The sequence below is a fragment of the Pteronotus mesoamericanus genome, unplaced genomic scaffold (genome assembly GCF_021234165.1).
Source record: "Pteronotus mesoamericanus isolate MK-2021 breed Mesoamerican mustached bat unplaced genomic scaffold, CSHL_Meso_final contig_169, whole genome shotgun sequence".
Lineage (NCBI taxonomy): Eukaryota > Metazoa > Chordata > Mammalia > Chiroptera > Mormoopidae > Pteronotus > Pteronotus mesoamericanus.
The window spans coordinates 12897850-13164232 of NW_026555068.1; the positions used below are offsets into that span (position 1 = coordinate 12897850).

General features: G+C 42.4%; 1 protein-coding gene across 4 annotated transcripts; it reads right to left on the minus strand.

Moving 5' to 3' along the window:
• Positions 1 to 8761: 8761 nt before the first annotated feature.
• RBPMS (RNA binding protein, mRNA processing factor) lies at positions 8762 to 171111 on the minus strand. 4 transcript variants are annotated; one of them, XM_054566077.1, is made up of 10 exons: positions 170524 to 171111; positions 103768 to 103845; positions 100540 to 100578; positions 99295 to 99357; positions 70015 to 70165; positions 34105 to 34235; positions 21089 to 21158; positions 20163 to 20205; positions 15394 to 15497; positions 8762 to 9100 (listed from the first exon to the last, which is right to left on the minus strand). In XM_054566077.1, the coding sequence occupies exons 1-7, from the start codon at positions 170587 to 170589 to the stop codon at positions 21096 to 21098; spliced, it is 591 nt and encodes a 196-aa protein (XP_054422052.1). In that variant the 5' UTR covers positions 170590 to 171111; the 3' UTR covers positions 8762 to 9100; positions 15394 to 15497; positions 20163 to 20205; positions 21089 to 21095. The 4 variants fall into 4 exon arrangements, with proteins under 4 accessions (XP_054422052.1, XP_054422051.1, XP_054422050.1 ...); XM_054566076.1 differs by lacking the exon at positions 20163 to 20205 and having other exon boundaries at positions 8764 to 9100; XM_054566075.1 differs by lacking the exons at positions 8762 to 9100; positions 15394 to 15497; positions 20163 to 20205; positions 21089 to 21158 and adding an exon at positions 30945 to 31397.
• Between the last annotated feature and the right edge of the window lie 95272 nt (positions 171112 to 266383).

Below are 266383 nucleotides of genomic sequence, written 5' to 3' on the forward strand. Positions count from 1 at the left end.
TGGTGGGTAGTTTTCTTTTCTGGTTAGTGTTCTTTCTTGTCTTTGGTATTAGGGTAATGCTGGTCTTGTAAAATGAGTTTGGGTGTGTTCCCTTTGATTTCCTTTTTCTTTTTATTTTGATAAGAGTTTGAAAAGGATTGACATTAATTTTTTAAATGTTTGGTAAAATTCACCTGTGAAGCCATCTGGTCTAGAGCTTTTCTTTATTGAGAAGTTTTTGATTATTGATTCAATCTCCTTACTAGTAATTAGTCTGTTCAGATTTTCTGTTTGTTCCTGGTTTCAGACTTGGTAGGGTATGTTTCTAAGAATTTCTTAATTTCTTCTAGATTATCCAGTTTGTTAGCGCATAACTGTAGTGTAGTAGCCTTTTATGATTCTTTTTATATTTGTGATAACAATTGTATGTCTCCTTTTTCATTTATAATTTTGTTGATTTGGGTTCCCTTTTTTCTCTTGCTAAGTCTTGCTAAAGGTTTGTCAGTTTTATCTTTTCAAAGAACTAACTCTGTTGTTAATCTTTATTATTGTTTTCCTATTCTTTGTTTCATTAACTCTCTAATCTTTATTCTTTTTTTCCTTGTGCTAACTTTGGGATCAGTTTGTTCTTTTTAGGTTGTTTATATGAGATCTTGTTTCTCCATGTAAATGTTTATTGCTATGAACTTTCCTCTGAAAACAGCTTTTGTTGCAGCCCGTAAGTTTTGGTATATTTTGTTACCGTTTTTGTTCGCCTCAATTTACTTTTTTGTTTTTCTTTAATTTCTTCTTTGATCCATTGGTTATTTAGGAAAGTGTTGTTGAATTCCTATGTATTTGTGAATTTTTCAGTTTTTCTCCTATTACTAATTTCTGGTTTCATAACCATTGTGGTTAGAGGAGATACTTGGTATAATTTCAGTCTTTGAATTTGCTAAGACTTGTTTTGTGGCCTAACATATGGTTTATCCTAGAAGATGTTCCATGTGTGCTTGATGAGAATGCCTGGTTTGCTCTTACCAGACAGCAAATCTGTATATGTCTGTTAGGTCAATTTGCTCTATAGTGTTGTTGAAATCCACTGTTTCCTTATTGATATTCTGTCTGGAAGATCTAGCCATTGTTGAAAGAGGAACTATTAAAGTTCCCAACTATTTTTCTATTGCTGTTGATTTCTCCTTTTATCTCTGTTAGGTTTTTTTTCTTTATATATTTGGGTGCTCTGATGTTGAGTGTATAATGTTTACAATTGGTGGTATCTCCTTGATGGATTGACTGCTTTATCATTATTTAATGACCTTTGTTTCTTTTTACCATTTTTGGTTTATGTTGTCTGATTGATGGAAGTACAGCTGCATCTGCTTTCTTTGAATACCATTTGTTTAAAGTATTTGTTTCCACTCTTTCATTTACAGCCCATATGTGTTGTTAAGGCATAAGTGAGTTTCTTGCAGGCATTTGGATCTTGTTTGATTATCCATTTTAACCATTCTTTGTATTTTGATTGGGTGATTTAATCCATTTACATTTAAAGTAATTAGTGATAGGTAAGGAATTTAGCAGTTGCTTTTGTGGTTTTCTGGCTGTTTTGTAGATCCATTGTTCCTGTTTCATATCCCGTGGTCTTTTTTGTGTTTTGATATCTTTTGGTACAGTGTGCTTTGACTTTACATTCTTCTGTGTAATAAATATAGGTTTTTTCCTTATGGTAACCATTAGGCTTACATAAAATACCTTAAATGTACGATGCTTCGACGTTAGTTTACCTGCCTGATGCAGTGGGAAAACCAGCTCCAAAGCTGATGAGGCTCTTTGTGGTCTTGACTCAAGCCGACCACGCCTAAGTTCTCTAGCCCATCGGGGACACTAGATTGTTGCTGCAGGCTGAACAGCTTTTGAGCATTGTGGGCTCTGCAGCTCTTCAGTGTCCTGGCCAGGTGTTTTGGCCACGTGAGGCTGGGAGCTTCCCTCAGCAGCGGTTGGGGCTATTACTCAGCTCCCGTGCCAGGGTGTGATGGGAGGGCCAGCTCCAAGAAGGCTCCCAGGTCACCCTGATCAGGCCTTCTGGTTGGGAGGGGCTGGGAGCTGCACTCAGCAGTGAGTGAGTCTGTGACTTAACTCCCCTGCCTGGGCAGAGCCAGGGAACCCTGTGCGTATGGCAGTGGCTTTGCAGGTGATCAGCCCTCCAGTCTGCTCGAGCATTGCGGGGCTATGCAGCTTCTAAGTCTTCTTGCCAGTCTCTGGTCAGGCAGGGCTGGGAGCCTCACTCAGCGGTGGGTGGGGCTATGACTCAGCCCTCCTGCCTGGGCAAGGGAAGACCAGGCTCCATAGCTGGCAAGTAAATCTCTTAGTTTGAGGACCCAAATCAGGCACACCCGCACCCTGCTGATTTTCCTGGTCGGACTGTGACATCTCCTTGGTTCTGCAGATGAGCAAAGATACTGGTTGGGATTGTTACAGTCACAAGCTGCTTCATGCCAGGGATACTTCCTGAGAAATGTGTTAAGAGGTTTTGTTGTGCAGACCTGACAGTGCACTTACACAAACCTAGATGGCGTAGCTTGCTACTGTAATTGGGTGCTCTGTACATTTACAGCGCTGGCAGTGCCACAATCAAGGTGAGTGATGCCTTGTGCTACATTATGATGGCTGTGACGTCACTAGGCAATAGGGATTTTTCAGCCCCGTTATAATCTTACGGAACCACATTTATATGTGGTCATTGACCAAAATGTCGTTAGGGTGCTGCACGTGGGAACTCGGTCTGCCAAGAACTCAGAGCTCGTTGTTGCAAGGCCTATCCCCTTCTTGCCCCTTGGATTGAGTGGTTAATTTCCTCAGTCCCGTGGCGTGGGTTCCTAAGAAGTCACTCAACGCAGAGGCGGGTGGGTGTTCATCTTGGACACTGTTTCCCTTGGGGGAACTGTTGGCCTGGGGGCGCCTCGGTGTGGGGCTGCTGTGGCCTGAGGAGCGGCAGCGCGGTCGACGTGGAGCTGCTTCCGTGCCGTTCTCCTGCGGTCCGCCTTGCTTTCCCCAGCGCGGGGGTGGAGCGTCAGCCTCGCCCTGTGTCCTGGAATTCTCCCAGTGGTGTCTCCTCCATGAATTGTTAGTTGTCCTTGTGAGAGGAAACAAGGTCAGGCACAACCTGTGTTGTCATCTTGGGGCTATCACCTGTCACCATCTGTTTTGTCGGCTAGATCTAGAGATGCATTTTGGACATCTCAGACACATCGTCTTATTTTGCAGGGAGGCAGACATTGAGGCCTCCATCACAGGTTTTAAGATTAGATGTTTTTAAAACCTCTGATGGAACAAAATAACTGAAATCAACTGTAAGGTCCGTTCACAAAGTACTGATGAGCACAGGTTCCAGCTAAGCCTGTGCTCATCAGTACTTTGTGAACGGACCTTACAGTTGATTTTAGTTATTTTGTCTAAACTCATTTCAGAAATGAGGAAACTGAGAGTTAATGAAATAAAATGTCTTACTAAAATGTCACCCTTGCAAGTTCTGTAACTTTACCTCATTCACTTGCATTTTCTTGTGTTAATTAAGCTTTGATGTCCTTTGCCACCTACATGGAAGAGAAATTCCTCCATCTGCCTCACATTGAAGTACTGGGAGTGGGTCATCTGGTGATATGAGGGAGGGGCATAGTCTTTGTAGGAAATTGTGGTAGCCCAGTTGTGTTTGAAGACTGTAATAAAAAGGAGAGTCTTTTACCAGTTTTTGTCTAAAAACATATCCACTAGAAATTTGAGTTAGGGTTGCACTCAAGTTCTTGTCTCTGCCCCTTTCTGCTGGGTCTGCAGGCGATCTAGAAATAGATGGGAATAGACATGGCTGGGTGCATTAACAGGTTAGTCTTGTGTACATTTTGATCTATAATTCATCATATTCTTTTGAAGCTTTTTAAAGGGAATAGCTAAGAGAAATAAAGTTGAGTGTAGACCAAGTGTAAAAAATGCTGCTGTCACATCCTGTAAGTCTGCCCAGATGATGGTGGGACTCTGGGGACAGAGGAGCACTTGATAGCTGTGGAGCGGAGGATTAGCAGAAAGGCAGTGCAGGGCTACCCCATTACTCCTGTTACTTCCGCTCCAGCGTCCCTGGGGAGGCACGGCAGATGCGTGGCCCTCGGTTGCCTCCGTGAGCTGTTGGAAACCGCTAGTAGGAAAAACATTCTGCATGTGGGACTAGGGCGTTTGGATTTATAAATTCCCCAACTGTGATCAGCTGACAGTTTTCTGAGGCAGAGAACATGAGAGACTGGGTGTCCCCTCTTCCCTCTTGCCACCTGTTTTTACTTGCAAAAGATTCCTTTGTGGGGAAGACTTGGGCTTTTCTACTGTTTTATTGACTGTTCTTAACAAGCTAAGCCGGGGCCGGCATTGTTGCGCTGTCATTCGTGTATTGCTGTCCTAGGGGCTTCCCATAGGACAGTCCCTCTTTTTCCTGTGTGTGCTTTGTAGGCCCCTCCTGAGAAAGCAGTAGATGTTTGTGGGAGGCAGAGCGGTGGGGGAGGTCCAAGGACCTCAGGAAGCCAGTTCTCAGACTGGTCAGTGAACCTCAGAACACCTGCCCCAGTCCCGGTGTGTGTGTGCCCGTGTGTGCATGTGTAGAGTGAACGCACTTGGGAAGTAGAGGTAGACTAGACCCTGGCATTGTGCTTTTGACCTTCCTTCTGGTCATAGTTGAAAAAACAAAAGTACGCTTTCCTTCATAAAAAGGATTTCCATTAGAAATAAGTGTGGCTGGTGCCCTCCAGCAGAGTGGCAATGCTACTGTCATGGGCTCCTTTGGATAGTTAGTCCCATAAAACAAGTTCAGCTCCTTTGGTTTGGAGCTGGGCCAGCACATTCCTGTGACTCAAACCATGTGGTTTCAAGACCCCATGAGAACCCAGTGAATTTCAGCCACCCTGAATTTTGCAGGGATCATACTTCAAAGGACATTCAATCCAAACTTACCTTAAGATAAGTGAAAACACAGAAGGGTGCTAGAGGAGAGGACTCAGTGAACTGCAGCCTGAGTTTGGCAGGGCCTGCTCCAGAAACACCCAGGAACTGGTTTGTCTTGTATTTGACTATGGTAAGAATTTGAACTTTCTTGCTGAGCCCCTCACACCCAAGCCCTGCCTTTTAGGAGAAAAGCGCTCTTTTGTCCAGGTACATATTTGAACTTGAGCATCGTTTCTCATTCAATTTAGGCATGTCTTTTTGGCTCAGGAGAAAAATTAGGGTTGGATTTAAGTCTCTAACCTAAGTTTCTATCGATAATTTAGGGTAAATTAGCATGGTCAGGGTTTCACTTGAATTTTAAGTGAGAGATGTAAGCAAGGAGTGTGGGAGGCTTCAAGTTGTCTTTATTTATGGGCAGAGCATGTTAAGGTTTGTAGGAACAGGTCCTTTCCCTGCTCCCTTATAGAGCAGGAGTCAGTGTGGCGGGCACTCTGGAGGTACTGGTAAAATAGAGTCTGGGGAGTTACTGGAGAGCTGTGCGGAGAGGAAGAATTTTCATGGCGTATTGGCATCTTTGGGGACTTGGGATTGTTACAGAGCCAGGTCGGCTTAGAGAAGAGCTAATACTATTTTGGTGCCATCAAGGAGGCTCTGCAGCAGTAGTAGATACTCTACCATGGCAGTTTAAAGTTTTCCCCAGTGTAGGGGCCTTATTTATTCAATTAGCTGATTGCATATGGTTTTCACTATCCCAGTTCCTGTTTCTAGCGTAGGTGTTTTGAGGACTGGTATTGCAGATAACAGCAATATTCTTTTGCCTTCTAAGAATGTTGTAAAATTGATGTTGGCCGGCAGGGGGGGCGGTGGGGGAGCGGGTGATAGAACATATTAAGAGTAAGAGCAGCCAAGTGCCAGCACTCTTAGAAGTGGGTAAGGATGCTTTTGTCACCTAACAGTTGGACGTCCCAGTGATATGGAATACAGGAAGAGATGTGCACATACTCCTATGACACCCTGACACAGACACCAGGAATTCTTGTGTATTGAGATATATTAGGAATAATGCTAGTTATGCCTCCTTCGTTCTCAGGAATGTTCCTTATGCTGCACAACTCGGGACCCAAAGATGCTGTGGGGTGCTTGGGTTCGGGAGACCTCAGAGGTAACAGTAAGAATTGCATGTTGGTGCCAACATATATACAAACATTGGGTCCGGAGAGTTTGAAGCCTAGATATGATTCACTAGAATTACAACTTTCACTCTCCAAGTTTCTTTAATTTGTAATTTTGTTAGAGGTGGAAAGCATAGTGTACTATTTAAGGTTAGTTGTCCGTTTTATAGCTACATTAGTCTTATGTACACAGGGGCACATCATCCCCTCCCAATAGAGAGGGTTCACTTGGTAACGAAATAAAAAGATGGCTTACCATCTTGGTGGAGCCCCCACACTGGGGCATTATGAATGTCAGTAAGAGGGATCAGACAGACCTGCCTTTTCTTATCCCGAGGTCCCAGTTCTATGACCCTCTTCATTCCTGCTCAGCAGTGACAGACAAGGCAGTTTCTCAGACCGTAATGAAGCTGGTGCCTGAGTGGTCAGTGGGAACAGATCTGGAGTCCATAACCACCACCCAGACTTGACACTTGCAGAACACTAGTGGCCATCAGTGTGGCAGTGATTGGGGCGCCTCATCCATCCATCCCAAGGCTCCTTGTGAAAAAGCCTATGGAAGCGACTGTTCAGGCAGTGACTGGAACAAGGGTGGCCCAAGGTAGACAGGGAAGGCAGTGAAATCTCCTTCAGGGAGTGATACCCTCATTTCCTAGGCTGTCTGGCCAACCTCTGGTGCCTCTGAGTAAGAAGGTCAGAAGGCAAAGCGCCGCAGTCAGGCGTGTCCTAGAACCGTGCTGGGCCTGGCCTTCAGAGCCTGGGCAGGACCGTGGGAAGCTGAGCGTTGGTTGTTCACTGTTACTCCTGGCCCCTGCGTGTGGAGACACTGTGATGCGGACCTGCTTTTGGCAATGGTTGTCTCTGCAGAAGGGATATGTGATCCAAACCACCCAGCCATTGTCACTGCCCAAGAAGACTGATGGTTACTGGTGGTTGTTGCCATTCCTCAGAACTGAGCGCTGTGGTTTCCCCTTCCCCCCTCTTGGGGGAGGAGGGGTTGGTGAGTGTATATAAGAAATGCTTTTATCTCCTTGGCTATCTGTGCTTGACTTATCACTTAATTATATTTAACTGGAAACCATAAATGACTATAGATTTCAGATAATCTGGAACTAAGCTTTGTAGGCTGAGGTGGACGTGCAGTCAGTAAAAGAGGGATGTGGACCTGCTCTGAGATCTGCCATGTCAGGAAGGCTCCAGTCAGGACGTGGCCTAAGGCATCAGCGTTGCTCACCAAGTGCCCACAGTAGAGCATTCGTGGAGGTTATTCTCTGGTTCCCCCAGCTCTGTTTCCTCTTTAGTCTCTCTGTCCTTAGCTCAAGCGCTGATGCTAAGCTCTGTCAAGGCCTGAAATGGCAGAGAAATCTGCTGGCCTTTGGTCTGCAGTATGGTTTGCTCTTGGCTCATCTTGCAAAAAGAAATTTGCCAAACAGTAGTGTGACAGCTGGGGTAAGCACTTTATTTTTTAAAATGACAATAGAAAAGTACCATTAAACAGTTTATAAAAGCATAATAGACTGTGTGGAAGCTGCTGTTTTCCTTAGAAACAACAGTATAGAAGTTTCACTTCTTGGGGTATAGAAGTACCCCAAGAGCCAGGGGTCCTGAAGATAAGCAGGGCTTGAAAACGGCCATCCCCCCGCCGCTGTAAGTGCCCTTGGCCTCATTGACATGCAGGGGAGAGCCCCTCTACGCTGGCTCCCCTTGTTTTTTTGTTGATAACCTTGAAAAGCATCTTTATTTCCTTTGGAAAATAATGAAACGAACCCAAAACCAACCATATAATCATTAAAACATTGAAGTCTTTAGCACAACATGAGATCAGTTAAGAAAAAGATTGTGATCATGTTTAGATATACCAGCAGTTGAAATTCTTAGGTTAATGTATATTTTTATACATGGCTGTTTTGTAACAAGAGGGGAGACTGAGCTATCAGACTCTGGAAATGTGTCAGCTTACAATGTAAGACTGACTTTTTGGTTTTGAAGAAGTCCTGAAGCGGGCTGAACAGTATTCATTCCAGATGCCCACTGACCGCACCGCCCCTCTGTGGGTTGGTGGGGTGGAAGTGTCCCCGTGAGCACACAGCGTCCAAGGCAGTGTTTTAAATGGCTCATTTGGCGTGGTGCTGCTAACACTCAGGACCACCACTCAGCCGACGGTTTGCAGGGTCACTCAGGAGATGTGAACTGCCCACGGCAGCTGTGCAGGCCGAGCACAGCCAGCTTCCTCCTGCGGCAGCGCTGGCCTCCCAAAGCCGAGGAGCCCCCTCTTCATGAGACAGACTCTTGCTCTGGGGGGGTCACAGTTTGTCACCTCTGGAGCGGCCAGGGTTTTCTAAGGGCACGCTCTGATCAGGAACTGGTACCAAGGAAAGGCTTCTCTGCCCAGGAGTGAGCATGTCACCAAGGTTGGAGCTCCTAGAGGCTTTTGGTGGCCTTGCGGGGGTGTCCTACTAGAGCAACCAGTGCACGCACACTCAGAACTGCAGTCAGCACAAGTGTTGTCTACACCTAACGCCACGTTTCTAGTTTACCCTGGACTTGAGCCAGGCACAGACTTCTGTACATTCACAATACCATTCTGGAAAGTTTCATATTTAAAAACATGCCTCAAACATGCAGCTTATTTTAGAGGAAAAAAATAGATATTTTTAATTACAGGTATTCAAAAGTCAAGCACAAAAATTGCGATCCAACCCAGTGTAAGATCATCCATCCTGTTATCCTTAAATGTTTGATATAAAAATACGCACTCTCTTGGTTTTATTGTTGACATCTTTTACGTTTTGTTTGAAAATATCTCCAAACTGTACAGAAATGTCAGACCATGCGTTCACAAATAACACACTATTTCTTACAATTATACAGTGTAAAAGAGTAAAACATTTTTATTATATTTATTTTCTTCGTGAGAAAAACAGATGTGTGATAGAGGCTGTGGCAAAGTCTTGAAGGGATCAAAACTGGGCAAGGTTTTTTCAAGCCTGGAAGAGAAAGAAAGGTGTGAGGAGAGCAGGCTTCACAAGTCACCGTGTGCAGTAAAGCCTCCGGGCTGCGGCGCTGGGCTCGGACACCTGCTGCTGGAACTTGGGCTTTAGAAGCTTTTGCCTGGGACAGTTCTCAGTGATTCCCGAGCCAAGTGCTTGTGTGTGCCGTCGTGGGAAGTGCTTACTGACTTGCCATATAAAGACCACACCCCAGAGTACTGGTCTTATTTAAGATAGATAGGGGATATATTTTTCATCTCTCTTCTAACTAGAAACTTCAATACCTCCTTTCCCTGCAGTTGCAAGGAAGTGCTCCTATTTTGCATTGTGATAGAAAAAAGGGCCTTCGGAACAGTCAGTGAGGCTTTCTGTTGGCCACTGGCAGAGTCCCACCCGGGTCCTGGGATTTTCTTAAACACATCGCACTCCTCTGTATCTGGGTTTACTTAACTATGTTAAAGGCTGCATTGTGAAACCTCTGTTATTATTATTCTGTCATTCATTTTACCTTTCTCCAAGTCCCTTGTTTTGTTGCCATTGTTGTACTAACATGTCAGATTCACAAATTTTGATTGTAGAAAAGGTATATGCCAGAGTAAAACAGCATAGACTAGAATTTTGTACAGGGAAATGCTTATTTGTCAGTGGGAGGAGGCTATAAAAAAGTAGTAGTATTACTGAAAACCCATATTATTGTCCTAAGTTAGACATATTTGGGAAGAGGTATATTTAGCAGTAAAACCTGACATTAGAAACATTTTGGTGGACACTCAAATGTAGCTAATCACATGATTTTAGAAAATACTCCCACCCAAACCAGGACTGTACAGTGCCTGGTGAATCTGAACTCTGATCCAGTTGATGCCGTCACAGCCTGGCTTGTTGAAGATAACAATGGGTCATGAGTCAGAAGACCCAGTATGATTACCTCAGTGGCCCCTCCAACCCCACCTCCCACCTCTCGTCTGCTGCCTTTACTTTCTCATCAGAATTCTCTGACACAGGAGGATGCATCCCGCAGGAGGAAGAAAATGCCTTCAGGGACTCACTTTCTGATTGCCTACCCAGATACCCAGCACAATGGAAGGATCAACAGCCCTCACTCACCAGAGCTGGGTGGAGGCCAGGCCTGCTCACGCCCTGTCTTTGGTGTAGGTAACATGTCCTGTGATGGATGCTCAGTGAACCAGGAGGACCCCCTCTTGAAACCTGTGTTTCTTCTGCTAAACTCTTGATTTCTCCCTGGTAGGGGACAAGGCACTGGGACCCCACTACCCAGGTGTGTGCAACATGGAGCAGCCCTGGGCGGGTGGCAGGAGAGAGTGCCCGGGCTGGGGGCATCTTTCCATGGGGTAGGGATCCAGGGGACTTGTGAGGCCAGGCATCGCTTTTGGGGCTGTACCAGCTGACTTTCCCAACGAACCCACCACCTTCTGGCCAACTCTGCACCCCCACAAATGCCTGATCTGCTTTTAACTGCCAGAGGAGTCCCCCGGCAAGTGTGAAGAGGCAAGGCCCCAGCCACTGCCCAATCACCACCCGTCAGCGAGGAGGAAAACCAGCTTAGAGGAAGTGGATGCAAGGCCAGTCTCCTTCCCCCGCATTCTTGGCTTGTCAAGCCTGGAATGACACCTTCCACGTCATCCCGAACTGACCATGTGCCAGGAGCCCGAGCTGTGCATGTTGATTCCAGGAAACCGTTTCTGAGGAACAGCCGTCACTCTGAGGCTGTTCGTACTTTGGAACAATTCACAGGGGACGGCACTTGGCTGCCCTTAAGACTCTGGGAACCAGAGGGACCTGCCAGCGGCCTCCTACAGAGCACCGGCTCGGAGAGGGCCATCTTGGGCAAGCAGCCGAAACTGCATGTGGTTAACCGGCGTTGAGAGCAATGGTCTGAAACCAGAGCTGCCACACTGCTCTCAGGGACCGAATGAACAGGCAGAGGAACATCAGCCACATGTGCCCTCTCCTTCCCACAGGCTGGATGAAGACCCTGCCATCTCCTCCAGCCCTTGGCTGTGTATGTTAAGGGGCCTGCTTTCTTCTCGGGGGAGCTCACAACTGTCTTTGAGCAAATGCACGTTGCTAGTCCTGACCTCGTTCTGGTTTCACAGGCAGTTCCCGGACACTTCCGCCCGCTCCTATCAGCTTTGCCCTGGACATTTCTGCTGTGACCTCAAAGGCAACATGTCTCAACTCAGATTTAACCAAACCTCAGTACAGCTCCTGACCACTCTCCCTGTGTGTCTTTGTCCCTATACCCAGCCCCTAGCACTCTGTCCCTGACACAGCCCCGCGCTCTTAGATCATTCTGCCACTTCCTAACATTTCAGGTTTGCCTCTCCTGCAGTGTTTCTGACATGCGTCTTCATCCATTTTGCTGTGGGCAGCCAGATGACAGTGATTCCTAAAGCAGCCCCCTCCCCTGGGCCCAAATCCTTTACACATGCCTCAAGGCCCTTAATTTAAAAAGCTTGGTCATATTCTTATTCCCTCCCTTCTTCTGTTCTAATCCCCCTCAAACCGTATTACCTTTCCAAATGTACTACTTCCAGCATTTCCTGATCCCTTCAGCCTGCAGGTCTTTCTCCAGGAGATCTCGCTGTCCTGGCCACTGACTGGGCTTTCTCAAAGGATGATCGTGCATTATGTTCATCCCCAAAACTATTTCTTCTTCCCTCAGCCCCAGAGTAGTCACTCACATACAGCACACTTGCACTGTATGGCGAATGAAACAGGGATGATGGGCCATTAACAGGATGTAGCACTAAAACTCACCCCCTTCCCCTGATCGTGCCCAGGGCTGAGACAGAAGTGCCTAGGGACTGGTGCTGGGCCCTGCCGCTCGGCCCAGGGGCACCCTGAGCTCCTGTGCCGGGCAGCCTTGGTCCTGATGAGGGTCTTCTACAGGAAGCCGACAGGGGAAAAGGGGAAGGGGCTGGGGCCTCGGGCCTTCCTCACCTCATAGTTCTGTCCCCTTCTTCCTGGAACCTTGAGTAGGAAGAAAGGCTAATTTTTTGAAGTGAAAAATCTGGAAGGGAGGAGGGAAAGTGGGGGATGCGAGTCTGTCGTTTCCTGAGCTTTTCCATAACTGCTGTGTAACAGTCTCACATGGGAAAAGAATGTGTCCCCATGGCCATAGATGTTCCCAGACTGAACAGAAGGTCAAAATGTGGTTATTTCAGTCCCTGTAAACAAGGAAGAGGTTTCACTAGGAATGGAGTTCAAACCTTGGAATGTACTAACAAGGACATTTTAAACAGAATGCAAAGACATCTGAGAACACAGAGCACCACTGAGGGGAGAGGGCCGGGCTCTGTTTAGAGAGCAGATTCTCCTCACAGAACCTTTCCTGAAAGGGGGTCATCTATAACCTGCATGTGGTGGGCCAAACAAGGGAAGAAACTTACGTTAAAAATCTTGTCTGAGGCAAGTCACAACTGTCCAGATTTGAAGACAATGGAGAATGTCTCCTGCTGTTTTAAGAACATCATACAGTTCTAAAATATTTCATTTCAGTTGTCCTTGCTCAAGAAGATCAGTTATGTGGCCCTCAGAACTTGGATACAGCTGGGCGTGGGCTCAAGGGGTTTGCCGACTGTCACGGGTGGAGACGGGGATGACGCTAAGACCTGACAGCGGCCAGTTCCCCCTGTTTTCCCATTGGTAAGGAAGAGTCTTTCCAAATGCTTTGTGAGCCTTTTCTCCCAGCAATAAGAAAACACTCTTTTTCCCTGTCTTTCTACACATACAGATGCTCCTTAACTTATGAGGGGTGTTACATGCCAATAAACCCATTGAAAATACCTGCAAGTCAAATATGCAAATACATTTGATATGGAACATCATAGCTTAGAGCACTTTAAATGTGCTTAGAATATTTATATTACACTACAGTTGGGCAGAATCATCTAACACAAAGCCTATTTTATAATCAAGTGGATTAAAGACTTAAATGTTAAGACGTGAAACCATAACACTTGTAGAAGAAAACACAGGTAGTAAAACTGACATCTATCTTAGCAATATTTTTTTGGATATATCTTCTTAGATAAGAAAAAAAATGGATGGGACTACATCAAACAAAAATTTCTGTACAGCATAGGTAACCATCAACAAAAGGACTACCTACTGAATAGAATAAGATATTGGCCCATGAGACACCTGATAAGGAGTTAATATCCAAAATATAAGGAACTTGTACAACTTAACACCGAAAACCCAAACAGGCCAATTAAAAAATGGGCAGAGGACCTAAATAGCCATTTCGCCAAATAAGACATACAGATGGCTAATAATCATATGCAAAGATGCTCAACATCATTAATCATTAGAGAATTGCACATTAAAACCACAATGAGATTACCTCACACCAGTCAGAATGACTATTATCATCAGCAAATAAAGTGTTAGGATCTGGAGAAAAGGGAACCCTCATGAACTGTTGGTGGGAATGCAGATTAATGCAGTCATTGTGGGAAACAGTATGAGGTTCCTCAAAAAATTAAAACTAGAACTACCATATGACCCAGGAATTGCACTTACGCGTATTTATCTGAAGAAATACAAAACAATAATTTGAAAAGATGCACCCCTATGTTCATTACAGCATTACTTACAGTAGCCAAGATATGGAAGATCAAGAGATGTACTGCATATTACTACTGAGCCACAAAGAAAGAAGGAAATCTTACCATTTGTGACAACACAGATGAACCTGAACCTAGAGGTATTACACTGAGTGAAGTAAGAGAAACACAAATACCATATGATTTCACTTACATGTGAAATTTAAAGAAAAGAATGAACAAACAGATATACTTAGATACAGAGAACAAATTGATGGCTGCCAGAGGGGAGGGAAGTTGGGGTCAGTTGGTGAAGGGATTAAGTACAAATTGGCAGTTCTAAAATAGTCATGTGAAGTTTGGTTAGTGTGAGACACGTGTCAGTGGGGAAGAAGACCCCGAGTGCAGGTTGCTGGCCGCCTGTCCGGCAAGGGAGGCAGGCTGCAGAACCCAGCACAGACTGAGAGCATGTGCTTCTGCACAGGCACTGAATGCTGCTATATTCAACGCAAAACTACTCAAGCACCAAAAATGTGGTAAGGACTTCCTTGGTCAGAATTCCCGACTCTGTCCTTGGCAGCAATCTTGCCCTTTTGCTGACTCTTTTCTTTAGAGGCTCCTCATCTGGGCTGAGACACAACCTCTGTCAGCCTGCCCCAGCACTCGTGCTGGTCTGGGCCAGGCTTTCCCAAGAGACTGGAAACCCCAAAGCATGGTGCCTGGCGGGCAGGTCACCTCTTGGGAATGCTATGTTATTGGTTTAAAACTATGCTTAATGCTAGAAATAGATGAACTGAGAAGTGACACCTGGTATTGACTAAAAACACAGACAAATCACCAAAATGATCACCCACTAGAAAAGCCAGGCAATCTGGAGGAATTCTGTGAGAATCCTGTATCACTCAATTATGGCCAAGGGCAATCATTCTACAGTCAAATCTCTGTCCTTGAATGTCTCCCACCTCAAACATTTTGCTTCTAGATCAGTTGTTCATGGAAAAAAATGTCTTGGTGGTTGAACCAAACTTGGATTCTCGACCTGACAGCCCTTTCATGCTGATACTTGTATGATCAGCCACTTGTCTCTCGGGTGACAAAGGAGAGAATGTGCGAGTGTGAGTATGATTCAGTTTTTGAACAGATCACTTCTCAGACAGCCTCCTGGAACAAATTAAGTTCGAGAACCAAGGTTCCACTGTACTTGCAAAAAGACTCATAAAAACGTCCTTGAGTCATCAAGGAAGGGCTGCATTAGATTCAGTATAATTGGATTTGTACATCAGGAGGAACATGTATACCACATCTGAAAAAGATTTCCACCAAAATGATTAATACCTTAGGTGGAATATCTTATTCATTGATGCTGCAGGATGAGCAGGTACTGACCACCCCACCTGGGATGGTGGTGGGGAGAACCAAGTACCGAGGCTACATGCTTTGAGAGGTTGCAAAACTCTTGATTGCCATCCTGAGACAGCCTTCCCCCAGTGGTCCATGGTGGGAGGAGATAAGGAAGAACCAAGCCCTGACCCTGAGCATGCCACACCAGCATGTCCCAACTCAGAGCACCCGCTGGGGAGAGGTGTCTTCCCCCAGACTGCTGAGCCCCACCTGCTGGGACCTGAGTTTCCCAGGGGATACTGGGTAATGGTGCTGGCCCCACCCCAGGACACACTGCTTCTCCAGAGGGCCCATTCAGCCTCTGGCTTGGGGACTCACCAGCATGCTCCAGTTTTGTAGAACAGCTCGAGAACAGTAGCCACCATTGAAGATTGCATTAAAACCCCCAAGACAGATTGCAGCCACCATCACACACCTGGAACCTGCGATGGAGAAGGAGATCACCCATGAGTTAAACCCAGTGACGGCGCGAGACAGTGTCCGCCCAGCCTGGGCTGCAGCTGGGGGGTTTCCTGGGCCTTTAAGGCCGGCCTGTTCTGAGAGTCAAAGGCTAAGGACCACGTCTGCTATTGAACTGAGCACGAGCACCACTTGAGAAGGAACTTGCGTCTGTGGCATGAAAAGCTCACAGCCAGAACAGCCAGCTTAGGATGTGGTGGAACAAGTGAGGGGAGGCTCTCCAGCCAGAGGACTAGCTCCCAGGGACTCCCTGTCACGGAGGCGTGAGGGAAGGTCATCTAGAAATCAGTGCTACAGGAGCATCTTCACACGTTCCCTCCAGAGTATGAGGATGTAAAGCACCTGCTGGCAGAGGGGCAGCACCAGCTGCCGCCTTTCCCAGGCCGGGGCTGGGTCCCCAGGACTGACCAAGGCCCTGCTGAGGAAAGGCACAGCTCCTGAGGCCCCACAGAGATGGTGCCAGAGACCTAACCCCCCAGTGCCCCCTCAGACCGTAGTCATAGCTGGGCAGCCCAGGGCCACAAAGGCAGGTCTCCAGGAGATCCTGCGGTGTCACGGGCGCCATGGAGCTCAACTTGACCCCAAGCACCTACTGGGAAACAACAACCCAAAGGAACCATTTGTGAGTGTATCCTGTTCCCTAGGGTCTGAGAGTTTTGAAACAGGAAGATGCAGAGACCCAGCAAATACTAAATTTTTTAAAACTCTCCCTGCAGGCATGGCTACCTGTGAGCCAGCTCATTTTCATGAGAATCCGCCGTGTCCAGGGAGGAAGCCCAGCTGCAGCACTGGATGCCAATGGCCCTAATCCCCACTAATGTTTCTCACTTGGTCAGCACTGCTGTTCTCGAGACAGGCTGTTTGTGGCACACAGGGCTTCGTGAAAGGAGTGCACAACGTACTGTGGCGAACCCTCTGAGTTCCCCATAAGGGCTTCACCAGGCTTCGGGCACAGGAAGCTGGCCCTCCAAAAGGAGGCCCCTAGCTCTCGGGGCTCAACTGAAACCTGCCTCTGGGATTCTGGGTGAGGCTGAAGGAAGAAAGGGACATCTCTCAGAATTAAAAAAAGTTTTCCCCATAATTTCACTCTAAAAACATTAAAAGATGAGTCAATATGACTCTAGTTTCCTAGTTACAGTAGTGTTATTTCAGGACATGAAAATATTCTTTGCAAACAACACCAACTTCTCTCACCCTTTCTAAACTTGCCAAGACAAGGAGAGGGAGGGAGCATCCCCAGTTAGCAGCAGCAGCAGCAGCCCTGGGGGCTCTCCTGGGGCTGTCAGACCAAGGCTGCGTTTGTAGGACGCCCAGCGTTGGAGCAAGGCTGAAGAGTCCTCTCAGCATGTCTTAGGGCTGATAGACTAAAGAGTTCAGGAACCCTAGCTGTCACCACGTCTCGAGTAGGGTTTTATCACCCAGCTACTCTGCCGAGTTTTTACATCGACAGACCTGCGCTCAGCTGCAGGGCAGAGAATGCGCAGACCAGAGTCTACTCTCCAGAGACGCTGGGAGATGACTCCCCAAAGAGCGTAAGACACCGGAGGGAAGTCTGGATGCGTTCACGGTTAGCTTTTCAGTGAGCACGCGGGCCTTCTGAACTTCCACTGTTGGTCTAGTGGGACCAACACTGGAAGTGGAGGGTGGGGGCCCAGGCTCCTGTAGGTGGCCCTGACCTGTGACTCTTCTCTAGCAGCTGCTGGGACTCAATGCCTGGATATAACACATGGCTGCCCTCTCTCAACTTTTTCTAGGAACCAGTCAGGCAACTCTCCTGGCGCACATACCTACCTACTCTCCGTGGTTTCAAAGACCTCCCAGCCAAATTCACAGAAAACAGATAACGGGCAAGAGCGGCGAAATCGCAGCTTTGACTGTTAGGCTGGCCAACAGACTTGGTTTGAAATGAGCTCGTACGTGCTTGCGTGGCTGGCAGGTGTCTTTTGTGCTTTATGCTACGAAGCCTGGAGGACTCAGCCGTGGTTGGAAGGGGCATTTGCCACAGTTAGTGGCCAGGGGCAGGCTCTTAGGCCTGTCCCTACTTTGTAACTCCCAAGGGCAGCTTAACAGACCCCAAGGCTCCGGGGAGTCAGAGCCAGGGCTCCTCACCAGGGAAATGGAGAACCCCCCTCAGGGAAGGGCTGATCAGCACGCAGGGGTGGGCCACCCGGGCTGCCTGGGCGGTCTCTGGCCTCTGCCCGCGCTCCGTGAGGCCTCGCCTAACCTAAGCCTGCTGTGATTCAAGCCTGTTTACTTTGATTTAGCTAAGGGCGGGGGGGGGGGGGGCAAGGAGAGGATCAGTGAAGTGAAATTATTCTCTAAACTTGAATAAAGTGAGGGCCGCTCTGAATAAGGAATCCCATATAAATATGGTAGAACTTGGGGTTTCTCTTCAAAGGGTGTCAGGCTGACCCCTCACGTCTAGGTGAACCTCAAGGTTTTGTCCCACGGATCTCCCTTCTAAGTCATCGCTTCCTCAACCATCAGCACATCCTGAATGCCGAACCTGTATTTTAACATAATGCATGAACTCTTATGAGCCTCAGAATTTCAAGTTACTGCATCCTATTTACCAGGTGAATATTTATCAGCCTTGGGAAGTTGGGGAGAAACACTGTCGTGGGGGAGAGAAGTGCATGGGGACGTGCCTCCTGGAGCCGCACCACACGACACCCTGGAACGGAGGCTCCCACGCGGCAGAGTGACTAACGCTTTTCTGAAGTCAGAAGCAAGTGCTAAGGACATGCAACTTAAGTTTTAAAATTAATTATGGGTATATGGATAAGGAGCATGGACTTAGGAAATCCTAGACCTAGTGGACCTTTAAATATACCTCAAAACTTAAAAGTGGTGCTTTCAGGGGGAAAGTTGCCCCTAAATAGTGAACTTTTAGATCTCACAAAACAGTAAAATATTTTAAAGAATACTTTAGGTGTCTACCATGGACTGCTGACTATTTTTCCAAGAAAGTACACTTAAAATATAACAGCAAGGGATTAAATGATAATGGAAAAAAAATACAATAAAGATTAAATTTAAAAAATACAATTGCAATTCACTAACTACCATTTCCTTCAAAAAAGGCACTTGAACACACAGAAGAATGTAACTTCAGAATAAGGGACAGTTAACTTTAAGGAAAGATTATACTACATTGTCTTGATTTCCCCCATCATCATAAGTGAAAAATGTAACAGATGACTTACTGGACCAAGAACAGACATACGTGCGTGCGTGCGCGCACACAGAGGTGGGCAAAGTAGGTTTGCGGTTGTGAGTACATGAAACAGTTTATTATTGTTATTAATGATCGGGTTATTTTCCATATGAACAACTGTAAACCCTCCTTGCCACTGGTGTAGGTTTTGGTTAAGAGGTTAGGGTGCAGTTTCCCAAAGTGCGCTCTATGTAAAACATTAATTTCCTAAGATTTAGTAAATAAAGGGTCCCCTGGCCTCCAGTAAGTTTGAGAGTGACTGTATCCTAAAGTTCTCTAATCTGAAAGATGCACAATGCTCATATTGTTATAAAGGCTCTGAGTATCTTTCGGTGAAGAAATTGGCCGGACTCTGATGCTGGAAGCAATTACATGCTGCACTCCACCTACGGTGTTCCCTGAGGACCAGTCCTTTGGCCACACCGAGAAATCGGCTGGGGCAGGGAAAAGCAGGGACAATTCTAAGGTATTGAAGTTGATGTCTTAAAGCAGAAATGGTACCCCCAACTTACTCATTTTCACCACCAGAGAGAGACAGAATCCTGACTGGCCCAGCTATGGGCCTGCTGACTGACCACTCCCATAAATCTTCTGTGGGATTTCTGATGCTCTTATATCTATCACTAACCCCTTTTCCTGTTGGTGAGACCCTTCCTTTGGAACAAAGCCGCCGCCTTTCTGCCCTAGGACTGGCGCACTCATAAGTGCCCCTGCATATGGTAGTAAGAGCTTGAGCAGTCACCTAGGAACTTGAACTGAAGGTGACGTGATCCACCAACTGAGACTTGAGGTCAACAGGTCGACCTGCCTTTGGAATATAAATCCTGGAACTCCTCAGAACAAACCCCCATAAGGTGCTGCCCCCCCACCCCCCCTAACAGCACTGGCCTGAAGAAGGCCAGCTCCAGCACCCTCCATGTCCCCAGTGGTCTCCCAGCGAGTGGGACCTAAGTCAACGCAAGGCCAGTTCTCTCCCCTGGCGTGGCACCTCCTAGAAGAGTGTCGGTGGCCTCAAGGGATCTATCAAAGACACCTGGGGCTCCGTGTTAATGGTGGGAGAAGAACGTCCGTTTACTTTGGGAGCATTTTTATCTTAAAATGGAAGCTCTCCATGCAAAGGACGACGGCTCTAGTGTCAGCCTGGGTACAGGCACATGACAACCTGGCATCTCTAAATGGATGAGGGTCTGGTCTGTCCCTGTTCTCATTTTTCTTTCTCTTTTGTGAAGGAATGACACAGACCACGAGAAGGTTGACCCTACCGTTTAAAAGGTTTTACTTTAGGGCAGACTCCCCGAAGTCACACACCAAGTAAGATCAAAGGAACAGTGCTTTTGTACTTAGCAAAAAGGCAGTTAAGATACTGAATTAAAGAAGACATTTGGAATTTTCATAGAAATTCTACACTTACAGGAAAAATATTCATTTGGTAGTTCTCTGAAGCAAGGTCAGGCCTAAAATAAAATGGCAAAAAGATCCCAATTTAGGATATTGTTTCCCTCAGAATAAGAAACTCAGGAAAGCCCACTGGAAACGGCCGCACCGTCTGCCTTCAGGGCCAGCACCAGGCATTTCAGAAAGCTTGCGCGCGCCCGAGGAGGAGACCGGGCTGCTGCAGGGCGTGACCTCTGCTGCCCCACGAGCCAGATCCGGGCCGGGGCGGAGACCGCGCCCCCGGGCCCCACGGCGCGCACGGAGGGCGCTGCCCCTTTACCCGGGCGGCCACACCAGCCCCGCCGCCCCTCCGGCCCCGCTCCGCATCGTTCCGCGCCCGCCAGGCGGTGGCAGGCGGTGCACGGGGCACCCACGGTCGTCTCGCCACCCCCTGCGGCGCGCCTCGCGCGGAAGGTGCTTGAGTAAACACTTGACGCCGCGCGGAAGTTGGCCGCCTCTTCTCTGAGCCCCGGGACGCTTTACGAACGTCACCCAAAACTGTAATGTGCACACGTGCACGCAGGGAAGTTAACTCTGACAAACTCCAAGATTCCCACAGTAAACCACTGTGTAAATTATAGATGACTTACGCCTGTAACACGAGGAAGGCTCTGTCGGTGCCAGCGGCGGGCGAGCTACGATTCCGGGGAGAAACCCCGGACACCTGCCCGCTGGAACCAGCGCTGTCTGCCGGCTAACGAGGCGGCAAGGCCAGCGTTCAGCCGTTCGAGTCAGGGCGGCATCAGCATCCCTCACTTCTCCCCCGATCCCAGGTGGAAATCTCTTGGGAAAGGCAGTGCGGACGGTGTGGGTGCCTAGGCAGGACCAGAGCTGCCTGCTACTGACCGTCTCCCGCCGTGTAGCCGGCAGGAGCCACGGCTGCTGTGGAAACCACGTACTTACAGAGTATTCAGCAGAACTGACGGGACTTCCAGCCCTGAGAAGTAGCCTCGGAGGGAGGGAGCCAGCGCATCTGGAAAGAGAGGTGGGGAGAGGGCTGTGAACCAGGGCTCCCGCCTCCTGTTCCCACTCCTCACAGACCCTCCGCTGGGCTGCCACGCCCTTCACTGTTCCCAGAACGGCCCCCCCACACGTGCCTACTGGCAGTTCTCCCCCGAGGGGCTGAGAAGCATCGGGGCACCCTCCACGCCCGCTGTGAACAGAGGCCCGCTGTCAGGAGAACACCCGCCTCACGGAGCCCCGGTCCTCCTGCCAAGCCCATTTCAGAGCTAACAGCGTGGCTAGGCCAAAGGCTGGCCCCGGGAGCCGCCTTTCCGCACTCGGCCACACCGAGGCTGGGGGCAGGCTGCTCCGTGGTTTCCTAAGCAGCACGGGCAACATGGATCTGCTTTGATAAGGAAGGGACACGTCGTGACACCATTTGTGCCAGGGGTCTGGCCAGGCCTGGAGGTTCTCTTCCTATTCTTTTAAGAAAAGGGTCTGGCTTCTTGGCGCCGGGTGGTGTCTGGTACCCTGTGCCCTCTGCTCCCTGCCTGAAGGGACCCGCAGCCCCATCTCTTCCCTTGGGTTTCTAGGGAGGAAGGCCAGCCCCAAACACAAATGGATTGAGTGACGCTTTGTCCACTTGGCAGACTGTCCCCGGTCCCGTCCTGAGGAAGGTGTTCACACACACAGGGCAGGTGTGCTTTGGCTTTAACCAACGTCCATCTGCCGGCGGGGTTTGCCCCTTGCACGGAAGCAGGAAGTGCCCGTCTGCCGCTGCTCCGCCGCTGACACTGCGGAGGGCGGGCCTTTGTCCTCCCAGGAGGCACCGGGGGAGCAGGGGAGGCACAGCCCACCACAGTGCGGGGGCGGGGGCGGGGGCGCCTAGCTGCACAGAGTGCTGGATGCCCCTGCGAGGGGGCACTCTCCAGTTTGGCAGGGGAAACACCAGTGACCTGGGTCGGGCCCAAACCGGTGCACCTGAAACCGCTTCTAGAGTAGAATGTGATGGTGGGAGGATCTCACCCTGACCAATCTAATTCGGTGGCTTCATAAAACATATTTTGCAGCAGAAACCCTTCTTCACAAACAGAAGCAGCGTCATTCTGCTGGAAATGGAGGTGCAGGGAGCCTGAGGCCTGCTAGGCAATGCCGCATATCCCAGCGGGGATGCCGCCTCACGGTCTCCGATCTCGCGGGCGGGGAGACACGCCAAGTCCTGCGAGTGCCGAAGGGTAACTGCCCCGGTCACAGGGCCCAGTGAGCTCGCGCTTCCTAGCTCTGCTGATCTGACGCCTCAGTTGGCTAAGAAAGGGTCCTAGAAAGGCCCACAATAGTATCCCCGGCCTTTTGCCTGCTCCGCGCAGAGCGCTCGGCGTTCCCTCCAGCCCCACTTCCGCTCCGGCTGCCAGTGCAGGGCGAGGGGCTGCGCACGGGGCTCTCCCCCAATGTGGGGCAGAGGCGTCTGGTCCCAACTACTTGGGACGCGTACCTAGGACTACGGGTGCATCCTGGGTGTCTGCCTACACCAGGAATCCACCTCGGGGAACGCCTGGGCCAGCCGTGCCTTTGGGGGACACGTCAGCTTTGCTCGAAATCAGACTACCAGCTCGAGTGGGGCCCCGTGCCGTGAGAGGGCAGAGCTGTGTCCCCCAGAGCCACCAGCAGGCGCTGAAGCTCATTTAAGGCAGAGCCAGTGTTTTCAACACAGGTACAATTAAGGGGACAAGGGACCAGAAACCTTGCAAGCAGGCAGGCTACAAAACATGTCACTTTGGGAATTTAGGAATGTAGGCAGTGCAGAGGAGAGAAACAAAGGGAACTGTGGGGGGTAGGAGGGTCAGGAGGGAGAGGGAGGGTGGAGTACAGGGGACAGGGGAAGGGGGGGAGGGCAGAGGCAGGGAGAGGGAGAAGACAGAGACATAATGAAAAAACGCGTACCTACCCATGGCTTATAGCTCTGTGCATCTGAATCCACTTGCTCACTAAGCAAAGGGCAGAGCTGGAGCTGCCTTCCTGGGACAGGTGGTAAAGGGTAGGACGGGGCACAGCCCTGCGGCAGGTGGAGGGCTGGGAACCTAAACACAGTGGAAGGGGGAGGGGTCTGTGTGCACCAGGGTTGGGGGGAGCAGTGGCGGCGGCTGGTGCTGCCTGGGTGTGGGGCTAGGGCGCTGAGCCCACAATGCCAAGACATGATGGTGTTCACAGAGGAGACACGGGAAGAGCCGCAGGGTGGGTGGCAGGAGTCTCGTTTCAGTGCAGGTGACTGCGAGAAGGAAGCCCCTCATCTCCCACACACCCACTCCAGCCTCTCTGCCAACCTCTCGCACTTCGGTCCCTTCCAGCCACACGGCCCTCGCATCCTCCCAGTCACACATGGGCCTGCAGTCTGAGGACCAGAGCGCTACAGTCGGCCTGGTCTAGAACCCCCAAGTCCCCTGGGGTGACGAGCAGGCTGATTTGAGCTGTGGGGTCCAGGAAAAATGCTCAGCAGAGCTGAGGTGAAGTTGGTCTGCTGGCTGATTCTCAGGAAGGATGCGGAGGTGATGGAGTCAAGACAGGCTCTGGAATCCATCACTCTCGTGCCTCGAGGCTTGGAAACCACTGAGCTTGTCAAGAGGGCAGGCTCTTCTCACTGCATTCCAGACACCCGGGGCTGCCTTCTCTTCCAGCTCAGGTCCGAGGGCGCAGCTGCGCCCACCTTCCAGCAGAGGGCAGTGTCCCAGGCCGAGCCAGAGCTTTTTGGCAACATTTCACAGAGGGGCAGAACAGCAGGGCTCAAAGGGGTTCAGGCAGCTGGCCCAGGTGAACAAGCTGCTCTGTGCTATGCACTGCTGTCCTCTGGGGGGAAAGAGAGGTTTGACCCTTACACCCACTTGTGCTGCTTGTTCTGCTGTGGTTTTGGCCCCGGTGGCCACCCCGCCTGTGTGTGGGGGCTGCTTTAGGCGCGCCAGAAACACTGGAGAAAACCCCCCTTCGCTGACTCTGGCTCCGCGGACAGTTCAGCAGGGATTCAGTCTATGTGGCTGACCTTCCATGTGAGGCAATGATCCATCTGCAGAAAAATGCACGTGCGCTCACACACGTACGGACACACACTCACAGCCCTGCATGTGATTCGAGGGGCTTCTAAAGTCCCTGAAAGAACCTCTAACATGGTATCTATAACCCAGGCGAACACTGATTATCTCCTCTGTGCCAGAGACTGCAAAGCTCGTCACAAGGAGCGTGACACACCACAGCGAATAAGGAACACGAAGGCCCGGGACACTGCTCCACTAGGACTTGATAACAGGAACAGCTACTACTATTACAATCCTGGGGACACACTGCCTGGGATTCTACCATCGTACTCCTTCAGAAACGCTCTTCTAAAACGAGTCCACTGAGGCCTCCAGCCCCTCGGCATGGGGCTGGCTCCTGTGGCTGGTGGAAGAGTGGAAGGAGAAGAGCGCCCAGCAAAAAAAAAAAAAAAAAAAAAGCTCAGAGCAAAAATAAAGTGGAATGCTAGGAAAAGAAGAACATAACCATAAAAACAACTTTCATGAGGAAACTAAGGCCCAGTGGATTGAAACACAGACTTCACTTCCCACAACGTTGCCAAGGACAGGGGGACCCTGACTGGTCCCCAGGTGGCGCCCCCTGGCCTGCCCCACACCCCGGTTGCAGGGGTCTGTGAAGCGCACAGTGCGCAGCCCTCGCAGCAGAATGATTTGCCCTGTGCGACCCCTTCCAAGCCACTGACCCCCATCGTCATACTTGCCTTTAGAAAGAATCATGAGATGTGCTTACCAGGTGCCTGGCTCAACTGTGGGAGCTATTAATAATAACACCCCCGGGTTTAGCTGTTTTCTTCCCTGTGGAATAAAGGGGTGGGTCTAGACTGGTAGGTCTTGGAGCGCAGTACCCAGACCATCAGCAGCACTGGAGAACATGTCAGAAATGCAGGAACTCTAGGGATGGGGCCCAAGCATCTGCATTTAACACCGCCCTCCCCAGGAACAATGATGGGCACGTGCTCCATTCTGAGAGACACTGTTTTTGAATAAGGTTTCCAAAAGCGTGGCCAGGGGAAGGCGGGAAGAGAAGCCCTAGCCAAACAGGTCTGGGAGAAGCACACAGTCTCCGTCCAGCAGATCCAGCTACACACTGCACATCTGAAGGCTGAGAAGTTCCACAGGAAAGAAACCTGTCTGACTTGATTGAACCCTGGGTTCTCTGAGTTTATCTGACCGCAGAATCTTTTCATTATGTAACAGGTACTAATAATTGTGGGTGTTGAGAAATGGTCTGGAAGGCCCCACCTAGTGGTGGCATTGGGTGGATGTCACCACTAGATGGGGCACTAGTTGGAGCTGGAAGACCAGCAGACCAGCTGGTGCCCTGGACATCTAGTCTGCCAGGGGCCATGAAGGCAGGCTTCCTGTTCTTAACGTAGACGCTTGACCACAGTGCGGGCTCCCCCAGCGCCATATTCAGGGCCAAAGTCACCCTCCTTTTCAAGGCCTGGATGTTTTTAGCCAGGTGTCTACCACTGTCCCTAAGAGGCACCCCCAAGTGTCCTGCCAGGGCTTTCTCAACGGCCGCCACACACACATAAGCACAACCAACCCTGGCTCACCCACTCCAGCGCCAAGGACTGGAGCTCTAGAGCGGCATCATCAAATAAAGCGCGCCAGGTCCCACCGCTAACTTTGCTGAAGGCTGTCAGGCCCCGGGAAGAGAGGCAGCCCAGCCAGATGCATCCATCCACACCTGATCCAAGGAGCTCCACGCTCACCCAACAGACTGGAGTGACGTTTCCAATGCAATAAAGATGAACCTCTTTAAGGGACTACTTTCAGGGCTCTTTTAAATAGCAACCCTCTCCATTTCTTTAAAAAAGAAAAAAAAGGGCATTCACTAAAACTGGAAAACACTTTGCAGGAATTTTGTTTCAAGAAATGAAGCCCACGGACAATCACTCTGTAAGGAAACATCCACCCCAACCCCTATTTCCCTCTGCCCCCTGCAAGCACTGGCCCATGCCCTTCCTTAAACAAGCTGCCACTGTTCAGACAAATTGTCAAGACCTATGTGAACTGGCTCATAAGTTAAGTCTGCCATCTTGTCCAACGGAACAGCTGGGAAGGAGGGGGACGGAGGAGGTCCTGGCTGGAGAAGGCCACGCCGCAGCCCAGCCCTGGGCTCCTGCAAACCTCCCCACCTCCATGGCGGGACGCTACTGAGGTCTGCGTCAGATGGGAACAGGATCTAGCCCAAGCGCGAGGTCCTAGGCCTGGGAACACCTCCTGCTAATAAGGCCAGTCAAGGTTGGGCTTAATTAAACATAAGCCTTCGGGGGTAGTTTTTCTCCTGGGCTTTTAGACTCTTTCCCCGTCTGTCCTGAGCACAAGCCAGGCTCTCCTTGCCAAGCAGGCATGTGCACTGTGCTCAGACATCCCACAAGCTCACTAGAGACGCCACTCGGGTCGAGGGCACCCAAGCATATAACAGCCTGTGTCAGATTAAGTCCACAGTGGTTGCCTGTCATCCATATTTAATTTTGTCAGTCTGTTAATATTTAACCATATTTGCTATCGAGGGCCATTAGAGGTCCCCAGGAGCTGAGCTCCGTGAAGCGAGAAGAGCTTCGTGGCAGGGTGGATGAAGCTTGAAGTTGGGGTGTCCCACTTTCCCCTCCTGTCACCAAGCTCTGCCTCCCCACCAGCAGCACAAATCCTGAATAAAACATGATCCCATTTGGACTTGATTTTCCTTTTTGCCCCTGTCACAGTTGGTTTTCTTCAAGAAGTTCACTTTCTTTTTATGAAGGTTACATTTTATAATTCCAAAGTTTCTTTGTAGCTTTGGTTTTGTTTCCAAAGCAGTTAGAATTCACACATGTTCAGAGTTTTCTGGGTGCCTGTTCCTGCGACGGGAGGCCTCTGGCCCTCGGGGACGGCTGCCTGCCCGAGCCAGAGCCTCCGCTCCGCACACCCCCAGCCTCCGGCCACCGTTTTGCCCTGGCTCCAGCTGCTGCTCTCCATACCGGGGAACAGCCTGGGCCCTCACGCTTTCGTGATTGGGCGTCGGTCTTGGGTCCCTGCACCCTACCTGCTGCTTCAGCCCCCGAGGGGAGGCACAGGAGCCTCTGGGCCAAGTTCTGACAAAAAGGAGGAATGGAAGGGCCAGTTTAATAATTGCTAGACTACGCCAAGCATTTTACCCTTTCCCTCAAAATAACCTCATGAAGGAGGTGGTGTTCTTCCTTCTTACAGATGAGGGGAACTGAAGTTCAGTGAGAGAAAGCTTGCCTGTAACCCCCAGTTAGCAGAGTGGGTGCAAAGAGCCATCGAAATAGCTCCTCTAGTGAGGAGACTGTCTGAATTTAGAAGCCCGAGTCCCTACAGCCTCTCTTGCTGGGCAGAGGGGGCTCACTAACAGCACCTGTGGGCGCGACGCACGGAGACTCAGGGACACGCTCTTGCTGCCAGCGAGGTCAGCGAACACAGACGAGGGTCCAGGACGTTCAGCCTTATGAAGGACAAAATGGAAAATGCTTACGAAACCCAGAAAACAGTGCACCAAACGGAGGCAGCCCCACTGCCCCGCCATGAGGGGGTTCTCCTGCACTGGGGTCAGCGACCCTGGACAGGGCCACCGCACTGGGGGCTGACCCTGCTTTCCGACCAGGTACTGCTAAAAGTTGCGCAGTGTGGGCACGTCTGGCCTCAGTAGCAGCAGCTCTGCCCGGAGGCACAACCACCCCACCAACACTGGATGAATGACTTTGAACTGCATCTGAGAGGCTGGCGAGGCCCAGGCAAATGTCTACTCTCCCTTCCTTCATAAGGGGCTCCTCAGTTCTCCGCACGGCAAAAAGCAGAGGGGAGGGACGGACAACAGACGGGATGGACAGGGGCCTTGCTTGGTCAGCAGTGGGACCCCCTGGGGCTCAGCCACGGGCTGTGGAGAGAATTACCTCTCAACGTACAAGGTGTGACTTCACCACCTAGAAACAAGGCTGGCGGAGCGCAAGTGGGACTGTGAGCACAAGCCAGAGACCCAGGGAGGAACGGACCAGTGGCCTGTGCGCTTCCTCGGAGCTGGTCTCTCTGACAGAAAAGCAAGATAAGGAAGCCGTGGAAAGTTCAGGGACAGCGGGTATGAGTAAAGCAAACACATGGACCATTTGGTCTCTCTGGGAATTCAGCCACTTCCTGCTCTTGATCCACTTCCTGTCAGGGAGAAGTCTGCTGCTGGCAGGCGTGTCCAGCGCCGCTGTGGGCGGCCTTCCCTGGGGACCGGTTCGCCCACCACTGCCACATGTTGCCAAGGCCACGTGCGGGACGTAGGGCAGCGCTGTCCCTGGGTGATGCCGGCGGCTCTGTCACTGAGGCCTCCCTCACCTTGCTCCCTGTCCCCCACTCCTTTCCAGCCTCTGGCCTGCCTGCCTGCCTGCCTGCCTGCCTTCCTTCCTTCGGCTGCAGCCAGGAGGCCCCTGCAGCCCTGCCGGTGTTGCCACGTGGGCCGACGCCCTGTCTGTGCGACCGCAGCCTTGTGGGTGGCTAGTCCGAGGCTTCCTTCTCTTCACTGAAAATTCAAATGCTCCTGAAAAGGCTGGTGGTAACTAGGCCCTTACTGTGTGCCAGGCACCCTTTTAAGAGTTTTACACGAGGGATGATTAGTCCCACTTTACTGAAGCTCCGAGAGGTTAAGGACCTTGTTCAGTCGAGGTCACACAGCTTACGGAAGGCAGAGCCGTGTCTGCCCAGGCAGCTCTATAACCTGCACGTTCAGCCCTGCGTTGCCACAGCGGACTCAGAGGTCTCCGAAGGACCCAGGCCAAGCCTCACGGAGCAGGCAGGGATGCGGCCCGGGAAAGGGGACGGGGACAGGCAAGGGGCTCTGGGCTCCTAATAACTGGGAGGCGCACTGCCTGGGCTCACGCTGCCTGGCCTCCCTGACCCCATCTCCTACAGGAGTTGAGATGCTCCGAGGTGACCAGAAAGCTGAACAAAACCGGACGCCAGACAAAGCTAGCACATTCAGGAGCACCAAAGAGTGGTTTCTCCTCCCAGCCTGACCTTCAGAGCTGCAGGTTTAGACATAAAAGCAACTGAGGATTGAGTTTCATTTATACCTGAAAACAACTGAGCGCCGTGGGCTGAACAGCCCCACGGTAAGTGGGGCCCTTGGGCGCTGTGGTCTCCCGCACAGTCCTAAGCTCCGGCTGCAGGGCGACCATGCACCCTTGGGAAAGCCAGGGCTCCGGGGCAAGGACGGCAGGGGCTGAGGGCTGATGCCCTGTGTGGAGCACAGGGGGCCCCGAGCCCCGGGACTCCTCCCTCACCGTGGGAGGCTGGCTGGCTGGGAAGCTGCGGAGCCTGCCTCTCACGGGTCCTCCCGACAGGATCAACCACCATTATTACGGCGCTGGCTTCTGCTTCTGAACAGGAGCGAGGCTGAAACAGAGGAGCACTGCTTCTGGGAGTCCCGGCAGGGGTCGGGGCGGGGCGGGGCGCGGCTGCCGGGCTGCGGGCCCAGGCGCTCCCTGCCTCCCTCAGACACTCCTTTCGCGTGGTCTCTGCAGTTAACGTATACCCACCCCAAAACACACGTTCTTGCGTCTCCCTCTCCACCCCATATCCTCTATAGTGACAGAGAAGACGCTTAAAAAAAAAGAAAAGTCTTAAAACGCAGCTCTCGCAAGCTCGCGCTCAGTTAATGCCTGGACATGGTGGCAGCAGCGGGTGCAGCCCTGCCGTCGGGCCACCCACAGACCAGCCCTAGGCCCTCGCTCCCCTGTGGCCCCTCTTCTCTACTCGCTGTGTCTCTTTTCCCATGGTCCGTTTCTGTATCTATTTTGGACTTAACCTTTAAATTTTTCCAGTGTGTCACAAGGGCTCTCCCAAGGGGCATGTCTTGCCCCTGGGAAGTCTGTGTTATGATTTTACAACCTTTTGTTCATGTGCAGGTGATGTGTCCAAGTCCGAGTCCAAAGCCACAGAGCAGCCCTGCGAGGATCTGCTGTTGCACAGGGCAGAGGAGGCCTCTGAAGAATGAACAGGTAACCAGGACTTGCTCTTCAGTCCTACTTACCTGCAAAAGTTCTGGCCCAAGAATAAGACCCTGGGCAAGGCTGCATGGCGTTCTGTTCCTAGAATGTGGTGAGGCCTGTGCTTTATGGACTTTCTCACTGCCCCAACAGCAAGAAGGCTAACAGCAAAAATGGACCCAGACTTAAAAAGCCGAGCTGTGGGACGACGAGGTGACAGGAACAGCTGGATGTCCTCTTCGCAGTATCATGTTCCTAAAAGTCGTGGAAGAAAACTTCCTCTCCTGTTTGCAGTGACTTACATAATATAGCTAATAAATTTCAAATACCAATGACCTTGAAAATAAACAGGATGATCATGTCTAAAATTATTAATGATCTTCTTAGAAATCAAATGTTTGCTGCACCAAGTAGTTTTTCATTTCAATAAAAATAAGGCAAAACTGAGGCTTACAGTCCTACCACCATATCCAATAATTCTTTTAAAAAAATGTTTATCAAAAAAATTTGGTATCAAATAAGCATCTTCAATTTAGAGATGGAGGCACCAGGCCACAGACTGAAGGTGGGGCAGAACTAGACATGGCATGTGATGCAACTCGTTTTCCGTGACAGTTCGCCTCCTCGCTCCTCCTTCTTCAGGTGGATGACTGGAAGACACATTGTTCGCTTCCAACAGGCTTCCACTAACTAGACACACCATCCTGCCGAGGGGAGGTCTCCGGGTGGATGCGACCCGTGGACGCTGGCTAGAATGGGAATCTTCCAGTACGAGCTCGTGATGGTTCAGGAGGCCGAGAGGACAGAAGCAGCGGCAGGGAGGCCTCAGCTCTGGGCTGTCTCCCCAGGTGCTCCAAGTCCTTCTCCCACAGAAATAGTACTTAGCGTCATTGCGCCCACTTCTCCCACAGTCTCAGCCAGAGAGTAACATTTTAGCTCCACCATCACATTATCATGAAAACAAAACGCTGCAGTCTACTTGAGATCATTGCTGATCTGATTAAAACTTTTATTGAATTCTCTCAAATGTTACCAGGAAATAGTTTTGGCAAAGGCGGGGGTTCGGGGGGAGGGGGCAGAAATAGCTAACAAGCAAATTCAGCCTGGGAGCTCCCTCTGCTGGTCTGCAGTAGGCTGATACGTTACAAACATATTCCCAGAGACAAATCTAATTTGCTGGAGGAGTGGACAAAAGACAGGTGTGTTGGGCTTTGCCTCAGGACAGAAACACTAGAAGAAAAAAAAAATCCATGTCTCAAAATAGAGCACAACATTGCTGAGAAAAGCAAAGTAATTTAAAAGCTTCTCCAAAGATATATAATAAGATTTCCAAAACAAAACGGAATTCTCAACTAAGGGGATGCTCATGGTGGCCTCCCCACTGCTCTACCTCCAGGTCACAACTCTCTCAGGCCCTTTGGTGAAGGTTAAGTTCTGATTCCCTTGTCTTTGCCTCCAAGTCTCTTCTTACAGGCTTCTCATCTACTGAGAGGAGAAAGATCCAAGGAGTCATTGAGTGAGGCCTTTTCAAAATTCCATCAAAGAACAGGTCTTTGGTGAGCCAGCACGGGGGCGTGGGAAGAGCAGGGCCTGAGAGTCAGGTGACCTGGCTCTAGTCAGGGCAGAGCCGCGTGCGACTCTGGGTAACTCTCTCCATCTTCTCCGGTCTGTTTCCTCATCTGTAAAACGGGTCAGACCAGATGATCTGTAAAGCCTCTGCCAATTCATTCTATGATGCTCTTACTGGACAAAGACATTTAAGTAACCACATTTGTTCATGAGCCTTTAGGGTATAGAACCCAAGCTTGCACTGGGAATGACAAGAAGCAAGAAGAGGGGTTGAGCACGAGGACCTCACTGGTATCAGATGAGAGTTCAACCAGCTCTGGGACCGGTGTGGCAGAGCCAAGTGGATTCCAGGTTGGGAAGGTCTCCAGATCAAGGAAGAGCTCATAGGGGAAGGTGCCCACCACATCCCCCATCCCTGCCGCCGGCAATATATCCCATTAAGTCAAATGGCCGAGTCCATCTAGTCTTAGCACTGTTTCTCCCCTCCTTTCTCACAACGGCATGGCTTTCTAATCTCTAAAGATTCTTCCGCTCCTTCTCTCACCATACCCTTAGATACTACTTTTGGTTTCATCTGTTATAGGAAAGAAGTAAGGGCGGCTAACCCGCATGGTATGGCCAAAAGCCACTATTCCCAGTCCTTCCTGGCCACTGTCAAATCTTGTTTTTCCAGGGCAATGGTGGAAAGCTTTGTGCTGACTACCCAGAGCCATGGACAGTCAAGAGTCTGCAAAGTTGGCTCTTTCCTGGTGTTTATTAACACTCGCCTGAACTGTCAACTGATCCAGATCCAGGCGATCTAGCAAGAGGAAGAAGAGGGAGAGAAGAGGAGACACACCCACAGATAGCAGGGGTCGGTACGTGGGACACAAAGAGAGGGGCTCTTTGAGTTGCCCCACATTATCTACAGAGTTATCCCCGAGCCCACTCCAAGCAGGTGGATGGCAGAAGATATCCACAGGTTAACCTTCTCCCAGTACCTGACACTTCCGGGGTGACCGAGCACAGACACGGACAGAAGGTGGAAAAAACAGCAGCGGACGGAGAAGCAAAAGCACAGCTAATTTATTGTAGAAATGGGTAATCAGTCTCGGAATCAACCTGTTACTTTATTTTCTGTACCAACCGTCATCTACATTTTCCTTCACCACTTACGCTACTTTCTGCCTCGTCCTCCCCACACAGACGGAAACCACTGGGGGTGGGGGGGTGGGCACCAAGGCTGCCGGTGTGTGGTCTGCCTGCACGGTCGCCCAAGGCACGCATGAGGCATTGACAGCTCAGCGGAAGGAGGGTGGAAGGAGGGACAGCCAACAGCACTGCCGGCCACGTGCCCAGTGAGAACCCTCCCTAGGGCTGCTGGTAGGGTCTTACACAGTGCGGTGAGTTCTACACAACATAGAAGTTTTAAGTCAGAAGGAACAGTATTCTGGGAAGCTGTTTATTTCATCCAGCCTTGTACATAAACATTAAGAAAAACAAACAAACAAAACCCCACCTGTCCAAACCAACATTTTTTAAAAACCAGGCTTTCCTGCTTTTAGAGAAGTTACACACACAGTTAGACAAATGAAATCTTTACTCCTTCTATCTGATTTGCTACTGATCATCACTTTGAATCGTAATACTGACTATTACTACTTGTACTCAAAGCAAAGCTTTTCTCTCCAAGAGGGGAGAAAGGGTTGGTAGGTAGGCAGTAATCTTTGTGAAGAAACAAGGAAGTTTGTTTATTAAATTCGGGCTATCCTTAACTTAAAAAAAAAAAAACAACGCTGGTCAGAACAAAGGTCTCTATTTTGACCTGTAATATATTCTAAACACTACACTGGACTTCTGTTTTTCAGGGTTTCCTGAAAATGGAAAAAAGGACCCTTAATCTATTAGGTAACATATAACTTTCCCCTTTGGTCACTAGGTCTCAGAGAACACAAGAGCAAAATCTCTCCACACGCAGAAACACACAGACACGTAACTCCCGCAACAAGTTCATGCGTCCCTCTGCGGCCCCTCCACACGACAAGGCGCGCACACACACACATCTATGCTCTGGTGACACCCTCTCATTGGCTGGGAGCTGGGGAGGTCTTCTGGGCCCAGTGTCTCGTGTGTGACATGAGGGTGCGGTCATTAAGGAGGAGAGAGGTGCCGTTTGGGGCAAACATCAGGCAGTGGGTGATATCATTGCTGTCAGATGGTCCTCAGGAGTCCTGGAGGAGCGTCAGCTTGATTTAGAGGGGGTCATTAATCTCCCGAAGGTGGCTCTGTTAGCTGGATAGGTGTTAGTTGTATGGTGTGCTCTGGGGAACCAGGTTTGAAAGGACTGGTGGTGGAGTGAGTGAAGTCGTGGCCGATGGGTATAAATTACCTGGGCATGCAGTGAAGCGGGATAGGTGAAAGCAGGAGGAGGTAGAGCAGGCGCTAACTCCGCTGGGTACAGAGGGTACGGGGCCCACACTTCAGGGCTACTGGGGTAAAGTGCAGGCACTGTGAGCTCATCTGCAAGAAAAGAATAAGGGAAGAGTTAGTGGTTACCAAACGGTTGCAAATCAGAACAAAACACCCCATAACCCTGAGCCCCAATCAATGCCAGGAGTCAAATTATTCTCATTCTTTTAATAACCTGTTGGCTTTGGTCCCCAAACTCTAAGCAAGGTGAAGGGAAACACAGTGAGAGAGCAACAAGTGCCTGCTTCCTGCAGGGCTTGCTCACAGCCCAGGCCAGGCTCTCCCAGGGACACTGTGATGTCTTTCCAACTGGAGCTGGGGACCCAAGAACATCGGGGGTTTCCCGCATAAAACAGCAAATGCGGTCCTCTCAGGGAATGAGGAAGAAAAGGAACCAGCAGGGGGTATCTCATGAAAATCTGCTGCAGAGGCTTTGGGAGAACAACAGCTTCCTGGAAGGATCCCAACAGACCAGGAGCGCTGGAGGACTTTTCTGCTTATCAGTATAATTAATAGACAAGTAAATTGTGATTGCCACGCATTTAACATTCGGTGCGCAGAAGCACAGGGCCAGACATTGTGCCTACACAGCATGTAAGTTGTTAAAAATTCACAGAGTGGAAGTGAAAAGCCTTGAGTATCCTGATTAAAGTCAAGTCCACAAAGATGCAAATAAGAACGTTCACAGGTGCCATTTACACTGACTATAATTTTCTAGGGAAAGAGAAGCGAGTCAAGTTGCCAGCTGACTGGTCTAAATGCTCCTCGTGCAGCCCCAATTCCATTCAGGTTACGCTGCAGCTCACCAAGTTGAAGGGCAAGTGTCTGGGCCTCAGAAAGCATCAGGAAGCAAACCATGAAAGTAACAGCAAACACGAGGGAGCATCTCGGCAGAGGCAGAAATAACATCGGTCAATAGTTATGAATCTGAACCCTGTGAGGCAGCGATCTCGATGGGCGCTTTTATCACCTGTCAAAATTTGAAATCAAGTAGGTCAAGGATGCTCCCCAGCACTGCTGAGCAAGTAAGGAGAAGGTGATTAGATAAAACCATTAGTGACTCTCCCATCCAGGACTCTCCAGAAGTCTCCAGTGCGTGTGACCGGAGGAGAAGAGAGTCAGCTTCCCTCCTTCCACCATCCATGTACGAGACCGCGCCAGCCCAGCAAACGCTGGCTCTGGGCAGGGTTTTCAGGGCGGGAAGGGGGCAAGAAACAGAAAACTGCTGTGCTGAGTGTGGAGCGAAGCATCTGGGGGCCAGGGAGGTGCGAGGCTTTCCCGAGCCAGCCAGCAAGGCAAGGGGAGTGGAGCCCGGGGCTGACTGGTGACCACCTCTTCAGAGGGCGGCTCGGGGACCCTGACACATGCCGCGACGCACTGCGCTGGCAGCCTCCTCAGGACTGGGGGCTGGGAACACACTGTGCATCTCGGCTGGAGAGCCGCGGCCAAAAGCGGGAACTGACCGTTCTTACTGAGGGAGGGAAACAGCAGCGTCATACGCCTCGTGACAATGACCAGGCCTACACCAGCATTCCAGGGTGTAGGTGCCTGTGGGTGCTGTAAGGAAATTCCTCCCGGGGGGCTGCCGGAATGCTCACAGACCTCCGTTTCCTGTCATGATGAGACCACATGGTTCCCATCAGAGTGGGTCCTGTGGGAGCCCAGCGCGTGGAAACTCAGTGCTGCCAGAGCTGATGCCTTGGGTTTACACGGCCGTTCTCAGGAATGACATGCTATTGTTGTTGTTGTTACTTCAGCTACCACGCTATTTTAAGACATTCTGAGTCTTTTCAAAAAGTCAAGAGGGTCCCAACCCCAGCGCACGCAGGTTCTTAGCCACCGCGCGCACCCAGCCCCGCGGTGAAAGCCGAGGCCTGGCCGCCCCTGAGGGCTGTGCGTGGCCAGCAGTCCTCCCCCAGCTGCCGGGGCAGCCGGCTGAGTCGGGGCTATGCCCGGTGGATGGGTGTTTTTTACAAAGGTTTTAAGACTGAAATGTCTTTTAAGATATCTGATCCTAAAGAGGGAAATAAACAGTGGAGATGAGGTAGGGTCAGCCTTTCAGGCTCAGCCTCATGGATGTAATTTATGATTTTCAGAGATTTTCCCATTTTGATCTTAAAGCATTTCTTCCCATTGGGTCTATACTGATGCTCAGAGGCATTCACTGAATACCATTTGCACAAAACCTAGCCCAAAAGAAAGGGGGATTTGCTTCCAAACCCCCTAAACCCAAAGCTGCTGAGTAACAAATGGCATAGTCAGGTAGTGCAGCTGAGGCCTAAGAGATTAGGGTGAGCTTGTACTTGATAAATCCCTTGTACATCTCGGCACATCTCCCCTCTCCTCCTCTGAAGGTATCACAAGGAGTTACTGCAAATGTCGAGAGACACGCAGCACACTGTGGGCTGGTCCGGGAGAGGGTTCGCTCAAAGTGAGTAAACGGAGATGTTCGGTGCTGGCAGTGCTGGGAGAGAAGAGGGCGTGAGGATGCTGTCTAACACGTCTTCAAGGATCCAGGTCTTGCTCAAGCCTGCACGCTGGGCCAGCTCTGAGACTGGCTATGTAGTGTGTAATAATGCTTGTTGTCTTGAATAGTAAGTACCAAATGGAAAATTTAAAGATAAACTACTGTTTTCTTTGTTAAAGGAACCTAGAAAGGACCCATAGGAACTAGGTCTAAAATTTCTCAATCCTTGCAGGATTTCTCTCTCTCTCTCTCTCTCTGTCACACACACACACACAAGCAAAAGGAGGCTCAAACCAGAGCGAATGTTACAGAACAGTAATTTCAAAGTACAAAGTAAAAGCAGTGGGATCCTTTCTTTGAACTAATTTTCTCCAGAAACTCTTTCATAAAAGTATAGCTATTTTGGTTGACTTGGTGGTGGTAGTGGTAGAGGAAGACTGAAGGACCTCACCCCATGTGACAGTCCCCACGCAGGTTCCAGAGAACAGTTTGAAAACTGCTTTGACAGCTGCTCTCACCTAGGGACCAATTTATAAAGTAAGCTCCTCCTCTTTAAAAATCTCTGACGTCTGAACGCATGCCTGCAGGTTCGGAACCTGAGAGAGGGCAGGCGGGCCATGAGCAGCCAGGACAAGGGGAGAAACAAAGAAAGAAATACCTGGGATGGACAAACAGGCTCTCATACCCGACATGGACTTTAGTACTTCGAGGCCAATGGACACCTTGAGTGAGCTTTTATGACCTCACAAATCAAAAGAAAAATCTGACCCAGAAAATAAATACAACAGGTAAAATAACAGAAAAAAGGCAAATAAACGAAGTGGTGCTACTTCCTTCCTCCTCCATGCTCGCAAACCACAGCCACGCCTTCCCATCCGCACTTCGGCGCCACAGTGCACTCCGCAGGACGGCCCAGGTGACCCGCGCGGCAGCCTGCCCGGCGGCCTGGCAGGAACGCAGCCCCCAGCCCTCTGCAGTCAGAGATGCTGCCCTCCGAGTGACTCTGATGCCCACTTTAGTTTGAGAAATCATTGCTGTAAGTCATTTATCTTCTTACTCTTACTGTATCATTAGCTGCTTAAGCAAATTGTTATGCATTTTGTTTTCAAAGAGTACCTGTTACATAGAAGTTTGTTGAATGAATAAAGCACTGCAGGAGAGAGAATGCAAACGAGAGCAATAATCCTCGGCTTATTTTGTGAGAGAAGCTAGCTGGGGGGTTGGAGCAGGCCCCACCTTACACCCCTTGTTCGGCTCAGAGATGCTGCGATGGAGCTACGTGGGACAACCTCCAGGAGAGCCACCCTCACGGACCCCTGCATTTCAGTAGGAGGCTGAGGACCTCAAAACCCACGCTCTCCTTTGAGGAAAGAGAACAGGAAGCTGAAGGAGCTTTTTGCATTTGTGCATTCCTTTTGGTTGCTAATGTGATCTTGAGAAACTTACAACAGCTAGAGACAGGCTTTCCACAGCACAGCCTGTCAATGTGGCTGCGCAACTGAAGGAATGGGCACACTGCCTGTCCTGCTCAAACTTAATAGGATGGGAAGGCTGAGAAAAGAGGAGAAAGCTTGCTGCCCTGGGCTCACTGAGATGCAATGGACTTCAGGGAGGGTAAGATTCCCCTTGAGAAAAGAGGCTCCTGACCACCGCGCCTAGGGTGAGGCAGGTTCCCCTGGGAGCCAAGAGAGATCAGTAGGCCAGGACTTTCTGACGGGGCATAATCCGGGCCTTTCGAGAGGCTTAGCCACTCCTTTCCCACTGCACCAGGTCAAGCTGTATCCCTTCTTCTGCACCTCTGAAGATAATGTTGTTGAGGACTCACAACACACAACTGAATAGGTCTTTTTCTTAGCATAAAAATATGCAACTGGAAGAGCTCAGACCAGATTCTGACAAACAAAAGAACTAAAAACTGCCCCAAATCTCACCTCCCAACCCCTTTGGAAAGAAAGAAGTATAGTCTCTGATGAAAGTTTAAACCCAGGAACTCATGAAGATCATCTAGTCTGCTATTTTATTTTTTTAATTTATTTATTAATTTTTAGAGAGAGGGGAAGGGAGGGAGAAAGAGAAGGAGAGAAACATCAATGTGAGAGAGAAACATCGATCAGTTAGTTGCCTCTCATACGTACCCTGACCAAGGATCGAACTGGTCACTTTTCAGAACGACGCCCAACCAACTAAGCCACACTGGTCAGGGCTGCCATTTCACTTTAGATGAGGAAACAAAGATGCAAAAGGTGAAGCCTCCAGTCTAAGATCACACAGAAAACAGAGATAAAGATGAATGACTCTTAGGAGCAACCCAGAGACGCAGGAACAGGAAGAATTTTAATGGTCTTCATCTGAGTCTAGTTGAGAACACAAGGTCCAGGAACTTTAAAGCAGTGCTGTATTTACTTTGCCTGTTGGATACTTCTATTTGGAAATTTGCACAGCAATCTCATGGTCAACATGTCTAAACTAAACACACTCCCTCCAATGGCCTGTCCTCCTTGGTTCCAGATTTCAGTCAAAGATGCCACTCAGTTGCCCAAGCCAGAGACATGGTGGTCTCCCGATTCTCCCTCACATTCAGTCTCCCACCAAGGTCGCAGTTAATCTATCTCATCACCCAGGCCGACCTTCACCGCCACGGCATTGCTGAGAAGCCCTAACAGTCCTCCTGGCCATTGCGCTGCAGCCAGGACAGCGCCCAACATACACCCTTCGGTCATGTCACTCCCCCACTCAGAGCTGCACTACAGTCCCTCTGCTCTCTGGATCGTGCCTGAACGCCAGATACCGCGGACTAGAAGACCTCACAGGATCTGGCCCACCTACACCTCCAACCCCGGCTCTCCCTCAGGGTCTAGGATCAGTCATTTCCACTGCTTGGCCACGCCTGGTTTTCTCTCACCTCGAGGCCTTGTACACACACCTGTTCCCTCTGCCGGGGGTGTCCTCCCTCCTGGCACCTGACTTAATTGTTCCTCCTCCTTCAAAGGACTCCACTGACTTGGGCGGTAGAGAGAAGCACATTCTCTGTTCACAGCACCTACACCTGTACTCACAGCATTACCTCCAGGACCGCAACTTCTTACTCTTGCTTACCCCAGTGCCTAGCACAGTGTGTCAGAAAGAACCAGAAGTTACCCGTTCGTTCTATACTTGATAAAATGAATGGAGGGGAAAAAAAGTTTCCATCTTCTCCTTCAGAGGAGGAAATGATAATGCATTATTAGGTTAATTCAATTCTGTGTGGGACAGCACTATGCACTGAAAGAGCATGGACATGAGAGCATGTAAATGCTGTTCTTCGGTAAGAATACACTCCAACCCAGTTTTAGTAACACCTTATATTTGCATAACTTTCTATACACAGCAAAGAGCCTGCACATCCATGATCATTCAGGAGCCTCATTAAAAGCTCTGGGGAAAGGAACAGAAATGGGTGCTGCATTTTAACAATGAGGAACGCTCTCTCCAAGGTCTCAGAGCCAACGCGTACTGTTTGCACTGGGATCAGAACCCAGGTCTCCCTCTTGTGGCTCAGGCCTCCTCCACACACCGTCCCGCCCTGGGTGGTGGTTCCTGGGGTGGGGACGCCCCCATTACTGGCGGTGGTGGCAAGCCCGGGAGTGCAGTGGTCTTCATCTCTAGCTTTGAACACTCAGTTTATAATAAACTCAGGGACAGAGTCCTCTAGGAGAGCTTGCCAGCCAGATAGAAGAGTGTGTCCAGAAAAACAGCAATTATGACACAGCAGGCCCATATATGATGAAAAATTCAGTTTTTATGGGAAAAAAATAGCTTTTAAAATAAAAAAAAATGAATCAAGGATTCTGTTAAGCAAGCGACTCCCACTCACACACCTCAGCAAGTAGCTGATCCGTGCCTGTTAGGTAAACCTTTCAGAGACCAGCTATACGAGGCCTATTTGGGGGAACGCCCGCCATGAGGGCATGCTCTTTGGGGTCACAGCTAAGCGTGCACCGTCCATGCCCGGCTTTGGGGCCCAGCACAGCGCACGCCACCGCCTGGTGGGTTGAATGGTATCCTCCCCAAATTCACATTTACCCGGAACCTCGGAATGTAACCTTTTCTGAAAACAGGAGTTTTACAGATGTAATTATTTAAGGATCTCGAGAGGAAATCCTTCTGGATTCAGGGTGGGCCTGGAGAGAAGCATGGGGCAGTTTCTCCCTCGGCGCCTCCAGAAGAAAATACTGCTGGCAACTGGATTCCAGATTTCTGGCCTCCTAAACTGTGAGAGAATAGATTTTTGTTCTTTTCAGCCACCCATTTGCTGATGATTTGTTGGAAAACTACAGTTCCCACAAAGGTTATACACCTTCACTGGCTCCCCAAGAAGGTAAGTGCAGGGGAAGATGCAAAAGATGAGGCACAGGAAATCAACTGTACGAAGCGCTGGAGACACCAGGAGAAATCAAGACCATACTTAACCTTCCTCTCCTGCTGGCTGCTCATCATCAGCCCTTGGCCACGCCAGTGTCTCAGTTGTTAACCCTACTGAGGGTAGCTCATACATCTGCAGCTTTGATTTCTAGTCCGACACAGACCTCCTAAACTCATCAAATTCAACTCACCCCAAAGTGAGCTCACTGTTACTTACAACTAATTCCTCTTACTGCCCCAAATTTCCCATATCCACACAAGTCCTGATACCGTTAAAGAAGGCCGAGATACTGACAACGTTACTCATGGTAGTCGTACAGCAGCTAATGTTTACTGAGCACACGTTACGTGCCACACACTGTGCTGCTGCTCCTTGTGGGAGCTACTAACATCAGCCCCTTAAATGATGATGAAGCAGAGGCACAGAGAGGTTCAATAACCAACCCAGTTACTCACAGCGAGTGACAGACCAGGGTGTGAATCAAAGCCACAGTAGCCCAGAGCCCACACGCTTGACTTCCCTGCCTCTCTGTGCCTTTCTCACTCTCTTTTCCTTTCTATCTGTTCCTCTACCACCCAAAGGCAGGCTCTCACCTGGACTGCTTCACCATCTGCTGGCTTTTCATCTGGCTTTTTAGTGCCTTCCACAGTCTCTCTCCTCCAGTTTTTCTCTAGTAACACATATTCCTGAGGCAACTCCTTTAAGCTTACTGCAGGAAAGGCCCATCAAGCCCCACAAAATAAATAGGCCAAGGAAGTTCCAAAACCAGGTTGGCCTTGATTCCGCTGGCCCAGAGTCACCTCCCCGCAGTTAATGACTGTCTGCCACGCCTCGGCAGTCACTGCAGCTGTTTCACATCAAGGGATGATCCAGCCCTGCCCACAGGTTCAAAAGGACCAGATCCCTGATCTGAGAGTTGAAGGGAACCCACAGCATAAGCAGGAAGAAAACTGTTCCTTAAGTCCCTACTGCTATCTACTCTTGTTCATCACAATGGGACATTCTCATTCCTCTTCCTTCCTGAGACCTTCAACTGCAGAGTTGAGGGTTACCCACAGCTTCCCCAAGCAATTCCCTCCCCCGACATGGGCAAGTTAACTCTGAGGGTATTTGCCAGCCTCTTGGAGAGCCTGGACTTCTTACTGCCATAGATTCTGGATGTTCAGCAGGAGCTGTATTCCAGAAAGCACTGGTTTTGTATCACACAGGCAACATAAAAGCATTCAGCCAGCTCCACAGGGCTGAAGAGCTTGGTAAGCATCGTGAGGGCGAAACACTGCCCAGCTGTTTCACTAACACGCCCTTTCACAGGGCTGCCCCAGGTAGGCCCGCAAGTATTTCCTGAATGAAAACGCCCCCTCTTTTGCATAGCATATCCTCTCCTCCTCTTTTTCTCGTTCAGAACTGCAGTCCCCATTAAAGCATTCCTTCTGCCTCCTTTGTTGCCTAAGCAGCCTTTTCCATCATGGTAAATAATTGAGATTACAAAGGGATTTCAGTATTGTCCATCAGAGTGGCTGTGAGGGCCTACACTCGTGTCAGAATGTAATAATAAAGATACTTACACAGTGCATACTTTGTGGGAAATAGTTCACAGACTTTAACCTATTTTTTCTCCAAAACATTCTTATGAGTCAGGTACTGTATCTCCACATCACAAATGGAAGATGCTAAGGACTTGGAAGGACTTGGAAGGACTTAGGGGCGGCCCCCGGCCATGTAGCCAGGAGGTGGGAGGCCATTATTTGAATAGGAGCAGTGAGGCTCCAGAGTTCAAGCTCTTAAACAACTGTGTAAGATGGTACTTTTATCCCGCCAAATACCTTCCACAAACATAAATAAAGCCTAACTTCAAAACCAAGTTAGGAAAGACAGGCCACTGCCTTCAGACGAAATGCTGCTTTAGACTGGATGAATAATACAAGAGCCTATTTTGAAAACATGACAACGTTTTGACCATGATGATATGTCCTAAATTTATTTTTAAAATTTTTACTAAAAAAGAAAAGCCTATCCATAAGGTAATTTTGACATGAATTTTACAAAAACTAGTTAGGAGATACACTGTGTGTATATGAGCACTGAGCGAGGGAGAAAGCCGGCACATGGAACTGCAGGATCCCAGGTGAAAAATGCCAACAACTTGTGCTTTACTGAGAGTACCTGAGGGGGGAGCGAGGAAGGAAAACAAATTTCTTCCTCCATTTAAAGAACATTTAGTGTTTTAGTGAAACTTCCATTTGTCACTCTCTTTTTTAAGGAACACATGTATTATTTGGTGAGGGAGGAAAATTAGGAAGGGAGAGGTATGTTTACAAGAATATGTGGAGGTGCAGGTGTTTGCAAAGAAACTGCTGCTTAAAAATATCTCTAGTCTATAGAAACAGATCACTCACAAAACTATTTTATTAAACAATAAGCTCCCCGAGTGCAGGGCCTGTGTCTGTTTTCCTCACCAGTGTACCCCCAGCGCCTAGCATTGTGCATGTTATACAGCAGACATTCACAATTTTTATTTTTTTAATTTTTAATATTTTTATTGATTTTAGAGGGGAAGCAGAAAGGGGGAGAGACAACCAGTGATTTGTTCTTCCACTTATTTATGTATTTATCGGCTGATTCCTGTATGTGCCCTGACTGGGAATCAAACCCACAACCTTGGCATATAGGGGCAATGCTCTAACCAACTGAGCTACCTGGCCAGGGACTATAATTTTTAATAGTACTCTGTTAGACATAAATCTTGGAGTGCATCTCTTTTTCCCCCCTTTTAAGATAAATTCTAAGAGTAGAACGACTATGTCTAGTGTGAAGGGTATTTTTAAGGACCTTGATATATGCCTTGCTGTGCTTTAATGTTGTTTCATTATATAGTTTCAATAGGAATAGACATGTTTGTATATGACAACACTGGAAATCATCATTAAAAAAAACTGACCATTTTATAAGCAAAACAATTCTCTATTATTTTTATGTCCATGTCTTCATTACAGTTAATGAAGCTAAACTAATATGCTTCCAGGTCATTAGCTGGAACAGGTGCTGTCTAGAAAAAGTCTTCATCATGGCATGCTGCTCTCCTGAAAATCCAGGACGGACCAAAGATCCTTCCTCCCAACTCCCATAACAGACGAGTGTATCCTGATTGTTGGACCTATCACTTATATTGAAAATAATCTCTTTCTGTATCTTTCTCTTTCCCCAAATTGTAGTCTCCTACTCTCAGCATCTATGTCTGGCCCAATAAAAATATTTAATGAAAGTTTGTTAAATTTGATATTACCAAGTGCTTGAAACTTATATACTATCAAGAGTATGTAAATTGGAAATATATTGTCAACCTAATGATTTATGCTTTAGCACATTTCCATGACTTTTAAGAAAATTTCAGTCTAAATCTGCACAAGTTCTAGTCCTGGACAAAAAACACAGAAACTTTAATAACTTGTTGCAGCTATCAGTTTTAAAGAGACTGAAAATAATTTAGGGAACTGATGAATCAGAACTTCAAAATACATCTTAGAGTGCAAATAACACAAATCCCGACACACACAAGCACAGCAGCCTACAGGCCACGGGAGGAACTGCTCAGTGGAGGTGCGGGTCTGACCTGAGCCCTTTCTCTCACTTCCTCCCTCCTTCTGCTTTATGAGCTCAGCAAACACACACCCTTTTCGGTTCCCCATCTATGCTCACTGGCTGGCCCTGGGCCATATGCGGTTTATATATCCACAGGTAACGTCAGGAATGATTAGTCATAAGCCACTGGCAAAGCACCGTATCCTGGCTGCAAAAACTGCAAAGGTGAGACACAGGTGGGCCACACTGGCAAACTTCTATAAGCCCTACTTCCCCTCTTGGTTTTCTCTCATGTCAGATCAGCCCTGGTCTACAGTCTGCTGTTCTGAAAATAATTGAGTTAAATATGAATGGCTTTATCAAAAAGTTCCAAGCATGCTTTCTAGAACTCAAGGAAATGTGTCTATTTCTATGGAAGTAACAAAATAAATAAATAAATAAATAAATAAATAAGCACTAGCTTATGCCAGCATTCTGTATCCCACGGGGCCTTTCCAATCACTGAAAAGAAAAAGCCCATAGACTAAAAGTTGTCAGATTTATATAGTGATAAAGACCTACTATAGTAAAATGCCATCATCTCTGAAGACAAATAGCTGAAAAGTTTCAGTATTATTTTCCTTAGTTGCACAAGTGGTATACTATAATTTAGATTCTTAAAAATTTTAATTAAAATTACAATCATAAAACTGAAGAAATCAATTAACTCACAGAGAAGGAGCTGCGCATGTGTTATTTTATCACCTACTGACTGAGGTGGCCTGGGCGCCTTCCAACCCCGGCGCCGCCTCCGCGCCACCCTCCTGGCTGTCTGCGCACCAAGCCTGAGGCAGCCGGGAGTGCACTATGGCCGACCAGGATCCATCGGAGCCAGCAGGGCGGCAGCCATGGTGCTCAGGGTAAACGTCAAACAAGTCCCATCCATGGACGTGCTTTCACCACCTATTCCTGCCTCAGCCTCTGCACGGTACTAGGGGAATGGAAGGAAGACTCAAAATAATGAGGGCACCTATCCTGCACGGCACTGCGGTGGTCATCATTTGAAACAATATTTTAAAGGTGACCTGAATGTCCGATGATGATGGTCAAAGAGTCTTCTTTACTCAGTATCAGATGTTTTAGTACCACAATGCTATTAATGCTAATAATGAAGGCTGCTAAACACTTTTCTGGGCTGAAGTATTTTAACATCTCTTTCAGGGAGACTGAAAATCAGTCGCTTAAATATGAAAAGTCTATGCAAAACTTGTAAGAACAAGGCTCTCAGCAGACCCAGAACTTACAGTCCACAGGTAACAAGGTTGCTAGCAGACAGGACATTCAGAAGCTCGCCCTCCTTTCCCATCTCCTCCAAACTCTCCTTGCTTGATTTGTTCAGTTTAATAATTTGGCAGCTTCAGATTAAATCTTGAGTACAAAGCAAGCTCCACTCCCAGACCCATTTGCTGCTGTGGAAGGCTGCTTTCCTTCACCCCGACGTTAGCACCGAGGGATAGTTCCACCTGCGCACTCCGTGATGGAACTGAATGAGGTGTGTTATGAGCGAGCTGAACCATGAGGCCACAAGATGGGTGAGGTAACTGGGCAGCCTCCAGTTAAAAACAGAAAGAGACTAAGCTAGTTCTTAAAAGTTAAATGCAGGCAGGGTCAGCATGAATGAATAAACCCACAGTATCCGAAAAAGTCAATTTAGTCAAGACTATTCTCTCTCAAATTAGATTACTTCTCTGGAAATGTCTTCAACAAATATTTACTAAGTATCTACTGTGGGCCAAATGGGGGCTGAATACCATCGTCTTTTATTTCTCGACCCCAAATTTGGGGCAGTGATGCTGAGCCACAGAAGGACTTCATTATTTATAACCTTTAAAGGTAAATAACATTAAATTAAATGTATTTTGGTGATCTGTGGTGGGGTGGGGAGAAGAATGTATTTGAAAAAAATATTTGAAAACAAAACTTCCTATTAATTTTATCATGGCGGGCTATTAGGAAGATGTGATTTGCCATCTGGAAAGTGCCAGAAGAGCTGTAAACTCTTTAGGGAGTCGCAAATGGACTCTACAAAGGAAATGGACAAGCAAAGAACAAATGACATTCTTGTATCAGTATTGTACATGAGATAATCCCAGAAATGCAGTGAAAAGTGACTCAACAAGTTTCACCTGAAAGTCAAACCACTGTTTCTCCTCTTTAAGTCTTTTAGTTGTAAATATTGCTAGCTGTGCAAACTTGGACAATTTTCCTCTTTTCTCTGAGCCTCAGTTTCCTCAGATAAAAATACAGGCTATCACATAGGTTAATTACACAAAGTAAACGAGAATTTGAGATGCACATAGTGATTGCATAGCATCATATGGTGTTAGTTAGCCAACAATTAACACTACCATAAGAAAGACAGTGAGGACACAATCTGAAGGTGTAAATGATATTGTCTAGACTATAGAAAACCTCTCCGATTACAAGAAAATGCCTTGCTTCATTAAATTGTCTGGGGCTGTACCTGCCCGGAGAAGCCAGCAGGGAGTGGTGCTGTGGAATGCGTGCCACTGCTCGTGTTTAACTGCTCCTTCCTCATTCTTCTGTGCCTCATGCTTACTGTTTAGCTCTTTCTACTGGGAGTGAGTTGATGATTGCTCTAAGATAAAGCTTTGTTAACTACTTATTAGAAGTGTGCATTTTTTAATTTTTAAAATAACAACAGTGCTCTTCTTTGAAGAGCAGAAAGCTTCCTTTAAAAGAAGTCTCACTGCCCTTGAGCTTCTCAAAGGGAATCTGATCTGCTCAAAGGTCCACTTACCCTCGTAAATAACACTGACCAAGTCCCTCTGGAGACTCTGATCCACGCCCCCCGGTCACCTCTTCCATCGGCTGCAGGACCCCCAAGTGACAGCAGCAGCTCCAGGTGGCACTGTATTTCAGCCTCCCGACTAGCCATGCTTTCTTTCCTTTTTTTTTTTTCATGTCTGTGCCCCATAAAAATCAGAAAGATTTAACCACAGAATTTAATAACAAGCATAACAAAAAGTGTAGACCTTAATTGTGCAGGAGGTTAACAGTCAGACTGCTGACTTTCCAGTAAGATAAACAGTGAAAACTTGGCAAGTACTAATGTGTGCTCTACCACCACCAGCCCTCATTCCTGAAGATTATACTCACTCCTGGGACGTGAATGATAGGAAGAGATCATTTGAGAGAGCGGGGCATCCTAACCTGGTCAGAAGCAATGAAATACCAAAAGAAAACCAGACAGGTTTAGGTCTGAGCTTTTACATTTTGGGGGAACGACAAGCAATTCTGTATCATAAAGCTCTCGGGTGTGTGATGAACAGGTTACCCTCAGACTCTAAAACATTGCCTGTTGGTGCAAGTCTTTCCCCAGTCCTAGCCTGATGGGCAACATGAGGGAAGTCTGGGTGAGGGTCAGTGAGAAAGCTGGCTGGCTCTGGCATGGCTTCGGAGCCTCGCCGGGCAATCTGCGCAGGAACCCATGAGCTTGTAGAGTTGCTTCGCCTCCAGGGCCGGTTACCAGGATGTTTTAGAGCAGAAAGAGCATGTCTGAGCTATCCCAATTCCAGCAAGACCCCTCGCAAATTTGGAGCTGGCATTATGAAGATGGCCATTTGAGGTTAAAAACAAACAAACAAACAAACAAAAACACCTGAGGGGGACCTTAACGGTCAAACCTAGAGGCTAGGTAGCTACACAGCGGCAAATTATAGCTAAGGAAAATGATGATGTGTGAGAGCTGTTTTTACAAATATGGAAAGATGTTAACAACACTCAGTGAAAAAAGAAAACAGGTTGCAGAACATGTATAGTATAATCCCATGAATACATGCGCACACACACGCATGCACGCACATGCTTTGCATGAGGAATCGGCACAGGGAGCCATAGGTTTGAGCCACTCATCAGCTATGTGACCTGGGGTAAGGTAGTAACTTCTTCACGACCAAACTTCCTCATCTGAAAACTATTAAAGGGGAAGAAGGGGACGAAGGAGAGGGGAAGTTCCTGTTCTCATAGGTTGTCGGGAGAATTAAATGAGATATATAAAGGATTTTGAAAACTTGTAATATAACACATATTTAACAATTTTATTGTGATTATCTCTTGATAGTGGGTTTTATCTTTTTTTGTTGTTGTTCATTATGCTTTATGAATTTCTACCATGGCCATATATTATTCCTACAGTTTTTTTAAGGGGTAAAAACACAAAGGGATATAAGGACCCTTTGTGGGATGGAAAAAAGAGAACGTTACAAAAACAAACACAGAACTGAATATGAAGGCTGGAAATTTTCTTCATTTCATATGTATTAAATTCCATGTCAGTAAAAATATACAGAAGAAAATATCTAAACCCCAGCAAATGAGCCATTAAAAACATAACAACTATGTATTATTTGTCTTACAGTAACTCTGAAGGGTAGGTATTATCGCTTCCACTTTAGAGACTGAGACAGACAGTGAGAGAGGCTGAGTGCTGTATCCTTGCTCCCGCAACTATGTGTGAAAGAAATGCATCTCACTCCCACAGCTATGTGTGAAAGAAATGCATTTCCAAACCCAGGTATGCCTGACTCTTGTAAATACTACAAAATGCCAGTGCAACGTGGAGTTCTCTGTAGCGTAACGCGACGCCCAGGACTGAGGTCAGGAGACTCCATCCTAGGGTGTCCTCAACTTAGGTTGTAATGCATGTGCCAGTTAAAACCTGGGCTCTGCACAACAGCTAAAAGGTAGAAATAACTCAAGTGTCCACCAGCAGGTGGACAGCTAAACAAAATGTGGTACACACATCTAAACGAAGGAATATTCGTCAGATATAAAAGGAATGAAATTCTAACACGTCACACCATTGATGAGCCCTGAAAAGCGTACGCTAAGAGAAAGAAACCGGACACTAAAGAACAATTATTATATGAGTCCGCTTTTATGAAACATCTAGAATAGGCGAATTCATAGACACAAAGCAGTTTAGAGGCTACTGGGGCCCTCAGGGGGAGGGGGCAGGGAGTTATTACATAATGGTCAGCCTCTGCTTGAGGCAATGAAAATGTTTTGGCAATAGTGGTAATGGAGACAAAACATTGTGAATAAGTAATGCCACTGAACTGTACAGTTAAAATGGTTATAATCGCAAATTTTATGTCATATATATTTTACCACAATTTAAAAAATTCATAAGGTAATATACAAAAAATGGAATTGTGTGGTATGTGAATTATATCTCAATAACGTTGTTTAAGAAAAACAAAAACCCCATTAAACTCTGTGGCCAGACAGATCTGGCTTTAAACCCCAGGTGGGCAGCTTACCAATTACGACCCTGGACACATTTTTAAAACAATTTGGGCCTGATACCTCTTTTGTAAAATGAATATAATAACTGTACTTTCATAATAGGTTGTTGTGCAGAGTAAATGAGATAACGAATATAAAGAGCTCAATGGAGTATCCCGAATGAATAAAAGCTGCTGCTATTACTATCATCATCATCATTTCCAAACTTCCCATACCTGAAGATTCCCAACGGTCAAACATATTCTACCTACTGACTCCAGGTTTTACCAGCTCTCAAAACTAGACATGCCCTAATCACCCACCATGGCAGGAGGAAAGATTTGGTACATGTTCTGGCTCCCCATCCAGAGTCCACTAAGCAAACGTACCTGCAGGAGCTCCATTCTTCGCCATCCTACATGCCCCATGCAACCTCAGCTCATCTCTCTTTGCCATCAAATCTCACAATCAGAGGAGAGAGAGAAAACACAGGGACCAAAACCCTACAGCAGAGACAGCACCTCAGACCATCATCCTAAGCAATGTAACTTTCTGCACAGAGCCCATCACTAAACAAGGATTAATATTTTTAAAGTATCTTTATGGATGATATTATAACTATGGTGACAACGAAATAAGCAAAAGGACTTCCGACTGTTCTCTTAACCTCTCAAGCCTGTCTCTTCTCAGGGCTAAACCCACCCAGTTCCTCCATCCTTTTCTCATAGCAACTCCTCTTTCCAATCTTTCAATCATTTTTTTCCTCACATTGGATTCCCTCCAAGTTTTTCTTTTCTCACACAGCGCTGGGGCCCGGCATGGGATACAGGGGCTGGGAACAGTCTGGTAAACAGATTGTAAAGCCCACAGCACATACACTGTGGGGCTCAAATGGTAAATTATGAAAAGATTAGGCTGAGGCTATGTATGTAACCAATGGCCGTGGGCCAACTAGTGGGTGTCGTGGTCAGAGTTTACAAATGTCTCACAAAAGGAGGAGAAAATGTTTGGAGTTGTCCCTGGATCTTCCATGAGAATTCAGGAAAGGACATGAGAATGGGAAGTTTAGTTCGGACACCGGGAGAACTGGTGGTTGGGGGCAAGAAGAACAAAGCTCACCCAGGGTGAGGCCGCGAGCCCCAGAAAAGGCCGCCCGGGGCAGCTGCGGGAGCGCAGCCGGGGCAAGGTCTCCGAGGCGCAGAGACTCCACGCTGGCGCCCACGGCTGTTCCGTCGGTTCATTCCTGCCCTTGCTGCAGCCACAGAATGAGGAGCCTGCCTGAGAGTTTGCAGTAATTTGTCTCAAGGTTTTGTTGGAAAAGTTATTTTTGCCACACTCAAATATCTTTAGATGAGAATTGGGTCCAAAGGGGCAAATGGTGCTGGAAATAAACAGAGGTGGGGGTAGCACTGGGAAAGTTCCTTAGAAGCCTGTGTCAGAAAAACAGGCTACATGCCCTTTTTAGGATGGAGCCACAGAGCACCATCTGAATCATCGCCCTGACACTTTTGGTGATACATTTTCAATCGTTCCATTTTTTTTTGGATGACAAAATGCCTAAAGCAAAGCCATACCTCCTTTGAAACTCACTGCTGAGATCTTTCTGATAATGTCATTACCTCCTTATAATTTCCAATAGTTCTCAATTTCTTTTGAATCAAACACAACTCTCCTAACTATAATAAGAATTTCCATTTACTCCTTCCTTCCTTCTTCCCATATCCACCACATACCCTCAACTCACCTCTTGCTGCACGAAATTAGCTGATATTTTTTAAATTTGTTTTTATTGCATTTTTCCATTACCATTTTTATCCCCCTTATGCCCCTCCCCCCTCAATCACCACACTGTTGCCCATGTCCATGAGTCCTTTTCCTTTTTTCCTTGATCCTTCCACCCCCAACTTCCCCCATAACACCCCCAACCCCCACCCCCAAGCTGCCAGCCTGCTGTCCATCTATGCGTCTGCTTCTATGTTGCTGGTTAGTTCAGTCTGTTCATTAGATTCCATGTATGGATGAGATCATACGGTATTTGTCTTTCTCTGACTGGCTTATTTCACTCAGCATAATGCCCTCCAGGTCCATCCATACTGTTTCAAAGGGTAAAATCTTCTTCTTTCTTACATCCGAGCAGTGTTCCGTTGCGTAAATGTCCCAGAGCTATTTTATCCACTTATCTACGGATGGGCACTCTGGCTGCTTCTATGTCTTAGCAATTGTAAATAATGCTGCAGTAAACAAAGGGGTGCTTATGTTCTTTCAAATTATTGTTTTGGGTTCCTTTGGATATATTCCCAGAAGTGGGATCACAGGGTCAAAAGGCAGATCCATTTTCAATTTTTTGAGGCCTCCCCACACTGCTTTCCACAGCGGCTGCACCCGTCTGCATTCCCACCAACAGTGCCCGAGGGCTCCCCTTTCTCCACATCCTCGCCAGCGCTTGTTGGTTGATTTATCGATGATGGCCATTCTGACAGGTGTGAGGTGATATCTCATTGTGGGTTAAATTTGCCTCTCTCTGATGATTAGTGATGCTGAGCATCTTTTCATATGTCTATTGGCCATCTACATGTCGTCTCTGGAGAAGTGTCTATTCAGGTCCTTGGTGCATTTTTTAATTGGAGTGTTTGTTTTTTTTGGTGTTGAGTTTTGTAAGTTCTTTATAAATTTTGGATATTAACTCCTTATCAGATGTATCAGCAAATATGTTCTCCTATTCAATGGGTTGTCTTTTTATTTTGTTGATGGTTTCCTTTGCTGTGCAATGATTTCTTAAAGTTATTCTTGCCACTGCACTTTCAAACCCATTCTTCCTTTTGCCTGGAATGTAATTCCATCATCTAAATCAAGGGGTAGCCACAGAGCTTAGAGTGGCTTTCCGAAGGCTGTGTGTGTTTCAAGAGCTAAGTTCAGGCTGCTCATTCTTCAAAGTTACAATATTAACAGAAAATATAGCTAAAAAAATTGATCTCAGTAGAGTCACTTTGAAGAACTTCTTATAACTGTCATCCTACTTGAATGTAGTCAGTATCTATGCTACTATCTTTATTGTCTTCCTGCCTTGATTAGAACAAAAAATGTATGATTTTTGTATACCATTCTTCAGAAGGAAAGCTATCCTTCACGCCTCTGCTCCTGAGGACTGTTCTACAAACAAGGAGGTATGCTCTCCCCAGGTATAAGAAATCACTCTCTGGGATATCTCGTTCTTTCTGGGTGGCCATTCCCCAAAAGCCTCGCTTCTGAAGATCTGTCATATAAAAGTTGAGTTAGACTTGTTCCATGAGGCCCAGGGAGTAAAAACAGGTCAGTGAGTGGAAGTCTCAGGGTATATAGATTTTTGGCCAGTTAGTAGCAGAAATGGTGCAAGAATTAATTTAACAAGTATTGTATTTATTAAATACCTACTATGCATCTAACACTATGCATAGTCCAGTTTTATTACTCAAGAAGCTTACAGATTGCAAGGGAGATGGAGAAGTAACTGGCAATTTTAACGTTGGAGGACACGTTTTCTCTCAAGGAGTCAACCCAGTTCTACAGCAGCGATGAACCCAGTAAGGCGACGAATCCACCTCTGGAGAGTCAGACATGCTTTCCCGAGGACACAGTTAAGGTGACTTCTGAAGGACAAGCAGCCAATTTGCAAAAGGACTGAATTTACAGCCAGGGATTGGGCACTATGAGCCAAGAGCTCAGAGGCAAAGATGTCACCTGACGAGCCAGCACAGGAGCTGGTGGCCGGGGACGAGGGGCGGAGGGGCAGTCAAGCAGGGTCCGCACGCCGTGCCGAGGAGGCGAGACCCTCTCCAGAGGGCAGAGCTCTTCTCAGGCCCCAGCCGGACCTGCATCTATTACGGATACCTTTTCATCAAAAGGAGGTCTGTTAAAAATCGTTGCTAATCGGGGATTTAAATGCATCAAGTATTTTACAATAAATCCATACATTTCATCGAGTGACAAGGAACTTTTTCACACACTGCGTATGGTAGTCAGGAGAATTCCAGAGAGAAGCAGCCAGAGCGTGGGACGCCACGGTGTAAGTGCGCAGGGCTGAGAAGGCCCCTTGGAAGGACTGTCACGAGTAGCACAGGAGACCCATGCCGGTCAGTCCTGGACACCAGCAACCTCCCTGGCCTTACAGCCTGTGGCTCATCAAACACCTTTCCCTATACCAGGATTTAGGGACCCAGAGTCCCCTGAAGGAGTTTCCATTCTCCTGAAGTATAACCCCATTCTGACTCAGTTAAAGAAGGAACACAATTCCTTTTAGAAACTGGAGAAAATGCTCTTGTGGTTCTACATAATCATTTTAAGGTACTTCACGTTTCTCAAGTATAAAGTCTCACATTTTTATCTGATGGTCTGTATTATGGCTCCAGAATTTTAGATGACTTCAGAGAGGAAGCCAGTGAACTTTGAAAGGACATCATTTACATTTGTTTGCCATATCGGGTAGCATTTAAAATATATAAGTAGGCAGATGCAGGGAAGAAAAACAAAGATTTCTAAAATTTCCACAGGATTACTGTAAGTTCTTTTTATTTTGGTGGGGGAGGGTCAAGTGGAAAAATGACTATATGAGTTAAAACATTTTTTTAAAAAGAATCACAGTTTCCTGTTTGCCCATTTCTTTTGGCATTTTGTAATATCAGAGTTTAGGTCTTGGGAGAGGCCAATAAATTTTAGACTTTTAAAAGTTCACTTGGATTTAAACTTGAAGTAGGATACTGCTAACTGCTAAATTTAGCTCCTATGCAAAATCACTACATTCAGGACTTAGCTCAACCTTTGGGAAGTATTTGCCAGAAGTAAAATTAAATTGCTATTTTAGGAAAAGAACTTAAATGAAATAAATTTGAGAAATGTTCATTATATGATAAAATGGCTTTTAAAATGCCTTTTAATGACAAGGTTTATCAAACACATCTAGATTAAATTTCTTCATAAATATATCCACTGATAAATTAAGAGAGAAGTGCTAGGATAAATGGCATGTTTAGGTGAATTGATGGACTAAACTTGGAATGTTCCCACAGGATTCAAGCTCTAGTAATTTTTACAGTGTTAATAGTCTTTAAAGGATGTCAGAGAGGTGCTACAAAAAAAAGTAGTCTTCTGGCAAAGTTTGAAAGTAAGATTCTAAAGCCACTGATGTTTGGTCAAATATATATTTTGAAAAATACATAGGCCAGGTAATGGTAATAGACTTAGGTAATGATAATCAATGGCTGCATAAATGATAAGCATGAGAGCATTAAAATGAAAGGCGAGGCTCTGGCTAGCATGGCTCAGTGGATAGAGCGCTGTCCTACAAACCAAAGGGTCACTGGTTGGATTCCACTCAGGGCACATGCCTGGGTTGTGGGCCAGGTCCCCAGTTGGTGGCATGAGAGAGGCAACCAATCGATGTTTCTCTCACACATCGATCAATATTTCTCTCCCTTTCTCCCTCTCTCTCTGGAAATAAATAATATATTTAAGAGAAAATGAGAGGAGATGCTGGGGAATGTTGTGGAAATTGCTTTTGTGTCTAACTTCCCTACGTTAACTGTTCAGTTCCTTTCCCTTCTTAAAATTCTACTTATTTTTAGAGAGGGGAAGGATGGGAGAAAGAAGAGAGAAACAGCAATGTGTGAGAGAAACACATCAGTTGCCTCTTGTATCCCCCCAGCTAGGGACCTAGCCCACAACCCAGGCATGAGCCCCAACTGGGAATCGAACCTGCAACCTTTCGGCTTACAGGCCAGTGCTCAATCCACTGAGCCACACCAGCCAGGCCAGTTCCTTTCTTTTAATCTCTTGCCTTCTTTATTTCTTACTTTCTATCTTTACTCTTAGATGAAGATGAGCAGTTACCTGGGGCTGTCCTAAAAGAAGGGAATAAGGAAGCTAGCGTAAGGGCAAGCCTCATGCTAAACTCTAGGTGTTGTACCGTGTGATCTTGGGGAAGCCTCTGATTCTTCTTAGACCACAGATACCTCATCTATGAAATATGAAAATTAAAATTTGGATTTTCTGATACATGGCTCTTGGTTACGTAAATTGGTACAATCTTTATACAGGGCCATTTGGTAAATACGTAAATGTCCTTTAAATTTCATGAAGTAAATTAAAATAACTAAGACAAGTAAACAACTAAGTATAAAAAGGAACAGACAATTAACTAGCAGACCTAGGTGAAGAGAATCAATGGCTATTGACGTCACCAAAGCAGAGGGACCTCATCACTCTGTGCCTCCTGATGGACTCATGTGCTGCCAGTGCATCCTTGCCCTCTTCCCTCAATTCTAACCCGAACTTGATCAAGACTTGATAACTAACTACTAATTTACAGAAAATTAAAAATCAGGAATACACTAAATACCATCCCAGAGATGCAACAGACAACAACCACACTGTAGGAAATGGGGAGACAAACAATCTGGGCCCTTCAACAAATACAATGCAAGGAAAATATGATAGAATGAGAAGAAACACAGAGATTAATTACTATGTAATAAGAGACTTCGTAGACCAACCACATGTGGAGATGGTATAGATGTGAATCTTGATTGATTCAAATAGTGTTTAAAAAATTATTCTAAAAGACTCTCTACTTTTGTGCCCTGGCCAGGTGGCTCAGCTGGTTGGAACGTCATCCTGTACACCAAAAAGGTTGCGAGATCAATCCCAGTTGGGGCATGTACGGGAGGCAAATAATCAATGTTTCTTTCTCGCTCTCTCTCTCTCTCTAAAATCAATAAGCATATCCTCAGATGAGGATAAAAAAAAAAAAACCAACTCTGCTTTTGTGTGTTCGAAATTTTCCATAATGAAAAGTTAAAAATAAAGTAGGTCACTGTTAAAAATGACAACACCGAAAGCAAGATAACAATCAATTTGTAAATATAAACTCTCTTTTCTTGCCTATCTTCTTGGTTACTCATTATTCTCCTACTTACCAGAAAGCAACATGACAAGAGGCAGTTGTATCATAATTTCAGCCTATCTTAAGTGTAATGTGATTTATGGACTTTGTAAGAGCCCAGGAGTCAAGAAAAGAAAAAGGTACTTGTAGAGGGACTGCATTCTGAATGACACTCCAAATGAAGCTGTGTTTAAGCCTGGGGCTTGAAGTCCTCTCCCACAGCAATAGCATTTGCAATGTGCGATTCTGTAGAGCTTAATGTATTTCAGAACACATCTCATTCCCACCACAGCTCAGTGAGGTCAAGCACAACAGGGAGTTCATCATTCTATTAGAGAGAAACCACCAGCTGTGAGGGATGCTCATATGATCAGTTTTGAGGGAGAGGAAAAAAGAAAACAACTGCCAGCTTCTCCTTCAGCCAAATGATGAAGAAACTGTGCGCGGAAAATTAACCATACCAGTCAAGAGGGTACTGTTCTTACATTGACCTATCAGTGAGGAAAATATGAAATAGACAAATGGAAAAATACCACTCTCAAGTTAAATGGCCAATGATAATATGAAATTAACTTTGTTAAAAAAACTATTAATGCCTTGCCATTTTTGTCTATCAGACAAAATCAATTAATTTATATATGGTGATATATCCAGTAGAGAGGGAGAGGCAGGGAAATAGACATTTTTATTCCACTAAGTTTCCATCTTTGTGCCAGGTACCCTACTTGTTGGTGGAATCAATCTACTCTTTATAAACATAAGATGAAAAAAACAAGGTCAGCCTCCGACCCAAGTGTCTAGTTTTTCTGGAAAAAAAGTTAGTGAACCCAAATACATCAGAAATGACAGATCCATACTGTCTTGATTCTAGAAAGCCACCAAATTTTCAATAGTATTAAAGAGAGTGCAAAGAAACAACTAAATGGCTTATACAACAAAGAGAAAATGTCAAACAAACGCACCCATATCCCTGAGTATCTTCCCATCTACACATTCCATTTCAAGGACCAAGGTCAGATGTTAAAACAAGCACAGGAGACAAGTTCCAGGAATACTCCATCAATGGCACACTGCTACAAAGCTAACATTCCACACTAATCCAAATATTTAACTTTCTGCCCCCTGAGCTTATTTTAAAGCATCTAGTCAATATCACTGCACAGTCTGTTTTATGTTTATTTTATGTGCATAATTCAAAGACGCTCTTTTTATGAGATAAATTTCATTTCCTTTTGATGAACATTCTGGCTGTTACATGTCCCACCTTTCCATTTTTAGCTTAATTTCACTGAGGAAAATTACTGGACATGTAGAACTATTTTTCATTACTCTGCTCAAATATTCTTAAAGTTAAAAAGAAAATAACCAATCCTATATAATCCTAAAATAACCAATCCTAAAATAATCATCCCAGTGTTCTACAGAAGTTGTAATTAAAGAATCTGAATATTTTTTAAAAAACCAATCTATTTCTTTCTAAAATCCTTATCCTCAGCAAGGTTACAGAAGTGGCTTTTTCAGTGAATAAAAAAGGAGCTTTGACCAGATACATAACCGAAGAAATCTGTTATACTCCAATGATGGCAGGTCTCACTGAGCACTCGGGGACTCACAAGGACAAAGGCACACTACACCAGCCCTGCACCTCAGGGCCACAAAACCCCATCATTCCCCCAAATAAGGGACACTCTTAAATCTCTGCCCATTGAGGCAGCCTAGGAATTTCCTTCCATCAAAAAATGCTGCCCCTTCCCTGTTTCCAGGATTCAGAGAGAGTGATGACTACAATATATTGAAATACCTTGAAAATATAAAAACACAAATCCATAGAGAAAGCAAAAGGGGGCAAAAAGCAGTTAACAAACCCCCCCACAAAACAGTGATCACTAATGCACATAGCCAAACACCAAACCCTTTGCTCAAAATCGGCAATGAAAAGGAAAGAACTATGCAATTTTTTTTTTTTTTTGGATGAACTAACCTTACAATTTCAGGGAAAAAAAAGGGAATTAGGAAAATCACCATCTTTCAACCCCTAATCTAGTATAGTCATTCCTCAGTACTCCTGGGCTTCAGAACTTGTCCAGCTCTGCACTCATCGCATTTTGACAAGAAAACAATGTTCCAGCACTCGGCACTTGTGTAGCACGCACTGCACTTGCTAGAACTTATGCACGAGTCCCTTTTGGTCCTCTTCAGTTTCAGCACTCATCATAAGTTTCCAATACAAATTAATGGCGAGTACCGAGGTACCACTATAATGAGATAAAGATCAATAGACGAAACCATGAAAATGAAGGTTCTACCTCCTTTAAAATGGAAGACGAACAATTCATTACTTCACAGATTGCATAAATACCTGAATGCACAAGTCCATCTTAGCATCACCAAACTTAGAACAACCCAGACTCTAGTCACCGCATAATGCAGTGTGCCACCTGAAGCACGCAGCATCGCCTACGATATAGTCTTGACAGAAAAGGTAAACCTGAATTTAACCAATCTTTCAAATTTAATCAAGCCTTTGAATTTACAGTAAATAGAGGGGACACAGGAACAAGCAAAAGGAGCCAACAGAAAAAACCCAGGAGGTTTGTTCTCAGGAACAAACTCAGGAAGGCTGAAACTTTTTTCCAACAGAACAATGGTATAAAAAAGGGAGAGCTGGGGAAAGGCGACTGCTCTGGATTAACAGACACTTAAGAGACGTAACTATATCAACTTCATAGGAACACTCAACTGTACAAAGACTGAGGAGGAGGAGAAAGGAAGGATTTAAAAAGCGAGTTGTGGTGAAATCTTGATACCTGTTAAATATAAATAATGGGGTTCCTGAGTTGATTGTACCAGTCACTCTATACTTTGGTATGCTCAAAAACAATAGAGGGAGACACACTCAGCCCGAAGCAGAAATAAGACTTCGATACCAGTATCTTCTATATTGTGTCGAAAACTCAAGTTTCTTCTGCCAAGTTGGGGGAGGTCCTAACCTGCAGGTGATTTAAATTATCCAGGGAATGTTTTCATCAGCGTTTGTTAGGCAAACATGCCCTCCCTCCTGTCAGCAAGTAATGATAATGAGACTTTTTAATAAAGGCTTTTCTCCAACTAAAATCAGGCTTCTGGGTGTGGGACAGTAGACAGGCAAAACCACCAGAGAATCTTTCTCTGCCCACCAGGAAGAGACAAAAAAAAAAAAAAAATAGTACTCCACTTCTCTCTGCACTCATTTCTCCATCTGTCAAATGAAGACAATACTGCTTTGCACACTGCTTTTAAGGGTCACCAATAATGCATGTATGTTTGTGCCTGTATTTGGCACATGGTAGTGGCTCAATTAAATGACAGGTTTTTTTTTTTTAAAAATCATGTTTCTACTGTGTTGCTTGCAATGTCAGGATCCTGAAGCCTACGACACATCGTTGCAGGTGTGGGCGGTGAGATGAAATTGCAGCCACCACATTTATTTCAGCCTTGTGAGACCATGAGCAGAGGATCCAGCTAACTTGTGCCCAAAATTCTGATTTATCCAATCTGTGAAGTAATGAATTGTTCGTCTTAATAACCACCCCTTCCAAGTCCTTACTCCTTCATCACTGTGCTTATTTCATATGACTAAAGCAGCATGCTGGTGAGATGCAGCCTGTGACGGAGTTAAAAATCTGAAATGGTTTCTTCCTGTTCACAGAACAAAACCTGTCACCCAGTCCCTATGGATCTCCCATATTTGGTCCATTATCTCTGTTCAGTGTTGCCGCCCTCTGTTCCTTCTGGGTACCTCTTCCGCCTCGCCAGATCACCAGCTCCTCTGTGATCTCTTCTTTCCTACACTTTAGTTTTGATCTTCACGCCAGCCAGCCCTGGGGTCTACAGATCCTTTCACATATTCTCCGCTTATTGAAATCCTTCTCATCTTCAGCTACTAGGTCAACAGACCATCAGGAGGTCTTTTCCCATTCTCGCTACAATTACCAGCTACATTACCTGTATCTTCAGTTCAGCACTTTCTCTGCCTTCTGTTACAGTCATTTGCGGGCCTGTTCCTCTACTAAAGTGTAAACACCAGAAAAGCAGAACTGTACCCTTATTCAGCTTTTTATCGCTCACCTCCCCTCAAATGTTCACTAAACTCAAGAGAGAAAGTTAGAACAGGAAGTCACCGTAATATCCTGTACAGAGCTGTTACTGTTTGACCAGCTTAATCTCCCTGACCTCAGAGATATTTAATTAAAAGACAGAAAAACACTCCTCCACCCTCAGCCACTAATTAGACAACTTTGTTCAAGTAGAGATATTTCTTCCGGTTCCATCATTTCTCTAAAATCCTAGGAGCTGCACACATTGTGGAATTATAAAGGACCTGCATTTGCACTGAATACATTACACCTCAAGCCTGAAATTTTCACTTTCAACTCTCCAGTCAACTGATACTTCTATTAGTCTTTTCCCTAAGAAAAAGAGCCTCAATTACAGGGTAATCTGTCATTATCAGTCAGCTACATATTTATTGATGTGCCAAAGTGAGGCCTAGAGCTCAGAATGAGAGCAGATATCAATCAGAGCACCATGTAATGTATAATCGCACTCATACAAATATCAATGTGTATATTTGTATGGCTGTTCGTCACAAATGTTAAAATACTTACCTCTGGGTGGGTGAGATTATTTTCTGAGTATATAGATATTATGTTAAACAGAAATGGTAATCATATTAAAAAACAAAGGAAAGAGAAAAATTATACATGCATATTTTTAAAACGTCTTAAACCTTTGTATTTAAAAAAAGTTTTATTTGTAAAACTGTATGTTAAAAAATACAAAGGACTATAATAAAATTTAATAGTACATGTGTCTTTAGGTTTAGGAACTTAAAAGCATTAATTTTCCCCTCTTGTCTATCTTCTCCAAGTTTCTTGAAATGAGATTCTTATACCTGGTGGAGTGGCGGAGGAGGATCAAGCATTTGAGGAAGGTTCCCTGTCCAGGCACCTTCCCCCAAGGAGGTTCTCAGAGTGAATGGGTGGCAAATTATCCCGTTCCTCAAACCACCATATATGCAGTTATTCTTGGGCTGGTCTCTAGAAAATAAGTGGCGTGAGTAGATGGCCCTCATCAAAGGTGCGGCCGGTACATGGGCCTGCAGGGCCCCGGACACTGGGGGTGCCCTGCTTCCTTCCAGTCCAACTCTGAATGGCTTTAGCCGCTGTGGCCAAACTACATCACCTGCCCCAAACCTACGGGAACCGTCTGGTAACTGCAGAGCTCCACGCCAACTCTATTCAACCAGGGAAAAAATGGTAACTTTAAAAATGTTTAAGACCAATGGATTTTAAACTTCAGTTTCAATATCCCTTTACACTGGAAAAACTATTGAAGACAGCAAAAAACGCTTGGTTATGTAGGTTACATCAACTGGTATTTATCATATCAAAAATTAAAACAAAAAATTTTAAAACTATTTAATTAATTAAAACACCAAATCCACTCCATCTTAAAATAAATAGGATATGCTTTTATGAAAAACAACTACATACTCCAAAACAAACAAGGAAAAATGTTCATTGTACTTTTTGGCAAACTTCAGAAGTCCCCCCTTATCCGTTTTCACTTTCTGCAGTTTCAGCTATCTACAGTCAACTGTGGCCCAAAAATATTAAATGAAAATTCCAGAAATAAACAATTCATAAGTTTTAAATCGCATGCCATTCTGAGTACCTGCAGGCATTGTATCATCTCACATCATCGCAAGGGTGAGTACAGCAGCAGTATAGTGAGATATTTTGAGAGAGACCACATTCACATTAACTCTTATTACAGTGTACTGTTATAATTATTTTATTTCATTATTGGTTGTTGTTAATGTTGCAGTGACAATTTATAAATTACACTTTATCACGGGGGGGGGGTGTTTGTGTGTCGTTAGTGTATGCATAGGGTTCAGTACCATCTGCGGTTTCAGATATCCACTGGACGCCTTGAAACGTACCCCCCATGGATAAGGGCCGACTACTGCACTGGTTTAACAGAAGACAATTGGATTCTCATATCCACTTCTAATTCAATCTATTGCAGTCCATTTTATCAGTTGCATTACACGGAAAAAAAATGGCCTCAGAGATATGCAGCTTGTGAAGGAAGGAGTGTTTTAATATTTTTATAAGTAATTGTGGCTATTCCTTTTTTATGTTACACCAAAAGATTTGTTGCCATGTGGAATCTGAAACTTTATCAATGAACTAACTTTTCATATTGTCACATTAAATTCCATTATATATTTTCGATGGATCTTTTATCCATGCATGATTTTATAACATGAAGCACTGGTCATTTGGAAAAATACTGGTTCGCTGAATTAGCTGATCATTCAAATGTTGACTCATTTTTTATTCAATAAAAAATTATATTGACACAAATCTTATCAGAAAATTTCCTAAGTTTTGGAAAGCTGTGCAAATCACAGTTTTTGAAAAATCTAATTTGTGCCTTAGAACCAAATTTTATTATTGCAACAAATACTGTTGTTTTTCTTGACATGACACACGCTCACTTAATTAATTTTCAAGAAAATGTCTGCCAAGTATACAGGTCTGAGTAACCAGTTTGTCTATCAGTTATTCTTTAAGTCAAAAGTGGCAGCCGTGCAGAAAGCAGCCAGTTCAGCTCACAGCTCAACTGCAGAAGAGCTGTACGTGTGCTCCCAATTTTGTCAAAAAAGAATAACAAACTTACTTGCATTCAAGAATTGAGATTAAATAAAACTGATAATTTTTACTTCTTCATCAACAAAATTCTTTGGTGAAATTGGGTTTTGTTAAAACCCAGAGTGCAAAGAATACAGTGATGACCCGCACAATTTGGTGCCACTGTCTTGACATATATAAGGTACCAGCAGTTGTACCCATCTTGGACATCGAGAAAAACAACTGCTCTCGGGAAAATAGTTTAGACCTTGTAGACTCCCTGAAAGGGTCTTGAGACCAACCAGGGGTTGGCAGACAAAGGCTCTGAGAATCGCCATACAAGGAAAAGCACCTCTTTATTTGAGGAAGAAATGCCTTCCTTGTAGTGAGCAGGTGAGGAGAGTACAGGGCCTTAAAAGAATTAAGTCTACGGTTTCATCTGGATTGTCCCAGTAAATTAACTCCCTTTATTCTTTCATTTCCCTGCAGAGGTAATGAATAATTCCAGTTTACAAAACACTCAAGTTGGGACAGAGATTTGCATTACAAAAGAATTTTGTGATTTGACTTCCTGAGTTCTTAAGGGATTTATTTATAGCTGGTCAATGATTAGATAAACAAGAAACAGAAATTCAAAGCAAAATGTTAATAGCCACTGCTAATCAAAGATAGGCTATTCATTAAATCATAATGTAAATAAAGTGGATTCAGATTAGCTAATCTACATGCTGTTGCAATAGCTTACTCTCCCCTTCAAACAAGATACTCTATAAGAAAACCATTCTTACCAAATCCTTGCCTAATATTACTCTAATAGCACCATTAAATTTAATCATTAAAGGTTATTTAAATTATACACATTAAGCAAAAACTAGGAATGTGTGCAGTTGAAGACAGAGGAGACGGTAGACGTGCAAACACTGGTGTGGCTCAGTAAATGTTTGATCTTTTTTTTTTAATAAAAGAAAACAATATTTTACTTTGTCAGGGTGAGGCATATATGGAAATTAACATAGGTTAGGTCTCTGGTTTTTAAGAGTATTTTGCTGTCCTTATTGACTGTAGTTTTGTTTCATGTTTTTATTTCTCAGAATGTCCAGGGGCCTAAACACCTGGTACCCTTATACAAACCCTGAATGGCAACTTTGTGTGTGTCCTGACTCTTGACAGCGGGCTTTACTCTGTGAGGGGACAAGGGGGCACACAAACGCCTAGTTATGTTGTGGGAAGGAAGGAGGGACAGGTCAGAAAGCGCTCACTGAGTTACTCAATCATCATGAAGTCTGGATACAGAAACTGAGAATCAGTGGCACGTTTCTGTGAACACCACTTCTGGTAGCTCCAACTTCTCCACACAAGGACAGTATCCCCCCAGTCACCGCTGTGGAGCTGTACAATCCAGCAAGCTCAGCTCCTGTCCTTTGACGTACTCATCTGCTTTCCTCTGAGCAGACAGCTGCCTCCCGTCTCCCCCCGCGCCCCCCACCCCCCATGTCTGTGTCCTGGCCTCTTTCCTTTACTGCGCCCCAATGCCTCTGGCTGCCCAGTGTCTTTCTCCATCTATTACCATCTTTCTCCAGAACTTCCTTTTCACACTTTGGGCTCCCCTTCCATCCAGGGTCAGTACTGGATAAATGGGAAATTCCAATGGTGTGGCAGGAAAACTAGGAAGTGGTATGATTATTCACCAAAGGGTTATATGCTTACAAGGTATTTAAAAGTATCCAATTAATAGAGCATGCTTTTGCTTTTTGAGGGAGGAAGGGTGCAATGGAGGAGAAGAGTGAGTAGGAAGGTCAACTTAACTTTAAAATTCCTTGGTCTGTTGGTAATTCTCAAATCTGACTGTGTATCAGAATCACCCAAAGAGCTTTTAAAAATGCAGAGTTTACCCAGACCAGACCAGAGAATCAGGACCCCTGGCATTGGACTGCAGGGATCTGAATCACTGCAAAGTTCTAGAGAACTTCTGACATTTGCCCCATAAAATCTGAACTGAAAAGGGAGGATCTATCAAATCTGAATAAAGGCTACCTCCACCCTTACGGGCACTATTATAACACGGTATGCTACAAACAGTATAAGCAGAGCAAGGACATTTATTCAATTAAATTCCACATGTACTAACAAACTGGACACTTTAAAAATATCCCACTGGCATTTTATCATATCCCAATCATACCTCAGTAACACTGTAAAATTTTTAAGTTCCAAATGAAAAAACATAAATAAAATCTGTGGCATCTTTTTAAAAACTTTCCTTGTATTTCTAGGTGCTAGATGCTGAGTATACAAAGGCAGAAACACTAAGCTTTGACAGCTGAGGGACAAAAGGCACCTAAACATACACATTCTTACATGTACATATGAACAGTCACCAAGTACTCACTACAAGGCCCTCTTCTAACTTTCACGTGTCAATTAATTCAATCCTCATAACCCTTTGTGTAGGTACAATTATTACTGCATTTTAAGACACAGAGAGATTAAGTAACCAGACCAAAGTTACAAAACTAATGAAGTGAGGGACAGACCAAAATTTAAATCCAAACTCTATCACTTGATGCATTAGTCTCCTTAGGCTGTCACAATACCACAGAAAACCATTAACAAAATACCACAGGCTGAGTGGCTTAAACAATGGAAATTAATTTTCTCACAGTTCTAGAAGGTAGAAGTCCAAGGTCAAGGTGTCAGGAGGTCTGGCTTCTCCTTGAGGCCCATGCCCATGACTTATGGTGCCTACTTGCTGCGTCCACACTTCGCCTTTCCCCTGTGAGCACATCCCAGGTGTCTCTTTTTCTTCTCATAAGACACCTGTCATACTGAACCAGGGCCCATGGTAACGATCTCATTTTAATTTAATCACCCTTTTAAGACTTTACCTCCAAATACGTTTACATTTGGAGCTACTGGAGGTTGGACCTTCAACATGAATTTTGGTCGGATGCCCTTCAATCCGTAACACTTGGTGTCTGCGCAATCTCAAGAAAGTAATTGACTTTCTAGGCCTCGGTTTCTTCAAATGTAGAATAGTGCTACTGAGAATCAAATGAGAAAATTCATGTAAAATGTTTGGTAGAATGTCTGGCAGAGTATCATCATCATATAGATGAGAAAAACAAAATTTAAGAGTGATGGCGACTTGCCCTGTTTCCATCTCTAAAGTGGAATTCTCACACTACACAACACTACTTTTCTGTACAATTAAATGAACAGTCTATGAAAATTTTACATAACTTATAAACTTTTCTACATCTCTTACTTCCTGTTTTCTTGTAGTATTTTTCTTACTTTCTTACATACAAGAGAACACAAGAAGGGGAAGCTCAAATTAATAAAAATTTTGTTAAGGAAATGCACCACCTTCTTGGGATTCTTTGTGAATTATATTAACCTTTTCTCCCAATTTGCAAAGACAATTGCCTATAGTCACATAATGACGATGCTGCATAAGATCAGTACCTGTTTTAACTATTAGGAAAGAAAAGCAATTCAATGCTTTTAAAAAGCATTGCCTAGTACTCTACAACAGGCAATTAATCCTTAACACAATCACATGACATTTTAGTTAGCTCTATAACAATCATGAGAAGATATTATTCCCATTTTATAGCTGAGGAAACAGATGATATTTTATTTAGTTCTAAAACAATCATAAGAAGAAGATATTATTCCCATTTTATAGCTGGGTGAACAGGAGGAGCACAGCAAAGTTAAATGTCACAAAGCTTGACAATAACTGATAGAGCCAGAACTCTCACTGACATCTTTGAGTCTAAGGCCAAGATACTCCACTGAGGCCACCACCTCTACCGTGGCAAGGTGCAAGGCCTGGTCTTCTCGATCTTCATGCTTGCCACCAATAGAGCAGGTGCCCAGCAAGTAAGGCTGCAAGGAATCTTCTACATCCTTTGTATAGGTCAGTTTCCTGACGACATTGACCATCACCAATGGCTTGGGCTGAGAGCTCTTTTAAGGCAACAACCAAAGTTCCCTTCCTCCCCAGTGTTTAGCATACTCATGGGTACTCATTTAAGTTCAGCAGATATTTGAGAGAGTTCAAGTAAATATCTGCTGTATGATAAAATCATAGCAAATTCTTCCTTTAGTGATGACAGCCACCACCATGTAAAAACATCAACAAAATGAAGCGTGTATTAAAAAAAACTTCTGTCTCTCATGGCCTACAACAGGGAAGCCTAGGGGGTTTTCCCAAGCCCAAAAGCCTATGATTCCATGGCCACATATTCTTGACAGGTGACTAAACTGACCACCCTGAGCACCAATTACGTGCACAATGCCACTAGATTCACCAGTTCAGAGCCACCAGTGTTCTTAGCCTGCCGTATGCTTCCAGGAAAGTGACAGTTCTGTGTATGTGACAGGGCAGTTCACAAGTCCCCGAGGGAACTGTAACAGATGATAAGGTGGGTCTGAGTTGCCGTGGAACCACTGTTTGCCAAGGCCTCTGTGCCCTAAAAAAGAGTTACATTAAGATAAATCGTGCTAACTTGTATTTTCTCAAGAATGCACTGCTGTTCCGATGTCTTTTTTTTTTCTTCTTAACTTCAGGTTTGTTTTGCCATGAGCAGCCAGGCAAGTTCTGACCCTGCCATGGAAACGATCTGGCCACTTCTGAGCTGCTCTGTTCACAGGGAAGGGAGCGGGCAGAGCTGGCCAGACCATGTCTGAACTCTGCCCTCGCTCTTCTGTAACTTCAGGGATGCGTGGATGTCCGCCTCCTTCATTTCGTTGCTTTTGTGTACCCTGTTGTCAACTGGCTATCACCTCCCTGGCTACCTGTTTCCCAGAGCTGTTGCAGCAGATGAGAAAACATTTTGAGCTCCCAGAGAAAGCATTCACTAAAAAACTGAAAGGACAAACTATTGCCAGCATAGCACTTCCTGTCCTAATCAACCTTTTCCAAGTACTCTGAGATCTGAAGTAAACAAATTCACTAGGAAAGTAAAGAGTTACCCCAGGCTATCTTTTCTAAATCAAGGTATCCCACAAATACTCTTTTACAATGCCTTCATCAAGAGAGAAAATTTCAGGAAAAAAAAAATACAGAGGCATACAAATGGAATAATTCTGAAAATAGCTGAATTAAATTTTTTTTAATTTATCCACTCATCACTGTAATAAAAACTTATTAAATAGATGCAATACACAAGGTACTAGCTAGATGCTGTAAGGATACAGAATTTTGTAAGAAATGTCCATACATGCTCCTTTACTGCCCTTTCATCTTAAAATGAAACTTTTGTTTAGATTTCCTTCCCAAATAAACAAAGATTTCAAGTTTCCCTAGGACATGGAAGAACAAATTTTTTTCCCCTGTTATTACTTTGTGGCTTCACAGAAAAACTTCAGAACACACTGGGGAAGAAACTAATTTATCTCTTAGTTTCCACCGACAAACAGCAGCTTTCTCAAGAGCAAGTGAGCTACAGAATGACTTTAACTTCCACAATGACCTGATTAAATCTGACAGGCACAGGACAGGGGGTAGAAAGGAACCTACGTGACCTTCAATTTCAATAAGAAAAGTTGAACATATTGTCAGAGAAAGCAGGAAGAAGATGAAGATCATGTGGTTTGGAAAGAAGATGAAGAATGATAGTACAGGAATATTCCCAGTACAGTGCATAATGTGCATCCAAATAACAGCAAGTCACTTGGGATTCCTTGAATGTCCTGCCATATTAAATCACGTAGTATACAATGAAAGTAAAGTTAAGGCCTTTCTCATGCTTCACTTCTGCTACTGGGTGAGCTTGAGAAAGAGAATTAAGACAGCCTTTTCAAAGTTTTCAATCAAACACAGAAATTGTAGCATGGACATTTAAGGAAATGAGTCCATGAGGCAGGGTAAAAGGCTTGTTTAGCAATTAGCCATTGTCCTTATCCAATTAATTTAAAACCGAAAGCCCCAAATTTCCTTAAAGCTTTACTAGTATTAGTTTGCTGGAACTGAGTGTTCCAATGTATAAATGCTTTGTGTGTGTTTACTTTTCTCTCTAGATTTATGGCGAAACTGTTCTCAAAAATAGAATAAACTTCTTAATATCTGCTTCATTCGCTTTTAACATTGTATTTTCCCAAAGCCACAGAAATGATGTTCTTTAGCAAATGAAATAAAGGAAATGCTGAGAACCAGCTCTCCTGTCCAAGGATGGGGAAATAAAAAGGGTGTGCACTCCACGGCAAACGGGGCATGCTCATGATACAGTTAAGACCACACTAAAGAAATCTACAGCATCAAATGAAATTTGTAGTTACAGTTCTGATCAAGCCGAACCATCTTTTGAGACAGCCAATCACAAACAAGACGGCTGTATTTGGAATCCAGACAGCAAGAACAGGCAGCCTCGTCACAGCAATGGAAAATGATTCTCAGCCAGCTCTATGTCCCATGGTGTAATCTCACATGTAGCACAGCAAGAATTCTTAGTTATCCATTTTTTTCCTTAAAAATGAAAAGTAGATCAACTTACATGGCTCTCTGGCAATGAACTGAGGTACAGTGTTGGGCAGAGGAGTACTGGGATTTGGAGTCCCTACTAGTTTGTTCTTGGCCATCTTCGTGTTTGCCTTAGCAAACTCTAGTCGTAGTGTTTGCGGAATTTCAGGATCGAAGCGGATGCCCTTCGGAAATAAAGAACAAATGGAAGATATTTTCATTTCCGTAGAATCAAACCGGAATGGTGACAAAATAAACACTCCAGTAAACCCTGGTCTATCCGAAAAAGGAAGAAAAAAGTCACTAAGAACTTTCATTCTCACATCTTGCAAAAAATACATGAAAAACCATTAACACAACATGTCCAGAAAGTTAGGGAGATTAACTTAATTTTTAGTTACGTGGGTTTTCAACTTTTTCTCATGACTTTTCTTCTTGGACAAAAATCTTTCAAGTTAAAGTTTTACACTTAGACCAGCAAATTATGAGCATAGTTAAAAACTTCAGTTAATGGCTACCAATAAAAGTAAATGGATTAATGTAAAGCTCTGTGCAATACTATAAAGTCCAAAAAAGCCCAAGCTTGACCAGCATTATGACACTGGCTTAAAACAATGTAATTCTTTAATGCCAAAGTTTTCATCAGCAACAGGGCAGGGAACACTCCCATCCCTTTCTAACTGGAAAGCTTTTGTAACAGTGATACATGCACTATGAAGTTACTAAGAAGGCAGACACTCAAGTTTTAAGATTTCAATGTAACAAGTATCCTTTAATTCCAAGTAGCTTATAAATTTATATAAAATCTAAATGTCTCCATGTGGTTAAGCTCTGATCTTGATAATGGCTGGCTTATTAGCTACACAGAGAAACAATAGGTTATATAGCCCGAGAGAGGATGGTCATTTCAAGTACCCTTGACCTTATTATTGCAGTTTACCTAAAACAAAAACATTCAATGACATAAATCACAAACACTATAAAATACAAGATTTAGGGCAAGATAAGTCAGTGTACTTTGAAACCCACTGTTCAAGAAAGCCTCCATCGCTAAGCACTGCAAACCATCTCATTATATCTATGTCTGATAACATGGATTCTGAACCCAAACCATAGCAACAAAAGATATCCCAGTACAGTGCATAAATGTGCATCCAAATCAGATTTAGGGCCCATGTTTGTATGTGTATGCTCTGGAAAAGAAGTAAAATTCTGAAAATGACTATCCTAAAGAACAGAGGTAGGCCTGTGGGCACCAAACCCCTTTTCTTATTCTCAATTAATTTAAAGAAAAGCAAGAGCAATTTCCTCAAGAAATTGGTTAGAACCTCTGACTCCGCAGATGAGGATGAACAACTGAACTTCACAGGCGCAGCTCCACAGATGGGAGGAAGAGCCTGTGACTGGATGGTAACCACAGTAAGTGGGGGAGGGGGAGGACAGAGAGGCCCTCGGGGAGGCACAGCAGAAGCCGCAGGCGCCCCTGAGAGAGTGGAAGTGCTTAGGAGCCTGATCGGAGCCTCTCTAAGAAACCCACTGCCATGGCAGACAGGCAGGGTGGGCAGGAAGGAAAGGACTCTACAGCCCTAACCAACAACAAAAAGTGAAAAGGGGGTTCCAGTTTTATGAAATGAGAAGGAAGTTCTTTAAGTGGTCTCAGTTTTTAATTTCTTAGTATTATATTGCCAAAAACATATATAAGGAAAAAGAACAAAGCAAAATTCTGGAGTAGTGATTGCTTCCGTCCACTCAAGAACATTTTACTCCATCAAAGCTAATGTCCCAACAGAATAAATATTTCTAAATATGGACCTGAAGAGCCGCCGTCCTCGCTGGGAGGCAAGCGCAGCCCCGGCGGCCGCTTGAAGGTGGCTGTGGCAGGACCGCATATCCCCTCCCCACTCCCTCAGGCACACGCAACACAACTTGCCGTCCATTTCAGGGTGTCCTCCATGGCACTAAACTGCATCAATCGTTTTGTGAAAAAGCAATTTTTCTACACCTGAGTCCACATCAACCCAGGCCCACTGTAACATGGTAAGAAATCCCGGGCCCTGTCCGTAGTCCCCTGGAGCTTCCGGCCTCAGATGACAAGGCTGCACCTCTGAATCTGTCTCCGCCTTGGCTCCGGTGTGTCAGAGGGCGCTTGCCTCTTCCACAACCTGGGCTGGTGGCTCAGGTCCTAAATCAGGGTAAGGGGAATCTCCCCCACTCCCCATCCACCTCTCTATAACCCCTGCCAACATTTGCACTAAAATAACACCATCATCGTGTTCCAAATCAAAGTTCCAGCTCCTTATTTAAAAAAAAAAAAAAAAAAAAGCTAAGTTAAAATGACCTAATTTGTTTGGCAGCTTATTCAGAGGCTGGAGGCTTAGAATACAAGCCACATTCCTCTAACATCTTTAGCAGCAATACCATATTTGGTAATCAATATCCTGCTCGGCTCAGTTTCTATCCATAGGGATTAGACAAGTCCAAAACATTTTAAATGCTAAAGGAAGACAGAAGAGGAGGTAGAGGGGGATGGGGCAGGGAAAACAGAGAAGTGAAGAGGAAGAAAAAGAGAAAGAAGAAAAGGAGAGAGAGGGATAAGGAGGAAACATGAAAAAAATACCTTGTGCTTTTAATTAAAGCCTAATAAGATTATTTTCTGGCCACAGTGACTTCACATTAATTGCTGTCAGGATAAGATTACCGCGGAGTCAAAGGGGAAATCTGTGACTTTCAATATCAACTCTTTACTCTCTTGCCTATAATTCATCTAAACCCTTCTCATAGTGAACTGAAACTTTTACGTTTGTACATGTTGTCTTATTTACATGGTGAGTAGAAAGGACGGTTTCTGGATATCAATATGATATCAATTTGAGAATAAAGTCACTTAGAAAAAGCCCAACCTGACTGGCTGCAGGGACAGCCAACAGTTTCTTCAAGATGGCCCAGAATATTGTGACCAAAGCAACAGAGCTTCACTATGATCTACAGAGGCCCAACTATCCCCCCCCGCACCCCGAGCCAACTCTGGAGGTAAAAGGACAGTTTTGACAAATAATGTATACAAGGGCAGTTCCAAATCCATGTGCTCATACATTATGGACTGAATGTTGTGTCCTCCCAAAATTCCTATGTTGAACACCCATGTGATGGTATTTGAAGGTGGGGCCTTTGGAAGATAATTAGATTCAGATGAGGTCATGAGGGTGGCACCCCTATGACGGGATGAGTGCCCTTAGAGGACAAAACACCAGGAATCTTTTACCAAGAACGTACACCAAGGAAAGGCCAAGTGAACACAGCGAGGAGGTGTGTCTGCCAGCCAGGAAGCGGGCCCCTGCCAGACGCTGAATCCGTTGGCAACTTGATCTTGGACTGTCCAGCCTCCAGAACTAAGAAAATCAAACGCCTGTTGTTTAAGTCACACAGTATACGCTTGTTACAGCAGCCTGCACTGACTAAGACACCATGTTAACAGAGTTTCCTTCCTTGGACCACAGTTCCTCAAACACGGCAGAGCATTCTTTCTGAACCTTCAGTGGTTTCACAGAGGGAAATCGCCCCTTCGACACCAAGCTCACCCCCACCCCCACCTTTCATCTTACTGCAGGTGACTCACCCAACAGAAGTTATATTTAACACCCTTTGCAATGCCTGGCATATGTGATCACCAGAAGGCCTAATAATCCGACCTCAAAGTTACAGAGAATAGTGAGAGGCGCTGAAAGAAAACGGAAACTCTGCACTTCCATACTGCAATTCTCTAAACTCAAAGTCAGTCCGTTCTTGCATTCAGGGCTGTTGAGGGAATGTTTAAAAATCATGTTTTTATTACATGTAAGTAAAGTTTAAGAACTATTTGTGAATAGGAAGGTTAAAAAGAGTTTTCTGGACTTGCGGAGCAATGGGAACAGATCAGACATAGAGCCATGAGGGCTCCCTGGAAAGAGAGGGCGGGACGGCTGCTCCGAGGGTCCTCCTGTGGGAAGTGCACTCGGAGGCCAGTGTCTGGGCCTGTGCTCTTATTCCCATGACAATAGCTAACTATTTAAGGGACAGCTGCTGCCCAAAGTGACCAAACACGTTTTTTCCCTTTGGAAGATTTCAGCCTTGAGTACAGAGATACAAAAAATGGAGGTAGTTGGAGCTGAGTCACCTTAATAATTTCCACTCGAGAAAACATCTGCAAACTCCTGCCACAGGTCTTCCGCGACGACCTGATGACGGATGGGATCTTGCTAATCTGGTACCTCCGTCAATTCTGTGCGCTACCAAGTATCCCAGTGTCCTCATGAATGGTTCTACCATAAAAGTAAGTTGTTTTATCCACCCTGGACAATTAGTTTAAGGGACAATGGAAGCATTCATTGGAGAAAAAAAAAAAAAAGTCAAGAAACAAGGCTAAATGTATTTACTAAATAAACATGCCCATGACAATATGATGTTAAAAAAACACTCAACAATGTTTAGTGGTCTGTGTGTGTGTGTGTGTGTGAACACATTAGTCTATCTGTGTAAGCCCAGGAATGCTTATAATGTGACAACCATCCTATTAATAGTGGACATTTTAGTGTTCGAGAAACTTGTGGAGCAACTGTGTCCACAATGTTTGGGAGCGGGGGCGACACCACGACTTCTATCCTGTTTAATTTTGTACTGTTTGCACTTAACTACACATGTGTATAATTTATACATTTAGGATTTATAAAATCTGAGACAGATTTTTTGAAGAGTGGGCGAGAGCCAGGATGTGGGGTTTCCCATGGCATATGCCAGCAGAGCCACAGCAGAACCCTGGGCAGTGAATACACAGACATCCTGGCACAGAGTGTTCAACCAGCCAGGGGGTGTTCTCTGCCAGGTCTTTAAGAAACACACTATTTTGAAATACTTTCAGACTTATAGAAAAGTCACAGACATAGTACAAAGAATTCCTGTATACCTTCTGCCTAGATTTCCCACACAAACTTCTGTTTTCCCCTCCATGAATGGTTTAATTAAGTTGAAAGTATGATGCCCCTTTTCCCCTTACAGTTTGATTTTCTAAAAACTATGACATCTCCTTGTTTTCCTGATCCAGGATCTTACCCAGATTCACACATAGCGTTCAATAATCTCTTTAGGCTCTGAAATATTTTTCCTAGTCCTTCTCTTTTATGACCTTGGCATTTTTGAAAATACTGTAGGCTGTTTTGTAGAATGACCCTCAATTTGGGTTTACCTGACTTTCATTAGATTCAGGTTATGCATTTTTGGCAGAAATGAGAGGTGCGTGTCATTCAAAATGCATATCATGATGGCATTTTTGTCCCATTCATAGTGATAATAACTTTGCTCGCTTGCCAAGCTTCTCACTGTAAGGTTACTATTTTCCCTTTTTAATTAATAAGTATCTCATAAGGGGATATTGAGACTATATAAGTATCTCGTTTCTCAATAAACTTCCACTCACTAATTTTTATCATCTATCAATAATTTTTACTTGAAGCAATCATTACTCCTGTGGTCGACAATCAGTGATTTGCTAACCCCATCATTCCTTCCGCATTTATCAGTTTTCTCCTCCAAAGAAAAACTTACCCTTCTGTTTCGTTTACTATTTATTCATTAATTTGTTCATTTACTCACACACCAGTACTGATTCATAGAGTACTTTATTCTAGGATTTATAACTCCTATCACTTGTTTTGGTGCTCAAATTTCCCCAGATTTGTCAGTGTACACACACACGCACGCACGCACGCACGCACGCACGCACATCTATTTACAAGTCTGTACTGACGGCTCCCATTCGAATCCCACCCTACTGGGTTCATTTTAGCCTTCCTTTTCTGTATCTGTAACTCATTCTGTTAGCTCTCATTATCAACTAAACGTTTACTTATTTGCCCTATACAGAAATGCATACTAAATAGTTTCAGAATTGCTAAACAGTATCAACATTAAAAAAACTAACTAGAGTTCATTATTTATTTACAGTTCCTTTTGTGTTTAGCCTAAAAGTACACAGCCAACATGTGTATTTGGGTTAGTTCTCCTCATCCTCATCTCCCTACCTTCAGTGTAGCTGAAGGTACTATTCACTAGAAATAGTTAGATTCACTTGTTTCTGCTTGTACTCAGATTAGGGCCTCTCCCCATCCTTCTCTTCACTTTATTGTCTCTCCACCTATGCCTTTAGAGCAGGTAAAATCATTTTACCATTTAAAAAGTTAAGTTAGCCCTAGCTAGTGTGGCTCAGTGGACTGAGCGCCAGCCCACGAACCAAAGGGTCATGGGTTTGATTCCCAGTGCAGGGCACATGCCAGGGCTGCAGGTCAGGTCCCTGGTAGGGGGCACACAAGATGCAACCACACATTGATGTTTCTCTTTCTCTTTTTCCCTCCCTTCTCTAAAAAAAACAAAATCTTTTTAAAAAATTAATAAATAAAAAGTTAATTCACCAACTCATTTTCTCCATTTACCCATTTATGAATAATTTTATGTATATTGACTAAAAAGCTAAGGACCCAGAATTTTAACAGCACTCTCCTCACCTGCTGTGACTGATACTCAATCTTTTGAAAGATTCTAAATAACCAAAGGTGTTTAATGTCATTTATTATAATTTAAAAAATTTCAATTCCTCATTGAAATATAGTAAACTGTTTCCCAAAAAAGGGGGTGGGGGTGACTAAAGCTGCTGAAGTAAACCCTGCGATAAAGGCGCCGGTGAGCGCGCGCGGCCGGGCCGGGCGGAGGGGCCTCTCAAGGATGAGCTGTGCTCCGCGCATGCCTTCTGCTGAGCCCCGGACCAAAAACCTTTCGCAAAGTGATTCTGCAGGCAAATGCAAACGTTTACTACTATTCCATTTGGATGACCTATACGGGACTCCACTGGAGGCGGACAGGTCACCCTCACCCCTCATCCCACCATCAGCGGGCTCCGCCCCCCTCGGGAGGGCGGGGGTGGGGGGAGCCACAAGTCTCCCACTTCTTTTAGAACGAATGACATTTCCTACCAAGGCCTCCTGGCATTTCATACATACCCCGTCCTGATACAGCAACCCACTGGGTCTAGGCATACCTACTGAACCAGATAAAACTTTTCTTTGGCTAGAGGATAGTAAAGTAGCAGCAAGTTCATAAGCTTCAACTTAATATGCTGAAGGATTTTCCTGATTGATTCTTATACGCTTCTTACTGCCCCTTTCGACATGCTCAATTCCAAATGAAAACCAACTTCTGCTTTAAGGAATGTGGGGCATCCAGAAGACCCTGCCTAGGCAGGTGGCTATGCTGAAGAGGAGCAACAAATGCTAAGTTACAGATATTAACCAATTCATTCCAATTTTCCAACAAAGAATAAAAATAATCTGTCACCAGAAACTATATATATATAGTACATAAAATGCTAGTGTAAGACAATACACTTCCTTTTGCAATCATCTGTCCAGTTCTTCTCTAGCCTTGAGAGTCTTCTAACCTTTACAGATAAAGTCAATGAAACCCCCATCTTGTGTCCAGGAAACAGAAACCTGAAGGCAGGCACTCAAGTCAAGGTCAGATTTAGTGCTGACCTCTTTCTGACCTTATAATCTAACCTCAGTACCTGGATCTTGTCTTCCCTCCGGCTTTACACCATCCTTTTTATCTTGGTTTTTGGTACTAAACCCCAGGCCCTCTGAGGACGGGAGTTCTCACGTGCCTTTTCAAGGCTTACCCAAGTGCAGACCCCATTAAATCTCTAGGGCTACTTCGTAACCTGCTGTGAGAACCTTCAAGACTCCACCGGATGGTAGTTGATCTACCTGGTGCCTACTGCTAGTCTTTTATATCGCTGACCCTGCCTGAGTTATAACTTATGTTTTTCTCTTTTTGTAGTACAAAAAGTTTTTTCTACAAGGCAGAAAAAAATCAGACAGTATAGTGGGATTGGGGATGGGATAGTAAAGTGATTCCCTTCTAAATTATCAAAATTAACAAGCATTAAACATCAAAGTTTAACCAACACTCTGGCTTCTTTAAAGAGCAGTACATAAAATGGTATCCATGGGAAAAAAGAACTAACTCAATTCTCAGGAGTAACTAAAGAGAATGGCATACTTAGCTGTTGGTGTGGAGGTTTTGTAAAGCATTTATATTCTAATATGAATTGAGATTGTCTTAGTTGAGCTTCAGTAAACAATTTCTCAATTTCTCAGCAACCCCTAGGCTTCTTCCATAAGATACCCAAGTGCTCCAATATCAGTTTCCTTTGCTAGTTGACTAGAACAAGCTAACAAATAAGACAATAAATAAATAAATAAATAAATGGTTCTTATTACCTATTGTTACACAAATCATACTTAAAAGATTTTTAGTCATAACAGCATGTGAGGAACTACATGAGCAAGAGATCCACAGGCTGGAGGTGGCTTAATTATATTGCATTCATTCAACCACAAAATGCATTTGAGTCCTTACTTGTTAAGTGACCAAACATGGAAGTCTATTTTGTTCGTAACTTAAGTTTCTCTTTAATTTAATGTTGATGTAACTGAAAATCCAATGTTATTTTAAAAGCTGCTGGAATATCATATATTATTATAGGTATTTTTAATAACTTGTTTGTGAAATATAATTCACATATCATAAAATTCACCCTTTGTATACAGTTCAATGATTTTTTCAGTACGGTAACAGAATTATACAACCATCACCACTATATAGCTTTAGAACTCGTGTGTACAAGTTTTTACGTGGATATGCTGGATCATACAGTAACTCCGTTAACTTAATGAACTGCACAACTGGCTTCTAAAATGGCTATTCCATTTCAATCCCATCACCAATGTATGAGGATCTCAATTTTTCACATCTTGCCAGCACTTGTTATTGCCTGCCTTTTTTATTTTAGCCATCCTAGTAGGTGTAAAATGGTATTGTGGTTTTGATTTCCATCTCAATGATGTTATACTTTAAAACATTTCGTTAAAAAGGGCTAAGAATAAAAACCTTCTATTTTCAAAGAGCATTTTGATCACAAGGAAGTAACCTGGGAACCACAGATCTTTCAACATAAGGAAACAAAGTTGAAAGAATTAACTTTTACCTTTTATCAGTTAAAAACATAAGTTAGAAATAAAAACTGTTTTCTGAAAATTATTGATAGACATGTCATTCCCATCAGGAACTATGTAAGGAAATACACACTTTAGAGATGGCCTGAAGTCTCAGGGGACGAAACTATATTTACAGTTTTCTGAGTATAGTTGGCTTTCTCTTCTTCCGCAGGCAATATAAAACATTCAAACAGATTAGAAACAGACTCCAGGCAAGGTATATTCAGAAGTGTCCCCAGGAGTCTGAAAACAATTGTTACATTCAGCTAAACTTTAAAATGACTCAATGGCATGCCAAGTAGAAGCCTGAATTTGGGTAATTTCGTACAGTGGAGTGATGGAGGGAAGCAAAGGAAGAGCTGCGTGCTATACATGTAAACAGAGACGATGACTGCCCGAAAGGAATGGGAGGGGTGGTCAATGCTGCTATTTCAAAAATTTCTTCCAACTCAATGCTATTTCTTAAAATGAGTAAGTGGAAATCTTCTACCATTTATAAAGAGGCCATAGTACCACAAGTGAAACACAAGTGAAAACTTGTGATGCCCAAACATTAAAAAACAGTAACAACGCCACCACTACCTGTGAGTTACAGACGACAGAGGAGGAGGCTGGTAGAGAACTAGGTCCTCTGAGGCTACGCAGTAGAGCACTATCTACACCAAGCATGAAATTCACAGAATTTTCTTACTGAAACTCCAAGCACAGCAGTTTTCAACCATGGGTACTGTCCTCACTGCTCCCTCCCACATACCTTAGGGACCTCTGGGCCCCTAACCTTAGGGTGTTTTGGGGCTGTTGCACAGATGGAAGACCACACTGGCATTCAGTGGGCAGGCCAGGATGTTCAAGTCCTACAACGAGCCGGACAGTCCTATGCGATATAAGAATGTCCCCAGCATAGATGAAGACATTAAGATCCAGAGAAGTCAGTAATCCAGCTCAATTTACATTTAGTTGCAAGAATCCAAAATTCAATCTTCTGATTCCTGTGTCTGTGCATGTGTGTGCGCACGACAGCTCTGTGAAGCTCATTGTTTTACAAAGACTACATTATTTTCAGATAATAATAGAAGTCATTGTTCAGTTTCCATTCTGTTGAAATTTAGATAGACGTGGGTTCCAACACGGAAAGAACAAGTGAGGAGAAGCGTCCTTTAGATGTAAACCGTATTTCATACTTTTCCTAAATAAGGACATAGCTTGCAGAAACATCAGGACTGTTAATATGACAGACTGTGCTGCTGGGTCATTGCCCATTAAGAAACTGTCACACCAATTCTCTCTCTCTCTCTTTTTTTTTTTTGCTTTCTTTCTTTTACTCCAACTACCTCAAAGTGCTTGCCCTGTATTTACCTTACAATAATCTACTTATTCATTGTCCTCCTTGCCTCAGCAGTCATTTGAAAAGAATGTGTCCCTCTCCATTGGTAATATATCTAGATTATACTTTAAGAAAGAGACTCCTTGTTCAAGGGCTCTCTGTGGGTACATGCGGCCATATGGATTGAAGCTGTTTAAGTCCAGGTACAGTTCCTTGTTCTATTGCTTAATTTAAGAGTGTTGAAGTAAGCATTAGATTTCTCAATGTCTTGTATCCCCTTCTTGTTTCTAACCCCTTGAATTAAAAAAAAATGTGTAGTTTTGTTTCTAAACCAGATGTTCCATAAAACACAATGCAATCTTATCTTGCTTTGAAGTTTTGCTGACACACAGAAATACAAATCTATGTCTAGCCTAGAACGTCTCCAGAGGTTTATCCTTGACTTCAAGCCTATGTCGTTTCTCCTCTGATATTTTCTAACAAGCTTATATCTGAGTGTTGTAATAGAACTAGCTTGGCAACAATCGAGCAACCTGTTATCATTCTTCACTAACCATTCTGGGTCTGGAATAAAAGAATTTTAATAATATTTCCAAGTGACTAGACCATTTCCTAAACTAGTTTACCCTTGGCTTCAATTTTATGAGGGGGGTCCCCCCACCAAAAAATCCCCAAAACAATTTTTCTTTTTTGCTTGCACGGGTTTATTTATGGGCTCCAAAAAGCAGCATCTTAAAAGAAACTTCTTCAGCGTTCTCTAGGTGCCTGGTCCTAGAGAGAGGTACTATTGCAATGGAGTTCCAGAAGGATCTGTTATAGGTCAGTAATGAAGTTAGCAATAGCATTGTTTCCAAGAGGCAAATCTGGGCCAATCAGTATAGAATAACCCTCTGACACATACTTTCTTGTAGGCTCTGGTAACCTATTCAAACTACTGCTTTTCTTTTCCTACAAAGTAGGAAAGAGGCCACACTTGAGGGGTTTCTTGACTTTACCTCTATCACTTGCTATGTTCTTTTTATACACCCTTCTGCCAGTATTTATTTATAAAAAACTGTGTATTTAGTCTTACATGTTTAAGCTTCAGTCACCTTCCAACTACTCTCCATTTGATGCAATACATCTATTGAGACATTTTTTCCACTGCTCAAAACAGTTTTGAACCTGTCAATTTTGATGCCTTTTAGTACTTCTGGCATTTTTGGTTTCACCTCTTCCACAGCTGCAAAATGTTTCCTTTTGAGGACTTTCTTCATGGCGGTATGGGGGTGGGCGTGGGAACCCCTGGGGCAAGACTGGGTGAATAAGGAGGGTGGGGCATAGAGGTCATGCTGTTTTTGGTCAAAAACTGCTGAACACTCAGCACAGTGTGGGCAGGTGTGCTCATAAATCACCTTTCACAAAATGGACAAATGTTGAAAAAGTCTTAAAAAAAATTCACTGAAGCCAAACATAGCCTCTCACAACACCACCAGCTGGTACACTGATACTAATGGGTTCCTAGAACACTCACCTAGTGGGGGAAGCCTGTAGCAGGACTAGGGTCCTGCCCTCCAGAAGATAATTCTGGTTTTTTAGGGGGTTGCCCCTCATATTCATGTGAACAAAAGTTAGCACTCAAATTCATACCCTCATCACTAAGCCAGACTCCTATGGTGAAACTAGGAGTATACAAAGTGGTTACAATATCTGCCTCAACAACAAAATGAGGAAACACCTTGTTTCTGCACCACAAAATTCGGAGATGGTTTCAGTGGACCCCCTTCCACATATTGGTGAAGGCAACAAGAAACTGGTTCTCCAGCTGTCATTAATTATAGTGATGAAGGAGACACTTCAACTCAAGGTCACAACCAGTTTTGAGTGGAACCTGTCCCCCAGTAAGAGGCTGAAGTTGTGGCAGTTACAAGTGCAGGCTTTGGAGCCTGCCCGCCTATGTTCAAACCCACCTCCATTGCTAATCTTGGGCATGTTTTAACTCTTCTGTGCCTCAGGATCATCAGCTATAAACTAGAAATGATGACAATCCACACCTCACAGGATTGACTGTAAGAAAAAAACAAGCTCTTCTTGTCATTGGTTAGATTAAGGACCAGCATGTGATAGACACTCCTGTGGTCCAGTGCACATTAGCTGAGGAGCTGCTTCCTAAACATGAACCGACAGGGTTATTTTCTCCTTTGGACTTTCTGGAAAGGTGCTTCTATCGCTTGTGAAAGAGAAGGATGAGATTCACACTCAGCTTTGAGAATCCCCAGGAGTGCCGATGCGTTGGATACCACGCTGCTATCAGAGCTGGTGCTGTGTAGTTTCAGAGAATTCTCTTATTTCGCCAGGTTTCATTCGCTCCACAGGGAACAGATGTGTGTCCTGCTTTTCTTACCCACGTCTGCTGATTCACACAAGCTGAGTAGCTCTTAGGGGGATGGGCTGGTCACTCCAGAGACGGGATCCACTTTGTAGAATTGGGGAGAAGTACTCCGGAGGTATCTGGGCCTTCATTTGACCAGATAAATTTATTTATTTTCCACTAAAGCATACTTTTTGTTAGCAATCCACCCGCTGTGTACATAACCATGCCCTGGGAGAATCTGCTTTGTATAGGATGACTATAAAGTCTTGACGGGAGCTTTGAAGCAGCTATAAATCCAATCTTTAACATGTAAACAGCATCAGAGTCAAACAGAGTTTATTTACCAAAGGGATGAGAGGGCACGATTATTTGAACTTCAGCCACTATGTTCTCAAACTGTCCTGGAAAGGATGATTGAAAAACCTGGCTCCTGACAATGTTAGGAAGGGGACGGGATGTCTCAGCTTCGAGCATGGTCAGCTGCCCATCAGAACAGTATGTTACAGTGACACTCTGAAATAGGTATCATGTGGAAAGAAACAGGTCAGAGTGTAGATGGTATTCTTTCGTTCAGGAACCCTGATGTTAACATTTTTACTCTGAGGACTTGGAAGGTAAACAGAGGCCAACAGTTCTCAGAGGGACAATGGCACCTCTCGGAATCCTTAACACACAGCTACCAAATGCGGCTGGTGCTTCCACCGTGGTCCCCACTCCTGCCTCCTCTCCTGTCTCGCTATTGGACAATAATAAATGTACCCCAAAGCACCCCCTTCTCTGGGGGACAAAGGTAGCAGCTGCACGACTGCCTTTTACTCCTGCTACCTGCTGAATAAAGGTACTCAGCCAATACTTCTAACAGTAAAAGCTTAAAAAGGAAGTTGTTCCTAGGCAATAGATTTCATTTTGTTTGATTTTTGACCTGAGGTGATCTTTGGATGATATGGGACAAGCCTACAAAACAACTTTTGATGGCCCAAATCTACTTAATGTTGACCCATGACATTCTAGTTTAATGTCTGCCACTCCACTGGACATGAGAGAAATCTCCGAATTTGGGTGGCTCACTTCACTTATTTGGGAAATCGGCAAAAGAAAGAGGGCCGGCCACACCCAGTGCTTCCCTGTCCTTGTCCCAAGTGCTACGGCTTCACAGCATAACTTTTAGAGATTAAACTGACTGCCTAAGGGAATATAAACCATGTTCTGTCAGTGTGAACATGTGAGTAATTTCTAGGTTATGTGGTTCATCTCTTCTGTAAAATACAGATTTCATGAGTTTAAATCTAGATTGGCACTGAGGAAAAAGAAATCTAAACAAGAAAACTAACAAAGAAAAGAAGTCACAATACTGTTCTTAGCCATAGTGTGTATTAAATCAGGCTAGTCTAGAAAATATGCACCTTTAGTCATACAGCATATCAGATGAAAAGGCAAGGGTGTTAATTATAGATTACAGCAACAAAAATCACTCAAATCTTTTTCTAGTGATGGTAAAATTGGGATCATCATTTTCATTCATAAAGAACACCCATACGCTCATACAGCTTTGTGCAAAGTACAAAACTCCCGATTAAACTGGGAAGGAATGAGTTTCTAGATACTTACTAATTGCATATTCAATAATCACGCACAGATGACAATACAAGTCCTTTAAAAATGAAAGTGTTACTAGTGTTGAAACTTAAGTTTTCAAGGATGGTGTTGGCACTTCAAGGAAAAGACTAATTATACACAATTATACACTAATCTTCTAATTATTGAACATAAGGAGACTGACCAACTTCTTTATCCAATACATATTAAATACATGCCAGACAAAATAAAACGACAGATGGATGGATGAAAATACTTCATGAACTCTGAGACAGTGTTGAATGATTAACACTGTGCCATATAAAGTCTCAATTATAAAATCAAGTATTTCTGTGTCTATATAGAAAAGCATATGAAGAATAAGTCCTATTGTGAGGTAGATAGGCTAAGAAAATATACTTAATGCACTCTTCTTTTAACTTTTAGTGTTTGTTCGTTCATCTGAGGACCCATCTTAACTTTCGGTATATGCTTTAAGGATCATTTTGCAAAGTTTACTTGGAGTCTTTATTAGTGACTGGTGGAGAAGAAAAAAGATGTAGGGGGTAGAGAGGAGAAGAAAAACAGTGCTGATAGAAACAGACACTACAACTGAAAAAAGACAGTTGCCTAAACTTCCCAAAATCATTTTGAAAACTCCCATTTTAAGATCAGACAAGCCCACAGTTAACCTCCAAGTTAGTTTTTACAGCCCCATTTCTGCTTTCCAATTCCTCAGTATGGAACACCCTTCCTCCCAACAGAATCCAGTGGAATCTCCCACACTTGTGTGTGCATAGTCAAGTTTAGGCAATCTTAATGTCAGATCTTAATATTAAAATTAGTCTTTAGTTAAATGCCAAGAGGAAGTATAAGCACATTTATTCTAGTGACTAATTTTTTTTATGTGCACAACAGGATAATAGCAATTCTTTAGAAACAAAAGGCTGTATTACATTTAAAAAATTAAAAATATTTTTAGAAGTCAATGGCTTTATATCTTCAACTTTACTGAGTATAAAAATAAGTGTCAAATACACCAACAGAATATTTATTTAGTCCTCAAAGTCATTTATTAACATCACTACAGATAAATCCATCCATAGGTAGGAATCTGTTCTCTGATGAATGCATTAAAAATATAGAAATAAGGAAAGAGGAGGGGCATTTATTCCCTAAACACATTTTTTAAAATTTCTAGCACGGACCTCAAATGGCTTGAGAGCATTTTTCCAAACAAGAATTTGGGACTTAGATACAAGTTTGTAGAAAAGAATGTAAACAGTGATGTCTAAACTTTGGACGTTCACTACAAAGTACTTCCTGTGCTTCACAAGGGGCCAAAATAAAGGGAGTCAGAACGGATCTCACCTCTGAGCAACTTCAATCTGCACTCTTCCCTCCTCTCTAATGCATTACCTCTAGGACACTTAACTCACAAGGCTGAGGCTGAATTTCTCCCTCTCTACAAAAAAGCTTGTTTAGACAACAAATCTAAGGAATCTCATGGGCAGATAAATAAAATAGTTCATAGAGGGATGTAGGGGTCTTTGGTTTTAAACTGATTCATAGGGAACCTGAAATGGAGAAAGATTCTCCCATTTCATGTGCATGAACAGCTTGATGGAATAAAAGACGTGCAGGCGCGCTGGCTGGGCTTCCAGTATTCCAGAAGGCTTGAGAGAATATTAAGGACATTTATCACCGTGTTTCCCCAAAAAGCTCCAGGGGAGAACTGATTCATCAATTTACCATTAATTATATTATAGTACAAATCAATGTTTAGAAGCACTCTGAACACAGTAGATTTTGGGATTCCTGTATTTTTACATATAATCAGTCTCTAGGAAAGGGGATTTAGGAATAAAAACCAGTCCTTTGTGAAAATTATCATCATCCATTATCAGAATTTTTACCTTTTATTGAGTGCTAATAGGTTTAAAGATACTCTCTTACTAATCTGATCCTCTTAACCTTTGAGACCTATTATCAACAGGAGGAAAACTGAGTGTCAGAGAGGGGCCTCAAATTGGTAAGGATCTGAATCAAAATGGATGGACCTACAGGGTATTATGCTAAGTGAAGTCAGTCAGTCAGAGGAAGACAAATACCATATGATTTCACTTATATGTGGAATCTAAAGAACGTAGTAAAAAACCAAACAAAACTGGAACAGACTCATAGATACGGAGAACAGAATGACGGTTGCCAGAAGGGAAGGGGTTTGGGGTCCTGGGTGAAAGGGCTGAAAAGATTAAGAAGTACAAATTGGTCGTTACAAAATGGCGACAGGGATGTAAGGTTCAGTATAGGGAATATAGTCAATAATATTATAATAACTAAGTATGCTGTCAAATGGGTTTGAGATTTATTGGGATGGTCACTAGTCGGTTATATAGAATGTTGAATCACTGGGTTGTACACCTGAAACTAAATTTCTGAACAATAAACATTATACCACAAGTGCAATAGCCGACATACTCAAAATCCAAATCAATAAAGTTATTAACACCTGAAACTGTAGGTGAACTATAATTTAAAAAGTTATTTTTAAAAAGTACGAATTTGCAGTTACAATAAAGTCACCAGGATATAAAGTATAGCATAGGGCATATAGTCAATAACATGATAATAACTATGCTTAGGGCCAGGAAAATATTAGAAATATTGGGGTGGGGGGGGACACTTTGTAAGATATATGATTTTCTAACCACTATTCCATACACTTGAAACTAATACAAAATAATACTGAATGTAAACTGTAATTGAAAAATACATTTTCAAAAAGTTTTTAAAACTCTGAAAAAAATCATTGATATTTCCAATCTTAATGGGAAGGTAATTCGTAAGAGAGAAAATACAAAGTTAATAAACATAAAATGTTCATAATAAAATAAATATGAATTCAATGAATGGAAAAAAAAACCCTAGTAAGTGGCAGAACCTCAATATGAATCTGATCAGTCTGACTCTACACTATACTATACTGCACTGCCTTGGAATAGACAGACCCCCAGACATCATTGACTAGCAAGCAGGCATTTTCCTTGCTCTCCTTTTAGCCTCAATTTAGATAGACATTTAGTATCTTTTCACCAAACACACTAACACTACTTAATGTTATGCACAAATACATAAAACCACCCTAATACATCAAATATATAGTACACTTTTAAAATCAGTGAATTAAGAATCATTTTTAGGATTGTATTAATTATATTTTTGGAGTTGGAGTTGGTGAACGCCACTACAGACAAACTGACACAGTGAAGTGTTGGAAAAGTCAAGTATCTTTCTGCCATAATTACCTAGGACATCCCTACACTAAAAAGCCTTTCCTCCGTTAGTTTTGTCAGTCATTTATCTAGCATTCTAAGATGTGTAAATAGCCAGATTCTCTTTCACAAACTGGTAGTTTTTTTCATTGAGGTATATCCATGACCTGTAACTTTGAATAGTTGCTTCTGCCTTCTGTTCAATGGTCCTTTATTTGTACATTACATTGGCCTTCTAACTGAATACCAAAATTCTATGAAAAAAATTATTTTGTAATATTGTGTGAATTCTAACATTTGTTCTGATTTTTGAAAATATGTAGTTTTATACTTTGTCTGTGTTTGCTCCTTTGTTATAAGCTTTCTGCCTGATAATGTGATATGAATGCCTTTCCTTTTAAACTTATTTTCATTTTCCATAATACATTGGGTTGGCCAAAAAGTCCATATTTTTTTTCCATAAAATAAAAGACACATTTTTCATTTTCACCCATAACTTTATTGATTTGGATTTTGAGTATGTCGGCTATCGCGCTTGTGGTATAATGTTGATTGTTCTCAACTAATGTCTCAATTTGAACACTATCAATTTCATCTGGTCTACCTGACATGACCATGGAGCATCATCCCAGCAAGAAATCTCCAGCACAAAACTCTGCAAACCACTTTCGACAAGTTCGATCAGTCATAGCACCTTCTCCATACACTGTACAAATCTTTTTTGTTTCTACCTTTCTTGAAATAATAAAGCATAATATGCCAGAAACATTGCATATTTTCTTCCATCTTCAATATTAAAATGGCTACACAAAAAATTCACCAATTTTGATGTTTTTTTAAATGAATGCTGATATGGCAGCTGTCACAATACAATCTAATAAAATTGTTTTGAATAAAGTTAAAGACAACCAAGTGCTACTGGAGGCAGCATAAGGAAAAAAACCGAGTGAACTTCTTGGCCAACACAATATTTCCAACTTTTATGTGATTATCCATCCATTTATTTTTAGGTGATGTCTTTTTTAGTGGAAGGCATATAAAGGGCAAATTAATTAAAATGATTATAAGAGAACCGTTGGTTATGACTTTTTATCAGAACTTTTCTATCCAATTAAGTTTTCTGGGGAAATTATGTGAACCTTTTGATTTTAAAACATTAATTTATAAAACTAACTTGCTCCATAGTGGCTAGAAAACAAAACTTAAATCCTTTTATGCTCCGTCCAAGTTATTCAAAGTACCACTTAATTTTACAAAATGTTCCCTACTGAAACTTATCACTACATTTTTAGAAGATGATTTTAGTCTTAAAAATGTATCTCAGTTTATTTTCTCTATTTACTCTATTTCTTCTCCCCTACCTATTTTTATACATTAAAAAAATCCAAACTATTTGTGGTTCTCTCACTTAAAGTTTTTTGTATGTTTCCAAGTAATAATTATTACACATCTATTTAAACAAGAAAAGTTGACATTTTAGTATAAATTAAGAAAATACCTCATATTGTATATAGTTGTAAGGAAATAAAAGTACAATAATTAGCATAGGTCCTGGTCCTCTCAAAATACCCTATTCCACTTTAAGGGGGATAAGTCCCACCCCCACTCCCCATAACTTTAAAATGTTCTAAATTCATTCCAATTTCACAGTAAGACAAAGAATTTCGGCTTTGCGGACTGAAAGTTCAAATCCAAGCAGATTATCTGAAACATTGAGGCAATGTGAGAGGGAGCTCTCTAGCCCCTAGTCATAATGATGGTGCGATCATTCAGTAAAAAATAAGAGAGTAATTTTACAACAAAAGACAGTGATTTTAAGGGGCCAAAATGTGCTGCACTGCAGATGGATCAGCCACGTGGATGGCCTGGAGAGCAGGGATCTTTGGTTTAAGAACTGGTTTGGCCTCTTAGCGAAAGGAATTCTAGCAAATAACTCATTCTTTGCACTTCATATTCCACAAACACTAACTTCACTTTCAACTTTCACTTACAAGGGAGGCAAATAGATTCTCAGCATTTTTGAAATACCTGAAGAACCATGGAGAAAGGGCAAGGTCAATATGAGATGGCGTTTTTAAAAGAGAATCTAGATAAGTTTAAACAAGTAGATCAAAAAAAAAAAAGAAAGCACAATGCAAAGTCTGAGAGCAGTTTCACATGGCCATGTAATATTTGATGAACTACTTTACCTAGAGAAGAGCTGGGCGAACTTGAGATTTCCACATATACTTGTCACTGCAATATACCCCAGTTTCTGTATGAGAACCTTTGGTTCTTCCTGCCCATTTCACCTTGGGGAAAAGATGATGCTGACATTTCTGGCTACTTTCCCTTCTCCAAACATCCTTAGGATTTCTTTCACTAGCATTGTATCTTATAGTTTGCTATGTAAATGCTTAATAGATTTAAATAACTTACTTTTTCTTCAGGCAAAGACTTTAATTAGAAATTTAGCAAATATCTCACATTCACCTTCATTTGTTTTTTTCAGACTTTTAAATTATATGCGGCACCATTCCCAGGGAGGTTTTATAATAATCCAAAAATGCAGGACTATCATAAAAAGACCAGGGAGAGGAAAAAAGCGTACTTCAAACTCAACTGTTCAACTGTTCGTCAAATCCCAAAGTGCATGCAGTCATTGAGAAAAAGGGAAGAGGCCAACAACCCTGTGTCATGGTGCCGCCAATACTAGCACAGACAGTCACTAGTCGAGTGATGGCAAATGGCTGCCTTAAAACTCTGCAAGTCAAGAGCAAGCAGTTATAAACAAGTTTAACAGATAAACACTAGATCGGACTCATGATCTCATCTGGCAGCCCTGCACATTTCCCATCCAAAAGTCCCAGCTGGGATCACACTAATTAGGCCTCTTCAATCACTTTGAGCAACAGGATAAGAGAAATTTAGGGAGAAATTTTTAAAATTGATAAGAAACATACTGACCTGGTGCCTAGTGAGGGGAGAGCTGAGACAGGCCATCTGGATGCTTGTTTTTTAAAATGTTTTGTTTAGTGGAAATGCTTCACCTAACTCACAAGCTGTACAAATATTAAGATCAAAAGTCCTAACTTGCACAACCTGTCAGGAAAACCTGTGATACAGGAAACAGAGACTGTTGTCTTCTGTTTCTGTCAAACTGAAGCCAAAATGTCTTTGTGTGGCCAGTACCTGTCTCAATTGCCCTGGTGTCTGTATGCAAGACTTTGTGCCAGCACTTTATGGCTATATCTTTTGACTGAGACAGTCTATTTATGGTACAGGTTCGTATTTACAGCATTTACAAGTGCTTTTGCTTGGTGATTTCCCTTTAACACTTTTGGAAGTGAATAATACCCCTATTTCAGAGATGAGGAACCTGGTATAGGAATAATGAATTAATTATGCCCAACATGTAGTCAGAGAGCTCAAACTATTCAACAAAACAAATTATAAACAAGGCTGGAATCATTTGTGATATATATAGCTATAGTGCTTACCTCAATGCCAGGAATTCAAGGAAATGAAAAAAAGCTTTCATTCATGGAAATAAGGCTTTCCTGATTATATCAGTTGTTTTCAACATGTGACACTATCAAGAACCTTTTCAATGCCCTTTCTTACAATTATTAAAGATTTCTCTAAATTTCTTTTTATCACATATACATTTGAATCTACATTTTTTCCAATAACTAACAGATAATTTAATACTAAATATCCTCAATTCCTCTTTATTTTCCATTTATTATTAAGGCTCATTTGCATTGAAGCCTGAATGACTCTACCTTTTTCCTCTTTAAAACCAACTACTTTCATGTCTATATATTATAAAGTCTATATAGATCTTGGGAAAATACCTTTCCTCGACGTCTTACGTTTTGTATACTCTTATGTATAGAATGCCAGTTGTATCTTGTTAAAACAACCGTCCAATGATTGAGTTTTCTCCTCCCTTCTTTATTAACAGGTAAATCATTTAAGAGTAATACAGTTCCACTGTTTAGAAGTGCCATCACAGATATATTACTAATCCCAGTTGAAAGAAATATTTTAAGTCCTGTGAGATATCAGAAGAACCCAAATCCACTGCTGAAATCAGTCAAAAGTATCCAGTGATCACACCTATTAGGTTGGTTATAATTATTTAAAAAAAAAAAAAAAGCCCTGAAGATAACAAGTACTGGTGAGGATATGGAAAAATTGGAACCCTCATAACATTGTTCATATGAATATGAAATGGTGTAGCGATATGAGAAGGTTTGGAAGTTCCTAAGAGGCTAAAAATACAATTATCGTATGACTGAGCAATTCTATTCCTAAGCTTATACCGAATGTTACTGTCCCTGGTCAGACAGGCCCTGGTACACCAATGTTCACTGATGCATAATTCACATACACTGAACACCACAGAGGAATCTTGAAAACATGCTAAGTGAAAGAAGCCAGACACAAAAGGACAAATATTTAGATATGAAGAGTAGGCAAATTAACAGGGACAGAAAATAAATTGGAGGTTACTAGGGGCTAGAGGAAAGGAAGAATGGGGATGTATGCTAATGGTTACAGATTTTTCTGTTTAGGGTGATAAAGTTTGGGAAATATCAATAGATAGTGGTCATGGTTGCACAACATGGTGAATGTAATTAATGCCACTGAACCATACTCTTAAAAGTCAGAAAAATGGCAAATTTTGTTATATTTCATCATAATTAAAAATAATATAACATACCAACAAAACTGAACTGTACAGTTTAAATGGGCAAATGATAAATCTGTATGGTGCCAGGTGGGGGTATCAGACTTACCAGAGGGATCACTTCATAAATTATATAAATGTCTAACCACTACAGTGTACACCAGAAATTAATATAATATTGAATGTTAACTGTGAGTGAAAAATAAAAAAATATTTTAAGGGCAAATTATGTAGTATGTGAGTTATATCTTAATACAGTTATTTTAAAAAGAACCCAATGGTCTTGGGGTACAATGATAAGTAGAGATCACTTCATCAGCAATTTTCAACCAGTGTCTTGCAAGAGTCACAACGGTGTATACCACAGGATTTTTTAAGACACGCAACATCTGATTCTTTAGTCAGAGTCACTGACTTTTGTCCTTCAATTGTCAGATTAAAAAACAACAGCAGCCAACACAATAGCTGTCCAGTGTGAATGAATCAAAATTACACCTATTTGCCCTGACTGGTGTGGCTCAGTGGATTGAGTGCCAGCCTGCAAACCAAAGGGTCACCAGTTTGATTCCCAGTCAGGGCACATGCTTTGGTTGCAGGTCACCAGTAGGGGGCGGATGAGAGGCAACCACACATTGATGTTTCTCTCCTGCTTTCTCCCTCCCTTCCTCTCTAAAAATAAATGAATAAAATCTTTAAAAATTTTTTCACCAGATTGGCAAAAAATATATTTTTTAGTCTGCTGCAAAATTTAAATAGTTAGTTTGTGTGTGCCTTAAGATGAAAAAAGTTGAAAGTCGCTGACTTAGATCAATGAGTCTTGTATGAGAGTAAAACAAATTATGGCTAGCCTAAACAATATTTAGTTGTTAAGGCAATTTGCAATACATGGTTTGATAACATCAGACTTCTGTAGTCCTACTATAATAATCTATAATAGAGCCTATGATAAAACCTACTCCCCTTCATAACAACTAGTTAAAATAAGGGGAGGAGGTTTTTCAAACAAATTCACATGTATACTCAGGAGTCCACACACAATCTCTTAAAGTACTTCAGATGAGTGAATCCCTAGGAACTGTACACAAGCAAGGAGCAGAACAGGCCTGTTGATTTCAAGTGTTTAACGACTAATCATTCTTATTTATGAAAACATGATTTCAGCTAGGCAACAACAAAAATACTGGGGACTTCACAACTGGCAGGAATAGCCAGAAATGGCTTAATCCCTCCTCAGCTCAGGGTTTTTCTCCTTACACCTGCCCTGCTTCCTGTGTTCTTCCTAAAATTTCCACAAATCCTATTTTTACTACCAGGCTAACTCTCAGTGAGACTATATTTGATTTACATTCCCAAATTACAAATAAATCCTAAAAATATTTTGATACTTGAGGTTATCAGCTCCCCCTTCCATTAGCATGGAAAATGGAAAACTGCCGTAAAGAAATTACAAATGTCTGTGGAGGGTGAGGGATAGGTCAGATACTTTGCTGTCAGTTTAAAAAACGAATGGGGTTTCTAATCATGTGGATTAATGGGAACCTAGATAACCTGAAGGGAAGTCTGGGTTTGGGTTATTTTTTAGCTTAATTTGGGAGTTTTTGCTATAAAAACAAAATATACTATATTTAATTTAGAAGATATGAGTTAATACCCTGATAAAAGTTCAATGTTACCACTCAATTCAATCTGAGCTTTTCCATAAAATTATCAAATTGACTAAAGCATAATAGCAAAAGGAAAGAAAATAGATTTAAAAATCAGTTATTATGAGAAAAGACTAATTATTAATACTAATAACTAAACCAGAGAGTAACCAAAACAGAAATAATAACAAGAGAAGCTCCAAACATAGAGAAGTGGTTCATAACACTAATAACTATTCTACATAGAGGGACTTAATGAATTAAGGTTTAAGTTTCTCAATAGTAGAATCAAGTAAAACATTAGAAAAGGGAACTTTCTCCAAAGAAATGCAAGGAAAAGCTTTTAAGAGAACTGCCGGGACAAATGACACAAGAACATTTTGTAACAGCCATGAGCATCATATGTTTTTAATTCACTAATTAGAAAAGATGACCCTGAAAAAAAGCATAATATATTGGGCTGTAGAGAAGATGTGTCAGCTTCATGATAAAGTGTATTATCTTAAATGGGCCCATTTTTTTCTCCAGAGAGAAGAAATCCAGCTCCATAGTCACACACCATGGCCATTTGTCCTGGATAACATGATTTAAATAGTCTGTCATTGCCACCAGGATGAAGATGCAAGAAGCCTATTTTTAAAAAATTGTATTTTATTGTTCATGGCATTACAGTTGTCCCAAATATCCCTACTTCCCCCCTCCACGCAGCCACCCCCACTCCTGCAGGCAATTCCCACACCACTGCCCACACCCATGGGTCCTGCATATATGTCCTTTGGCCATTCTATTCCCTATGCTGTACCTTATATCCCCATGACTATTCTGTAACTACCAATTTGTACTTCTTAACCCCTTCACCATTTTTCCCATCTTCCTAACACCCCTCCCTTCTGTCAACCTTCAAAACATTCTCTGTATCTATGATGCTGTTTCAGTTCTGCTGGGTTTTGGGGTGTTTTTTTTTTAGGTTCAATTGTTGATAGATATGTATTTATTGCCACATTATTGTACATCGTCTTGATCTTCCTCTTCTTAAAGAAGACTCTAATTTTTCATATAATACTGGTTTGGTGGTCATGAACTCCTTTAGCTTTTTCTTGTCTGGGAAACTGTTTATCTGTTCTTTGATTCTAAATGATAGCTTTGCTGGGTAGAGTAATATTGGTTGTAGGTCCCTGTTTTTCAGGCCTTTGAATATTTCTTGCCAATTCCTTCTAGTCTGCGAAGTTTTGGTTTTTTTTTTTTTTTTTGGTTTGTTTTTGGTTTTTGATTGTTTTTTTTTTTTTTGAGAAATCAGCTGACAGTTTTATGGGAGCTCCCTTGTAGGTAACTGCTTTTCTCTTGCTGCTTTCAAGATTCTCTCTTTGTATTTAACCTTTGGCGTTTTAACTATAGTGTGCCTTAGAGTGGGCCTCTTTGGGTCCATCTTCTTTGAGACTCTCTGTGCTTCCTGGACTGGTGTGTCTATTTCCTTCTCCAAGTTAGACAGGTTTTTTTCATTTTTTTTTTCCCAAAGTGGTTTACAATTTCTTGCTCTTTGTCTTCTCCTTTTGGCACCCCTGTGATACAAATGTTGCTGTGCCTGAAGTTGTCCTAGATGTTCCTTACATTAATCTCATTTTTTTGGATTCTTTTTTCTTCTTGCTGTTCTGATTGGTTATTTTTTGCTTCTTTATGTTCCAAATTGTTCATTTGATTCTCAGCTTCATCCACTCTGCTATTGTTTCCCTGTAAATTGTTCTTTACTTCAATTAGTGAATCCTTAATTTCTCAATTTCTTTTTTTAATGCTGTTGAGATTCTCACTAAAATCCTTGAACATCCTTATGACCAGTGTTTTGAACTCTGCATCTGATAGATGCTTATCTCCATTTTGATTAGTTCTTTTTCTGGAGTTCTGTTCTCTTCTTTTATTTGGGCCATGTATCTTTGTCTCCTCATTTTGGCAGCCTCCTTTTATTTGTTTTTATGTATTAGGTAGGGCTACTACACCTCCCAGGCTTGACAAAGTAGCTTAATGTAGTAGGTGTTCTGCAGGGTCGTGGCACAGCCTCCCCTATTACCCAAGCTGGGTACTCAAGGTGGGCCCACTTTGTGGGCTGTGTACACCCTCTAGTAGTAGTTGAGCCTTGACTGCTGTTGGCACATCCAAAGTCAACCACTGCCTGTGTTCTGTCCAGGGTCACACAGCATTACCTACAATGCGAGCTGCAGATGGCTGCTACTTGTGTTGGGCTTGCAGGTGTCCAAAAGGGGCCACACTGTGAACCAAGTCCAGCTGCTGCTGGTGCTGGGCCTAGATCAACTTAGGGAGAGGTACAGAGCTTGCTGAAGCCAGATGCTGCTTGTTTGAGAGAATTTAGGAAAACCTGAAGCATGGGCCAAGACAAGACATTCATATGGAAAAGCCACTGGAAATAGCTTGGATGGGTCTGAAAGATGGGTGTGGCAGGGTCTTGAGGAATCACCAGAGTAGGACAAACAGTGTGAGCCAGGTTGGAGTCTCAGATATGGTACCTGCCTGCTGGTTTTGTGGAGGGAGTGCTCAAAAAAGGTACAATGGCCTCTGCTAGCACTTCTGTCTGGGAGAAAGCAACTCCCCAGCTCTTGCCCTAATGCCGGACAATTTAGTTCCTCCCTATATGTCTCTGATGCTTTTCAATCTGCTGTCCCAGTTCTACAGCTCTAAAAGAGTAAGTCCAAGTAAGTCTATGCACAGAACTGCCTGGGATACTGCAAGTTTTTGTATCACAGCCTCAAACTACAGGCTCAATCCCCACTGGTTTTTACAGCCAGAATTATGGGGATTTATCTTCCTGGAAATGGAACCCTGGGCTGAGGAGCCTGCTGTGGGGCTGGGACCCCTTACTCCTAAGATATCCCTCCCAATTTTTATCTGCCACATGTGGGTGTGGGACCAGCCTGTTCTATGTCTCCACTCCTCCTAGCAGTCTCAATGTGGTTTCTTCTTTCATTCTGTAGCTGCAGGACTTCCACTCAGCTCAATTTCTGGTAGTTCTGAATGAGAGTTTTTCTACAGACTAGTTGTAATTTTGATGTGGTGGTTCAAGGAGGCAAACTACGTTTACTTATGCTGCCCTCCTGGGTCCTCTTTTTCTGGGCCTACTTCTATTTGCAGCATTCATTCTCTCTAGGCCTCAGGTCCCTGATAATAGAGATAATAGGATGATCTCTAAGGTACAAAGGCCTCTAATATTCCACATATAGAAGTTAAGAACTTTGAGAAAGATCAGCCAGGAGTGTATTAAATGCCCTATACTCACAAGTCATTCTCTGAGCAGAAGAAAGCTCACATTCAATACTCCTCAGGTAAATATTAAGAGTTACGCTTACGTCCACAGAACATGACAGAATTAGACATGGTTCACTGGGAGTTCTTCCCAAAATACTAATACATGAGCAACAAACAGAATTAATGATTAAGAGAGAGGATAATATTCAAGAAAGCCTTGCTGTGAGTGAAAAAGAAGGGAAGAGTTGAGCACAAGAGGAGCCTAAAACCAGACCTCAGGTCAAGAAAGCCCAATGATCTGGGGCCATCCTGGCATCAGGATGGGCTTAAACGTCTCTATCGTCATGTTATAGCATAGCTCAATAACTGACATTTGTAGTGATATCACCCTTAGGCACCAAGAAAATTTGAAATTATATTGCTATGCTCTACTTAGTAAGGTAAGAAAACCCAGCTTATGACTATGACCATTTAATATCCTAGCTCATAAGGGAATGCCACCTTAAGATGAGAAAAGCCTAATGTTCTTCAGACAGAGGGTCAGTGACATCTTTTTATACACAGCAAGGTAAAGTAAGGCAATCCATTCTGTAAACAAGTTTCAACTACTGTTACTTCCTATATAAGAAAAATGAAAAGAACCTGGTGAACACGTCACCTAACATAACTTTATAGGACCCAAAACATTTTTACGTTTACTAAGATGTCACCTGATTAGAATGAAAGAAAACACTGTCTAAATAGAAATTGTGGTTTAATTTTTGAGTTTAAAATTTCTTGGGTTTTCTTTTTTTCTTTTTGAGAAAATTCTGGTTGTATCCATGTAATGCAAATATCATGAAATAATTTTTATGCCAAAATATTCAACTATATAATTTGCTTCAGCGTATATCACTGATATTCAATAAATAATTGGTTTACATTCTCTGGGAGAGGAACAGTGTAAGTAAGCAGTTATTCTCATCAGAAGGTCATTTATCCAAATCCAGAAAAATCCAGAGCTTTCTGAAGCTCTTGCATTCCTACGATTTTCCTGTATGTTTTCATGAAAAACCAACAATAACAAGCAAATTATTTCTTATGAAAATATATACATTTTTTTCCAAAGCCCGAAAACCTCTCAAGATTGTCACAATGAAACCATAAAGTTGACCTCATTCCCTTGGGCCACCAAGTCATTGGGATGTCAGGTCTGTTCTACAGCCCCTCCTTAGCATCCAGGAGCTCAGAGGAGCAACTGGCAGGTGTACCTGTAAGGCCAGTGACAAGTTCCCGGAAGCTTATACCATAACACCCAAAGCGCAAACAGTCAAGTGGCCACTTTCCTTCAAGAAGCATCCTGAACACTTTTGGCTGCATTAATCAACCCTTATTCACAGCTGTTTAGCCCATTTGCTTGGAGCAGGATGGAGCCAGGCTCTTCACTGAGAATCCTCACCTGAGGATCAGCTCTTAGCATTTGGAGCTCAACTAAATTGGCTTCTTTCCACCTTATCTCGGCTTGGTTCCCCTTAAGTTGTTTTGTTTTTCCGCATTCCAAAGAGGAAAAATATTTACTAAAGTAAAAAGGGTAAAAGCTTCACAGTATATGGCAGACAAGATGCCTGCAAACCCAATACAGCTATACTATTCAATTATAGTTTACTCTTACTGACTGTATCACAATGCAAAATGTCTTTTCAGAAAGCCATATATGCAAGTTTTTTTTAATCAATCAGAATAACAACAATGACTTCTTTAAGAAACAAAAAGCCACAACCTAAAATAAAAACCTTATGAAATAAGAAAAGCCAAGACTTTTATCTCTTCTTGGCTTAGGTTTAGCCCTAAAAGTATAATGATGGCCAAACTAAGCTGTACACCATTGAGGGATATGATTGGTCTGCATTAAAATAAGACTCACATCATCAGGTATTTTGAGCATGATAGCTAAAGCTAGAGAAGAGCAAGTGTTACTTAGTAGTTTGCACATCTGACCACAATTCTAAGAAATATCTCTTTCGAGGGCTCATTAAACTGATGGGCCCTTCCCTGTTTGACTGTGAAGTCACATTCCTTCCATTTGAGCTCCTGCAACATCCCACCACCTCATAAGGAATGCACCCGCCCCCCGCCCAGCGATTACAGGAGTACTCACATTCAAAGCATTCTTAGCAGCTTCTGCTTCTGAGCGACTGTCAAAACTGACAAAACCTACGGGCTGAGGAAAGAAAAACAAATATGAAGGAAGAAAATCAGAGGCTATTTTTCTGGGTCAAAGGTGATATCAAACTGAAGAGCTAAGATAAAGAAATGACCGCAGGCATTTGTGTAGAAATAAGAAAGCCAGTCCAGAAGAATCATGAGTCAGTGGTTTAGCTAAATTTCTAACATGAATCAAAGGGATTGTGAGGATGGTTCTTCAAGGGCACAGCTGAGGATTTAGAGAATCATAAAAATAACCTAGAAGGGGTTGGAAGGTGAGCAGCAGTGAACAAGGGAATAGAGAAACACTTGGGTTGAGAGACTCTACTCTCACAAATGGATTTCAGTGTACCTCAGCTTCTTTATCTTTTAATGTAGAAAGAGAACTGAATCACCTTTTGGTAACTGTCAGTGCAAAGAATACAATGACACAATGATAAAAGCCCTGTACTCTCACTGCACGATCAAAATTACAAAATGAACATTTCCATTGCAAATCCCAAGGGATGCCTTTCAAAAGTCCTGCGTTTAAATAGGTGTGTAAACCATACTGTTCCAACTAAAGAGAACAGGGTCATAATGCCTTTGGACTCAATGATCTCTCAGTCCAGAAGGATACTAGCAACATAGCTTGTTCCTGATGAACCAGAGAATACCTCACGGAGTGACGAACGTGATTGGGAGGTGAGCATGCTGAGTGTTCAGCACTAGAGGGGAAAAAGCATACAGCTGAAAATGTTCCAGAAGCTTGCAGGAACTATCAGGGTCACTGATTACCACCTCCATTCAGGGTTTGAGAGGGAACATGATTCTTCACCACCAGATACTCATACCGATTGTGAGAGTCTGCCTGTTTAACCTTATTAAAAAAAGAAAACAGGAAAGAATTGGGAATAAATGTGAATTTGGATAATAATTACTTTTGAATACACAGACAAATCCCAATATAACTATGCTGGCTGCATTACATTTACCTTCCTTGGGGCTAGTCCCAGATACCCTAGCTGGAGACTATGGAATTACGAACCATTTTCCTATGCTAATTCCTAACTGACCTCACTCTTATTTTTAATACAACAACAAAATAAAATCCTAATGGGAAAAAAGAATGCTAGCTCTAGTAACATTCCTGAAGAAAGTCAATTCAAACTTTTTGTGGAAGTGACCATTTATATATATGCAAGTTTAAAATTCTTACCTGCTTAGATGTGAGCTTTATAAGAGAACCCTCATAGCCCTGAAAATAAAAGAAGAATCAAATTTAGACCAAAAAAGAGAGTGCTGGGGGAAAAAGCAATTATAATAGCACCTTCTCAAGGAAAAATGAGTCCTTTATGGCTATTGACTACCTCTTTCACAAAGCCTCTTAAATTCACTGGGAAAGCAAATTACACACAAAGTCACACACCTCTCTTTATAGATGCCCATGTTTGCATAATTGGAGCCTAAAAGAAATCAAGCCCTGAAATTCATGCATTTTTATGTTTCTTTTCCTTATTTTTTTTCAAGAAATTATGCAATGGTAGGACAACTGGCATCTCTGTCAACAGCAGATCTTTATTCAATAGAATTATGGGAGGGAAGGGGTAAATTTAGTAAAATAGGAAGGTAAGAGTATGTGATAACTTGGTCATGTATTTCCTATAAAATAACAACAATGAAACATTAACAATGCACTATACCTTGGTGATCACTTTGTAAGTTATACAAATGTCTAATCAACACAGTTGTACACCTGGAAACTAATAGAACATTGTACATGAACTGTAATTGAAAAACAAATTATTTTTTAAAAAAGAATGTACTGGGTAAAACTTACTAATCAAAATTTCAAAACTGCCAAGAAAGTTTAAGCAGGCAGTATGTTGAATCTTGTTGAGTTGTTTTGCTTATTTATTAAATCAGCCTGTCTTCATGTTGGTATTCTGATTGGGACATGCAAAAATTCCCCACTGGGTTTTTATTCCAGCTCATCCTCAAGGAAGACAGAAACACTCCCTTTCAATCTCTCCCTTCACTCTTCCTGGCTCCTCAGCATAAGGATAACAAACTGTGTTTATTTCTGAAAATAATCAATGGTTGGTGGCTTGCACTGAGGGATGACAGAGACGGGGGAAAAACACCACTTGACATGATTGACCACCACACATATCAGAGTAGAGACAGATTTGTGGACTAGGGTCAACCTCCAGGGACTTTAATTAAAAGAGGGTTGTTAGGAATGTAGCAGGGTCCTGACTTCAACGTAGCATCTCTGGGCAGAATGTTGGGATTGATTCATCTTCATATCTTCCCAGCAGAGAACTATGTGACCAATTAGCTACTGTAAACATTTTACCTCACAGGCCTTGAGCTCTTCTGGCCAAAGAGGTCGTGATTTGCAGCCTTGCTTCTTCCTTTTTCAAGGTGCTTTCTCTGAAAAACCTAGAGCTTTAAACACCCCGAAGGCCTCAGCAGCAAAGGACAAATAGATTTTTCACTCAAGTAAAACACCACTGGCAGGAATATATTGTGCTCTCAAGTCACAAGAAGAGAATTAGTATCACAAAATAGTTCAGAACAGGGATGGCACAGTCAGACCTCTTGGGTTCAAATCCCAGCCCTGCCATTTATTATGTGGGTAAACTGAAGCAAAATTTATTCAACTGCTTGAAGTCTCATTTTCCTCATTTGACTAAAGGAGACCGAGCCGTTTTAAGGGACAGCGATGAGAATTCAGTGAGACCATTCATAAAAGGGGCCTGCTAGCTGTATCACTTTCTCTCTACACGTATATGAACACAACAGTATTTTGTCCATTAACATCAATTAAGTTAAAATGTCCTCATCCTACAAAAGGGATTGTAAAAATTGCAACCCTGCAGAAGAAACTCAGGAAACTCTGCGAAGTTGGTGCCGTCTTCCCACAACTCCTTCCCTCTCTTCCCCACTTCCTCTCAGCTGACCTCCCATCTAAGCTCCGTTTCCCCTGTGCTGTCATCACTGCTGTTGCGTGGAGGCAGCGATTTCAGTGGCTGCGCTGCAGCGCGCACTCCCTGACTGTTTAGTCCAGGGCACTGACTTCTTTTCCTTCAGGGTTGTCAAATTAAAAATATTACAACAGCCAACATAACAATAGCCATTCGGTGTGAATGAATCAAAATTATACCTGTTTTTGTCATATTAACAAAAGGTTTATTTTTTTGGTGTGCTGCAGAATTTTAGTAATTAGTTTACATGTGCCATGAAATGAAAAAGGTCAAAAACTGCTGAATTAAGGGGCTGACTGTCCGAAAGGATTTATGTCATTGCATGGTGACTTCTTGGCACATAACCTAGACTCTATTTTATCTTTGTTGGTTTTAACTGGCTGCCCCCTTGACACCCACCCCGTCCCTTCCTACACAGCTGTTTCCAGCTGTCATGTCCTCATCCCTTCTCCCTAAGAAGCTAGATCCTATTCCTCAACCTGTCTTGCATCTATGGTTGGAGTCCTGCTTCAACAGGGATGAGGATCTTCAACCAAAAATCAAGATGGTCCATCACCTAATCATAAGTGTGGCCCCGGCTGGCATCAATGGCCGACACATCCTGTACAACAGCTCAGGCCACAGGCTCTGAGTTTATCTTGCCCTCCAGGATCACTCCTTGAGGACCAAGGCCTCCAGCCCGGAGCTGGCCCAGTCCTAGCCTTTTCCGGCCCTCACAGGCTGGCCTCAAGGTTGTGCCTTGGCAGCAGACTTATTTCAGCTTCAGTCTGACTTCCTGTTAGGTTTTCAATCCCAGATACATGAAGCATCTCTAAAGCCGTTTTATCTCAGTAGTCACACCGCATTAAATATCTCGCTAAGCACCCGGAAAGATTCCGCTCTTGCCAAGCAATGCTTTGAAATTTTGTTCTACCTTATTTGCAACGTAGGATATTTTTCCCATGAAAAAAAATAATGGTGTTAGGTTCCTAGTTTAATTCATACAAGTCTATTTAACCTATTATCTCTCCAAAGAATAGTACTAACAGAACTATTTCAACTAATAATCTCCTAGGGATAGGGCAGGACTTATATTACTACATTTGAAATATTTGAAATATAAATGCATAATCAATAACTGATAGTACATTTGGTGATCTGTACCTAGAAGAACACCCTCAGCTGGCAGGGGACACTAAGGCTGCTCTACATGGAAGGAGCAGATACATGTCCCCACGAGCAAGAGAAAAGACTTCTCTGGCCTAGCTCTGGGGAGGGCAAAAGGCAGCTTCCGTGTTTCCTGAGTGCGACTGTAAACTAGAACTGAGTGGTTAAATCCCCATGCACTAACCTTTTACAAATATCACTTCACAGGGTACTTTCTCAAACATTTTATTTCTTCCTCCAAAGAGACCCCAAGAAGCTTGTACACACACTTTCTGTTTCCTTTTACAATTTCTAAAAGATAGAAAAGGTACCTTAAATGGTCTGAAAAGCAGATAGAGCTCCCGAGGTTTGATATCCAGGGGGAGGCCACTGACAAACAGGGTCCGGACCTGGAAAGGAAATACGAGAGCCGCTCAAAGGGGTGGAATCCAGGGAATCATTCTTATGTGAAATTTCAAAAACACGTTTCTTCGCATATTCCACGGATCCTACCCAGTTCATGTTCTTTCAATGACGCAGGAGTACTCTAATGGTAAAGTGACATTAAATTAACTCTTCTATGTGGATTATTCAAAGTGAACTGCCTCTAGCTGATCTAAATTCATAAACTGACTTCCTTCCCAACTAGCCATTATCTAGTTCTAAAACTGAGGGGATAAAAGGGTCCATATAATTGAATTATTAGCTTAAGAAAATACTGCCATGAGGGTAGAAAACCTACCATTCCTCTGCTCTAATCAAACAAACACAGAATGCGGTTCCAAAGTAAAATCAAAGCAATTTGTTTGCTCCTGCTAGTCCTGTCATTGCTTCCCTCATCTGTATTAATATTCACAGTACTTTTAATAAACAGAAAAGTTTATTGAACAATTCAAACACACCTAAATAGTGGTCAAAATGCCTAACTGCATCTTCTCAGTTCCAAAGCAGAAGGGCAGACCTCACTGACCTACAACTGTAAGGCCTAGAGTACAAACTATCTTCACCTTTATCCTTTATCCTCTTTCTCTTTAACCTTAAGCATTTTAATTATGATGTATCTTGGAGCAGGCTTTTTGCACCTACAGCCAAGATTGCTCTACCCAGCAAAGATATCATTTAGAAACTAAGAGCAGATACAGAGCTCCCCAGACAAGAAAAAACTAAAAGAGTTCATCATCACAAGACCATTATTATACGGAATGTTAAAGAGACTTATTTAAGAAAAAGAAGATCAAACCTGAATAATAAAATGGCACTAAATACATATTAACAATTGAATCTAAAAAACTAAGCAAACAAGAACAGAGAGAGAATCATGGATACAAAGAGCATTTTGAGGGTTCCCAGATGGCAGAGATTGTGGGGTAATGGATGAGGGGATTAAGAAGCACAAATAGGTAGTTACGGAATAGCCATGGGAGGTAAAATACAGCATAGGAAATGGGGGAAGCTGCTTTGTGGGGGGGGTGCTAGTACAACTGTAATAGCATAATCAATAAAAGATAATTTTAAAAAAGGGATTTGGGGAGTTAGCTTAGGAAATGAACTTCCATTTATAGTACTGATCTAAGAAGGTGGCTTTACAAACTTTCAAGTCAAATAATTTAGCAATGACAGCCACTAGAAATCTGGGGGTTGTCAACAAGATTACCTGATAAAGTAAGGTTCATCTGCATCTATAAAATATAATATGCAACCACTAAAAATGATGTTCAAGGAAAAAGTACATATTGTTTGGTTTTATTCTGTAAAACAAGCAACCAACACACACGATTTGAAGAGGGGGAAAATGCCTTGTAGGATACATATGTACCAACATGTTTATGTTCACATGCTTTCATCCTGAGTGGTAGAATTGAGGCAGGAGATAGACAGGAAGGAGGAAACTCCAGAGGTGCCCCAGGGCTAAGATAAAGAACATGGATAAAGGGCGGAGACACTGTTCTAAGACTGGTAGTTTCTACTTTCTGGAAAAGCATTGAATCTTAGTGAATCGGGAATGCACCTGTGCAGAAGATGCTACCTGACCCCTGCTTCATTATAATAGCATTACAATAAATTAGCATTGTGGGACCCCCTTCCCGGTAGCCAATCAAGGAAATCAGGGAGACCCACGCTAAAGGAATAAAAGCCCTCCAGCCCCTGAGTTCACGGCTGTTAGGTTCTGCCCTGCTCTTCTCTGCTCAGAGTTGGCCTGCTCCCATGTTCTGTGTGGCTTAATAAATCTGCTTTCTCTCGCTTTCTGCTTTAATCTTTGTGTGTTTGGTTCGATTTTTTTGTCCATGATCACCAAGAACCTGGTTACCTGTGCCCACCTGTGACAGAATAATAAGTGATTTTAATAGTTTTTATAAGTAGGTTTTTTCTATCTAATAAGCATGTATTAGATATTACCATTAAGTTTATTTTTTAGGTTGAGAATTGTCTAATTTTTAAAAATACTTTGCTTTCTTGAGAAAACTATAAATAATGCCAATATTTATAATTAAAATTGTCAGGTTTATGGATAAAACTTTTCTATGTAAATATTTCAGAAATAAAAGAGATTCTTAGTGTCTCAACAGGAAACTGTTATACGAGGGAAAAACAGGGCTTTGTTTACCACTCACCCACAGAAGATGACAAGGAGCTCAAAGGAACTCTATCTTGTTCATCAAATTAGAGGCAACTAATAAGATCTGACATTTTATTTAGACATGGAAACAACTTCTATTTCCTAGAATCCAGTGGAGCCAACAGTTTCTCAGAAACTTGCCAGGATATGTCACTTCTCACTGAAGAGATATTCTCTCCTCGGATAGAACAGATACACTGACTAGGAGAAATAATTCTTAAATACTTAACAGCATGAAATATGGGTGCAACTAAAGGTCACTAAAATCTACGTGCTTGGAATCCGTGTGCTTTGAATCCTTTCTAGACCACCTCAGACTTGCAAACTTGGGGGAAAAAAGAAACCAAAATACCTCTTCTTGGGTATCATACTTTCCTAAGAATTCTAGGTAATTGGGACCTGGGATCCTGGGGAAATTTGAAAGCACTTTAGTTCCCTTACTCTTCTCACCTGCCACTCTTTTTATGTGAGCCATTCAACAACAACACACTCTGGGTTTGTCTTTTCAACTCTCTGGGAATCACAAAGGTGAGACGATTTCTGACTGCAGGGAGCTCACTGTCGGGGAAGGAAGCAGAGCATGCAAACAACCTTCCATAATAACAGAAGACTTAACTCCTTCCCAAAGTCACCAATTAGAACACAATCAGTGTCATAAAATTTTAAGAAACACATAAATCCATGATCAACTACTCAGACAGAAAATTCCCCTCAAATAGCAAGTGAAAGACACCAAATGAACTTTTGTGGCAGGACAATCACTATCCAGGGCAGCCCTTAATTGACCGGCAGTGTCTAAGGACACAGATGTGCCTGGCACTATGCCTTTAGTGGCACAGATGTTTACTTTATCAGACACATGGGGAAAAACATTTTTTAGTCAAGGACACAACATGCCTTATAGAAATTCAAGACATGAAGCTGCTGATAGCTCTATCCCAAAGGGACTCTAACGGATTCTGTGGACATACCTTCAACTGCACTTTTACGCCGGCGTACGGAAGGCATAATGCTAGGAGGAATCCTCCTGCGTAGAACAGTAAGAGCAAGCGCCTTCTTGGCTCAGCTACTACATATCATTTCACCAGAGCCACAGTTACATTTTGGATAAAACTAACCATGTGTTCTTAACTGGTATTGCCAGCTTTCAGTGGGAAAGACAAGCCACATTTCAGTGACTGACTTCTAATTTAATAAACTCTAATTCAGTAAGTAAAGCCATTCTGTCAGTCTTAAGCTTTCCTGGATAGAAAGGCCAACAGGACTTGAAATGGAAAGGCCCTACTTTTAATAAATAACAGGCATTAATTATCCTGTAACCAATCTAAACATTCACATAAAAATTAATGGACAATGTTTATTAATTTCAGTATATTGCAGAGAATAATCATGCATACTTTTCAATAAGTGGCCACATCTGGTACATACCATAGTGTCAAAGACTATAAGCATTTTCTGTATGTTTTACTTATTTAGAAAAAGGTCTCAGGGATCATCCTCTAGCTGCTCTGAGCTGAGACCTTGAGGTTGCTCTTAAATTTATAGGATGGGGAAAGACAATTTCTCATTTTCTAATGGCTCATGAATAACTGTATGGTCACTCCTTTGAAACATTCTAATGAGTAAAACCATGGGGATGCTTCTCTGGCCTTCTATTCTCCACAAGCTTTCTCTCCATCTACCCACATTTTTAAGCATATGACCACAGACTCTGAAAGAAGCTTTCGAATATGTTGTGTGTTTAAATCATTCTTTTGGAGTAATCACTCCTTGTAACATGGAGTGGATTCACAGATGAGAACTTTCAAAAGGGATTTTAGAATTTGAAGGCTTTTTTTTTCTTTTCTTTTTTTTGCAGTGGCTAGCACAGTCTGAGACACAGAGGGAATACTGTGTAAATATCTCTTGAATTATTTTAGAAGTCTACAGAACAACATTGTGTATCCATGGGACACTGTTTTTGACACCTGTTGACTATACAGCAAACAAAATGAGGGACCACATTTCCCAGTCACAATCATGTCAGTACAGTTACCACAATATCAAATGATAAAGACTCATACATGACAAATAGGCAAAAGACATTAACACTATAAGAAGTGGAAATTTAAAGAGTAAAAAAAGAAATGAGACAAAAACAACCAGAATCAAGGGAGAAAAATGAAAAAGACAAAACCACAAAAGACCACAAAAAAATTCAGGACTATACATCCATTTACTAGAACAGGGTAATACATGAACACTAGTAAAATCGCCCACATTTCAACTGATATTTACACATAAGTGTGTTTCAAACAAGTCCCATTTCAACAAATGTATGAAAATGTATGCAATTCACAAAGTTTTTAAAATGATGCCCAAATTCACTAGTGCGCACATGTAAAATGATGAGGAGATATACCTGTATCTACTAATATAGGACAAAGTTCTCAATCATTAAGTAAAAACAACAACAACAAACAAACAAACAAAAAACCCAAAACAGCAAACACCAGAAATTGTTCATAACCCCAGTTTAACTCTTTCGGTGCTGTTTGTAACTTAGTATATGCTCAAGTTTTAAAAAAAAGTATTAAAAGAACGTATACCTATGTATACCCAATTCCCTACAAGTTAATAGTAGAGAGTTCTGTATGTTCACAGTGGAGAGAGTAGGTATGACTTACAGAACTCACATTTATACATTAATACACTTTGGCATATAAATATTTATAACTACAAGCTAATTTTTTTAAAAGGGAGAACAAATACAAGTCCAAAAGTTTGTGGAAAGTGTAAGCCTTAGGTCCTGCCTATCCACATTTGTTCTTAGAAATTTGCATTTTCCTGCCTATCCTTGCTTCATGGGGACAAGCCTGATCTAGTAGAAATACCCACTCCAGTGTTTGTTTCACACTTCAATTCAGACCACAAGTCAGTGTTTCTTCATATTCTAAAAGTCAAATCTCACCTAAAAGGGGCACCAGTGCCTCTAAGATAACGCCAGCGGAGCAGGACCATCCCAGCTGCAACCAAAGGGTGCTCGCGCTTCGTGGCCACCCTACTCTCCACCGAGATGAGAACAGAGGGGTCACTCACTCTCTAAGGGAGGGAGTGGCATCTCTGTTCCAAGATGAGGCAATATAAACTTGGTTTCAGGGACAGAGAAGTTCACAAGAGCTCTGCATTTCTGTGCAGCATGAACCCCGATGAGCTGGGGTATCTTTAACCCAAAAAGGTGGAGGAGAAACGGGGTGTTCAAGAGCCATGTTTGTAAGTTTTACATAACGGTTAAATTACTTGGCGCTTTTAAAATAAAATATAAATGAACTTAGTTCTTGGCTTATTCTGTGAGGACCAGCTGAAACACCAAAGTGCAAGACTGAACCCTACTGAGGACAGCTGGCCATCTTACCTGCAACGGTGGCTTTGTTGGCCTGCTATGATTTCCCATTCATGTCTCGCCACCATGGAAACAGACTATCACAATAATTGAAATGGACTGTCAGGCACATAATTCTGGTTGCAACTCAGTAGAACCTGAGCAGCCTTTGGTCAACTTCCAGTTTTTTGTTGGCACTGGCTTCAGGTCAAAACAGATGGTCGTTTCTTTTTCCTGACAATGGCCATCTACTGGACTTGAAGACTCACTCCTTTTCTAGCCCTAGGAAGGTATGTTTTGGTTCAAGAGTCCAGGTTGCTACAGACACAAAAGACTGACTAAACAGGATAAAGAAGGTCACTACACTAACTTCCAGGTTTGTTTTAGTTTTAAATTGATAATTGCTCTTTTCTTTCTAAAGGAAAAAATCCACATAATTACCCATAGTGCACACCTCCCTAGTTTTAGGGTGCCCACCAGTGTCTGCCCTGGGTCCTATTCAGTTGGTTGAACTTATCTGTAGGATAACCAAATATATACCTTGATTTAGGGCCCATGGAAACCAGGTCCTTTTGCCAAGGTAATCAGAAAGTTTCCAGTAGTGTCAGGAAAGGAAGAAAGACTCATGGGAGCACATGTGGGAGGAGGAAGAGTGTGGCATCCCACAAACTCATATATGCAGGGCTCAGAACATACACAGGGAGTTGGGACAGCAAGTGATTACTAGGTATATCATGCCTAATGAACTAAGTTCATTCCCAGTGTTGATTTATAATCAGATGGTCTCATAACCTCTCACTTTGACAGGCCTTCTTAAGACCAAATCCAGCCCACCTGTGGCCTCTGTTACACTTTAGTATAAAAGGGTAAGAGACAAAGAGGACATTTCTAGAGTTTGAAAACTGCCCAGGAGATGTGTCTGTACATGTAAACATCTAACCTCATTATTAAGAAAATTCTGCCTGGCTGGGGTGGCTCAGTGGATTGAGCACAGGCCTGAGAACCAAAAGACTGCTGGTTCACTTCCTGGTCAGGGCACATGGCGGGGTTGCGGGCCAGGTCCCTGGCTGGCCGGTTGGGAGCATGAGAGAAGGAGCCCATTCGATGTTTTTCTCCCTCATTTCTCTCTCCTTTCCCCCCATCTCTGAAAATAAGTAAATAAAATCTTTAAAAAAGAAAAGAAACTTTTTTAGTGCTGTCAGACACAAGGAGAGGTAGGTACCAGAGGCAAATCAGAAATTTAGGGCTTGAGTTAACCAAGATAAGAAACTAGACATGTAAGTGTGTGCATGTGAGAACTTTACTTCATTATTAGTGAATTCACTGAACACTGTCAAACACAATATATTGTTGTCAGGTCCTCAGAGTTCAAAAAGCATTCCCTGTAAAGACAGGAAGCTTTACCTCTTAATCTGGGCCCTGTTCTTACTCCACCCTGCTTCGCTTAGTTCCTTCAGTCAACTTTCTCATGGCTTATTCTGTTTCCCTGGTTAGCCAGTGGAATCCTACTCTTCATTCAATTACACTGCTTACATTGCTAAAACATGAAGACTTAAAAATGTATACATTAATCCAGTGTATTGTAAACAGAACTTTGCATTCTAATGCCCTTAAGTGCACTTGCCCTTAGAGAATTTTAATTCCATTTGAATGACCTAAATTGAATGTCCAAAAATAAAAATCACCTGGCCTACCCACAATACAGACTTCACCCTGCCCCAGCAAAATTAAATATAAGCAGAATATATGAAAAAGATCTTATCAAAATTCCAAGACCTCTCTTTATTTCTCTTTCTGCATTGCTTGGGTGATTGTTAGTTAACAAAGCAGATCTGTTCAAATGAAAAAGTCATTCCTCCTCTCCCAACCTATGAAGGAAAAACTATGCCAGAGTTCTTTATAGTCATTTAAAGTACCTGAAACAAAGATTTAGACTGTGGCAGATAATAGACCCATTACTGCCCAGGGCTCTAAAGCAGTGATTTTCAACCAGTGTGCTGCAAGAATTCTTAAAATATGCAATACCTGACTATTTAGTCAAGGACACTGATCTCTTTCCCCTTAGACTGTCAAATAAAAAAATGCCAACAGCTAACACAACAACAGCCATCGGAGTGAACGCCCTGTCTTGATCCGTAAATACACAGGTCATATAACATAGTGCATCTTATTGGTCGTGATGCATAATAAGGTTGTGTCTGATTGGTTAATTCTTGATACCAGAAATCCTTATATACAAATATAGGCAACTGATTTTTAAAAAGTCACTTTGGAGCAAAAAGGGTGGGTAATTACTATTTTTTTTTAATAAATCAATCAAAATGATACCTATTTTTTGTAAGATAGGCAAAAAATATTTTTCATGTGCCACAAAATTTTAGTTTATGTGCCATGAAATGAAAAAGGTTGAAAATTGTTGCTCTAAAGCATTCATTGCGTTTCAAAGTAGCAGACAAACTCCATCTGAGGGCCTTAACCCCATTGTCAGCTTCAAATTGCAACACTCTTTTTTAAAAAGATTTTATTTATTTTTGGAGGGATGGGAAGGGAGGAAGAAAGGGAGGGAGAGAAACATTGATGTGTGGGAGATACAGCCACTGGTTGCCTCTTGCATGCTCCCAACCAAGGACTTGGTCCACAACCCAGGCTTGTGCCCAAACTGGGAATCGAACCAGTGACCATTTGGTTTGCAGGCTGGCACTCAATCCACTGAGCCACACCAGCCAGGGCACAATGCATTCTTAATAACCATCACAATGCACCACAGTTCTAACAACTGGAGAAGGTGTGAGAATTGCTAAACTAGAAAGATGTGGAGAAAAGTTTTGCTCTCCAATATCTAGTCATGGGAAACAACCCAATATACACCTTAAAATCTTTGGTGCCATGTCAGCTCACCTTCAAAAATGAAGGTTCTCCCCCACGTGACAATGGTGAGCCTCTCAGTACCAGGCAGTAGATGGTGACAAAAATATCTGCAGAATAAACTACATGAGGGAATGTAAAAATTAAGTCACACTACCAGGAACAGGCATAAAAGAGGGAGCCATGTGATATATATCCAGATACGGATGAGTATGAAGGAGAAATAAAGTCACTGTAACATTTTAATATTCATTTAAGAGGTTAAGTACTCAAAGCAGTAAAGCACATGTAGCTTAAAAATAGAAGATTCATGTGGAACCAGGCTACTGGGATTTAAATCCTGGTGCTGCAACTCACTAGACATGTACCTTGGACAAGTCACTTAACCTCCCCACTCAGAAGTGTCCTCATCTGGGAAAAGGAGATAATAATGATACCCATTTGTGGCAGGTTCTTTTTAAAAGGTTTTATTTATTTATTTTCCAGAGAGACAGGAAGAGGGGGAGAAAGTGAGGGAGAGAAACATCTACTGATTGATTCTTGCATGTCCCCAGCCAGGGACCTGGCCCACAACCCAGGCATGTGCCCTGACTGGGAACCTCTTGGTTCACAGGCCCAATTTCAATCCACTGAGCCACACCAGCCAGGCCCCACTATGACGGTTCTAAAACATGTCTGCGAATTCTTTGTTGCTCCTCCCTTGATGAGGCAGAACTTAATTCCCTTCTCTTTTAGTGTGGATTTCACTTAATGACTTACTTCTAATGAACAGAATGTGGTAGAAGTGAGAGTGTGTGGCTCCTAATATTAGGTCAAAAAAAGGCACTGTGACTTCCTCAGTAGAAGATGCCTCTCTTGATCATTTGCTCTGTGGGAAACCAGAAACCGTGTCTTGATGATAATCAAGTAGTTCCTGAGGGAGGTCCACATAAAGGATAGAGAGGTCTGGTGCCAAAAGCAATGTGAGTGAGTCACTTAGACACAAATTTTCTAGTCCCAGTCAAGTCTTCAGAAGACAGCAGCCCCAGCTCAAAATGCCTTGACTGCATCCTCATGAGAGATCCTAGTCTAGAGCCACATAGCTAAGCCAACTCCCAAATGCCTGACCTTTAGAAACTGAAATAACAACTGTTGTGTAAGCTGTTAAATTTAGGGGTAGTTTCTTACACAGGGTTGTGACAGGACTAAATAAATTCACAGATGTAAAGTGCCTAGAGTTCAGTGCTTAGTTCATAGGAAGAGCGTAGAAACAATATTCAAAATGAAGATGCTTTTTCATGCTCCAAGGACAACCCCAAGAGAGGCTGCAACTGATACTATTCATGCAACTGTTGCAAATAGGCTTAAAGTGGGCAAGAGAGAAAATAAAACTAAGTTTGCACAGTAAAAGGAACATGCAAAAGTTAAACCAGAAGTATGTCCATATTATGAATCCCCATAGTGTGACTCAAAGTCCTCTCACCACCAGCTGTCTTTCTACCCCTTCAGAAGACCAGGAGCCAGGCCCATACTGGCCAGCACCCGCCCCCTCCTGCTCCTCATGCATTCTCTTAAACTCCTTTTCCCTCTTTTTCAACTTTTGTTACATCTGGGAAATCTCTGTTTCTCTTTTCATTCTATTTCTGAGATTAAAAAAAAAAATACATCAAGGCTGATAGGTTTAAGCATTCCTATAAAGGAAAAGGAAAATAAAGAAAAGAAAGATGAAGTAGTAAATTTTAAAGTAGTGTTAGGCAAATCATCACTTCCTAAAATGTTTAAACTTGGACTAATAATATTTGCCCCCTTCCTACCTAAAGGGAAAATTAAAAGTATGAATTCACTTCTATATTAAGTATTAGCATTCATGGTATATTAAAAGTATATCTTAATCAATGTTATAATATTCCAGATGTTTCATCACTTTTTATTGCATATTTTAGCCACATTACACACTGATTAACACCCATAACTTATTAAAACCCCCATTTGAGCCCTGACCAGCGTGGCTCAGCTGGCTGGGCATCATACGGCAAAGCAAAAGGTCCCTGGTTTGATTTCTAGTCAGGGCACATGCCTAGGTGGTGGGTTCGGTCCCTGGTCTGGGTGCGTAAAAGAGTCAACTGATTGATGTTTCTCTCTCACACTGATGTTTCTCTCCCTCTCTTCCTCCCTTCCCATCTCTCTAAAAATAAATTTTTTTAAAAAAGCATCCATATGATTAATAGCTATACCAGATTGTGTCATCTCATATGAGACAAGAAGAATGACAACACCAATGCTGACAAGGATGCAGACAAACTCAATCTCTCATATACACTGCTGGTGAGAATGTAAAAAGGTACAACCTCCCTGGAAAACAGTTTGGCAGCTTCTTATTAAGCAAAACATGTGATTACTATACGAAAACCTGTACACATGTTTGTAGATGCTTTATTCATAATAGCCGAGAAATGGAAGCAAGCCAGATGCACTTCAATGGGTGAACGGTTAAACTGTGGCACACCTGTACCATGAAATACCACTCAACAAAAAACAAACCTGTGATTACAAACAAGTTGGATAAATCTCAAGGGAATTTTGCTGAGTAAAAAAGCCAAATTCCTAAAGGTCATATACCACATGATTCCATTTACATAACATTCTTGAAATGACAAAGTTACAGAGATGGAAAGCAGATGTGGAGCTTGTAGAGTCAGGGCCAAAGGTGGAGTGGGGGGCGAAGAGGGCGGATGCTACACACAGGCCCCAGAAGGGGTCCTTGTGGTGACGGCGCTGTTCTGTATCCACAGAACAGAGCACACGTAAAACTGGGGAAGTCTAAGTGCAATCAACAGGCCTATGGGTGTCGATTCTTTAATTGTGATATTGGGATATAATTTTACGAGATGTTACCATTAGGAAAATCTACGCAAAGGGCAGAAAGGCTCTCTCTCTATACTACTTTTTAGAATGGTATGTAAATCTATTACAATTATCTCGAAATAAAAAGTGAAACAAATTTATGTGTACATTTAGAAAAACTTTTTGACATAATTATATACACATTAATTAAGAGTTATATCAGTTAGTAAAGTTGAGCATTGAAGCTATATGGTTATGACTTCATGGACATCTCTATTTTAAAGCCCTACAAGATTAATCTATTCCCATTAATTTTTTAATTAAGATTCAGTCCTGTAAAAGTATCAATAGAATAAATTATACTTGACTTTTTAAAAAATGAGTATATTGTACTCAATTTGTAATTTCCCTGATTTGTTCAATAACAGCCTCTTATCGTAGTATGCGATTACCTTAGGTGTACTCTACTTTCATTAGTGGCCATACCCCATTCCAGATAGGTTTCACATAATATAAAAAAATAAAAATACCAAATATATGAACTTAAAATATTTTAAATTACTAGCAGGGACGAGGCTTAGGAGTACCCAGCCCAGGGAAGTCCACAGAACACAGATAGAAATATACAGACTACATTTTGTATTCAAAAATAACAAGACATTGCTGAGTTCACTACTAAGAACCATCTACTTTTCTAAACCTGTTTCTACATGAAAATTCATTCAGCCAATATTAGTTTGTTTTTAAAATACCACATGACTGAAGTACAAATTTTTGAAATACAACCTATTTGAGGTTGAACACTTCCTTTTAATTCATAAACTAATTAGTTCATTCTACACACTGCAAAGCCCAGTGCTTATATGGTGTTCTGCTAGTATAAGAACAAACTTCCATTTTTAAGTTTTGATCACTCCCTAGCTTTTCTAATCATATGAGTCTCCAATTCCAGAATATATCCAATATATTTAAGGCTAAAACTAATAATCTCCCAGCCTGTTACAAGAATTAACTCTCCTCTGAGACATATTTGACTTGATAACCACTTATAATTATGTCTGTTTACCATTTATGTGGTCATAAATCAAGTCAACATAAAGTTCATATGTTAAATGTATGTGTGCGCGCGTGTGTGTAATTACGTAAAGGGATAGAGATCTCAGAAGACTTCGCATGACTTACAAGTAGGACTGTATGTGTCAGCTGAGAGCAATGAAAGACAAGTAACAAATGTCAGAAAAAAAAGAAATGGTGAGGTTTGAGGCTGAGAAATAACCTAGATTAACAAAAGTAATATATGCTTTGCATATCGATCTAAAATTTTTAAGTTTGTTCAATATTTAGTATGGGTTCCCCTAGCACTGTTAACTTTTCAGTTGCTATAATGGAAGGAAAAGACCACTAAATTGAGTCTGGTGGTTGAAATCAGTCCCAAAAAACAAAAATCCAAGACACGAGTTTTGCTATTTTTATTTAGTTAAGCTCCCCAAGTTTTCCAGGCTCTCTACAAAATCATTGTAGATGTGGTCTCCACATCTCTGATAAGCACCAAACCTCTTTGACCTCAAAGACCATAGTAGCCTGTTGTGGCAACACTGTGCTTAAACTTACAAAGTAGAAGGACATTTCTGGGGAGCAGCATAAACAGCCTGCTCTGAACCCTGGAGAGTGCACTTGAATGCTCAGTCAACTTCGTTGCAGCTAACACACAAGGGCTTACTGAAATCCAATGAAAACTGGGCTACATAATGAATTGATCCTCATCTTACAACCTAGCATTTCAGAATAAAACTGCAGCTACTTCTTTTTTCTTTAGTTTAGTGCAGTAGAAACCTGAAATTCACAATCATGGAGTTCAAAATGTGTTTTGTCTCTAGATGGTAAGAGTTTCAGTTTCAGGATTTAAGAGCTTCATTGGACTAGAGCTCCAAATGAAATGAAGGTATTGGCTAAAATAAATGTAGACTCATACTTGCCCAGAGGTCCTTTTCCATATGCTGCAAGAGGACATACAACCATTTTTTAAAAAGTCTTAAGCCACACATTTAAAGAATTCAGCAGGCTGGTCAGTACAAAACAAGGTAAGTGGGTTGTTCCAGAGTTACTGAGGAGAAATCAGTTTATCACAGACACTCTGACCTAACAGTCACAACTGAATCTACATGCTTGTTTTTTGTTTTGTTTTGGTTTGGTTTGATTTGGTTTTGCCTTGTAAAAAAGAAAAGCACAGTAAACATAGTGTTTAAGGACACAGACTTTAGAGCCAGACTGCCTGGATTTGAAAACCAGCTCCAACACCTATTAGTTAAGTGATCTTGGATAACCTATTAACTAATTAGAGCCCTATTTTCTTATCTGTAAAATATAAAATCTACCTCACAGGGTTGCTAAGAGCGGTGGTTTTCAATCTTTTTCATCTCATGGCACACATATACTAATTACTAAAATTCTGTGGCACACTAAAAAATATATTTTATCTTTTGCCAATCTGATCAAAAAAAATAGGCTTAATTTTGATTCATTTATACAAGATAGTTATTGTTGTGTTGACTGTTGTCATTTTATTATCTGACAATCTAAGGGAAAAGAGTTCAGTGCCCCTGACTAAATAATCAGGTATTGTATGTTTTAAAAATTCTTGTGGCACATTGGCTGAAATTCGCTGGCTAAGGGGATTAAATAAAGGAATATTTGTAAGGCATTTAGAAAAGTGCATGACACATAGTAATAAGCATCACACAAGTTCTTGTTAAATAAGTTAAATAAATATAATCCCTCAACTGCTATATGGTAACATTTTTTGATGGCAGGGACAGAATGAACACTAAAGAATGAAATTATTCTAATCCTAAAACTTGGGACTTCATTTAGCCAGCTAAAGATACTTTGAAAAGTTACTCACAATAAAACAATGTTTCAAAAATAGCTGTTATGGGGGAAAAAATAACACAACCACTAAATAGTAAGGCAGAAATACTTCATTATTATTCAGTAATTCTGAGTTTCTAGAGTGAACTTCTATTTATTATTCACATTATCACCGTGCCCTTTCAGGAACTTGGAATTCCTTTTCAAGGTTTAACGTGTGAATGAGAACGCACATTTGTAAAGAACACAAACAAGACAGTACATTTCAAGAAATCAGCTCAATGTTTTACATTTTGTGAGTTTCAAACAGCTCAGGGAGTTTCCAAAATTGTCCTCCAGATGACAGAGAACTCTCAAAATTGTCCAAACCTGAGGGCATGTGAAAGGTCTTTCATAGTGGACATGACCTGGCCTGTCAGTTGTCGCCCGGAACCTGGTGCCAATCTACCTCTGGCCAGAACACAGGCTGCGATGTGCACAGCCAAGCAGTTCTCGCAGTGCCAGAGTCTGGGTTCCAGTATGACCAAATAAAGGTACAACCCACATCCCAGATATGCTATTCAGTTGTGCCAAAACTTCTCAATCGTTCTTCCAAATAGCCACATCTAAGCTATTCATTAAAGTGTAATTTTCCTGGAATCTAGAGGAAGAATTTCCAAATGTTCTTTACAACAGAATATAAAATCTTATCAGAAATCTAAAAGCCACTATATGTATATATTGAACTAAACTATACTATACCCAAGATTTCAATAAAATCTTTTTTAGTATGGTTTACAGCAGATGCCCCATGCAATATACTTTTCTGCTAACTAAAACTTTGTCACAGATACTATGAACCCAGGGAAGATGAAAATGGATCCCTAACTTTACACCTTGGCCCTTTAACAGCCGTGCTAGGACGACTGGCCTATAACCTTCAGATGACCCTCTAAGGCTAGCATAATCATCACTTTTTTCCTCCAAGTATCTTAATCTGTGCTGAAAAGTATACCATTTATCAGAAATTTAAAATTTTATTTTCAATGTCATGTTATGGTTCAAAGATGTTAAAAAATATACACACATACACACATATACATACACACACTTGTTCTGAAAATGCATAATAAAAACAAAAATTATTTGTACAACAGAAAATTTGTAAAACAAAATTATTGATGTTCTAACCTGAAAATCAACATTGCTCACACGCCATCAGTTTCTTCCCACTACATCAAAATAAAGTCCCCAAACTAATGGCCTTCAAATGTTCATAATTATGCTCCCCTCCTCTTTCACAACTTTTTTTCCCTGGGTTCTACAGGGTCAGTCTTAACACCATATCTTGCTTATTCTGGGCTAAAAGCCTTTTCTTTTGTGGTTACTCTTTCTGCATGAAAGACTCACTTCTTGACTTAGAAGCCCAAACCAAGTCTCCTCCTCCAAGGAAGCAGCTTTCCATGACTGCTCCAACCCTTTCCTTCCTTCACTGCTGAACTCCTACTGCACTGTTTGTACCACAGCCACTTGTCTTACCTACTCTGTTCTCTATTGGTTCACGGGTTTCAGTTAAGTCCTTTCCAATTAAACTATAAATTCCTTGAGAGCAAGGCACCATAACTTATTTACCTATCAGTACAATCTTGACTTGGGAATCTAAGTTTCCTTAGATTAGTCACCTAAGTTTCCCTCCACATCTGGCATTTATGAATGACATATTCAACCCTGGCCAGTGTGGCTCAGTTGGTTGGATGTTATCCTGTAAACTGAAAGGTCACAGGTTCAATTCCCGGTCAGGGCACATGCCTGGGTTGTGGGCTCAGTCCCTGGTTGGGGTGGATACAGGAGGCAACTGATTAATGTTTCTCTCTCTTTCTCTCTCTCTCCCCCTCTCTGAAATCAATGAATGTATCCTTGGATGAGGATTTTTTTTTTTTTTTAAGAAAAAAAGAATGGCACATTCACTTGGAGAAAGCCAAGGCTAGCTAATATTTACATTATTTCACAGAAATGATCAGGTTTTCATTGTAAGAGGAAAAGCTCCCTTTCTATCTAGCCATCAAAACAAATTAAGAATTCAACACATAAAGATTTATAAAGTACAAGAATTTAAGATCCGAAATTAGGTAACACTACCCTAACTTAATCAGAGTTTTACAGAAACGAATAATAAATTCAGTAATTTCTAAGACAATATCCTTAAGTATTTGATAACTTATCTTTTTGTCTTAATGTTCAAGATACAAGGATTACTCTAAGCCTAAATCAGAGACCAACAGAACTTGTTTCTTCCGCAAAACCAGCTTTCTTCTGCAAAGGTTGTAAAGGATGGCACATGAACTATTTAATTACAAGAAAAGGAAGCACAGTTCATTTCTCTAAATAATAATTGTAAAAATAAAAGTTTATCTCTGCTGTGACAGCACATTCAAGAGTTAACTGTGAACAAAAGAGTTTTGAGATACAAGATGGCAAATCACCTGTTCACCCCTTCTCCATCACTCCCCACATACATATGCATGCAGGCATGCATGCATGTACACATAGCCTCTCACAGTCCGCGAAGCATCATCATTTCACTATCTTAGATCTTGTGTCCTCCACATGTAGAATGGACATAATAACACTTGCCACTTTTGTGATATTTTTAAATATTTAAAAAAAAATCTATTAACTGTTTTTAAGTCCTTGATCAGCAATATTATGCAGTAGTTAGTCATTCACATTTCCAATTTTCAATACTCAACTGCCAACCTGAGCTGCCTGTCCTGTGTTTGGGGCACTGTATGTTCAAGAAAACAAAAGGATGACACTATGAGTTCCAAAAATATATAATCAGAAAAATAATCTGCTGACAGGAAGATCACATAATTCAGGATTCTTTAAATATGCCTGATTGAAAGCAAGTCTAGGGTATCTGTTAAAAACCAGATTGCTGGGGTTCTCTTCCAGAAATTCTGATTCAGTTGATCTGGGGAGGAAGGTTAGGAGAGTGAACGTTTAATAAGTAACACAGATGATTTTCCTGATCAGACATATTTGGGCAACAGTGAAGTAACACATTACCAAACCTACAGGAAAGCTTTCTAGTTTTGAAAGAACATAAAAACAACATTCAATTATACTTACTCCCACAGAGACGAGTTTGTGGCCCCCTGAAAGATCCTCACTGCCAAGTGCCATAGGGCCTGTGGGAAGATTTTCCTTGACCTTGGAGCAGAGTGACTCTAACGCAGGCAGAGAAGAATTAGACCCTTTCATATGAGAAACAGATTTGCAATTTTATTTTATGAAGTACTTCTGTGTTTGTTTACGAAGACATCACTAAATCTCTGCTTTAACTAGTGACATAATGAACTTACACTATGATTCATTATTGAAAATAATGTGCCCTGGCTGGTTATTTCTGTTGGCTTAGAGCATTGCCCCAATATGCCAAAGTAGTGAGTTCGGTCCCCTGTCAGGGCACATACAAGAATCAACCAATGAATGATAAATAAGGGAAACAACAACTCAATTTCTCTCTCAACGCAACAAAGAAAAAAATTTAAAAAAGAAAATAATAAGAGAATAATTCTTCTGAGACGCTCCCTAAATTTCTGAGAAGTTAAGTTTGTGGGTATTTTGTTGTTTTAGAAAAGCAGAATATCTGAGGAGCAGATCAACAAACCGATAGGCAGTGATTAATTGATGGCAGCTTACTACTTGTAAGAGGTTGTAAAGCACTGTGCTTGAACTTGAGTGTGCCTATCATCACACAGGAATGTCCTAACATGTACGTTCTGATTCAGTAGAGAGTATGGGGCCCAAGATTCCGGGTTTCTAACTAGCTGCTGGGTCTACAGACCATACCAGGAAGAGTCTCAAGGAATGATTGTCCAAACTTTAATGGGAATAAGGATCACAGTAATACCTAAACTGAAGATTATCGGTCTCCATTCTTGATATTCTGATTAAGTAAGGCTGGGTCCCTGGAATCTGCATTTTTAACAAGGGCTGTAAATGATACTGGTTTAGACAACCCATGGAACACACACTGACAAATCCTGCTGGAAGGGTCATAAAGATTAGTAAAGTTTGGTATCTCTGAGGAATTCATAGGTTAGGGGAAAGAAAGTATCTGTGCCCAAGAGCCATACAACAAGGTAGCATGAGTTAAGAACATACTACCTTGTTAAGAACAGTACTCACAATTTGCTCTGAAGTTAGGAGATACTGACATTTTAGGAAGGAAAAGACTTTGAAGTTGTGATTAGCAAGCCTTAACTATTAGTATGAAAAGGATAGTTTTTAGACAACAAACGCCAGGAGTCAGTTTCGCACACTCCTTGACGTAATAAAAAGTGTGATGCTAAAGCTAGCTGTCCTGGTATATGTGCCACCATAAATACGACTAACAGCCCACCTCATTGGCAGGAATGGGGCATAAAACCATATGGCACTTGTCCCCCACACAGGCATCATCACAGAGGTAAGAGAGGGCAGAATTACAGGCACTGTACTGAAGGAAATGAGAGGATGATTATTCTGATGCGCTAATAGAAAACAAAAAAAGAGTGAGGGTGAAAGTGAGTAGAGTTACTAAGTCTAAATGTTCATGTAGCATCTGAACAAAATGCTAGTGGTGAACCCTTAACTCCACACCCAAGAGATTCTTCACCTCCCATCTCCCTGGCAGCAAGCATTTTGCTTATTACGGTTTGGATGCCTTCTCTGTAAATGGCAATAATAACACCCAGTATAATCATCTTTGCACATCACACATTAATTACTCATTCTTTCCTGGTTTCCCACAGGCTGGACTTAAAGAACGTTGGTTCCTTGGCTACCTCTAAATAAAGATAACAGGTCTCTGGAGTGTCCATTTGTTTCAGGATAAATAAGAGGAAAGCAATGATCAGAATGCATTTTTACAATCAGTGCTTAGTTAAGCTGAACTTGGTACAATACAACCAGTGTTGCTAATCTCTTAGAAACAGGAATGCCGCCTTGTTGAGGGAGTTCACAAAGGAGGATGGCAGAGTGGTATCACGGAAAAAAGCACTTGACAGGGAATTATGAGTCTTGTATTCTGGTAAGAATGACCTTTGACCACTGCTTCATCCCTAAAACAATGCCCATGGATGTGACATCTTTCTGAGAATGCTTCAGCCAACACTGTAACTAAAAGAGTGATGGGAAAGAAACCAAGAACCAACTACTATACAGTGGTTCCAGGCTAATAATAACAATTCCTAAAACAGCACTGCATCTGGCTGCTGACTATCCTGCATTCCCAAAGACAGGAGAGATTTGTACAATTAACAATTTGATTCTTAAAAACAAATGGACTAAAATGTTTCCATAAATAAAATTAGCTTTCAAACTCTGTACAAAAATTTCCAGTTTCTCACTTGTTCTTCATTCTTATCAGTACATTCATCACCAACAGACTGTTTCCTGCTGGGAGACATTAGTAAAATGGCAGTTTTCCCTGCAAAAAGACACTAGCCTCATTCACATTTCTGGAGAGCCTAAAATAACGTGAGCTACTTCCAAAGAGAAAACTATTTGGGGGAGGGGGAGAGAATAATCCGTATCTATCAAAATCTCAACTTAGTTCCTGTGCAAAGCATTCTTATTTTGCTTGACATACAACCTTCACATGACCTAACTCAAAACACCCACTAAATAATGAAAGGCATCTCAGTCTTGCCTAATCAACAAAGCTCCAGGAGTACGGTAGCTGTGTCAACGGCTGGAGTAATACTTGATATACATCATTTTATAGAAGTTTATTAGATATTAGCTTAGGGAGGTATGAAAAAGAAATCTTCCGCAGCTTAGGGCACGGGGAGTCCCAGCCAGTGAAATGTGTTATGGTCTGCCTACTTCTGCTTGAGAGCACATTTTGAAAAAGAAAAAACACCCTGCTGTATTGTAGTTCCCAAGGCCTGTTCAAGACCCCAGGACTGGAACAGTTCTTTTGGCATGCAAGTGATTAAATATTATACCTCCAGGGCTTTTAAAGCAGTCTACTTTTAAACAAATATTAAAATGCTGACTAGTCACCATGAGTATTGACGTTTCTAATCATTTTAATATATACAGTAGGATTTTTACTAAATAAATACACCTGCTTTTTATCATTATTATAAAAGGCTAAGGAAAAATAATTTTAGTTCAAAGGTTTTCTATTTTTAAATGAAAGGTTTTCCTTCAGTTTAACAAGTTTTTATTGCTTTTCAGGCAGTGGGTAACCAAATAAGACCAAATGTGACAGCTAAATTAATAGCTACGTTTACTCATGTTGGTACAGAAGACTAAGTCAACTTTTAGATCTCTAGTTCCTTTTTTCATAGTCATGATGTCTTCTGCCCATTCAACTGTCAGGAATTCCAAAGCTTGAGCTGGTTGGGCAAGAACTACCATAAAGTTGCCATTCACTCACCACTTGGAATTCACAGCCAGTATCACAGGCATGGACATGGTATTCGTTCACACCCTCCCACCCCTACCTAAAGTGACTGCCCGTGGTGCCTGTCCTACTTTCCTCCTCAAAGCCTAGTTCTGGGTCTAAGGAATAAAAGCAAACATGAGGTGGTAGCCACGCAGAGTTTCTACCACACTGAAACTAAGTCCGCTTGGTGGAGAATATCAAACCCAAATTAGCCCATCTGTAAGTTCGTTTCATGCTGAACTGCTTAATTATTAATTCTTGGGAACTAGCATGCAAGTGATTAAATATTCCACCCCTAGGGGTTTTAAAGCAGTCTACTTTTAAACACATATTAAAATGCTGGCTAGCCATGGTGCTTCTTGATTGTAAAGTGACTAGATGTAGCAATCTAAAATTGTGTAATTTCAATCCATTCTCCCACCCGTCATTTTAAAAGGACAGTTGTGTGAGAGAAGGAAACCATGTGCTAATTTATTTTCAAGTGTAACCTACCTTCCATCTGTGTCCCTTGTAATCCCTCCATTTGTTTAAAAGAAAGATAAACTGTTCTTCCAAAAGGCCTGGAGTCCTGCTTTCTAAACAGGATATCCTAGTTGACTTGGAGTGGAGCTAAATGTAAATTGTAATTTTTCATGATTTTCTGTTGAAACCAAATTCTGCCCATAAAACTATAGACTCCGGTCCTGAAGGTGGTCTTTCCAAAACAATGTAAAAGTACTCTCAAAGTCAAAAGAATGGCTAAGAGACTATCAGAGGAGCAGAGACCCCCCTGGAACTCGGCCTCCGGTTTGATGGGAGAAGGTGCACCTCCAGTGAATCTCCCTGGTCAGGCAGCGGGGACAGTGTTTGCCTCTGTCTCCTCCTGAGAGGAGGTGGTACATGAGGAGGACAGACTTCGAGACCTACAAAGAACTAAGAGCTGGGGGCCAGGGACAGTAATCAAGGTGGGTCAAGAATATGGGGCTAAATCAGAAAAGGAAGATATTTACTATCTTAACTAAAACCCAGTTTTAAAAATACTATAAAGTTTGTTGTCTTTCACATTTTCCTTTCTCAATGAATCTCAACAAAGCATTTTGGGAACACATGCCAGAATGGTAAACTGTTCAAAAGCCCAAGAATGTGGAATTAGCATTGCTCTAATCACTGTTTTCTCTTACAAAAGTTACCTATCATTCTCCAGTATTCCTTGCTGATTGAAGAAATAAAATACAATGTGTCAAATCCCTAAATTTCTAATCCTGACTTCAACTCCAGTGGCAAGGCAGGCAGGACGCTGGATGAGAGAAACAGTGGGCATGAAAGTTCCTCCTGTGAGTATGGTCTCACAAAATTTTGACACTGGATATGCAGAAGAAATTAGGGGTATATAGAGCTATATAATACTGGCCAAACATACTACCAAGAATTTTACTACATGAATTATTTATTTAATCCTAACTCCAAATAGATAAACCAGGTACCTTTCTTAGTCACTGTTTTATATCTGAGGAAACCAAGCTTCAGAAAGCTTAAGTAATTTGTAACTTAAACTAGAAAGTGTCACAGCCAAGACCTGAACACTGAACAAGACCTGTGAGCTCTAAGCCAAAGGTTCCCAACCATTTTGGCACCAGGCACCAGTTTTGTGGAAGACAATTTTTCCATGGACAAGTCGGGTGGGGGTTTGGGGGGATGGTTTTATAGCCTGCCACCAGAGGCAGCTTAATTGTCACTTGCTACTCACTGACAGGGTTTTGATATGAGCCTGCAAGCAATTGATTTATTATGGTCTCTGTGCAGTCAAACCTCTCTGTCACGATCTGTATTTGCAGCCACTCCACAGTGCTAGCACCACCGCCTCAACTCTATCTTAGACCATCAGGCATTAGATTCTTGTAAGGAGCAGCAACCTAGATCCCTTACATGCGCAGTTCTCAGTAGGGTTTGTGCTCCTATGAGAATCTAATGCCATTTCTGATCTGACTGGAGGTGGTGGAGGTTAGGTGGTGATGGGAACAATGGGGAGTGGCTATAAACACAGATGAAGCTTTACAAGCCCACCCGCCACCCTCCTCCTGCTGTGCAGCCCAGTTCCTAACAGGCCACGGACCAGACCAGCACCGGTCTGTTGCCCTGGGGGTTGGAGACTCCTACTCTAAACCATTACACCTATTTCTATCCACTGCTTTCTCTATACTTTTCAAAATTTTTACCCATTTCTACCAGCCACCCTTTTTTCATGCACTGCTGCTTCTATCTTGAAAAATTCTATACTCAATAGATATGGTACCTTGACTTGAATTTAAGAGGCAACATTGTAAAGAGGGGGAAGGTATGAAAAGGGAGCTGGTTTTAAGACTAGTACAGAAAAAACCGTGGGAGAGCTGATTCAAACCACAATGGGAGGAAGGGCACAAGGGCCAAACACTAGGAATGCATCACCTTGCAAGCATCTTGGTGTCTTCCAGCAAGAATGGTATCCTGTGCATTAAAAAAGTGTACAAAGGAGGACTGCACACATGCTTAATGATACAGCATAAACATAACATATGGAAAATACAGGTAACTCATCGAGTGCTTTACTAACGTACAGTGAATTAGTTAAATTCTAATATTCTAATTAACAAGAATTAGGTGAAAATTATCTAGAACTAGAAAACATTTACATTATTTTTTTGTGTTTTATTATGCATTTAACAGTGGGTACTATAGTTGAAAATTACCTCAATTTTTGTTTTTTGGCTTTTCCTATCAGAGCCCTTTTCTTTCTAACAGCCTATGTACTCATACAGGGAAAATTGAGAACACTGAAAAGACCAGACTACAGATTTCTGAGGCAAGAGGTCAAAATGAACTGAGAGGCTTTAGAAATCTCCTGTTTATATCAGGGAGCTATTCAGAATTCATCATCTAGCAAAAAATGTAATCACAAATGAAGCATGTGACATATAAATAGCATTGTTTAAAGATTCCCCAAATAAATGCTATATAACATTTTTTAAAGTGAGTTAGATCAATATTGCTGATACAGAAATATGTCTAAGATACATTGCTAGGTAAAACAGAACAATAAAACACAATACAGATGCAATTTCGTATACTGACACAGTAAGTTCTAAAAGTATTTATCTCAATGAAAACTGGATGAAGGACTTTTATTTTCATTACTTATTTTTTAATCCTATGTTTCACTGTTAATAACAGTTTCTCCTTGCAAAGGCTTTCCTAAATTAAGATTAGGACTGGGGAGATAAATACACAATACCATGTATAGACGATGTATTGTAGAACTGTACCCCTGAAACCTATGTAATCTTATTAATCAATGTCACTCCAATAGAGTCAATTAAAAAAAGAATTAAGATGTCTCTCTCCTCATGTAACAGACTGTAAGAAAATATTTTTTAAGGATATCCAAGACTGGTGATTTATACATTTCCAATAGCTATATAATAGAGATGGGTCTTTTTTCCTTTTTGGTAAATATTGATGTTGAGTATCCACAGTTAACGAAACACGGCCCTTCATATCACATATTTTAGTAGCAACTGCCCATTTTCTTCAATACATATTCTACCCATTTAACATAGCAATATATCTTAGCTGGGCACACAATTTCCCCAACTCCCTTGTTTGTTAGGAGACTACATACATTACGTATTTCTAAGGACTGGCCTATGGTGTGGGCAGAATGATGTCTGCAAGCTCTAGGATGTGCCCATACATGTAGCATATCTTGTCTAGAAGATATGATGGTAGAACCTGAAGCAGCCATCTCAAACTGTAAGATGAAAGCTACCCATTGAAGAAGGCAGAGCAGCAAAATAAAGAATCCCTGGTAAATATAGACCCACCACTGACCACTTCTCAGGCTCTCATGTCAGAGGGAATAAATGCCACTGTGTTTAAGCCACATTTTGTTTTAGGTGGCTGCAGTCAACATCATGTTTTTGTGCCTACACTGCCCCACACCCCCAAGTTATTCTAAGGTCATAACGAAATATCTCTTTTAAAGCTAAGTTTATTAAACTGATGACTGAAAAAACTAGTCAATCTATATTAAATCTTAAAATAGAAAGCACAGAAGCAGAAGAATCTAAGATATCATAGTTTCTTCCTTAACCCCCTTGGTTTCTGAGTATTTTGAAACAGAACAGCCTCATTCTTATTGACTGCTGGCTTTGATTCTTATGTGTTAAAGGATGAGTAAAATATAAGATTTTAAATACTGTGAGACAGCTAAAAATAAAATGTACTAAATGACCTATTCCATACCCTAGATTTAGTGCAATAAAGGAGAAAGTAAATAGAAGGAATCACTATCCACAATAAACTATAAAATCATTTTTAAAACCAATAGCCTACATCAGTATAATGTGAAATAGGAAGAGAAATACATCTCTACAAAGAAACAAGGGTAACTTCAAGAAGGCAATCTTTGGCAGTTTTGTTTTAACTTTCCATGTTATTTTTAGTGTATCACGACATTGGTGTGTCTTAAGTGATCTTTTAACAAAGTTCTCACACAAATATAAATTTACAGACAGACTAAAAATAAATGATAAAGGAATGTTAAGGAGAAATAAAAAATATAAAAACTCCAAATCAGTTTTCCTCTGCAGAGAATTAATTATTTTTAGGAACTAATGGACTACTGTTTTATGGGTAAAAGTGGAATTTATAGTTCTTCAGAGAATAGCTATAAACCAACAAAGTAATCTAAAATATATTATTCTCCTGAAGTCCCTGAATATCTATGTATTTAGTTACTTCTGTCAATATATTTCTTACAGACATAGGATAGTAACACTTCCCTTAAATGTTTAAATTTCCCCCCTCATAGAGTATAGTTTCTGCTTTGTAGTATCTGGTTTATCTTTTCAAAAGCATACATTATTCTTTCAAACATTTCCACGTCCTCCTTTTGGTCAGGCTTTGACTGGGTATATTAGATGGAAAGAGGATGAAAATCTAGAGCTGTAATTATTTTCTACTGTAATAGGTTTTTAATGAATTTTAATAGGATAAAAATGTACAAGATTGTTAAGACTTTCAGACCATGAATTCATACAAAACATCCAATCCCACAGTCCTAAACTCAGGAATTTAAACTTCCTTTGGAAAAAAGAGAGCTAAAATCTTAGAACTTAAGTTACTTAAAATGTAAGATTTTTTCCAGCCCTACTGGATGTTCCAGAAATGACCCACTCGCTGGACGCAGGGCAGATCGAACGATTAGATCCACAGGGTTGCCTTTCTGTTTGCAATGTGTGCTGTAGAGGCAGGTCGATGCAGAAGTCACAAGTTAAAACAAACAAAAGAGCACTGCAGAAATTACCTGCAATCTCTGGAGTAAATGTGCTTCTAATCTAAAAATTTGTTCTGTGAGAAGCCAACTGGTAGGCAAGGTAAGATGGAAGTTAAGAGAAACATGGAATTTTCCTGTTCCACACTGTTCTCCATCTTTCTTGTTCTTACACAACTGGACAAGAGGTAGATCTGAAACCCAAGTGAAAGTAATCTGTGAAAATATAGTTATGTGTGGCCCCCACCAAATCCACTTTAAACCACAATGATTTAATGATTCTTACAAATAATGATAAGCCAAAAGTCATAAAATATGGAAAGAATTCAGTTCTGCATATAGTATTTATATTGTGCTTACAAATGCTTTATACATACAGATCCACAAACCCTAATCCAAATTCCAAAACCTAAAAGCCTGATGTTGTGTGTTGGGAGGAGGGAGGTTTTATGTGCAAACTCACTGGGTGGCAAAACATAACATCTCACTTAGTGTTACTATTTGTGTTTCATAGCAAAAATATTAATGCACTTAACTACTAGGTGCTACATTAGACTTCTTGAGGGTAATTATTACCTATGGGTTATGTACTGTGTTACCTTATAAAATCTAAAAGCTTTTGAAACACATCTGGTCCCAAGGATTTCAGATGAGGAAGTGTGGACCTATGTCAACTCAATTACCCTTACCACAACCTTATGAAATAAGAGCTATTTTGCCAAGGAGGAAACAGGGTTAAGGAACTGTCCAAGACAGGGGTCCCCACAACTTCCCAGCCACAGACTGGTACCAGTCTGGTCCTGTTAGGAACGGGGCGCACAGCAGGAAGTGAGATTGAATGTACTGCACTTGAAGCATCCCCAAACCATTCCTTACCATGCCCCTCCCCCCACTCCCACCCCCACCCCAGTCCAAGGAAATATTGTCTTCCACAAAACTGGTCCCTGGTGCTAAAAATGGTGGGGACTGCTGGCCTAAGGAAACTGTCCATGGTGAAAAAACTGGTTAGGTCTTAACACTAAGAATTTAAACTCAAGCATCTCAAAGCCTGGACTCTTAACCATGATGATAGGCAATCTTTTCTTTTTTTGCGTAATGCAGATGAACTAGGTTTATTAATTTCTAGGTATAATTACTAAAATTATTAATGCAGGAATTAAAATATGTATCTTTTAAAAACATGGTTAGGCTTCAGAAGAAGTACAATATATATTCCATTTTAAGGAAAATAAGCTTTGGGTAAACTCATTTTGGTATTTTATGAATGAGCAACCTCCATGCAGCACGTTGCTCCAGATCAGGGTTGTGGATAAACAGTGGAGCTCGAAGTGGCTCTGTCACACCTGTTCTTGGTGAGGAGGAGCATCGCCAGCGGGGTGGACAAGGGTGCCTAAACACATGCTTTTTTTCATTGCTCTTATCACAAGTAGATGTTTCAAGAGATGTCCTAATACTTTGGTAAAAATTTTTTAAAATCTAGTGATTATGGTTAAAAAAAAAAAGTAGTAATTAAAGACTACTGCACCAAATTAAAACCACAGTGAGATCTCACCCCACACCTGTCAGAGTGACTATCATAAGTAAATCAGCAAACGAGTGCTGGTGCGGCTGTGGAAAAAGGGGGACCCTAGTGCACTGTTAGTGGGAATGCAGACTGGTGCAGCCACTATGGAAAAGAGTATGGAGGGTCCTAAAACAATTAAAATTAAAACTGCCATATGACCTGCAATTCACTTCTGGGTATATATCCAAAGAAACCCCGAACACTAATTTGAAAGACCATAGACACCCCTGTGTTCACTGCAGTGTTATTTACAATCAGCAAGATATGGAAGCAGCTCCAAGGCCCATCCATCAGTAGACCGATTAAAAAGCCATGATACATATAATCAATGGAATATTACTCAGCCATAAAAAACGAACGAAATTGTACTATCTGTGACGGTCTGGATTGACGTAGAGGGTACTGACTTAATTGAAATATATCAGAGAAAAACAAACCCTGCATGAATTCACTTGTATGTGAGAATCTAAATAAAAGAACAAATGAACAAACAAAATTGAAACAGATTCACAGACACAGAGTACAGACTAATAGCTGCCAGAAAGAAGGGACTTAGGGAAGTGGGTGAAAAAGGTGAAGGGATTAAGGAGTACAAATTAGTAGTTACAAAATAGTCACCGGAGATATAAAGTACAGGATAGGAAATACAGTGAACAATATTATAGTAACTATGTACGGTGCCGGGCGGGTAAGGAAATATTGAGGGGAGCACTTTGTGAAGTGCATGACTGACCACTGTGCTGTACACTTGAAATGAATACAAAATATTGTAATATTCAATGTACATTCATAAAATTATGAATTTTTAAAAAGAGCCACTGACAAGTAGAGAGAGCTAATAGCCAAGTCTCTCTGTCTATAGCCTTTAACTGAACGCCCCAGTTCAGTCATCACTACAAATCACCGAAATGCCGTGCTCTGACCTTTCCGACTCGTTGGGGCCCTCTGCTGGCCCCCAACCACGCTCCAACACTACCAAGATGGCGGCCAGCGCGGGCCCATGACCGTGACAGGAAGTGAGTCTGTGCACCTGACGCAACTTCCGCCCACGCTGACCGGAAGGCTCCACGCAGCCGTGGGTGGCAGTTGGCGGAAGAGGGAAAAAAAGCCGGGGCCCGCCATGAAGGCCCAAGAAGAACAGGCTCCCCTGGCAGCGGAACGGGAAGCATTCGGGTTAGATCGTAGGGGTGGGAAGATGTAATTAAAACAGAGTCGGCTGCAAACGGCTATGAAGGTTTACAGAAACAAGATGAAGCGCCACCAGACCCCGTCCTGGAGGTGAGGGAGGGGAACCTCAGAGAGGTAAGTGCTACAAAAGCAAGAGCAAAGGTGGAAAAGTCGCTGAGACCTGGAGAGGCGGGGAGTGAGAAAATGGAGTGTAAAGGCTCTACAATGTCTTATTTCTTATTAATTATGTCTACATCACCAGAGGGGGCACTTCGCATACTTTAAGGTCCAAAAAAGTTTTGTTTAGAATGTGAGAATGATCTGGCTGCGACATCTGTCACCCCATTGATCACCAGGGTTGATTCAGCCGATCTGGCTGGCTAAGCACGTGTCCCCTTCCTCCCTCACCAATCCCTGTGCGTCCCTCCCATAAACCTTTTGTTTAAAATTGGTGTTCGGTTAGGTCAGAAATTTCCCATGTTCTTCTATACAAGTTTACTGGATTCTCCAATATACATAGTATGTGGAAGGCAGATTATAAATTCCTGATATATTAAGAGGGTACAAGAATTTAAAATACTATTGACACATAATCGAACTTCCAAAACATTAAACATTTTTCTGTTTAATACTTTTGGAGGATTCATTTTTCAGACTTAACAGCAAGGAAACATTTTGGTTCTACCTAGCCTCTGTAACAGAGCAAGGACGGAAATTAGGCTTTACGAGGAAAAAGTGAAACACTGGAGAGAGTTGAAGAGATCCACCACCTTATCCATCTTCCTTGACGGTACAGTCTCTGGAGCATTCCCATTAATAGGCAAGAAACATCCCAGTGCACTGACTGTGTACACCTGTTATTTGTAAACTCTTATGACATGAATAATGGTTTCCCCACAATCTGTTCTACTAAACTTTTCTTTTTTTCTGTCGGCATGATAGTTGCGAAAGTTGAAATCTGCCATTTTAGTTACTAAAATGTTCCACCACTTTTTCTATACAGGTTGAAAATTCCCATGTAGGCTTCACTTAAAACCAAGAAGAAACAATGATGCTCAGCACTGCACCAGGCCTATTAAAAACAAATGAAAGAGAGTAATTTAAAACTCAGCTTTTTGGACAGCACACAGATCTCATACTTGTATCCCTCCAGGCACTCAAAAATTATTTGATCCTTATGGTTAGTGTTAAAAACTGACAATTGTGATAAGAAAGAAAGAAAAAAGAAGAGATGGAGGGAGGGGAGAAAGAAAAGACAGAACGAGAGAGTTGCTGAGGATGTGGAGAAATTGGAACCCATTTGCACTTTTAGCAGTAATACAAAATAGTGCAGCTGCTATGGAAAACAGTACGGTAGTTCCTCACAAAATTAACATAAAATTACCATTTGGTCTAGCAATTCCATTTCTGGGTATATAATCAAAAGAACTGAAAGCAGATCTGGAAGAAATATTTGTACTTCCATGTTCATAGCATAATTTAAAATGACCAGGACATCAAAGTAAATAAAATGCCCATCAATACATGAACGGACAAACAAGATGGAGTTTATATACATACAGTGGATACTTGGGAATAAAAAAATAAGTCAAGCAGTTGACTCAGAAATTTTACAGACTTAGTTAGAGTACCCTGTTGATCAACTTATTTTACTAAAAGTCAACAGGCGTTTTAAAAGCAGAAGATGGAGATGAATAACGAGTAATACATATCTTAAAGTTGTCCTCTAATACAAAGTTGCATAATAGATCAATCATTTCCTAAATAAAAACAAAATTTTTAACAAGTCAAACAAAGAGTTCAATACAAAATTCTTCTGAAGTGGAACTGTTTATCCAAATGGCAAGATTTGATAAGGTCAATTTTCATGCTATTCCTAATACCCTGACAACTCTAGGTCAAACTGCTACACATACCACGAGGAGGAGTAAATATTTAAATTTCAGTACTTATTCTGTTACATTCAGGAAACATTTATTAAGTGCCCATGAGCAAGGATCCTATGATTTGAACACAATGAATCCGCATCTTTCTTTTTAAAACCAAATATGAGCAAACCACAACTGCATGAAAGAATGTGAGGGCATGAACAAACCGTGGTACACACACAGCATTGGAGAAGCAGGAAAGCAGTGACATGTGCTGAGAAAACTATTATGTCCTAGTTCTGCAGAAGGGCTGTGCTCAGAACAGAAAATCCTGTCCGAAGACTGTCAGGAACAAGTTGGAGAGCCAGAGACATGCAATCAGGTCAGTAAAGGACCTGGAAAATACGGCATTTAAAAATGGCTGAAGAAAGTACAATGTTTAGCTTGAACAGGAAAAGCAAGGCTTCGGTTAATTACGTTGTCATCCAGGTGGGCAGAAAGAGTACTAAACATGGAAATCATAGGAAGATTCTAGGAGTATAACCACTGGAATTAGCCCTAGTAAAATGGGCTACCTTTCAGAAGAGAAAGTTCCTGGCACCAGAAAGTATGTAGATGTTTGGAAAAGTAGGAAGGCCTGACTTGAGAGGGAGGATAAAGCACTTACTATAAGAAAAGGACAATTATTTTCTTCGAAAGGAAAAGGGGATAGTTACTGAAAATAACTAAATTGTAAATAAGGACTCAAGGAAATGTCAGAAAGATTGTTGTTCCCTCCCTGTATTTTCCCATATTCCAAAAAAAATTTCTATCTTGGGTCAATGTAAATGATTTAATCTAACGAAGAGTTGGTTCTTCTTCTTCCAGTCATTGACTTAGCTTTGAAGCCTCCTCAATTATTCTTGTATGGAGTCTTCTCTAATTCTTCACCCCCAGCCATAGGCTGCCATCTCCCTTCTCTAAACTCCCAGGTTATCTGTGCATGTCACAGCGCTGATTGCCCCACAAGGATTATCGATGTGAATGGGATTCTAAATTATAGCAAAAGGTGTCAGATTCATAGTCATACAACAAAATACTGGTACTGCTGGTTACAAAGGTCTAAGAATTTATGAAAGAGAATTAACCAACTCAAAGAGCAATGCACCCAAGGTCTCCAGAGAGCATGTATTCTAGTTTAGCTCCTTCACAAGAAGTTAGCAACCATTTGGACTACGTGGATTTGTGTCGTCTTTGGACGTTTGTCCCTTAAAAACATGTTTCATAACCTTTTTCATTTTATGGCATTTAGTCTTGCTAAGACTATAAATTCCTCGAGGATGGAGATGTCTCCCTTTCCCTGCCACACAAGAGCCCTTAGTAGCTGGTTAAACAGAATTCTATAAGCTTGTCCCCATCAGAAAAACATTTTACCTAGAGAACTAAATTGTGTGCATGTAATGTGTGTGATGAGGGAATAATTGCTAAGGTCAACTAATGTACAATAGCTCCCTTATTTTACAGCTTTGGAAAGGTAAAGTGACTTGTTGGTCCAGGACCATAAACAGTTTTTTCACTTTTTCTTTTTAAACGGCAAACAAAATGTAGACTGGATCACCTCAGAGAAGTCACTGCCTTGGTTTAGCACCACCTAAGATTAAGGATTGCACAGTCATTTTACTCTTGAAATAACTCGTACTTGAAAGTCATTACTTAGATAATCATGTATACAATGACAAAAATCAGGATATGGGAGTTCTAGATCAAGTCAATAATTATAAGAACAGGCATCATTTCATGAATTCCTACTATATATACTAGACAGTTGACCCAATCCCATGACTATAATATCTCATTTAATCATCCCAATGATTTTGTCATGGCAGGTACAACTACCCCTGGTTTACAAAGGAGGCTCATTTTGCCCAAAGACAAAGCCTGGAAGTACAAGTATGGATTTATACCCAGGCCCGTCTGACTTCAAAGCTTCTGCAGTCTCTGCTGTGATGCATTAAGTACTGTCTTGTGGCTCCTCAAAACTGTTCTAGTTCTAGGATTACATTTCTGGATGCTGGGAAAGGCATACACATGAGAGAGGCAGTATAGTTCATTGCATCAAGCAAGGGCTTAGAAAGCCAGGCCCACTGGGTTAGAGTCCTGGCACCATCCCTCACTGGTTCAGAATCACTGAGGCACACAGAATAGAGAGGTATTAGGAGAAGCTTAACGGGGCAAATTTTAAGAAATGAAGTCTTACTGAATAAGTTATTCATAAATCATCACCCTTAAAATTCATAGCAGAGTATAAGCTTTGGATGGAACGTGATAAATTATTCCAAACTATGTATTACAACCCTAGAGAGAGAAAACTCACCTCCAAAAAAAGGTATCTTAAACTGCAAACATAAAGAACTTTATATTTTGCTTCCTTGTGTTTATTTTGTATTAAAATTAAGTGGACATTGGAAGAGTAAGTTTTTTCAAAGTTCTGGAAAGTCATCTTAAATTAGGCCCCGGAAAGAAATGGAATCTCTTTTAGTAATGACTCTTGTTTTCTTTGAAAGTTCATGTTTGGGTCAGCCAAGTTTTAAACGGTAAAATTATATTGCTGTGTTGTTAGTCAAGTTTGGGGGTGGGGTGGGGGTGAGGCAGCTAGCTATTTGGATTACTGCAGGACAGTTTATCTGGTTTCTATACTGAAAAGAAGGGCCTATTCTTAGGCCGAAGACAATCATTCTAGAGGAGCAGAAGCTTGCGCTGGATTTCTATTGAATATTCCACATGGGAAGACTCAAGAAAAGTCTAGCTGTCCGAATAAAAGCTGTTTTCAAAGCTTGTGTGATTTTTTGGGGGTCAGTGGAATGTCTAAGCTAAAGGGTTTGTCTTTTGTTGTTTTCCTATGTTGCAATTTAGCCAGATAGAAAACAATTGCGTAATGATTTTATTTATTTCTTGCCTTGTTCTAACAAGAATAGAACTGTACTTGGTTTTATTGCAATAGCTATTACCCTGATCTTAAACAGTTCCATAAACCTGCACACCGCACTCTCACACTCTGCTGCAGCCCACCTGACTTCCATGTTACCATCTTCTCTTCTGTAACTGCCTTCATGGAGGTGTAGTCACTGTACAACTCTAAGAACCAAAAAAGTTGCTTGGATGGCAGAAAGGCAAGACAGGGAAGCAACACAGGTTAAGACAGTAACTCCTGAGGAATAAAAACATTTCATTCCATAAAGGATTTAAGTAGCCTTGGCACCAGCATCCTCAAGAGACCTATGTGGATGAGCACCTCTGGTCAGTACTGTGTCGGTACCAGGTCACCAGAGAGCCTGACGGTTTCTTGCTTAAGAGTAAACAATATAATGCAAATAAGACGCAGAGCTGACTTGTCCAGTTTTCTAACTAAAGAGCATCTCATCAGACAATGGGGTAAAAAAAAGTTATTTTGATGGGAGAATCAGTTTATTTAAATTATAGGATTACTTCACGGTAACGAGAGATTGGTTTTAAAAAAAGTGGTCTTTGGAAAGTACAATTTAAAAAAATTAAACTCGATACAACAGAACCATATACTAATATGCACCATCACTGAAAAAGATGCAAGTGAGAATGAGAGTAGACTTTGGTTCATTTAAAAACCACAGTATTTTAAAGGTTAAAAGTAAATTATACCCCAAATTACTTATTCTGCACTGTAATCATCTTCATTTTTCACTACTCTCACCAGGAAAAAGGCCTTGTTTTGTTTGTCTTTAAATTTTAGCAGCTTTCATAGTGCCTTGTACATGGTAGGCCCTCAGTTTATCTTTTTGGAAGAAATGAACTATAAAAGGTAGTTTTAAAATTCAGAGAACTTTCACTTGGCCGGCAGCTCAGTTGGTTGGAGCATCATCCAGTAATTGAAAGGTTATGGTTCAATTTCCAGTTGGGGCACATGCCTGCGTTGCGGGTTCAATCCTTGGTTTGGCCTTTAGAAGAACTACTACATATGGTGTTAGTATGTGTCCCTGAAAGGAAATCCACTCAAACATGTATAAAAGGACTCCTGCATGCTTACTCCACATGAGACAATAATAACTGAGATACCAGGAACTCAAACAGTATTCTCGTTACACAGTATTTAAATATCAGTAATTTTTAAATGCTGTCATTACTGCATTTCTGCTCCTTGATATGATATACTTTGTAACATAGTTTGGGGGAATGAAAAGTTATTAAATCACTCTAATATTGGTTTTCTGAAATACAGTGTCTGGCAAAAATAACAACCCTTTTTTATTACAAAGTCCTAGGCATGAATTCTGTTAACAATATCACACTTGAGCACACCAAATGACATTTTAGGTGAAATGTTCAAATTAAAATTGTAAATTATTACACCCATATTATTACCCTATCAACCACACTCAAGTAGGAGTGACTTCTGCTGGCCCCTGTACCTGACCAAAAACTACATTTCAGGGATACATACAACAAAGCCACCTTTGCTTTCAAGCTCTCATCTTCCTTGTTTCACATGACAGCACAGAATCAAGAACATTCAACTTGTTTGTATTACAGGGTTTCTGCAGGTATATAGTGTACTAGGTATTTTCTACTGCCAATGGTGGTAAGCAAAGGCACTTTTGTGACTTCATGCTTTTTAAATTGCCAAGTTTTTGCATAGATTCTGTAATTGTACCGTTATAAACTAAAGTTTTATAAATCAAAAGTTATCAGGATTTGGGCATTTAACATATTACTATTATTTAATTTCTTTTAAAGCTCTCTCCCCTTTTTCACTTTAAAAATATGGATTAAAAATCATGAGCCCTGGCTGGTGTGGCTCAGTGGATTGAGTGACAGGCTGTGAACCAAGGGTTGCTGGTTTGATTCCCAGTCAGGGCACAGGCCTGGGTTGTGGGCCAGGTCCCCAATAGGGGGCGCACAAGAGGCAACCACACATGGATGTTTTTCTCCCTCTCCCCCCCTCCTTTTCCCTCTAAAAATAAAGTCTTTTTTAAAAACTCACAAATTGACCTATATTTTGAAGGAGACAATAGTATATGTATACTATTTTTTAAACCATGGAAATCTGAAGATAACAGTACAATTTATTGGATTGTTAAGCTTAGAACCTACATAGACACCATGAAGCCAAAACATGAAAGGATTAGCTGCACAAAGTTGATGAAAGAGACCTTGCCAAGTAACCTGACGACCCAATGGCTAAGAACATATTTCAGACCTGCTATAATTGGTTAAACTTTGATTACAAAATAAGATTATAGACTGTTTTTATACGTCACTACCAAAATTTGGGAATATAAATATCAATCACTGGATGAGGTGGTTAAAGCTTCCAGCACCGTCATTAGCTTAATTGTTTTGCTTTTTTGTGTGTGTTTGTTTGTTTAAGGGAAAACTAAATACCCTTCCAGGAGGCCTGGATTTCACTTTTAATTTAGGCAAAATTTAGTTATGAAAGAACAAAGGAGATACTGCTTGGGGAGTCTAGGAAGGTTTTCTAGAAGCAAGCTCTGTGCACCTCTGCTGGGCAGATGCATGGGCACTCCAGGACACAAGCCAGCCGCATGAAGTCTGTGTGAGGATGGATGGCACAGAACCATCCCCACATCCACATCCATGACGCAGTGTAATAGGGGAAATCACTCCACCTTTTTGACCTCAGTTTCCTCATTTGTCATAGGAGAAGCTAGGATAGTGAAGCCTTCCAGTTCTTTTGCAAGTTGTGTCTATCCTGCCTACAAACACACATGAAGGAAAGAATTCCTTCAATGAATGGGTTTTTTTTTTCTCTCACCACGACTGACTGACGTGAGAAACTGAAGCAAATGCTTTTGTGGTTCAATGTCCCATGCATTCTCACAAGTCTGACCACTATTCCTGGGGCTGCACACGGAGGGGACCCCTGCACTCCAAAAGCCTGCTGGGGCTGCTCTGAGAGGGGTTGGAAAAACACAAGGTTTTGAACACCTTGGAACAATAACATTAAAATAGCATGCACTGTGTGTCTTTTTTAAAAAGTCATATTCCACAGTACCTACTACTTCAAAATAAAGCCCTCATATAGATAACTGTTAATACGAAGAGGTGGATGGATGACTATTTCATCTATGTGGAGATTAAAGCTTGGAGAATACAGAATTGACTGAATTTCTGTAATTCTAAATTGTTAATCAACTATGGCTGGATTACTTTTAAGTTTTTCATTCACTCAGTAATAGCACTGCTTAACATTATGATTACGTGTCATGATGGTTAGGGCTTCCTAAGTATTTTGCCATGCACCAGGCACAACATGTATCGATCCCCTCTGTCCCCAACAAGCCTACAGATGAGGAAATACAGGCAAGAGACAAAGTATCTTCATCACAAGATTGCAAACTCAGAATATGAATCCTGGCATTCTAATCCCGCGGCCCACTTGTTTAAACTCTGGATGGCAAACACGTCTAGCACCTGACACCGTGCTGGGTGATCAGATGATTAAGACAAGCACTTGGTTTACAGGCAGTGCAGTCTGCCAAATGTATAAAAAATAATTACAACATGATACGTGTGCTGTAACTCCAGCCTGTAAAATGTGCTGTAGCAACAGAGAAGAGGCTGCCCGGGGAGTTGAACGGGGCTTCTATACTTGAGCTGGGTACTGAAAGATGAGCAGGCATTCCTGGGGCGCGGGGAGAATGGAAGGGCATTCCAGGTGAGAACAAACAGCATGTGCCAAGGTACATAAAGGCAAGTGTGCTCAGGGAACCCAGTGTGGCCACCAGGAAGAGAGGAAGGCAGGGCAGGGATGAGGAGATTTTGTAGGCTGGTTAACCTGACCCCTTTCTGCCTCAGGTCCTATCTGGCTAACAATGGCTAGAAAGTAAAACCCATCTGGTGGTTGTCTCCTACGGTGGTACTATCAGGTGCGTGTTAAAATGTAAATAATCCTGGCATATAAACAAGAATGTAAATATAATACACCCATTAGCTCAGTTTTAGAGCCAGGCTAGCCAGGCAGAGGATGGTACACAGGATGGGTGGTAAACTGGCTCCCATGGTCACATAACGATAAAGCCTAGGTGTGTGCCCTTAAGGAGTTATGGACAAAACTGTGTGTGTATGTTTTCTGGGGAGAATGCCCATAGGTTTGACCAAAACAGCAATCACTGATTTCGGGCAGGCTTAGGGCCAGGCCACCATGCACCTTCTAACACCTGGGGCAACCCTGAGACAGAAAAAAATCACTGCAAGCAAAATAAGACAGCCATTTCCCACCCCTCTTTCCTTCCTCTTGGGCCTTCTTTGAAACTGACAAATACTTCAGCTTCAGATTGTGCAAAAGGCACAATCTTTAAGATCTGAGATAGTTATGTTTGCCTACCTTTACTCAGATCACATATGCAAGCCTTCCACCTATTCAGGACCCCAATTGTTCAAAGTTTACCAGTAAGGTATAAACCCTCCAGTCTGTGATCTCATTCTCCAAAGGAAAACCTTCCCTCTAAATGGCAAAAACAGTGAGGAAAAATGCAAGAGGCCGGATCCACGTAGGTACTTAATTAACTTCTCTGAACTAATATTTAAAAGACAACTTGAAAATAAACCACACTTCAGTGAAACTCACTTTAATCTTCTACCACGAGATTAAAAGGATGGCTGACTGCTCCCTGAGGAATAATAGTGACTGAGGAGTCTGAACACAGAGACCTTATTTACAGATCGACAATTTGGCCCCCTGGCGGAACATGAATATCAATCCAACATCTGTCTGTCATCATCACATCTACGTCACACCAGCATTTCAACGTATCATAATTCTGTCGTCAGAACAGCAAAACACCACTGCTATCTAACTCCGTGGTGCCATCTTTAAAGCAGTGCACAGCTCAAGGGAACATGGGCAACTTTTCATGAAAGAGACAGAAAGAGAGAGAAGCCTTTAGGCACAAAGAGCAGAGCGCTGGAGAAGAACCTACTGCTGGAGTCAGCAGCTGCCTGGATTCAAATGCCAGCCACTTACACGGGAGCTGGGTGAGTTCAGGTCAGTTACCCTCTCTGGTTTCTTCACCTATAAAATGAGGGTCATAGCTGTACCTCCTCAGAGGACTGTTACGAGAACTAAGTTAATGTTTGTAAAATGTTTAGAATGATGTCTGGAACCTAGTGTTTGACAAATACACTAAATCTTACCAAAATCCCTTGGTTAAGGAAACCAGCTATTTCAACAAAACCAAAAAAGAAGACAGGCATGTTCAATAAAGTGCTAATATCCAGAGTTAATCTGTCCAGTGTTCAATCTGAAATAAAACACTAAGAATAATCACTACTGTGCAAATAATTTAACTGTCAAAGGAACAAAAAATACTTAAAAATCAAGAAATCAAATTAAGTTAAAGAGACATTTATTGAGCTACTACCACATGTTAATCACTGTGCTAGATGTTGGGGATAAAGAAATTAAAATTATTCTACATATGCAATGCATCTTTAAACCCTTGCTGCAAAGAACGCTGATAGAGTAGAACTCATACAATACTATACTGAAGAACCTAGCCTTAACTTACTTGTAAAGGAAAATAGAAATTTCTACAGAACTGATGATGGAGTAGAGTACTATTTAACAATGGCTAATGCTATTGTTGTATGTGTGTTTTCGCTGGGAAAATAAAAGAACACAGGAGTGTCAAATTCTGGAAACACACGGTCATGTTTCCAAGGACAGAGAGCACGGGTATATTATTGTAGCATTAACTGCTCTCTTACTGTGCCTTAAAATTTACTGTGAAGTAAAATAAGCTTCTTTTCTCAAATTCTGTTCCACTGTGTCACGTTTTATGTATCGTATCACCTGATGGTTCCATAAAGTAGGCATTATCATCATTCTCTTTGTAAAAATAAATGAAGACACTAAACTAAGTTGAGAGAGATTCAAGTTCACCCTGTCAGCAGGTAGACAGACTGTGAACCTGATTATGAATCCAACACAAGCATGCACCTTGAACAAATAATGTATACTAAATTTCCAATGTCACAGATGCTGGGCTTACTGGCTGCTCCATAACCAGTCTCATTACACTTCTCAATGATAACCCCTTTCCAAGTAGCAGTAGTAGTAGGAGTAGGAGTAGTAATAAACCCCTTTCCAAATAATAATAAATTGTTGAGTACATATTTAAATTATGAGACTTTATTTATTTATTTGAGGCATGGGCTCTATAAATGTTGCTACAGTTCATACAGAACCCTCTGTTGTAGATTTTGTTATTCCCAATTTACACAGGAAGAACTACCCTCAGAGAAATCAAGTAACCTGATCACAAATGACAGGGCTAGGATGGGAAACCAGGATTCCAAACCTACGTTGCTGACTTCAAAGCTGAACGCACCAGTGAGAAAACTCTTCTTCACCATCATGACTTTCTTCTCAACGGACCCATGTGAATTGTCTCTGAAAATCTCAGCTAAGATATTCTCTTTCCAGGAAGTCTCCCACCGCTCGACCAATTAACTTTGCAAATTCTTTGGTCCTGACGGGCACCAGTGGCTGTGAGATAAAAGCAGAAATGAAGAACTGAAAGAGAAAGGAAAGGTAAAGGCAGAAAGAGTGTAAGAAGAAACGCAAGGGAAAGGGCCGGTTCTCCAAAGAGAAGTTTCCCCCGCAGCCCCGCCGCCCCGCCCTCACGGGAGAGAAAGCACCGGCCCCACTCGGACTTGTCCCAGGCTTTCCCCTCCCAGACCAGTCCTCACCGGTCCCCTTGGAGGCAGCTAGGAAACCAGCCCCGACAGACACAAAGAGGAAAGAGGTGCCAAGCCCTGCCACACAGGTCTTCCAACGAAAGCAGAACTGATGACCTATAAATATCCGCAAGGTGACAGAACACATGAGCAAAGTGATAAGGGACAAATATTACGGAGTCTGGCTCTGCTCCAGTCGGAGCAAAATAAAAAGAGCCCTGGTACGACACTGGAGCCCAGGGAAGGACACTGAAAGGTTGGGCTGGGGAAAGCCTAGGGCGACTCAGTACCCGGAGCGAAGGGACTGACACGAGGCTGGACAACTGTCCTTTTAACACAGCACCCGAACGCTAGGGCATAGACTTCTGTATCTCAGCTGCTCGGATGGCCCTGAGCCAGCTCCTGCTTCCCAGCCCTACTTTGGCGAGTTGAAATCAGCAGGTAAATGACCTCTACAAAATCAACTGTGAATTACAAACGGACTTACTGCAGTAAATAGGATTTCCTGTTTCCTGAATTCCCCTAGCACAAAGAATAGACATAAATATTTATTGAAAATGCAACTTTGTTTCAGTCAAACACACCCATTCAATACCATTCATTAAAGAAAATGTGATACTTCCATTTTTAAAAGAAGGTACATTTGTTAAGTATGTTTCCTATGACCACGAGTTTATAAAAGAAAAAAACAAGCCCTGGCCAGGTGGCTCCGTTGGTTTGAGTGTCTTTACACCGAAAAGGTGGTGGATTTGGTCCCGGCCAGGGTGCATACCTAGGTTGCACGTTAGACCCCTAGTTAGGGGAGCAAATGGGAGACAACCAATCAGTGTTTCTTTCTCACACATCGCGCGCGCGCGCGTGTGTGTGTGTGTGTGTGTGTGTGTGTCTCTCTCTCTCTCTCTCACACACACATCAATAAACATATACTCCAGTGAGGATTTAGAAAAGAAAAAAAAATGGGGACAATGAGCCCAAAGTGGGAGGATTTCCAAAATCTACCCTCAGATGTGTCCAAATTTGTACAGAAACACATTCGGATTTCTCTTGTGTATTAGAGTCTTGAAAAGAAGTGCTGTGGAACCCTGTCACACCTAAACAAAGCCCAAATTTGTGTATAATCCTACACATCCCAGCCCAAATGCTATTACATTTAAGAATCTTTCCTCACTCTGATTGCTTTATTCTTTCCTCTGTTATAGCTATTAGCCTTCCTGAAAGGCAATTAAAGTTTAATACTGTCTACCTGTTCCATGAGTCTCCTGAGGGCATTACAATGCTTGGCACATAGTAGGTACCTGATAATTTCTAAAAAATAATCTATGTGATCCTGTGCTTTCAAATGTAAGAACACTAAATATAATATTTAGATATGACATCTGCACTTCAAGAAATTTTTAATGGGAAAGACACATGCACAAAGGACAGAAACTGTACAGGGTTCATGGAAACATCACCAGAAAGAGGAAGCCAGGTTATGCCCACATTTTCTTCAAAAAATTTATAATACTTTGAAAATTATTGCTGCAGATGTGCCTGTCCAGAACTAAAGTTAAATTAAGTCTGGTAGCTGCTGTCTGTTGATAACTTTCTTAGTGCCAGGAAGTTGGTGAGAATGTGATTAAACCTGTTTCCGCCCTTAGCTCCACCCAAGATGCTATCAGCTTGCTAAACAGAAGGTTCTGCAGCTGACCAGCTCATACCACACTCAAAACACTTCAGAAAAACAAAACATGCTGTGCCACATTTTCATACAAGTAATCACAAATTCTAACTCCCCTCCCAACCATGCACTTTTTATTCATCTTCTTTACAACACAGCACACATTTAAAACATAGGCAGAAAATAAATTAAAACTGGCTATTTCATGGCTTCAAATATTTAGTATTTAAATATTAATACTTATTACATTTACTGTATAGCTCACCCCTCCAAAATATACCAACTTGTTAATTGACAAAATGAGAGATCCCCAAATGGAGTTCTCCAAAAAGTTAGAATTATAGTTAATCAGTTCAGAAACTGAGAAATACTGTTATACTGCATGAAAAGTGTCCCTATTCTAGCTCTATGACCCTAAGCAGGTCATTTCACCTTTCTGGTCTTCAGTGTCCTCAGTGATTTGTCACCTTTAACTACAATATTATACTATTTTAAAACCTTTTTTTTTTTTAACACTTTGAAATGGGGTTTGATATCTGGTGAGGAAAGTCCCCCTTCATAGTTCCTCTTTTAACAAATTTTCTTGGCAACATATACATTTATAAGTCCAACTGAAGTTTATAACCAGTTTGTTACATTCTTTTAAAATTACTTTAAAATTTTTGTTGAAACTGTATTTCCTTTGTAAATTAATTTGGAGGAAATTGACAACTATATAATACCAATCCAGGAACAGAGTCTTTATCTTCATTTATTCAGGTCTTTTATGTCCTTCACAATACGGTATTCTTCACATAGTTCTCGTAAATTTGATTTTACTGTTGTCAAGAATGGTATCTTTTTCATTATTGGTATCTTATTTATCATTTCTAATTGACTTGTACTGCTTTCCTATGTCGATATGTTAAAAAAAAGAAAAGCCCTCTGATGTTGTGTTTATCTTGTCTGGCTACCTTTCTGAGGTTTGTTATTAGCTCTAGTTTTTTTCCAATGGGTAATTCTGGATTTTCTACGCAGACAGTCACACTGACAGCAAATAATGACAGTTTGGACCTATCCTTAAAAGACAAGCAAAAGACTAAGGGAAATATTTCCCAAATACCTATAAGAAAGAACATATGCTAGACAAGGTTTACTATGTAAAGAGTGCCTAGAAATCAATAAAGGCAAACAACCTAACAGAAAATAAAAAATATTAATAACCAAGTTATGTAAAAACTAAAACCAGTGAACACATGAAACTGTTAGACTTAAAGAATACAAGCCTGGCTGGTGTGTCTCAGTGGACTGAGTGCCACCCTGTAAAATGAAAGGTTATGGTTCAATTCCCTTTCAGGGCACATGCCTGGGTTGCCAGCCAGGTCCCTGGTTGGGGGGGTGTCATGCAAGAGGCAATTGATAACTGGTTGTTTCTCTCCTTTTCTCCCTCCACCTCTTTCTAAAAATAAATACATAAACTCTTTTTTGGAAAAGAATACAAGTTAAAATGATGAAATGCCTTCTTCCAGTCAATTATCACAAAGTAAGAAAGATAGTATCTAAATGTTAGAAAGGGTATGATGAAATGAACTCTGTAAATTAGGTTATAAATTGATTAGTCTCTTTAGATGGTAATTCAGCCTTATCTATCAAAAAATTAGCCCTGGCTGGTGTGGCTCAGTAGATTGAGTACCAGCCTGTGAACCAAAGGGTCATCAGTTTGATTCCCAGTCAGGGTGCATGCTAGGGTTGCAGGCTGGGTCCCCAGTTAAGGTCATGAGAGACGCAACCACACATTGATGTTTCTCTCCCTCTTTTTCCCCTCCCTTCTCCTCTCTCTAAAAGTAAATAAATAAAATATAAAAATAAAAAATGCATGTAGCTGTTTCACACAGAAAGTGTATTTACTCAATCTCTAGAATTAAAGAGTAAATAATAAAGTAGACTATGTTGTCCTGGCCAACTGGCTCAGTTGGTTGGAGCATCATCCCATGCTCCAAAAGGTTGCAGGTTCAATCCCCGTCAGGGTATGTACCTAGGTTACAGATTTGATACCCTGTCAGAGCGTGTACGGGAGGCAACCAATTGATGTCTCTCTCTGTCTCTCTCTCTCTCCCCCACGCCAAAATCAATATCCTCAGGGGAGAATTAAAAAGATTAAAATAAAATAAAGTAGCATATGATAAAAAAAAAATCCTTAAAGATCTCTTAAATTGCCCAAGTACATGTCCTTCATTTACTCAAATATGTATGTAATATAAATATAAATTATATTTATCCATGTATATATCATAAAGAACATGTAAGACAAAATAAAACTTTACATTTATTATGTAAGTGTATATATAATTGGAAGTATAGTAAGTTAAATGCATAAAATGCAACTCTAATACACTTAGAAAAACCATCACATCTGTGTCCAAAGACATATATGCAAAGTTGCTTTCTGCAATAGCATTAGTAACAGCAAAAATACTAAAACTAACTGCAATGCCATTCAGTGGGAAATGGTAGATTTTTTTTGTACCTCCATACAATGAAACACTATGTAGCTACTAAAAAACATGAGCTACATTTGACACACAGGACCTAAGATTTATTGTCAAGTTAAAAAAAAAGGAAGTAAATCATATGTATTGCAGGTAAGAAAACATTTTTATTTGCATCTCAGTGGTCAGAAGGGTGTATATTAAACCACTAACTGTGATTACACTTCTGGAGCAGGATGGGGGTAAGAGATTGAGGGGGGCAGTTATATTGTTTGCTGCATGCACTTCTATATTCTTACATTTTTTTAAATCATAAGTACTTATTACTTTGTAATTTTTTATCAAGGGAAAAAGGAAGGACCATGGTAGTTATGTTTTTTTGCAACCTTCTAAAAGTTTATAAAAAAACAGGTTTTCTGAGTATTTCCATGTTGGTTTCAGTCACTGACGATCTATCAGTTACTTGGTCTGAGTGGTGAAAACTCACTGTGAGGTGCAGGCAGTGAGGCCGAAAACAGACGGCACTGACAATTCTCCACGTTCTGGTCAAGGCTTAAAGCGCCCTGTCAATGTGATCTATTATTTAGTTGTGTTTCTACGTGAAAGTAAAATACCTAAACGTTTTAACAATCTTTTCAATGATCACGAACACAACTGAAAGACTTTACTGTATCATTAGATTAGTTAAAAAGATCTGTCCCTCTGAAGAACAAGCTTCCCCCACCAAAAGAAAAACGATAAATGAAAAACATCAGGAGGGTGGAATAAGGGTAAAAGAGTAGAGCTGTAAGACTGGAGAGGAACATTCTATTTCCTTGGGATTAACATTTACACAAACACTGACTCCACTAATGGAGGCCTTTTCTACCCTTTATCATTTTGTTTAGTTTAATCTGGCCAGAATGATGCAAAACAAACCCAGAGTGAATAGGGACAAAGCTACTATGTATGCAACTCTTCCAACTCCAAAGTCCCAGTATGTCCAGAAACAACAGTCTATATCCTGGCTCACAGAGATTTCCCAACTCTGGAAATCCCACACTGCAATGTAACAAGACTTGGAATGTTACAAAAGGGATTTACTGTATTACACTAAAATTTACCCCCATACATTATACGTATAAAAACTAACACAAAACCAAGCTGACAAACCTCAGAAGGACTTATTTTAGGTGAAGAAATCAGATGTCCTTCCCTCTGTGCAACGTGCTTCCCACACGTACCTTCCCCAAGTCATCCTTCAAAGTCCAGTGGAAAAACAAGCTGAAATACTGCACAATGTCCACATGCCAAGCACTGTGCTAGTACACGCAGTGCCATCTAACCCACAAGCAGTTAACCGCATGGTCCTGGCCCATGTTTTCACAAAGACAGAGCCATCACACCTTCCGGCCAGGCCCACTCCCAGGTCTGTCTGGACCCCTCCCCACCTCCTTGAAGTGCGCTCCCAAAACCTAGTGTCTGGCATGATTAATCAATAAAAATGCTTACTGAATAAAGGAAAGAGAGGGCACATTATTAGAGAAGGAGATGGCAGAGTGCCCCCAGGAGAAAGTGACACAGATGAGGCTATCTGGCAAAGGGACATAGTCAGAGGTTATAAACAGGAGAATGACAGCTCACATATCCATTTTTTTTGAAAGGTGACCCCAGCTGTCCTGAGGAGCAAGGACTGGAGGGAGGCAAGGCTGGAGACAGAAGGTGTTTCCGGGCTGGTGCAGCCGCGCAGAGACCTCTCACGGTGGCCTGAGCTGGGATGGTAGCAGGTACAACGGACAGCAGGCAACAGATTTGAGAGATGTGGGAGGCTAGATTGTTGGATTTGGTGATGGGCTAGGGAGGGAGAGGGAAGAGCTGGGTACCTGGATGAAGGGGAGCAGGTGCGAGAGTGCGGACAATGAAGCCATTTGGGTGTGTTAAGTTTAAAGTGTGCGGGAGACTACCAACCTGAGGTGGCTTTGACACTTGGATATTTGGATCTGGAGCTCAGGACAGAAGTCTGGGACAAAGACCATCATCCATGGGGCAGCAGAATAATGAAGACGGGGGAGACAGGGCTAAGCAATACTACCATTTAAAGGCCAAACAAAAGGAAAAACATGAAAAGGAGAATGTGGGGTCATGGTGGGGGAGGAAAGTCCACTGTACCCCAGACACCAAGTAAAGGGCGCAACTGTCAAGAATGGAAAAATCCAAAATGTAAAGCCTGTCAGTAGTTGGGTAACACAGAGTTTTTGTTTCTTTCCTTACTACTTTTCTGTATTTTCCTGGGATCCTCAAAGGCATGCATTTTGCTATTAATCAGAAAGGAAAATGTTTAAACTACAGAGAATTTCTCATTGTTACACTATCTCCATAAATTAAAGAGCCACAAATAGTCTACTATCCACAGGACATGTGTTTTGAGTTCCTTTTCTGGGTCTGTTGATCTCTCTGCTCCAGCTTTGTGACCAGTGACACACATTGCCCAGTGTCCTGGCCAAGGTCTGGAATCCCAGCAGAGCAGAGCTGGCTGGCCTACACAGCAGATGGTCCAGTGACCCCGGGTTCATCTGCATACTGTTCTAATCAAATGAGCTAACCAGTAACAGATCCTGCCCTCTTTGCCCCACTTCCCACCACTACTAAGGCCAAAGTTCCGGAACTCTGCACCATTTCCTATAAACAAGAGATTGCCTATAAACATTCACGCAGATACAGGAGGTCCAAGGCTCATCACAAATATTTGCTCATGGCCTCTAAATAGGATTCATGTTTACTTACAAGGTGCTTGTCCTGGCACGCAGAAGTGTATCATTAATGAAAATGCTGGTGGACCACTGAGCCAGCATGGATAGTAACCAGTGACCCAATACCCATTGTTCTGATGACACTTAAAAAAGGCGGGTAAGACCAAGATACTTTTAGAGGTCAACAAGGCTATAAAAAATAATATTCTAATCTCCGCCCCTCTCTCGACCAAAAACCATATTGGCATATTTTACACCATTCACTTTCATAACACCTTTCTTGGAGTGGCTCTCATTTTCTCCACTTTTTAATATGGGAACAATTTTATCTGATATCAAGGGACCCAGAAGGAGATGGCAGCTCTTCTTCCAGACAGACAAAGGGGTCTGTTAGAATCCTGCAGCCTAGTTAAAAAGGCAACAGGCTCCAGACCCAACCCTCAGCTTCACCGGCCTCACTGCTCAAGTGAGAGGGTTGAACAAAAGCACTGCTAGATCCCTTCCAGCTCAAAAAAGCTACAACAGCAGGCATCTCATTGTGATTATACTGATGACCTGAGCAGGAGGGGAAGTCTTTAAACCTGGCTTTCAAATATGTAAATGTCCATGTTTACATACTACTGTTTGAAAAGCAGTCTTCTTTCTTCTTCACCCTCATTCAAGGATATGTTTACTGATGAGAGAGAGAGAGAAAGAGAGAGAGAGACATCATCCGGTTGCCTCGCATACACACACCACAACCAGGGATCAAACTTGCAACCTTTGGTGTAGGGGATGACGTGCCAACCAACTGAGCCACCCAGCCAGGGTGAAAAGCAGTCCCTTTTATGAAAGGAAAATGAACAAACTTTTGTAGTACTCTATATTAAACATTTGGGCACTTTCATTCATTGATTTAGAAATATGGAGCACAACTGGAATGCTGTCATCTGCCATTTCTTTTTAAAATACAGCATTTTAATACAAAGAATGGATGTACTTCAAAGTAATTTTGGGATAAGTTGTCCACATTTCCAGGAAAAGAAAGTTTCAGAACTTAACTTTGGCTGGAATACTTTGTGCACATGGATTTTACTATACTTGGTTTTCAGAGGAAAAGAATCCCAGAGATGGTGCTAAATATAGATGTAATAAAGCTGAGGGCAAAGTACTTGTGAGATGACACTAACAATTAGCAAAAAAAAGTGGTATCTCCAGTATTAAAATAGGAAATCTGAGCCCATACTGGGAATGCTGTCATGGATTGCCACCGTCGTCTAGCCTCACAGGCTGGCCCAGCTCCCCAGGAGTCCCTGGACCCCAGTGGACAACCTTATAAGGCAACTGTGCTCAAAGAGGAGATAAGAGCAACACTCAGCACTTAACATTTCCAGAGGCCTCTACAGATATTAACTCATTAATTTTCACAGTGTTCTGGGGAGCCACACTACTTACTATCCTTTCCAAAGGAGACTGAGGAAGAAAGACACCTGACTAATTACAGTTAATTAGGGCAAGTTGGACAGCTCCCCTTTGGGGGCCGTTTCAAAACGCGCCAGACATGCCTCAGTTTTGTCAGGAACTGAGTAAAAGCTTCCCTACTAATGGAGAGAGAAGAGGAGGAAGATTCCTCAACACGACAGTAACTGAAGAACGGACTCTTCCCTGCCCCCTCTATTTCCCACGGCGTCCCCATTCCAATCCTTAGAATTATTAAGACTATGACGTGAGCAGCTGAGGACGAGGCAAGACGCAGGCAAGGGTCTGGGGTAAAGACAAGGCATACCGGAGGGTGTGAGACTTGCTCTCCCCAGGCCGGTTTCTATTTCCAAGGAGACAATTAATATCCATCCTTTTACCTTCACAAATTAATTCAGCAACTGTGATTATAGTGCCAAAAAGGAATAAGACTGCAATCTGTACAGTTTGAAGAGGAGTAAGTAGCCTCATTATTTAAAAAAAAATAAGAAAATTTCAATATAATAGTTATCAAATAATGTTTTCTGAGAATCTATACTGTATGACATGTGGCCAGGTGCTGGAAATATAAAAGTAGCAGATATACATATATATGTGTGTGTATATTTTTGAATCACTCAGGATGTAAGTTCTTCTAGGATCTGAAGTTCCCACAAAGGCAAGGCTTTTAGCTTTGTTCACTGATTTACCCCAAACTACCTACTACTTGGCAGGCAAACACACACACACACACACACACCCAACTAAGCAAACATTTTGTAGGTATGCATGAAAGGATATATAATTAAAAAAAAATACTAGGTACCATATTCAGGGTGCTAAATCAGAGACTGACAGAATAGTCCCTAATAAGTAGGAAAGCCCCCAGGGCAGCCAGGAAGAAAGGAAATGTAAATGCATGGACAGGATGAAAACAAGCACTCTAGGCACTAGAAAGTCAGGGACCTGGAGGCGGAATGCCTTTGTAAAAACAGGGCACAACTAAAGTGGCAACGACTCACGTTCATCTACTACTGAATGAAGAAACAGAATATGGTGTATCCATACAATGGGAATATCATTCAGTGATAAAAAGGAACAAAGTACCACTTCATACCACAGCATGAATGACCCTTTAAGACATAATGCTAAATAAAATAAGCCAGACGCAAAAGGCTGCATTTTGTATTACTCTGCTTGTATGAAGTGTATTATTAATAGGAAATCCACAGAGACAAAAAATGGATTAGCAGTTGCCAGGAGCTGGGAGGAGGGGTTAATGAGCACAGATTTTTTTTGGTGGGGGCGTGCCAATGAGAGTAGCAAAAAATGCCTTAAAATTAGCCCTGGCTGGTGTGGCTCAGTGGGTTGAGTGCCAGCCTGCAAACCAGAGGGTTGCTAGTTCGATTCCCCGTCAGGGCACATGCCTGGGTTGTGGGCCAGGTCCCCAGCAGGGAGCATGTGAGAGGCAACAACACACACATTGATGTTTCCCTTCCTCTCTTTCTTCCTCCCTTCCCCTGTCTAAAACAAAAATGATGAACAATGAATTGCACAGCTATTCGACTCTCTGAGCCTGGGTTCCTCACCTGTATATTAGGGATAATGATGGTTGCTGCCTACCCGACAGTGCAATGAGGACTAAGAGAGTCAACGGGCGTGAGGTGATGGGAACAGTGCCTGGAACAAAGTAAACAGGGCCCCTTTGTTACCCATCAGCTACAGTTTCCATATCAACTAGGCTTTTCCTTCATAGCACTTAACAGTCTGAGTCGACATTTACTTGTGCTTTTGTTTAATATACACTTCCCTGCTACACTGTAAGTTCTAGGAAGGTCAAGGACAATGTCTATTCGCTGCCCATGGTATCGCAAGGGCCTAAATACAAAAAGAGCTTAATATCTTTGGAATGACTCTATCACCCAGGAATTATATAATCAGTTCCCAACACTAAGAGCCACCATGACTGATCCCCGGCCACGCTATTCTGAATAGGCAGAATGAGGGCACAAAGGAACTAATGCAGCCATGGCTTCATCAAGGGAGCGAAGGGGAACAGTCAAAGAGGAAAATGCTGTACTTTTTTCCAGTATGTTAATCTAAACAGTTTGTGTGGCCTCCAAAGCATGGGTTTTACGTTTTTCGGGGGGTTTTTTTAAGGCAATAGGCTTGGCATATTGATTTTGGGTTCTGCAGGTTATGTATCTGTCATGGCATAAGCCCTGGTTGTGGAACCAATGACAACTGACCAAGTTCTTTAAAATATCCTCAACTCTTGACCATTCCTTTACTCAGTCATTCATTAAAAATTATCAGCCAAACGAGGCTTCTCCCTGCCATGTAAAAATGCCACAATCCTCCCCACTTCCGAATCTTTAGGACAGTGATCCTCTCTCCTACCACAGTGCCCATTTATTTCGGCCCATTTAAATCTCACCAGCTCGTTAAGGTCCATCTCCTTCTTCCGCAAAGCCTGTTTTACTCATGTCCACAACAATCTCTCTCTGGATTTCTAAGCCCTGTCTATATTACACAGTGCTGTCACTTTACATAGGAACTCATGTTGTTTTCTGTGTTGACTGAGTCCTTCCACATAGGCAGGAAAATGGCTTCTCTGTGCACACTTCCACATCCCTGCTGAAGGGCCAAGACAATGCCAGGCTCACAGCTCAGTCTCAATACGGACCAGTGCGGTACCCCAGAGGCGGCATACCTACCTCTTCACCACTGATCAGTGTTCTCTTCACCGACCCCTTTGCCTACCTCTCAACCAGAATCAAAGGCTCAAGAAAAGAGGCATGATTTTATTATATTTGCAAAAGAACTTCCAGTTCCATTGAGAAAGAGGCTATGCACATATAAATTCAGTATTTCATGACCTCAGTGGGAATTTATCCTAAAATACTGTTAGTAAACGCTAAATGAGATGCAAATTCCATTCATCTGTAACCGTCAGGATGAGTCAAGACTGAGGTTTCTATGAGACCTGCTCACTTCCTAGAGTCACACTCACACAACATGTGTGTAGGCTTTGTGGAGGGTGTGTGTGCTCTGCAGGAATGTTCTGTTAACAATTAAGGAGGCCTCGAGGGCTGAGGTTAATGGTGATTGCCCTGCCCACATGGGGAGACCTTAGCTCCACTCCTCAGACAGTGTTTGCTCTTGGTATGGCGTGGGCATCACAGTGAAAACGCCCTTGGGGGAGGATGAGAGCTCCCTGATGGTTCACGGCGCAGAGTGAAGACTAGTTTTGGCAGCTTCTTCACTGGAGCTCCAGGCCCTCCTCCTCAGTTTATTAGGGAGGAAAAGGAACATTTTCACTAGTAGGTGCACTGTATGGTCCACACCTCTGTTTTAACTGTATCTATAACAGTTCCTTCCAGGGATGTAACGGGCTCGATGCCCACCTAAAATTATGTCAAACTGACCAACGTGTGTTAAGAGTGTCTCTGTCCTCACCTCAACAGCAAACCAACCACGTGACCAGAGGAACAGAGATGCAAGGACATGTCCCCCAGTTCTGACACGGTTCCACAATGTCCCACTCTGAAGTGGGAACAAATCTTACAATACAGTTTAATTGGGGGTGTTACTAGCTCACCTGGCAGATATTGGAACAGCCTCAATAAGCTTTCGTACATGCACAGAGAATACCCAAGGTAGTGGTCACCACCAGTCACTAAGTTTATAGCCAGCAACATCTATCCAGGACTTATTACTCAAGAGCACAAAATCAACACTTTCAGTACATTCAGTGAACTCAAGAATGACATCTCCAGAAACTGCCTGCTAAGCGTTTTAGTGCCTACAGAGCTACCTGAAATGGGGCGATGTCTAGAAATGAGGTTAAAAAAAAAGAAGTCAACATGTAAGATCCAGGTGCTGTACAGATCAGACTGGGATATTAATTCTGAATTACAGATGGAATACAAACAGGGACAACTCCACAGTGAAGAACAACTCTTGGAACATTTTAAAACTGCAGTGCCAGGGGACAGGAAAATGGGCCCGCTGATACTCCTGGTAGGAGTGTAAGTTAGTACCGTGCTTCTGGAGAAGATTTGGCAGTAAACACCTTCTGTCTTAAAAGGAATGTATGCCCTCTGACCCAGAAAATTCCACTTCTAAAAGTTTAAGCTAAGGAAATCAGTGTGGCTGTTTGCACAGATTTAGCCAGAAGGATGTGCAGCACTGTTTATATCAAAGCTGGAAACAAGCTAAATAATCAATAATATCCACCAGCATTCAAAGATGTTCAGAACACTGTCAACTGAAAAAAGTCAAATGTAAACATTATCATAGCATGAGCTCATTTTTGTTTATTGGGGTGGGAGTTTTGTGTGTGTGTGTGTGTGTGTGTGTGTGTACACAGAAAAAAGGATTTTAAAAAGATATACACCAAAATGATTTCACACAGTTTGTGGAGAAAGGAATTGTAGAATTGTATATTTCTTTTTTGCTTACCTGTATTTTCAGGGTGGGGGAGAAATAATGTAAGTGGATTTGTCATTTAAAAAAAATTGTATTTTGGGGAAAAAAACAATGAAAAGAAACTTGGGCACAGTATGATCTAATTACGTAAACAAATGGCTTGGGCATCTTGGTGGTCTCAACCTGAAAAATCAAATTAAAAATCCAGTGGATTTATTATCATTATTATTTTAACCTCTCAAATAGAAGCAATATATTGTTACCCTTCCTTAGAGAAATGCTGGGAGAAATGACTCATAGAATTAAGCGCAAAACAGGATGCAAAATATGCAAAAATCTCCCGAGAGATAACCTGCTGTCCACTGAGGGCACACTGTGGCCCGCTGCCACAGGAGCGGGCACCACAAATGTCCAATATGACCGAATGCATTAATAGCCTAGAGCTCCAGATGAAGGGAACCCACCTCAGGACCTTACAATATGCTTATTCTCTAATCTCACCCCTACATGAGACATTTCCTAATTCATATGACTGCAAATCCATCCAGTAGGTAAGGGAAGGAAGGTGAGGTATTTATGGCAGGCTTCCCAAGGAATATGACTGCAATTGCAATTTGGAAAGTATAATGCTTCTTAGGTTCGTGGGGAGGTTTCGGAGCACCCTGGAACGGTGGGAGGACCCAGATCGAACTGCTGGATTGCTATGCCTGGGTTACCTGTGCGGAGTGGCACCCAAGCTTTCATCAGTGGGTGAGAAAAACACACCACTTTGTTGTTGACTTCAGGATGAGCTCACACCAACAGGATTTCTCTGTATACTCATGGCTCACGATTTACAACAATAGAAATAAGAGCAATTTTTATACTCATGAAAGGACTTTGGGGTTTTTTAAAGGGAGAGAAGAGACAATGGTTAAAGTTTCTCCAAGTATATCTGCCAAAAACCAGAAACTCATATTCCAAGTCCCACAGCACTTTGCAGGCTTCGCTCCCTCCCCACTGACTTGTTTTTGTTTTTAAGATAGGGAGTCAGCAGGTTGGGTGCACTATGACCAAACGGCAACAGATGCAGGTCTTGGAAAGGGCAAGAAGCTTCTCTTTGATCATCTAAGAACATGGAGAGAATGGACAACATTTCTAATCAGGACATTTTCGCTGTGATTCAAGGCTTACCAGTAGTTGCACGAATGTGAAGAACTATAGGAGAAAGCTACCCCTCTACCCAATAAAACCAGACATACTCCATTCCTGAACCCACTGAAACCACAGATAGACCTACCATAAGACAAGACAGTTGGGAATGCTGAGGCAGCTACGATTATCAATGCAAAGAATTCTACTGCTATATATCGCACAACTCTAAGCAGCTTAATTTAGAAATCACTCGCGTTTTTATTATTTTCTTTGTAAAAATACAAGTGGTGTTACAAAGCAAATTTAAATCACTGCTTCCATATCTGTAAATTAATAACGTGATAACAGTAACATCTCAAAAGTTTATGTGAAACTCAAGAGAAAATGAAAAAACTTACCAACACATCAGACACTGAAATTGTCAATGAGAATAACTTTCTCCTGGACACCTTGGAATTAGCAACAGTCCCATATCTTTTAAAAAATATGCCCCTCACTTCATATACAGTTTTCCAAGACATTTAATGTACAAACAAAACCCTTTCATGCTGGGGTCTGAGTATCAGCTTTAATCTTACCTCTGCACTTCTGTTAAGTAGCTGGGGCTATGAAGTGTAAGTCAAGACTTCCCTACACATACCACACAGTACTCACCAGACACATCAGCAGGCCTTTCTAAAAATATAGTTAAAATGTACAGCCTAAAACAAAATACTAGTGTAATTTTGTTTTCCTTCAAAAAGATGTCCTTTCACGTGTTTTGAAAACTTACGTAAACCATGAAACCATTTTCAACAACATGTGTGTTTCTAATTATTAGGGGGATGATTTACTTATATTCCTGAAAAAAAGAGAAATGGTGTCGCTAGAAGCGAAGTTCTTTGCAGCAAGTCAGCAAGAACTTGTAACGGCAAAACAGTTTAGATAAGACCTCGCTACCTTCCTCGCAATGTAAACTCCGGATCCTGCCGTTCACAGACAGACAGTCTCAGGTGCAGACGCAGAGCACCCCCGAAGGGGCCCGGCGAGGCCGTCCCTCAGCCGGGCCCGCGGGCTCCGCGCGGCAGGGACCATCCATGCCTGGCTTGTTAGATAAAGAAGTCACTCCCACTCTCAGGTCGTCGGTTTAGATTTATAAAAATAAAGACAGTAGGTAAGCTGTTTTTCAAATCTTTGATTTATTTATAGGGTATTTACTAGCACCTCACGTTTTACTTACAAAGAAACAGATCATACAAAATCCTTCTCTTCCTTCCTCCACTCCATATTTCTGCATTTTGCTGGTGATGAGTTTTTCAAGCAAAGGCTGAAAGCCAAGGTGAAAGCTAAAATGTCACACTGGGTATAATTCCGCCCAACCTGGTTCCTTCTCGCCTGTTGGGGATAACACTCTCCCCCAAAGGACCTCTACGCTGCTCACGGTTGGTACCACCCAGCACTTGGACACTTGGGAGAAAAGGCAGAGAAGGAATATTCTCCTGTCTCCTCCCCCATCAGAACAGCTAAAGCAGAGATTAATCTCTTAGCTCTGGTTTTCTGCATAATCCTCCTCAAAACACAAAGACACAGGATGGGGTTTAGCGAGTCCTTTTGTTTAGAAAGGGTCATTTCCTGCCGTTAGTACACACCCAGAAACTCCCACCCATTTCTCAAGGAGAAGCATTGATTTTCCTAGGGAAAAAAAAAGTCAGGCTTCACACCATTCTCCGCTCAACAGCCTACCCCTTCAGCCCAGAGGGATGTTGGCTGGCAAGCCACCCCAGCACTGCTGTCACCAGAGGGAATGGAACGTGGAATGAGTGGGACAAGGAGAGTGGAGTTACAGTTCTTTTAATGCACGGCAGGTCTTGTCTGTCCAATCCCTACAATTTAGTTAAAGAAACCGGCTTAAATGACATGTCAAAGATAAAACAGCTTAAATGACTTGCCCTGGGTCCCTCAGAAGAGGGATAATAAGGAGGAAAAATGAATGAAGAGTACCGATGATTTGGTCAAGAACTGACAGATACTAAGATTTATATACTATTGGTTCTAAGGCTCTCCGACAATGGATGGCGGTAAACTTGAAAAATTTGCTCAAGGTCAAACATTGTGGCATGAATACCACAAATGAGGATTATCAAGTGGCCTGCATTTTTGTGAGCGCATTAATTAGTGTGCTCAACTAACAGACCATCCGATGACCAAAGCAATGATGAGTTACATTTCTGTCATCCTGAAATGTCATCTGTTCTGCTTTACAATGAATAAAAGCAGCTCCTGAGTCTGTGAGCCTGATCAGTGGGTGTCAATGCGGCTGTGAGGAGGCTCCCTAAGGGTTCACAAAACCCAGATTAGCCGCGCCCTCCTGGCTACCCATACAGGTGCTTGAAGGCTGGATCTGTCTGGCTAAAGCCGACACTAGCCTAGCCTGAGCTACGGGCCTTTTTACTTTGTAGGCAAGCAGAGGGAAAGAAAGCGTTGAGCTTGAGGATAACTAAATCAAAGGACAGAGAGTGCTAAGTCTATCTCTAAATCAGTTCCACCTGGGTTACTAACATTAACCCTTTGCAGCCCAACACTCACATCTGCAAAACAGGAATCAAGTTCATCTAGCCCTACTTTTTACTTATCACCCCATACGGGCCCACATTTCATTCTGGGTCCTGTGAACAATGTGCTTAAAGGTTTCCATTCTACCTGGACAAGGGGAAAGAAGGATACATTTATGTGTGAAAAACTGCACGTAACCCCTAATCCCCCCAACCGCCATCCCCCTGCAAAAGATCTATCACTGACCATCCCCAATTTCTGGCCTAAAAGCTGTGATTATTGGCCCTGGCCAGTGTGGCTCAGTTGGTTGGAGCTTCATTGCCATAAACCATGAGTCACAGATTAGATTTCCAGTCGGCACATGCAGAGATTGTGGGTTTGGTCCCTGGTACGAGAGGCAACCAACCAGATGGATGTTTCTCTGCCTCTCTCTACCCCCTCCCTTCCCCTCTCTAAAATCAATAAGCATGTTCCAGGTGAGGATTAAAAAAAAAAAAAAAGCTGTGATAATTGTACTTTCTGATATAATTAAGTGGCATGGGGATCCAGAAATTATCACCCTGAAGGCAGCAATAATTAAAAATCCAAAAACTGCTGGAAAGGGTTTACGACGATGTGGCATATTGTATAGCCCTGAGTTCGACAAGGTGGTTTGTAGCCTAGCCATTTGAAAATAACAAATTTATCCATCAGTTTCAGGCCTTATTCTAGATGTTGGGGGTTAAACAGCCTTAAGTCAGAGGTCCCTGCAGCCAGACAGTCACAGCCCGGAAGGGCAAGACAAGTAAGTACACAGGTAGTGATGGTGACTAAGAAGTCTATCTGGACAATGAAACAGGAGCGATGTAATCATAGCTGGGAAAGTGGTGCAATTTCACATTTGGAGGTCAGAGGTCTCTCTGAGTAACACATGAACTGAAATCTGCATGAATGACAAGGAAGAGGCTGTCCTGTAAACATCTGGATGCGGGATTCTCCAGGCAGCCAGAGCAGCCAGCACAAAGGCCCTGAGGCAGGAACAAGTTTAGCAGGTTGGCTGTGCGTAAATAAGGCCCAAGCAGCGGAAGCCAACGGAGTGAGGCTGTGATTCCTGGGGGATGAGGTCAGAGACCAGCTGGGCCCACCTCACGTGGAGAAACGGTAAACTCCTACCCACCAGCTGTAAAACTTTAGACAAATTACTTAATCCCTCAGTTTCCTTATCCCTAAGCATCGGGTGATAACATTTCATTTGGTTTGTTAAAGTGCAATGTCTAAAACAGAGTAGACACTACTCAGTAAATGCTTAGTAATGTGCAAAAAAAAAAAAAATCCCTAAATGCTTCTACAAGTCTGATTATATTTGGATATGCACCTGATCTTCCATTTGCCCCCCCAATGAATTTCCTTACATATTAAATGAGACCGAAAAGGAAATGTGAGCAACAAAAATGGTCTGGGCCTGAGTCACCTCTAACAATTCTTTTGCTCATTAAATGGAAAATGCTTCAAGGTCCCCGAAAAGGAACTGGGCTTGGGAAAGTGGAGAGGGTAGAGGCAGAATCTGAACACAAATGGTGTGGCCTAGTAGTGGCTAACTGGATTCCAGCAGCTCCTCTGTCCTTTCTGCTGATTAGCAAGGCCCTGGGGAGAAGCAATTAACGATGTTTTCGGTCGGTCACCCAGCATCCCTGGGCAGGCACAGAGCGGAAGAGTGTGAGAAAGAAGAGGGAGAGCGTGTGCGCCGTGTGTCACCCTCGGCCCCACCCGATATCCTCCCTCCTCCCTGCCCCCCCAGCTCCAAAACACATCCTGCCAGTTTAGAGGGATACTGTATTGAAAAACAGATGCCTCTCTTAGGAAACAAACACATTTCAAGTCCTGTAAATCACACATGCTGGGCAAAGTAATTACACTTTTGTAGCACTTCCCCTCCGAGCACAAAGGAAATTCTGGTCCTTCTGTAATAAGATAGCACTTTCTATGCTGTACCTTCTCTCCTGAGGCCCCAACTATCCATCCTATAGGTGAGCACAGGAAAAATTTTCACAAAACAGGATCCTGAGGATTCAAGGAAGAACATTTTTTTCTTTAATCTTTGAAATTTCTATTAGGGTACTGTTGGCCACCTGCCAGTATATCTACCTGGTGACAATTCAGGAAGACCAGGGGAGCGTCATTTAAACATCAACTCATGAGAAATAATGGCTAATTCAAAGCAGAAATTGGCCTTCAACTTATTTTCATGAGTTGGTGAGATGCACCTCAAAAGTTTGAGACTCCCAGACTTCTTTCACACCTTTGCAAAATCCAAGGGACTCAGAGCATTGAGCTAGGCTGCTGTTGGCCTCTCCTTATCATTTAAATTTGTGTAACAATACTGTATTACAGGCCGGAATTTGGAGCTAATCTTCCTGGTGGGATTGGCATTTATTACTGCTATTTCCTTTTTCCCCCACTATTCTACATAATATGCATCATAATGGTTGCAGTAGAGTTAAAACCTACGAGGAAATACACATGCAAGTTGTTGTCTGAAATTCCCAGACTGTCTTTTAGTTTCTTTATTCACTAGCAGAGCCACAGCCATGAGCAGAAAAGGCAAAAAAAAATTTTAGGAAAGCAAGAAATGAATATATTGAAAATTTGACCCACAGAAGGGATGACGACTTTTGTCTCTGGCCAAAGTCCCCTCCACCCCCAATAAAGTCAAAAAAAACCAAAGCAACTTGGGGAAATTTTTTCTTAGAAAAACACTTAACCCTCTCCAGGCTGTCCACCTTCCCTTTCCAAACCCATCTAACAAACGTTATGGCAGCTCCATCTTCCCTCATAGGTACTGAGGTGGGGGGTGGGGAAGAAGTGGGTGAACGCCTGGGAATTGCCTGCAAATTTCAGATGAAAACAATTTCCATTGACTGTAGATGAAAGCAAAAAAAAAAAAGAGTGCATGAGAAATTCTATATATACACCTAGATTTTTCTAAGCTCCTCCTCACTCAGGCTTTCCAAACTTATACAAATACTATTGTTATAATTAGGCAGATTATATGCAATATATTTTTATGTTCCTAACTTAAAGAGTGCTTTAAGTTTTTTGCTTTATTTTTTCCCAAGAATTCCCGGTTTACCCCCTCCCCCCAAACACTTTTTTACACAGACAGAATTTTAAGTACAGTTTATTTCTCTTTCACTGCCTGCCCCCCAGGCCTCCTAGGCACTGGAGTCCCGAAGCCTCTCTTCACACTGCCCGCCATCTGTTACCAGCTTGAACTGTTCTGAAAACCACTTTTCAAGATCAAACCTCTCCATCTCAAAACCAACATCTTCACCTTCTACTTGCCTACTTTTCTTTCCCTTTCAACCTCACTATTTTCTGCTTCTTCAAATATAGCCACTATTAGCTAGTCAGTCACTGTCAGCTAGTTGTTCACTGGAGAAACCCAAGAGGCTTCCCAGATGAAGCGTGTCTTCTCTCCTGAACATCTATCTGACCATTGTTGAGGGCCCTAAGCCCCTCCGTGTCTGATTCAGTGGCCACCGCCAGACACTGCCTTACTTTAAGATCAGGACTCTCCACAACTCTTCCAAAACCTGCTGCATCCCCTTTCCCACTGGAATATCCCAGAATGCCGGGTTCCTACTACATAGCAGCTGCTTTCACAAGATAGAGTCTGACTCCCTGGTATGAAAGGCCAGCTACTCCATCTTCTTCCCACTGATGCCTGCCTCCCTCTCCAGGCTCATCCTGACTTCCCTTCCTCTCCTGTTGTGCCTTGCTTCTCCAGAAAGGTCCTTTTTTATAAGCCTCTGTATTTTCACATAGGCCGATCTTTCTCACACTGTCTCAACCCTTTCCTCATCTGGCTAAATCTTAACTGAGACTTAGCTCAAATGTCACCTCTTTTCAAAGCTCTCCTTGACACAACTCCACCCCCGTCTCCTCCTTGCAGTGTGAACTGTGTTCCCGGTTTAACACAGTGCTTTTGTGATACCTGTTTGCTTACCCAAGGGCCATCACCACTAAACTGCCAGGACTGCCTCTCACAGATCCTGGCGCCTCCAGAACCTGCACATGAAGGCCCCAGTGGCTCAGCCTCTCCGTGGCTCCCATAAAGTGAGAGTCAATCATCAAGGTTAATACAGCTGCTTGTGAGGATGAAATAACATAATCCTTATCAAGTGCTTGGCCACGGCTTGACAGACAGTAAATACTCAAAAGTTAGCAATCGTTTGAGTGAATGGATAAAAAGTTCTGAAAATTTCATAGGATCAAATAGTCCAGTCTCTTCTTTTTTTTCAGCTATCAGTAAAAATGAAAAACTGGGCAACTTTATTCTGATAAACTCAAAGATGTACATTGATTTTATAAGTGTATTTTTTATATGCAGTCAGGCATTACTCCCCTGCTTCCCAAAAAACACACAATACATTGAATTTGTTTCGTCTTCCCGTGTTCCATTAAGGGCCATATCCAAATTATTCCCAGACATCAAAAAGCTCCTCCCGATCAGGGATGATATTGTTATCAACATAGCATCAATTTAAATATCCGGTCCCACTTGGCCTCAAGCCCACGGTGCCATGCAACCGTTTTTTGCTCCAGCTATTATTAAGGTTCATTCCCCTCATTCCTTCCTAAGTTTTTTCTTTGACCAAAGCAAGCACTGTTCAAGAGGAACATTTGCATTCCCTTTTCCCTACCCCCAGGCAGACACTAAGGTGCCAAATGAAACTGAACACAAACATTCCAAAGTGGCTGTCACACAGAGCCGGCTTGTTTGGGAACTCTGTGCTCTTCCACGAAGGCTTCGAGAAGCCCATGTCCAAAGGATCAAAGTTGAGTTCCATACCAGAAACCAGGTTCTAATGGTTAAAGCCCAAATGCACCCAGGAATGAGCAGACCCAGACTGGCAGTGGCTGTTGGATGGACCAGGTATGCTCACCTGTGCACTCAAATGGAGGCTTATTGATGGCAGGTGGCGGGAGTGAATTTCCCAGCTGATCCATCCATGACTTCTCTAAATCCCCTACAGGCAAGAGATCGCAATCATAAACAGTGGCTGCTTTTTAACAGCTTACCTATAAAAAGTGATCATCACCAACCCTTCCAATCAGGCTATTTCATACATTTGTAAGTTATGCATTTATAAAGAAAAGAGAAAGAGAGAGAGAGAGAGAGAGAGAGAGAGAGAGAGTGTGTGTGTGTGTGTGTGTGTGTAGAGCTTCCAACTGTGTGGTACTTCTCTGGTGCTGGGGTACTATTTGCGGGTAGGTGTTCTGTACTGGGAATACTGTGATAAGATGGCACTGATCATTTTTAAGAACTACCTGGAGGAAGATAATGATTCCGGAGTTAAGTGGAGATAACAGAGATTTCAATAGAGATAACAGATAACAGGGATTCTGAGGAAAACCACCTCTCCGGGATTGGGACATTCAGGTGATGGGATCCTGCAAAAATGTAGGCTGAGACTGGACTCCTGCTTTGAAAGCAGCTCAGGCTCAAGGCAAGAGGGAAAGGTGGCTGAAGCCAATGGTCTGCAGAGTGCAGAGGTACATTTAGGCAATCCTGAAAGTCAAGTTTGGACCTTGTGTAGAGGGAGATTAGAGAAGGAGTTGAGGTATCAGAGGACCCAGCGATTTGGTTAGGGATGGGTTGGGAAAGCAGATTAGAACAAGGAGAGCTGATCAAACTCACTAAAATAAGCCAGGATCAAGGAATGACTGAGAGAAATCTTGTGAAGAAAGACTATCAGGACCAGAGGAGGTCTGATTCCTGCAGGGAGGCTTGTGAACAAAACAAAAAGTAACCAACCCAAGGATTTTGTGACACCTACAGATACTGCAAGGAAATTTAAAGAAATCTACGAAGCCAAACGATTTTGTTTTTGTTCACATGTTCATTTTTGGAAACTCAGAAAGCATAGAAAAGCATCAGAATAAAAATGATCTATGATCCACCAGACAATATTTAGTAATATTTGGTTTTATAGGTGTATTTTTGGAAAGAACTGGCATCACACGGTATAAAACTTTCAAATTTGCTCTTTTCATTTAATGCTATAATATTGAGGATTGTCCCCTCAATTAAAATATAAAAATGGAAGAGACAAAATCGGATTCTCCCATAAAGCCTTCAAAGGGAGCGTGGTGAACCCAACACCTGGATTCTAAGATTTCTGGCCTCCAGAATTGTAAGGGAAGACATTTCTGTTGCTTTAAGCCACCAAAATATTTCTTCTTCCCCATCCCAACATTGATCGCTCTTGTCCTCAAAGCAAAAATTAACATGAATGCCCCCCAAATATATAAAAGCATCTCCAAAAGGAACCACTACTCTATCCAAACTACCCAATAAACAAACACCACTGGAAACAAAGAAGACTGAGCATGACCACAAGGGTTTATCAGGGAAATTTTAAAACCAGTACTGGAAAAATAACAAAAGTGCATGCCATATTGGCAGTGGTTTTTGCAGCATCATTTCACTATGAAGTCACCACAGTTTCACCCAAAACACTGTCACCAAACCCTAGTCTATGATTAAAGTACAAGTTTATTGTATTAGATTTGAACTGGAGTAAGAGAGACTCCAGACTTGGTTAAACTGTATAAAACCATTATGTACTTAGGAAAAGTCATAAGGTAGATTAATCTTAATGCTCAATGAAAACCTGAGGTTGCCACATCAAATTGACATGGTACGCTTCCTCTGTGTCAATTGTAAGAAACAATTTTCTTAATGACCCCAATAGTTTCGCAAAATTACTAAGCACTTGACAAGAAGGAATGTGATATGAAGAGCTGTATTAATTTCTGAAGAACTGACTTCACTGCATGATTTCTGCCCAATATCTGCCAAACATCTTTTGGATCAATATTCCAACACCGCCAAATTTTTTGCTTGTTTTAAGTACAAGAAAATTCAGTCAAAGCAATCTCAGAGAAATTAACTCTAACACCAGTACCTCAACATAATAAAACTCCTTTTAAAAGTAACCTGTAATCAGCCAAAGATGGTTTCCTAAGAGAATACTCCCCAGTCCAAAATCAGAGGCAAATTCTAGGAATTAATTTATTAACTGTAAAATGATGTCAGAAATAATCTACTGCCCTATAGTAAGCCTTATAAATCTCAGATCCCAGTTAAGATTTTCACACCTGGTTTCTCTTCATAGGAACAACTTGCATAGGAATACATAATGTCTAGCGTACTAGAGGTCAGAAAGCCAGATGCAATTATCTCTTACATAGCTAGCTAGCTAGCCAAATCTTAAAATTCTTTTCTTCCTCAAAGTTTTAAATATTATCCAAAGCAGAAGTCTATGTCCTGCCCAAGTTCTCAAAAACTTCCAACCTTGAAACGCTAAAAAAAAATCCTCCTCAAGCCTAGACTGTTTAATCTATACAGTTGGAACCAAATAAGTGTTTCTGCATCAGTTATTTCACAATAAGCTTTAGAAGCTCTCAAGCAGGGATGAAATGTCCAGGAAGATAAAAGGACCTCATTTTAAAAATAGAAAGAAAAAAAAAAAAGCCTTTGGATTCTACAATGTGGCAGAGAAAAGCCTAAACTACCCTGATGATCTAGGAAATCCACTATTTTCTCTTAATGACGATTGAACTCTTTCCCCATCAGTTCAATCACTACCATAAACTACAACAAAACACATTTTTACTCTGTTGTCATTATGTGTAGATACATTTTGTTTGTATGTGCTGTTTACTGGAGTCCTCAGCCAAGACTTTTAAATGTGTTTAAGGACAAATTGCTGAGCGCTGGGTGGGCAGAAAAAGGATCCAGTGTGGTGGTTTTGTATAATGCTGGGCACATTAATGGGACACACTAAAAACCATATTTATTTTACTTGTGGCTCTCAGGGTTAGACAAAGGAGGTTAAAAGTTTTTCTGAATCGAAACATAAACCCAAAACAGGGAATTAAGGGCAAAATTACCTGGATCATTCAGATCAACTTACTTCTCGTGAATTTTTAACATTATAAACACTGGCTTCATGGTGTTTGCACACTTCACTTCTTATAGGACTTGGGTTCTGAAATCTTCCTAGCTGTCCTCTTATTTCTAAAATAACAAATACCTTGCTAAAACTACTGACACTTCTAAGAGCTACATGCCATTCCTACCCAAAAAGAAACGGTCAGGGCCACAGGACAGGCAAGAGGCAGTGACTGTGCTGGATCGCCTGGGATCCTACTTGGACACAATCTCACATGTTAAGGTGACCAGTGACAAGGGCAGACAACACCTCAGTACTGTCAGCAGGTAGGCTGAGAAAGGTCAAGCAGAAAAATATGACTTTTCTCTATTTAATTTTGTCAAGTTAAGTAGGCTATGGTTTTGGGACATTTAAACCTCTTTACTACCCACCAAAAGCAACAAAGCAAGAAAGAAGAAACTGTTGGTGTACCTGATTAACTTTTTCCATTTACAAGTTTTAATTGTGTTAACAGAGAAAGATGGTTTTATGCAATGTAGTCTCATCCTCAGAAGTAAACAGAATGCATATCTAATTGAATAGAAAGTTTCTGAAGCAATTACCTAGATACATCAGATGAATTAAATGTAGCAATTCTAAAAAAAGAAAGCTTGTCATTGTTTTTTTACATTTTATTTCAATGGTAGGGAAAAATAGCAAAGCAGCAGGTAAGGTTTAAGGGAAAAAAATGGAACTTGAAATTTGAATCTTCATCTCTTTGAAAGAGAAAATGTCAATACTATTTCTTTGCTTGTAGTTAAGAACAAGAATGTAAACAACACTCTTCAAAGTAAGTTTATAATCAAAGAGGCAATTTCCTCAGGTAGCTTGCTGCCATTCACCCACGGTACACTACCTTACGGCTGTATTAAGAGTCAAGTCTTAATTTTGCATGGTCTTAGGTCTCTCTTATCTTCCCTATTTAAATAGTTCCCATTTTACAATAATAGTTCCCATTTTACAACAGGACAACGTGCAGATGGCTTATATGTATTTATTGAATTCTCCCCCAAGTTTGGTTTCACTACCAGAATTTTAGTTTGCACATAACACAATATTTCGGTAATAATCTCAACATCCTAACTGCTTTAAAATCTGCTTATCCTTCTGTTAAATTTATATATCAGGATGCAATACCCATAAGAATGGTTGATAGGTCGCATCTAGATGTGTATTTTCTTGCCTCTCCAAACACTCTAAAGTTCCTTTAAGAATGTTTAAGAACTCAAGTAGGTGGGATCTTAAAAAGTAAGCGAAAATATTGTTTCTTGGACTCCAGGTAATGTACCTGCAGGAACAGAACCACTGAACAGGACACCACAAATACTCTAATGACAAAATTCTGAAACGCGTGTTCAGAAGTTCCCTCCTGCCCTCGCTGAATTTTGTTTCTATCCAAGGAACGCTGCGCAGCCGCAACATAGTTATCGTTATTTGGGACCCACCACGTGAAATTTGCGCTCAGAAAGAAGTCAAAGTCCTTCTAAAACAGCCTCGATGATCACTTGGTAAGTTGTAAAGTTTCAACTCTTTTTTTTTTTTTCTGTCCTCCCTGCTCCTCACGACCGCATCGCTCTAAATTTACAAAACCTAATCACCCAGGTTCGGGGTCTTTGACTCATCAGAGAAGAATGCGGCTCAGGAGTTATCTATTAATCCAAAATGCCTCAGCTGGAAAGATATTTCACCAAGAACTTCCAACGCTGCAAGGGAGGGGGCAGGGAACAGAAGGTATCTTTTAAGACCAACTTCCCCCGAGTTGTTCTTGAAGCCGCATCCCCAAACACACGACACAACTTACAGCGCCGGGCGCAGAGGTCAGTCCGGACCCTTCGGGTCCCAATAATCTGAGGTCACCCAGGAGTCAGTTCTCGATTCCGCTTTTAAAATCTCGGGCAAACAAAGCTGAGCATTATGCTTTACAAGTCTCCGAAAAGTCCTCAAAGTTACGCAATTTTAGGCACGCACCCACAAAAACACAAAAACACCCTCTTCCAGGATACACCCTCCCGGAGCGGCAGCGTTGGGGAAGTTCCCAGCCCCTGGACTGCGACGCCCCGGGACCCGGGACCCACGCCCCGCCAGCCTCTGCCCGCACTTTGGAGAAACCCGGCGCGCGGCCGGCGTCCCAGGTCGTACCCGCCACCGCACCGAGCCACTCCGTACCTCTTCCTCCTGAAGGTTGGCCTCGTTCGGGGCGTTCTCCTTCTCGGCTTTGACGCCGTTGTTCATCTTCCCGGTCCTTCCTCGCCGGGCAGGGCTGGGGCGCGGGGCTGGGCGAGGGCGAGCTCGCCCACTCTTCCCTTCCCCGGGCGCGGCGGGCTGGAGCCGGGCAGCGGCGGCTCGGGATCCCGGGCGCGGCGCGACCGCGGCGGCAGGCGACTCAGGAAGTGCGAGGGAGACTTCGGGCAGGGCGAGGCGCCGGCTGACTGGGGAGGGGACGGAGACAATCGGGACCCGGGCGGGAGACCTGGGGAATGAGGGCGGGCGCGAGGGGAGGAAGGAAGAAAGGATGGGGCGAGGACGCGCGTCCCAGCAGTGACCCCAGAGAGTTGGGGATGTGGTCGAGTAGGGGCTGGAGGCTGCAGCAGCCCGAGCCTAGCGGCTACTGGAGGGAGGGGCGAGGGGCGCCCAAAGAGGAGGAGGAGGAGGAGGAGGAAGAAGAGGAGGAGGTGAGGCGCGGCGGGGCGCGGGCAGCGGCTGGGGCGCTGGGACCCGAGAGCAGAGAAGTGCGCGCTCCAGGAAGGCTCTGGGAAGTCCGGGATCCGAGCAGCTCGCTTTCTCTCGCCTGCCTCCCTCCCCTCCCTCCTCCCCTCCCTCTCCTCCCCCTCCTCCTCCCTCCGCCCTCCCTGGACGGGGCAGCAGGCTGTCGCCGGGAGGGACCGGACGGGGACGGCGAAGCCCCCAGCCAAAGGAGGGGCTGCGCCGAGGGCGGCTGTCCCGTGGCCCGAAGGCGTGCGCCGGGGAGGGGCCGCGGGCCGCGGGGGATGCGGCCGACCCCCAGCCCGCCGCTTCGCGGTAGGTCGGAGAGTTAGGGCCCGGAACGGGAGGGAGGGCCGGGTCCGCCGGGTGACCTCAGGGTTGGTCGGCCCCTGGCGCCCCGGCGGCGGTGCGGGGCCCGAGTGGGCGAGCTGGTGTGGCGGTGCGCGCGAGTTGGCGCGGGGCTTCGGGGAGCCAGGCCCTGCCTGTACGACCACCGCGAAGTGCGATGTGCTGCTACTTTTGTTTGCTGGTTTCTCACGAGGGATTTGCACTTCTGTGCCCCAGCCTCAGCCTAGCCCTCCTTTTCAGTACCGGGTTAGACCCGTTTCTTCCCTTCCTAGTTGGCAGCTGGAAGTGACAGGATGCGAGAACTGGAGTGACATCCGGGGGCGGCCCGCGCCCGCGTTTCGAGGCGCAGCTTCAAGCCCACCTCCCACGCGGGGCCTCCGACCCCGCTGCAGCCCCCGCCCCCATCCGCCGCCTTGCTCCCCACGCGGCTCCCCGGGGTCGCTGTTCAGATTCCTCTCCCAGCTCTTCTCAGACTCTTGTTGAATCATCTCTTTACCTGCCTGTCTCTCTCTCCCTTGTGAGAGATCTTCCCTGGCAAACAGGACGCTTGCGCAGTTTATCTTTTTTAATTCCACGGCTTTTAAAATACGCTATCTGGTATATAGTAGTAGACACTCGACATGCATTTACGGAGTTAGGGAGGCATCCGCCCTGCAAGCCAAACTGGAGGCCACTGCAGGTCTCTTCAGAGGGTCGACGCAGAAAGGAAAGGGCTCGGGCCTCCTGGGAGGTCAGGGCGCGGGGCGGCTGTGGCACCGGCCTCGGAAGGGCCGCCTGCTTCCTCTTCTCACCTGTGAACCGGGGGTAGCTGTGTCCCTCTCCCGGGAGTTGGCTTTTGGAGGAGGTGATAGGGTGATAGAGCCTAGCACGTGGCACCCTTTCTTGCCCTTGCAGCTTACGTTTCCGATACATGGAAGCCAACATTATTAACGAAATTTCCATTTATTCCTGGGCCAGAGAGAGCTTTTCCAATACTGTATCGCTTAAGCTTTTTAACCGTGACTGCAACAAACACAGAATTTTAAAACTCCACGCAGCCATAGGTTTTGCTTCCCTCCCCCTTCCCAGGCATTCCCTCCCCCGGCGTGCTGGTCCTTTCTAGCACAGCAACAATCCCAATTTCTAATTATTTATTGTCTTGCTTCACTGTTTAGCTCTCCCCCCTCCCCCACCCCGATGAACATTCTTTAGGAAATGCCCGAAGTGTTGCTGGGAATGCGGTGAGGGAGGCGGTGGGAACTGAAGATAAGGCTTCCGCGTCGGGGAGTTGAAAGTGGTGTTGTAGCGACAAGATAACCCCAAACAACTCCACGGCAACGCAATCGCAGATCCTGGTGCAAACTGCGGAAAGCCAAATGTCTGCTTGAGGAGCTTGATGAAGAGAAAACCAGTAGTGCTTCTTGGATTTACATACTGGATTTTTCTTGGGGGCGCGGGGACTCTGAAGGTTTTGCTACAGATTTCATTGCTGTCACGCTGTCATTGCTCTCAATGGGAGAAGAAAGGTGTGTCCTGGATGAAAATAAACCCAGACTCGATTCAATTTGCGGTTGAAGTTCAGAGGAGGCAAAGGTTGCAATCACTCTGGAAACGTGGACAGCCGTTTCCACTTCAGCTCCTCACGGGTTGTGTGAGGAGCCACGAGGGGGCAATGTCTTCCCGAGCAATGGCTGAGTGGGGGTCTTGGGCCCCTGTGCGGGCCGATAGATGCCCGCACTTCACTCTCCCTGGCCTTTCTTGCCTTCTACTTAATATACTTCACAGAAAGCCATTGTCTTGCAGGAGCCCTGGCAAAGGCCCAAGAAAAATGACAGTTGATCTAGTCATTGATGGTTCCAGTCAGACTCCATTTATAAGTAGGTGGGACATGCGTGATTCCCAGCTGCGGGGAGAACCTCCCCTAACCCCACCCAGGGAGCTGTGGCTTAATTCCAAACATAGAACCTGATTCTTTTGTCTTGAAGCCAAGCCAGCATTTTGTCCCTTATTAAAAGTCAAAAATCTCTGGGATAAAAAACAAGAATAAGTTTCAGGAGAGGATCCTTGTTTGGCTTGTTCATTGTTGTGTTCCCAATACCTACACAGTGCCTAATGCATAGTAGGCTCTCAGTATTTATTTTTGAATGAATGAACACATTGTCTTACCAGTTTTGATTCTCAGGCTTGAATGGCGTTCGATCCTCCCACGAAGGGGCAGGAGGGCCTGCGTGCATGGACGCGTCTCCGCGCCGAGCGCTGCCGCAAGGGCACTGGGCAGATCCACGGCGGTGGCCTTCGTTATTTTGCAGAGGGGAAGCCCCAGAGAGAGAGCTTGTGCAGAAGGGGACACCCGATGAGATTTCAAGAAATAAAACATGAAACCGCGCCACTCAGCCAGTCAGCGGACACAGTAGGCAGTTGACGACAAAGCAGGGAGACCTGGAATGTATAGTCAACGGTGATAGTGAAGTTCAGAAAAGCGTATGGGGATGAGGTAATACGCCTGTAAAAGGGGAACTGCTGTTTTGTCCTTTCCATTAAGAATGGTTTAGACTTATTTGGAAGAACAATAGACTGGTGTTGCCAACAGAACTCAATGAAAATCTGTGTAAATTTGGCTATTTATCCAACCTTGTGAGCGCGCGGAAGGAGTTTGACTGTGTGTGAGGTGGTGGGGATGGGAGGAGAATGTACATTCCTTCAGGATATAAATGATCTTTATGACCTGTTTTGTTCCAAAAGTGATATCTCCTAAGTAGCAATAGTTTCCAGACACACTAAGAGTTACAAGACAACAAAGGGACTTTATATCCTAGAAAAATAGGGCTAATGACCAAGAAACATCTGCTTTCTGTTCCGTCTACCACCCTACCGCATTGCTTCTGGCCTACCAGGTTACATGCTGGATTGATAGGGGAAGATTGTGTGCACCTGTAGTTTTTATTACTCATCTCTGCTTCTCTGGCACTGTTCATTTTGAGGCATGCTTTAAGAAATCGAAACCTATAATTATGTCTTAAATGTTTCTCTCTGGGAATCACAGGCCTTAAGGCCTATTTTGAGGCACGGGCTTTGTGTCTATGTTAGCACTACAGCAGAAAGCTGCAGTATCTACCACATGTGTTGTGATTGTTAACCCTCCTGCTGGACCAAAAAAGGTTTTGGAGGCCCGGGTCTGTTTTATTGGGTTTTGTCATCCATGATACTTCTTTCTCCTTCACCCGACTCCCACCCATCTTGAGGCCATCACCATCTTCCCCTGATTTATTTATTACTTTTTAATTGTGGCTAAAAAAACACACACCACATAGTATTTACCATTTTAACCATTTTTAAGTGTACAGTTCAGTAGGATGAAGTATATTCACATTGTTATGCAACATCCTCCTGACCAGCACCTCCTAAATAGTTCTGAGATTCAATCACTTCCCTCCAGTTATTTGCGGAAGCCCACGCAGCCATGTGGCGAGGCCCACGTGGAAGAGAATTGCAGGCCCAGCTGAGCTCTCAGCGGACAGCCGGTACCAATTGCCGGCCTCGTCAGCGACTTATCTTGAAAGTGGATAATCCGACCCTAGTTTAGCTGCCTCACCTGATGCCACATGTGAGAGGGAGGAGCTGCCTTCACTGAGTCGTGCCCAAATTGCAAAGCTTAGCAAAAAAATGAGTGCTGTTGTGTTCAAACACTAAGCTCTAGGGTAGTTTGTTACACAGCAATAGATAACTGACACATAATGACAAACCCAAAAGTGAGGTCCAGCTGTCACAGAAACCCAAAACACGTGGCAGTGGCTTTGGGATCAGGTGGAGGATAGAAGCTGGAAGAACTTTGAGTCTTCTAGTGAAAGAGTATTATTAACGGACAGAGAGACCATTGTCACTACACGCTAGAGAGGGGCGCGCCATTTGCGTACTGGAAGAACAATGAGCTAAATTAGCCTGCTGTTACATGGAAGAGAGAAACGATATCTCATGAGCATGTGGATCTGGCTAAGGAGATATTTGGGTAGACTGTTGAAAGGGTTGAGTAGTTTCTTTCAGTTACTTGTGATATAGGACAAAAGAAGTCAGATGAGCTAAAAAAGAAAAAAAAGGAACTCTTCCATCGTCAATCAACATTTAACACAAAAAAGTCCAGGACTGCCTGGATTTGAAAGAAAACTATTTGTCTTTTCTAGCTTCTCCAGAGGACAAAACTCTTAAAACGAGAAATGGCCAAATGGCAAAGGTCAAATCCAAGGTGGTATCAGAAAAACATGGCCTTGCCCTGGCCAGTTGTGGCTCAGTAGGTTGGAACATGGTCCTATACACCAAAAGGCTGGGAGTTTGATTCCCGGTCAGGGCACATTACCTGGGTTGCGGGTTCGATCCCCATTTGGGGTACCTATGAGAGGCAGCCAATCAGTGTTTCTCTCTCACATCAATGTTTCTCTCCCTTCCTTTTTCTCTAAAATCAATAAACATATTAAAAAATATGGACTTAGGGAAGTTCAAGACGAGGGTGTAGCTAGAAGACCTTGTGGTAGGCAACCTCTATGATGGCCCCCAGTGGTCCCTTCCTCCTGGTACCCAAGCCCTTGTGCAACACGCCCCTTTCCACCCCGAGTATGAGCCAGACCTAACAACTTGTTTTGTTGGGTTTTCTTTTAATCCTCACCCGAAGATATGTTTATTGATTTTAGAGAGAGGGGAAGGGGGAAAGACAGAAACATCAGTTGGTTGCCTGTCATACACACCCCAACCAGGGACCCAACCTACAACCTACGTGTGTGCCCTGACCAGGAATTGAACCCACAGACTTTTGGTGTATGGGACAGTGCTCCAAACAACTGAGCCACTGGGCCAGGGCATGATGTGCTTCTAATAACTAGGGAAGGGCAAAAGTGGTGGATAGTGCTTCCAAGTTAGATTACAAAGAGAACATGGTCCTCATCCTACACACCCTCTCTTGCTTTCTCATTTGCACCCTATGATGGAAGCCAGCCAGCTACTATGAGGTGAGCCACCCTATGGAGAGGCCCATGTGGCAAGGAACAGTGGAGGCTTCCATTCAGGAGCCAGAAAGGAACCAGGGCTTTCAGTCCAGCAACCCACAAGGAACTGAATGCTGCCAACAACCCTGTGCATAAACTCGGAAGCAGATCTTCCCTAAATGCAGCCTGTTATGGACTGAATGTTTCAATCTCCCCCTAAGGTCATATTATGATGCTCCAACCCGCAATGTGATGGCATTAGGGTCTTTGCAAAGTAGTAAGGTTTAAATGTGGTCTTGAATGTAGAGCCCCCATGACAATATTATTGCCCTTATAAGGAGAGAAAGAGACCCCAAAGCCAGTGCTCTCTGCCGTATGAGGGAACTATAAGAAGCTGGGCATCTGCAAGCCAGGAAAGCAGCCCTCACCCAGAACTAAACTGGCTGCTTCCTTGATCTTGGACTTCCCAACCTCCAGAACTGTGATAAATTAATATCTGTTGTTTAAGCTGCCTATTTGATGATATTTTGTTATGGTAGCCTGAACTGACTAAAACAGGACCGTAGACCAGCTGACAACTTCATCATGGACTTAGACCTTGAGGCAGAAGGACCCAGCTAAGCAGAGCTTTGGATTCCTAACCAACAGAAGCTGTGAAATAATAACAGATTGGCATTTTAAGCCATTAAGTTTTGGGGTAACTTATTATACAGTAATAGGTAAGTTGACACCTCAGAAAGGTTTAAGGTAGTACTTAATAGATCCTTTCAATTAGAAAGCAGGACTTCTAAGAATTGAAATTGTGTTGCCCACAACAGTCTCACTTTGGCCCAATGTAGAGCGGGGCCTGTCTTTGGGGGCGGGGGAGAGTATGTTTATAACTTGAAGTATAAGAAACCTATCGTTATATAATAAGGATCTTTACTAGCTTACCCTGAAATAGACAGACTGTTCATAATGAATTAGAGGCATCTGGACCTTCAACTTTACAGGCAGGAAGCAGGCTGAGGAAGCTACTCATTTGCAGTTATGGACTGTTTCCAAAAGGGAAGATATGACAAGATGGAGCAAAGAGCCACCGAGAATCATTTCCAAAGAGCAGGAGTAGGGCAAATTAAGGAACTGATATCATTTGCATAGTTCGATTTCAGAATTGCTATGTATCGCTCGCCTTTCCCCTCCCATTTTCTCCTCTTTTTGAATGGGAATATCTATTAGAGCTTTTCTGCCCTTGCCTTGCCATTAGATATTGGGTGCATGAGAAACACTCTGTCTCTTTACTTCACTGATCTTCAGATCAAAGGGAAACATCTGAGGAGGCACAGTCAAGGAAGCACATCTGCACTGGGATCTGACTTAAATGCCAATATCCTAGACCAGGGGTCGGCAAACTTTGTATAGTGTCAGATAGTAAATATTTTAAGCTTTGCAGTCACATGTATGATCTCTGTTGCATCTTCTGTTTTGTTTTGGTTTTTTCCTTAATAACCCTGTGAAGATAGAAAAACCAGTCTTAGGGGCTGTACAAAAATAGCCCACAGGTTGTGATTTGGACCTCCAGCTGTGGTTTGCTCACCCTGTTTTAGGCTATGAAATGATGTATAATGGGATAAATGATTTTTGTATCCTTAGAGGAGAAAATAGTGCATTTTTTCTATGGGAGGGAAATGTATTGCTGTGGCTGTAGGGTGAATGGTGGTAGCTATTCTTCAAACAGAGCCTCAGATAACTTCACCTCTTTGTACATTCATGCCACTCCTGCCATCAAGAGCTGGGGTCTGTATGGCCTCCCCTTGAACCTGAGCTGGGCCTGTGTCTGCTTTGACCAATAGAGAGTGTGGAGGAGACGACATTCTAGGAATTCTGAGCCCAGGCACTAAAAAATTCTGGCAACTTTTGTTTCTCCTCTCTTGGAAGCCAGCTTGCATGTAATGACGGAGCCCAAACAGTCACCTGGAGAGGCCCACAGGGAGGAAATTCAAGCCCTGGCCCTCCTACCGGACTCCGACAGCCTCACAGCAGCAACAGCCAGCGCCAGCAGCCAGCCTGCAGGTGAGCCACCCTGACCAAGATCCTCCACACTGCGCCGTGCCAGCAGGCGCCACAGGGAGCAGAGACAAGCCCTCTTAGAACGCTGCCCAAATTCTAAATACACTTGTAAGCAAATACATGGTTATTGTTTTAAGCTACTAGGATTTGAGGTGGTTACTTATGTAGCAATATATAATGAAAACACTGGAGAAGAAACAATGTAAGCAAGGCTGTGGAAACCAGAAAGCAGGAGGGTTAGCAAGTAGAGTAACCTATGACACAGTTGTTACAACTATAAAATAACAAAAGTCCTAAGTGCCATTTCTAGCATACTTTCCTTCTGAAAGACAGTAAAGGAGAATTGAAGAATGTATGTGGCCCCTGCAGAACCTTAATAAAAATTGCTGAATACGTGATGATAAGTAGAAAACAACAAAGCCAGATTAAGGTTGCGGCTGTGATGCAGCTGGCAAGCTATGCTTGTGATTAAGCGGCTTTTCCTATCACCAGTTTTATACTAATATGTGATATGAATTTGTGCTTCAGGAAAACTGCACAATGGCAAATGCCTCTGGCCTTTTAAAGAGTCACTTATAAACAAAGGTCAAAATTCTAAATGTAAAAAGTTTAACTTTCTACTCTAGCTTGTCTAGAATGTCATGAATCTATAAGTGAGTGTTAGGAGGTAAGGCTAAAGATTTTGTTGCCTTGGTTATTAACTGCCCTTTAGGAAGAGCTCTTCAGTGCCTAGTAAGTTAGATTCAAGCAAAGCAACACAGTAAATGGGAGACAATGACATTGAATGGCCCAGGGATAGCAATGAAAAATGGATGACAAATGATTCGTTGTAGGGGCTAAGGGAAAATAAGGCATTGGACTAACAGTGAGGTTTCAAGGCTTCAGGAAATTGGTGATGCGAACTCCAAAAAGAAAAGAAAAGAGACAGAGACAGCTGTCCAGAGAAGACCTGGTTGTGTGGAGAGATGAATTCAGCATCAGGCATATGAAGTTTGCGAGTGTCAGGATCATGCTGATTGTCGGAAAATGAGTGTGTAGCCCAGAGATAGGAGATAATTCATACCTTTGTGTGCTGTCTGAATTGAAATCATAGGTGCGCTGAAGCAGTAACAAGGTGGGAGAATAAAATAATCAGAAATATCTACGCTTAGGACAAGGAGAAAGATTAGCCAGAAAAGAGACAGATTAAGCAGCCAGATATGAGAGGAGACAAGCACACAAATAAAAGTAATAGCAGCTGCCCTGCCCAGTGTGGCTCGGCTGGGCATCGTCCTGCAAACAGAAAGGTCAGAGGTGTGATTCCCTGTCAGGGGACATGCCTGGGTTTTGGGTTTGGTCCCCAGTCAGTGCATGTACAAGAAGCAACATATCGATGTTTCTCTCTTGCATCAGTGTTTTTCTCCCTTCCTCGCTCTAAAAATAAATAAATATTTCAAAAAATAATAATAATAGCAGCTAACAGCACTGAATAGGGACAGGACTGTGCCACAAACTTCACATGGGTTGTCACTTTTTATTATTTGAAGATGGCAGGTTAAATATAAACATTTCTATCCACTCTGTTCCAAAACCTCTAATAAAAAACACAGGCAGGATTTGTTGCTGTTGTCGCCGTTCTTTTAAGACATAAACCAATAAGGATAAAGAGAATGAAAGAAAACAACTGCAATAAAATTTGGGGAGCTGCAAAGTGTATGGCTACATACTGAGAAAAGTAAATCCTAAGCCCAGTGGGAGAAAAATGAGCAACAGCCGTCCGTCCACCCTAGAACCCCTTGAAGACTCGGGCCTCGGGAGCAGCTGGCACTTGGAAGGCAAGTGAACGTGGGGCAGCAGCCTGGGGGACTGACCAGAAGGAACGTGGCCTGTGCCCCGATTCCTCTCCTTTTCCCCTCCATTTATTATTAAATTAACATGTAAAAATTCTCCCCTCTTTTTAGGGATGTCCAACGGGAAAAAGAAAAGCAGACATATTTTTTCCCCCTCTATAAATGCTGAATTTACTCATAAGGATTTGAGTGAACTTGTAATGAGTGGAAAAAGGGGGAATTAAAAAAACATTTTCTATCTGTGGCTGTTCTATTTTGATGTGTAATAAAAAGTAATGTAAAATCAACGTGCCTGTAACTTTATAAATGTTACAGGGATCATCTCCATCAGGGAAAGTTGCAAAGAAAAAAATGATAATACACACGACTCCCTTGTTTTGTTTTTTTTTATCTGTGACTCCTTCACCTGTTTCTCCTACCTTCCACCCTCTGCTCACCAAAGGCAGTCGCTTCTCTTCGTATATGTTTTCTCAGATTCCATATGTAAGAGATTATATGGTATTTGTCTTTTTCTGTTATTTCATTAAGCATAACACCCTCAAGGTCCATCCCTCTTGTCACAAGTGGCAAGATTTCATTCCTTTATTTGTGGCTGCATAATATTACATATATATTACTGATTAATAATACTATATATATAGTATATATACACACATATATACTATAGTATATATGTGTGTAGTATATATACTATATATGTGTACACACACACACACACACACACATATATGGATCCAGAAGGTATCCTGCCATGTAATATGAAAAATAGAGAAATTTATTTATTGAAGATGCAAGAATCATTGTACATAGGACAATGACACCTCAGTCTCCTTCAAAGCAGGCACCTTGGTACCTCACACAGTTCTCCCAGGCGCCATCAGCTGCCCCATCATATCTTCCTGAATATCATCGATGGTCTGAAATCTCTTCCTTTTCAAGGTGATTTTAATTTTGGGAAAAGCCAGAAGTCGCAGGGCGCCAAATCTGGTCTGTAGGGCGGCTGAGTCACCTGGGTGGTTTGATGTTTTGCCAAAAAACTCTGCACAAGACATGATGCGTGAGTGGGTGCATTGTTGTGATGAAGCTGCCAAGCACCAGTTGCCCACAGCTGTGGCCTTCTGAATCATCCCAATAGTTACTGTGGAGGAATGTTCAAGCTTAAACCAGATTTGATGTAGATTTGTTGCTCTACTCACTCGGTCATTTTGAATGTGACAGCCGCACAGTACACATGCTCAATGGCGTCTCCCGCCCCCACTGACTAATACAGTGACGTTGTCGTTATTCATGGATATCCACTTCAGTCCACTTTCCTTGGCTTCACCATATTAACAACGACTGGACTTTTTTCTGGACAGACTATGATGTGTGTGTGTGTGTGTGTGTATTTCTTTATCCATTCACCCATTGATGATGGACACTTAGGTTATTTCTATACCTTGGCTATTGTAAATAATGCTTCAATGAACATGGAGGTGCATATATCTTTTCAAGTTACTGCTTTTATTTTTAGTTTCGATAAATTGTTGAATCATATGCTAGTTTCTATTTTTAATTTTTTGAGGAAACTCCATGCTGTTTTCCATAGTGGCTGCACTAATTTACATTCCCACCAAATAATGCATGACAGTTCCCTTTCTCCACATCCTCACCAACACTCATTATTTCTTATCTTTTGGCTAATAGCCATTCTACCAGGTGTGAGGTGATATTTCACTGTGGTTTTGGTTTGCATTTCCCTGACAATTAATGATACTGAGCATCTTTTCCTGTACCTGTTGACCATCTTTGTGTCTTCCTTGGAAAAATTGTCTATGCCGATGCCCTGCCCGTTTTTTAATTGAATTGGGTTTTGTTTCTTGTTTTTCCTATCGAGTTGTATGAGTTCTTTATATGCTTTGGATATTAGCCCTTTCCTAGATTTGCAAATATCTTCTCCCATTCAGTAGGTGCCTTTTTACCTTGTTCATGGTATTCCTTTGTTGTGCAGAAGCTTTTTATTTTGATGTAGTCCCACTTCCTTATTTTTGCTTTTGTTCCTCTTTTGGTGTCAGGTTCAAAAAATTATTACCAACCTATATTAAGGAGTTCAGGCATTTCCTCATTATGTTTTCAATTAAACACATTATTTTTTATTATAAATTTATTTCTTGCCCTGGCTGGTGTGACTCAGTGGATTGAGTGCTGGCCTGCGAATCAAAGGGTCACTTGTTCGATTCCCAGTCAGGGTACATGCCTGGGTTGTGGGCCAGGTCCCCATCTGAGGGTGCGTGAGAGGCAACCACACATTGATATTTCTCTCCCTCTCTTACTCCCTCCCTTCCCCTCTCACTAAAAATAAATAAAATATTTTTTCAAAAAGTTTATTTCTCTTCTTAGAAAAAGTCTTATGAAATCAGCTTACTTGTAAAATAAATACATTTTTAAGAGGCAAAAAATGAATAATTAGGTAAGCTAAGCATCAGTGGCTGAAAAGTTGCTAAATTAGACGTTTCTCTGTGTGTGTGTGTATGTGTGTAAATTTAGGGTTCCAGTAATCCTAATAATTACTGTAATTTTCACCCTAAGTGACTCACTTTAAAGTTTGCAATTTTCTTAAGTATGACTTATTGTAAATGTAAAGTGAACATTTTCTGACTGAAAAGGTTCAAAACTATTATCTGGATATGTTCGCCTTGATCCAATATGTTCTTTGAACAGTATGTTTCAATCAGTTTATTAACTGATTTAATCAATTTTTAACATGTTATTTAAATGGCATCATTATATACTAATGTGTTTTTTTCAATTAAACACATTATGAACATTTATATCTAGACATCTGGGTTTTATTTAAACCTCTTTTAAATGTAGAATTCCACTATGTATGCACCAGTTATATATAGATGAATATTTAAGTAATTTACAGGGTTTTAAAAAAATATTAAACAATGCTCTGGTGAATATCCATGTACAAATATTTTTGAACATTGCCTGATTATTTCCTTAGAATACACTCTAAAGAAATAACTGGGTTAGATGGAAAGCAAATTTTGTGTTGCTATTCACAGCTAGCAAAGCAATACAGTTTATATTTATTCCTACAGTGTATGAGCGCGTCCATTTCATCCCAGCATCGGAGAAATCTTTTTTCATTTTGCCAATCTGTTGGTGAAAAATAGTTTGTTTTTTCTTTTTCTGACTGCCTTCACCTACTTTTCCCATATTAGTCTTTTAATATGCATTTCTTGATTGCTAGAGGGTCTCACCATCTTTTCAGCTGTTTACAACCATTCCAATTGCCTCTAATGTCTTTGTGCATTTTTCTAGTGAGATGTTTGCCTTCTACTAATTGATCCTTGAAATTAGTTTGATTCTTAGGATACCATGATGAAGAAGAGAGACACAAACGCTATTTGCATGGGCTAGACAATTTGTTAAGCAGTTATGATAAAGGGGAATATGGTACTATAACTGTAGAAGTTCAGATTTCTAGAGACTTGATAAGTGTGGCAAATGCATATTCTGGGTGGTCAGTAGAGGCTTCTGGGAGGACACATGACATTTCACTGAGTGCACAGTCAGTTAAAGGATGCACAGTCATGGTCAGTTAAAGTAGGAGTGGTAGGAGTGCAGAGGGTTCCAGTTAGAAACTAGCCTGAAGGAGAGAAGCCTTTGTCTGGAGAATTAAAAAAAAAAACAACCAACCTAAAGAATGCAAAAAATAGTGAGAGATTAATTTAGGGAAGTAAGGGGGGGGGCCAGATTATTAAGAGTTTAAGAACTTCATAAGTTACAAGAAGTAATTTGGACTTTATCCTACGGCAGTTAATAAAAGGTATTCAGTAGAATGTTTTCGGCTGCAAGTAACAACAACAAAAAACTTGACTAAAAGTAACTTAAAGAAGAAAAATTTTTTAAAATGTCACATCATGAGAAGGGTGGTCCCTGGGATGGTTTATGGTTTCATTCTGCCATTTTCAATGTATGTAATACCTCTTATGGTCCCACGATATCTCCCCTCATAGTCCCAAAATAGCTGCCGCAGTTACAAGCATCACATCTTTACACAGTTCTATCCAATGGTCTGGAAAAGGCAAGCAGAGTCTAAAAGGGGAAAAAAGCCTTTTCCAGAAGCCTATAGCAGAATTTCCTATCTCTCATTAGAAAGAATTAGATCACATGGGAACCCCTAGCTGCACTGTGCTAAGAATGCTGGGAAAGTGAGTATTTCACATTTTCATCCTTTGTAATGGGAGGTGGCTTCTATCTGCAAGAAAAGGAAGAGTAATAGCTATTGGGTAGGGAATCAACAGTGTTGTTCTCAGCATTTGAAAGGGTTTGAGCAAACAAATGATGTGACTGGATTTACATTTAGTTTATTCCTCCAGGTCTGCTCAATTCTCCCTCAACTTCAACTTTTCCATCTCGTTCTCCTATTTTTTAAAAATGTTTTTTAAAAATTATTTGTTTATTGTTAGAGAGAAGAGGAATGAGGGAGAAAGGGAGAAAAACATTGATGTGCAAGGGAAACTTTGATCAGTTGCCTCTTGCAAGCCCCTAAACGGGGACCTGGCCTGCAACCCAGTTATGCGCCCTGACCAGGAATCAAGTGACAGTATGACGCCCAGACCTCTGAGCCACACCAGTCAGGGCTGGTTGTTTTTTTTTTTCAAGCATAATAAGCTCATTCTCTACATCATCATGAAACATTCATAACTGTGTGATTTAATTCTGATATAATTCTGCAATATCTAGAGCATTTGACACAAACACTTTCAGAAAGTGCCTGAGTTGGTCTAAAACAGCTAATATTTTGAGTTTCAAGTACGGTTAGGTATGCCTGGTATTCCCACTGGAATGTTAACCAAAACTTACTTAATTTCCACTATCAACATAAGAAAATGATACATTCAGTTAGATTGTGTACCTGGATTGTAGTCGATAAATACAGGGCAAGCAAAAGTAGGTTAATAATAATAAAATAATAAATAATTGTAGGAAAATAAACTGTGCTTTGTGTACTCACAACTGTAACCCTACTTTTGCCCACTCCTGTATTTGTAGAATGAATAGCTTTTAAGTGAAGAATAGTTTTCACTGCTTTTTTAAAAAAATGAGAGCAAGCATATTAATTTTGCTAGAATATTCATTGTCTACAGTGGCATAGCCTCATCTGACACTCCCATTAAATGTATTTATGCCACATTTAAAATGTGAAAATAACTACAGGCATACTTGGCTAGATGACTCATATTTCAACTATGAGATAAATCTACCAAATTGTCTTTCAAGTTTGATGCCACATCAGTAAAGCATTATAGAAAATGTTGGGGTTTTTTAAACATTATTTGTTCTGAATACATCTGGAATTTATTTCATGAGCGCTGATCTTGATTTCTGCTGACTAGACATGGTCAGACTTGTTGTCACAGATTATGGGCTATAACCTGGTCTGACTCAACAAATTTTGTCTGCCTCTTGAATATTAGTTTGAACTGAACAGCAGCCAGTCAAGATATATGGAGGAACATATGTGTGGAGATTATGAAGGAAGGAAGGGAAAGTGAGTATTTCACATTTTCATCCTTTGTAATGGGAGGTGGCTTCTATCTGCAAGAAAAGGAAGAGTAATAGCTATTGGGTAGGAAATCAATAGCTTTTGTAACATAATCAGTAATAAACATTTTAAGCTCCTGTTGACATTGTCATTAAAAGTTAAATATTTTCAACTTACAAGCAAGATTACTCATTTAGAATCAAAGGACAGATAAAGAGCTTCCCAGACGAGAAAAAGCTAAAGGAGTTCAAGACCACCAAACTAGTATTTCAAGAAATGTTAAAAGCACTTCTTTAAGAAGAAGGAAAAAAAGATAAAAAATATGAATACTAAAATGGCAATAGCTACATATCTATCAACAATTACTTTAAATGTAAATGGATTAAATGCTCCAAACAAAACATGTAGGGTGGCTGAATGGATAAGAAAACAAAACCCATACATAGAGTATGATGTCTACAAGAGGCCCACTTGAGATCAAAAGACACACACAGACTGAAAGTAAACGGATGGAAAAAGACACTTCACGGAAATGGAAACAGGAAAAAAAAGGTAGGGTAGCAATACTTATACCAGACAAAATATACTTTAAAACAAAGGCTGTAACAAGAGACAAAGACCCAGGAATTCCACTTCCGGGTATTTATCCAAAGAAACCCAAAAGACTAATACACATAATATGCATCCACATGTTCATTGTAGCATTACTTATAAAATCCACAATATGAAAGCAATCTAAGTGTCCCATCAGTAGATTAACGGATAAAGAAGTGACGAAGGAATATGACTCAGGGTTACAAGAGAATGAAGCCTAGCCCTGGCTGGTGTGGCTCAGTGGACTGAGTGCTGGCCTGTGAACCAAAAGGTCACCGGTCGGATTCCCAGGCAGGGCACATGCCTGGGTTGCTGACCAGGTCCCCAGTTAGGGGTATGAGAGGCAACTGATTGATGTATCTCTCACACATTGATGTTTCTCTCCCTCTCTTTCTCCCTCCCTTCTTACCCTCTCTGTAAAAGTAAGTAAATAAATAAAATCTTAAAAAAAAGAAATCTTGCCATCTGCAACAACATGGATGGACCTAGAGGGTACTGTGCTCAGTGAAATAAGTAAGGCAGGGAAAGAAAAATACCATATGATTTCACTTATATGTGGAATCTAAAAAACAAAATGAACAAAACAGAAACAAACTCATAGATCCGGAGAACATTTTGATGGTTGTCAGATGGCAAGGGGTTAAGAGGGAAGGGTGAAAAAGGGGAAGAAATTAAGAAGTACAAATTGGTAGCTACAAAATAATCATGGGGATGTAGAGTACAGCATAGGGAATATAGTCAATAACATTGTAATACGTGTGTATGGTGTCAGATGGGTACTAGGTTTTTTGGGGGGCCATCATTTCGTAAGTTATATAAATGACTAATCACTACGTTGTACACAATATTGTATGACATTTTTAATCTTCACCTGAGGACATTTTTTCATTGCTTTTAGACAGAGAGAAAGAAACACCAATGCAAGAGAAAAACATCGATTAGCTGCCTTCTTACATATGCCCTGACTGAGGATCAAACCTGCAACCTGGGTATGTACCCTGACTGGGAATCAAACACATGACTTTTCAGTCTAAGGGATGACATTCCAACCAGCCAAGTTACACAAGCCAGGGCTAAAAAAAATTATTTAAAAAAACTTTTTACTGATTGATTTTAGATAAAGAGAGGAAAGGAGAGAGAGAGTGCCATTTGTGGTTCCACTGATTTATGCATTCATTGGTTAATTCTTGTATGTACCCTGACTGGGGATTGAACCCAGAACCTTGGCATAGGGGGATGACACTCTAACCAACTAAGCTACCCATCCAGGTCCTAAAAAATTATTTTTAAAAAATTTAAATGTTTCAGAAATGAGTTACATGCGAGTACTTTATAGTAGCTATTATTGAATCAGTGAGTTCTGAGTTATGCATAAGGTATGAACAATGGTTTGATCACAGAGTTACTGCTTATGTTGATTTGTGATTCTTTTGAGTGAAACTTTGTCATAGGAATTTAGAGACTGTGCAACTTTCTTGAGCCAAAGCTCTGCCACTTGTAAGTATGAACTTCAGAAAAGGTATTTCATTTTGTTTATTTGTAAAACTGGACTAGTGATAATGGTTTACCTCTTGCACAGAGCTGCCATCAAGAGACAACACATACTGAGAGAATGCACATATTTATTTTAACAGAAGTACAAACATAAGTTAAGACATAACTAACCAGTCCATAAGATTCTTCATTGATATGCTTCCACATGATCACATGAAGTAAATTTGCCATAAGCAATGTCTCTACAATGGTATGCAGTGCTAAAACATAATCTGCTTCTGTGGAGATTAGTTTAGCTGAGCTAGGGACAAGGGGTGCGTCTTCCATCTTGATGATGAATTATAGTCTTACTATGAAAAGCTGCATCCTTTATTTGAAAAGGTTGAGTAGGATGATTCTTTTACACATTCTAAATGGTATAAATTTTTGTCTGAGCCTGTTCTGAGAATATTCTCTGGCCCTAAGCCCACAGTACTGTGTATTTGTATGTATGTGTGTATGTGTATATATACACACACATACATCCACACACACACACACACACACACACACACACACACACACACACAGTACGAGAATTTTTATTGGATTTTGAACTGCATGCAAGTTCTCCACTTTAAAGTTTTGCTTTCCAGGATGCAGTTGTCAGAGAGGTGGTAGCAATAATCACATTGACCTTAGTAGTTCTGCCTCCTTTTCTGATTGATCTATTTCTGTAATATTTTTGCTAATACACATTTATTTGTTGAAATAGTTTCACTAAAGGTTGGTGCAAGAAATATTGATATTTTACAGCCATATGAGCCTTTTTTTCTGCTTTCATACGAAGACTTCTTTCATCCATTTACCACAAAGGAGAGGTTATTTGAGCATTCTGTCCTGTTGCTGTATCTGACTATAAATCTGGCACTCTCCTGGCTTTCTTCTGTTTATAATTGGTTTCTTTATATTTTTAAATAATTACAGACTTACAAAGAAAATCACTAGAACAGTACAAGGAATCCCCATATACTGTTCACCCAGAGACACTATCCAGTTTCATTAACTGTCTCTATAATGTCCTTTAAAGCAAAAGGATCCAATCCAAGGTCACATTGTTATGCGTTTGTACATCATGTCTTTTCAGTTTCCTTAAATCTGGAATCCTTCCTCGGTTATTTTGTAGACTATCCTTCAATTGGGTTTGTCTGATGTTTCTTTCCTCCTGATGAGATTTCAGCGATGCGTTTTTGGCTGGGAAATCACAGAAGTGAGGCTGTGCTTCTCATACTGCATCCCTGTCATGTAGCACATCTCAGTTTGTCCCAAAATAATGATAATAAAGTCTGATGGTAAAATTACTCTTTTTCTTCTTAGAGCCAATCACTATTTTGTGGGGAGGAACTTTGAAGTTGTGTGAATATCCTGTTCTCATCCAACTTTGAGCTTCCAGTTTTAGCATCAATTGATCTTTCCTGCCTGAATTAATTTTACTATCATTATTGACAAGGGCAATCTTCTAATGCCATTACTCATTTTAAACTTAATAGTTGGCCTTCTACACTGAGGAAAAATTTTGTTTTCTCCCCATATATTCATTCATTTATTTATGCCCGTGTGGACTCAAGCATTCCTATTCTGTCTATTCAGTGGGGTATAATGTTGCTATCATTATTTAGTTTGATGTTCAAATTGTCCCAGGTTTAGACTCCCATTCAAGCTGACTCCTGTGTCCTTCTAATATGTCCCATCAGTCCATGAATACTTCATTACTTTCTGATACAAGATGTTGCAGACCCATCTTGCACCTTCCATGCGCCAGACCTGGAACCAGCCATTTCTACTAGGAGACCTTTTGGTGGAAAATTGTATTTAGATACCAAGGTCTGGGCATCAGGAGGTTCATTGCTGCAGGTCCTCTTAGTGGGCAGAGCTAGGGAATATACGAATGTGTACACACACACACATTTTTGCATAGATATGGATATAGGTACAAACATTCGTTCCTATATATCTATATTGACATCAATCCCTGTAATTGCAACCCAACACACAAAGCACATTGTAGGTTCCTCCTCTTCCATATTCGTAATTCCTTCTCCACAGTGTGAGACCTGGCTCTCATTATCCTCAGTGTGTCTCCGTATTGCTCAGCTCCCCTGCGCGCCCTCCTCCGGTGCCGGCCAGGCCGACACCCTGCGGGGCTGCCTTTCTTCTGTGAACTCCAGCCACCTTCTGTGCTCAGACTGGCATAATGGTTTTTCAATTAAATTATGAGGAAAGAAAGAGAGGGAAAAAGGAGAGGAGGTTGCTCATGGTTATTCAAAGTCTTAATTAAATATATTTTAACATCACCAATATTTAAGGTGCCTTTCAGTAACCTAATAGGAAAGTGGTCAAGGACACAGAAAGGCAATTCGTTTTAAAATGTAATATCTGGATGTTGCACACAACCTAAATGTTCATAAGCGGGGAATTGAATAACATATTACACAGTGTATATTGGGCAACCATTCAATTGGATTAATATAGATCCTTATTTATTGATGTGAAAAACCTTCCATGATATATTACATGAAGAAATTGTTACAAAATATCCATTTTACATCCTATTTTGTGTGTGTATATGTGTGCATAGGAAAAAAAAAAGCATGAGAGGTTATACAGGAAAATATCAATACTATTCCTGAGTCTTATAAAAATAAATATTATGAGAGATTCTTAGGAGATACTCTAAAACCACTACTTAATGATTTTTCCTCTCCGTTTGCCAAGCACATGGGTTTAATAAACTTGGACTTTTTAGCTCTGTTTTCTTTTCAAGAAAAAACATATATGTATACAATCAAGTGAAGAGAATGTATGACATTTGTAGAATTCTGCGTGAAGCCTTCTGTGAAGAAAGAGTGCTTGCCTGGTGTTAAGGAGTTTTGCTTGAGAACAGAAACAGACTTTTCCCTCAGTACCTGGGTGAGTTAACAAAGGTATACTTGGATTTTACCATTTTGCAGCCTTGTATGAGGTAAGAGAGTTGTGTTTGCCACAGTTTCTACCAGGGAGAAAGTATTAAAAGTGTGTTCACCATGTCTGTCTCAATCTTGGAGCAGGAGCTTGGTCGTGCCAGTGGGGCTCAGCCATGGGCCTGTCCACCGCTTTGATGAAGTGACCCACGCCTGCTTGGAGGTCCTAGATGCAGGAGGAGATCCCGCCTAGAGCAGAGAGTGGAAGCAGCGTGCGTGACACGGGAATGTTGCTTAGCGTCATCAGTAAAACGACCTGCCTTCGTGAGTCTCTGTCTTTTGGTGTCCTGAGCCAGGCTTCCTCCCTCCCTCCCTCCCTCCCTTCCTTCCTTCCATTTTATCTCATTGTGATGAAAAGAATCAAGGTAAGTTTCTGTAATTGTGTTTTTACTTTAAAAAAATACTTTTATGTGCTACCTGATATCTTTTAAATGATTATCTACTGCTTTTCTAACCAGGAAAAAAAGTGTTTTCATTTTGAAATTAAAGAAAAGAATGTCTTAAGAATGCTCAAAACTCAGTAAGAGATCAACCCGATTTAAAAATGAGCTGATGATTTGAACAGATACTTCAGCAAAGAAGATATATGAGTGGTAATTAAACATGTGAAAAAAAAAGCTCAACCTAATTAGTCATTGGTGAAATGCAAATTAAAACCAAATTAGATAACCCTACACACCTATCAGAATGGCTAAACTTACTTAAACTTATAATACCAAGTACTGGTGAGGATGTGAAACAATTAGAACTCCCATGCATTGCTGTCTGGAAAACAATGTGATAGTTTCTTATAAATGTACCATGCAATTCAGCAACTCCACTTCTACGTATTTACCCAAATGAAATAAAAACCTACACTCACATGGAAAACTGTATGTGAATGTTTGTGATGTCTTTTATGTATAACCCCCAAAGTCTGGAAACAACCCAAATGCCCTGCATCTGGTGCATGGACAAACACACTGATACATTCATACAATAAAAAAGGAAAAACTACTCATCTGTTCAACACTGTAAAAGCATCTCAAAAGCATTTTGCTAAGTGAAAGGAGCCAAACTCAAAAAGGCTACATAGTGTGGGATTCCATTGATATGACACCCTGAAAAGGGGACAGAAACTGAACAGTGGTTATCAGAGGCTGGAGGTGCAAGGAGGGTCGACTACCGAGGAACACCAGGGAATTTCAGGAAGGTGGAGAGTGATAGAAATGTGGCAGTATTTACACAATTGTGTCTCCCTTTTTTAAATTATTATTTGTAAAGTTATTACATGTTTGAAAGACAATTGGAATGTAACATTGTGTGCATTTTACGGTAGACATGTTGATCAACTGTGTCTTTCAAAACTCATAGACCCGTACTCTGAAAAAGGTGACTTTTACTGCATAAAAGTTATACCTCAAAAAAAAAAACAACCCCAGTTATGTCTTAGTTTCGGTGTCCCCTTATCAGTTCCAGAGAAGTAAGGATTTGGGTGCACGTAGTTCATTAACAAGGAAGTACGGTGAGGGAACGGGGAAGTGCAAGGACCAGAGGGAGAGCATGCTGGTGAGCAGGCTACTGCTGTTCCTCCACTGGGGTATTGTCCACCAACTCGCATCCCTCATCGATTAAAATTGGGGCCTTTTCCCCCTCTGTGGTACCTCCAGCTGCCTGGCACGTGGGCTGAGCTCTCCTCGGCCACGAGACAAAGCCTTCAGGGGGAGGCTCACATGCTGCCGGTGGTCTCAGGAGCACACCAAGAGGATATTGGTGGGCGCCAGTAACATCTGCCACGTTACTGTAGTTAGTCAAAACATTTTAAAGAAAACTCTCTTTCCTGCTGAAGCAAGACTGGAGAACTATATAACCCTCCTGATTAGCTTGGAAGACAGTCTGATTAAGCCCGTTAACATTAACACCACATAACCAGCCTCCTGTTCTGCTTCCTCCTGCATGGCTGGGTTTGTGCCTTAAGGGTCCCAAGTCCTTTCATTTTCCAGCCCATTCTCCATGGTCCTGTGGAGCCAAACTCCTAGTGTCTCTTTTTGACATAAAGGTAGAAAGTGTCTGACAAGAACATACCTGGTTGTGGATCAGGGCACCCTATGCCCTTAAGGAACATTACCACTTGGGGGCAACCTTGGAAATAAGCATTTCTCCAAATTCCTGTTATGCTGATTTGATGATATTTTTATAAAGAAAAGAGTAGGTAGATGTCAGTTGGACTCACTAGGCTGTGGGTGATAGATGACGGGTGATGGTCCAGGGCACCTTTATCCAGGTTGGGATTTGTCTCTTGGAATCCAAGGATGGTTGGATACATCAAGGTGAGTGAGCATTGAGAAACATGTAGGTTTCAGGGACAACTGGAAGCAGGGCCTTAAATATCTCTGTTTCCCTGTGTCAACTCAATCCTCTTACAGACAGACCTGCTTTCTTCACATGTCAGGACATGGCTGCCCGCAGCTCCCAGTTTTATATGCAGGGTGGGGCAAAGGGAGGTTTACAGTTGTTCATATGAAAAACAATACAATAATTAATAAACAATAATACAAGAATAAACACTGTTTTGCGTACACACAAGTGTAAACCTACTTTCACCCTACCCTGTATTCTAGAGCTCCAGTCACTAAAAAAGTCTGAGATACTCCTTTGGTTCCAAGTCAAAAATAATGAGGAGGAGCTCATTGGCCCAGCTTGCGTCAGGTGACCTGGACCAGCCAACTGTGGCCTGTGAGAACAAGCCACTCCCACAGGCATCGTGCCTCTGGAGTAGGGGGTGTTTTTTTGGAGGAGGGGGTGATGATGCTTGGCAGGCAGAAATAGTAAGAAATAAAAATAATGTCAGTGTGGTGGCTAGAAAAATATTAATACTTTTCCTTCCCTCTTATGCATTCTTCTGACTGGGCTAATAACCAAAATAACAGGAGACAGACGAATAGGAGAAAATCAGAGTTTAATACATGCACATGAGGAATTCACGTGGGCATGAAAACTTCATGAAATTGTAAAGACGGCGAGGCAACATTGGGTATATAAGACATTTTTGGACAACAGAGGAAGGAGGGTGGGTGGGTTATTAGGTTACAGAAGGGAGAGCTCAGTTTGCTCATAGCTGAGGAAGAATGGAACACACAAGGCAGGAAAATCTTTGTTAGGCAATTCAGAAACAATGGTGGGGCGGGGGAGGCAGGCGTAGTACCAAGCTACAGTCTCCTGCTGGAAGCCCTCTTATGCACCATATTTAATTCAACAGGCTAAGGCAAACTTTTAACTTGCCTTCTGAAGCAGGTTTCTGTCTGAATCTCTTGGGCAGGAAAGGGGGGAGGATGAAAGCCTCCCTCTGAGCCTTGTTCCTTTCTTTCTCTTTTATTTATTTTTCGAGAGAGGAGAAGGGAGGAAGAAAGAATGAGAGAGAAACATTGGCGTGAGAGACAAATATCAGTTGCCTCATATACACCGCAACCAGGGACCCAAGCATGTGCCCTGACTGGGAATCAAACTGGTGACCTTTGGCTTTGCAGGGTGATGCCCAACCAACTGAGCCACACCAGTCGGGGCGAGTCTTTTTTTTCTTAATAAACAGCTTAAAATCAGTATCACAAAAAGCAGCTTCGGGGTTGTGAAACTTTTGTCCCTTCATTGGCACCACATGCTGCTATGCTCTTTAGGTGGCAAAATGAACATCCTTTTAAATGCACATCCAAGCTGTTAACAAAGTAAGGGAAATCCTCAGAGGCCAGAAGTTGAAAGCCAAAAGCCAGAAGACATTTGCAACCAATAAAGCATTAGTATCCTGAATATGTGAACACTTAAAAATCAGTAAGAAAAAGACATACAAACCAGTGGGGAAATGGACAGAAGACGAGAACAGGTCATTCACGGAAGAAAACACATGAAACATATGATAAATCTCAGTATGCAGGGAAACAAAATTAAAACCACAGTATCATTTTATATTTTATATTGGTAGAAAATTTAAAGTCTGGCAATTCCTTGTACAAACTGCATTTCAAGGTAACTAAATACTAATTCACAAGGGAAATTTATCTTTAGAGAAATATTCTAGCTAGTATATGAAAAAGGAATGATAGGTCCTAACCTGTGTGGCTCAGCTGGTTGAATGTCATCACACAAGGTGAAAGGTTGCAGGTTCAATCCCTGGTCAGGGCACATGCCTGGGTTGCAGGTTCAGTCCCGGTCAGGGTGCATACAGGAAGCAAACCGATCAATGTTTCTCTCTCTCTTTCTCCCTCCTTTCCCCTCTCTTTAAAAATAAATAAATCTAAAATAAAAAAATAAAAAGGAATGACAGAATCTCACAACTTTGCAACCTCCCATGAATAATAAAGTAAGCAATAATAGTCAATGATTGCCTATCAACACAAAACAGACACAACCAAACATTGCGTGCCTCCTGATGGAAACACACCACCACCACCACCACCTAAAAAAAAAATGTTCTTGTCGGATCAAACCTCTGAATTTAACAAATATTCCTGGAAATAGGGAACAGAGGAACACAATGCACAGCACCACATGAATGCATTCAACAAACCCAGTCTGTGGGAATTTGCAGAAGAAATCCACTGGGCTTGTTCGTCAAATAAACTGCAGTGAAGGAGAAAGGAAGGTTTTTATTTGCACCCTGATTTGAGCAGACAGCAAAACAAAAACGAAAGTGTGTGAGAATTGAAGGAATTTGAACATTGACTGGATATTTTATGATATTGCTAAATTTCGGTGTGATAATGGTATTGGTCTTACGTTTTCATAAGGTCCTACAAAGGAACCTTCTGGGGGAGGTGGAAGGAGTCTAGATCTTGATCTGAGTGGTGGTTTCACAGCAGTGGATGTGTGTAAAAATTCACCACTCACTGAGCTGTATTCTGAAGATTTGGGCATTTTACTGTATGTAATATATATTTTTAAATATTACACTTAAATGTAATATTTATATAGTTATATATATTTAATATTTTTAATAATAAATGTAATATATTTTTATAAATGTTACATTTAAATGTAATATTTAAAAAAAGATTTATTTTGAAATTTTTACAGATGACATGATATCATGTCTGGGATTAACTTCAAAATACTCCAAGGTGGCTCATGGAAGATTGGCCATGAGTTGGGAAGTGTTGAAGTTGAAGAGTGGCTTATAATATTATATATTTCTTTTACATGTTTGAAACTTTCTCTAATATAAGGGGCTTTTTAAGTGGTGACTTCCAGTCAAGATGGAGGTATAGGTAAACATGCCTCATCTCCCCGCACAACTACAGCAAAAATTACAACTAGACTTCAAAAGAAAACACCAACCAGAATTGTCAGAAAATTGAGCGGTATGGAAGACCAACAACAAAGGATTTAAAGAAGCCACATTCATTCAGATGAGTAGGAGGGGCGGAGATGTGGAGACACAGAAGTGTGAAAAGGCCCAGAGAGGTGGAGAGGAATAGAGACCAGAGTGCTGTGGAGAGGCACGGAGACATGGAACAGGTGGTCCCACACCCACGTGTGGTGTACAAAAATTAGAAGGGACACCTCGGGAGCAAGGGATCCCAGGCCCACATCAGAACACCCAGCCCAGGGTTCCAATGCCAGGAAGGTAAGTCCCCATAACTTCTGGCTGTAAAAATCAGTGGGGGTTGGGACAATGGAAGAAACTATGGGATTCTCAAGAAACTCCCCTCAAAGGGCCAACAATGGACTTAGGACTCACGCAGACCCACCACCTTTGGGATTCAGCACCAGGGCAACAGCTGGAAGGACACAAATGGTATGTGGGGAGAAGGGGAGAAAGTGAAGTGACTGGCTAGGGGGTGAGTGCCAGGGAGACCACTGCCTCTCAGGCAAGCTCCAGAGGCCAGGCAGCAGCACTGTCCCCTCTCTTTGCCCTCCCCCCACACAGCGCCACAAAGCAGTGAAATGCATTGCCCCACACAATTTGTAGGTACCTTTTCTGCAATAGGCCATGATACTAAGACAGGGAGTCAAAGCAGCTCTTCCAAATACACAGAAGCAAACACAGAAGCTGCCAAATTGAGGAGACTAAGAAATATGGCCCAAATGAAAGAACAGAACAAAACTCCAGGAAAAGAACTAAATGATATGAAGATGAGCAACCTATCAGATGCAGAGTTCAAAACACTGGTTATCAGGATGCTCCAGGAACTCACTGGGTACTACAACAGCATTAAAAAAGACACAGGCCGAACTGATGGTTGCATTAATGGAAATAAAGGAAACCAACTTCCACTATAGGGAACCAACAGTGGAAGAGATGAAGCTGAGAATCCTATCAATGATTTGGAACACAAGAAAGTAAAAAGCATTCAATCAGAACAGCAAGAAGAAAAAAAGAATTCAGAAAACAAGAATAGCATAAGAAGCCTCTGGGACATCTCTAGATGTACCAACATCTGAATCATAGGGATGCCAGAAGGAGAAGAGGAAGAGCAAGAAATTGAAAGCTTATTTGAAAAGATGATGAAAGAAAACTTCTCTAATTTGGTGAAGGAAATAGATGTACAAATCCAGGGAGCACAGAGAGTCCCAAATAAGATGGACCCAAAGAGGACCACTCCAAGATACATAATTAAAATGCCAAAGGTTAAAGATAGAATCTTAAAAGCAGCCAGAGAAAAGCAGATAGTTACCTATAAAGGAGTACCCTTCGATAAGAGTATTGATGTTTCCCTCCCTCCCTCTCTTTCTCTCTCCCTTCTCCTCTCTCTAAAATGAATGAAATATTTTTCAAAAAGACTTCTCAGAGCCTTGAATATACAAGTGTAGTTGTGAATCTCCAATAGAGGAAAACAGAATTTTCCAAATTTATTTATTACTGAATCATGCACATCTGTGTATGTACACAACAGCTCTTAGAAAAGAGCGTAGTTTAGGAAATCCTGGAATAACTGCTTCCTAAGGTCTCCTTCAACCTAACCTTCAATAAATCTGCAATTCTCATATAACCTTTACTGCAGCATGTAGGGTCAATTGTTGGGAAAGAGCCTGGAGCTGGGATACCTGAGAGATACTGCAACGGTCTAGGCATGGCAGCATGACTTTAATAACAGTGTTGTGCCTGGGATGAAATGGAGAGGCATAGTCAGGAAACATAGCTAAGGGACAGTGAAGCAGGGCAGCGCACAAGGCCATCTCTGCCTGGTTAAGCTCCACATACCGATACTAGTCAAGCGCAACCGCAGTGTTTGATTGCTACTGCAGTGATCAGTGAGCTGTGGCTTTGCATCATATGGAATGTTTTTGGAACAGGAAGGGCTCTAAGAGCTCAGCAGACCCAAGTCTTGCATTTACGTGTGAGCATATTGTATTCCAAAGTTTAGGTGACTTCCCCAAAGGCCTCATAGCTCGGGTCAAGAGCAGAATAGCTCAGATGTCCTGAACCCCGCCAAGTCTGACACCCTGACATTTGAATGTGTGTGTGAAGTGTGAGCACCTCAGCAAGGACTCAACATAGTTTTTAATCACCACCATTTGAATGATGATCGTGAGCCATACAACCTCTATAAAGTGAGGTGGGTGTTATGAATTCAAGTGTCTCAGAATTAAGAGTGTAATGGCTGCTTTTGCCATCGATAGTCATTAGAAACATTTGAGAACGTGGATGCATTAGGGAAAATCTGCCACAACTAGTGCTCCACTAAAGAATAACTCTGATGTCACACCTGTGTATAATATTTTGTGTTTTTAAAAATGCTTTCATATATTTTATATCATTTTATTCTCTCAATCCTGTGAGGAAATTATTTTCATTTTAAATATGAATAGTATTTCTATAAGGGTGAAAAATGAATTAGTGACAGAAACAGAACCTGAATCCAGGTTTATCTTTATTCCAAGACTGTTTCCATTAAACCCCACTTGAATTCCAATGTGTTGGTTAGTCTACCATCTTGAATCAAAATCATGGCTAATGAAAAACATTTCAAGTAGGTATATGTTCTATAAATGGTAATAGGTTTCAAATAGCTGGAAATCCGTAGGTTTTAGAACCTCTGATTATCATCAGTGGTAGCTGGATCAAACTAGGGTTTGGAAATACAGAGACATTCAAGAAAGATACCATGTGGGATACTTCCCGTGTAGCTGTGTTACTGGGCAGTCCTTGAGTTCCATTTCAGTTAACCAGATTAACAGCGTGCTTAGTGTATTTAACCAGCTGTCTGTCTTGCTGCAATCTTCCTATCCCAGCCCTTTCACCTGGAATAGTATCAAGATAACACTATTTCTTCAAATGTGCTGAAAACTTTCTCTCTGGACAGGAGAGCGTTGACCCATTTCTCCCTGCTCCTCCCCATAAAGCAACTATAAACCCTGAAAATGGCACAAGAGATGACTAAACGAGATCTCAAAAGGGTGGTAAGGAGAATGGGAGCTAGTTTGGGACCCTGGAGCTGGAGAAGTGGGACAGCAGCAGGGCATCTTGCCTCAGTCTCCCCTGCGGATGGAGGCTGCCCAGCCTGGCGTTCTCTGACCCCTGGGCTAGTGACAGAAGGCAGCCCAGGTAGGCTCCTTCCTCCCCAAGACAGAACTGGAATCCCTCTGACATCGGGATCCTGACACAAGCAGCAGGAGGGCTTGATGTGAAACCTCACCGAAAACGAGCGGCCAGAGAAAGCATCCTCATTCCTGATGGCCTCAGGCTCCCCTTTCTGCCAGGAGATACCAAGGTGTGCAGAAGGAACTGGAAGAGCAATCCAGCTACAGCAGGCAGATTGGTCCAGAAAGCCTATGTCCCTGTGGGTCCCAGATCTTCCTCCCCAACCCAGAGTCACCAGGTGTTATGGATTCAATGCTTGTGGTCCCCCTCACTCCCCAAAATTCACATATTGAAGCCCCTACTCCCAGTGTGACTGTATTTGGAGATGGAGCCTCTAAGGAAGTAACTAAGGTTAAATGAGGTCATCAGGGCGGGGCCTAGATCCAATAGGATTAGTGTTCTCGTAAGAAGAGAGCTCAAGCTTGCCTCCTCTCCCTCCCCCTCTCACTCTCCCCCCACCCCCATACACCCCACTCAGAGGAAAGGCCATGTGAGGACTTGGAGAAGGCAGCTGGTTTCAAGCCAAAAAGAGGCCTCACTAGAGACAGAATTTGCCAGCACCTTGATCAAGGATGTCTAGCTTCCTGTCTTGGTCTGTTCAGGCTGCTATAATAAAATGCCATAGACTGGGTAGCTCATAAACAACAAAAATTTATTTACGGAGCCTAGAAATCCAAGATTAAGATACCAGCACTGTTGAATTCTATTGAGGGCCCTCTTTCTGGTTCATATGTGGTGTCTTTTCTCTGTGTCCTCACTTGATGGAAGGGACAAGGGATTTCTGTGGGGCCTCTTTTAAAAGGAAACTAGTCCCATTCATAAGGGTTCTACCATGATAACCTAAGCACTCCCCAAAGGCCCCACTTCCTAATACCATCATCTATGGGGGGGTGGGTAGGATTTCAACATGCAAATTTGGGTGGGACACGAGTGTTGAGAACTGAGAAAATAAATCTGTCCTGACTAATACAGGAGTCGGGACAGAATGGACAAGAGGAATCCTCTTCAGTACATGGCCTAGTCTGGGAAGCCTCCTTTCCCGCACAAGCCAAGACTCTCCTCCTGTCCAGAGAGTCCGTGGACGCTGGTGGCACAAAGTAGGAAGAATCATTCTACCCAATATTCAGGTTATTATATGGTTACAGCAATTAAGATAATGTGGTATTGGCAGAGATAGACACATACAGCAATGGAACAGAATTCAGATTCCAGAAATATGCTCAATTGATTTTTGACAAAGGTGCAAAAACAATTGAATGGAGGAAAGTTAGCCTTTTCAACAAATGGTACTGAAACAATTTGGCCATCCATAGGCAAAACAAACAAACAAACAAACAAACAAACCTTGACCTAAATCTTACACCTATACAAAAGTTAACTCAAAAGGGGTCACTGATTTAATGTAAAATGTGAAACTATGAAATGTTGAGAAATAAAGCATGGGGGAAAAATCTTCATTTATTTGGAATTTTTTTCTCCAAAATCTTGGATTTAGGGCTAGGCAAACATTCTTAGACTTGACACAAAAGCATGATCCATAAAAGGAAAACAATAAATTGAGCTTCATCAAAATTGAAAACATTTCCCCCACGAACAATCCTATTGAGAGAGTAAAAAGAAAAGCTACAGACTGGGAATGAATATTAATATTTGTAAACCACACTTAGGTCAATGGTCTAGTGTCTGGAATACATAGAGAACTAAAAAAATAATAACTTGCAAAGTTGAATGCTAAAAAACCAAACTAGTCAATTAGAAAATGGGCAAAAGACATGAACAGGCATTTCACTGATAAAGATATACAAGTGGCAAATAAACACCTGAATAGATGTTTAACATCATTAAACCCCAGAGAAATGCAAATTAAAAACACAATGAAATATCACTACACATTTATCGGGATAGCTAAAATTAAAAAGTCTCAATACTAAATGTTCGTGAGGATATAGAGAACCTCATCACTCATAGATTACTTGTGGGAATATAAAACAGTACAGCCAGTCTGGAAAACATTTTGGCAGTTTCTTATAAAACTAAACCTACAATATGAGCCAGCAATTACACACTTGGACATTTATCCCAGAGAAATAAAACTTATATTCACACAAAAACCTGTCCATGATTGTTCATAGAAACCTTATTTGTAATAGGTAAAAACTAGAATCAGTCTTGATGTCCTCCAACAGGTTAATGGTCAGGTCAAGTGTGGAACATCCATACTCAGCAATGTAAAGAATGAACTATTGATAATAGGACAACTTGGATGATTCCCCAGGGAATTATACTGAATGAAAAAGGCTAATCCCAAAAAGTTGCATACTATATGATTCCATTGGTGTAACTTTTTTTTTTAAATGACAGAATTTTAGAAATAGAAAGTAGATGGATGTCAGGGAAAGGTACTTAGGGGCTGGGGTGGGTGGACAAGGTGGAGGTAGTTGTGGTTTAAAGGGACAACATGAGGGGATCCTTGTGGTGTTGGGATATTTAGAAACTTGACTCTGGTAGTGGATATATGATCCTACACAGGTGATCAAATTGTAAGAGCTTGACAAATACTCATATGTGTACACAAATGAGTATTAGCTAAACCAGGGAAATCTAAATAAGATTGGTGGATTATAGCCATGTCAAGGACCTGGTTTTGATATTATACCATCATTTTGCAGAATACTACGATTAGGGGAAACTGGATTCTCTCTGTTATTATTTCTTACAACTATGTAAATCTACAATTATCGATAAAATTTCAATTTGAAATGTTGGGTAAATACATAGATGCCATGGTCAATAGCAATAGGGATTTTACAATTGCTTAGAAGAGTAAATGAGAGTACACAAAAGAAAAGCAAGGAATTTGAAGGCAATTAATTAAGAAAAACAAGGAAGAGAGAAGCTGTAAGAAATGCCTGACAGCACCTCTGAATTTTGGAAGTATGAGTAACATAATGAGTTGTTAAAAGAACTGAAATTCCCCCTTCATGTATTGTCTACATTCTACTTCTTACTCTTAGGACCGCTGGTGTCTCCGTAGTATACAGGTGTCAAGTCCTAAATGCATCTGGATCTCATTTGATGCAATTCTCTTCATTTTAAGATGGGTATATCTTAATCCCCTGACTTTCAGTGCACAGCTCAAGCAGTTTTAAACATTTCTGGCAATGATTAATTTACTTCTGATTTGTCATGTGCAATCCTGTAATTTTAGGTTTTCCTGCCAATCTTTTGACTTTGTGCTTCTTGACGTAAATGGTTTACCTTGAAAATGGTCCAGTGTTTCATTAATGTATCCATATAAGGCATGATCAAAAAGCTGTGCCTCCTAATTTTCATCTTCCTTGTTCAGTCATTCGCCAAAAATTATTCTTCCATGTCCCTGAATCTCCTCTTTCTACGTCTGAAATTGCATTAAAGGACAACGTTGGGTGCTGATTAGAAACAACTTTGTAACAAAGTGACTCTCCACCTCAGCTGCCTCTTTTAAAAATATCAGATGCTAGGCCCTTCCTCATGCTTAATAATAATAACCATCCCATTAACAGCTCTGTGAGGTATATTACTGTTATTATCCTAATTTTATAGATGAAGAGGCTGAGGTACAAAAGAAGATAAATAACATGCCCACAGACCTGCATAGTAAGCCAGGGAGCTGGAACTGGAACCTAGGTAAACAGACTCCAGAATCTATGCTCTTGACCTCCAAGCCTCTTATACTTCCTCAGTCAGAGTCCCTAAGGGGTTGGTGCCTGAGCATCTCTTATTTTACAAAACAAACTCATTGGCACAATGCCTGGCTTTGGGACCTCTAGGTTAAAAGCTGTTGTGCTGGAGAGGCTCAAAGCTGAGCAAGGCGCTTTTGCTCAGCCAGGAGCTAACAGTGTCCTGCCAACTGACCTGGTTGTCCTGAAATAGGTACCATCTGCTGTGGTTGTGTGTTTTACATACACTGTCCCCTTACAACTGCCCTTCAGGGTAAATATTATCATCCGTATTTCCCAGGTGAAGAAACTGAGGCTTGGAGGAAATAACCCGCCCCCCGTCACTCTCCCCTGCTAAGTGGCAGAGGCAGGATTTAAACTCTGAAGCCCAAGCTCTTAAAATTAACATTGCCTCTTCCATGAAAGGTCCACCAGTCAATCTCGAGCAACTGGTTGGAGCACCTGCTCTGAGGTATTAGCAAATAAGTGTTCCCAGAGGTGCTTTGTGATCTTCAAAGCAGAACCATAAACGTGATTTGCTTTCAAGACTCCGGGGAAAATGGTAATGGTGGAACTTCAGGCACTGTGATAAATCTACAGGAAAGATATGTGGGGGCAAGGAGGTCTACACGCACCTTCTCAGATTACAGTATGTCTGTGGATGAGCCCCTGAGGTTACCCTCCCACCCCACCACGCCCACCCGGCCCCACAAAGCTACCTCCTAGGGAAACAGTTAACTGTGAGTTAGGCCTCCCTTAGCCTTTCTGACTTCCTTCTTCAGATCTACCATGAAACTTTGCCATGTGCCATAGAGCATGGAGAAGGTTTTTTAAAACTGTTCTGGGTATGATTGTTAATGTTTGCCCAATTTAAACAAAACAGTGTTCTTTGTATTGTATATACTGATAAAACTCATTAACTGCATAATGGCTTCATGGTCCCTGGTCTAAAATATAGAATATGCTCAATATTAAGTATTAAAATCAATCCATCAAAATCTAATGGCTAAATAGGGATACTAAAAAGTAAGAGGCATTATCTGGATCCGTGTAAAATTGTCACGGGATTCATAAAAATAATTGGCAATATTGACACAGGACAGAGCCTAAAGTAGAAATAAAATCTCATGCAGACCAGATCGCAGATTTGTGATGTCCATTTACTATAAGGGTTTGTTTAATTATACCGGAGTCCCCTGCTTGATTGATCTTAGCTTCTCCCCACCTCTCAGCCAACTCTCTCCCAGGGCAGGTCACTAATCTGAGCAGGGAGTGATTCAGACTTGCAAATCACCCTTAGGCTTCCCACACTGACTTTGTCTTCATTGTAATATTTTAACCATTTCAAAGTCTTTCTGGTTGGGCCTTTGCCTAACTGAGTGAAGCCTGTGTTGCTGTTTGTTATTAAAACTTATTTCGCCCTGCCCAGTGTGGCTCAGTTGGCTTGGCATCATCCTGCAAACCGAAAGGCTGCCTGTTCGATTCCCCGTCAGGGCACGTTCCTGGACGTTGGGTTCAGGAACCTGGTTGGGGTATGTACAAGGAGGCAACCGATCGATGTTTCTCTCACACATTTATGTTTCTCTCCCTCTCTCTAAAAATAAATAAATAAATAAAACCTTTAAAGACAATTGTTTCAGTTTCACTGCATCAGAGAACTGAGTGTGTCTTTACATAGCTAAACAATAAATGAAGTTTTGGTAGATACACATGACTAATTTTTTATATTAGTTTAAAACTAACTTCAAGGCTTACAGTTTTCTCCTCATTCTTCAGGGACTTATATTTGATGACTCACAAATTCTTGGACACTTATCAGTCTTTTAAATCACACTAGTGCTTTTAAGACATAATAAAAAGAACGTACCATTATTGAATGTGGAAAAAGAAAATCTTTTGTTTTACTCACTAATCCAAAACAGGAATATGGATTTAGTTTTTTAAACTATACTTTTCTTTTTAAAAATTTTTTTAATTTTACAATTGTAAAATAATACATGCTTATTTTAGAATTTTTTGAAATAAATAAAAGAGGAAAGAACTACCACATAGAATTCCACTGCCCATTGATAGTCTCATTTGAAATATTTGGTTCTTTTATTTAGTGATTTTTCCCCTTCTGCATACTATTTTTACTGAACTGCACTCACAATAGACGTTGTAAAAATTACATATTGTATAAGTAATATTTTAAAGAAATATTATATTCTATTGCATAAATATATAATAATTTGCATAAGCATTCAAAAATTGTTGGACAGTTTAAACTGCAAACCCTTGAATTCTTCTTGTCTATCACCCATCACATCTGATCTTCCAGGGAAGACCTGTTAATTTTTCCTTCACATGTTTCTGTATTTTTTCTTTGTCATTCCCATGCTGGTTCAGGGTCTTATAACAATCTCCTAACTGGTTTCTGTGTTCCAGTCTACTCTACATACTGCAACTTGTTTAGCTGATGCCACCCTGTTTGAAAATCTTACAGTATTAACTTCCCTTTGCTTATAGGTTAAAATACAAAATCTTCAGCATGGCCCTCTGGACCATCCATAATCTTTTTTTTTAAATCATGTTTATTCTATTACAGTTGCCTCCTTCCCCCCCCCCCTTTGCCCTCCTCCACCCATCCCACCCCACCCTTAGTCAGTTCCCACACTGTTGTCCATGTCTGTGGGTCATTCATACCTGTTCTCTGTCTAGTCCTTTCTCTGTCTTTCCACTATTGTCCTCCTTCCTCCTCCCCTCTTGGACCGTCTGTAACCTTAATCCAACCCATTTCCCGAGCCTGATTTTAGCAGCTTCCCCGCGTGGATCTTTCTCTCTAGCCAGATTGGCTCACTCCGTTTTCCACCCGCAGACCTTGTGTGCTGTGCTTTCCTTCCCTTCTGCTCCTTTTTGTTGTCCACACACCTGTCGTGCCTTTCCTTCCATTTCTGTCAAAATCGCACTCACCCTCAAGGAATCCCCACGTCTCACAGGATTCCCTCATAAACAGCATCTCTCTTCTCTGCCCATGTCATAATAATTTGAGAAAAGAGTAAATGTGGAAGCCAAGAAACCAAAAACTTTACAGTGGCTTTTCCGATAGAGCAGGATTGAGGGCTTCACTCAGCGCGAGGGCCAAATGGGCCTGGCGCCCAAACCACAGCGGCCAGCGGACAGATGCTCACCGCCCGGTCCAGAGCAGGGCTCGGCTCAGGCACTGCCAGGAGCCGCTGCAGAGGCCTCCTCTCTGCGGCAGCCCCCTCCCGAGAGGAAGGAGGGCTGAGACGGACTCTGTTTATAGGAAGGAAACACTGGATTGAGGGAAAGGGCTTCCACAATGTCACCAGCTAGGCTTAAGAATGGATACCAGCTTTTTACTCCCAGGTAGCTCCCCAATCCCTCTGCTTCTCTCCTCCAATGTCACCATTGTCCGAGGCCTGGATTCGCACAACTGCCTACAGTTGGTCTTCTGTACCCCCTCTGGAGCCCTGAAAGCATCGTACCCCACAATGTGACTATAATAGTGTTTTTAATAGACAGACCTGGTAGCCTCTTCTTAAATCCCCTCTGCAGATTCTCATTATGTTTGGTATTAAGACCACAGTCCTTACCTGGCTAGGCCCTGCGTGGTCTGGCTCCAGTCTCTTCTCGTTCTTCCTTCTTCCCTATCATTTTTGCTCCACCTACATAGGGCATTTAAAACTTTTTAAGTTGCCATGCTTACTCGTACCTCAAGTGCTTTGCGTGTGCTGTTCCCTTTGACCATGATACCCACTCCCCTCTCCTTTCTTTTTCCTTTTCTTTTTTCCTGGTTAACTGCTACTCATTTATAGACCTCACTGCCACACCCCTTCCACAGGCCCCCTCTTGGGTGCCCTCCTAGCTCCCTCTGTTTCCTTCATTCAACGTATCCTGAGTCATCATCACGTCAGTGTGCGGTCATAGGCGCTCCTAAGACCAGGGACCCGATCTGTTTTGCCCACTCTTGCATTCCCCAGCAATTGGCACCATCCCCAGTCCTCAGAGGCACGTAGGAAATATATATCAAATAAACAAAAGCACAGCTCAACTCAAACTTCCTCTGTCAAGCCAGAGATCGTCTCTCCTCCTCTGAAGCCCTACGGTTCCTGGGACCCCCTCCCCCACGCTCACGTGACATTAATGGCGCACTGCATAGGAGCGAGGTCAATCGCACATGTCGTGTCTTGCCAGAGAGGTTGCGAGTGCCCGTGGGCAGGGACCGCAGCTCATGTGCAGCCGTAGCTGTCTTAGTGCCCAGCCCCATTTCCAGCACTTGACGTGGGCACAGTATCAATTTATTCCAAGAATTCAGAAAGATTTGGCTTTTCTTTTTCTGTCTGTAGCAGTGTTGGTGGTGATGGGAGGAAGTTATAATTCCCTGATGTCTGGAAATGCAACAGAGACTGCATTTTATAGGTTAGAGCTCGGAAAAGATATTAGGATGCTGTTCTTTTATTGCAAGAACATCTCCCTGCCAATTTGCTTGGCAAAGCAAAGCCTTTTCTGTAAACAGAGCAATTGGTTCTATTTATTAAAAAACGGAAAATATAACCCAAAAAGCTGCATATTCACACAAAGATGTGCTGTTTTTATTTATTCATTTGAGTTCTAGTTTGTTATATTTGCTTGCTACTGATCATAGACATTCCAGTCATAACTGTAATGGTTTCAACCTTCAATGTTTCCCTCATCTTCATAGTGGAAGATATGGGGGCCAGCCTGTCAGAAATGTGGAATTAAGAGGCCAGAACCAGGGTGTTGACAAACAGGAGAATGACCAGATCTCTTTCTGGGATGCATGGGGGGTGCAGAAGTATCTGGGCCAGGTCGACTGTTTCCCCTGAGGCACAATTTTCTGAAAAAGTGCTGTGTCAAAGAAGAAAGATCCAAACATAGACCAGGGCAGAAAATACTGAGCTGTGAGGAAACAAGTAAGTGTAGAGTGAGGCAGACGTCACGAGGAGAAAGGCACAGCTGGGGAGAGGCCCTTGAGTTGTGGACACTCAAGGGACACCCCTTTCCTACAGAGCTTCAGGGGGGCTGGGGTAGCTCCTGAAGCATTTCCGGACAGACCATGACGAGGAGACTTCTGACACAACCCCGACTTTGAGGTGCTTACAACTCTTCAAAGATCGTCAAAACCACCCTGACTTTCAGAAAAGACAGTCACACACAGAAGGTACAGGTCTGGATGCACACTCCAAAGCCTGTGATACCGGGTGACCATGAGGAGACTGTGTCAGAGCGTCTGCGAGAACAGGGAGGTATAACTGGAAAGGGAGGTTAAGGGAAATTCTCCCAGGTTAGACAGTTCCTCCTCCCTCCCTAATCCTCTGACCGCCCTCTTTACTTCGCTCTGTTTGCTCTCTGGTCATCTTCTACCTGGACTCTACTTCCTCCTAGGACCTTCACAACGGTGCTGGCTTTTGAGCTGGCTTCTAAGCCCTATGTCTTCACTCACCCTTAGCTCCACACTCTGCATCCGGCAGCCACACCCTCCCCTCCCCAAGCCCAGTCCAAACCAACTCATATCTAGATAATGAATGTGCACATGAAGAGCCTACTTGCAGCTGTTACTGAACTGGATACCGTTCAAAGTGAGTTGGACACATTCACACCCTTCGGGAGTGCATAAGCTAAAAGCAAAAAGGCAGACATAGAAAAGATGTAACAACTGACTGCATCCCAGAGGAAAAGACAATGAAAAGATATACATTGAGAAAATCAAAGGATTATATCATCGATGACATTTGCCCTACATGCGTGGCCTTATGTACTCGAGGAGACAACTCCCGAGTCTCCGGCTCCAGACTCACTCCGTTACTCAGTGTCCAGGTGGAAACCTGTAGTTGTGTCTGCTACATCTCTGCTTACATATCTTGCTCTTCAAGACAGGAATTTCCCAACTGAACTCATCACTCTTTCTCCTGCCTCCCGCACCTTCCCTTGTTTTTCCTTCTCAGCTTGTTGCTCTGCACCGATGCCCACCCCAGACACGATTTTAGTGTTTTACAGGTTGCGGCATCTGCCCTCACACCTGCGCTCGTGAACTCTCCCAGTTGCCTAGGCTTGGAGCGTGTAGCCTCCCCCTTAACTCCCATTTCTCTTTCATCCCTTTCATCAGGTTTCCTACCTGGGTCTTTGGTTGGGTCTACAAATACTGTGGTATTTGTTTGGGGTGTTTTTTTTTTCCTCACTTGAGAAACAAGAATGATCTAATTTATTTATGCAGAGAGAGCCCAAGGGTTTTTGGAAACAGAATTCTGCCATGAGGCTTAGGCAGTGCTGGAAAGTTGAAACTGGCTACAGTGAAACACAAGGATTACTAACATAATTGGGACATAAATGGGTTGTTTAATGCGGTTCCCATGTATTGATTTGGTGTATATACAACATCCACAGAATAAAATATCATTTGATTTTTAAAAAATAAAAAGTAGTGTGTTAGTAGACCCTTTTACAAGTTAAATTACACCTCTTACAGATTTACCCTCGTAGCAATAGGTATATCCATACCAGATCTATTCCCTGAACTACTCCCTCGGCCCACATCTCCCCACCCTGTCCTTCTTTGCTGTTGCTTCTGGAACCCTTCCAAACAGCACAGAGAAGTCATGTTAAATTCAATATTTACACTTTAAATCAGGGAGCTAACTAGAAGACGAGAAGGACCAAAGGCAGTAGATCTCTGAGCAGAAGAGAGAAGAACCTGAGGTAAACAGAGTTTTGGGAGAGAGGCAACCCAGAAGACTAGAAGACAGAGGAGTTCACAAGCAACTCCCCATGGGGCGAGATGGCTTGAAATAAAAAAGAGCCTCTGCAGAGGAGTGTTGTGAAGCCAGTGGCTGCCTCCACTAATACATCAGTTATTTCTAGAGGTTACCTAGGTATCTTTCTACCTTCCCGGACCCTGGCGTCAGCACCTCCAGCTGGTGAGAACATGCGTGTCAGCAGCACTAAGCAGGTTTAATTCATGCAAGGAGGCTCCTGTTAAAGGCAATGAAAATAAAGTGTCTCAAATGTTTTCTTAAGTTGGCAGCTCTGCTTAGTGTAAAGCCTGACAGGAGAAGAGCTGAGATACAAAATTACTGATAATAACTTCTAACAATAGAAAATTATAATAAACTTGGTTAACAAAGCTTGTATTCTTTTTTTTTTTTTTTTATTGATTTTAGGGAGGGAGAGGGAGATAAACATCGATGTCATTGGCTGCTTCCCGCACATGCTCTGACAGGGAACAAAACCCACAACCCAAGCATGTGCCCTGACTGGGAACTGAACCGAAGACCCTTCAGTCTACAGGACAATGCTCCAACCAACTGAGCCCCATGAGCCAGGGCAAAGCTTGTGTTCTTAATATGCCTTAACATCAGCTTCAAATGAATATTGCATTTATAACAATATAAATAGTGTAACGAATGATATACTTATCCATATGTTTTAGTAGCAATTCTGAGCCCATGAGACATGCTGAACTTTTGATTTTTGCTAAATAACTTGTTATATATTTGGACAAAATTCATTTAGGTACGAGGTTCTCTCATATTTAATATCAGATAACTTCCCCCTTTCTTTTGATTTTAGAAAACTCCCTGAAAGTCCATTTGGCTATTTTTGTTCACTTCAAAATTAGTGAAAATGTATTCCTTTTTGTCAGGGGGAAGAAAAGCAGATTCATTTTTATACTCATAACTAAAAATAGCTTTGTTTTTAATAACTTTGCTATGTCCTAAATTTGGTCATGGATGAGGGATAAGACCTTATCTAAACACAACAGATTTGAGTATCTATATCTGTGAATGTTTAAAAAATTTCTTTTCACAACAGACCTGATGCAGTCTGCTACTTTTATTTAAATATGTTCTTGTCCTTTTGTCAGTGTTCATTGTAAATATGACTCAGTGATGATTTGCTTCTGTAAACAACAAAGTTTGAAAAGTATGTTACCTGAGTCAATATAAATTTTTAAAAATATTTAGGTTCTAGGAAGGACACAGTGATCCTTCCTGATATGAATTTATTAAACTAGGTTATAAGTCTTCACAATACTTTTAGCTAATAGAGAAGAAAGGAAAGGCCCACCTAAATAAAAAATTTCAATTATAGAATCTTCATTATTAAGAGACTGTCAGTTTTATCATTTAATAAGTATTCAGAAACTTGAACTGATGACTATCAGGCTGTTGTCAAAAATAGGGGCTTCTAGTTGATGACCACTGATGACATTAACTGATTACTTGATATCACCCCAACACGGGTACAAGGTGAGTGGACGCTAAGGTACCCATGCCTTTCCAGAACTGGGACTTTCTCTCTCTGAGTCTGTTTACTGCATTACTGCCTGGCCTTGGTGGGAAACATGCAGTTACGCTGTGATGAAGCTGGACCGGCCTTCCAATGGGAAGAGCTTCCCTCTGCAGTAGCCCAGGCTGTTGGACCGCGCTCAGGCACAGCCCAGGCATATCTTGCTCCCCCTCTGGAAAGACCAGAGCCCATTGAAGAGGCCCAGGAGTGGGGCCCCTCCAGAGTCCAGAAGAGACCTTGAGACACCTTGAACATGAATACTTCCTCTCCTTGTAGAGCTGATAGAGTTGCCGCATCCTAATTAGGAAACTAATTTTATTCACAAACGCTTTCTTGAGCAAATTCTGCCTGGTTGCAAATGCAGCCATTGGTTATATTCCACACCACACCACTAGTACCGTACCTTCAGATTGTATATATCTTTTTTAAAATCGAACTCTTTACCATGAACTTGTAGCCCCTTATAAAATTCCCAGAGCTAAAATTTTTTTAAAAAATCAAAGTGGATATTAGGTTAATTCTCTTATTGTCTACCTTAGTTTAATACAAGATAAGGTGTGTATTAGTGCTATTATATTTTATGGTTTGGACTTAGAATCTATCAGTCTCAGCTATGAAGATAATATTGAATCCTAGCACTTTCTAAGACTAGAAGGAAATCCACATGCATTAAAGCTCTCTCCTGGGTATTTGACTTCTGTTGTGTAGTTTAAATCTCACAAAGCCCCTCTCCCAGGCACTCTCATTTTACTGAGAGTCAGAGAAGGAAGTTGAGGCTCACAGAAGCTCCCACAGGTGGTGAGTGGGTGGGCGGACGCCTGTGTGGCACCCTCTAATATGCCAGCAGTCCCTTCGGACACGGGGTCCATTACAAACTTGATAAACTGATTTTCCATGTTTCCATTTGGAGGCTGACAAAACAGATGGGACTAAAGACACTCCTTAGCTCCCCCACCCCCACCCACCGCCCAGGGATAGCTCTGCCAGCTCAAGGAGGGCCAACAACCCACTCAGGTTGTTTTGCTAAGCGCGGAACCTGCTACCTGCCTATGGAGCCCACAGAGCTCCCTCTGGCCAAGAGGAGACCATGAGGAGTTCCATTGAATGTGCTGCAAATCATGATACCACAGTACACACATTTCCACTATCTTTTAAAAACGAATCTTTAAAAAAGTCTTTAAAGAGTCCTGGCCAGGTCGCTCGGCTGGTTAGAGCACCGTCCTGATATGCCAGAGTTGCAGGGGTGACCCCTGTCAGGGAATGTACAGGAATCGACCGCTGAGCGCATACGCTAGTGGAACAGCAAGTCAGTGTTTCCCTCTTCCTTCTTCTCTCTCTCAAATCAATCCATCCATCAACCAATAAAGACTTTAAAGAAACTTTTTAAAAAACCCTTAAAGATAGTTCAACTGTGTCTGTCACTGGTTCCTTGTCTCAATGCTTATTTACCATCTGTTATTTGTCAATTTGGGGGTTTTGCTGGGGTTCAAAACAGATTCTGGTCTACATTCTCTGGAGTACATTCCTCTTCCCTTGGTGAGCTGTGGCACATTTTGTTGCTACCTGTTTTAATTTTGTAAAAGATTACTGAAAATGGCTCAGATTACCCTCTTATGGTACCATGGGATGTACTGTATTTCATGTTGCTTTGAAGTTAAAATGACAAGTATTTTATATTTAAAAGTGTCTCTGCTCTCCCTGGTTCCAATACAAAGACATCTTTCTCTTGTAATACTATTTGAGTGCCCAATTTTTACCGGCTTCAGTGTTATCTATAAACAGAATCAAGGTACTTTCCTCCTAAGTATTTTCATTGGAGTGATTCAGAACTGAAATGAATGTTCGTTGTAGCTCCGAGAGCTATGGTTTTGCCTGGTCTTCCATGAGACCTCAGAAGTCGAGACAAGTTTGAGTTCAAGGGCAGACTTACAGTTCTAATATTTAATCTAAAGTGTGTCTGGGTGATTTTTCTGCAAGCTTTCTTGTCATGTAAGTGCGTATAAAAAGCAAGTGAAATGAAACAGCAAAGGGCTGGTGTTTTGAATTTCAGATTTCTGAGGGTTAAGTGAGTCTGCAGACCGCTCAGCAGGGCTGCCCGGTGTGGAGCGGCCCCCAGGGACCTGCGGGCCCAGCTGGATTCACTTAAGGCGCCGTCACCACTTATCTGCTTCCTCACTTCAGCGCCACTCTTCCCCGCATTCCTGACGGCACTTAGCTCTACCTAATGGACAGAATGTGATTCCCAGATGATACTGCATCGTAAATCCAGCCTACCTACCATCCATTAACGTCTGCCGTAGGCATGGAACCTACGACGTGCTCATTCCAGCGTCTTACACTTTGAGATAAAGCAGGTACCCTTGCTGGGGATTTTAACAACGTTAGAACAAATCCACAGTTGTCTTTGTTATTTCCAGGTATGGATTGTAGTAACCCTGCTGCGCCAAGAGGGCTCACCCTTGGCAGGCCAAGTGAGCGGCTTGTCTAGAGAAGTGAAGTCTTCCTACCTTTGTGTCATCTATCAGAGCTGCCAAGAGACCTTGACCAGGAGAGGAGAGTGGATGTGCTGCACTGAACAGAATACCAATTGCCCAAGGAGAAGAAAGCTCTTCTAGAGTCCTGTGTCCGTTCACTCAGTGAGCACCTAAATGAGGATGTTTTAAATACACGGGATGGGCTCCAAGGGCTCCTGAGGGTACAGGGGATTTTGGGTGTCACGCTTAGTGTTGTGTGCTGTTTACGTCTTCCTCCTCTTCGTAAGGCACTGTCTCCCCTCAGTCTTCACCTCTTGGGCTAGACAGCCTTCCCCTGAGAGGCCTGCCCGCCCTGAGCACCTGAACTGGAGCCCTCGCCCCCCTCCTCCCTCCATCACAGCACCTCACTTGCTCACTTCATGGCGCAGGTCACAAAGTGCAGTTAGAGGTTTGTTTGCCGGCATGTGTATTTTCTATTTCTCACACTTGTTTTTTATCTTACAAGCTCAGGGACCCTCTGGCTTTTTTCTTTCTACTGTATCCCCAACGCATAGCACGTAGTGCTTAATTGGTACTTAGTAGGTTCTTGGTAAATATTGAATTAATTAATGAATCAATCAATAAGTGTTACCACTATTGAAATTCAGTGACAAGAGCCCTTTTTTTTTTAAGTTTTCTTGTTATTTGTTATAAAATGGCATATATTTTATGACAAATTTTATTGGTCACATTTTTAAACTTGTTTGGGAAAAGTTTCTCAAACTTCAACTCTAATATCTATCAAGAGACCTACATCTTTTTCAGGGATGGTGGTATTTACCAGCTATCCCTATTCCCTTAACTCCCAATGTGTTTGGTCCTGCTTCAACTTGTCCAATACTATCAGACCTACCTCGCAGTTGGCATGCGCTATGGTCTCTAGAGACTGTTCACATTGAGGGTATGGGGGGAGAGCGAGGTGTGGGGAGCAAAGGGATCCAAGAGTTTGGGAAGGAAATATGAGAACTCTGCTTATATACTTTTATCTACAGATAAGAAAAAATTAAGCTTTATAAATATTTAACTATGTTTTGACAGTAGTTCACCTATAAATTTGTATATTAATATATACATACATTGGAGGTGCATGTTCAAATTCTTTTACCAGCAGGGGTTCTCAATTTAAAAAGTATGGAAGCCAGTAGACTAGGATATCATGTTAATGTAAGATTTTTGAAGGCAAGGATCATGGCTAATACTTTTTTGCATTCCTCAATGGGCCTAGTATAGTGATTAAAAAATACAAATAGGTGATTGATAGTTGTTTGCTAGATTAATGAGGTCAAAGATCATAGGTGCTGCTTAATTCAAGACAATGAACTTTTCACTGGAAAATGTGAATTCAACAGGTTGTATGCCCTGGTTGTCAATAGTTCACCACAACATCACTTTATAAGCACATATGATCAGTCTGAGGAAAACAACTATCTGAAGGGCAGAATATTTAACATTTTCCATACGCTTTCGCCTCAGGGCTTTATGAATCAGAGAAACGCTATCTGCTCCCTGGTTGAAGCATAAAGCCAGTTAAGTTGGCAAAAGCAATATTGGAGGGTCACGGAAACAAAGAACAATTAGTTTGCATCAGAGCCCAGCACACTTTGCTTATATACTTCCAGGTGTGTGGAACTCACCGCCTCCTTTGAGTGACTCTACTCCTCACACTGACTTGACATCCGCTCTTTCATAACTTCTGTCCACGGCCTTGGTGCTTCCTTCCCAACCCCCAAACAAGTCCAACCCTCTACCACATGAATGCTTCCCAAAGGCTAAAGGAGAGTTTCTTGGGTTTCTGATAGGCTTTTCTGCTGCAGATGAGAATCCTTAAGCTTTTTCAATATGCCCTCCTGTTTAGTCATATAACATCCTAGTTAAACAACCTGAGAAATGAGGGCAGGTTGGTCAGTCTTGTCTGGGATGCGGTGCCTAGCTCTACATGTAACCACCAAGACTTGGCCCAGGAGTCTGGGCCAGGCCTCCCCTCCTCGCTTGGAACCCTGAGTCTCTGTCAGGTGGATGAGCACGGAGTTGGCTCTCCTTGCAGATGTGTTACAGGCGCACACTGAGTCGCAGACGCACGCTGACCCTGTAGATTAGGAGATCCCCTTTCTCCTCGCCATAAATAAGAGGGAATCATGAATCTTTTTTCCACTTTTCTTCCTCAAACTAAAATTTAGAATTTTCATGGTACTGTGGACTTTAGAAGGGGAAAGAATGCTCTAAATGGAGAGCACCAGCTATCTGCAGCACTCTGTTCACTTCTGATCCTTATCGATAAGCATTCAGACTGATTTGTTTGTAGCCAGCACATTTTTTTTTTGCATTCTACTCTTTTCTCTTAACATTATCTTACATGTACATTTTGAGGTATCAACAGAATCTGTAAACTTAATTCCTTTTAATAGCAACATAACATTCCATTGTCTTAATGCACCATGGTTTACATAACCTTTTCCCAATTTGGGCATTGGGTCATGTCCCATTTTTCCACTGTTATGAATGATGTTACCATAAACATCTTTGTGCTATTTGCTTTCTTTTCTCTTTTGCATGTTTCCTTGGGGTATATTCCAAAAGTAGGATGATTGGGTCAAAGTGTATGAACACTTTTATTGCTCTTTTTATATGTTGCCAGACTGGTCTCCAGAGGGGATGAATACTTTTGGAAAGTGCCAAATAAGACAATGGGGCCTGGAGAAATGGTGGCTTAACGGGAAAAGTTTGGCCTGCATGTTACATCAGATTCCCTTCCAGTTCACTACTCGTAACCCCAGTGATTTAAATGTGTATGGGGGGAGAGGCTTAAGAAGAACCAGCGAACCTAGCACCCTCAGTAAACTCTTCTGCAATACCCAGAAGTGCATCTTGCTTATTCTCTATGAGAGGATTTTTATGTCTTGAAAGTTACACGTCTCATCTGAGATGTAACCCCAGGTTTTCCACCTGCTTGCTGTGTGCCCTTAGACAAATCACCTAACCTCTCTGAGCCTGATTCCTTCCTCAGGTATACATGAGGTTATATGACAGTCCCTACTCAGAGGGTTTTGAGGAGATATTCTTAAAGTGCTGGGATTCTGTTATTACCTATGACCCACTTTGTGAGAGGGGACTGTGTGTTTCTTCCTTCTCCCTTGTACGGCCAGGGTCCAGCTCTATGCTTGACCCACAGCTGAGGGTAATACGTCCATTGCGGGATGCATGAGTTGTTTTTACCCACGATCCTGCTTTACCGTGTTTAGGAACTGGAAAAATACAACAGAAGTTTATGAAGTATAATTTGTCTTTAACATGAATAAAGGTCTTCACTTGAATGTTTGTAGGATGTGCCATGTTCGAGGCCTGTGTGTGGTCTACTCACCAAGTCTAATTGTTGCTGCAGGAAGAGCACCTCCAGTTTTCCAAGAACCCCAGACATGTAAGAGTTTAAAGACAAGGTGGCCCAGAAGGTTAAGGAGAGAGGTCAAAGCAGGCTCTTCGTTTCAGAGGAAGGGACTCGCAGGGAAGGCCCCGTCTGGATCTCCAGGCCGCCAGGGATGTTTGCAGCACCTCACAGTTGCTGAGAGGGGCTGGGGGGATGTGTTCTAGACCTGCCTTGCATCCCTCCAGTCTCCTTCCTGCTGCTGGAGAAGGAGCCAGAGAAGCGAAAGGATGCTTGTGCAGGCGGCCCACTTTCATTGGATAGCGATTTCCTCCATTCTCTAGTGTTCTTGGTTAATGCTGGCTACAAATTCTTGCTGTTTCTCCTGCTGAGATGTGAGGTCTAATGCTCCTCCCCTTGGAGCGGGGCTGACATTCTGGAACTTCTGAGGGGAGGACATAAGCCTTGCTCCTGCTATGCGGGTCTCTTAGTCCACTCCACTGTCTTTGAGCCATCATGTAAGAAGCTGACTACCCTGAGACGTCCAAGCCATCAAGGCCGCATGAACATTTTCTGGTCTGCAATTCTGGACAAGCCCACCATGGCTCTAAACATGTCAGTGGAGCCACGCTGGCCCCTCCAGATGAGGCCTCTGCCAGCTGACCACCACTGGCTGACCTCAGCTGATGCCACGGGGAGCAGAAAACCTGTCCTGTTGAACTCTTCTGAATTCCTGACCCACAAAGTCATTAGATGGAATGTTGTTTTAACCCGTTGGGTTCTGGAGCAATTTATTACACAGCAACAGATAAGTGAGTGCCAGGGCGGCCTGGGCTGTGCTGAGCATCCGCTCGGCCTCATCCCCCACCCCCACCATCCGTCTGTCCGTTCCCCCCCCCCCGCCACCCCCCCCCTGCCCCGCCCCATCAGCTCTGTTAGCGGAACCAACACCAGGATTGGTGATCTCATCTCTCACTGTTTGGACCAAATATCTAAGGCTGGGCAGAAGTCATTGACGTCAGTCTTTCTATTTGACAGGATTCCTCAAATGTATTTTTGGACTGCAATATACTATTTATGATCTCTTGTTGAATTTTACAGGCAGATAGGGCAGGAAGAGCTGGCAGTGTTCCAGAATCCCAGCTAGATGAAATTTTTTTTTGTTTGTTTTTAAAGAGGAAATGACAAGGCAAAAGTCTGCAGAGCTCCTCCCGTTAACCTGGTCCCCACTGTTATGTGCTGGGTGACTGTTCTGTCGCAGCCCCGTTCTGTGAGCCGCAAACCCTAAACGAGGACGTGGTTAGAGTACTCAGGTATTTAGGGCAATCAGGACACCTTCTTGACTACTCTCTTCCTCTTCGGGTAACCCAGGAGATTTTGTTTAAATATATATTATTTGAATTTATTTAAAAACTTCAGAAGGTTAAAAATGTATCTTCCCTTGCTGGTGTTTCCACAGGATGACTGCTAGCAGGGCCCAGACATTTGGAAAATCCCAAACAATGAAATGATTGACAGCTCAGTTTCCAGGCTCTCCATGTCATGTCAATTATTAACAAAGAAATTAATCATTAAGGGCATTAACAAAATTGGACGACTGTCTTGTCAGGCAACATTGTTCCTTACACAATGGAGCTGGTTTAACTTCTGGCCTTCCATCACTTACCCCAGCAGCCTCGTTTCTCTCTGTGCTATGTATTTTTAAATCATCTCTTTGATTTCTATTTATTTCCATGGATTTGTTAGTGACGCAAGAGACATCAAAACTAATGTGTTATCTTTACCTTCAACTCCTCCAAGCAGATTCTCAAAGGTCAGTGCTTTTATATTGATTCATTTCTTCGTCTTCATTCATTTTTTTTCACCCATGCAATTACTTACTTCTTCAATAAACATTCAATGTGCCAGATACTGTGCTAGGCATCTGGGATGAAAGATGAAGAACACAGGGCTCTTACTTGCAGGGGCTCACTGTACTTAGCAGATGCTCTATAAACAGTTGCTGAATAAGTGACCTTTCTCTGAGTGGACAGGTGGGGAATTCTTGTTTGGGAAACTGAAGATCAGAGTAAGTAATGAGCACGAAACTGGACAATAACAGAGCAAGAAGGAGCCAAGGAATGTCTAACTCTGCCTCCTGACCACATCCTTGTTCCTCCTGCTCTGTTCTCAGCTGGTTCTCCCACTGCATTCGTTACACATTGATTCAAAGTCTGAGGCTTCAGAGACTTGTGCTAAAGAGGTCCTCTCCTGGATTCTACCACACTATGTCTCCTTAGTTCACGGCAATGCTTATTGGAGGATCCTGTTGCCAATTATAGAGCATTCCTTATTATTCTGTAATGGAAAAGCAACTGTATTCCGAGGAAAACAAAAGTAGCTCAGGAGAAATTTTAGCCCACAATAGATGCCAAAGCCCCTCTCAGAGGACGAGGTAAGGCCAATCCTTATCTTTGTAGCTAATGAGTTGGTTGGCGCTGAAAACTTGCTCATGGTAGTGCCTTGTAAGGAGCCTACCAGTCCTAAAGCCCAGAGCATGGTGGCACCGTGAAAAGACCGTGGAGGCCTTGGAACTGAAGACCAGTCTGAACATAGCTGATTCAGTAGCACTAAGGGCATTGCTATCAACCCTACCCCTCACCCACCCTCCTATTTCAACATTGCCTAATCCTTTAGAGCCCTTTCTTCTATTCTGAGCATAGACACGGCCAATGGAGGCCAGGGTTCCAGAAGGCAGGGGAATCCTTGACCCAAACCCAGGCAAATAGAATGGGGTAATAACTGAAGCAATTCCCAGAGGCAGTTATATAAAGGGTTTATGTGTCAAACATTTATCCTGACTCACTTTCAAACCATAGATCTGCTTCTGAGGAAGCAGGAAGTTGCACACAGCTCGAAGGTGGCAGATGAGAAAGCTCGCTGAGCTTCAGAAGAGAGCTGGGGGCCCTATCTAGCAGACGCTCAGCCTGGGCGAGGGCGGTCCTTTGCCTACATCCCTGCCTCTTCTCATAAGAAGTACTCAAATTCTGCCACCATCCGAATCACAGCTTACACAGCTGACTCCTAAAACAACCCTCTTCCTGGGACACAGGGCTGACAGCAGCATCACACGGGGCGGGTAGGAGAACCCCCGGTGGACTCTGTCTTTCTTCACTTTTTCTGTATTTGTTTGAGTTGTCTTGTTCGGAAATCTCACCCCCGTACAGCGTCCCCTTGGCTGAGGATCACAAATTGAGGTGCCTTCCTTGTATGCCTTTTGCTAGTGATTTTTTTTTGTTGTTGTTTCTGTTCCTTAACTGCTGGGCCTCAGCCAGTGTGGGCCCTGGGCGGACAATGTCATATTAGAGAAGGCCAGCCCTCCAGGGAAGCTGGGTTTCTGCTGGCTGAGCCAGTGCTCCGCCCCTCCTTCCTTCCCAGATGGACTTGAGAGGGGACAGCTGCTGGGGAATTTCTTCCTGAGAACCTGATTCCCAACAGAAGCAAGGGATTGTCCTGAGGTTTCTTTCATGGAGGCCCAGCAAGTGAAGGCCTGATGACTCAGGGGGCTTAGACAGAGTGAGGCTCCCTCGACGAAACGGAGCTGCCCTGCTTCCTATCCCCTTTCTTCCTCTACCGTCTGCACTACGTTCCCAGCCTGATCCCCGGTCAGATGCCTGCGAATGGAAGAAGCTTCGAATCCTTCAGGTGAAATAAAGTCACATGAAAACAAAACAAAACTATACATATTTTCAGGGGTTTTTTTTTTCTTATTGTTTTTTCCAAGAAAAAAGTTAAAAAAAAAAGAGGGAAGAAGTACTCAAACTTCCTTCTACCTTAGATTTCTGATCCTACCACAGTACAGACAGCGAGTGTTAGGATGGAAGAAGCATCCCCCGCCCAGTCTATGCTGATAATGACCTGATCTCTCACCTGATAAGAGAATCTTCTTGGGCCATCTCTCTTGCTGATTCCAGCTGCCAGCTGTCAAGGGCTCCCTCTCAACCTCCTCTCCACCTGATGTCCTGTACCCCATTCCACCACTCCCCACAGCACACAAATGGCATCTTGCTGCAGTAATACTGTGAATCACCACAGATTGGTCTGAACCAAGTTCATTAGGGAGTAAAAAGATCTTGTGCCTAGAAAAAAATCATGTATTAGTGAGGGAAAAGAAAGCGGGACATAAAATTGTATAACGCAGACTTAAGAAGTTATTTAGAGGAAATGACAATCCTTAATGTGTATGTGTCTAACAGCAGAGTATCAAAATATGTGAAGCAAAATGGATAGAACCTCAAGGAGATGAATCCACCATTATAGCTGGAGACTTCAGCCCTCTTCTATCAGAAATGAACAGATCCATCAGGCAGAAAATCAGTGAGAACATAGCTGAACTCAACAGCACCATCCATCAAGCAGCTATAATTGACACCTATAGATTACTTCATCCAACAGAGGTGGAATACACATATTCTTCACAAGCTCACGTAGAACATTTACCAAGGTAGATCACATTCTGTGCCATGAAACACAGCTTGACAAATGTAAAAGAATAGAAATCATACAATGTCTGCTCTCAGACCACAATGGAATTAAACTAGAAATCGGGAACAGAGAGATAGCCGGAAAATCCTAAAATACTTGACTATTATGCAGTACACATCAAAAGAACCCAAAAATACTAGAATACTAAACAGTACACCTCAAAATAACACATGATTTAAAGAAGAAATTGCAAGCAAAATTTAAAAATACTTTGAATTAAATGAAAAAAAAAATACAACTTATCAAATATGTGGAATACAGCCAAAGTAGTGCTTAAAGGGAAATATATAGCATTGAATGCATATCAATTAATTGGGGAATTATACTAAACATTTAAGAAAAAAAATTATACCAATTCCCCAAAATTTCTTCCTGAATATAGAAGCAAAAAAAAAAAAAAAGTTTCTAACTCATTCTACAATCGCAGCATTACCCTAATACTCAAACCAGACAAAGGCCTTATGAGAAAATAAAATTACAGATCATTATCTCTTATGAACAGAAATATAAAAATCCTCAACATAATATTAGCAAGTTAAATCCAACAATGTGTGAAAAGAACTATATACAACCATCAAGGGGGATTTATCCCTGGTATGCAAAGCTCATTCAATTAATGTAATCCATCACATCAACAGGCTAAAGGGGGGGAAATCACAAGATATCTTTGATAAATGCAGAAAAAGCATTTGACAAAATCCAACAGTCATTCATGATAAAAAAAAAAAAACCTTCATAAAAAGGAATAGAGGGAGAATTGTTTCAACTTGATATGAATATCTACAGAAAAACCTAAGGCTAACTAACCTAATGAATGATGAGAAACTTCATTCTTTCTCACTAAGGCCAGAAACAAGGCAAGTATATTTGCTCCCACTACTCATTTTCAACATCATACTGTAAGTCATAGCTAGTGCAATAAGATAAAAAGTAGATATAAAATGTATACAGATTGGGAAGGAATAAATACAATCGTCTATTTGCAGATGACATAATTGTCTATGTAGAAAAGTCCTAAAATATTGACCAGAAAACTCCTGGAACTAATAAATGATTATAGCAAGTTTGCAGGATATAAGTTTAACATACAAAAGTCCCTTGTTTTCCTATATACCAGTAATGAACAAGTCCAATTTGAAATTAAAAGCAAAATACTATTTAAATTAGCACTCCATAATAATAAAATACTTAGGTATAAATCTAACAAAATAGGAATGAGATCTCTGTGTGGAAAACTACAAGAAGATGGTGAAAGAAATCAAAGAACTGAATAAATGGAGAAATATTCCCTATTCATGGATAGAAAGACTTAATATAGTCAAAATGTTAGTTCTTCCAAACTTGATTTATAGGTTCAATGCAATCCCAATCAAAATCCCAGTAAGTTATTTTGTGGATATGAACTGATTCTAAAGTTTATGTGGGGAGGCAAAGGGTCAAGAAAAGCCAACACAACACTAAAAGAGAAGAACAAAGTTGAAGGACTGACACTATCTGACTTCAAGACAGTAACCAAGACAGTGTGGCATTGGCGAGAGGACAGTCAAATAGATCAAAGAACAAAATACAAGACCCAGAAATAGACCCACAGAAGAGTAGCCAGCTGACCTTTGACAAAGAGCAAAGGCAATACAATGGAGAAAATACAGTCTTTTCAACAAATGCTGCTGCAACAACTGAACATTTACATAAAAAAAAATGAAACCAGACACAGATTCTATACACAAAAATTAACTCAAAATGAAACATAAATTGAAATGTAAATACAAAACTATGAAAATCCTAGAAGATGACCTTGGTTATGGCAATGACTTTTGAACTATAACACCAAGGGCATGATCCATGGGAGAAATAATTGACACGCTGGACTTCATTAAAAGTAAAAACTTGTGCTCTGCAAAAGACTCTGTCAAGAGAATGAGAAGACAGGCCACAGAATGGTATAAGATATTTGCACAAGACATCTGATATTAAAAAAAATTATTATCCAGAATACACAAAGAACTCTTTAAACACAAGAAGAAAAAAAAACGCACAACCCATTTAAAATATGGGCAAAATATCTGAATAGACACTTCACCAAAGAGTATATACAGATGGAAAATGAGCATATGAAAAGATGCTAAACATCATATGTCATTAGGGGATTTCAAATATAAAAAATAATGATATATCACTGCATACTTATTGGGACAGCAAATATCCCAAACTCTAATGACACTAAATGCTGTCAAGGATGTGGAGCAACTGGAACTCTCATTCGCTGCTGGTGAGAATGCAAAATGGCACAGCCAGTTTGGAAGACAGTTTGGCAGTTTCATACAACACTAAACACATTCTTACTATATCATCCAGCAATTGTCTCCTAGGTATTTATCCAAATGAGTTGAAAACTTCTGTCCACACAATGAACTGAACATGGATGCTTATAACAGCTTGACTCATAATAGCCAAAACTAGAAGCAACCAAGATGCCCTTCAGTAAATGAATGGATAAACTGATCCATTCAGACCACTTATTATTCAACACTAAAAAGAAATGAGCTACTGAGCCATGAAAAGACATGGAGGAACCTTAAATGTACATTGCTAAATAAAAGCAATTAATCTGAGAAGGCTACACACTGTGTGATTCCAACTATGTGACATTCTGGAAAAGGCAACACTATGGAGACAGTAAGAAGCTCAGGGTTTGGGGGAGGGAGGAATGGATAGGGGGAGCAAAGAGGATTTTTAGAGTTGTGAAGCTATTCCATATGATACATAATAGTGGATACATGTCATTATACATTTGTCAAAACCTATAGGATGTATAACACCAAGAGTGTACCCTAATGTAAACTATGGACTTAAAGTGATAATGATGTCTCAGTGGAGGTTCATGGATGGTATCAAACATACCACTGTGATGCAGGATGTCAATAGTGGGGGAGACTGTGCATATGTTGGGGTTGAGGGAATATGGGAACTCTCTGTACCTTTTCAATTTTGCTTTGAACCTAAAACTGCTCTAAAAAGTAAAGTCTCAAGTCTATTTAAAAACAAGCAAACAAACAAAAAAAACCCTCAAAACATCAAAAGGAGTGGGACATAAAATACTATAGCAAAACATAGACATAGACCAGAGAAAAAGACATTAAAATGTCATTAGTGACTGTCTTTGAATGATGTAATTATTGATTGTTTTTATTTTATATTTTATTTTGTCTTTCCAAATTTACAATAAAGAATATGTATTACTTAGATAATCCAAACACAACCATATTTACTTTTAAATAAGAGAAAATAAAAGAGCAGGGACTTTGAACTCAAAAGTCAAATTCCACTCCTTACTAGCTATGTGACTCAGCAAGGCACTTAGTATTGTAGACCTGTTTCTGCATCTGTAAATGAAGATATGTGTATGTGAAGATAAAACTATATATGAAATGTGAATGGGCAAGGCACCTAGAAGATGCTCAATATGGATTAGTTTCTGAGCCCTAGGAGATGTTGTTGGGCATACACAAGGCCTTTTGTTCATCCACGTCCCATCCCGACATTTATGCTGAAGCAAACAATCAGGCCTAGGGCAACCCACCCCTACATCCAGCAGGCCCCTTCATTTTGGAGGAGAGAAGGGACTCTCACAAAGGAACCATTTCTATTTTGAAAACCCCACAAAGTGCAAGGCTCTGGAACTGGCTGATTTTTATCCTTTTGCTCCCTCTGCCACACAACATATTTCTGTGTTTTCTGCCCCAGCCTGAGGGAGAAGCCAAGGGTACATGTCACCAGAGAATAGCTGTGGGGCCAGAGTCTTATGTGAGGATTTGGATACCTGAACTGGCTTTTGACAGACAAGGAGGAGACTGTTGCAGGCGCGGGGCAGCAAGGAAGGGTGCCCAGAGCCACAAGGAGGATGGGAACAAAGGACATAGTCTCCCATCAAGCCTGGGCCAAATCAGACATTAGTAGGGGAGTCAGGAGCAGATAACAGGCCTGCCCCCTCCAGCTAAGGGTGAGGTATGGAATGTGAAAGGAAGGTAAGCAGAATGTGATGAAGGGCCTCGTTTCTTATTCACGTTCAGTTTTACTTGAAACTTTCCAAACACGGCAGGAGCAAAGCCTGCATGGAAAGGGCGGTTGTTATCTGAGGCCAGGGCAGGTAGAAGGCTTGGGGGAGGCGCCCAGGGTGGCTGTGATGGCTGAGGGCTCAGGAGAGCATTCCAGCCTGGAGATAAGTGAAGGCCGAGGTCAGCGATGACTCAGTAGAAGTCTAAAGGGCTGCTCGTTTCGCACCTGTGAAGGTGTGAGATGGAATGAAATAAAGGACGGCTTTTGATGCTACATTGGTCCTCACGCTGGAATAAGTCAGCTGTTGCCAGATTTCCTTTAAAGACAAGTCCTCTTAATCTAAACTTTAATTTTGGAACACTTGCCTATTCCTTTTGGCCTCTCTGATTTTCATTGACAGGACAGGATTTTAAAAGCTAAGAAAATTTGAATTAAATCTGCAGGGGGTTGTATTACTGGGGCTGACCTTGACAGGAGTGTAGCAGTAGATGACAACAAAAGTCTGTAGACACATTTTAATGATAAACTTGGCTCCCTTGTCTTTATTATCTTACCTGCCTTCAGCCAAATTTCCTATTGTCGCATGGGCACTTCCTGTGCTTTTGGGTACAAGCCATTGCTACGAGTGGACATGAAGGAGGAAGGCACAAATGCACCCTTAGCAATACCCACAAACATTCACTGACCACCTGAGAGTAAAAAGAGGTAGAGCACACTTTCCTACCTTCAATGACCTTATACTGTTCTCCTGGGAAATGTAAGAATCTTCAGCCCTGGCCATGTGGCTCAGTTGAAAGAACCCTTGTTCCATTCACCAAAAGGTTGCCGGTTTGATTCCCAGCCAGGGCACATGCCTAGGTTGCAGGTTCAGTCCTCCTTTCGGGGCAGAGGGTGTGGGAGAGGCAATAAGTCATTGATGTTTCCCTCTCTGACCAATATTCTGTCTCTCAAGTCAATAAATTGACTTGAAATAAACTCGGGCAAGAATTTTTAAAAATTTTAAAGTGGTACCAGACAGAAAGATACATACATGCCTAAAAGAAGCAAAAACATTTTCAAATTCTCCTTGAAAAAGGGCACATTCATCTTAGGCCATAGAGGAAATAATTTTCACAAATAATTTTATAAGGGCACTGAGTAGCATATAATTTAAAATATTGAAGCATCAAGGAAATCAACAGAAAAACACATAGATTTTTGATTATTGAGTTAGCATATGCAAGTTATAAAACATCCATGCTTATAAATGGTGATGAAGGAGACTTGACTTGGAGGGGGTGAACACACGATACAATATACAGATGATGTGTTATAGAACTGTACACCTGAGACCTATACAATTGTATTAACTAATAAATTCAATAAAAAAGTAAAAAAATCCATGCTTAGTGTTTAAATATCTTGGACATATCTACAGGGGATGGTAAATTATGAAAAGTATCACTGGATTTTACAAATAACAAAGTTTAAGTTTTAACCAAATTTAAAAGCCCTGGGGATAGATTAGACACAATTGAGGAAACAATCAGTGAAAGAGCAAAATAAATTTTTCTGAATGCAACACAGAACCAAAAAGATGGAAAATACAAAATAGGGGTTGAGACACACAAGATACTATTATAGAGGAATTCCAGGAGGAGGGAGAAAAGAGTTGGGCAAAGGATTACTCAAGACATAAGAACCAAACATTTTCAGAGCTGCTTCCAATACTTATCTGGAGATTTGGGAAATCCATCAAATTCCAAGCAGGGTATGTAAAACATACTTAGATGCACCATAGGGAAACTACAGAAAACTAAAGGTAAAGAGAAAAATCTTAAAAGCAGCCAGAGAAAGAGAGGTAGAAGTTTGCCCTAAAAGGAGCAGCAGCTAGACTGACAGCAGATTTTCAACAGCAAACAAAGGAAGCTAGAAAAACAGTAGTATGTCTTCAGTGTGCTGAAAAAAATCACCTGCCAAACCAGAATTGTATATACAGTGAAAAAAAAGTTTATGCAAGAACAGGACAGGACAAAGTAAATAAATATTCAAGAGAAATAAAAATTGTTTGTTCATCACTAACCAAACCTCCTAAAGAAAATAACTAAAGGATATATTACATATGAGGCAGAAAAACAGTAATCCTATGGGAATGTTTTAGATATAAAAAGAATGAAGAGTAAAGAAAGTGGCCAATGCAATTAACACAGACAATATAGAGTTGTAATTATAATATTTTGTTGCATTTTAACAGTTGAATTAAAATACGTGAGAAAATCAACTTAAACCTAGGTAAGGGGGAATAGAATTTAGGTATTCTAAGGTCTTCATATTGCCTGAGAGGAAAGATATTGTTTAACAAAGACTTTGGTAGGTTAGATATGTAAGTTTGAAATTCTGGAGTAACCACCAAAAGAATAGAAACAGGGTGTATACGCTCCAAATGAGTGTGTGCGTGTATGGGGGTGGGTAGATGGAGTAATTTAAATCTCTCATTTAAACCTACAGCACACAACGGTATGAGCGTCCAAGATTACACCATTTCTATCTTCTTTTAAGTATGTTGGAGACATGGAAAGAGAAGACTCATGATTCTGCCAAGGGCCACACCTTTGCCATCTGGCTGTCCACAAAGGGTAGAGCCCCCGACTCCCACTGGACTAATCAGATTCCTCACAGACCTGAAAACAGAAACAGAAATGGGCCGACGCCTGAGAACAACAGCCCAGAAGAACTATCCTTGAGTTCTGTGGCGCCCGGAGGGCCCTGGAGTGGCCCTGGGGGCCCCGGCTCCTGCCCCGCTGTCCTTCCCAAGGCCTAGCCGGTCTGTGAGCTCTGCCACATGCTTCCAACACCGCCTAACTCCAGTCCCTTTCCCCCCACCCTCCTTTTTTCCCCCTTGATAATCAGCCTTGATTTCCTTGAAACAAAGGAAATTCAACTGATGCCAAGAATCATTGCAGCTTATGCCAGATGTATCTTCACTCTCTTACACAAAAATCCAAATGTTTGGCATAAATGGTAAAGTTGTCTTCTTAGCAACAACTTAACCTGAAATGCAGCTGGATTCTTTAACTAGTATCAAATATGCATGATAAGGATCCCCAAGATGTAACCCATATGGGGAGGGTCTCCCGTGGGAGGCCTTGGCGCTCACTTTATACTCATTCAAAGGCCATACTCACCACTTTGTCATATCTTCCAAAACCACAGCACGTTAATGAGAAAAGTGATGTTTTATTGAAGATTCTTTGGAGTCTGTGAAAGAGCGTTCACATCCCATACATATCACCCAGCAGAAACCTAACTCATTACCCTATCAGATAGCTTTTCTCTTCTCACCAAAGAGCCGACCCCTGCCAGTTGCCTCTTCTTTCTTCTTTCTCTCCTCCCACCCAAGTGTACAACTTCTCTTTGTTATCTTATGGAAGTCAGCTTTTGCCCTTGGCTTGTATTCAGCTAAACAAAAACCCTGGTAATTTGCAGAATAGCACATCCCTAGGGGTTGAGGATCTTGGTTCCTTTTCCTTGGTTTCTTATCTGATGTGTTTTTCCTCAATAAACTGATTATTCCTCAAGGATGGCCACTGAATAGCACTCTAGGCACCTTGAATAGTGCCTAGCACAATAAGTTGGTCATAAAGAGTCACTGAATGAGTTTTGTACAACTTTGTATAGAGCCTAAAATTGTGCATCTCATAAAAGATGTGCTTAACAATTGGTTCTTGAATAGAGAGATGGCTGCATCACCACTATTTAGGAGCCTGGTCAGAGGACTAAAGGTTGTGATAATGGACTAGTACTGCAATGTGTTCAAAGTTAGAAGCAGTCAAATGGAAAATGGGAATGCAACAGAATAGAGCATTAACTTTGTTCATCCATTGATTAAACTATCATGCTTTAGTGCTTCATGCTAAGGGTTTGGGCAATATGGAAGAAAGCTTGGGTTCGAGAAGAGCAGTCTCTGTTTCCATTTCAAGGATGGTGGAAAAATAGATAGACTATGGGAAGGACTTAATTTCTTATCAATATACATCTAAAAACACAATCACTATTGGCTGAAAAGTAAAATTCAGACCATGTCCGTACAAGCCCAAAATATCTAATTTAAATGGAATTCTCAGATAAAATACAGAATATGTGGTGAAATTTGAATTTCAGATAAATTACAAAAAATTTTTTAGTATTAGTATGTCCTAAGTATTGCATGGGGCATATTTACATTAAAATAGTCAATATTTATCTCAAATTCAAAATTTACTGGGCATATTATATTTTTATTTGCTAAATCTAGCAACCCCAAATCTATGGAAATGAATGTTTAGTTCATTGTCTAGATATCTGACCTTGTATCATCTGGATAAATCAATTTCCTTTTCATATAGATGTTTGGCTATTGTGTAAAGCTGCGATTTTCAGCCGGTGTGCTGCAATAAATTTTAAAGTACGCAATACCTATTTAGTCAGGGGCACCGACTTCTTTTCCTTTAGATTGTCAAATTTTTTAAAAAATGGCCAACACAATAGCTGTCCAGTGTAAATGAATAAAAATTATACCTATTTTCTTGGACAGGTTGGCAAAGATAAAATTTTTTGGTGTGCTACAGAATTTTAGTAATTAGTTAATGTGTGCCATGAGATGAAAAAGGTTGAAAATCACTGGGGTAAATTGTTAAAAGCCCATTTCCTCCTATCCTTACATCTCTTCACTCCTTTCCTCCCTCAACCATAAGTGTTCAGTTGAAACAAAAGATTTTCCTTGTTATTCCCTCAACTCTCAGGGACAAAAGGACCAAAGCTTCTGGGTAATTCAGTTATTATTGACTTTTAGTGGAGGTGACATTGATAAAAGGGTTCAAAATGACTACTCTAGATATTAAAGATCTCAAAGTGTGAAAAAGCTCAAAGTGACAAAACCAAAATCCTTGACATACTTCACAATCTAAGTCACACAGCCCTGGCCATAAGGGACCACACCAGAAAAGCCAATCTTAAGGAGTATGTTCATAATCTTTCATAACGAATAATGACCAATGTGGGCAAGAGGAACAAAGGTGCTCTCCATATCCAAAACGCTGGGATTCAAGGTTTAGAATGATGGTGGAAGTGGAGGAGAAAAATTTGGTCAAAATAAATAGGAATTTGTACAACAAAAAGCTATCATTGGGCTTGATGCCACTTTGTGTTGTTTTGGGGGGCCATGAATAGTTCATCAACCCATTTTAGTTGGAGGCAAGGCGTCTCTAAGTTAGAGGAAAGACTGATTTTAAAGGTCCTTTTAAAAAGAACCCATTTTATTTCCTTCAAGTATATATTCTAATTGAAGTTAGATTGACCCAGTGGAACTATTAAGAGTTCTACTTTAATGAATAGATAAGAATAAGGTACATGGTTAAAATGACAAAGGACCACTCTAAGCAGTGATTAGGTTCTCATGGCACTGCTACATACTTCATACCAAGTCATGGAAACATTAACAACATATTTTTAATGAATTCATTGGACACAAGTGTGCTATACTTCCTGGGGTACCTGCCTGGCTCAGAAAGATTCCTCTGTTCTAAAAACGGTTTCAGAGCTCAGAAGTTATCTCCGAAGAGACTATGTCATTCAATCCCGCAGCCATAGCGGATTGTCCAGGGGCTGTCACCTGACCCAGGCTGGACCAATCAGAATATCTTTCTAAGATATTTTTCAAACTGGAACCTGAATCCAAGCCCTCTTTGGAGGTGTAAGCCCAGTAAGTGAGCCTTGGGAGTTCTCCGTGCCATGTGGCAGGGTCTTGACTACTACAGGAGAATGACTTCAACATGTAGCAAGCAGCGGAGACATAGAGCATGTGTCCTATTGAACTCCTGTCCCTAGTTCCAGTTGTCCCTGAGCCTCTGCTGTTCCTTTCCTCTGCCCACTGCTGGGTGAACTGCTGTGTGTGTTTATATGATAAATTCTCTCTCTTTTTTTTTGCCTATGATAGCGATCTTCCTGCCCTTCTATAATAAAAGCATCCTGAATATGTTAGCACGGCATGTCATATGCTGTGCTCCTACGAGGGCCATCTAGAGATGTATGGAGCAGGGCTTTTACCCATAAGGACTTTACAGTTTTGTGCATCAACTATAATATAGGGGGGAAACTAATAAATGCTGGAAGGGGATTCAAGAGCTAAAAGGAAAGCAAAAATGGGAGAAATCACCTCTCACAGGATGGTTTAGGGACAAGTTTGTGCCTGAGATAGCTTTTCAGCTTGCCTCTCAGGTAAGATAAGACTTAATTGTGTGGCAATGAGGGAGAGAACACACTGGAGACAGAAATGATAACATGAGCAAACATTCAGCAGCAGACCAAGAGGGGTATGTGTGGGAAACAGCCATGACTGGCGGGTCAGACTGTTTAGCAGCAATGGGGAGCCCTGAAGATTCTTCAGCAAGAGAGGAATGTGGTCTTTGGAATCATAAATTCAACAGTGGATTGAAATAGGGAAAGAAGAAAGGTATGCAGTTTGGAGGTTACTACAGTGCTCTGAACTGAAAATAATAAATGTCTTAAGTAGGAGAAAGCCAACAGGGAGTAGACAGAAATGAAGAAACTACTTACTTCAGATAATCAATAGTTCTAGTAAAGAAGGCTATCTGAAGAGCAGGAGACAGAGATGGAATTGAACTTGAGGAGTGAAGGAAAGGCTTTGATAGCCAGTCGGGGGTGGCAGTCCAGGGTGGTATGAGAAGGAGCCAGAAGTGACTAAAGGACTGCCAAGGGCCATTGGAGTCTTCCTTGAGGTTAAATAATAAGAACTAAAAGTAAAGCCAGCAACTAGGCCCTTCAGTTGGTGGCTTCACATCAGAGAAGAGAAAATGGAAGATGCAGGTTACCCAGAGAGGGAACCTCGTGAAGTTTGTGGAAGAGAAAGGACAGGAAAGCTGGAGGGAGAACCTTATAGAAATGGTTGAGTCCAGGAACCGCCTGCACAGAAGATTGCATGGCTTGAAAGTGGGAAGTCTGAAGCCTGGGTGAGGATGGAAGGAAAGCCAGAAGGACACTCAGAAGGCAGTGAGAAGGGATGTACCGGACTTATCAGTTCGGCAGGATTAAGCGAATGTGAGATCCTGCAGAGCCGAAAGGGGAATGTCAGGCTCCAGAGTGTGGGCCAGGAATGGTTCTGCATGGTCTGCTTGTGTTTTGGTGACATAAGATCTGTGAAGATAAAGGTCTCCAGACCTGAGGCAGCTCAGGAACTGTAAGGAAAGGTTATATATGGATGTTTCTAGAATTGGGGAGGAACAAAAAATCAGGATAATCTGAAGAATATCCTCAAGAGTGGCAGACAGGAAGAAGGGTTGGGAAACAGAATGGCGGAGACTTCAGAGAGGTTGTTTAGAGTTGATGTTGGAAAACGTAGTCAGGAAAAGGAACTTGGGAATGAGGAGTAAGGAGGATCCCTTAATGGCATGTCAGTTTGGAATGGGAAAGGTGCGGGATAGAAGGCATGCAAGTGGAATGCTGTGCAAGGAGAGGAAGAAAGTGTCCTGCAGATAAAGACAGGTTTTGATTGAAGCAGGGTGATGAAAGGAGCACTTGAAGTAGAGATTAACGATACAGGATGGTTTATGTCCAAGAGATGGCTCGTTTCCCCAGGTGCCCTGAGGAGAGCTCAGATGGAGCTGTAGAGCAACGAGAATTCAGAAAGAGGTGAGCATGGTTGATAATCTCCCATGGTAAGTTTAATGAAGTGAGAGGTAGTTTAAGACTCGCAGTAATGATAAGGAAGCAGATATAGGAAGATGGATTCTCCCCAAAATTCTTTTTAAAACATTATTTCCACAAGTGTGTATATTCCCCCCCACACACATACTTGAGCATTTTATTTGCTTGTTAAATCATGTGTGTGTGTACTATGTAGGTGTGTGCGTGTACATGCATGTACGTGCATGCAAGATAACGAGGGCTCACTGGACTTTTGCTGTGCTTGGAGATAAGGGACCTGTGTCCCCTTTGTGATAACTGCAGTAGAGAGTTGAATGTAAAAGATTCCAGAGAAAATAGATGCTTCCTCCACTCTCTTATTCAGTCTTTGGGGGAGTGGGGGAGGAAGGACTGTGAAGTCTAATCGCAGAAAGGGGAAACAAAGGTTATCTGAGGGCCACCTTATGAGATAAAGTCCATTTTCTCTTTCGGGCTTCTTTCCCAAAGCCTCCTTGATCTGAAGATTATCACTCCCTTTGGCTTCCCCCTGCAGCATGGATGTAAAATAATCCTGTTCCACTCATTTCAAACCCACCTGGCAGTGCTTTGGGGCGGCCCCGGTTCCAGTGCCCCAGATGCAGGAAATCTTGTTTGGTGAGGATTGAGTCCTATAAATAGAGGAATTAGGCGTGGGTCCCAGAGCTGTGCCCAGATACATGAAGGTACACCATTCTTCGGATCCCTTCCGGCATCTGTCATCCATGTCACTGACGAGGCAGCAGCACAGTGCAATGATTAGGATTTCCACCTGTTGACTGTGCAGCCTTTGGCAAGGTATTTTATTTCTTTACTGTCCTTCACCTGGGTCACCGGTCGGATGTCATCCCAGACCACTGGTATGATGGTCATGCACTTCATTTGTATGATTCATGAACATGGAGCAGGAAATTAGCACAGCACCTGCTGCAGAGGTGAGCAGGCTGCATGCACACCCCCCCGCATTGCTTATTATTATAGATTCAACAAGCTTTCAGTGAGAAGCGGGAGGAAGGCAGTGTGTGCGGTGTCACCCAGCTCTTGAGTAGTATGATGACAGGTCATAGACTGGTCATAAAGTAGGAGACCAGGAAGGGCTGCAGAGAAAGACCAAGTCCTTGGAGAGGAGGAGGAGCTTTACAAACCCAGGCTCTGGAAGAGAGTCTCCGGGTGTGCCCTGGGCTGTTATTTCTAGAACAAAGTTCCCGGAGCCTCACTACCCAGCGTTGGCTGGACCGGAGCGCTGGCATTCCCCCGTTAGAAATGCTGACCCTCACGGGAGCTGCTGCCATCAGCAGCGTTTACAGGGCATGCAGGTGGCTTGAGAAGACCTGCTGTTGAAAGATGGGGCACTCTCCTGACTTGATTTACTTAATCAGCACAACCTTCCAACAAAGGTGGGGAGAGCTCATAAACCTCATGCTGTTTCTGGGGAGCGAAGGAGAGGAGGGGATGGTCAGAGGCGAAGCCTTTAGGCTGGCTGCCTCCTAATCAAACATATTTCACTCGCCCTGCTTTGGGAAGGCTATTAATATGGAAAAAGAGTGGGACAGACCTTGCTGACCACTCAGCAGTGCCTGGTGATTTGAGGCCTCGGAAAATCAGATGAAACACTTTAGGGAAGCAAATTAATGAAGTGCCAGGTGCAAAGGAATCAAAGCCTATGTCAACTCCGCACAGGCTGTGTTTGCAAAGTGCCTGGTGCTGTACTTCCAACTGTGCACGTGTGTGTGCACGTGTGTGCATGGGTGCATGTGTGCCTATGTGAAAGTCCATCTCCCAAAACATGCATGGTCAGGAAAAACGTCTGCGTTCTTTGTAAACAGAACCAATGTGGCCGCATAAAAGGGAATATTATTTTAAGACCCCTTCTGAGGGTACAAAAACCTCTCTCCAAAGATACGGAAAGGATTTTTCTTTCCTGTGAAATATAACGGGTCTCAGCATTCAGCTCTCCCTTTCTCTTTGCCTTGTCCCCAACAGATTTTCTCTCTGTTTTGTTTTTTTTTAACAGAGAACATAAGTTTCCAGTTGACAGAGTCCATGCCTAGCTCTTCCAACCAAACATTGCACAAGTTACACGGCCTCTGGCCGCCCCAGTAAACAAACAAGTCCGGAGACAGCAGGGTGTCCCGGTGCTGTGCAACCCCAGCCTGGGTCTTCTCAAACCAGGTGCTGCAGCCTGGGCCTGGGACTCCCGCCCCTGACAGAGGGGTGGCCGGCCCAGCCCCGTGTGGTCAGCAGACCCCCGTCCATCAGCACCGCTCTGCGGTTTGCCTTGTTTAGTCAGGAATGTTCCTCTGATAAAGGACTGAGAGGAATGCAGGCTCTCCATCAGAGTTTCCCAATGACGGGCGGATCTTTATCATGCAGGGGACGAGGGCAGGCGTCCTACTCAAACAGCTCCTAGGACTCAAACAACTCTGTGGGAAGCCTGAGAACAGCGCCACTGAACTCAAGGAACCGAGCTGCAGGAAAGAGTGTGCTGGTGGTGCTCGTTCCAGGACACCTTTGACCTGGAACTGCAAACAACCCCTTATTTTTCTGCCTTGCTCCTCCTTTTAGAATGACCCCAGTAACTGTAGATTACTTAACAGTTATATTTAGCAAGTCAGGGAAGGGATTAGCCAGTTCCAACCAACCAGCCTTCCTTTGGAGGCCTGGATTCCTTTGCCTCTCCTGTTCTTTCCTGCCTGCTGACTCTTAACCCCTTCCTTCCCCTGTCTGCCTCAAACATCAGCAGAACAGATAGACTACGAGGAAGGCCACCCAGGGGTCCAGCTCCAAAACCCAGCAGCCAGAAATTCTGCTCGGAGACCGACTTCTCTTTCAGAGCCTGAATATTTTTGATCATCCTGTGTTTCCTAATAAAAATTATGCAAGTACCCTTGGAACGGGAAATGACTTTAGCTTTTCTTTTATCAGCTCATGCACTCTGCAGAATGAGCCCATGTCAAGGCTTTGGAGGAGAGAGGGCTGACTGGTGAAAACAGAAGATGGCTCACACCCCCAAACCCACCAAACTGGAGCAATGGAATGGAAAAGGGCATAAACCGTGAGGAGGACAAACTGAACAGAAGAAAACAGAGAGGAGAGAGTGCAGCCCTTTGCCCCAGCTGTGAATACAGTTACAAGTCATAATAATAGAAGCCCTAAACCCTGAGTTGATCAGAACGCTTGAATGGGAGGAGGGGAGGGTGCGTAGCAGGAGGTGCAGGAGGAGAGCTCTAGACCGTCGTCTTCCGTGTGCGAAGGCCGTCACCGATACCTAAAGCTGAACGTTGAGTCACAGCTGCGTGGACTTGTATTTTAGAAATATGGAGTAAATACCAAAAAACAAAGCAAAGCAAAACAAAACAAAAAATCTTAAAAAGAGGGGGAATTAGAAGTAGAGGAATGAGGTAACGACTCTTGTCTTCTTTTCATATTCTAGCAGAATTTAGTTTTTAAACTATGTAACATATTTTTCTCATAAAAATTGAAATGTAAAAGTGTGAAAGAAATGAAGAGAAATGCGTCGGATTTCAGATTTCTACCCAGGGCTGGCTCCACTGGGTTGTTCTAAAGCCTGACCCATTCAGAGGCTGACTTGATTGAACTATCTCTACCACACCTTTGAGAGGAAAACAGAGATCTGCCAGTGTTTTTCCCAAAAAGTAGGACTAAAAAGACTGAACTTTCCTTTGTCCCTGCCTGGCTTCAAAGGAGGCAAACCTGGGGTAAATCTCTCCGACTCTGAACGGTAGGCCTGGGGGGGGCGGTACAGAGGAAGGGCTGGTAAAGGGCCCATTCCAGTGAAAGAATGTGCACCTCCTTTGCTTCCCAGATTTCTATGTTCCATGTTCAAAGACTCCACACACCAGGTGGACCTGGTCTTCCTGTGACCCCTGCCCAGGTGACTACACTTGGGGGCCAGCCTGCCTCTGCTCTAGGCCCTATGTAGTGAATGTGCCCCATGTGTCCCTCTCCACCAGTGTCTGGGGAGCCCAGCGTGGGAGTGGGGGTGGGTGATGATCCATGAAGTCCTTCTTTTTAATGTGCAGAAGTGCACTAAAACTCCGGGCCTGACTGCTAGGATCCACAGGCTATGACTCAAAAGCCACCATCCCGCAGCGGCAGACATATTGCCTGGTAGAAAAACACAATGCAACTCTGTGTATGAGCAGGCACTGCAAAAATGTATAAAATGAGAAGAACATGAGATGCTATGAAGCCTTAGTAAAGTCCCTGGCATATAGCTTAATAAAGTATTAGTTATTACTATGACAATAGTTGTTATCACTTACCTTGAACAGGAAATAGGCTAGAAATTGTGATGAATTTACGTTGTATTCTTTTACCAATAAATGCCCTTCATCTTTTAATTAATTAAAATAGTTTAATAAATCCATTGTTTGATTATAAACAAATCCCTGGATTCCAGAAATTTCAGCTTTGTAATGCATGAAAAACTGAACAGCTATTGCTGCCCCAACAATCTCTAAGGAGAGTTGTTAACCTTCTCCGACCTTTGCTTTGTCCTAAAGGCAGCAAGATGTGCCGGCTGCCACTTTGAGACAATATGCCATTCCACTGAGTAAAGCTGTCACAATTTTATCATTCCCCAAGTGCTGGATATTTAGATTATTTCCTACTTTTCATATTATTTATGGTGTTGGATGAGCATTTTTGTTAAAAAGACTTTTTCCATATTAAGTTTATTTCCTTAGGTTAGACTCACTATAGGGAAATATTAAGGGGAATGAAGATCTTTAATTTAAAAGGCTCTTGATTTTTATTTCCTAAGGGTTGTACTAATTTATAGTTTCACTGAGAGTATTCCATTTTATCTTGCTAACATCAAATAATTTTTTTGGCTCTGGCTGGGTAGCTCAGTTGGTTAGAGCGTTGTCCCATTCCACCACGGTTGAGGGTTCAATCCCCAGTCACAGCGCATACATGAATCAACCATTGAAGGTATAACTAAGTGCAATAACAAATCAATGTTTCTGTCTCTCCTTCTCTCTCCCCCCCTTCCTCTCTCTCTAAAATCAATTTAATAAATAAAAATAAATAAATATTTACTTTTATATTAAATTACCACAAACTTAGTGGCTTAAAACAGTACCCATTTATTATCTTATAGTTCTGGAGATCAGAAGTCCAACACAGGTCTCAGTGGGCTAAAATCAAGGTGTTGGTGAGGCTGGGTTTCTTCTGGAGGCTCTAGAGAGAATCCATTTCTTGCCTTTTGCAGCTTCTGGAGGCAACCCTAGGATGGGGAAAGCATTCATTGGCTTGTGGCCTTCATACTCCATTGCCAAAGCCAGCAGCATAGAGCCGAGTCCTTGTTCTATGGACACTGCCATCTCTCTGGTTCTCTCGTCTGCCTCTCTCTTCCACTTACAGGGACCCTTTTGATTACATTGGGCCCATTTGGATAATCATATCTCAAGATCATCTCATTAGCAAACTTGATTCCATCAGTAACTATACTTCCCCTTTGTCACATATTCTAACATGTTTGCATGTTCCAGGAATTAGAATGTGGACATCTTTGGGGTGGGATGGGGAGGCGTGTTATTCTGCCTACCACAGGCAGGCCTACTAGCTTCAAGCCAATTATCACAATTGATTCTCCTGGCTACAGCTGTGGGCATATAGCCTAATCCAGTCCAATCAGAATAAATGTCAACTTTAGCTAGGAATGCTGGGACAGGACCTTCCCTCTTCTTCTAGACCTGTCCTGCCCAGTACAAATAGCCACTAGCTGCAGTAGGCTCTTGAACACTTGAAATTAGGGTACTGTGACAAAAGAAAATTAATGCAAAATGGTAGTCATTTTTAAATGATTATATATTGAGATAATGTTTTGCACATATTGAGTTAAATAGATACAGCATTAGAATTAATTTCACCCTTTTCTCTTTGTTTTTTAAAAATGCGACTACTAGAAAATTATAAATCACACAGGATCCGCACTATATTTCTACTGAACGGTATTTTCCTGGACGATGTAGCAAATAGATGTGAGGCCTGGGACTACAGTAGCAATTTTTGCCAGATTGTGGGAAGTCAGATTGGATGAAGCTAAAACTGAAGAAGGCAGAACAGAGAAGTAAAGAAATTGGCTTCTTGATAATATCATTGGGTCACTGGTTCAACTAAACCATCCAACCATAGTCTTTCTGGTCTAACACCCTCATAGACTTTGTATCCCCTCCTCTACAGCCCAAGTGAACACTTCCTCCAGCCATGCATCTGCTCCCTTAGTCTCAAATATAATGTCTAAATAAGTACTCGAGCAATTACAAACCTTAAAAGAAAAAACAAAATCATGCTTTTTTAAATGATAAAAGTAGCTACATGATCATTGTAAATAGTTTGGTCAATGCAGTAAAGCAAGAAAACAGTATCCATAACCCTCCTGATGTCTCTTCTCCTTACGTTAAGCAAACACTCTATTCTGGAATGTGTAACTCAAACTGCCTTTAAGTCAAAAAGTACAACAATTATTATATCATCCAGGGAACAGCATGCAGGATACATTTGCTTGCAAGACAGAGCAGCGGAGAGGGGGGTCACTGCCCACTTCCTTCTTCTGGCACCTTGTCATTGTCACAGTTTATCTACTCATCTCCAAGAGTTTTTTGAGGATTTGTGGTCTTTCTCCTCAAACTATGCCATTTCCAACCATCCTCACAGGACATGGCTGCCAGCACATTAAAGATGAAGATCTGTGGCTTCCATTATCCTCTTCCTTGGCTTTCCTTGACCCTCATCACCTTTGGCTTTTGTCTAGTCCATGACATCCCCATGCAGAATTCTTTTCAGTGCTGTAGGGCTCAGCAAGTTCAGCAGCAGCAGCAGCAGCCACCGCCGCAACAGCAGCTCAGGCTGCTCTGTGAGCTTCCTGTTATCCATGCCTCCTTTGATTCTAATGGCCTTAAAGCTGTGTCTGCTTGCACCTAAACAAAGTTTAGGATGCCTTACAAAATTGTAGACGATTGCTCAAAATTGGAGTAAAGGGTTGCCGCTAATAACACACAAATCCCATAGACGTAAAGTATCTCACAATAACGGTAACAGCATGAGGCTGAAAGAAAAAGGCCCACTGGAGCTGCCTCTTGCCGTGTGCACTAACTTATAAGAAGTTGTTTGAGCCCAGAAAGCTTTGTGCCCCCAAACATAATGCAAGATTTTCTGTGTCTCTACACTTGTATTGTGTACCAGACTACCATTGACCCAGTTAACCTTTTTTTCTAGAGTGGCTTTTTTAATGGGGTTGGGGGCAGAGGGATCACAGGTCTGAAATAAGGATATTCTAGAATGCATTCTGTTCAGTTTACATGCCATTTTTAACACTGAAACTTTTAAATTGCTTTTTACCAACTCAGGTTATTTTATTCATTAATAAATTTAATATAAAAGTCATTTCAAGTCTTTTTTTTAAGTTTATTTATTTTTAGAGAGAGGATGGGAGGGAGAGAAGGAGAGAAACATTAATGTGTGGTTGTCTATTGTATGCCCCCTACTGGGGATCTGGCCTGCAACCCAGGCATATGTCCTAGAGTGGGAATTGAACCAGAAACCTTTTGATTTTCAGGCCAGCGCTCAATCCACTGAGCCACACCAGCCAGGGCTCATTTCAAGTCTTTATAAAGACTCCATATTACTTAAACAAAAGTAGTATTAAAAGTTAGCAGTGAGCCCTAACTTGTGTGGCTTAGTGAGTTGAGTGTCATCCCACAAACTGAAAAGTTGATGGTTCAATTTCCAGTCAGGGCACATGCCTAGGTTGTGGGCCAGTTCCTTGGATGGGAGCTTGTGAGAGGTACTTGATAGATGTTTCTCTTGCACATCATTGTTTCTCTCCTGCCCTTTCTCCCCCTCTTCCCTTCTCTATAAAATAAATAAATATATTTTTTTAAGTTAGCTGTGAGATTTTACCAGTGTTTGACTGCAATATGGCAAAAAGTCTAGGACTTTATTAATCCTGTGGCCCACATCTCCAAATGGTTTATATACAGGGAAAGAGTCAAATGGGAAAAAAAAGTTCGCCAAACTCTCCATAGTCTCAAATGTGGGTCACCTTGATGGAAATGAACTGCAGAATGTAGCCAAGAAGATGCAGTGCAACTTTATGCATTCTGGCTTCTTGAATCCAAGATGGCCATCTGCAGAGCAGCCTCAAGCTCACCGACTCGCCCCATGACAGGCAGGGACGGGAAGAATCCTGTAATGCTTCACTGAGTATTTGCAATGTTTACTCTATAACATCCAGCTCCTCCCTTCAAAGAGCTTGTAATCTAATTGAGACAATACATAAACACAAAATATTGTATCCATAAAAATTTACATAAATGTTGAAGACAATTATAAAAGATATAAAGCAACCAATTGTTAACTGTCCACTGAATTATAAGGACAATACTTACTAAAGGCTTCCCAAGCAAGAATGGACCACTTTGAGCTAGGCAGGCCGGGGAAAAGCTGGAGGAAACAAGATATCAACTGGACCTGACAAGACAGTTACTAGTTAAGAAAGAAAAAAGAAGACAGGGTAGGGTAGATGTTCCAAAAAGGTGTGGGCAAATATGGGAAAGATAAAGGTTGAGTTCAGAGATGGTAAATAAAATGTTTTGACCAGAGCATAGAGTTCATTAGGGGAACTGTAGAAGGTAAGATTGACGGGTTATCTTGGTATCAGAATTTGAAGGAATTTGAATGGCAAGGTAAGGAATTAGAACTTTAGTTATAGGTAACGGGAAGTCAGTCAATGTCTCTGAGCAGAGTAATGATGAAATCAAAGTGGGTTGAAATCAAGTCTTTGGAAATAATACTAAAAAATAATGATATGGTAGTATTAGGATGGTATTGTTTTTTTCTCAATTTTGCAAACATTTTAATTTTTACAATCAAAATTACAATCAGGTCATTTCTTGCTAAAAGGTTAAGTAATTTTCTTCACAGTCTTTCTATACTATGCTTCCTCTCTAGAACCTTCTTGGCTTTAGGCATTTGGTTTTGATTTACAATACGTGGAGATGTCCAACTTACTTGCTGTCCTACTTGAGATTCCAGTTCAATAGAACGTTGACAATCCCTTACAATAGGCAAAAAATCTCTATAGCACTTGGCTAGAGATTACTGTGCCATAAGTGCTCATGAGTTGTTCCCATAAGCATCTAATTAGGGAAAAAAAAAATCTTACTGGTTTCTAGTCCTATCCTGGCTGCATTCCTGCCCCGTGTTTCCATGAGACAAGCTGTGATTTTATTTATTCCTCTGTTATGTTTATACTAGCTCAGTTTCATCTTCACCGCCTCCTCAAAGAACTTTAACTGCTAAGCCAGTAGAAAGATCTATTTTTCTTGATAAAAACTAATTTAAGTGATTGTTTATGGATTCTTTTAAAAAATGTTTTAAAAATATTTCATTTGCTCTGGCTGGTGTGGCTCAGTGGATTGAGTACAGGCCTGAGAACCAAAGGGTCGTCTGTTCAGTTTCCAGTTGTGGTAAATGCTTGGGTTGCAGGCTGGGCCCCCAGTTGGGGCATGCAAGGCAATAACACATTGATGTTTCTTTCTCTCTCCTTCTCCCTCCTTTCCCCTCTCTAAAAATAAATAAATAAAATAAAGATTTTATTTTATCAGTGGGTTGAGTGCTGGTCTGCAAACCAAAAGGTTATCATTAATGTCTGGTCAGGGCATATGCGTGGGTTACAGGCCAGTTCCTCAGCTGGGTATATGCAAGAAGCAACCTATTTATGTTTCCTTGCACATTGATGTTTTTCTCCCTCCTGTTCCCCCTCCCCTCCCTTCTCTCTGAAAAATAAATAAAATCTTTTTAAAAAACTGCCAATAAGAAAGGAAAATCAAGATGGTGGAGGAATGAACGGAAATCGCACTGAACTCCCCCCAGGATTAATCTGGAATTACAACTAAATTGTGGAGAAATCACCTGGAACAAAAAAACTGAACAATAACGAGAGAGGAGCCTCATAACCTCAGGCAGAAGAATCAGAATTAGCACAACCTGACTGGTAAGGAGTGTGGTAGAGACACGAGAAGGTGGGGCACCCATGGGCAGCAGTGCCAGAAACATATGGAAAGGGCCGAATGGATCACCCTGAGAAGAGCAGGGTCTAAATCATAAGCAGGGCTCTCCAGCTTACAACTCCAAAACCCCAAAAGTACACAGAAAACAACCAGCTGTGAAAAGTGGCAGGGTTGCTCTCTGCCAGAGACAGGCAGCTGGAGATGCAAAGAGCCATTTAAACAGCCAACGCATAAATTTTTATCTGCAGCCACTTACCCTGGTCTCCAGCAAAGGAGGGGGCAGAGTGGGCTACAGATGCCTGAGGAGAGACTGGGGAAGGAGGCTTTGGTGAGAGAACTGAGAGAGTAGCTGGCGAGATCCTGGTGCTGACTCATCCCCCATAAGGCAGCAGCCATCTTGCTCAGGCAGATCACTTCCCTGAGTGACAGCACATGAGAGGACACAATAGCCCCTCCCCCAGGAAGGACTCTGCCCTGGCCCAGTGGTACTAAAGCCTGACTGCTAAATATAGAGTGGCAGCCATAGATAGTAAATCCCTGGCGAAAGGGAGTGCAGAGTGGTCTAGAGACACTAGAAGAGAGACTGGAGACAGAGGCTTTAGGGAAAGAATGGAGAGAGTAGCCAGTGGGATCTCGGTGTTAACTCCTCCCCCATTTGGCAGCAGCCATCTGTCTCAGGCATACTGTTCCCCTGAGTGGCAGCAGTAGGAGAGGACACAATAACCCCACCCCCAAGGAGGGACTCTGCCCCGTCCTGTGGTGTCTAAGCCTGACTGCTGAGTCCATAGACAGTATATTTCTGGAAGTCTCGAATGGACTGCCTAAGGTCAGACAGGGTTAACATCTGACATCATCAGGGGCAGATCCAGAAAGAAAAAACAGTGGTCTCCTACCACAAAGTTCACACCACAAAGTCAGGAAATCGAGACAGATTAATTTAAGAAGCAGAAGTAAAAAAGAAGAGTCTCACAAGCAATGGGAAGACAAAGAAATACCCCCCACTTGAAGGGAAAGGAGGAATCCCCAGAAAGAGAACTCAATGAAATAGAGGCAAGTAAACTATCAGATATTGAGTTCAAAATAATCATCCTAAAGAATCTTAGTGAGCTCAGTGAGCTCAGAGAGAATTACAAAGAACTACAGGGAAACTAGGAGGAGCTTACTGCAAACTATATCAGCATGGAAAAGGTCATAGAAAATATCAATAAGAGACAAGAGGAAATGAAGAATACAATTTCTTAATTGAAGAACACAGTAGAAGTAACCAAAAGCAAGTCTAGATGAAGCAGAGGATCGAATCAGTGAGCTGGGGGACAAGGTAGAAAAAAGCTCCCAGAAAGAGCAAGAAAATAAAAAAAAGACTCAAAAAGAATGAAGAGGCATTTAGAGAAATGCAAGACAACCTGAAACATGATAATATCCATGTAATAGCGATACCAGAAGGAGAAGAAGAGGAAGAAGGGATAGAGAACCTGTTTGAAAAAGTAATGATGGAAAACTTCCCTAATTTGAGGACAGAAAAGGTCACACAAGTCCAGGAAGCACAGAGGATCCCATTCAAGAGGAACCCAATGAGGCCCACTCCAAGACACATCATCAATAAAATGGTGTATCCAAGACAAACAGAGAATCCTAAATGCAACAAGAGAGAAAGATATATTAACTTATAAGGGAGCCCTGGTATGGCTAGCAGCTTTCTCAACAGAAGCACTGCAGGCCAGAAGGGAGTGGTAAGAAATATTCCAAGTCATGAAAAGCAAGGCCCTGAAACCAAAACTGCTCTACCCAGCGATGCTCTCAATTCAAATGGAAGGTAAAATAAGGAGTTTCCCAGACAAAAGAAGGCTAAAAGAATACACCCCCACCAAAGCAGCATTGCAAGATATGCTAAAGGGACTGCTTTAAGAAGATGAAGAAAAAGAGTCTATGAATACCCAGTTCCTTTCACAGTCACCAATACTTGAAATCACCAATATTCTTAATCTGATTGTGACAATGATGTGTTATTTTAATTGTTACTTTATTTGTCGAAACTAAACCTGTTTTTGTATATTTCTTGCCTATTTCTATTATTTTTAAAAAGCTTTAAATGACTTTTTGGTATTATTTATCCATTTTTTCATTAAATGTTTGTAGAATTTTTTTCCCTAAAAAAATATCAAAACTATTAACCGTTTTTTAGATGTATCGCTGATACTTTCCTATTCTATTACTTGTCCTTTAACTTTTTTATATGTTTATTACTGTATAGTCTTAAATGCTCAATATAGTCATATTGTCAATATTTTACTTCATAGCTTCTGGGTTTGAATATTTTACTTCAGGGTAAGAAAAATATTATTTTGTATTTTCTCTTAAAACTCCTTAGATTTTATATATTGATTTTTAACTCACCTGAATATTTTTTGTATGATTTGTGAAATAGGGCTCTATAATTGTTTTATTTCAAGTAATAGTGGTCCATGCACCATATTTGTTGAATAAGCATTATTTTTCCCATTGATTTGAAATATCAATTTAATCATATATTACAGTGTTAGATATATGTTTGTTTCCACGATGCTCATTTTACTTCATTGATCTACTTAATTTTCTCTGTGCTGGTGTCAGGTTATTTTAATTGCTGAGACTTTATAATGGATTTAAACTTTTTAATATTTTATAATGAATTTTGACATTTAAAAAATAAATAAAGTCTGTATGCATTAAAAAAACTACCAATAATATTATATTCGTGTGATGGCAATAGCAAAAACCACTTCCACTGAATATTAGCATCATTCTCTCTTTAAGCCTTGAACTAAACATTCTCATACCAAAATACAATATGTTACCAAAAACACAATGTGTGGCCAATTGGTCTCATGTTGGAGCACTGGCCTAGGCACATAAATGTAGGGTTCAAGTCCTAGTATTGCCATTTTCTACTTGTGTGCCCTTGGATAAGTGTGTAAATTCTCTGACCCTCAAATACTCCATCTATTAATAGGAACAATTCCTTCCACACAAAGTTGTGACATGACATACTGTGACACATTACACAAACTGCTCTATGCCAAAACCCTTTTTAAACCATAAAGCTCTTTACAAATGTGAATTCTGAATACTATTTGAATGTCTGTGTTGAAATATAGTAGAAAACACAAGCAAAAGAAGGAAGACAAAGAAAATACTGTAGAGGGCCAAAACCTCAATGGAAAATTCTCTTTTCTCCCCAATTAATCTAAAGTAAGAGTTTCTATAATAACATAGGAATGAGCTCCTTCTTTGTGTTTACACTAAGATAAAGAAGTAACGTTGTTCTTTCCCACAATCCAATCATGTTCATGAGCATGAACAGAAACCCTAGCATATAGATTCAAAAACACACTCCTCTAGTTTTAGCTCAATGGGTTGTGGCATGTCATCTATATATACAAACACTTCTATGGATGTACGTAACACGCTATATTTGGTATACACATATTTATACAGAAACTGAGGACGCCAGAGTGAGAGCCTAACTGGGGTGTCCACTGGGAATCCAGATATGTTCAGGCATGTCTGAAGGGCCAGGATGTGAGACCACCCATGATCTATTTACATGAGGACCTGAGATGACACACACAGGGGACAATGACGGGACATGCTGGGACGGAGGGTAGACCCCCCCAGAGTAAGATGACCTGGCTTTGGGGAAACAGAAATCCCTCTTGCTCAGAAGGATAGGGGTTGTGTGTATAAGCCCCTTGATCCTGGAACTGCAGTTTAGGGTATAAGGAGGAGTTGAGTCCTTACAGCACCAATATGTTGCTTTGGTATCACTGGATGTCCTCAGTACCCCTAGTTCTTGTGACCAAGAACTAAGAAGATGGTTATATCCCTAGAATCTTTGTGGGCCAAGTAAGGGTATAAGAAATATTAGTAGGGGTCATTTCCTACCTACTTCAATATGGTGCCCATTTATTAACACCAATAAGGCCCATGAAAACAAGAGATGACTAGGAGCAGCGCCTGCCCGTTGTGATCTGGCCTCTTCAGCTCACTTCCCCTCTCTCCCCTCACCTTGTTTATCTGGCCTGTGTCCATAGCAAATTCCTCCTTATCCAAGGGTGAAGCTGCTGGCACCCTCTGAGAACTCCCCATGCCTCAACTCAAATGCAGAGGTTTGCATTCGCTATGCCGCAGCATCCCGCTGTGCCAGACGCCCTCATAAGGATGACGTAGCCTTCGCAAGGCAGAGAGAGATCCTTTAATGCATAAGTCATGCCACTCCCCTTCTCAAAACGTTCTAATGGCTTCCAGCTCACTCAGAAGAGTCACTGCTACCTTCCTGCCCTCTTCTCCTTCTCCTTCTCCCTCCAGGAAGGCCCTGAAGCTTATACAAACGGGAGTGCTTTTTAAACACTATCATACAAAAATGTATAAACATGAATATTTGCAATGAGAAAACAAGTCACAATAGATTAAAAAGCTCCCCAACTCAGTCCCCCCTTGGCTGGATCCTACAAAAGCCAAATGTCCAATGTCCAACACAATCCAGCTCGGCCGGTACTCAGGGGAGGGGCTGGAAGGGTGGGAGGAGACAGCAGCCCTAATCACCTGCAGCTGAAATACACATACGTGTAAATTGTGTAAATATTACAAAATGTGTGACCATGTCAACACGCTGCCAGGCTTCCCTCAGATCTTGGAGGGGGCCTGTGCAAGCGAGGGGCCCCGAAGCCTCCCGTGACCCACCCGTACCAAGGCCCTTTCCTCCTACTAGTCCGGTCACACTGGGCTCCTCTGCATGGACTCACTGAGTCAGTTCCCTGCTTGAGGCTTCGCTTCTGCTGTTTGCTCAGCCTGGAGTGCTCTTCCCTCAGATATCTGAAAGGCCAGCTCCCTTGCTCGCTTTCTTCAGGTCTGTGCTCAAGTATCACTGTGTCAGCGTCCTTTGCAGACATTTTTTTAATGAAAAAGAACTCTCCCCCTTGCCCTGCTTTATCCCTCTCTCTAGCACGGATAAGCACATCATATGCCATTGACTTGTCTGTGGCTCTCTCCCCCGACTAAGGCCTGAGAGCAGATACTGTTCAGTCCATTACTTTATCCCCAGTACCTATCTCAATGCCTGGCACACAGTAAATGATTGGTACCTTTTGATTCAGTAAGTATTTAAACAATTGTAATTATTACATTGTAAGTACTCCTTGGCAGGCCTCTATTACAGTGATTTTCAACTGGTGTGTCAGAATAATTTTTAAAATATCAAAACCTGACTATTTGGTCAGGGGCACTGACTTCTTTTCTCTTAGGTTGTCAAATAAAACATGACAACAGCCAACACAACAATAGCTGTCTGGTGTGATTGAATCAAAATCATACCTAACTTTTTTTGTCAAATGGGCAAAAAATCTATTTTTTGGCGTGCTGCAGAATGTTAGTAATTAGTTTACGTATGCCGTGAGATGAATAGGGTCGAAAATTGCTGCTCTACCAGCTCGTGCAATACTTGAGAGCAGGGGACTTACTCATCCTTCCATTTATTTAGTCAACAAATTTTCTGGGCGCTCCATGTGCATGAGTCTGCTAGGACTTCTGTGAGGAAATTCCACAGATACGTGACTTAAATACTAGAAATTTATGTTCTCACAATTCTGGAGGATAGAAGTCCAAGATCAAGTTGCCGCCAGGTTTGGTTCCTGGTGAGAACCCTTTCTGGCTTGCGGGTGGCTGCCTCCTCCTGGGGCCTCGCATGGCCTTTCCCCTGAGTGTGCAGGGGAGAGCTCTCTGTCTCCACTGCGTCTCCTCCTGTTCTCGTGAGGAAACCGATCCTGTCTGGTCAGGGCTCCACCCTGATGACTTCATTCATGACTTCAACCTTAAGTACCTCCCTAAAGGCCCCATCTCCAAATACAGTCACATTGGGGGTTGGGGCTTTAACATATAAATTTGGGGGTGGGAACCCAATTCAATCCATAACACTCTGTTAGGCAGTGGAGATACAGTGCCAACCAAAACGTTCCTGACTCCAACCCACAGGGGATCTGCAGCATAAATGACAAAGCATACAATTTGACAGAAATGTTCATTGGTGGGGTTTATGCTGAACAGAGAGGCAGAAAGCACTGTAGGAAGCAGGAGATATAAAAACAATGATATGAGGTGGATGTTATTACTCTCATTTTACAGCTGAGGCACAGAGAAGACACACATCTGTGCCAAGTTTACACAACTCATACGTGGTAGAAATAGGATTCAACCCCAGATAGCTTGTTCCCAGAGCCATGCTCTTAACCACTGTGCTATAAAAGATTCGGGAACCACTGTATCTCCCCCACTTCACAGATGAAGACCACATCATTTTTTATCCATCCCTAGCATCCAATACTTACATGTTAGCTGAGTTGAGGCTCCCTCCCTACACTGTGTATAGTCCACAAACTCAGATACAGGTCCTTTTGTGCCATTTGATCATTCACAACCTTACTATTCATAAAACTAACTGCTGTTAGTTAAGTATTGAACACGTTTACAGACTGCTTTCACATGACTTAGCTTACTCAGTCTTCATAATTACATTAGTTGGGAGATATTTTGACCCCGTTTTACATGAGAAGAAACTGAGAGTAAGAAAGGGAAGATGGCAATGTCAAGAAGCAATGTGTGTGTTTGTTTGATTGTTTGTTCGTTTGTTTGCTTTAGAATGAGTGAAGGCTTTGGAATACAGTGGTTGGAACCCCTGCTCCCAGGCATGGATTGCGCCAGCTGTGAGATCTTGAGCAAACCGCTCTGTCAGGCGAGCGCTTTTCTAAGCCCAGGCTTGTTACCTGAAGGTGGGGTTTCTCAGCCTTAGAATGACTGCCATTTGTAGGGCTGTCCTGCGTGTTGTAGGACATGCAACAACATCCCCAGGCTCCACCCACTACTCTACCCAGTCTCTGGCCAAGAGCACCCTCCTCCCCACAGGGGGAAAACCAAAATGTCTCCAGACATTGCCAAATGTCCGCTGGGGGTAAAACAGCCCCTGGCTGAGACAGGTCGAAGAGAGCCAAGAGTCCTGGAAGCTTGTCCCCAGGGACATGGCCAGGGCTAGAAATGGGGCCCCTGGTCCTTACAGCCCTGCCTCCCCCCAGAGGCCTCCTTGATCTTCAAAGCAGAAGTTCATGCTTTGCTCAGTACATGTCTTACTAACAGGTAGCTGAAAACTATTTACACTCCATTCTGCCGCAGCCCCCGGCATCAGGGCATCTCCGACATGCGGTGATAAGCCCCTTGTCACAGCTGGGAGGGAGGTGAGGGGCCAGCCCAAGGATGAGGTTCACAGAGCCAGCAAGGGCAGAAGGCCTGGCTGGTCTGGTGGTTCCAGGGCCTCTGCCTGGATGGTTAATGTGAAGACCTGGGTTCTAGTCCTGATTTTGCCATCTGGCTCCAGTATGGCCTTCAAAAAGTCCTAGTTTGCTTTTAGGTAACTTGGGGCTGATTATGCCTGCCTTACTTGCTCAGTTGAGATGAAGCCCATAGGGGCTATTTTTAAACTGCTTTGTATGTCAGTTATCAGTATGCAAAGTATCTAAACTTGTCCCACAGACCTTCTGACTGTTTTTAGAAATTGTATCGTAAAGGCATCCGTTTAGGTTAAAACACAGCCTGGAACTAACCTGCAACCCACGCCAGCTTCCCGGAGCTCTGTCCCAGGCCGCCAGAATTTACTGCCATTCGGCCTTACCTTTACCACCTGCCCAGCAGTTTCCAGGGGACAAAGTCTACACGAGCCGCAGACCCTTCTGGAAAAGGCCAGGAAAAGCTGGAAATAGGAGTGGCTCCAGGAGCCCCCTGCCAGGCACAGCCCAGGTGAACAGGAGACAATGGGCCTCCCTTACTGACTGTGCTGGGAAACTAAGGAAACTCACTGTCCATTTGTGAATGAGCCTGTGAACCTCAGCTTTGCTTGTGATTTCTGTAATGCTGACTTGAGGAGAAATGGTTCTAAACACACTTCTCACCTCTCTATTTCATATGGAGGTGAAATGATCACTTTAAATCCTAGTGATCTTTTCAGGAGTAGTGAGTGTTTTAAAAGATCTGCTCTTCCTTCCTTTCTGTTAGAGGTTTATTATTATTACTATGTTTTTTATTATTATTATTTTTGAGAACAATCCATCAACACTGCTTAAATACAGTATTCAAAAATAGTGAAGGATATCACGTTTAGTGTGTGGACTTCTACTTAATTTTTTTAAGCTGATACATTTTTAAAGATTTTATTTATTTTTAGAGAGAGGGGAAGAGAAGGAGAGAGAGAAAGAAATGTCAATGTATGGTTCCCTCTCATGGACACCCTACTGGGGACCTGGCCTGCAACCCACCTGCCCACCAGTTTCCAGGGGACATGGAAATGTCTGGGAATCAAACCAGTGACCCTTTGGTTCGCAGGCCAGTACTCAATCCATTGAGCCACACCAGCCGGGGCTTAAGTTAATAATTTAAGTTTTGCTTAACCCCTGTCCTGCACTGTGCCTAGTATCACCTGAATCCCAATCCTACACAGTTTAATATCTCTAGCAATAGAACATCCCCACTCCTGCAATTTTTAACACATTTACTTTAGGACAAGCCATTACTTCTAATTGGAGAAGAAAATTTAAATTCTTGATATCAATGCTGAAAGATGTAGAACAAGCAAGAGAAGAAGACTGTGCTGTGGGGTGGGACTCCTCCCTGTCAACTTACAAAATTATTCATAAAAAAAAGTTATGGATAAAAAGCACCCCCGCCTCACCCCAAAACAAGACAGAACAAAACACCAGACCAGGCTGAAATGAATGAGAAATTTTCTAAGTGAAAAATTTGACAAAAATACTCATAAGCACAAACTGATTTTAAGATTAGTTATTTCAGGTTGACAATTTTTTTTACCTGTTTGTTTAACTAAATATCTGCTTCTATGAACTCCTTTTTGTTCTTCAAATAATACACAATTTACCGTTCATCACACTTAATGCCTCACTCCCTGTTATTCACTGATTCTCCTCAGGGTCCCCGGCAAACTGTGAAAGAGTTCATTGTTGACCTCCCTGACTTCTGCTCCTTCATTCATTCTTCCAACAAACGTTCGTTGACAGGCTGCTGTGCTTCAGACAATATGCAGGGCAGTGTGGACCCAGACCTCTTTATTTGAGGAACTCATAATAAATGGTGGACAACTAATGGTACACAGGTAAGAGCTATGGCAGAGAATTATGTATAAATATTGTGTGACTACAGCTGAGAAACCATAACACCCACTGAGAGTGCAGGGTGGTTTGGCCATCAAGGTGATAACTGACCTACTTTAAAATCCCCTCCACCCATATTAGCTCATTCATTATTCTTCTTCATTACATGCAAACAAAAAATAAAGCCTTTCATGTTTCCCATTAAAATAAAAACATGGGTCGGGGTTCTCTCATGAATTGCATCTTTTTCTACCTCAGGTTTTCTCAGGAGGAAACCTGTGGTATAGTAGAAGGTATAGACTTTGACATCAAAAATTAGAATTTCCCACCACTTAATTGCAATAGACCTTGAGCAAGTATAAGTTACTCCACCTCTCTGGAACTTCGTTTCCTTTTCTGTAAAAAGGGATGACAGTAACAATTAAGTGGATAACGTATTTAAAATTATAGACTGTTACACTGAAGGCTTCCCGTGAATCAGGCCCACTGGTATTCATGGTATTCCTGCCTTTAGGGACATTAATTCTGGCCTTGGCCTTATGACCGGCTTGGATAATGAGATGTAACTACAACACAGCTGAAACTTGATGAGCATTTACACATTCAGGTTGCCCTTTGGGAATCCAGATGCCACGTACAGAAGTTTACCTTATGTAAAAAGACAGGTCTCACCCTTCCAACTGCCCCAGCCAAGTGAGGCCATTTGAGATCCCGAGCCCCTGCTGACACACCAGCTGAATGCAGCTTCTGAGGGAGCCCGAGCAAGACCAGCAAAAGAACCACCCAGCCAAATCACAGAATCTTGAGAAATAATACATGGTTTTATTAACTGTGGTACCTTTACACAATGTAGAATATGAAGCAGTAGAGAGAAAGAAGGAATTCCTACCTTTCGTGACTGCATGGGTGGAACTGGAGAGTATCATGCTAAATGAAATAAGCTAGCTGGTGAAAGACAAATACCATATGATTTCACTTACAAGAGGAATCTAATGAACAGTAAACTAATCAGCACAATAGAACGAGAGGCATAGAATCACAGAATATACTGACAGTGGTAAGAGGTGGGGGTGGGGGGACTGTTTGAAAGCTTCAGAGAAGGCGAAGGGATTAGTGAAGGAGCACATTTGAAGGACCCATGGTCATGAACAATGCGGTGGGGATTGACCGTGGAAGTCGGGGGAGGGCTGGGTGGCAGGGGCAAAGGGGAAAATAATTGGAACAACTGTAAAACATAAAAAAAAATTTAATTAAAAAATAAAGTGGACTACACTAAAGTTTAAAAAAACAAATTGTTTTGTTTTAAGTCACGAAGTTTTGGGATAGTTTGTTAAGCAGTAACACATAATGACTCCACTAATTCCTACTACTATGATCTGTTTTTATTTAGAATACTTCTGATGCCAAATGTGTGGGTACTTTTCCCTGCACCAACCAGTTCTCCAAGTCTCCAGACACCAACTGGAGCTACTATCTACCGGGAGTTACTGCAGACCCCACAGGTTTGCAGTGGAGCCACACAAGACCACTACCCCTTCGGAGGCCAGTTAACAAGTCTAGGCCTCACATACCGCTGACCAACCAGCTCTAAAATCACTATACTTGCTCACAGAACTCAGGAAAAAAAATGGTTTACTTACAATTACTGGTTTATTATAAAGGATAACATTCAGGAATAGCTAAATCGAGGAGATGCATGGGGCAAGGGTTGGGGAAGGGATTTGGTGTGGACTCCTCCTTTCTTGCTTTCTCTGGGCATGCTACCCTTCCAGCACCTTGATGTGCTTACCAGCCCAGAAGCTCTCTGAACCCTGTAGGTTAGGGGCTTTATAGAGGTCCCATTATATAGGCATAACTGATCAAATCATTGGCCATAAGTGATTAATTCAGCCTCTCCAGAGGTCAAGGTACGGCTGAAAGTTCCGACTCTCTAGCCCACTGGTTGGTTTCTCTGGCAACCATCATGAAGCTGTGTAGGGCCCCCCCAAGGGCCACCTCAGTGGCATACATTCAAGTATGGCTCAAAAGGGCTTATTATGAACAATAAAAGGCATTCCTCTAACACCTATCAGTCAGGGAATTTCAAGGGTTTTAGAAGTTCTTGTGCAAGGAACCAAATATATGTTTCTTATTATAATCACAACCTCAAAATCATATTAAAAAAATCCTTGTGTGTACCATGAGCCAAGCACTATGCTCGGCTTTTGGGTTACAGTAGCGAGCATGGATAAGATGGGCCTTTGTCTCATGGGACTCTTATTTTAATGGGGAACACAGGATAAAAAAAACAACTAATTGCATATTGGTTTGTGTACTATGGAGGGTAAAATTAGCATAATAGAGAAAAACATTTAAGGGGTATTTGGAGCTGAGAAACAAGAGGCCAAGGACTAAGAATGTCCAAGTTAGTTCTAGTTGATATTTGTTTTTTTTTGAATATGTGATCCAGTATAGCATTTGTCCTGAATATATAGTAATTTTTAAAGAAAGCATTTTCATTTTTGAAAACAGTTTCTGAATACAAAAAGTGTTTTTATGTATACCAATACAACAAGGCTGTGACCAGATATGCATACATAATACCTAGAGCAATCACTAAAAAAAGCTAATCAAGAAATATACTAAAAACACAATAATAAATAGAAAATGTTCAAATAAGGGAAAATAGGAAAAGAAAATAGAAAAATGAAACAGAAAGAAAAAACAGAAAACAAAAAATAAAGTACTAGACATAAACCCTAGCAGATCGATAATACATTAAATGTAAATGGTCTAAATTCATCCATTAAAAGACAGAAATTGATAGAGAGTATAAAAAAATGTTGAACTCTACAATGTCTACAGGAAACAAACTTCAAGTATAATGAAATAAGCAGGTTGAAAGTAAAAGTATGGGCATGATATCATACTTAATCAAAACAAAGCAAGAAAATTAAAAGGACAGACAATAACAAGTGTTGGTAGCAATATGGACAAATTGGAACCCTTATTCATTATTGTCAGAATTATGAAATGGTACATCCACATTCTAAAAACAGTTTGGAAATTCCTCAAAAAGATGAACATAAAATTACCATGCGACCCAGCAATTACACTCACAGGATTATATCTACAAAAGTTGAAACATATTTTGTCTACACAAAACCTGTGTACATATGTTCAAGCCAGCATTACTCACAATATTAAAAAAGTAGAGAAAACCTAAGTGTCCATCATATGATGAATAGATAAACAAAATGTGGTACATCCATTTATGACCTAGTCTTGAAAGCCACATGCTGTCATTTCCACTGTATTCTGTTGGCCACATGGGACCAGTTCTGAATCACTGTGGGAAAAGGCCACAGAAGGGCATGGATTCCGGGAGGCTAAGATTACTGGGGTATGGCTCTCACAGTGCCCTATGGATGAATTTAGTTCCTGATTCCACAGATGTGCCAGTGTCAGGCACACCACCCCTTAAATTCCTGAGTCTTGAGTGTTGCATTGGTAGTTTTCACTAGTGACTCTTGGCTCCTCAGGGGTGTACTTTCCTTAGTGTTTTCAAGAGTTCTGAAAACACTGTTTATAATTAGCCAAGCAGTAACTCCCACTCCTGAGCTAACTCCAAGGCTCATCTGCTTTCTTCTCTGGAGGTTTTTAAATAGACAGGAATGTCTTAATGGCATAGTACATTATTTATCTGTTACAGTTTTGGCAGGCAACATAAAATGTGACTTTTTAAAAGAAAAAATATTTTAATTTTATCCTTAACTAACTACAATTTCTTACTTTTAAAAAATTGTTTTAATCCTTACCAGAAAAAATGTTTTTCATTGCTTTTAGAGAGACAGGAAGTAGATGGAGGGAAAGGGAGAGAGAGACAGAGAGAGAGAGACAGAGACATTGATTGGTTGCCTCCCATATGAGCCTTGACTGGGGATTGATCCTGTAACCTGTGTATGTGTCCTGACCAGGAATCAAACCCTCGACCTTTTGATGCATGGGATGATGCTCCAACCAACTGAGCCATACTGTCCAGGGCCACAGTTTCTTACTAATGGTATGTGTGCCTATTGGACACTGCACGGTTCCTTGAACTACGGAATCAAATTAGACATTTCCAACCACATTCCCTGACCTGTGTTAAATTTTGCACAGCACTTGCTTTTTATTTTTAAATAAAAGAAAAAACGGATGAGCCCTTTGTTTTCAATTTTGTACCATTACTAACAATATTCCAAAGAATGTCTCATACATATATTCTTGTTTATATGTGTCAATGTTTCTCAGTAGTAACTGTAACTGAATATGCCATCTCAGAGTGCATTTACATTTTCGGTCTTGCTAGGTAATACTGAGTTGACTTTCATAGTCATTGTACTAATTTATGCTCCTACTAGAGTTTAAGAATTTCCTTTTATATCACTTCCTTGCCAAATTGAATATTATTAAATTTCTCAATTTCTGCCAATGGAATAGACATAAAACCCATCTCATTTTTTTTAAAAGGGTTTTATTTATTTTTATAGAGAGGGGAAGAGAGGGAGAAAGACAGGGAGAAAAACATCGATGTGAGAGAAAAACATTGATTAGTTGCCTCTTGTAAGCACCCTGATTGGGGACTGAACCCATAATGCAGGCATGTGCCATGACTAGGAATCGAACTGGTGACCTTCTGTTTGTGGAATGATGCTCAACCAACTGAGCCACACCTGTCAGGACTCCATCTCATTTTTCAAAAAATTGTGATAAAATACATATAAAATAAAATTTATCTGCATCTCATTTTTAACTGAAAAGTTTATGGAGATAACTGTAGATTCAGATGAAGTTGTAAAAATAGTACAGAAAGATTCATTGTTCAATAAATTTTTATATATGAACATAGCCATGTAACCACCACCCACATCAATATACAGAACATTTTCAATATTCCCAGAAAGCTCCCGTGTGTCCCCTCCCAGTCTATATCCCATCAAAGACAAAGTATACTAATTTAAAATTTTATTTTATGATAATAAATAGTGTTTTTAATTTTTTTTAAGGGGAGAGTTGGATCTGGTGAGTGTGAGAGCCACTGTGTCTAGTAAGACATTTATGGCTGGTAGGTTAGAGGCATCAGGAGATGCTTTTGCACCCTCTGTCTGTCCTAGACTACTGTAGTCTCTGACACTGTGCCTACACAGGCACCACGTTACAATGATTAAGCATTTTTTATAACGAATGATGGTCTTAGAAGCCTTCCCAACTCTTTGCTGTGTCTTACTCATGCAGACTTTTTTTAAGAATATGAAGTTTTATTTTATATTTTATTGTTGATTTTAGAGAAAGGAGAAGGAAGGGCAGGATGAGATGGCAAGGAACATCGATGTGAGAGAGAACCATTGATTGACTGCCTCCCCTACGCAGCCCAGGGAACCAAACCCGCAGCCCAGGCACGTGCCCTGACCAGGAACGGAACTAGCAACCTTTTGGTTTGCGGGATGATACTCATCCAACTGAGCCACACTGGCCAGAGCTTCATGCAGACTTTTGTATTTTTGCTGGGCAAGGAGCAAGGCGAGGAGTATGGACGGCGAGAGGATGCCGTCACTGAGCATCAGGCAACAGGTAGACACCATGAGGTCACAGAGAGAGAGACAAAGAGAGAGAAGGAGGGAAGAAGAGAGAAAGTGAGAGAGAGGGAGAAAATGTGAGAGTGAGAGAGAGAAAGTGGGGGAGACAAGAGAGACACACGGGCCAACTCTGGCCCAGGACCAGGCCACATTCTCTGTATTGTGGTTTATCAGGGATGGGTCACTCTTGGCTGCAGGAACGGAGGGTACTGTGCACAGGGGGCTCTCCTTGGCATCTCGTGCAGATTTTCTCATTGCATCCTCACAACCACCCCATAAGGCAGGGGTTGCTATTCCCTTTCTCTGGGTTAAAAAAATAGAGCAGTTATTTTGAAGTCAGGCTGACAGGGATTTCCCTACTAGCTTTGCCCATTAACCCACCATGCATGTGACCTCAGCTGAGTCACCCGCCTCACTGACCTGTTTCCTGTCTCAAATTGTATAACATATGTGAGGTGTTCTACTCCATAAAATGAATATATGTAATATTATCAATCATTGTTAAAGATCTAAAACACATCTTGCTAGAGGCTTCGCAAGGGGTTCTGGCTTCTGGACTCAATATGCGAGTGGAATCTCTGGCTCCAGAAATGAAAGCCCCCACAAATTGAAGCAATGTGCAACAAACCTGAGCCCTGTCTTGTCCTTCTCCCTCCTCTCCACCAGCGCCACTTAAGCCTCTGCTGCACAGAGCTGCCCCTCCCAGCCACTCGACCTTGGTGGCCCATTGCAGCTGGGTGGTGGGCAAGGCTGGAGGGGGCTGCTGCTAATTAGCATATTCACATTCCAGGCTTAGCATGTTACCCATACCCTGGAGGGGCCTGGATGCTACCTGCCTGCTTGGGTTCACTTGTCCAGCTCTGATTACGCATCCCTGCCAGGGAGAGAGCATGTCTTCAATACGAATATTTTCAGAGTCAAACAAGAGCTAAATGGTGAAATGCGTGCCAGGGCCTCCTTCCCTCTGGTAGTGACTCCCCTTTCCTTCTCCTCCCCACCCTCTCTCCCTGTGCGCGCCCCACTGGCCCTGGCCTCTTCTGGGACAAAGCAACTGAGTCAGAGGAGAATGCTCCTGCCTACCTTGCTCCAGAAGAATGCCGTCTGGTAATTCATTCCTTTCAGGGCCTGCTCAGCTCCCCACTGTTCTGTGTTACTCTTTTCTCTGGGCCCTCAGAAGCTTCTCTTAGTTCCAGCCCTTCATGGAGCACTCTTCTCTCCTACCACTTTAAGCAACTAGCCCTCGATCAGGGCCTCAAATTGTCCCTCTGAGTTCACTGATAAAAGCACACCCTCTGGACACAGGTTGCCTTTTGCTTCGGGGCTTGCCTAGTAAAATATGTATTGGATTTCAGCTTGCATTTCTTCCTCTCTGGTTCTTCTGTGTCATCAGATACTATGTCTTCTTCAGCTCTGTATCCCCCATTGCCCACCATTCTGTATGATGTCAATGAACATTTGTTGATTAAATCCCTGTAAAGAGCATAAATGGATGGATGAATCACTTCTTCTCTGACTCTAGTGAGCTAGATAGCTACATAGGCTGATAGGCAACTGTCTAAACTACCTAGGTATAAGGCAGGAGCATCGTGATCATACACACCGGGCAGGTGGTATCATTAAGGAAGGATTTGCATTATTCATAAGCAAACCCTTCCTTCTGCAAAGGGGCTTTGAACCTACTAACTATTCCAGTCACACTAGACACCGGCAACAGGCTAGGCGCTTTGAAGGAGATCAATGAGTTTAAGATATGCCCCCGCCTCCAGGACAATGGTAATCAGTCTAATTGCAGAAGAAAAGAACCACAATGGGGATATAACAGTGATAATGACCTCAATCAACCCATCACACAAACTAACGGAAGATTATACCTCTGACGAGTGGGACAGGAAGGAGAGTTACACCCAGAAGTCAAGTTCAGAAAATAGAGAAGTTGGCCTAGCCTGAAGAGGTCAAGAAAAGCTTTGTGGAGGAGGTCAATTTGGGGTTTTTTGGTGCAGCTTGCAGAAACTGCCTGGGGGCAGCCAGGTAGTTATTCCTCCAACTCCTTTTTTCATAGAGAAGCCAACTCAAAGGTTGTATTCTCATAAGTAGAAAATAAACTCAATTCTAAGTTTCATTTTGCTGGAATTTCAGCAACTTGCTTGTCATTGTGATAATACTTATCACCTCTGGTGGGCAGTAATATGTCTCAGAAATATGAAATGTGCACAGTAAACTACCACAGGACATTCTATTCACCACAAATTTCTATGAACTGGCATTTTAAAACCTTGACAGCGCAATCATAATTGACAGCAAAGCTGGAAGATACAAAATTGTCGCATGAATCAATTAAAAGTAAAGTTAGGTTGTGTGAAAAAGAGATGCTTTCTGACCAGACTACTAGGCTCATGCTGCTGCCTAGCTGAAGACTCCTTTTCCCGGCCTTGCTTGCAGTTAGAGGTGGTCACAGGACTAGGTCCATGCCCTAGAATGTGAATAAAGGGTAGGTGCGCCTTCTGTGTTTCTGGCTTAAAAGGAAATTCCCTGCCTTCCACTGTTTCTCTTCCCATTTCCCAGGCTGAAGCATGGATGTGGTCGTGACCCAGCTTTGCCCGTGCGACCAAGGACAACTGCCTGTGGGTGATGATTCAAGAACCGTATCTTATGGATGATGACACGCCATGAGAGGGGAAGAAGGCAGAGGCCCGCCTGGCCCGATGGGGAAGTACATACACTGAATCTTCCTCAAGTCAGTGTGTGTGTGTAGCTGTCTCTTTAACATAGCAGCTCAGCCCTTTCCTAAGTGGTATAGGCAGAGAATGGGATGACATCTGCTATCTTTTCATCTCCAGCACCCAACATAGCCCCTTATAAAAAATAAGTGTTCAGTAAACTTCTGCTGATTGAATGGGTGCCTGAAGTGGTAAGATCTAAGGCTATCAAAAGTGAATTAGATAAAATCTGAAGGGCCTAGAGTGTCATAGTTAGTGATTTGTACTTGGCCCATATTTAGGTTTCAAGGAAAGTTTTATTTTAAAAAATTTTCATTGTTGACACCATTACAGATGCCCTCATTTTCCCCACCTTTGCCCACCTCCACCCAGCCCCCAGCATGGAAAGTTTTAAAGTAGAGACAAAGAACTTTGCATTTTCAGGCTTCTCTGAATCATGTTAGCTGAGGTCACCTGCTGGCAAATTGAAACACTGCAGCCTCCTCAAGCTGTTTGTAACTTCTGTCAAGGGAATAACAGATAAAGAAGCAAGCAGTTAAATGCACATTGAAAGTTACAAATAGGAGAGCCAATGCAAACGTGATCGATAACAAAGATTTGGAACTACTCTGTGATGGATGCTGCAGTGGGAAAGCAGCAAACTTTAGAGGTACTTCCTGGTCTGGAAGTTTACTTTTTGCTTTTTGGGTTTTTTCCACACGCATTTCTGCCCTTCGATCTTGATAAGCTGTAAAATGCCTCTCCCACCCTTTCCCACTTCCTGCCATTCCTCCTTGTCCATTTGCGCTGACTTACGCTTTTCTCATTTCTACCAAAGGAATTAGTCACCATGACAATGTTATTTGAGCTGACTTCTGACTTTGATTAAAAAAAAAAAAAAAGGAGAAAGAACCACAACCAAAAAAACAAAACAAAACAAACACCCCACCCTGTCATGAAACACTAGCAGTGTTCTCAGAGGAGAAGGTGCAGTGGGGCTCTTTGGCTGGGCCAGCTGGGGAGATTTTTCTCAGTTCTCTGTTTTGAGAGAAGATATTCTCTTCCTAAAAACCAGCCTGATCACACCTAAGGACGCTGTGCGGCCCCCGCAGGGAGGGTTTGCCCTTTTGCTTGGGCTCCAGGCAACTTAGAGAAAATCTCTGGCCCCCTTTTAGCAGCTGTGTAAGACCGTGTTTTCCTCTGTGCCAATATTATATGTGAGTTTTTAATCTTTATGTTTTTGTAAATCACCTCAGATCTCTAATATGACATAAGAGTAAAGTCTTGAATGAATAACCCAGATTTAAAAAGTACCCAGGGGGGGGGGTCATAGAAAAGGGGGCTTCCAATGAACGATGGCCCTTAGGAGAGGGTCTGAACGTGGAAAAGGGATTGGGTACTTGATTAAGCCTTGAAGGTGCAAGGTGGGCTCCTTCTCGTTCCTATCAATTCTGTAACCCTTTCCTTATAACTCTTCTCCTGGCCTCTGGAAATGACAAAAGGACTAGTTTTTTTTTAGTTAACTTTCAAAATATCTAGTGAACTTTCCTGGTAACTACAGCCCCCTGCGCCCAGGTTGGTCTAAGGACAGGACTCCATCCTGGAAACCCAACCATGTGAATATCTTACAGAAAGGCACTCGGCGCGGCTGCAGGCTGGAGGGTGGCCTTCCCTACTTGCATGGTGTGGACCTTTTTGAGGGAGGGGCTCCTACAGTGAACTGAGTCACAAATAGCAGGCAGTGCAGCAGGTGAGGGCCAGAGTTTTCTGCCAAAGTGCTGAAATCTGCTTTGGTAGCCACACACCTCTGTGCACCAGAAAGGTACTTCCCTGATTCCTTGGTTCCAACCACTGGACCAGGAAGCAGAAGGAGCTTCTGCCACTTGTTTATGAGGCCAGGCTTTCAGACGTGGGCAGTAACTAAGGCTAGAAAAAAGTCTTCAGCGTAAATAGGCAGCTGCTTTTGTACAGCGCCAGACTGTCCCTGGGCGGGCCGGTGGGCAGGGCTTGCTGGGGTCTGATGAGGCTCTACCAGGTGCGCCAGGCCGTCAGCCCATTGCTGGCTCTCTCTGAACTCCGCGCCTGGGCCCATCTCTCACTGGCCTCCCAGCTGCTGTGAGAGGCTTGTCACTACCTGTGGGCAATGCCCTGGTGCAGGGGACTGCGGCAGAACAGAGTATAAATACTGAGAATGACCAATTACTGCCTGGAGCAAAGTGCCTATTTTTCCCCTGCGGCCAAGTGAATAGTGAGATTAGGAGGGATGCCTGGGGGTTTGGGGTTGAATAGGAGGCCCCCTTAGCTTATCAAGGGCTCAGAGCAAAGAGGCTGCTGGGCTGAGAGGGCTGGGAATCTACATCTAAACACGGTGTTGACCTGGTGGCCTCTGTGGCTCCTGCCTGGCCTTACTGGAGACTCACAGGGTCTGGCTGGTGGTGCGAAAGAATCAGACCTGAGCGTGAGGTGCTGGTGTAGCACGCACATGTGTGTGTTGGAAAGATGTGTTAGCTCTTGGCCCAGGGAAACTGTCCTGTGTCTTGTTGTGGGAAAAGGCTGAGCAGAGGGAGGTTTGTTAAGCAGTTAGATCTGAACACAAAAAAATGGGGAGGAGGATTATTTTCCAGTGTCTATGGTACCTTGAGGAATGGACAAAAACTCTTTCCTGTCCATTACAGAGGTTCGTGCCCACGATCCCTGGAGAGGGCACATGTGAGTATGTGGGGTGCACCGTGGAGCGGCTGGCCACCAAAGAAAGGGAAGAAAAGCTTCTATAAATGTAGCGGAAATAAACTTCCCAGGAGGAGTTGAGCAGGGGTAGGAAATATAGGTGACTACCCAAGCCAGGACTGAGGGTACACTGGATGGTCATGGAGAAGGGATGGGGCGAGAGTGGCGGAGAGAGAAGAGGAGGGGGCCAAGGTCAGGACAGCTGACCCTGAACGCCCAGGTCCTGTCGCACTTCTTACAATGCGTACCTGCCCTTCTCTAAAGAACTTGGAGAAATTAAATATGGACTATATATTGAATAATATTTTATCAATATGAAATGTCTTGGGCATGATAATGGGATTGTGGTTATGTCAGAGAATGCCTTTGTTCTTAGGAGCACATGCTGAAGTATTTAAGGATGAGGTGGCTTGATATCTGCAACTTTCAAGGGGTTTGATAAAGAGAAACTGAAGGAAAGTGAGTGTGGCAAAATTTTAACAACTGGGGGATCTAGTCAAGGGTATATGAGTGTTTATTGTATTATCTTTCCTTTTTACTGTAGCTTGAAATTTAAAAAAATAATACTAGAGGAAGCCAATTACTGGTGCATGACAAAAAAAAGAAACTAAACAAAGAGTATAATTCCATGTATTTGAAACTCTAGAACATAAATCTCTATAGTTGAAGGATATCAGAGCAATGATTGCTTGAGAATGTGTATGTGTGTGTGGGGGGGTGAGTGGGTGGGCTGACTGGGGAGGAATATGAGAGAACTTTCTACATTTCTATAGGGATTTGGGTTATGAACGTATGAGACATTATTAAAAACTGAGCAAACGTTCACCTAAGATTTGTGCATTTAATGATGTGTAAAATTCACATAAAAATGGCTTAAAAAGAGTTGGGGGACATGCTGAGTGAGGGTGGAGTGAGGTTTTTCTTGGACTTCTGACCTCTTTGGGATAATTCTCAGGCTCTTTCCCAGGTGCCCAGTATGGCCAGGCATATTTCAAATGTTCCACTTTGAGGGTTGAGAAAGAATAGAGTTTTTGCTCAGGTTTTGGAATTTCCCAGCCCCAGAGGTAATTGCCGGGCACTTAGTCAGCCATGGGCCCAATGATGCAGCTGTACGCATGGCCGGGCTCTGCAGAGCTCGGCAGCCAGCCTCCGAAGGGCACCAACGAGCCTCGCCTCCTGGTTTTGTGGCCCCTCCCACACTGAATAGGGCCAGCCTGTGTAACCAATAGGACACTGTGGAAATGATACAGTGTGTGACCTCTGAGACTGGGTCATGAAAGGTACCTCAGCCTCTTTCTGAGTCTCGCTTGAATCCCTTGCTCTGGAGGAAGCCAACCCTATGGAGGAGTCCCCTTGGCGAGGAACTGAGGCCTCCTGCCAGCAGCCAGCACCAGTGCGTCAGATGTGTGAGCAAGCCTGTCGGGGGCGACCCTCCAGGCCCAGTCAATCCTTCCTGCACATGGCTCCAGCTTTGGCTGACATCTTGTCTGCAACCTCGGAGATAACGAGAGCCAGAATTAGCCTCCCGACTCACTCTTGAATTCCTTACCTACAAAACTTATGAGGCAATAAATGTTTATCCTTGTGTTAAGCCACTAAGTTTTGAGATTACGCTGCAGTGAATAACTAACACCGAAAGTGATGCTGGGACCTTCAGAGGACATGAAGGCGCATCTCAACAGGTGTGGCCTGCCTTTCTGCGGTGAACCGCAGGGGCTTTCTCTTCTGCCCACAAACCTCACCCTCCTTCTTTGGGTTTCATGCATAGCAGCCCAGGGAGAAACTAAGAAGTGTTTTTTTCTTGTCATTCTGATCCCATAGTTGCACTAAAAGTTGTTAAAGTCCTTCAAGACTTTGCTGTCTAGCACCACCCCCAGAAGAATTGATCCTTCACCACACACTCACCTCAGGACCTCATGGTACCTCATGGCTCCATAAAGACAATTACTCCTTGGCCCTGATTGGTCTCCAGGTCTCACACATTAAAAAGTTATTGCCAACATCCCATTTATATTTTTCCCATCAATCTTAAGCCTCTCTTCTGAGGAGAATCTCTCTATCCAAAATCAGTTTTTGTGGCAGATGCAATACCCCTTTTTAAAATTTTTTAAAAATTTATTTATTGTTAGGGAGAGAGGAAGGGAAAGAGGGAGAGAAACACTAATGAGTTGCCTCTCATATATGCCCTGACCTAGAGGTCCTGACCGGGGACCGAACCCACAACCCAGGCATGTGCCCTGACCGGGAATCCAACCAGTGCCCTTTCACTTTGCAGGACAACATCTAATCAACTGAGCCACACTGGCCAGGGCTGCAACATCCCACTTTTAAAGAAGTTTTATGAAACTGATTTCTTTATAAAAGTAATATAAGCTTATTTTATAAAAATCAGAAAATATTGCCCTGGCTGATGTGGCTCAGTGGATTAAGTCCTGGCTTGCCAACCAAAGGGTCATGGGTTTGATTCCCTGTCAGGGCACATGCCAGGATTGCAGGCCAGGTTTCCAGTAGGGGGTGCAGGAGAGGCAACCACACATTGATGTTTCTCTCCCACTCTTCCCCTCTAAAA

What these genes read in the sequence shown, in the direction of transcription:
- RBPMS (XM_054566073.1), bottom strand. Translation starts at nt 170,589, where the DNA reads ATGAACAACGGCGTCAAAGCCGAGAAGGAGAACGCCCCGAACGAGGCC. An exon ending in TGCTTTTCAGACCATTTAAG is followed by an intron (nt 100,579 to 103,767) that starts GTACCTTTTCTA and finishes TTTTATTTTCAG; the next exon opens with GGCTATGAGGGTTCTCTTAT. An exon ending in CTGCTAAGAATGCTTTGAAT is followed by an intron (nt 70,166 to 99,294) that starts GTGAGTACTCCT and finishes TTATTTCCGAAG; the next exon opens with GGCATCCGCTTCGATCCTGA.